General features: G+C 51.8%; 11 protein-coding genes across 36 annotated transcripts; 5 read left to right on the plus strand and 6 right to left on the minus strand.

Moving 5' to 3' along the window:
- The first annotated feature begins 763 nt into the window (after positions 1 to 763).
- TMEM9 (transmembrane protein 9) lies at positions 764 to 5,995 on the plus strand. Its single transcript, XM_075115909.1, has 5 exons — positions 764 to 859; positions 1,278 to 1,369; positions 1,783 to 1,891; positions 2,388 to 2,519; positions 4,676 to 5,995. The coding sequence occupies exons 1-5, from the start codon at positions 764 to 766 to the stop codon at positions 4,823 to 4,825; spliced, it is 579 nt and encodes a 192-aa protein (XP_074972010.1). The 3' UTR covers positions 4,826 to 5,995.
- LOC142067351 (alpha-1,6-mannosyl-glycoprotein 4-beta-N-acetylglucosaminyltransferase-like) lies at positions 5,955 to 17,762 on the minus strand. 5 transcript variants are annotated; one of them, XM_075115903.1, is made up of 5 exons: positions 12,049 to 13,261; positions 9,990 to 10,124; positions 9,547 to 9,694; positions 7,330 to 8,509; positions 5,955 to 6,940 (listed from the first exon to the last, which is right to left on the minus strand). In XM_075115903.1, exons 1-4 carry the CDS (start codon positions 12,151 to 12,153, stop codon positions 7,365 to 7,367), a joined length of 1,533 nt encoding a protein of 510 aa, XP_074972004.1. In that variant the 5' UTR covers positions 12,154 to 13,261; the 3' UTR covers positions 5,955 to 6,940; positions 7,330 to 7,364. The 5 variants fall into 5 exon arrangements, with proteins under 5 accessions (XP_074972004.1, XP_074972006.1, XP_074972005.1 ...); XM_075115905.1 differs by lacking the exons at positions 5,955 to 6,940; positions 12,049 to 13,261 and adding an exon at positions 17,648 to 17,762 and having other exon boundaries at positions 7,268 to 8,509; XM_075115904.1 differs by lacking the exons at positions 5,955 to 6,940; positions 12,049 to 13,261 and adding an exon at positions 16,556 to 16,684 and having other exon boundaries at positions 7,268 to 8,509.
- Positions 17,763 to 22,058: 4,296 nt separating this feature from the next.
- Positions 22,059 to 35,156, minus strand: TMEM183A (transmembrane protein 183A). Its single transcript, XM_075115908.1, has 8 exons — positions 34,981 to 35,156; positions 34,221 to 34,310; positions 31,070 to 31,225; positions 28,650 to 28,809; positions 27,381 to 27,561; positions 24,024 to 24,104; positions 23,225 to 23,380; positions 22,059 to 22,362 (listed from the first exon to the last, which is right to left on the minus strand). The coding sequence occupies exons 1-8, from the start codon at positions 35,075 to 35,077 to the stop codon at positions 22,177 to 22,179; spliced, it is 1,107 nt and encodes a 368-aa protein (XP_074972009.1). The 5' UTR covers positions 35,078 to 35,156; the 3' UTR covers positions 22,059 to 22,176.
- A 2,955-nt stretch (positions 35,157 to 38,111) lies between these two features.
- On the plus strand, positions 38,112 to 100,306 carry PPFIA4 (PPFI scaffold protein A4). 5 transcript variants are annotated; one of them, XM_075115642.1, is made up of 31 exons: positions 38,112 to 38,152; positions 65,523 to 66,333; positions 74,189 to 74,290; positions 74,417 to 74,581; positions 75,199 to 75,273; positions 76,388 to 76,483; positions 76,925 to 77,146; positions 77,602 to 77,748; positions 77,872 to 78,010; positions 78,635 to 78,714; positions 79,655 to 79,786; positions 81,261 to 81,323; positions 82,665 to 82,756; positions 85,068 to 85,209; positions 85,462 to 85,667; positions 86,726 to 86,966; positions 87,201 to 87,236; positions 87,825 to 87,958; positions 88,126 to 88,289; positions 88,923 to 89,016; positions 89,259 to 89,340; positions 89,912 to 90,112; positions 91,067 to 91,129; positions 92,339 to 92,365; positions 93,300 to 93,475; positions 94,406 to 94,503; positions 95,181 to 95,356; positions 95,580 to 95,648; positions 96,490 to 96,667; positions 98,470 to 98,561; positions 99,064 to 100,306. In XM_075115642.1, the coding sequence occupies exons 2-30, from the start codon at positions 66,097 to 66,099 to the stop codon at positions 98,526 to 98,528; spliced, it is 3,696 nt and encodes a 1,231-aa protein (XP_074971743.1). In that variant the 5' UTR covers positions 38,112 to 38,152; positions 65,523 to 66,096; the 3' UTR covers positions 98,529 to 98,561; positions 99,064 to 100,306. The 5 variants fall into 5 exon arrangements, with proteins under 5 accessions (XP_074971743.1, XP_074971745.1, XP_074971746.1 ...); XM_075115644.1 differs by having other exon boundaries at positions 99,108 to 100,306; XM_075115645.1 differs by lacking the exon at positions 92,339 to 92,365.
- Positions 100,307 to 100,554: 248 nt separating this feature from the next.
- Positions 100,555 to 105,057, minus strand: MYOG (myogenin). Its single transcript, XM_075115648.1, has 3 exons — positions 104,439 to 105,057; positions 101,923 to 102,004; positions 100,555 to 101,206 (listed from the first exon to the last, which is right to left on the minus strand). Exons 1-3 carry the CDS (start codon positions 104,916 to 104,918, stop codon positions 101,085 to 101,087), a joined length of 684 nt encoding a protein of 227 aa, XP_074971749.1. The 5' UTR covers positions 104,919 to 105,057; the 3' UTR covers positions 100,555 to 101,084.
- A 13,360-nt stretch (positions 105,058 to 118,417) lies between these two features.
- ADORA1 (adenosine A1 receptor) lies at positions 118,418 to 144,073 on the plus strand. Its single transcript, XM_075115685.1, is given in 5 exon segments — positions 118,418 to 118,477; positions 118,479 to 118,643; positions 119,025 to 119,046; positions 119,049 to 119,409; positions 143,110 to 144,073. Coding segments are annotated over 5 exon segments (1,242 nt in total). The 3' UTR covers positions 143,744 to 144,073.
- A 3,285-nt stretch (positions 144,074 to 147,358) lies between these two features.
- MYBPH (myosin binding protein H) lies at positions 147,359 to 158,563 on the minus strand. 2 transcript variants are annotated; one of them, XM_075115683.1, is made up of 11 exons: positions 158,057 to 158,553; positions 157,686 to 157,820; positions 155,590 to 155,757; positions 152,945 to 153,033; positions 151,730 to 151,925; positions 151,263 to 151,402; positions 150,953 to 151,112; positions 149,975 to 150,111; positions 149,326 to 149,512; positions 148,156 to 148,197; positions 147,359 to 147,571 (listed from the first exon to the last, which is right to left on the minus strand). In XM_075115683.1, the coding sequence occupies exons 1-10, from the start codon at positions 158,337 to 158,339 to the stop codon at positions 148,187 to 148,189; spliced, it is 1,506 nt and encodes a 501-aa protein (XP_074971784.1). In that variant the 5' UTR covers positions 158,340 to 158,553; the 3' UTR covers positions 147,359 to 147,571; positions 148,156 to 148,186. The 2 variants fall into 2 exon arrangements, with proteins under 2 accessions (XP_074971784.1, XP_074971785.1); XM_075115684.1 differs by having other exon boundaries at positions 147,433 to 147,567; positions 148,152 to 148,197; positions 158,057 to 158,563.
- A 13,127-nt stretch (positions 158,564 to 171,690) lies between these two features.
- DENND2D (DENN domain containing 2D) lies at positions 171,691 to 183,868 on the plus strand. The gene is made up of 12 exons (XM_075115344.1): positions 171,691 to 171,884; positions 175,666 to 175,850; positions 176,368 to 176,480; positions 176,594 to 176,663; positions 177,797 to 177,874; positions 177,967 to 178,107; positions 180,046 to 180,194; positions 180,340 to 180,517; positions 181,011 to 181,052; positions 181,421 to 181,511; positions 181,957 to 182,196; positions 182,980 to 183,868. Exons 1-12 carry the CDS (start codon positions 171,830 to 171,832, stop codon positions 183,039 to 183,041), a joined length of 1,404 nt encoding a protein of 467 aa, XP_074971445.1. The 5' UTR covers positions 171,691 to 171,829; the 3' UTR covers positions 183,042 to 183,868.
- Positions 183,869 to 188,966: 5,098 nt separating this feature from the next.
- CEPT1 (choline/ethanolamine phosphotransferase 1) lies at positions 188,967 to 224,819 on the minus strand. 8 transcript variants are annotated; one of them, XM_075115708.1, is made up of 10 exons: positions 224,162 to 224,819; positions 222,248 to 222,369; positions 219,393 to 219,794; positions 215,492 to 215,639; positions 214,350 to 214,491; positions 199,189 to 199,273; positions 193,035 to 193,166; positions 192,023 to 192,181; positions 190,656 to 190,781; positions 188,967 to 189,898 (listed from the first exon to the last, which is right to left on the minus strand). In XM_075115708.1, the coding sequence occupies exons 3-10, from the start codon at positions 219,786 to 219,788 to the stop codon at positions 189,782 to 189,784; spliced, it is 1,305 nt and encodes a 434-aa protein (XP_074971809.1). In that variant the 5' UTR covers positions 219,789 to 219,794; positions 222,248 to 222,369; positions 224,162 to 224,819; the 3' UTR covers positions 188,967 to 189,781. The 8 variants fall into 8 exon arrangements, with proteins under 8 accessions (XP_074971809.1, XP_074971813.1, XP_074971806.1 ...); XM_075115712.1 differs by lacking the exon at positions 224,162 to 224,819 and having other exon boundaries at positions 222,248 to 222,693; XM_075115705.1 differs by lacking the exons at positions 222,248 to 222,369; positions 224,162 to 224,819 and adding an exon at positions 221,454 to 221,538.
- Positions 221,425 to 236,719, plus strand: DRAM2 (DNA damage regulated autophagy modulator 2). Of its 5 annotated transcripts, none has more exons than XM_075115714.1 (10): positions 221,425 to 221,512; positions 223,430 to 223,581; positions 224,911 to 225,001; positions 227,597 to 227,754; positions 228,584 to 228,651; positions 229,223 to 229,362; positions 231,880 to 232,057; positions 234,855 to 234,937; positions 235,868 to 235,960; positions 236,376 to 236,719. In XM_075115714.1, exons 4-10 carry the CDS (start codon positions 227,624 to 227,626, stop codon positions 236,481 to 236,483), a joined length of 801 nt encoding a protein of 266 aa, XP_074971815.1. In that variant the 5' UTR covers positions 221,425 to 221,512; positions 223,430 to 223,581; positions 224,911 to 225,001; positions 227,597 to 227,623; the 3' UTR covers positions 236,484 to 236,719. The 5 variants fall into 5 exon arrangements, with proteins under 5 accessions (XP_074971815.1, XP_074971818.1, XP_074971817.1 ...); XM_075115716.1 differs by lacking the exon at positions 221,425 to 221,512 and adding an exon at positions 221,606 to 221,811; XM_075115715.1 differs by lacking the exon at positions 221,425 to 221,512 and adding an exon at positions 221,607 to 221,622.
- Positions 236,720 to 246,633: 9,914 nt separating this feature from the next.
- LRIF1 (ligand dependent nuclear receptor interacting factor 1) lies at positions 246,634 to 258,142 on the minus strand. Of its 6 annotated transcripts, none has more exons than XM_075115723.1 (5): positions 257,756 to 258,139; positions 254,772 to 254,847; positions 250,976 to 252,494; positions 249,243 to 249,521; positions 246,634 to 247,908 (listed from the first exon to the last, which is right to left on the minus strand). In XM_075115723.1, the coding sequence occupies exons 3-5, from the start codon at positions 252,479 to 252,481 to the stop codon at positions 247,432 to 247,434; spliced, it is 2,262 nt and encodes a 753-aa protein (XP_074971824.1). In that variant the 5' UTR covers positions 252,482 to 252,494; positions 254,772 to 254,847; positions 257,756 to 258,139; the 3' UTR covers positions 246,634 to 247,431. The 6 variants fall into 6 exon arrangements, with proteins under 6 accessions (XP_074971824.1, XP_074971825.1, XP_074971820.1 ...); XM_075115724.1 differs by lacking the exon at positions 257,756 to 258,139 and adding an exon at positions 254,963 to 255,212; XM_075115719.1 differs by lacking the exon at positions 254,772 to 254,847 and having other exon boundaries at positions 257,942 to 258,142.
- Positions 258,143 to 278,651: the final 20,509 nt, after the last annotated feature.

The following is a 278,651-nucleotide window of genomic DNA, read 5'->3' on the forward strand; positions in this document are numbered from 1 at the left end:
TGCCAGCCTTGTTAAGACTAGCTTTACTTTTTGTGTCAAAGAAAATGAACTCATATTCTTTTGGATTTGTGCAAACACACATCTCCAGAACAATTTCATCTGTGTGTATGTGGCAAAAGGCATATAATGAATTCACCAAGCTAGTAATTTGAAACAATTTTTAATAATTAGGATTTTACTGAACAGGTATCTTGAGGTAAAGGAGGTTTAGGAATCAGGAAATGTTCCACCCCCTTGTGGCTCATGAGAGAGGATAATACGCTGACCCCTTCAGAAGCAAAACTCTGAGTATCAGAAGATGAATGATTTAATATTTATTATACAGTACAGCAGCGAGGCCCCAGCGTACTTCTTTAGGTTGCTCTTGGTCCATGGTTTTCCTGATTCTGTATCTTTTACTGGGCAGAACTGCCAGCAGCAAAATACCTGTTGCAGAGCTCCACAATAGTAAGAGAGTAACAGGAGGTTATGTGGAGTTGCAGAAGTCAAACTGTTAGGAAGTCAGCAGTACTTTCTGCAGGGCTGTGGTAGTTTGGATGTGTGGCTCTAGATGGTGGAAGGTTTTTTGATAGGAGTGTTTCTTGGGATCTGTGTGAAGTGTTTCCAGGAGCTTCTGACTACCCCAGATTGAGGGATAAATTTCTAATTCCTGGGCAAAATAGAGGCAAGTGGGCCAAAAAAGAAAGCTCAAACTAACTCGTTCTGGCTGCGTTCAGCCAAGATCCTCTATCCTGGATGTGAATTTTTGTTTCCTCAGGCTTCCATGATGTTTGCCCGGTGCACGCGGAAGTGCCCAAGCCCCGTGCTGCTGGTCACGCTGCTGTGCTGCATCCTTTCTCCTCCAGCACAAGCCAGCAAGGTGAGTGAACAGCTTCAGCCACAAGCCCTGACCTGTGTGTGTAGCACGATGGAAACAAAAATGGCAAAGAAGCAACTGTTTTTCTGTGGAAGTTTGCAAAGAGAAGGAGTGCTTTAGCAGATGTGTATTTATCATCTGTAGAGCCGTGAACGTTCGTTGTGGTGGCCTCTGCCCTGCCTTCTGCTGTGTTTTGGAGATTGCGTTTTAAAATTTGAAAAGTACCTGGCACCTGGAGCAGAGGTGCTCAAGACACTTTAAAACAGAGAAGCTATTGATGTGAAAGAAGCAGCGCAAGAAGAGACATGGTGTGAAGTCCTTTCTCAGAGAATGTTTTGCCTTTCCCCCTGCCCCTGGGTGGTGAGGGCAGCACAACTGCATGCATGTGTTCGCTCACTAATGCTGTCTCTTGTTTCTGCAGAGTTCGGAGGACATCCGCTGCAAGTGCATCTGTCCCCCGTACCGGAACATCAGTGGGCACATTTACAACAAGAATGTGTCGCAGAAAGACTGGTGAGTTGTGGGTTGAAGCCTGAGGGGGTCAGTCCATGAAAGCCAACGCTCTGGATTTTCCAGCTGGTGCTGAGGAAGTAATTCCCTGCCTGGGCATTTGCAGAGGAAGCCGTTTTCGTAGGTGAGGCAAGGCAAGGGCATTTTTTGAACAGAGATTGAGGCTTGATTTCTTAAGCCACGGCTCTTAGCAGATGTAGGGTGTATCCTCCAGTCCCTTTCACCTGGACCAGATCCCTGCAGAAGGCGCTTGGACAGTCTGTCCCAGGAACTTTGGGCTAGCTGAGCTGTTAAAACCGGATCAGCATTATCAGCCTGATGGGAAAGCTGGGACATAAAAAGTCACCCCAGCCTCCTTCCACAGATGATCGGTTTCACCTTGTCCTGTTGCTGATATTGGTTTCTTTGTGTTGCAGCAACTGCCTGCACGTTGTGGAGCCAATGCCGGTGCCAGGGAACGACGTAGAGGCCTACTGCCTGCTGTGCGAATGCAAGTACGAGGAGCGCAGCACCACCACCATCAAGGTAATCCTGGGTCTGCTCCCTCTGCCTGGCTCCTTCTCCTTGCCACGCCGTCCCAGGCACAGCTAGCCTGGCGGGCTCCTGGAGAAGAACCCAAAAAGGGAAGTATCACAGCTGGTACAGGGTGGTAGCGCCAGGCGCACCACGTCTGAGTCAGGAGGGCTCCTGGCAGCGAGGAGTGGGCTGCACGGGAGCGCAGTCTTCTTGCTGAGGGTGTGCGACAGTGCCAAGCACCTCTGAGTGGGGACCCATCTTGTTGGTCTCCTTTCACATGCAGCACGTGTCCTAAATTGGCACAGCGCGGAGAAGATCGGCACGGTTTGTACAGTGACGGCACTTACATCTCATCGGCCTTCCTGCAGGTGCAAGAGGCTTTCTAGTGACCAAAATCAGAATGAGATCAAACATCAGAGGCAGCTGTGAATGGGGCTTCCTGGCCTCTGTGGTGCTTCTTACCTACACTACCAATCCTTTTCCACTGTGCTGTTATTAAATGCAGGTGATCATCATCATTTACTTGTCCGTGGTGGGGGCACTGCTGCTTTACATGGCTTTCCTTGTGCTGGTGGATCCCCTGATCCGGAAGCCAGATGCTTATACCCAGCCCCTGCGCAATGAGGAGGAGAATGAGGTGAGGCCACGCTGCTGGGGCATGCAGGGTGCATGCGGGTGGCTGCGGTTGTGGTGGGGACAGCGTGGTAGGGTGACCAGAGAACGGCTGACAGGGAAACAGAGTGACTTCATGCTTGTCCCCTCTGATCCAGTGTGGGACCAGCACTGTTGCTTTTTGGGCACTTACCATGGGTAAACATTTAACTCAAGCTGTGCTGATCATGCTGAAGCACAAGGAAATATTTAAAGTGCAAGTTCTGTATTACGAGCCCAAGATGAGACCTGTCCTCTGGGGCAGGGGGTGGCTTTTTACCAAGTGGCCTGAATTTGGTGTGTCCATGTAGATGAAACCAAAAGCCAAATGGTCCCTGTTTGTGCAGCGTCCTAGGTGTAGTTACTTGGTGGTAAGACTCCAGGGAAGGATGGGTTTAATAATTTGTTAAACATGGGGCTGGCCTCTCTTCTAGACGCTTAAAAGAGCAGCCTCTGAGGTGCTGTTGTTTGGCCCTGCTCCACTCTGGGGATGGGCCCTGTTGTATCCAGGCTCTTGTTCCTTGTGCTTCTCCCCAGAGCAGAATTTCATTCAGATCCCACCTTTTGGGGGACATTGGCATATGACAATTAGGAGATTAGGACCCAGCAGCAAAGAGACACAGATTCCGGGGGAGGACAAATTTAATGCTGCATGAAATTCATGCAATTTCAGCATCTAGCATACAGCATCCTTCCCCTTGGGAGGGAGGCAGTGCTTTAGGGGGAACAATTGAGCCTGATTCCAAGGGGGATTTCAGAACAAGAGCGCTCCGTTTTATAAACCTTTTCTTCTTCCCCTGAGGCTTCCCTTCATTTGTAGGGAAATAGAGAAGACTGAGATGGGCTGCTCTGTCAGAGAGGAAGTGCTGGAGGCAGAGCTGATGGCTAGTGTGGAGTTGGGGAGTGGCTGCATGTGCAGTGAGGAGCTCTCAGCTGGGTTCCATCTGTAGCTCATGCTCTCTGTGGGATGCAAGGGCTGCCCAAGATGTGCTGCCTGTTAGTGCAGCATGTGGCTCTGCAGCACAGCTTTCCCTGCAGGTTCTCAGTTCAGACCTGTGCAGTTTAGCAGGGCGCAGCTCTAGGCAGAGCTCTCCCCCGGAGCTAAGTTTCTGCCCTTGGTGGAGCCCCGGGGCTGTGCTCGAGCATTGCTCTGGCCGCCACTGCAGGCCCCAGCTGCTGGGAGGAGTCAGGAGGCCTTCCCTAGCATCTGGGGACTCCGGATGACAGTGATTAGCTCAGTCACACTTTGAGAAGGGACGCTGCAGTGTTTGAAGATACTCTCCTTTGCTAGTCTCTGAGAAAACCACTGGATCAGGGTGTCCTGTTTATACTTTCTTGTGAGTATAAACTAATTGGCCCAATTCTTCCATACGCTGATGTAAGCGAGGAGATGCTGCTCTGAAGCATGCAGTCCATCCATTACCTCCCTCTGCTCAAAAAAGAAAGGCCTGCAGGAGGAGATGAATTGTGTCCTAAAAGTATGCTTTTGCTCCAGTGCTCCACAGAAATAATTCAGACTAAGGTCTAGGTGCACACTGTAGGTGCCTGGCACTAGGTGAGGTTTATCTTACTTTAGTGTGCTGGACTGTAAACTCTTCGGGATAGGCCTTGGGATTGCCTTGGTGTTTGTGTGCCATGGTGGATCCCCATCCCAGGGACCTTCTGACATTACTGCAGTATAAATGTGGTGGTTTGGAGCAGTCTAAACAGCAGGGCTGGACTAAAGTCCTGCAGCACCATCTGAGAAACAGATGAGCAGCTACCGTGTAAGCTAGTGCACCAAGGACAGGGGAAATTGTTGGCCCAGTTTCAGCGGGGTGGTGCAGTTTGCTTTAGCCGTGTGGCCCCTCGCAGACTCCTAGCAGTGGATTTCCAGCAGAGGTTTAGACTTAGTTCAGTTCCTCTGCGGGGGACTTTTTATTTGGGGCCTGTGACTTTACCGTGGGTGATCCCCCAAGAGCCAGCTTTCCAGCTGGAGTTGCGGGGCTGGCGTTGAGGAGCTCTGAAAATGAGGTTCTTGATAAGGACAAATCAAGCCTTGAATTGCTCTTTCAGTTGAAATTTCTCCCAGAGTTGAGCTGTCACCTTCTGTGTTTGGGCTGGGCGTGCCTCGACCTCTTTCACCGTTTCTTTCCGTTGCAGGATGCTCGCTCCTTGGCCGCAGCCCTCACCCCGTCTGGTGCTCGAGCCAACACGGTGCTGGAGAGGGTGGAGGGGGCCCAGCAGCGCTGGAAGCGCCAGGTGCAGGAGCAGAGGAAGACAGTTTTCGACCGCCACAAGATGCTGAGTTAGATCTTTGCTGAGCTACGTGGCACCACTTCCCAAGAGACAGGGTAGCTCCGCTGGTCGAGACGGACAGCAAGTCATCCTTCAGGACGTCTGTGGTGTTTGACTGAAAGCTCTAACCTTCTCTTGATTTACCGTCCTCATAGAGAGAGGCAGACCAAAATGCTTGCCTCTGGTTTTGTCCCCCTGCCCTTTACCTCTCAGCCCAGAGGCTCCTTAACCCTTGCCCGGCTGAGATCTGTGCTGATCGTTAGCCCCGTGGCTGCATGTAAATGGTCGGTCGTAGGCAGCGCCGCTGCCCGGGCTCACGGCTGGCTCGAGCAGGGGCTACAGCTCCAGCATGCTGTGCTCAGCTCGACCCTGCGGGCACCACTTGCCTGGGACTGATGTCTCTGTCAGCTCACCCCTGCGTCAGAGCCAGGGGTCATGGTACAGAGTGTTGGATGCTGGCTGAGTCTTCCTAGGATAAAAATAGCAGGATAATTTTTATGTGGGATAAATCACGTGGCACTCCTCCAGGATAAAGAAGCCTCCTCTTCCAGTTTGCACCGATGTTAACTGGGCGTTGTGGTGCTGAGACAAGTGGATTGCACTGGAAAGAGGAGGAGGGGGCTCCCTGCCATTGGTCAGCTGCTGCTTGCACTTACCCTGGTGTAAACTGAGCAGATTTCCACTCTATTCAGTGGAGTCTGTCCAGATTTACGCCGGCATAACTGAGATTGCAGCTTGTTTCTGTGTAGGTGAGCATTGCAGAACTGACGCGTGCATTCACAACTAAGAGACCAACAGGTAAAAGGTTGATTTACATTTATATCTTTCCTGCTTTAGAAGTAGATAAAAACATACTGGGGAGAAAGCTGTCCATTTGTACCCATGTTAGTAACCCTTGACGCTCTCACAGTGTGGTCAGGGGCATTTATGTCCAAGAGAACTGGGGCAAAGGCTTTACTGGAGCATTGTAAACACTGGTCTGGGCCCTGGGGCCCTGGGGCCCTGGAAAGGGGACACGGGCTACTCAAAACACTCTGAGAGCTCTGGCTCTACTCGGGCTGTGTGGGGGGAAGCGAGGAGAGTCTGCAATGTGTGTATTGATCCCACTGAGAACATTGATAACATCAGGAAGGCACTGGACTTTATCATGTAGCATCTCTGTATTAAATGCAGATGAAGATCTATTACATGGCTGGCTTTTTTTCAGGGAAAAGTCCCGTGATCCCAGGCCTGGGTCTCTCAGCACTGAGTGGCTGCTCTCCAGGCTGCCTTCCAGTGCCCAGCAGGCAAGCTGATGCAGGACCTTGAGACTGAGCTATGGTTACGGCACTCGGGTGTTTCGGCACTGCAGGTGGGTCCCCTGGTGCTGGTTTGTGCCTCTCTGTGCTCAGAGGGTGACTGTCTTGCTCCAGGAGAGCCAGGCTTAAAACACTGGCAAACCAGAGCAGTCCTGCTTGGCACCAGTTAGCGACAGACTGCTCCGAGCCGTCTCGCAGGAAGGCCGAGCAGATCAGAATTCCTCCTTGTTTGTAGAAAACTGAGCAATTGTTGCTAAAAGCCTAACTGGGAGCGGCGCCGGTCACCGCCTTGCGTGCTAGTGCCAACAGTTTTTGATCGAGCTGCCCAGCAGGATCCAGCCCTCCAGCTGATCCTGCCAGACAAACCCGAACAGAAGCTTTTTGGGGCTTCTTGCCTGGAGCCTGTGTGCACCCCAGTCGCCCGTCAGCACCTCGCCGGGCTAAAAAGTACCCAGAGCTTCACATTATACCAAGATCACCTTTTCCTTTGCCTGTCCTTGTTCCCTGGTCCTCAGTCATCGGACCTTTCTCCCCCACCGTTTAGAGACCCCATCTTCCCTGTCCTTCCCTCTCAGTGCGAGTCCCTCATGGACACAGGGTGTGTTCCCTGGGAACTGTCGCAAAAAAATCTGTTTGAAGGGTCTGAACTCAGTGGCTGGATGAGAGATGAGTGGCTGTCCTGCAGGGACTGAGCCGGTGTGATGGGTCCATCTGGTGGCCGGTGCCCCTCTGATCAGCCCTGAAACGTCAGCGATGGGTCCCTGCTCCTGGAGGGCAAGGGGTCTGGTGAGCAGCACCCCCACTGCTTCCCCTGGCCCCTCCCAGGAACAGCCTGAAAATGGGATAGGAGAGGACAAAAACTGCAGGTTAGAAACTGGGAGTCGGTGGGTTAGAAACCTCAGAGGGATGGTGCAAAGAGGTTGCAAAACATACCACTGCCTGGTTAATTATTTGGTTTGCTAATTAGCTGATTAGCTCTGTCCTGCCCACCATCCTCCCTGGGAGGAAGTGTTTTCTGCTGCCCAGCCTGAAGCTCCCAAGGCTCTGCCCCTGCCCACGGCCCCTGCATTGCTCACTGGGGCGTCCCCCAGCAGGCACAGCTCCCGGCCCATCCACGTCCCACAGCAGCACCTGCCGTCCCTCCAGAGACAGGCGGCAGTGCCAGCAGGAGTCAGTTATTTAATTCCTTATCAAAATAAGGGAGTGAGAAAAATAAAGGACCTCTTAGCTGCTTTGGCAACCCATCACACCCCCGGTCAGGTGCCTGCCGTGGTCCAGATGTTGATGCTCTGGATGATGAGCCACTCGCTCTGGTCCCGGGTTACCCGGATCCTCACGCACTCCACAGGGCCGGGCATGCCTCTCTCCAGCCCCCGTTGCTCAAAGGTCCCCTTCTCGAAGGTGCCCACAGTGATGTAGGTGGAGCAGTCCCGGCCGTCGGCCTGCCGCTGGCGGCCCAGCTCCAGCACCCCCGCATGCAGGAAATCACCGCGGCGCTCGTCAGAGCCTGTGCGCACCCGGACACGGGTGACACGGGCCGGCTGCTGGAAGACAATAGAGAAGATGCTGCCGGCTGCTGGGTCTTTCCCCCAAAAATACCCCTTTGCAGTGCTGTAAGCCTTGAGGGGCTCGTAGTTCTCGAAGACGGACATGCTGGTGAACACAGCCGCTGGCGGGTTGTCTGGAAGGTCCAAGGCATCGGCCTCGAACTCATCGTCCTCCAGCCGGTTGACGGTGCCCTGGAAGGAGGAGTAGAGGCCCATGTGCTGGAAGAGGGAGGGCTTGAAGCGGATGACGTCCTTCTGGGTGAGCAGGAGGCGGAAGTGGACCAGCAGCCAGTCGCAGGGCATCTCTTGGTAGAAGAGGAGGAGGAAGCGAGCCAGGCGAGGAAGGTCACTGGAGCGGTACAGCTTACCGATGTAGCCCAGCTTGGAGAACTCAAGGGTCGCCCAGTTGGAGCCTTCCTGGGAAGCCAGTGCCTTGCGGATGGCCGTCAGGAAGGACTTGGCGCACCACACATCGTCCTCGATCATCAAGTAGTAGGAGGAGAGGTTGGCGGCAAAGGCAAGGAGGAAGGCATAGTCCACATTCTGCTTCGACCTGAACCTCACCCTCTCCTCTGGGTCATTGTAGTTTCTCTTGAGGCCCTCCAGGGTGGGGTAAAACTCATGGGGAGCGTGGATAAGCAGGAGCCGGCCCAGGAGGATGTGGTGAGCAAACTTGTGGGCGATGTTGGCGGCCACGTGCATGTTCCATGTGTGGTCCGTGTCAGCCAGGTGTACCACCACCACCATCTCCTGCAGCTCCTCCTCCGTCGACTGCTTGAAGAGGGACTGGAGCGTGGCCAGGAGGTAGTAGCCACGCGGCCGCCGCACCGATGCCAATCCCACTGCCAAGAACTCTGCAAGGCAAAGGACAGGCATTAGCAGGCTGAGGGGTGACCTGGGATGCACCACAGTGAGGTTTTTCCCTGCAAGTCTAAAGGAGGTATCTCCAAAAAGCGCTCCACATGACCAACCCACAGGGTCAATGCTGTTCATGGCCCCATGTCCAAGGCCAGCAGGTCCTTTCTGAAGCTGAAGCCCCCAGCGCCTCAGGGGGTGCCCAAAACTGGCCCAAATGGCAGGGAAAGGACAGGATGAGAAGTCAGGGGCTCCTCTGATGAAGAAATATTTGGGAAAAACACCTTTTAAAAAGCCAAACCTAGGGAAGGAACAGTGCAGAGACGGTCTAAGGGGCGGGGATGGCTTCGGGGCATGGCTACACAGCCTGGAAGCGTGGCCCCACTACTCCGAACCTCATGGAGGTGCAACCACGCTGGGCTGAGGCATCCTTCTGCCCTCCCCGCGGCCCAGCTGTGGCTGCATTTGTTCAGCTTTGCTGCAGCTTCTCCTGCTGTTGCTCTGTGCAGCACCGTGCACATACCAGAGCTCTGGTTTCAGCATGGGCTCCCGTGGGGCTCCCTAAGCTCCTTCCTGTGGTGGTCACATGTGAATTGCTTCTCCTGCACCTGTCCAAGAACTTGACCCACACCTCCCACACCATGCAGTTGTCCCAGTGGTCCAGCCCCACCATCCCAACTGGAGAGGAGGAAGTTCAACAGCAAGCAGATGGGATCTCAGCCATCCTCCCCACAGAGATCTAGGAAACCCAAAATATCTCCGGTCACCCCAGCCCCAAGGTACATAAGCATGGACCACGCTTGGAGCACGTGGACCTTCCTCTACCGCTCCACCTCCCCAGACAGAGCAGCGAAGGCTGTCTGTGGGGAGGGCACCAGGTATTTCCAGGTGCCCATCCCCAAAAGGTGGGGAGTAGTCCCCTCCCTGCACCGGCAGCAGCAGCGATGGGGCAGGTCCATGCTGGGATGTGCAGCTGTGATGGGAGAAGTGTGCAAACCCGGAGCCCTGCTCAGCCCGGGGTCCCGGAGCCACTCACTTTTGTGGGGTGACAGGGAGCCAGCGAGAAGGTGGTAGGAGACATTGTGGAGTGCAGTGAGATCATCCGTATCCCTGAGGATGTGTGGGGCTCCCTCCGGCTGTGGCATCTGCAGGACCGTGTCTGGGGCCAAGTTCCTGAGCTCCTCCTGGATGGGAGTTGCAGGCAGCCAGGTCAGACCCCAGAGCACTGTGGACACGTGTGAGCAAGGGGGAATGACACCAGGGGGTCCCAGAAATGAGGGGGAGCCCCTGTCCTGCCCTCCCAGCCCCTCAACTGGGAGAGGCCCAGGTGCACAGGGCAACCCCAGGGACAGGAGAAGGCAGAGCTTGGTTTTGGGGATAATGTGGGGCAGGGAAGGGAGCAGAGCTGGGGTTGGGGTCCATGTGGGGCAGGCAGGGATTGAGGATGCTCCAGTGGCCCCTCCACTGGTGGGGACTCACCTCAAGGGGATCGTGTTCCTGCCGGCTGCCCCCGTGGAGGAGAAGGAGGAAGAGGAGGAGGAAGAAGGCTGCAAGTGCAGCTGTGAGGGAGCGCTTCAGGGAGCATCGCATAGCACTGGGCCGGCACGCTGAGGCCTGTGGGAGGAAGGGGCACGTCACGTCACAGCCCAGGGAAAACCAGCATCCCCTGGATGGGATAGTGGGGCGGCACCTGGCTGCACCCCCGGGGCTGGCCCCTCTGCGCAGAGCACCCAGGGGTGGCCATGGGGTGTCAGCAGGGACCTGGGCACTGTCCCCTTTGGGCAAGCAGGGGCAGGACAGTCCAACCCAGCCAGGTACAAAATCCACCCCACCACCCCTGCCACACTCCTGGCTGCCCTGCAATGCCCTGTGCAGCAGCCCTGGAGCTGGAGGCAGAAGAAACACAAGTGACACACTCCTCGGGGAAGGCTTTTGGATCAGGGTGGGACCTCAGGAGCAGGTCTCAAAGGAGCCTGGGCTGCTGTTCCAGCACAGCAAGGATGAAGCAGCTCCCCCAACCACTCCTGTCTGCCCTGCTCCCCATCTGCCTCTGGGCAGTCACGATCACCCCATCCCTCCCCGTCCCTTGCTTGGTAGGACAAGAAAGGTGTCCCCGAAGAGGGAGAGTGTCACCTTCAAGGAATTTATAGAATCATAGAATCATTTAGGTTGGAAAAGACCTCTAAGATCATCAAGTCCACCACTAAACCATGTCCCTAAGCACCACATCTGTAACTCTTTTTAATACCCCCAGGGACGGTGACTCCCCCACCTCTCTGGGCAGCCTGTGCCAGGGCCTGACCACTCTTGCACTAAAGACATTTTCCCTCATCTCCAACCTAAACCTCCCCTGACGCAGCTTGAGGCCGTTCCCTCTCGTCCTGTCACTGGTGTCCTGGGAGCAGAGACCAGCCCCCCCTCACTCCAGCCCCTCTCAGGCAGCTGCAGAGAGTGAGAAGGGCTCCCCTCAGCCCCCTCTTCTCCAGGCTAAACCCCCCCAGCCCCCTCAGCCGCCCCCCAGCACACTTGTGCTCCAGACCCTGCCCCAGCCCCGCTGCCCTTCTCTGGACACGCTCCAGCCCCTCAAGGCCCTGCTTGTCCCGAGGGGCCCAAACCTGAGCCCAGCATTCGAGGTGGGGCCTCCCCAGGGCTGAGCACAGGGGCCCCATCCCTGCCCGGCCCCTGCTGGCCACACCAGGGCTGACACAAGCCCGGGGGCTGGTGGCCTCCTTGGCCACCCGGGCACTGCTGGCTCATGCCCAGCTGCTGTCAGCCAGCACCCCCAGGGCCTTCTCCGCCGGGCACTTCCCAGCCCCTCTGCCCCAGGCCTGGGGCATTGCCTGGGGTTGGTGTGACCCAAGGGCAGGACCCAGCACTGGGCCTTGTTAAACCTCACCCAGTTGAGCTCGGCCCATTGATCCAGCCTGTCCAGGTCCCTCTGCAGAGCCTTCCTGCCCTCGAGCAGATCAACGGCCCTGCCCAATTTGGTGTCATCTGCAAACTCACTGAGGGAGCACTCGATCCCCTCATCCACGTCATTGATAAAGCCATTAAACAAGACTGGCCCCAACACTGAGCCCTGGGGAGCCCCGCTCGTGACCGGCCACCAGCTGGGTTTAGCTCCATTCACCACAACTCTCTGGGCTCGGCCATCCAGCCAGTTTTTAACCCAGCAAAGAGTCCGCCTGTCTAAGCCTTGAGCCACCAGCTTCTCTAGGAGATGCTGTGGGAGATGGTGTCAAAGGCTTTACTAAAGTCCAGGTTGATAACACCGTTCCCTCATCCAGTAGGTGGGTCACCCTGTCATAGAAGAAGATCAGGTTAGACAAGCAGGACCTGCGTTTCAGGAAGCCATGCTGGCTGGGCCTGATCCCCTGACTGGTCTGTATGTGCCATGTGATGGCACTCAAGAACCGCTCCATAACTTTTCCCAGTACCAAGGTCAGGCTGACAGGCTTGTAGTTCTCCAGATCCTCCTTCCGGCCCTTCTTGTAGCTGGGTGTCGCATCAGCAAGCCTCCAGTCGTCTGGGACCTCACCTGATAGCCAGGACTGCTGGTAAATGATGGAGAGTGTCTTGGCGAGCTCCTCATCTGCTCCCTCAGCACTCTTGGGTGGATCCCATCCAGCCCCACAGGCTTCATGCGTCTAGGTGGTGTAGCGGGTCACTAACCATTTCCCCTTAGATTATAGGGACTTCATTCCCCTCCCCGTTCCGGCTTCCAGCTCAGGGAGCAGCGTACCCCAAGAATAACTGGTCTTACTATTAAAGACTGAGGCAAAGAAGGCATTTAGTACCTCAGCCTTTTCCTCAGCCTTTGTCACTATGTTTCCCCCCGCAGCCCGTAAAAGATGGAGACCCTCCTTAGACCCTCCTGTTGTTGCTAATGTGTTTATAGAAACATTTTGTATTGTCTTTTACAGCAATAGCCAGATTAAGTTCCGGTTGGACTTTGGCCCTTCCAATTTTCTCCCTGCATAACCTCACAACATCCTTGCAGCCTTCTGGAGTTGCCTGCCCCTTCTTCCAAAGGTCATAAACTCTCCTTTTTTTCCTGAGTCGCAGCAAACCCCCCTGTTCAACCAGGCCAGTCGTCTTCCCCACTGGCTTATCTTTCAGCACACGGGGACAGCCTGCTCCTGCACTTTGAAGATTTCCTTCTTGAAGAAAGCCCAGCCTTCCTGAACTCGTTTGCCCTTCAGGACTGCCGCCCAAGGGACTCTGTCAATCAGGCCCCTGAACAGGGCAAAGTCTACCCTCTGGCATTCCAGCGTAGCAGTTCTGCTGAACCCCCTCCCTACTTCTCCAAGAATCGAAAACTCCCTCACTTCATGATGGCTGTGCCCAAGACAGCCCCCAACCGTCACATCACCCACAGGCCCTGCTCTGTTCGCAAATAGCCAGCCCGGCGGGGTGCCTTCCCGGCTTGGCTCCCTCACCGGCTGTGCAGGTAGTTCTCTTCCACACACTCCAGGAACATCCTAGACTGTTTCCTCTCTGTTCTACTGGATTCCCAGCAGAGGTCTGGCAGGCTGAAGTCCCCCATGAGAACAAGGGCTAGCGATTGTGAGACTTATCCCAGCGGCTTATAGAATATTTCATCTCCCTCTTCATCCTGGTTGGGTGGTCTATAACAGACTCAGAATAGAACCATAGAATGTCCTGAGTTGGAAGGGATCCACAAGGAGCATCAAGTCCAGCTCCCGTCCCTGCACAGGACACCCCAAATTCACACCGTGTCTCTGAGGGCCTTGTCCAAGTGCTTCCTGAATATCGCCAGGCTGGTGCCGTGATGCCTCTCCCTGGGGAGCCTGTTCCAGGGCTCCACCACCCTCTGGGGGAAGGACCTTCTCCTAATGCCCAGCCTAACCCTCCCCTGTATCCTGTCTGTCACCAGCAGGCCTGGTGTTGTGTAGACCAACCCATGATTAAAAAACCCAAAATTCTGCTGGTGACACCAGGCTGGGAGCCAGGTATTGATCTGCTGGGTTTTCCTCTTTCTCCCCTCCTCATTCCCTGCAACTGGAAGGACGGAGGAGAACACTGCCTGTGCTCCTGATCCCTTAACCAGTCATCTCAAGGCCCTGAAGTCTCTCTTGATCACTCTCGGACTTCTTATTGCAACTTCATCACTGCCTACCTAAAATATCAATAATGGTAAGTAATCTGCGGGCCATACCAGGTTAGCAAGTTTTCTCTTCATGTCTTTACGCCGGGCCCCAGGGAGGCAGCAGACTTCCCTGAGAAGTGGGTCCAGTCTGTGTAGTGGGCTTTCCATTCCCTTCAGAAGGGAGTCTCCTATGGCAATGACCCACCTATTTTTCTTTACGGAAGCAGTTCTGATGCAGGGTGCAGGCTGTCTTAACCTCAGCGACACCTCCGAGCTAGGTGAACTTTGTTACCGTTCGGTTCCACTTGCAGAGCCTCGTACCTGTCGTGCACAGGCACCTGGGAAGGTGGGGTAGTCACAGAGGAGATGTGCCTGCTGCGCCGGGCAGGTACTTGTCGCCATTCGTGCTGCCCTTGAGATACTTTGCATTGTAGCAGAGGCGTGGCAGGAGGCTAAAAGGCTCCTGTGTTTGCCTCGGGTTTTTCCATTAAGCACGACTGGGTCTGCCCTGGAGAGGGGAAGGAGCGAGCAGCAGCCCAGCCTGGCGGGGCAGACACAGTCAGCCCCATCCGAACTGCTCACAGCACGTCAGCTTGTTTGGGTCAAAGCGTCTTTGAATGCAAACACGCAGAGGAAAAGCCCTCCCAAGCCGTATAATAAAACGCCAAGAAAGCTGCCAGCGCTCCTGAATGAAGGCTGGGCTTCACCCAGGACTTCTTAAATACACCACTGCATTGACTGCTGCTGTGCAGTGGATGCTCCCAGCCCACCCACGCTCCCCAGACAGCAGAGGCTGGGGCAGCACCCCTGTTGCCACTGCCCTGGAGCATGTGCTGGGCTTATTTTAAGGAGAAAGCCCCCGTTTTGCTGCCCAAAAGTCCTCTGGGGTGTTGTAAGCATTTCACCAGGCCGGTGCCCAGCAGGTGCCCCCAGTGCAGCACTGACCTCACCCAGGAACACGCCGCTTGTTACTCAGGTACAAGCAATTAAAACAAAGCGAGCTGTTCTCTCCCAGGGAGGGCTGGGCTGAGCCATTAGTGAGGCCCAGTCACTGCCAAGGAGAGCAGGAGCCGCCTCCCCTGCCCCTGAACCCAGCGGGTATTGGGGAAGGGGATACAGGAAACCCCATGGTGGCACAAGGCAGTGGCTGAGCTCTGGTTAGTGCTGGTTTTTCAAACCACTTGGGGGGACAACAAGCTCCTGGAGCTGCTTAAAATCTGTCCAGGTCACAGCAGAGAGTGGGGAGTGGGCGCTCACTGCCATGGGCCAGTCCTATGGCCAGCCCAAAGACACCTGGGCTCTCCTTCCCCCACATTGATGGGGGCACAGGCAGGTCGCCAGCTTAGAGGGGAGCAGCATTAGGGACCCATCGCAGGCCATGGGGACGTCACGCCCTGAAGCCACTCTGCAGGTGGATTTCCAAGCCTGGATCTCCATGATCTGTGGTGCAGCGCTGAGGCCACAGGGGTAGCTGGGAAGGGCAAGGCTTGGCAGTTGGCTACACACCAGGCTGGGTGTATTTATACTTCGGGTGATCAACAGTTTTTCTGTCTGCCAGCAGGGTGTCTGTCTGCCAGCAGCCCGTCCTGGATGGAAAACACGGTGCTCCTCAGCACCCCCAGCTCCCACAGGCAGCGATTTCGTCCATGGAGCAGGAGCAGGGAACCTGTGGGGAACAGGGGGTTGCAGGCACCTCGCCTCTCTGGCATCGCTCTGCGTCACAGGCTTAACAGAACAGAAGGTAACGAACACTTCCCCATAATTAGCCACGTAATTGGACCTTGGATTTTTGCCTCTATGGAGAGACAAAGCAGCCCAGCTAGATGGGCACAACCAGGGGCCACACCACTGCGGGCATGTCACTGGGATGCAGCATCATCTTCCCAGTGCCTGATCTTGCTCCAGGTGCCTCCACAGAGCATCCCTGTCCCCACTCCTGCCCCAGCACCTCATGCACCTTCCCCACAGCTCAGCACCCAGCTGAGGATGTCCCCAAAAGCCATCCCCTCATGGGGACCTTGGGCTGGTGGCCAGGAGCAGCTGGCTGCTGAGAGTCACTCACCCAGAGCCAGACAAATCCCTCCACTTTAAGAGACTCTCGGCCAAACGGGCTGCGCGATGCAGCAGCCATGACTCAGTCCAGCAGTGGAGGGGAAGGATAAGAAGTAAATACAGAGCCCTAGTCCCGTGAGGCTGCGAGGAAGGGCCGGATGCTTCCCATGTGCAGGCAGCTGCAGCTGCTTCCTCCAGCACAGGGCTGTTTGCACAGGGAGGAGGGAAACAACCAGTGCTCACCATCACGCTGCCAGAAGCGCCTTTCCATGCTTGGGGAAACTGAGGCACAGGAAAAGGCTGTGCGTCACGCAGCAGGGTAAGTGTCAGGCTCCTGCATCACGAGGCAGCACCCCCCACCACCTCCCGGTGGGGTTCCCCGGGACGGACAGGGGCAGGGTGTAACCCAGTGCTAGAAATCACTGCTTGCTCGGGCAGAGGACATGGCAAATTGTGGCTGTTCGGGGCTGTGTGGGGCAGAGTGCTCCCGGGCCCCCCGGGAGCCGGCCCAGGTCCGGCCCCATGCTCTGTGGGTGCCTCTGCTCCAAGGGTCATCCCACAGGGAGAAAGGAGGGGAAAAGCTGCGTTTCAGTAGTGCAGGACTCTGGTAGCCAAAGCTTTATATCAACCCAGGTGTCCTACAGCGCCGCAGCACCGGAGGGTCTCTGCAGACAGCTGGGTAAGGGGTCACTTGGGTCTGATCTGGTCCCCACAGCTGACAGCATGGGGATCCCCTGCCCTCCACCCTGCCCTCACCCCCCCGGCTCCCCAGGTGACCCTGGCCCAGGGCACCGCTTTCCCATGCAGCCCCGTCCCATGACACCAGTGAGACGGCTCGTGCCCAGCACCACTCCGGACGCACCCACCGAGGCGGCAGACTTACGGGGTGTGCGGCAGCCCGGCGCGTGGGTGCGCGGCGGCGGCAGCCAGGCAGCCTCACCGTCTCACTGGGGTGCTCGGCCCTGGCAACTTCTCCAGGGCTGGCCAGACTCTGGTTTCTCGCTCGGCAAAGCTCCACCCCGAGTCCTCGCCTGCCTCCCGCAGAGGAGGAGCATCTGCCGGCATCCTCTGCCCCATGCCAGGGAGTGCTCAGTGAACACAGGTGGGTTGGGGCGAAGGGCCCCCAGCCCTGCTGCAGGGGTTAGGGCAGCCTCAGCCTCCCTCCAGGACTGGGCATCCCACAATCCCACCAGCTGTCTCCCACGCACCCACCACCTCCGCTGGCAGTCCCAGACCCGCAGGCAGGATCAGAAACCCGCTCAAGGGCTCTCGCTAGGCCCCAGCACCCTAAATTCCCATGCAAACGTGCCACTTCAGTGGCACCAGGGTGAAAATGCACTGCACGCTGAGCCAGGAGCCTGGGGATACAGAACCGTCACATCTTTTCACCCGTGTTTACTTCCCAGTCCTTGTGCTGGGACAGCAGAAATCTCCGGGGCTGCTGAGCCAGAACTGAAGCCCCCCGGCACTCTGGGCCAGGGCAGAGCTGGCTGCCAGGTTCCCAGCCGGGATGCACCCGTGGGGGCACCACGGTTTCCCTGCACACCCCAGCTCCTCGCTGGAGCATTGGGCATCACAGCCCTGGCTGGGGACAAAGCCCCTTCCATCCCTGCAAGCCAACATGGACGACATGGGGCCCTTCGCATGGCCCAGTTTGTCCCCAGCTCCTCCACCCCGCAAGCCTCATCCCTCCCCTGCTGACTCCCTCCTCCAGACCCCTGGCAGCCTGGAGCACCCACCACGACTTGCCCAATGGCATTGCCTGCACCCAGCTCAGAGCCACGTGCTCCTCCACGTCTCCCAACATGGCAACTCACCTGCAGCACCCCAATGGAGGGAAAGACCCTATCCTTTCCCTCCACCCCATCCTTCCCCTCCACCCCATCCTCCCCCTCCACCCCATCCTCCCCACTTATCTGCACTGAAGTGCAGATCCCACTTCCCTCCTCTCCTCACTGGCCTGGACCTCTCCTACCTTCAGAAAGGCCCTGATGTCTCTTCCCAGGCTCTGCCTTCTACAAACCCCGTGATGCCTTCCGGCCCAGGCTGCTCGCTGTGGTTCAGACGGAGCGGCCCGCCACAGTCACATCTGCAAAGACAGAGGTGGCCACGGAGATAAGGTAGGGCAGCCGGGCTGGATCCTAAATAAGGTAGGGCAAGAAGCAGACGAAGGCGCTGGGAAGTAGAGGAAGAGATGTCTACAGGCTCCCAGATCCACTGGGCTTTTCCCGCACTGATTTTTAAATCCTTAAATTCCCATCCTGGGATGGCAGTGGCTCCGTCCCGGCAGCAGCTGGGACGGTGCAATCCAGCAGAGATTTGCTGTTGGATGCGGGGCTTGGTGGCTCACGCAGGATGTTGAAACGACCAGCATCAGCTGCAGGATGGGGAGGGCTTTTCTTGCTGCAGATGCCCCATGACCCCCATCCTTGCTCAGGAAGGAACTGGGGCTTGGTCCTTCCTGCCCTCACAGGAAGAGAGGGGAGGGTGGGTGACCACAGCACCCAGCGCAGCCATCCGGTCCCCAACGTTCACAGGCACAATAGGCGGCCCCGCCATAGAAAGCTGCCTTTTGAGGAACAGGAAGCACTGCTGCGGGGTGCAGCAGAGCCACCAGAATCCCCCTCTGGTCCCCACGTGCCATCTCAGGGTGCAGAGCTAGGGCAGGATGTGACCCTCTCCAGGCACATCCGTGAGCCTACCTGGAGCGGGAAAGGAATCCACAGCCAGGGCACAGGCCCCCGTCCCTAGAGCCCCCACTGCGACGTGGTCCTGGGTCCTCTCGCCCTCCAAGCAAGTCCCGCAAGCCCAGCCCGAGCCAGCCCTCGTGCCATGGGGCACATCTCAAATGCTGGTTAGGGGGCTGGAAAAGGGCCCCTCCATCCGTCCCCCACTATAAGGGCCACAGCACAACCTCAGCGCCCAGCCACAACCAGGGTGCCAGCACCCAGAGCTACTCACAACCCTCCTTCTGGCCTGAAACCCGGTGCTCATGCTTTCTGCTTGCTGAACAGCAATTTCTTTTTTTCGTGGGAAATAGACAAGCAGCTTAAAGGGGGCTAAAAGGCACATTTTTGTTCCTTCCAACTGAAATATTCTATTTTTGCTTGTTCTTGAAATAAAATGGAGAAAAGGGAGAAGCCTGAGGTGCAAAGGCTGCTTTGGGATGGGCACACAACGGCGCAGGCACAGACACAGCCCAGGGGGCTGGAGCCGAGCGCTGGCGTGGGACAGGCCCGAGGGGACCCACCGCAGGTACCGGCCACCCTCCCCACAGCACCTGCCCTGCCCCGGCTCAGCTCCCATCTGACACCTGATCCCCAGCAAGGAGAGGGACACGGTGAGGCCAGGGTGGCGGCCAAGACTCCATGTTTCCCCTGGGGAAAGCGGAGAGCCGGTCCAGATCCGCTTACAGCCCTTCCATTATTCAGGAGCCTGAGCAGGACAAAGCAGAGGTAAAACGGGGCCCCATGCAACAGGGAGAGCATCAGGATGCCAACTGCGGGCTCCATTTCCCACCACCAGGCACCCTTTTGAGTCACATCCTATGGGAAAGGGTGATTACCTTACACCAAACCCCAGCCTCTCCTGCCCGGAGCCCTGGCAGGGACCACAGAGACCAGCTGTCCCACAGCCTCACCGCACCCCACCCCTGGAGAGCACGGAAAAGGATTTTTTTTTTTGGCAAGCAGCCTCAGAGAGGCTGGGTTTGGGGGACAGGGAGTATAAACCCCCCTGCTTGGGGCTGAGGTCCAGCCAGGAGTCGCTCACATCACTGAGCAAACCCCATGCAGGGCTCCTGTGCCCCAAAAGGGAGGGTAAGGGAGGAAGGGGAAAACACGGTGCCCTGCAGCTCTACACGCAGGCAAGCAGAGCCCAACCTCTGCAGCACCCCGGCCACCTCACTGGCCTCACCATGCAGATCGCAACAGGTCCCCAGTCCCTGCCAGCTCTGCTGCGCGGCACAGCTCCATCCCTGGAGTCATCATAAGGTTTGCTACTTGCAGAGGAAAAGATTGAAAATCGTTCTACATTTTATACATTTCAGCCTTGAAAAAGGCTGGCATGGGAGAGACAGATGCCCCGAGCGAGGTAACCCTACTTAAATATCCTTACTTGAAGCAGCAAGTCTGCTGGCAGCCCGGGACATCCCATCCACCTGCCCCCTGCCATGACAACCTGTGCCACCTGCTCTGGCCGCACCACGCGAGGACCGGCAGCCTGGGGAAAGTTATTGGGCTGAAAGCCATTCGCCATCCGGAGCGAGTGCTGCTGGAGTACCCCTGCCCCAGAACGTGAAGCAGATCCTGGACATGCTGTACGCCTGATTAGAACATATTCCTGCTTTCACAGATGTCAGAAACAGGCAGCCCTAGGATTTGTTCTGTATTTCTTCACAGAAGCAAGAGCAAGGTGCAGGCTGCTGTTCCCAGTCTCCACTCAGCTGGGTCAGTTCTCTGCAGGTAAGGGCAGAGCTTTAGGCAGAAACCAGCCTGCGCCATCCTCCTGACATCCAGCCCTGAGGCAGGAACCGAACACCCCTGCCCTCACCCTCCCTCCATGTCCCTATCTTATGCACAGCACTAGCGGCTATCACCAGGCACACTGCGCCGGCATTATTGTGTAAAAGAGGAGTTTTCATGGTACATAGTGGAAAACACCCTGAAGCATGCTCTTCAAAGAACCTCTGATTCTGCAGAGAAGAGGCTCTGATGAAACAGACACCGACCGCCCTAGGAGAGTGTACACCAGCCAAGAGAGAGTTCCCACCCAAGACAACAGATAACTGTGCAAGCTGACAACGTAACTCCTGTGGAGAGACTCCACCACATGACCACTAAGGACTCATCACCGAGTTCAGCAGTATTTAACGCCACCACAAACAGGGCATTATTCATCCGCTGCCCTGGAGCAGCTTCCTTCCGCACAGGCACTGCCACGTGTTGCACAGCACTGGGACGCAGCCTTTACACACAGCTCCAGCACTAGCTTGCTGCTCTTCCTCTGCTGCACCACAAAGGCTATCACAGACCAGGCTCCACTGTCACGGGCTCCGATTCATTATCACAGTGATCTAGTTTCAAAACTTACCCATTGGCACCAACATGTATTCAGCAGCAGTGAAAAGGGGAACTATAAGACAGGAGTTTGCCCCAATATGTATGTTTGAAGCCAACATCACAGAGCCTCTAACACAGATCCAAGTTTGGGGTAGACGTCCTTGGTGGCGATTTGCAGAGGCACATGCAAGGAACTCCTCGCAGGCAGCTACACAGGGTCATGGGGGTCTTGCACATTAAATTCAAACTGAGATGGCAGAAATCCCTCTCTTTCCAGGAGCTTCACTAAATGTTATACATGGAAAAGTGCTCAGTTACTCCATCTTGAGACAAGATCTGATGTGAAACAGGGCTCAGGAGCTACGCACCAACAGGCAGCAAAACTCAGGCCAGGGTTACTATTTCCACTGTCGCTCACTGCACTCGGGTACCTCCTCTGCCTGCCACCACTCCTCCAGCGAACCCTGGCTGTCAGCAGCAAGTTCACCCGCTGAATTCAATCTCCAGCTTAATTCATTCTGGGCACAACAGACAGGCCCAGCCTCTCTGCCCCTCTTCCCTTCTCAATCGACCCAGAGCCACAGAAAATTTCAGTGCTGCTTCTTCCTCACAGAAATTAACGTGTTTAGTCAAGAACCAGATCACCGATTGCTTCTGGGCTTCCCAGTGTCAACAGGCCAACACTGCTCCACTGCTCTTAAAGACACAGTCATGTCCTTCATCACTGCTTCAGTTATTTTAGTTTATCCCCTCCATCTCCTCTCCCTCTGTTTCTCTTCTCTGAAAAGCACCTTCTGGTTTTAAAGGTTTAGATCTTCTTTTCAAAGAGGAAACATCAGCGTGAGAACTGGGAGTATCTTTACATTCAAGGACTTTTGCCTTACAAATCCTCTTTGAAATAATTTCTTTGTTTGATCATTTATGCTTTTTTCTTTCCTTAAACTCATATCTGTTGGACTGTGAATCAGCATTATTGTTGATCACTGCTGCTTTGCTTACTGCTTCTCAGACACTGAAATATCACACTGTGTTTGAATGCAATCCTGCTGCAGTAAAACAAAGATGGCTTTTTTTTTTTTAAATTGTTACTGGTCATTTTAAAGCTGGAAAGCAAAACCTCCTGCTTCTTCCCAAACAGAAAACAGGACCACTTTCATTAGCACCAAAAGGATTTTAAATGAACAGTTCCAGGGAGCTCCTTTCAAATCATAAAAGGTGGATTTTACATAAAAGTGTGTTTACAAATAGTTTCTGCTTTACACTCAGCTCTGCCCATCACTGACCAGAAGTTATATACATACAGACTAGCTCAGTAGCTTCAACCACTTGCAAGGAGACTGCAGAATTTATTTACGAAATAAAAATAGGATTTCCTGGTTCCTAGGAATTCTCTTCGGCCTGCCAGATTCAGTCACCTGCCGGCTCCTGCAGACTCAGGAGAGCACTAAGCTTTCGGAGAGAAGGGGTACTGCGGGTGCCACCAATCCAGGAGCCGCACACTGTGCACAGGGTCCAGCACAACCTGCACTCCTTGGTCAAGGCGAGGTTTCTTGCCGTTGCGAACTGGGGCGTCCTGGAACACCAGGCGCACACGATGATGCCTCATGTCTGTGCTCACGTTGATGGTGAACTGGAAGAGAAGAGACCAGGAGGTGCTTCAGAAAATCAAAGTGAGGAATAAATAGAGTTCTTAACAGTGCACTTCTACCTATTTTTTAAAAATTCTTCTAAAGTGTACATGTCTACAGTATTTCAGGTGCTGGCAGAGTTACACTCTGCATCTACAGCACTGGATTCAAACCAGTTCCCTCTGGCTGGTAACAGCAAATAATGATGCCAGAAGCAAACCTGAAAGCAAGTGGTTGTCAGAGGAAGTCTGGAACTCACGGCCCTACACTTCAGCGAAGCCAGACCCAGCCTCTCTTGGGCACAGGTCGCTTCTGAAACCCTGACTCACAAGTCCAGCTGCAGGTGCTGCCCCGCGCTTTACCACCACTCTTGCCGAAGCACACCTGCTCTGCCGCTGTCTGGAGCGGAGCTTGTGGAAGTTGGTTCAGAAGCTGCCCTTTCTGCCAGCAATCAGAAGTCAGGGACCAGGTATTGAAAGAGTCTGTTCATACAGGTTTTTGCTCCCAGAATCCATTGGCATAAGGTAAGGTGATATTTTCTGGAGGAGGGAAGACCTTCCCTTCTGCATCCCTACCCCGCTGCAGTACTGGCAACTACACTGTCCCCAGAGCCCGCACAACCACAGCTCCTTGCAGATTCTCTACATCATCTATATTTGATGCACCAAGCAGGGAAGAGCTGATGGAAATGCAGAAGCTAAACTGAAATCCTCAGCATTTCCTCTGATCGTTAACCTTAAGATTCCCAGACTGATTTGTTGATGCTGCAGCGTGATTAGGACACCACCAAAGAGGCACCCTCTTCACAGTGCTTACAGAAACTGGACAGGCAAAGTTTGCCTGGCAGGTTTCTCGAACACTTACCAAGGTAAACGTCATACCCATGACTATTGGCACGAATATGAAGTTAAAGGTGGTGATCTGCAGTAGACAGCAATCCTGATCCGGATTTGTATGGACTTCTTCATACTGAATCGGTGGCTGAAGACCTTTGCAACACTTACTCTTAAATCTGGGAGACTTGAAAGAAAGAGAAACTTCTTTAGCTAAGCTAAGGAACCTAAGATGGCTGCTTCTCGCCTGTGCTGACTAGCAGGTTCTCACCCCACTCCCACCTGTCTGGGCAGAGCCATAGATAAAAAAAGAAGCCATCACTCGGGACAGGCAAGTCACAGGATCATTTCTTAGAGGGGAAAGCTGCAGAATTCTCAAGGTTGTCTGAAACTACTTGCTTCTCCCGAAACCCAGTACTGGAGGTTTTCATTGGCAGTGTTGGCTTTCTGCACTGCTCTTTCCAATGGTAAAACAAGAAGTTTCAGATTTCGGTCAACATTTTGACCAATGAAGTAAAATAGTCTGTTTTTTGGTAGTAATCAGTAGCAACGCCCAAAGATCAGACTATTTGCTGTAACAAATGGCCCATGTCTTACAGTGGAGAAAGGATACCATATGAGGAAATAAAAATGTAGCATTCTAAATGTCTTGGTAATACGAACTGATAACCAAGTGTAGTTTCAGAATGTGCCTTAGTTTATCATGGAAGTCAGAGCTTCCATGTATTGTCTGAATGCATAAAAAGTTTCCACCTTCCTTTCTACCACCCTGAAAAATCACCACTGCTTCAAGAAAACCAGTCACAGCCATTCTGGTTCTTCTTTCATACCTGCTTTTTGAACTTGAAGTTGAATTCCCACATTGCTTCTTGTCTGTTCCCTTCAATCTTTTTGCACCAGAAAAGCAGACACTGAGGTGGAAAAAAAAACACCAAACAACAAAAACAAGAAACAGAAAATTATGAAACCTTTAGAGGCATGACTTTAAATAAGTTTTAGCAGAGCATAAAGGCTTCCAATTACAAACACAATTACACAGGAGCAGCCATATATTCAAATTAATTATGTTCAAAGAACGCACTCAGCAGTTTAGGTCTCCCAGTTTCAAGTTGGCCAACTCATCATGCAACTAGATGATACAACACGTAGCCAGTGATGTGCTAAACAGAAAAATCCCGTTGTGCAATTTGTCCCTTTGATAAGGCAGAGGTGAGCAGTCCAGATTCACCCATTTACCCCACCCACCAAGAGCTCCCAGTAAACCAGACTCCAAACAAGACTAAGGCGAGGAACAACTGAGAACAGAATAGGACCAAGAAGAAGAGAATCCAGAGGGAAATGCAGAGACCAATACATGAGCTATGAGGTGACAGATGAGAAAGTTCCTAAGCCACTGTGGTGTCAAAAGGTCTTGACATCACTGGGCACCGACTGTCAGACTTCAGACTCTAAAATCACTGCCAGGATAGCACAGTCCGATCAACCTACTGTCCCTTTTTAAAAGAAAATGAGAAAAGTGCCTCAAACAGCGTCAGAGGTAACCAGCACTGCTCTCCCACACAGACATACACGAGTCCTCCACTTTAATCCTGTTATGCCGTGTGGTCCACAGGATCCACCCCAGCATGCAGCACCCACTCTAGGGCAGGAGTCTCAGCAGAACTCCTGTAAGACACTGAGTAGGAGGGAAATTCCCTGCCTACCAGCGAGTAGAAGCAACTAGCCTTCAACAGCTGAGAAAAGAATCTGGCAAGTCAGTCCAGCCATCACTGAAAGTGTTTCCACACAACAGATGCCAGCTCACCACAGCTGGTCTTATCTTTTAACAGTGTCAGTAGGAAAAGGAAGAATAATACGGGTAAAGACTACTCCCCATGACCCATACACAGTCTCTCCCATGCCAAGAGAAGGCCTGACTGGGTTGCAGGGCGAAGCACACATTCATTTCATTCCAGGATGGCATGACCCCAAACGAAACAAAGCCAGAGCCAGGCTCCACCACAGGCGGCTCCGTAATTAGAGACTACAGCTGATACAAGACCCTTTACTTCAACTCTGAGTCATGTCCATAAGCAAGAGCCCTTGAAGGACCTTCATCTCAACAACCTTCGTGAGGTGAAAAACAAAGCTTTGTGGAGTCAAGCTCAGAAACATGCGCTAAGTAACCTCCACCTGGGAGGAGGTGGCCCTCAGTTTTTTCTGATAAAAACGTTCTCCAGATCTTTTTTACCTCATGTGAGCAGCAGATGCTGCTGAGTTTAACTCCACCATCTGCATTTGTAGTTCACCTGCAGAGGCAGCCTGGTCTAGCAACTTGTTTGGTCACGGCAAGTAGTGAAGCACAAAACGGTCAGTACCTCCTAAAGGGCAGAGGATGTCATCCACGGGTCAGCCGTCCTGCCCTTCAGACGCGCCGTACGGCCTGCCGCTCCACCAAAAATAATGGGGGTGTCTTTAAAGGGCAAACACTTCTGCTGACACCATAACGGCTCCAGTGTCCCACACAAGCTAGGCTAGGGAAAGAAAAAAGGAAATTAAAGAGGAAAAGCTAGATTTGATAACACCCGGGTCTGGGGTCTCCTCTTGCCACATGCAGTTTATGGAGGCATTTGCCATTAGTTTCAACGACCCGTAAAGGTATAATCAAAGCCTATGAAAGCAAGAATGTGGGGAGGGAATGTCAGATCCTCCTCCATACCCACAGTGCCAAGGCATTTCTGTGCACAGTAACAGAGGTGGAGCTCAGAGTCTTGCAATGCAGTAGTACAGCAAGACCAGACTCGGGATGGCTCTTTTATGCTCCAAGGGGTTAGGTCAAACCTCTACTGTTCTAACAAAGCCTTGCCACCATTTAATTTCCTTTTTTAAAAGCTGAATAATAGGCTGCACTTCAAGAATCCTCCTCAAACCGTTAGTAGAGTAGAAGCACTAGCAGTGGGCACCAAAGCCGTTATGATGTCAATGTGAAAGCTTCCAAAATGCCGACCCTGCCAGCATCACCTCAGGGTTTGTTAAGTTGGAATTTCCTAGAAATATTCTGCCTTTTTAAAAAAAAAAAAAAAAAAAAAAGAAGAAGGATAATACCCAGACTGGGGATTTGGGAAGAGAACGAAGAGCTCTGCATGCGGAGATCAGCCTACACACGGAACTGTGTGCTCCTCTCCGGCTCTGCAGCACCACCTGCTTGTGGTACTGCTGGATGCTCCCTAAGCAGTAGGACATTTTTTTCCAGTATTCACCCAGGGATAAGAAGAAAGGAGGGACGTCACACACAGAGAGATGAGGTTGCTCAATTTTGCATGGAAAAGAAAATACAACTCCTGAACCAAAACCACTTCAGTTTGGCTCCAAAAACTTCACTCAACAGGTTTTTGACTTTGGATTTGGAGGGTGGAGAATTCACATTGTTGCTTAAGCTGCTCACAGAGTATCAGCCAGTTACAAGTTAAAACCAAACAAGAGACATGGAGGCATTTCAGAGTTAATGGTCAACAGCAATTAAAGAGGAATGGATATGCAAGTGCTCCAAGCTGGGATAGCAAAGAGAATTGCCTGCCCACACCAGAGACAAATCCTTTACAGCCCAACACAACTGCAGCCCCAGTCCCAAAGCAGACATTTGCTCTGCACATTTGCCATGCTCACAACCTCACTACCCTCCCTCGCCCAGCCACCAAAGACGATGGATGACCTACAGGACCGTGGTATGAAATGACGCCCTTTCAGAGGCTGTCAGTGTCACTTCTCATCCCTCCAGATGCCTGCTATGGAGAAAAGATGTATTCTGGCAGACAGTGTCAGAATAAAGTGGAAGATATAAAAGCTGAGCCCACCGCAACCTCCTTTCAGCAACAAGTTTGCAATAGAGGATGGGAGAGCTGCAAATATCCCTAGCAAGTTCTATCATTCAGTGAAGCAAGTGCCTTTTTGCAGATTACAAAGATGTTATGGTAGGACTCAGGCAGAAGTTACCCAGAGGAGTAACTAGAATCCTCTGCAGCAGCAACTACAGAGATACAAGTAACCAGCACACTTTTAAAAAATCACTATTCAGAGTCAGTAATCATCCTATACCCAAGCTTCACTGGCGACCATCTAACATCATTTATTTTTCTTTTAGAAAGAGAACAAAAAACCCAAAGAGCAACATCTCAGACATATCCAACTTCTTTAGTGATTCCACTTACTCTGGAATTTTTTAAAGTGCTGGGAGTACTGTCTGGAATAGCTGGATTCCTGGAGACTCGAGACGCGAAAGGCTCGTACATGTGGTACAGCGACCGGATGACACACGCGCGGAGACAGTGCAGCTTCTCCATGGACTCTGGCCGCAAGCGGAGAGGCAGGTACGCATCCAGACTGTAGTGCCTGAAAAGCCAACGACAAACCCAACACATGCTGAAGGGTCAGAATGCCAGAGACGTGCAGAAGAGAGCTATGAAGAGAGAAAACTGAACATCTGATTGATCAGAGGACCTCTTGTCAACTCTGAGTGCTTCAAGGGTGTTGTACTGATCTACACGAGATCACGACAGTCCCAAAGACTTTACCTGCACCAGACAGGTTTCCAGCATGCAAATAAACTTATCATGCTACAATTCCCCAGTAATTCCTCGCAGACTCTTTGCCCAGAGTCCAGATGGTGTTTTAACTGCAGGGGGCACAAAGGCCTGCAGATTGCTGCAGGTTCTCCAGGACTCGCTGTAGCTGAGCTTGACTGCATGCTTGCAGACAACTGCCTGAGCAGCCTGAATGCCTGCACTCCAGGGTCATTCTTTGATCAAATGCCAAAGGAGCCTTTGCTAGGGAACTTCACACTAAACGACAGGGGTGAGGAGGACCATGGCTGCTATTTGCTCTGTATTCCTGCTGCTTGCGCTTCCTGGGCGGCAGGTACAGAAATGTAAAGAAAATGTTCTGTCCTGAAGGGAAGTCCAAGTGACATGCACCAGGACAGAAGGATTTGTTTCAAGTTTTGACCACCTCTTTGCTCTTCTTCTCTTAGTTTATTTATAACTCACTTCTGCCACCGAGACAGCTCCAAAATGCCTCTCAGGCCACCCTTGCTACAGGAAGGTGGCCACGATCAAAGCTTGAGGCAGGGCAAGTTTTCCATCAGAGGCGCTTGCCTGTCTTTCAGTCAGGTAACGGCGCTGACCTTGCTGTAAGCACTGTGCATTACGCACAGAGCACGCCGTTACAGTGTCGGCCATGGGCAGAGAAGCGCACGATACTTTGAGATTTCACACAGAATATGCTACACAGATCCATTTCCAGATCCAGAGCAGATGCAATATACCACAACCCTTTGCCAAATGAGGCCCACATCACCATGTCAATATGCAAATATTATAGGACCTTAGCTTATAGGGAATTATTCCCTTATTTACAGCTCTGCAGAGAGCTGGTCCCTGCTGAAGCCACCTACAAATAGTTTAAATTCTCTAGAGTCTCACCTTCTGTAGAGCCTGGTCCAAAAGGCAGCAGTGCAAGTAACAGTCCAGGCTTTCTTGCAAATCAAAGAAAACCGGACAATGTCTTCAGGGCGAATGTAGGAAGCCAACAACAGCCAGATATCAATGGGATACTCTTCTCCGCCACCCCCATCAGGATTTTCTAAACGCAATGAAGGTATGTTAGTGTAGTAAATAACCTCTTTATCCAGTCACATCTAGAGGCATGTGCTTTACTACTGGTAGCACAGGGTAAGCAGATGAAACACATATATACACACAGTCAGCCAAACAAGCCCAAGTCAGCACAACTTCATTATCACTGCTACCAGTTTTCATCAGCGCTCGCTTGCCCGCCCGTACAACCATTACACGTTCCCTTTGCTGGATATATGGCATCGTTTCTCCCTGCTGCACTGTTGGCACAAGTACACATAGCGGCAGATTCAAAGAATAATTCAGGCTGAAAGGGTTCCCCGGAGGTCTCTAGTCCAAACAGCCCAGCTCAAAGCAGGCTGAATTAGATAATTTTGTTGAGGATCTTGTCCAATGAAGTTCTGACGGTACCCAAGGATGGAAACCCCACAGCTTTTCTGGACTCTGTTTCAACGCTTGACCCTTTCACAGCTGAAAAATAACACTTAAGCAGCGAAATAAAAATCAGATGGCAAATACAGAGGCAAATTTACGTAAAGGAGGGCCAAGCTCATGCCTTTTTATCAAAGCTGCTCACTTAACTGATCATCAAAAAATGTTTTACACTAGAAGTCCCTGAACATTAAGACACTGCCAAGCTTGTCAATTCTTTGATGAAATGGTCGCAGTATTTTTATAGGAGCTCTGCTAGGGAGGGCAAAGAATCCTCTTCTGCAACTGGCTAATCAGGTGCTTTTCTTAAATATGTAATTTCATTAAAGCTTCTTGGATGGGAAACTTTTAATGCAATGCAGGTGGACAGAACAGCCTGTTCTTCCTCTCAGAGGTGTCAGAACTACTCAACCAGAACTGAAGGTTCAGAAACTCCTTTCATTCCTGCAGTGTTTTTAAGTTACCACCACACGTTTTTCCACAGACATTGCTCCAACTTCAGTAGAAAAAATACTTCTGAAGAACATAAATAGCTAAACGATACTGAGCATTAGGAACATCAAGAAAACGCACAACTTGTATGCAGTGCTACCAGAAACACCTGCTATGAGGTTTGTGAACAAGTGGCATAAAGGAGGTGTTTTAAGAACTTGAGGGTGCCAGATCTAACCCTGAGACAGCAGGTTAATAACACAGGGCAGCGCTTTCTCCTCATGTGATAATTGCTATGTTGGTTGCCAAGGAAAGCTCCGGATGTGATCCCTTCCCTACACCACTACGGACTTAGGGCAAGCACCCCCACAAGGGGCTGTAACATCCACTCACTGTTTCAGCTCTGACACAAGAAGCCGTCGAGCCACACAAGTGCTGAACTGCAGAGTGTGGCCAGAAGCACCACTTGTCTATTACCATTTTTCTTCCCAAAACACTTAGCAGAAATAAGACAATATTGTGGTAGAACAGAATACTGTCTGTCCAGACTCTTAGCTCCCGTAACCCTAGCCATTCAGGTACTCTTATTTTCCCAGAATTCCCAAGGACATCTTAATAAAAGAGATTAAACTCCCATGCCAGAGGAGCACTGTGCATCTACAGTCTGTAGCGGAGGTTCATGTGTTACACAAAGTAGTATCAGTATTAACGAAGTTAAGTTTTTCTTCAGTTCAAAAAACCAAGTGAAAATGTGTTTTGCAACCTCTTATTAGAAACTCCTGCAGGATTCCACAGCGGAGCAGAACAGTTTGTTGCTTCCACGGCACTGCAAATTGCTTTCTAGAGAGTTGCACAAAGTGTAAATGCTGAAGGACACATCTCCCTGGAATTAACTTACTACGATGTCATGAGGGCCAAATTCACTTGCTTGCTAGAAAAAGAGCCCTCTAAACTCATTTCTAACAAACCACAGTCTTGGAAACATCCTGAAGACAGAGCTAGTACTTTGCCAACAAATGCGTCATGGAGGGCAGCGCTGGTTTTGCCCCAAAGCAAATCCTACTTTCACCAACATGTGTTCAACAGACTAACATGTCCAGTGGCAAAGTTTCACGGCTCTTTTGAAGAGCAGCATTTGTTTCCAAGGTTGGGAGAGGTTTACTGAAAGCAACAGCTCGCAGGCTTTGATTTCATGCCCAAGGCTCTGCCTTTGTGAAAAGACAATACCTCTGACAAGTCCCAGCAGATTTAAAAGTGATTTAACCCTTGGCATTTCTTTGTGCACATACAAGTTACAGAACACCCCGAAGAGCCCCACGACTAGCCTGTAAATGGCAAGCACTAACATCACAGGCACAGAAGACGCAGAAGCAGAGCCCCCCAGGAGAGGCTGGTGGCCATACCTTTGTGCCTTTTGCTCTTCTTTTTTCTAGATGCGTTTCGCCCATTGATGCTTTCCTTTGTATCCATTTCATCGCTGCTGTCACAAGACTCTCCTGACACAGAGAGAACTTCCTCAGCAGGAACACAAGAAGCTTCCAAACCACAGAGGGATTTTACTAGAATGGGAAGCAACGACACAGTAAGTATACCAGCAGAGAGAAAAAGGTGATCCAAGCTCAGGACACTTGAGTGGAACCGCTGCCACAGCCACTGCCACAAATGCTAACTGCATTAAAGCTCCTGGGCCCAAGGGTTACCTCGTCAGAGAAAGCTTAGCATGGGTGAGTGAACTGGGAACACAGTTATTCCGCTTCTTGTTTTAAAGAATGAACAATGAGGATTATTACCAGCACATTACACAGAGAATCCCATTGGTTTAGCCAAAGCTGTTTACAATTCTGAATAAAACAACAGGCTCTTTCTACAGTGCTAACTGGCTCCCCTGCGTGCCAGAGCTGCCTTGTGTGACCACGGCTCAGCCTGTAGAGAGCCAGCACCTACTCTGTGATTGTTCTATGAACACAGAGAAGATACACTCCCCTCTCAGCAGGATAAAGGCATCCTGTGGCCGATGACACACAATCCATCAGCGATATAACTCACTGCCAAGCAGACAGGAGCTGCACTTATCCTAGAATTTAGTGAAGGGAAAGACTCTGGCTGAACGAGGAAAACAGCAAGTCAGCAGGGGTTTGGAGGGATTTTTTGCTGCCTCTGGGGAGACATTCAGACACATCCCTGTCAAGAAGTATTATTTTTAAAAATTGATCTGTAAACTGAGTGTTCATTAGGGCAGAAAATTCCATGTCCGAGGCAGTAATGATGGTCTTGAAAAAGAAAGGTGCGGTTCTACATTACAGCTGCATGAGGCGCTGTCATAGACAGACCAGCATTGTAACAGCATTACAAACACTTTGCAAATAGCCTGTAAAATTCAGTCGAGAAAGCTGAATTTCAGCCTAATGTGCTGGGTGAAGAAAAGGACTTCTACCAAGAGGCACCTGACCACGCCACAGGCGGCTTGCACTGCTCAAGCTTTTCTAACCTAGCAAAAACTGAAGCCCAGTTAGGTTTTATACATCACAGTTACAGTCACCAGAGCCACTGGAGGGCAAGGCGTGCTATTTGAATTAAAGGGACAGAGTAGCAGGAAACAAACAAGAAAAAAAAAAAAGATCAACAACTGACCATAAATAAATTCAGGCGAGAGACATTCTCATTTCTAACCACAGAACAAGGTTTTGAAGTGGTAAAGCAGCAGATGGAAAGACAGTTTTAAGACAGAGCTTGACTGCACCCACTGACTGCAGATACTTTCAGTGCTTTGCTAAAGCAGTTCTACCTCGCTTCGCACCACTCACTCTGTAAACTGTATGCATTCATGACAGCAGTATCCCTCACTGTCAGATTGTACTGCCCTCTCTACATGACCTTTTATAGGCAAAAAGAAAAGGAAATAGATAGCAACCCGAATGACAGTAAGTTCTGACATAAAATACAGCCAAGCAAGAGAAGTCAACTGACACAGTCTCAGAGAGGGGTTTAAGAAAAGAAACCATTGCACTCTGCAAAGGAAGGAACATCTGCAATCTTGCAGAGGCACCCTCTCTTCATCTCACAGCAGCAATCCCCACCTCATCCCTGGGGGTTCGGATGGGGAGGAAAAAAGCTCAGGAAAATTCCACCTGGGCTTTGCTCCCCTCCCTGTGAAGCTCCCCACTTGCTGGCAGTCACACGCAGTGTGATGTTTACTTGGAGCCAAGAAGCAGCAGGTGAGCGAGGCCAAAGGCTAAAGCTCCCTGGGCAGAGGCTGCTGACTCCTCCCGGCTGCCTGCTGTCCCCATGCCCTGGCAGGCTGCACCAGATAAAGCTGTAGCATGCGTCATGACTGCACCAGATAAGGCTGTAGCACAGCCCTGGGGCTGGGGGGGGAGAGATTGTGAGGATCCCCAAAAAAGGAGGGGGAAGCCCCAGTGACTCTGCACTGCAAAGACCTGAGAAAGGGGTGGGCAGGGAACCGCTGTGTCCTGGAGTCATCTAGACAGCGTGGAGCTGAGCCAGAAACAGAGCAGGATTTTAGGAGAGTGGTTAAGCTGGACAAAGCAGGGGATGCTGGATGCAAGGACTTGGGGTGGAACAGGGAGAAAGAAAAGACAACAGGGTTTGCCAGGTAAGATGCTGAAGCGCAGTACTTTGAGGCACTCAAAGAGACAATACAGAAAGGTGAAGAGGAGAAGGAAGGAGAGGGAAGCCCCGAGCCTATTACAAAGGAGGCAACAAAAGAGGGAGGTGCTCTGATCTTAAAAGCTTGAGAAGTATCAGCTAAAAAGGGTATTCACCAGCATCACTGCCCCCTACAGCTTCTCCATGACAGGTACTCATGCGAAGAGCATATTTTCTTTAAACATGTAAGATTTCAGCAACAAGACTTCTTCTATATGAAGGGTTAAGTCATCACTATCAATGTAACAACATTCGTCTCCGACATGTGTGACCAGCTGCATTTAAAAGTTGAGGCCTAAACATTAACATTTCTCAAACAAACAGGGTGTGTTAGTTCAGAATGCTCCCAGCAGCTAACAACGGAGGAGGAAGTAGATAACAAAATATTGCAATACCTTTCCAGGAAATTACTTGTTTATACAGTTCACCAAACTAACAGCAACACCTTCAAAAGATCTCCTTGCAGTTTACAGCACAGGGAAGGGAACACATTTGCCAGGACTATCATAACCTTACTGCCACTGCAAAAAACTTTACTTGCTAATAAAGTTGTCTACAGTTTTATATGAGGTCATAAAGTAAAAGACTCCTCTATCATGTTATTTTCTGCTTCAAGCAGGAGATAACACCCAATGGTTAATGGAAAAAGGCCTTCCATTTCAGGCACTAACAAAGACTCAGCAGTTCTTACTGGGCTTCTAACAGGCTTTCTGCAAACCCTCCTACATTCCTGAAAACCTGATTCTGCAGATGAGCACAGACTCATTTTCAGGCACCAAATGAGACAGATTTTTCTCAGGCCATAGAGGGAGAGTTCCTCACATCATGCAGAGCCCTGCAAAATGGAGCAGCTGCCCAGAGAAGGCAGGCTCCCCGGTGCAGACTCACCTTCTTGCTGAACTGCATTGGCCACAGCTTTTTTCACCCGTCCAGATTTCACAACAGCTGGGTCTGAGTTAGCATAATCTGCCACCGTCACTGCAGGAGAGTCGGGAGACAGGGCGTCAACGGGATTACGGATTACAAGGGAGGGGATAGAAGGTCTAAGAGCCACGATCCCTCAAGGGGCCACTCCCCATAGCAACAGAGGCTTGAGCAGGAGACGCACAAACAGGAAAAGGGGCCCCAGCAGAGCGGGGCAGGCCAGGAGCAGCAGGCCTCTACCCCAGCCCGTCAGGCTACCAGGCCCAGGGGACCCACGCTCCTGCCCCGTTCTCCCTCCACCTCGACCACCGTCAAACTCCACGCCCCCCTCTCACACACAGCCTAACTCAAGCCCGGCTTATCCTTCAGGCCCAGGCTCCTCCTTCGCGGACCAAAACAGCTCATTCCCATACTTCCCCATCAGGCCGGGTACCCCCACAGCTCTCTCCCTCCACAAACCCGAGTGGGCCCGGCTCACCCCGCGGCCGACACGGGATGGTCCCCACCTCCCCTCCCCCTGGCCAAGCCCAGGCCCCCCAACCCCTCGGGCGAGGCCGCTTCGTCCCTCAGGCCCGGCCCCTCTTCTCCGACCAGCCCAGGCCGCCTTCCTCCGGCAGGGCCGGGCCCCAGCCCAGCAAGGCCCCGCTCCCGGCCCGGCCCAGTCCCGCTCCCCTCAGGCCCTGCTCCAGGCCCAGGCCCGGCCCCGGCCCCCGCCGCTCCTCACCGCGCTCGGAGCACACGTCGTCGGCCCGGAACTTGAGGCGCTTGCGGGCGCCCCTCCTGGGCATGGCGGCGGCGGCGGGGCGGCCGCGCGGGGCCATGTCCCGCCCGGGCCGCAGCGGGGCCGCGGGGACAGCGGGGACAGCGCCGCCCCCGCCCGCCCCGCGCGAGACCGTGACGTCACCCGGCCGCGACCCTGCCGGCGCGCCGCTATGACGTCACGGCGGCGGTGGGGGGCAGGTGTGTGTGCTCCCGCTGAGTGAGACACCCCCCCCCAACACCCCCCCGTTATCGCAGCCGGTGCTGCAAACACCACCACGCCCGCAGTACTCCCAGTAGCGAGGGCCTCTGCGGGGATTGCCCTTCCTAGTCCTCCCAGTAACGAGAGCCTCTGAGGTCACTGTGCCCCCCCCGCCCCAGTCCTCCCAGTAACCAGGACCTCTGCTGTACTTGCACCAACCCCCGTCCGACCAGTAATGGTGGCCACTGTGGGGATTGCCCCACACACACCAGTAATCAGGGTCTCTGAGGTAGTTGCCCCCCAGCCCCCCCAATAACAGGGGCCCCTGGGGCGATTGCCCCCCCACCAATCCTTCCAGTAATGAGGACCTCTGAGGCAATGGCCCTTCCCAGTCCTCCCAGTAACCAGGGACTCTGGGTGGATTCCCCATCTCCCTGTAATGAGGGCACTTGAGGGGATGTCACCCCCCACAAGTCCTTCCAGTAATGAGGACCTCTGAGATAATTGCCCTCCCCAGTTCTCCCAGTAATTAGGACCTCTGAGGCAATGGCCTTCCCAGTCCTCCCAGTAACCAGGGCCTCTGCAGTACTTGCACCACCCCTCAGTCCGACCAGTAATGAGGGGCTGTGAAGCAATTGCCCCTCCCAGTAACAACTCCTTTGTGTCCACAGCCCCCTGCGTGCTCCCCCAGCGCCAATGCCTGCGTGATCCCCCTCCTGCTCTCCTGCCACTGCCCCTCGAGCCCCTGGCTCCAGCCGTGCCCCCAACCCTGGGTGTCTGCCACCACCCCAGGGTGCCCCAGCAGAGGCCCCCTGCCGCCACCCTGCAGACGACCACCCATCGGTGCCTGGGAGTGCAGCCTGCACCACCAGCTCCCAGCGCCCACCCTTCATGGTGGGCGACTCCTCGCCTGCAGGTGTGGAGATGGGTGGTCACTGGCTGTAAACTGTATTTACTATTTCTTTTAGAGCTAAATTGGGTGCTCAGTGCTGGTCGAAGAAGCAATGCCACCTCCTGGAGGGAGGAATCGCTCAGAGGATCTGCACAGGGGAAATGGAAGTGGCAGCCCAGAGCCTGATGGTGATTTCGGGGCCTGTGGCGCCTTTGTGCCATGCTGAAACAGGGATTTGGGTGCCACCAAGAGCAGATGCTGGTTGGGATTCCTGGCCAGTCCTGGGGGTGTCCAAACTGGGAGGCTGGCGGGGTCCCACTCCCCTCCTTTGGGATTAACACAATGGCAGAAGAGCACAAGCCCTGACCCACCCTCCCTCCCTTGACAGGCACCGAACAGCCCCCAGTGTGCTGCATTTTCCACCTGTGCTCCTTTAGGACGAGACCACAGCAGATGATTCAGCTCTTGGGAGGCCAGGACCGTAGCAAAACACTTTCAGAGCTGTGGCTTCAGCTCTCACGCCTCACCAGAGCGAGGTAATGCAAAGGGTATAAAGAAATCCACCTTATTTCTGCTATCCAGGCATGGCCAGGAGCTAACGGTGTATATAACTTATGTTCCTCACCATATTTCTTTCTCTCAGCGTTTAATAAAATATATTAAGAGTATTTTATCAGCAAAGAACATATCTGATGACTGAGAAAACTTTTGATCGTCCCAGTCAGGAAAGGCCATTCCTTGACAGATCCTGGCGCTTTACCCACCCTTTGGTACTTGAAAATGTTTTCCTTGGGCTATGCTGTTCATCACCATTATTTGAGAAACGTAACGCAGCATTATTTTTAAAAAGTAGGGGTTGGCTCAGCTTGGAAAACTCTGGCACATGGAAAACAGATGAAATTTTACCAGGATGTGACAAAAGCGATGTGAAGGTGGTTGTTTGCGTGTCCAGCCACCGTTTGGATCCAGCACGCTCGCTCCTCCAGCAGGTTGGGAGCATTTATTTGAGACCTTCCCAAAGTCCTCCAGCAAAAATACCGAGGAATGAGCTTGACACCCCTGCTAAAGTCTGGTGAGATGAAGGAACTGGCGCTGCTCTCTGATGACGCCAGTCCCCTGCTTGTCCACTGCTGCATTGCTGAGAAGGGCTCCTCAGGGGTGGCCTGGGTGAGGGATGCCCGAGGGATGCTGATGGCTCTGCAAGGGTAGGAGCGGAGTCTTGTTGTTTCAGGGGCCCGAAATTAATTGCTTTTCTGCTAACACCACCACCCTGTGATGGGCAGGGTGCTGGGCGGATTAGCCTTTCAGCTGCTCCCGCTGCAGTTCATGGACAGCCTGTCTCAAATCCCATTTTAGGGTGTGAGAGGCTGTTCCCAGGGAGGGAGCCCAGGGTGATTAGTTTTCATGGAATCATTAAGAATCATGGAATCATTAAAGTTGGAAAAGACCTCCAAGATCATCAAGTCCAACGGTCAATCGCAGTTTTGCCAAAATCAGAAGGGGCAATGTGCCCCATCCCCCCACAGCTCAGAGCTGGACCTTGGCAGGGTGCGGAGGGGGATGTGGCAGGGCACGGGGTCACCCCCCGGCCCCATATTTGCTCCCCATGTGGAGGTGGGGGAAAAGGGCACCCAGGGTTTGGCTGCCCCACAGCCCGGCTCCGCTCCTGCCTCCCTGCCTCTAGGGCTGGATGAGGCCCCCAGCGGAGTCCTGGGGGCTACTAAACCCCAAGGGGGTTCCTGCTCCCCCCAAGGGGGTTCCTGCCCCTCCAGGGGGGATCCTGCCCCACCCGGGACGGTCTTGCCCCCCAGGGAGGTTCCTGCCCCCCAGGAGGGCTCTTGTCCCCCATATCCTGACCTATCCCCTCCGCGCCCCCAGCCCCGACGGAGACCCCCACCCCACCCCTCGGGGCGTGGTCAGATGGGGCGTGGCCATCGGGGCGTGGCCAGGCGGGGACGGTGACGCAGTGGGCGGGGCGGGGCGGGGTGGGCAGCGGGAGGCAGCGGCGGCGGCGGCGGCGGCTTCCAGCGACTTCGGCGGTCGGTGAGTGCGGGCGGGGCCGGGCGGCCCCACGCTGCCCACGGGGGATGCTTCGAGCCCCGCGGAGCCGGGAGGGGGGTGTGCTGTCCCCACGGCCCCCCCGGCAGGGCCGGGCAGGGGATGCTCAGCCGCCGCTTCTGCCCCGCCAGTGGGGCTGGACTCGGGGGGCTCTACCCCTTCTGCCCTCCCCGGGGATGCTGTACCCCTCCCCGAGGGGATGCTCGGTCCCATCCACCCCCCTGGGGGGCTGGGCCGGTGGGGCTTTCCTCCCCATTGCCACCCGGATGGGGCTGGGCTGGGGATGCTCTGTCCCCCAGCTGGGGGTGCCTCAGTCCGGGGGTGCTTTGTCTCCCACCCCGTTTACCCCTTGGAGGCGGTGTCTGAGTGAGGGGATGTGCTGTGCTCCCCCGTTTCCCTTGGGTTATGTCTGGGCTGGGGGGATGTCATCCTCATCCCCCGGCTTGGTGGTGGGTGGACTTGCTGTCCCCCGACATTACCCCCAGGCCGGGCATCTGAGCCGAGGGCTTGCTCTGCCCCCAGACCCGGGGGCTGAGCCAGGCAGATGCACTGCCCCATCCCTGCTGGGTGTGCAGGCAGGAGGGGTGAAGGAGTGGGCACATCCACCCCCTTGGAGGCTGCGTGGTATGGGGGGGCAGTGACTCCTGTACCCCAGGAATGGGGAGGGGGTTCCTTGATTTTTCTGCTGCTCTCTGCCCCTGGCAGCCCCCCAGTATGGTCCCAAGCTGTCCCTTTGCACCACCTACCATGCTTCCACCTTACGCTGAGGGGGAGGGCCGGCATCCTGGTAAGACTGGTCCTACCCTGGCCTTCTGCTCCGATTTCCCAGCACCGTATCCTCCCACCTCCCTCAGTACTGTCTCTAGCCCACGAGCATCCGCCCTGCAGGCATCCACCCAGTGCCGAGCTCAGGGCTGATTCAGCCCCACGAGCATCTGCACTGTGAGTATCCGCCCAGCACCGAGCTCCGGGCTGTATCAGCCCCAATGAGCATATGCCTGGCACCAAGCTCCGTGCTCGACCCGCTCATGGGGATGCTCACTAGACAGATGCTCCTGGGGCTGGTTCAGCCCGGAGCTTGGCACCAGGTAAACTCCTGCCAAGCTGGTCCAGCCTGGAGCTCGGCACTGGGCAGATGCTTACCAAGCTGGTCCAGCCTGGACGTTGGCACTGGCCGGATGCTTGCTGCGCTTGGGGCTGGACCAGCTCAGCGAGCATCCGGCCAGCTTGGCTAGCTCCAGCTGTGCTCACACTGGCTCCCATCCTCTGTCGGCTGGTGCCGTCTCGTCACAGCCATGGCAAGCTGCCTCCAGACACCGTGATTTTCTCCTGAATAACACCAGCCCTTTAAGGGCTTGTTTATCCCTTAAATTGCATCATTATAACAGCAATTTGCTTAGGAAGCTGGGTTTTGTTAAAGCTGTGTAAACCTTCTGGGGATGTCCTGGTTTTGGCCAAGTCAGGGTTGGCAAAGTATTCATTTAAGCTCGTTTGCCACCGTCTGCTTGTATGCTGGAATGAGGTTCTGGTGGGTTTGACACCGCTGCGCCGCTTTGGGAGCACGAGCTGGTGCAGAGGCAAGGTGTGAGCTGGAGTTTGGTACCTTGGTGAACATGCCTGTGTGATTCAGGAGTTTTTTGGTTGCAGTGCTGCCCAGGCTTTAGAGGAGATGGAAAGTTGGTGTCTTTGTGGCTCTGATGGTCTGGGAGTCTCAGGTATCTGTGCTCTTGGGGACACCACGATGTGCTGCTCCCTGCATCTCGGGATGGTGCCGGTTGGTAAATGGGACTGATCTCTGAGGACCATCCTGGAGATTTGTCAGGGAGCCGCCAGCACACGTCGCTGCTGCTGTCCCCCTGGCACCCGGAGGTGCTCAGGTCCATGGATGACTTCCCAGCTTCAGTGCTTGCTCCTCCTGCTTCTCTTTTCCAGGAGACAGACCGGAGGTTGTCTGGGACTTAAATCACCAGCTGGAGGGTGGCGGGGGCCCTAAACTGACAGGTTCCTGAGACACCGGTGGTGGGACTGGTGGACAGATCTGGCTTTCTAGGCCAGCTCAGCTGTGGCTTAGCAGATGCGGGATTAAATGACTCGTCCGTCTCCACGCAGCTTTCTGGCTTTGTGGCGAGGGCGAGCGGGTCTTGCCCTGCACCGGTGGCTCAGTCCAGCTGTGCCTCGGCGCTCACCAGCAGACGAAACACAGGTGCTGGGGGATTGAACCTGCTGGAGGTTTGGCTTCCTGCCTGTCTCAATTGTCTCAGAAGGTGCCAGGAGTAAAAACCACCCTGAAAACCTCCTTGTCTGTACCTTTTGAGGGCCCTTTTTGCAAGCCTTGCCCTTTCAGGCAGCTCCCACTGGGGTGCAGGGGGTAGGGACAGGGAGGAGGACAGTGGTGTGAGGAGGAGAGGGGTGAGTGGGTGCGAGCTGGGCGGGTGACGGGGTCGTGGTGTGCTGGGTGGGGAGATGGCGGAGTGAGCCAGTGCTGGGAAAGAGCCTGACATCATGTTGGAGGTGGGAGTTAGCACTGAAGCTGGGGGAGGCAGCCTTGGAGCCTCAGAGGGTGCTGAACCCAAACTGGGACCCAACTGGAAATGCTTCTGGAGGTCTCCACTCTGGGGACAGGAATGTGACTGGCGTGTGTCTGTCCACTGCCTGGGCAGTGTCATTTCATGTTTTCCAGCAAAGCAGAAAGAAAGTGCATTCTTTAGCAAACCTTGAAACCTTATTTCACAATTAATTTCCTCCTAAAGAATGCTTTGGTGAGTCTGAGGTTTCCCAGATGACTCCTAGAAGTGAGCTGGGAGCATTCTGGTCTGTTAACTGGAGGGGAAGGATGTTGGATCCATTGCCCAGCTTTCTTCCCAGAGAGGTGTTAAATGCAGTAACAGTCTCCCACTTTACAGATGCTTTCTGCAAAATGCCAAGTGCCAAGTGTGGGGGTGACAGGCCCGACTGAGGGTGAGGGCTCTGGCGTGGGCTCTGCAGGTGGGTCCAAGCCCCGGCCAGGCTCCTGGGGGATGTGGTTGGGAGTTTTCAGTGCTTAAAGGGCTCCTCTGTGAGCAAATGATGCTGAAAGGCTTGGAGGTGGGTGCATGTGTGGGTGTGCTCACACGAGTTGGCATTTGGGAGGGAGGAAGGGAAAATATCACATGAAACAACTGCAGCGTTGGGGGACAGGTCTGCATTTGGGCCCATCTGGAGCAGAAGTAGTGAAAAATGATTCAAGGCTCTTTGCTAAAAAAAAAAAAAGTTGCGCTGATATAAATTGGATTTTACTCCTGTTTGCTCTGTGGTCAAGCAGGTTAAAATCCTTGTGGGGGCATCGTAAAGCCCTTCATTTAATTTGTACGGTGAGGAAGCCCTAAGGAGTGAAGCGAGTGTTCATCTCTCGCTCTCATTGTTGTGCAAAGCCATGCATGGAGCAGCCCTGCCTGCCCCTCAGCCCCTGTGCAGCGCTGGCAGTGCAGCGGTTTCCCTCCCGCAGCGGAGAGGTGGAGGGGTCCTGAGGCTGGGTGCCAAACCTCCAAAAGACAGGGCCAAAAGTCACGGGCCAGGAGGGCACTGACCCTGTGTCCTCCAGGGTGCCCTTCCTTTCTTGAATCTCCACCCTGGTGTTGTAAATCAGCTCGTGGGTCGCTGTCTCCAGTGCTGTAATCCTGCAGGACTGACAAGGCTGGAATTTACCTGAAATGCAGATTTATTTTTTTTTCCCCAGCTCCCGGTTTTCAATTTCTGCCATGCTTCTCTTTGCAAGCGCGAGGAGGTACCGGCTGGGTGGCTGCCTTTAATTGCATCCCCAAAAAAATAAAAAAGAAGAAGAAAAGTGGCAGATGAGAGCCCATTTCCCCCATCCTCCTGTCCATTGCGACCAATTTCCAGGAGAGGGCAGTTCCCAGGGTTTTTTACTGTGTGATGCCTCTCTCCCCTGCAGCCTCCGCGCCAGCATCAGCTGTGCCGAGCCCCAGCCGCTGCGCCGCGGGTCGCGGAGGCAGTGCCACGCCAGGAAACGCCGGGGCATGGGCCCAGCTCCTCTGTGGGGAGGTGAGACGTTGACAGCATGTGGCCAATTTCTTTAAATAGCGAGTGCTGTGCCGTGGGGATCTGCAGCAGGGAAGGATGCTCTTTCTGCCTGGACTCTCCATCCAGGCTCCCAGAGGGGAGAGGGTCTGTCGCAGGATGGCACAGTGGGGGAAGGGACCCCCCCCAGAATTGTGTCCATCCGTCAGGTACATTGATTTAAAGCTCTCATTTCCACCTTTTCACGGTAGAAAAGAATTTTCTTCATAATTACAGATGGATTTTTACCTCGCCGCTAGCATTGTTCACGATATGACTAATGTGCTGGGACAGAAGAAACGTGCTGCCCTGGGGCTGGCAGCTGCATGGTGCCCTGTGGGGTCCAACAGCTGAGGGACAGGAGCTGGGCCATGCATGGGATGGCCGGAGCCTGGGGAAAGGGGGATGCCCGACTGCGCTGCCAGCCCATCGCTCACCTTTACAGGAGTCTCGTTAGTGCAGTGCACCCTCAGACAGATCCTCTCCTGCCAAAACCCGGCCTTTCTGGCTTCCAGCATCGGGAAGGGTGTTTATAGCTTTGCTGTGGCATTAACACAGGTGTCATAAACCTGATCTCAAGCTCTTAATCTTGAATTAAATAGGCTTGGTGGTGGTGTCTGCTACTATTCCCCATGCAGAAATTTGTGGTGCAAGGAGCTGCAGACAGTGAGGGGAAAGATGGACTCATACAAAGTTTACAGCCTCAATAATCCAGTTAATCTGCCCTGTAATTCAGTGCCTGGAAGCTGTGCTAACTTGGCCTCTTTCTAGAATCTCTCCCAAACTATTTTGCAGGAAGGAGTCAAAAAAGGTCCAGAGGTTATTTTTGGCTGTGGCTGATTTATTTACATACTGATCATCCAGGAGAGGAAGTTATTCTGGTCCCAAACTGTCCCACATAACACACAAGTACCTTGTGTGAGTGTGATTTCTCTGGGCAAGGTTGTGAGATGACGTTCTTGTCTGGGGGAGCGAGTTCTCATAAACCACCTTGATGGCTCACGGTCCTGTGAGCCCACTCGGGGAGCTCGAATCAGGCCAGAGCCCCACAGCCAGGGAATATGGGCTCTGCGCCCTCCTGTTCTCAGTCCTTGGGGGACAGATGTGAGCCCTGTGTGCCTGGGGTGGTGGAAATCACTGTGCCTTGAAACTCCTGCTCCACCCAAGGGAGCACCCAGCTAGATTGTGGGTCTCCCTGGGTGAGACCTGGGTTTGGGGAGTGCAGGGCAGCGTTTCAAGGCTTGTTTGGGCACAGCATTGTTTCGAGGCTCAGGAAGCACCATGGTGCCTTGGCCAGTTTCTCTGCAGGAGGAGGTGGCTGTGGTGCTGCTGAATATCTGTGTTTGCTTTCCCTGGCATGCTGCGAAGCTGAGCTCCCTGTTCTCGGGAGGGGGTGGTGGGGATGATGTGTGAGGGTGGCACAGCCAGATTCTGCTTTTCTCCTGTGTCTACATGAGAGACTGTTTCCGTGGGGCTTCCTGGTGTCACTGCAGCTGGTTTCTGGCCAGGGCTAGTGGGGGTCAGCCAGGGTGGACACCACTGGGACGCGGCACTGCCAGTGCTTTTGCCATTGTGTTGTGCTGGTAACATGTTTCTCACCCTGGCTGAGGATAGTGTCACTGTTGGCTGCATCCCCCTGCAGAGGTGCCGGTTGCAGTGGAGATCCTGTCCCCGTGCCACCCTCGTGGTTGCTGTGGGGCTGGGGGCGATGTCTGACCGTGGATGCAGTGCTGGCATGGGCAAAGGGCGACCTGATCCCCATATCTCCTGCAGCGAGGAGGCAGGCAGGGCCAAGTCTGCGTGGCAAAAGCGAGCTGGGCGTTTGGGCTAAGGCAGGCTGGGGAGGATTGCAGGAGGCTTTGGGGGGACAGAGGAGCTGCGAACCCAAGCCCCTAAAGGCCCCAAGCTCCTAAAGGACCCATGGAGGTGTTGAACAAACCCAATGTTGGCTGCTGCTTTGCCACTAGGAAAACCTGGCTGTGCTAGAGAGTAGATGGGTGGAAGTCCTGGAGATTCCCATCTGCCTGCTAAGCATTGCTGTCCTCACTGGAGGCAGGTGCTCACGAGCTTTGCTGGGACACGGGACGAGTGGGATCCCTAAGGTCACTGCCAGCATCCCTTGGAGAGAGACATCCCTGAACCCTTCAGAGCTTGGGCTCTCCGTCACCATGTGCAGAATAACATGGCTTAACTAATTTTAACCCATTAAATGTTTAATCGGAGCCACAAGGCTTGTCTCTCCTGATCTGAGCTGTCTTCCTTTGAGCCCAGACCTGGAAAGGCTTTGCTCTGCTGTCTGATATCCAGATGTGCCACCCAGAGAGCAGCTAGTGTTTGATGGAGAGAGGAGACTTCTCTTTCCTTCTCCCCAGCATCAAAACCTGGATGATAATCACTGGATTATTGCCAATGCTTTGGGTCTGCCATAGTAAAAAAAGAGCATTTTTTCCCCCCCTTTTCATCATCTGCTTCTAGTTAATTTAGTTACAAGACTTTTCCAGTGGCCATTTCTGGAGATGGCAATCAGAGCATCTCTGCAAGCAGAAATGGCTTTCATTCTGCATGTCCTTTGTGTTTACACATATATAAAGAAATTTCATCTTTTAAAATGAAGCTGAAATAAGCCCCAGCATTGCTGATCACTGTATGGCTCTTCGTGAGCACTGGTGTCGCTTTCAAATCACACGTCGTCAATAAATCTAATTCTAACTGCCCTGCAGCAAATGGCATCAGCCTGCACTTTGAGATCTCTCCCACACGTACTCCCGCTGCCTAAAAATACCAGTGCTTTAATTCTCAAATGACTTGGCTATTGTACAGCCACCATTTTTTATTTAAATATTGCTGCATGGCTCAGTGCAGGACGTCTGTTAGGTTACAGAGGGTGAAATTCTGCTCTCAAGATCTGGTCTTTAAGTAATGCAGCGGCTGTGTCGATCTTTGGGGTAAACGAACATTTATTACTTTTACTCTCTGTGCTGCGAGATGCGTTAGTCAGGGGTGCAGCGGCATTCAGGGAAGCAGTGTCCAGGAAGGGAAACTCACCCTTGATATGACTTCAAGCAAAATTCCCCCCAAAACTCATCCTTTCACCAAAGAAATGGACCCTCAGTGGCCACCAAAGAAAATGCCATTGTCGCTGGTGACCTTCCCGGGGAAGGGCTGGCCAAGCGTGCTGGCAGTGGGCAGCGAGGGCTGTTCCTATCTCAGGACAGGGCATGGGAAAGGCACTTCCAGAATCCCTTCCAGCTCATCACGGGGGCCCTCCGAGCCCCTGAGCTGTCCCTGCGGCGAGGAGAGCGGAGGCGAACGGCCCATCTGGCCAGCGTTACCCACGAGGATGCTCTTGTGTCCAAACAACTGCATGCTTTAGGAGCACAGCATGCAGCGCTTCATCCCCGTTAACCTTCCATGTGTGTGTCCCAGGTGTCCATTCCATCCTCTTTGTGGTAAATATATAACTTACATCTACATGTCTGGCTTTGAGGTGTGGAATCCAGGAAAGGGGACTGACTGCTTTAGTTTGAGCAGCTGGGTCTCTCTTTAACGGGTGAATGCAGCAGGCATGCTGGTGTTTTCTTTTCATACAGGGCACTGGGCAGACCGGTGTGTAACTCTGAAGCAAGCAGGCTTTTTTCTCCAGCAGATTTCAGCCTCTTGACTTTACCAATTTGCTGGCAGGGCAGGGAAAACTCATTGACTGGTCTATAAATGAAGCCAAGGGCTAATGTCACATGCTGTGATCGTGGGGCGAAGTGGCAAACTGGCTTTGTGGCATTGACTGGGGAATTTTGAAGCAGTGCTGGATGCGATGGATATGTAAACTGAAATTCAGCATAGCTGGGAGGTGCTGAGGCTATAAAACATGAGTGATGCTCTAAATAGAAGTGTTTCTTTAGGAGACTTTGGATTGAAGGTATTTGGATTTTCCTCTCCATCTCCCTTTCCATCTCTTCATCTGCAATGAACCCTTATGCTGCTGGGGGAGTTCGTTTCTGAGCTGTAAATGCAGCCTGGAGCAGTGGGGGAGCACAGGCTCGAGACACACACAGCTAATGGGGTTGGCTGGTAGCTAGGAGTCCTACACCCTGCTGCAACGTGGTCAAGCCATGGATGCAAGCATTGATAATTCCCCCAGTCTTGCCGAAAAATAATGTATATTTTGGAGGCTGAAAAGGTGAGGAAACCAGCCACCAACCCTATGTAGCTGGCAGATACTGGCCATTTGGTTTCCCTCTCTGCCGCAAGTAGGAGGAATCCAACGCCTGGAGATGCCAGGGAGGTGCTGCCACTGCCCCGGGGCGGGGACAAATGTGGAGACCCACCAGAAGAGCCACCCTGGTCTGTCAGACCAAGATGTGGCAGGTCCTCCCTCATTCAGTGCCTGGACTTTCCCCTTCCAAGGACTCTTGGCTCCACATGGGCTGACCTGGTGTGCCTCGAAATGCCAAAAACCTGTTAGGGAGAAGGAAGCAGAAGGATCTTCGCATGCTGCTGCCTTCACCTTGAGCTTTTTTCCCCCCTTTCTTCCCTTCAGTGCAGGTGTGTACACAAGGAGAGCGACCGTGGGTCAGCTCCTGCATACTCACTGGTGAGCTGGAGGTTTGCCTAAGCCCGTTCTCCCAAAAGCATGATGTTTTTCAGGACTTACCCCAAACGATGGGGAACTGCTTCTGAGCACCCAAGCTAACCAGTCCCTGGGACAGCTGGGACTTTCATGGTTTCCTTTTGTCCCTCTCCATCCCCATTGGCTTGGATTGAGGCTGATCTGCTCTGAGGTGGCTGCCAAGTGCATTTGGTGGTACCCAAAGCTTTTGTAAATCTGTGAGGACTCATGGGCCCAGGATGCGTGCTAGTAACACCAGTAACCAGAGCAGGCTGGCCGGGGAGAGCTGGTCCGGACTGGTGGTGGTAGGAGGATGCTGCTAAAGAGAAGGTCATGGTGGCCACTGTGGCAGCTTTATTGCCTCCGTATCTTCCTCTGACGATGATGGTCTGGGTTCAAAAGAGTCCAGCTACTGAGCAGCTGCAGCGCCTGGCTCCCTGCTGGCCTCGACCTTGCTCTGGCAGGGAGACATGTGCGGTTTGGCTCTTTCTTCTTGTTGTTTTCCAAAAAGCAAATATTGTCAGATTCAGAGAAACTCTGGCCATATTGGGTGCATATTAATGTGGAGCCAAAGCAAGGCTCGGCACACATGAGCCTGCCTCCATGGATAGCTGGGATGGGAGCCGGGTCTGTGCATGTCGGGGTCTCTGCTGGGGGCGTTCGGAGGGATGTTATCTGCAAATGCAGCTCACGGACGGCTGGGGAAGCGGTGGAGGGAGATGCCAAGAGGGGAGGCTGCTGCGGGGAATCTGAGTCGCTCCTGCCTGCAAAACTCCTCGCGCTGCTGCTTGTGAGATGCCGGAGAGGCAGATCAGCTGGGGAGGGCCCGCTCGTCGCTGCGCTGGGAGCAGGAAAGGGGCTTTGTGTCAGCATTGGAAGAGCAAGAGCAGCGTGACTTCGGCTCAACCTTCCAGGCTGGGATGGAGCTGCCTTTGCTCTGGAGCGGGAGCCAGCGAGCCCGCAATGCTGCGTGACACTGATACAGCCCAGACACTCCTCTCCCCGGCCGTCACCGCGGCAGCCTGAAAAAGCCGGGGCGGTGCGAGGCCGCGCTTGCCTAACGTGGGCACCGGCTGCTGCTGGCTAAAACCAGCAGCTGTGGCTCTGCTCGGCCCTGGCTGTGGATGCTCCAGCTCAACTCCTCCAAAGGTGGGATGGTCCCCGGGGGGGTCAGAGGCCTGGGTGTCCCCTCGCAGGGTGATGCTCATGGGGATGCCGGAGGGACTGCTTGATTTGCTTTTCCGCTCGGGACTCTGGCAGCTGAGTTCCCAGCCGTGCTGATGGCACTGCGAGTACCCTGAGAAAGCAAGGTGGCATCCACGCTCCTCTCCTCAAGCAGTCAGAGCAGGGGCCCTGCGACGTGGTACAGCGGCAGCATGGCAGAGGGTGGCAGGAGAGTGGGATGAGGACCTCTGTAAAGGATGCTTCAAAATATGGAGGCATTTAACCATGGTTCCTAGGGGACTCGCTGCTCTGCGGTGGGGTGAGGCTGGCCTGGGGCTGCCGTCTCCTGCAGGTGCTGTGACCCTCCTCATCGGCACGGCCTCTCAGCACCCCAGATTTCTCACAGGTCGCCCCAGGCTTACCTCCATAAGTCAGCCCACCACTGTCGTCACCAGGGCAGCTTTCAGGGGCGAGCGGAACCATTCTCAGGTGCTTGCTCCCCATCCCGCTTGTTCTCCAGCTGTTCCACTTCCCCCATCATATCCCTGTTCTCATCAGTCATTATTTCTTTCTTGGTGAAGGCTTTTTAATAACATCTGACATTTCAGCTATTTTTGAGTAATTTCCTTTCTTCTACTCCAATTTTCTTCATAACTAGGAAGCCTTTCTTTGTCCTCAGCCAGAGGGGAGGTGTCTGTTACTGCCTCTGTTATCATATTCCAGGAGTTTTGATCGGGTTAATGAAAATCCTTCTCTCTTTCTCTTGCGTGTCACTTCTACTCCCATCTTCTTTAGCCTGGTTTCTTAAAGAAATGAAACTAAAGGACTTGTGTTATCACAGCCTTTTCTCTCCCCCCGCTCACTCTCAGATGTGTTGGTCTCGCTTAGCAGATCTGACGGGGTGGTGAGCTCGAAAGGCTGGGGAGCTTGAGATGGCTGGCGGGGAGGACAGAGCCAGGCGATGCCCCGGAGGGCCGTGGTGCGAGGGGCCGGTGGTGGTGCGATGGGCTGGGGCTCCTGGCCCAGAGAACAGGGCTGTGGATCCCACTGGGAGCATGAGGGGTGCCGGGGCTGTATCCCCAAGCCGTTAGCTGGGGTAATAGGCTGCATCGCCTGCCTATTTTTGCTGCCCAGTTGCTTTTCTTGTGTTCAGGAAGGGAACCAGAGGAGGAGAGTCTCTAACCTCGCAAATGGGGTGTTAGTCTGGGTTTCGAGAGACCTGGGCTGTGAGTTCAGCTGCAAGCTCACGCATGGCTGTGCTCAAGGGCTCTTCCTGCAGCAGCAGGAGCTGCAGCTGGTTTAAGCTAATCTGTTGGAGTGTGAAGTGCGGTGACAGAGGAGCCAGTGGAGATTTTCCACTGCTGTCCATGCTACAGCAGGCAGAGGCAGCAGAGATTTTCCAGTAGCTGCTGCAAAATCTGGTTCCCTGGTAGTAACATGGGGATTGTAGCAGTACCGGCAAGGGAAATCTTGGGGGTCCTGGGAGAAGCACAATGTGCTGTTGGTAGTTCAAGTGCATCGGTGGAAAAGGGCCAAAACGCTTCTTGGAGTGTCCTTGGACCTCATGAGCGTCTCCCCTCCTTTCCCAGCCTAGCCTGGGGAGGAGGGTTTGCTGCAGCCCTGCAGCATGGAGATGCCTCTGCCCAGGTCTTGCAGTGGGGAAGCAACCTGTCTGCTTGGCAATTTAGCTGGGGACTTAGCTTTTCTGCAGGTGAGTTGCTGCTCATTGGCACCACATCTTGTTGTAGAGCTCCACTCTGAAGGTTTTACCCTTGCTGTGCCGTGTCCTTCACTTTGCATGTACATCTGGTATTTCTTTTGGGCAACCTGACGTGCTGTTCTCTCTTCAGCCTTCGTCCTTCAGGCCTGGAGCTTTGCTGAAGCTCAGTGTGATGCCTGCCTAGTCCCACTGCTGGAGAAGGAGGTTGCCATCGGGAGTTGTGCCTCACTCTGCCTGATCCCACCAGGCACCTGCCTTCCTCTCTCCCTTGTGGTCCTTCCCAACGTGGGGGGCTTGCTGGGTGCACCAATCCTGCAGAGAGCACAAGGGCGCTTGTAGCCTAGCAATGAGCAGGGTCCTCACCAGGTCCCCATGGGCTCCCTTCTCCTAGGGGATCCCCAAACATGCAATCCTGTTAGGGGGGGCGCACAGCAGTGGCTCTGTGTCCCAGCTTATGGTGCATCCCTTCCACCTTGCTTGGCCTCTCCATCTACTTGTGGTCTGCTGGGTAAGAAGATCGTGGGAAGACAAGACCAGCCTTGATGCCACCATGGTCCTGCATGGTGCAGACGTTAGGGGTGTGTTTTGATAGCTAGGTTTCTTAACAACTGTGAGACATGGGCTTGGCAGTGGCCCCTGCTCAGGAGCTGGGTACTTGCATGGTTTCTCTTTCCAGGAAGGGTTTTGGTTTTCCTTTGTTCTCTCCAGCCTCTCTGATGGTGGTGAGATGGGCCCTGTAACTGAGGAGATCCCAGCTGAATAATCCACTGAGAAAGCTGCTAATTTGAAGACATGTCTGTAATAATTAAATCATTATCTGGAGGGAAGTAGAGAACAGATACCAAAACGGGGCTAATTAAAATCCAAACCCAGGATGACTTGGGCTCTGGGCCAGAGCACAGCATAGTCTTTTGGGGATGTCTTCATGTGTAATTGCTTTTCAGAACATCAGTCCCACCAGAAAACCCATCTGTTCCCCCTCACGAGACCAAGATTGACCGAGAAACCCTCTCGTCTTGTTCCTGTCCCCAGACCAGACACAGCTAGAGGATAGCCATATGCTTCGCAAAAAGCAGAGGAGACGGTGAGACCCAATCTAGGAGGGTATTCGGTTCTTGGGACGGAGGAACTAGATTCCTCCGTATCTCTAGATTTCATCCTTGTCTTCTTTCAGCCTTCAGGCTTGGCCGATGCTCTTTGGAAATCCTTTGAGATCTAGGAGCAAGGTGGGCTCATATCTGTGCCTATTCCATGCATGGAAGGATTTGGACCTACAAAGGTGCTACAGGGACCCAGAGCCTGAAAGGGAGGTGGCTTTGCCTGTAGGGAGGCATGAGCCTCTTCAGGTTGACTCCACATCTGGGGTGGGAGCCTTGGGAGAGGTTTTGTGTGCTGCACCACCTGTAAGGATGCAGTGCATTGCTGGATATGACCTCAGTCCTTGAGTTATCCTGGAGTGTCAGCTCCGAGCAGGTCCAAATAGGTAGAGGTGGCTCTGCTGAGCTGAAATGTGGTGACTGGCAGGTGTGGCTGTGATGTTGGAGGGGAGGAAGGCTCTTTGGAGAGCGCATCATGCTATGCCATGATGATGGCAGATCTACAGGGTGGGTGTTAACGTGCATACCCAGAGATGCTGTGAATGTTTTGCCTAAGGCTAGTGTAGCCTGAAGTCCACCGCATCCCTCAGCAGGGCCAAGCCCTTTGCAAAGGGCAATGCATAAAAGTCCCACCTTCCATTTTCAGGATGCTGGGTCCACGGTAAATTCAATCCTTTTCAGCTCCTGCAGTGGGTGGATTTCTGCATCAGGGAGGTGTTGCTGCTCTGTCTGTGCGGACTGAAGGTCCTAATGTGGGTGGTAGCAAGGTGAAACCCAGCAGCAAGCATCGCTTCAGATGAGCTGGCCTTGAATCACTGTATTTCAGCAGGGAAGGGCTTGCAGCTGTCCAAAGCAAGCTCCTTCCAAAACTGGGGAAGATAAATTGGTCGATTTACCTAATGGAGGCAAGGTCAGGGAGCTCTGTCTGTTAGGTGTGTGTGTCCTGAGCATCGCTCGGTGAATGCCCCTGTATGAGCACAGCAGGTAAAGGTCGCCTCAGGTTGGCTCGTGGCTGCAGGCAGCTTCTGAGCTTGGGAAGGTGGGAGGAGGGCATGGCATGGGAGGCTGGGCAGGGAGCTGCTCCTGCTCAGGTGAGCATCCCACCAACCCCTGATGAGTTATTTGTTTTTACCCTGTGTTGCCCTGGAGGGACTGCAGCACTGCAGCAGCACAGCGCTGCCACTGTGATGGTGACGTGGTAGATCTCAGGGACGGGCTGCTTTGGGCTGAACCATCCCTAAGCCAGTGCTGGCAGAGCTGGGTTCTGCTTGGTCTGACATCTGCAAGAATGGGGCACTGTAGGATGCCCAGGGACCAAAATCATGTCATAAAGAAGCCAGAAATTTAAAGCTGTCTGCAAAAATGGTCACTAAACCTTCTAGAAAATGTTAGCTCAGCTGCTGTGCTTGAGTTGTGCGTGGACAGGGACTCCCAATCCCGTGTGCGTCCCGTCAGCTTGTGAGCTTTATTATGCTGCTTGCTTTTAATAGACAGGGCGCACACCACTGCCGTCTCAGGCAGCAGATGTGTTGCCAACACATTAGGTCAATCCCATCCCGTCATCCCCCCTCCAGAGGTTTTAAGGTTTCCTGGCCACCAGGTTTTTGAGTGCCCACAGGAGGACTGCTCAAATGGAGAGACCAGGATGGAAACCACCATGCCTGCGTCTCTTCCAGCCAGTCGTGCACCTACATTTAATTTCTTCAAAAGCCTGCTGAGCTGCAAACATGGTTCCCCCCTCTCCTGATGATGTCTCATGTACATCAGCCAAATCCTGCTCTCACCTCCTCCTGGAGTGGTTTGGGGGATCGTCCCTGGTGCCAGTGCTTGGCCACGGGGCCACTTGCTGCAACTCAGCGTGTGCAGGAGCTCCTTGAAGCGCTGGGGGGGATTGCAAAGTGCTCTGTCGAGGGCCTTATGCCCATGGGCGTTACAGGGGTGGATGCTTCTTGGACGCCCTTTGGGGTGATGGATGCAAACATGGGCCAGGCTCAGCGATGGCATAGTTGGGGCCACCACCTTTGCAGTCTTCTTGGGTGAGCTGGGCATGGCTGTGGGACCTTTTGGGAAGCACAGTGGGGTCAAGGACACAAGCTCCCAGGGCTCTCAGGACCAGGCATGGGGCTTTGCCTGGGGTGCACTGGGTGCTGCCAGCAAGGATGCAGAGCTCACTGCATTAGCTTAGCTCCACATAGCTGACATTTTAAGAGGGAACGAGTTGGAAATTGAGCTGAACTAATGCCCAGTGCTGCTTTTTGTGACGATAAATGCTCAGATGAGAGCTCTGCTGACACAGAGAAGAGCTGCCACCCCTCTGCAAACCACAACATTCCCCACACTTGCTGGGGCAATTTTGTGTTAGTTCCCTCAATTTGAAGCTTGTAGTGTTTTTTCAAATCCTCCAAACCAGGGGAACAGTGCCTGGGCACTGTATGTCCTCCAGCCGGTGTCTCTGCTCATCCAGCATGGTGCTGAGCATCCCTAGATTGGGTGCTGGTGCGGAAGAACAAGGATGAAGGCAGTACTGGGCATGCACTGTTGGGACTATGGGTGCCAGGATCACCGAATGGGCATGGTGGTAGCATGGCCTGGAGCATGCTCACTTATCCCTGGATGCCCCGTAGTGCCAGCACATTCACTGGCCTCATCAGGGACATCTCGAGGGGACAGTTGCCCTGTGGCACCCCGTCCCTCCCCAGTGACACACCCAGGCTCCCAGCCAGGATGGGAACCCCATCCCCTGTGGCTCAGCCGCTGGCGCGCTGGGACCGCACCGGGTAAGGAGCTGGCTGATGCCTGTGGCTGCGCTGCCCTCCGGGCCACCTAGTCCTGCCCCACCTGCCTGGGCTGCAGGAGGTGGCCTTTCTGCCCTGTAAGCCACGGGGGTCATTAGCTGGGGTACGGGGGTGCTAGTTAGTGAAGAGAGGGGGTCAGGAGGGGGCTGGTGGAGCTGGGTGAGCCCCTTAGGGACTCTGCTTAAACCTCCCTGCTGGGTCTAACACAGCTCATGGCAATCACGACATTGATTTATTCTTCCTGATCTTCTCCAGTACTGGGGATCTCTGGAGGGAACTGGACTTATATATCCCTTAATATCTTCCTATTCGGCTATGTCTAGGAGGAATGAGCTCCACATGGAGCTTTTCCCATGGCAGGGTATTTTTGAGGTGCTCTCTGGTTTCTCTGATGGCTAGTAAGGGTTGAGCTAATTCCACTGTTCTCCTAAAGGGGAACAACTTGGATTTTCCTTCTAACTCAGTTCTCAAAGCGCAACATCTTCAGGACCTCCACCTCGCTGGCACAGTGAGCTGGGAACATAGTTCTCTGCTTCACAGCGTTTGGGGACATGCAGGGGCAGAGTCACCACCAAAAACTCCTCCGTGTAAGAAACAAGGCTTAAGTGCAAGGCAAATGCAGGAAAAGCCTTCCTGTAGCACTGTCCGGCCGAGGCGGCACTTGGTGCTTTCCTGCTGCTGTGGCCGGAGGCTGTGTGCTGGGCGAGCTTTGTCTGTGGGCTCATTTTGCATAATGAAGAGTGTGGGTTGAAGCTGTGGACTTGCTCGATGCGGGTTAGACAGGAGCAGACAGAGCTCTGGTGTCTGCGCCTTGCCCCTGGCCGCCTTTTAAAGGTCACTGTCCTCAGATGTCCCCATGCGGCTGCTTCTGCCATGCCATGCCACGTCCTGTCACTTGCCATGAACCACAGGGATGAGGCGCTGGGAGCTGAGACCCGGCTGCCTGGGCCCTCGCAGGCACAGGGCACCGTGGGAGCGGCAGCAGGGTTATTCCAGCCTGGGTTGGGGGTGGATGGGGGCCATGCTGCAGTTTGTCTCCATCTCTGCCTGCTCCTTACTGGGACCAGTCCTGCCTTCTGTGCTCCTCTGCCGGCTTCATCCACCCCTTCCAAACCACACAGGGGGCTAGCCAAGATGCCAAAGGACCACGGCTTGGCCAGGGAAGGTTGTGGTTATCCCCAGCATGAGGATGCTTGGGAGGAAGAGCAGGTTTTGACCAGGCAGGGATTTAACCCTGCAATCCTGCCTTGCCCTACGCAGAGCCGAGCAGCCACAGCTCTGAGATCCCATCCACACGCGTGTCCCCGTAGGGGTGGCAATGCATGGGGTACGTCTGGGGCTTTTTCCCCCCGTGGATGTTGCAGAGCTGTCCTGGCACTGGATCTGGGCCGATCATCCTTGGAGCCTGATTGCACAGAGCCGAGCATCACGCTGGTATCCTGCTCCCCATGTAGGCATGTCTGCAGCTGGGCGAAAGCTGTTTAGTAATTAGCTGTGCTATCAGCAATGAGATTAAATAACTTGCTAAAGCTACTTAGCACAAGGAATGGAAAGCAGAAGGGATGAATACAAGGGGGAACCCCACATCTTTTGGATTACAAAAACTATCTGAGTTGCCTCTGGTTGGGGTCATCAAATGCCCAAGCTAAGAAATCCTGCTCTTCTTGAACAGGAAAGACCAAGACCACCCATGTTTTGGGAGGATGGAGGAAAGTGACGCCCTGATGCATCTGGGAGAGACCCTGGATTGTCTGCAGGTGCTCTGGGGAGCACGGGGAAGGCTTGGGGTGCAGGTCTCACGGCTGTTATCTCTGCTTTTGTGCTAAAGTGGTCAACAGAGAATTGCTGAGCCCTGGAGGCCTCCCAGTGGCATGGGTCGTGCTCCTGGACCTTTGCTTTTCCCTTTCAGGTCACACTGGCTGCGAAACCTCCCTGAGCTTGATGCAGGTATGTGTTCCCAAGTCTGCCGTGGTTCAAACTGGAGCCAGGAGCACTAGGCAATTCCCCGGGCTGCCCTCTGCGGGCTGCGACTACCCGCTAATAGTTCCCAGATTTCACATTGAAAGCCCAGGCTGCCTCTTCTCTGGCTCCCCAAATCACCTCCCTTGGCTGTTCCTCAACACCACTCAAAATTTGTGGTCTGGTGAAGGACAGTGGCAAAGTGCTTAAGATCTGCTCGAGCAGGGCAGGGAGTGAAGTGCTGCTCCAGGCTCTCAGGAGCTTGCTGAGCTGCTTTCCCCTTCTGCTGTTCATGGAATTGGTGGCCAAATTTTGTAATGGGAAATGGGCAGATGTGCAGCAGATGTGGGGGAGCAATTATTATTGCTGAGGCTCGTTGCACAAAGGGCCATGCTTAGGGTGCAGATGATGTTCCTGGGTGTGGAAGAGATGCCAGCAAGCTGGGTGGTGCGGTAGAAACCCTGGATCTTGGGTAGATGAGACGTGCAAGCTGCTTAGGGCGAGCAGCTGCTGTGTTAGGATGCACATGGTGTTTGCCGTGGGGTTTCTTTACAAGCAGCAGCCTCCCATGTCCCCTGGGCTGGGTGCAGAAGCCCAAGCTGCCTGCCGTAGCGTGGGTACCAGGGCCTGGGTGGGTGAAGAGGCACCTCTGCATCTTTTCACGGGGCTCGGGTGCACCCACGGCACAGATTTCAGCAGCCCCGCTTCTTGCTGGTGACTCTTCCCCCATCGCTGAATAAATTAGCACCAGCAAGTGCTCGTGGTGTGCAACTAAAGCAGGGCAGGGGCTGGTTTGGCAGTGAGGAGGATGGCCCCTGGCTCCGGGGCGTTAAGCTCCCAGATGAAATAACTCCTCATGAAAAGTGTCATGGGGGTGGGAGGGATGTACCCATTGCAAAACCTCAAGTGGAAAAATAGAAAATCACCAGCTATCCCTCCGACTTATGGCAACGATTGACATTATGCAAGATTTCACCCTGCTAGTGGGGAAACTGAGGCACAAAGCCTCACTTTCCCAAAGGTAAGGGCGCTTTTGCAGTGATGCCACCTCTGTGACAAGGGCACAACTCCCTCCCCATGGTTGTAGAGTGTTTCCCTGGGCCTTGTTCACTCTCAAAGGAGCCTGCATCCAACTTGGGCTGGAAACCAGCCCGATTTCTGGGTTCCCAGTGCTCACTTTCACTTGCAGATTCATCTAGGAGCTGGTTCACTGCAGCATGCTGCTTCTAGGAGAGCGTGGCAGTTGCATTTCCCTCTGCTGCTTGTTTAAACTAACCTTGAATGAAGCAGGAGTCAAAGGCTTTGTCCTAACAGAGCAAAAGGCAGAGGTTTTGACTGCAAAATTATGGAAAAAAAAGGATGAAACAGCCACGTGCGTGCACAGGGATGGCAAGCAGACCAGCTATTGAAAAAGGAAATTATTGTAACCAGCGTTGTGGCTTTTTTGCGTCAGGTCAGTTGCTGTAAATACCCCTCCTTGTCTCTGTAGATGGGTCTGAGCGCAGACCGCATCCCGGGAGAGGCATGCAAGCTTGGTGTCGTGCACCAGGCGCATCCTCCTCCCTTCGGGGCAGTCGTGCTCGCAGGACAAAGCGGTTTCCCAACCGTTCACCCATTAAAGGAATTGGTATTTCTCTGGTGTTCCCAGCAGTCACATCGTTTGAGCGATTCTGCTGGGTTTTTGTAGAAATCTGCTACAAAATGCAGGTGACTGGAGTGGGATTGTGGTGACAGGCTTTGGGGATTTGGTTTGCGTTCCTAATGGTTTTGGGTAACCCCTTCTGCCTGCTGGGGCAGGCCTGCAGCAGGGTGAAACAAGCTCATGGGCTTGTTACGGTGATCGTATGGCCTTGCTTCACCAGCACGCTAGCTGGGCACCCACGTGAGCTCCTGGCCACTCTGGCATCCTCATGGGTTTAGCAGCAACTTCAGAGCTGTCGTCCTCTCTCCCTTCAGTCGTGTTTTTGGCTGTTGCAAACCCAGAGATGAAGTTTGAAGGTGAGTCTAGGCTCGCTGAGTCTCTTGGCCAGGCTTTGGGATCCCACTTGTCAGAGGGATCATCCAGTTTGGAGCCCCTCCAGGACTCATTCTCGTCTGTCATCTCACCCCAAAGTGCAAAGGCAGGAGGTTTGCGTGTTGGTGTGTCTTTACCCCAGCAGTCCCTCCCCGTGCCAGATTCCTCCTTGCAATAAACTGGGATTATGCCTTTCTCTGGGGTAAGCTGAGGGCATGCAGCCTATTTTGGAAAGAGGGAAACTGAGTCAGGAACCATAACACAACCGATACGACACTCTCCAAGGGGTAACCCAGTCCTGTAGATCGGCGTACATGGCCGAGTTTGGGTGCCAACCCCTGTTAGGGGCGTTCAGCGTGTGCACCCCGTGCCTACGCCAGGGGACCCGGCAGAGATTTCGGCTCAGCGTCTGACAAGCTTTTTGTTGCGGAACAATTGTGTTTCTGCACAATGGCAAGGAGCAGGTGGCTTTCTGAAAATACCCGCTGGAAGTTGTGTGTAATGCCTCCCCTCCCACTGGGAACTATAAATATCAGTTGAATACTAACACTTACTTCTCCCTGCAAAGAAAGAGCCAGATCTGGACATTTTTCCTCCTCGTTTCTCCTCTGGCGTAGCGGCTTGGAGCGAGCAAGGGATGAGGATGGGAATCACTTTTTGGTTTTGGAGCAAGCGTGCCCATTAAGGTAAGATATTGGCAGTAGCTGTCTTTTATTGCTTGCAGTGTTCTCTGTCCCCATGCTTTAGGGGCACCTGCTGCCTCCCTGCCACCTCTGAGACAGGTCCAAACCCTGGAGGTGCTGCCCAAACGTCCTGTCTTGCCAGGACTGCAGGTCTAGCAAGGGACAAGTTGGGCGTTGTCCTCTGGTGAGCGAAGGACACATTGCTGCAGGTGTGGAGACCCCAGGTGACTTCCCAGGCCTAGACAGGAGAGGAGACACAGCTAGATCTTTCCTCAGGCCTCAATTACATCCATAGTACAGATCTCTGCAGCGGTGACTCTCCCTCTGCGAATCCATCTCACCCTTTAGTATATGACTCTCATCCTTTGCTGCTAAAAATTGGCACCTTATTTCTAGCCAGAATGCCTCATTTCCCTTATTATCCCTGTGTGTCCTGGCCACGGGCTGTCCCTGGCAGGAGCCAGGTACCATCTGCGTGGCACCCTGCCGTCGGCGGGGCTCTGTTAGGGAATGTGGAGGCACCATCACCATATGGACCCCATGGTAAATCACAGGATCCCAGAATGGCAGGGGTTGGAAGGGACCTCTGGAGCTCACCCCGTCCCACCCCCTGCTGGAGCAGGCACCCCCAGAGCAGGGGCACAGGACCGCGTCCAGGCGGGGGGTGAATGTCTCCAGGGAAGGGACCCCACAGCCTCTCTGGGCAGCCTGTGCCCCTGCTCTGGCACCTGCACAGGGAAGGGGTTTGTCCTCATGTTCAGGTGGAACTTCCCGTGTTCCAGCTTGTGCCCGTTGCCCCTTGGCCTGGCGTTGGGCACCACTGAAAAGAGTCTGGCCCCATCCTCCTGACACCCGCCCTTCAGATATTGATAAGCACTGATGAGACCCCCCTCAGCCTTCTCTTCTCCAGGCTGAACAAGCCCAGGTCTCTCAACCTTTCCTCACAAGGGAGATGCTCCAGCCCCTGATCCCCTTGGCAGCTCTGCGCTGGCCTTGCTCCAGCAGTTCCCTGCCCTTCTTGAACTGGGGGGCCCAGAACTGGACGCAGCACCCCACATGTGGCCTCACTGGGGCAGAGCAGAGGGGGAGGAAAACCTCCCTCGCCCTGCTGGCCACACTCCTTTCAATGCACCCCAGGACACTGTTGGCCTTCTTGGCCCCAAGGGCCCAGTGCTGGCTCAGGGTCATCTCGCTGCCCCCCAGCACCCCCAGGCCCCTCTCAGCAGAGCTGCTTTCCAGTAGGCATCTTCCTTGTCTTTCTCAGGGGACTGGAGGTGCCCAGAGGCCACAGTGCAACCCAGGAGTAAATGTAAGGACTAAGGAGAGATGCTGGGATGAGGCTGTACCTGCCAATTGGTTTTGTCATTGAAATGCAGCTTTTTCCCTGTGGATCGCCCAGGATGGGTGCTTGAGCTTGCAGCCAGGTCTGCTCAGGTCCAGGCTTGTAAAACTGTAAGAAACCTGTAGAGAATATAGATAGGGGTCTGTGCCCAAGTGATGCCGCAGGAGGAAAGGAATGATGGAGAGGGGCCTTTGGGGTGTGTGGGGCTGCAGAGAGGGATGCGGGTTGCTCCTGGCAGACATGGAGCTCAGCTGGCTGTCTCCAATGCAGACAAGCCCCATCCGGACACCGTGGCATGAGCAGCAGCTCTCCTGCTGTCTCAGGGCAGAAACGCCTTGGGAGGTGAAATCTCAGCCCGTGGCTCCCACAGCATGTGGCAAAGGCATCTCTGAGACCTGCCGTGGGTGAAGATTCCCATTTGTAGGCTGTGTGCTTAAAACGGCGATTTCCACTGTTGGTCCAGGGCACTTCAACATCCTCTTTGTTGTGTGCACAGGAATAATCTCCATTTTCTGAGCCTTTAATTACCATGACTCCCACTGAGGCTAAAATGGAAAGCAGGCTCTGTGGGTTGGTGGAGTGCTGAGGATGTTCCTGCTCAATCCGCAAGCCATCCCGCGGCTCAGTGGGTCAGGACTGACCTTCTCCTGGGCATACCGGGGGGATCAGTGGTTCAGCACATCCTGGCTGCTCCAAAGCGGTGTCAGACTTCAATGAGGGTGGGAAGGATTTATGCCTGGACATGGCTTCATCTGCGGGAACAGCGATGGGGACGCACTTGCTGGAAATGTTAGGGCATGACCCTTTCACAGCCTGTCCATGTAATCACATTTAATGCAGCATCGCAAGGAAAAAGGGACAAAAGAAGTGCTGCAAGGGGAAGCCAACAGCAAAAGGGCATCACCTTCCTTTTCCCTCCCAAGTCTGGCTGGGAAGGGGTCAGCGCAGGCCACTGGGACCCCGTCCTCAGCTGGTTCAGCAGAGGGGAGGCCATCCTCACGCCGGTGAGTGGCAAGGAACGGCCGCTGGTGTGGGCTCTGCCGCTCTGACTGCGCTGCTCTTTTGAGGCCAGGTTGAGCGGCTGACGAGGATTTTCTAGGAGCGGAAAAGATCAAACTGACGTTTTTATGGGATGATCAATCTCCGCGAGCTTGTTGCCTCCGAGGTGCGCGTTAAACCCTCTTTGCCAGCTGCCTGCTGGGGTGATGATCTTGCTGACAGAGCCATGGAGGGTTTTTTCTTTCTCTTGTCAGGGCTGAGATGAGAGTCAGAGAAAATCCATGAGCCTGTCTCTGCCTCAGTCCACAGGCTGTTTTGTGTGTGGATAAATGCTGGGTGTGCTTCTCGCCCTGGTGGACATGGGAAAGCCGTTTCCTGGATTTCAGCATCCAGTCATTTCAATGGAAGCACTTCCCTGGGCGCTGGGTGGGTGCTGTGCCCTGCACCACAGACCGAGCATCCTGTACGCAGCTTGTCTCGCTATAGAGTCACGCCAAGCAAATAATCAGCCCAAGGGCAAAGAAACCCCCCTCTGCTCTCCATCAGCTGCTCCATGTCTGGGTACCATCATTGCAAACCAGCCTCTCCAAGCGAGCAGCGCATGACTGTGCTGGTTTCCATCCCGAAGAATGGGGAAAGCATCTTTTTTTGGGGGGAAGGGATAGTAAAGCAAGCACGTTTGCACTGGCAACAAACCTGCTTCCAGCAAGTCTGTGCCTGGCAGCCCCGTGGGACTAAAAATACCCAGCAAAGGGCTAGAGCTGCACAGTGTCTGTTTTCTCAGCTCACCAGCTGTCTCCTCGCATCCTCACTCCTCTACCCAATGATTATCCCATCAGTTAAGGCCCTCTAAACCCAGGCAGTAGCATTTACGTAGTTTTACCAGATACAGTTGAAAGGTTGAGATTCACAGGCAATGTTTTGCTGCTAATTGCCAGCAAGCTCAGACCCCTCCGACATCCAGTGCTGAAGGGCTGCTTTCGGTCTGCCCTCGCTGCTGCTAAAGACACCAGCAAAGTGTGTGATGCATTTGGGCTGTCATCTACACTGACATCGCCAAGGTCCTTAAAAGCAACTATTTGGGCATGCAGGTCTGCCTAAGAAATGCTGAGCTTTGCTATGCGGGGATGGCGTCTTGTGTATGCAACCACCAGCTGGGCTCCCGGGGGAAGGAGTGCGTGGGAAGGGGTGATTTTCTGTTGCTTTTGGAGAACGGAGAAAATCCCAAGGTTTGAGGTTGTACAGAAATGAGGGGATGCTCGTGTTGAGGGGAGCTGACGCGTGTCCCTGCACACAGGCACATCCCTACTCATGTGCACGTCCCTGTGTGCGTGGATGTTGCTGCATGTGTGCGGGTCCCTGCGTGTGCGCACAGCACTGCACGCTCACCCGTGCCTGTTGCTCACCAAACACACTTCCCGCTTCAAAGGGCTTGAAGACAGCAGGTATCAAACCCAGCCTGGTCCTGGGCTCCTCACTTGGCATCACAAATAAAACCTTTGCAACCGCCCTGACCCCAGATGATGGTCCATCCTGTTAGCTGGGCTGCTCCTGGGCTTTGTGGTTTTGCTATAGCTCTGGTTTTGCAGTGAAAGCTGCTGTGGTTGAATCCAGAAATAATCGTTGCCCGGTGGTTGTTGGCGGGACGGCTCTGCGACAGGGATGCTAGAGGCAGCTCAGTGTCTGTCCATAGCGGTTATGGATGTGACCGGTGCCTCTGCAGTGCAGGGACTTTTCCACTCATGGGGTCTGCCACAGAGTCAGACGGGAGATGGGCACACGTGGCTGAAAAGTTTCCAGAGTTACGCTTGGAGGTGGCAGAGCATCAGCCTGGATTTACTTGCCAGGGACCTGCTGGCAGAGGGATGCTCACAGTGCAGCAGTGCCATGGGGAGTGTGGAGAGCCCTTGAAAGCCCTGGGCTGGCTGCCCACCACCTGCCTGGGGGCTTCAGGCCAGGATGAAGAGGGCTTTGGCTGCTTTTTGTGGTGGTAGGAAGCCTCATCCCTGCTTGTAGTGCTTTGCCAGCTGCAGAGGATCGTAGCAGCTCTCCTTTCCTTATGCCACAGTGCATGCCCTCCGTACTACCCACACCTGGTGGCCCGGCGTGCGAGGGGAGAACGTGACCACGCTCCAGTGAAGTCATCCCCCAAGCCCAGGGCATGGAGGAGCTTTGAGTCTCTAAGCATTGCCTTGTCCTGGCTGGACAGTTTTATGCTGTATCACGTCTTTGCTGAGCGTGCTCGTGGGGCAGAGCACAGATGCTTTTGGGGACCAGTGAGATGGGATGAGTCTGTCCTGGACCAGCGTCAGTGCTGTGCGAGATCGCCATGACCCTGTTATCACCCTCCCCAGGCTGAGGTGTCCAGGCTGTGCTTATCACCCCCAGCCTCCCTTCCCAAGCACAGTAGGTGTAACAGGATATAACTGTGTACCGGAGCAGGTTGCAGTGAAGCAAAGTAGCACATGGGCTTACCCAAAACCGCCCCAACCACCCTGCACAGCCTCAACCATGGGGGAAGCATAAAGAAAATAACCCCTTGGGTGGTGCTAGGGGTAAACCTGTGCCTCCTCCTGCACCGTGTGGGTCCAGCCCCTTGGATTACCTCCATGGGGCGTGGGGAGCCGCCACGGCCCCCTGGGACTGGCAACTGCGGAGTCTCCTCATGCTAAGCAAGTCTCTCCTTTGCATCTGGGATAAATTTCCATCCCATCATCGCTCCAGTCAGATTTATGTCTTGGCCTTTCCCTGCAGCATTTCCCCTCCCTGAGTGCCTGCAGGGCTCTTCCCTCCAAGCCTTGATTGATATCTCTTAATCACCCGCTAATTCGTTCAGTTCCTCACCAGCAGCTGTGGGGACACAGCCACACGGCTGATTTTGCCATTCATGTCGTGCTTGTGGGGCCGTCTGGCTTTCTGTGGCATGGACGTGCTTTCTCCATGCTCATCCCACAAGCAGAGGCACAGCAGCAAGATGAGGCGTGAAAGTCGCCTCACTTGGGTTTTGCATCCAAATTAATAGTGTTTAGCCCTGGGGTAAGGCTGATTTCTGCTCTTCTTGGCCCCAAGTCTCCCTTGGGATGCTTAGGGCACCTGCCCTCCGGGAAGGCTGGCAGCGTGGCCGTGCTCGTGTGTGGGCTGCTAATAAGGGGAAGGAGGACTGGAAAACACTTTACCTGCTTAATTATGAGAACGGGGCTCATGTCCAACTCAACCCAAGGAGAGCAGGGAGCTGGAGTGGTCCCTCGCTCTGTGCCTTTTCCTCCACCAGCCTCCTTTTAGCCGGGATGCTGCAGGGACAGGGTATCAGTCACAGTTATCCCATCATCCATCTCCCAACAGCCAGGAGGGTGCGTGAACAAACCTCAAAGGTTCAGGACAGCGTTACGTGCCTGTAACAGGTTTTATCCCACTTGAGGAATGCAACTTAAATCTGTAAAGGGGGAGGAGGTGGGACAGACACCTGCAGAATGCCCTGTCCCATGTCCCCAGCATGCGGGAGCCAGCTTTCAGCGTAACGCACTGGACGCACATTGAGGGCCTGGTGCTTTTGCCAAAGTTTGTCTATTTTTAGAGGGTTTTTTGTGTCAAACTTCCCATCAGCTGATGAGCCAATGTCGTCCCAAGAACAGAGCTACGGTTCCCCTGGCCCTGGCAGCGTGTGTCTGCATGCCTGGGTGCGTACAAAAGCATCTCCTTACGCACGCCGCCTTTGAAGGGGGAGAAGTGCCCCACTGTGCTGCCGAGCTGTTTGAGACACGAGCTTTTATTCCAGCGCAAAGGGCCAGAACGGGCTGATCTGGCCCATGAGTGCGTGCAGGCCCTTTTTGTTCGTGTGCGTATGTTGGTTTGAAAGGGGGGTGATATAAGGATGTTCAGACCTAGCCTCAAGAGTTATATCTATTGCAAAGATGTAAAAACTTGCTAAGTTAGGGGGAGTATCCCACAAGCAGCTGGACCAGCGGCCCTCCCACTGAGCTTACCCCTTGCAGACAAGACAATACGGGCTGAGCAGGTCCCCAGGGCAGCTGGGGCAACAGTGGCACACAGACCCTCGCTGCTGGGGACCCTCATCTGGCTTCAGTGGGCTCAAGCTCACCCAAAGGTCTGCGTCGCCAGAACTCCCTATCTGTCATCTCGCTTGTGGCTGGGATGGGGGACATCCCAGCCCATCACCCCAGCGGTTTTGGGCTGTGGAAGTGGAGGTGAGGCTGCAGGTACCAGCATTGCCACTGGGTCAAGTCCCTGGGTCCACCTATGCTTTAATCCAGCCTAAATCCAGGCTGCTGCCCAAATAGGAAGCTCTGTCTCATCCCTGGCACGGGCTGGGGAACGGTGCTTGTGCTTGGGCAGTAATTCAGGGATGCTGCTGCCTCCATCCCCTGTGTGGGGGTTTGACTGACAGAGGATGTGCTGGAGTTCAGCTAACACTGAATGGCTGGTCCCACCACATCTGTCCCTCTTGGTGCCGCAGGGAGAGGGGGCGTGAACATCAGTCTGATCATTCATCTCATTTGCTTCTGTGACTGCATGCCAGCTTTGGGCCAAACTCAGGTTTGAGCCTGATTTTCTGCAAATGCAGAGTTTCTGTGGCTAGAGGACATCTGGCCTCAGGGTCCCTTGGCAGCCAGGCACACTGCAGAGAGGATAGGACCTTGACCCGGGGTATGGGAATGTCAAAGACTGTTGTAGGATTTTGGGTCCCGGGGATGCTGTGCTCTGCGGCTCGGTGCCCTAATGGATGTGGTGTAGTGACCCTGTGGGCGCAGGGTGGTACAACCTGACACAGCCCATTGCTGCGGGTCCTGAGCCCACCTGTTGCAGCCCACGGGTTTGATGTGGGGCAAAGGGTGCTGGGCAGGTGCTCTGGGCATTTTGGGGGCGGCAGGAGGGATCTGATCTCTCTCCTCTCTCCTGTAGGTCACCGCTGTGTGTTTGAAGGGCTGTGATGCCAAACGGAGACACGTTCCTGCACCAGCAGTGACCATCTCATCCAGCCTTGAGGAGAACAACCCACCATCCCCAGACTCCTCCTCAGCATGCCCGGGCAGCCCAAATATCCTCTGGACCCTCCCTGTGCTGCTGCCAGCTTGGGCTCCCCGTTGGGACAAGTCCTCAAGGGTCGCTTTGTCACCCTCTGAACACCCCAATGGCTCACTGATGCTGCAGCCCCTCCAAAAGGCATCAGAGAGGTGACACAAGGGACTCTGGCAGTGACAAGCAGCCAAGTGGGAGGATTTAAGACTGCAAGGGCCTTGTCGGGGCCAAGGACGTCCTCCATTCCTGCTGGAGTGATGCCAGCTTCTGCTTAGCACCCAAGAAGAAGGGATGGGGGATCCCCCCCACCTTCACCACCCCATTGCTCCCTCCTGTGCTGGCTCCCCTGACCCGCGAGAGCCCATAGCAATGTGATTGGGGCCCTGCAGCACAACAGCACCCACTGCCCACCCCACCAGGGACCTTCAGGACCCTCACCCACCCGCCGCACCCCGCCATGATGTGCGAAGTGATGCCCACCATCAGCGAGGGGGACCCTCTGGGTCCCCCACAGGGCTCTGAAGCGGATGCGGACTTTGAGCAGCTGATGGTGAACATGCTGGATGAGAGGGACAAGCTGCTGGACACCCTGCGGGAGACCCGTGAGACGCTCTCTGTCACCCAGAGCCGCTTGCAGGAGACCCTACGGGAGCGTGACCAGCTCCAGAGGCAGCTCAACTCAGCCCTCCCACAGGTAAGGGTCTGGCCCCGGGATGAGCAAGAGCCTTCGTTGAGGCATACGAGGGTGACTGGCCGCTTGGATGTGACTTTTAGCTCATGCCTTTAGGAAGGCTGGCTTGGTGTGATAGCGGTGAAGCTGCCAGGTGTGTTGCACCTCGTGCCAATAGCAAACCCCATAGGTTTCCCCAGGCCAAGCCACAACCAGCGGGAACAACTCCCCTTCTCCTCTGTACTCCTCGTTGATCTATGAGTCCATGCAGGGAGGCGTGGGACTATAATCCCTCCCCTTGCACAGGGGAGTGGGTATGAAGAAGGGGCAGAACCTTCCTGAGGACACCCTAGGGTGACGGGGAGGCAGACGCAGAGCCCACACTCTCCCTTTGGCACCAAAGAGTGCTTAGGGAGCAGACAACACATTTTGGGTAGCAGATCTGACTTGCTGCCTCCAGCTGGCTCCTTGGGACGTCAGGCCGTCCTTGGTTTCATGAGTCCCCACTGGCACTTAGAGCCCCTGAATGGGGGCATTAACCACATTCCTTCCCCACTGCTGGAGGGAAGCCCCAGCTCCCAGCCCCTTCCCTTGCTGGGAAGGATCCTTTCCGTCAGCCCCATCGCCTGGTGGGGCGATAGGACTTTCTTTGTCTCGAGCTTGGTCCTGAGAGGGGACAGCGGAGGCAGAGCTGGGTGCAGAGTGCAGATCGGGATGTCGCAATGGGCACGTTTGTTCCCTGAGCCAGAGTAGCCGGGCAGTTGGCAGGGAGGCTGCCAGAGGTCTGTGCCAAGCAAGCAGCCCAGGGCATGGGGAAATCGGGGCTTGCCATGGCTCCGCTGGGGTTTCTGGCTCTGCCAAGGGCCTGGTGTTGCTCTGCTCCAAGCTCCTCCACCTGCAGGACCCACTCCAAGTACTCCAGAGGCCTGGACTTGATCTTGGCCTCCACAAAGAAAGATGCTCAGGTCAGAAGAGGGTGGGGTGGATGAATGTCACAGGGCTGCGCAGGGTGGAAACGCGAGCTGCCCACCTGCCCTGTGGGGTCTTGTGGGGCAGAATGGAGTGTCCCAGGGTCCAGACTCGGGGGAAGCAGGGTACAGGAGGGGCTTTTGCACCACTCTGTTGTGGTTGTGATGTGGGAAGAGCCAGTGAGGAGCCCAGCAGCCAGAGGAAGCAGGAGGCTTCCAATGCTTATGTCCTTGTCGACTGTGCCGGTGCTGAGACCTTAGATCCTCCTGCCTTACCTGGGTGCTGGGGTTTGGGGCACCCCAGGGAGATGGGAAATAAGCAATGGATCAAAACTGGTGGCACAAGCCAGGTTGGAGCTTGAGCTGGTGGCTGGCCAGCTCTCAGCATCCCTCTTCTGCTCTGAACAGGGGAATGCAGCTCAGGAGGAACGCAGCCCATGTCCCCGTCCACAGAGCTTGGGCTGCCGAAAGCAAAACTGCCGGCAGTGCTTCCCCGGGAGCTCCAGTGGTCCCCATGGATGAGTTGCTCTCTGCCCCTAGAGATGCGCTGAGATGTGCCCGTGTGCCGGGGGCTTGCGCCCCCTCTGCTCCCGGCTCCCCAGCCCGCGCGCGCCGGAGAGAGCAAGCCAGGTCACCCTGAGCGCACGCCACCCGCCCCGCCACAGCCGCCTCGGATTAAGGGACCGCGCGGATTTAGTCTCTGCTCCTGCTCCAGTAAAGGGTCCTCGGTGCCTCGGCACAGGCGGCGTGCAGACCGAGCAAACTGGGTCAGCGCAAAGGGACTCGGTGGCAGCGCCTGCACCCACGAGCTCGCTGGGTGCCCCGCTCCAGCCGGGGCTGCCTCCGGTGCCACGGTGAGGGATGTGATTAGGGTGGGTGGCAGATGGGGAACTTCCCTGAGCTCCCGCTGCCTCCTGCTGCCCTGCCTGTCCCTGCGCGGGCAGAGGGGCTCTGCGCCCCGGCACGGCGGCCCCCGGTGCCCACTGCCGCTTGCCCTCAGGGCTGCACCAGCCGCCCCTGTGAGAGATGAGGGCTCAGCATGAACACGGGGAGCAAACCCAAAGGCGCTCACCTGCCCAATGGGATTAATCCCAGCATGTGCATGTACCAGGTAAGCGGGACGTGGCGGGTCTCTTCCCTGGGGCACTGCGTGGGGGCTTTCCACGGGCTTGTCCCATCCTCCTCCTCCTTCTGTGAGCCCTTTTGCCCAGGAGCTTATTGCAACGTGTCAGACCCTACTGGGATGGGATTAAAGCTGGACTGCTTGAAGCAACCCTTTATTTGGTGCAGGGTTGGGCACCCAGCCTCATTGGTGGCCACCCACGAGGCTGACAGCCCTTCCCCAGTGTCACCGAAGAGCCAAACCCTGGCTGTGTGGAGGACATGCTGCCTCGGGAGGATGGGGTGGATGGTGGCGGTGGGACGTGGCACTCTGCATCCTTTCAGGGCACAGTAGCGGCTGGATACTGCTGTGTTGGCACGGGATCCAGGCTGCCGGCAGAGCCATCAATGGGGCGGGCATGGAATATGTGTGTTTGGGGCAAACCCCCGCATGGGGCAAGCAGAGATGCTCCAGGGATGCTCCTGCCTGGAGGTCCTGTTCCCCCTTGCTCGTGTGGGGCTTGGCTGCCACGTGACCAAGCCACACCCCACCCCCCAATCCATGGGGGCATCCCTCAGCCCCCAAAAGGCAGAACTCCAGGGCAATTTCCTGGGGAAACTAAGCTGCCTTAATGCTTCTTACATGATTTATTTATTCATGTGGGAGCACTGAATGCAACTTAATCGGGCTGAAAGCTCTCAGCTCCAATCCCTCTGCCCTCTCTGCTTGCGCAGGGGGTGTGCTGCTGAGGACCGAACCCTGGCCAGGGTCTGGGTGCTCTCAGCAGCCCCCCGGGGCCCTGGCACGGCTGCCAGCTCCCTCCTGCCTGGCCGCTCAGCTCCCCTTCTGCTCTCCTGGGTGTAGGTGCCACCCAGGGAGGTGACATTCAGGGCTCCAGGTATATCCAGACGTGTTCCCGGTGTGGGGTCCTGCATGGGATGGCACTTCCCCCTGCCCTGCTAGGGCTGGGGGGGGTTGGCAGGAGTCGACGTCCCCAGCTGTGTCAGGGGGAGAACAGGCTCCCGGATTTCACAGGGACTGCTGTGCTGAGGGCTACCGGTGGTTGTGGAAACCTCTGCAGTTCTTCCTTCCAGGCTGTGCTCTGCTGCACCTTCATGGCCTCTTGCAGCTGCCTGGGGAACTGACAGCTGGGCTTTTTGGGGTGGGCAGACCCCCTAAGACTCCCTGAGCTCCGTGGAGGTCCCCCAGGAGCTGGGGAGGGTCCTGGCGGCATCAATCACCCCAAATTCCTCCCATTTAACTTGAAAATATATCTAGAGTTAACACTTGCAAAAAGCAGTGTGAAAATAGGAACCCCAGCAGCTCCAAGCTGGGGGAAAACACCCACTGGGTGAGACCTTTAAAGTGTCTCAAGATTTTGGGGAAAGGTGGAGGGATCTGGTGGCTCTGCATAAACCCTTGGAGCTGGCCACCCTCCCACAAGACCAGGGTGCTGAGATGTTGGATTCCTGCTTGCTCAGCTGCACAGTGCTCCTCCCCAAGCAATCCTGGGTGGAAATACACATCGCAGCCACGTGTTGAGAGGGGAGGACACCAATTCCCCATGGATGATCCCCACAGAGTCACGGTGCTGTGGCTGAGAGGTCCAGGATGTGCCACTGCACTGCTCGGCGCTGCGGGTGGGTGATGGTCGAAGCCCTGGGTTTACCCAGCAGGATTTAATCTTCATAATCCCATGCCTCACACTGCTGGGGTTGTGTTTATCCCCTCAACTGTGACTTAGGGCTTTCTTGTCATTGTCTTGCGCCTGGGATAGCAAGGAGAAAGCGAGGTGATGGGTCTGCCAACTCCCAGCACAGACAGATGGACGGATGGGGCTCCATCCCTCGCGTGCCGAGTCAGCAGTGCTGATTCCTGGTGTGGACATCCTTCCCACATCACCCTCCATTGCGTGCCTGGCCTGTCAGGAGCAATCAATCCAGTTAGGGGCTTTAAAATGCCATTAATCCCACAGCTGGAGCCATTTTTTCCTGAGGCTCGGGTGCATTGAAGCGGCAGCCACGCTCGTGCCACAAACAGGGGAATTTTGCTGGCTTTGGTGCAATCTCACTGCATCCCTGTCTGTGCTGCAGACAGCACAGGGAAAGGCAGAACATGGCTCTGGGCTGAGAACTTTCGCATTTCAGCTTTTTCATGCTAGGAGCCTTCTCCTCCTGAGCTTCCTAAACCTCTCCTTGCTTTCCCCGCTGCCTCCATGGAGCTGGTTTCGGGCCTCCCTCTAGCTCTTCCCTGTGCCTTCCCATTGATGCAGCCAAGGGGGAAGACCCAAACATGCCTGGCGGTGACTGAAGATCCGAGCCCCAAGCCACAACGCCCCGTTTCAATACCTTGTGTGGTGCTCTGCATCTCCCTCCCTGCTCCGACAGTGAAAATAGCATCTGTCCACCCTGCTCCCTCCTGCCCGGGGGCTTGGGGCTGAGCCCAGCCAGTCGTGCTTTGGGTGGTTTGGTTTTAATCCAAATTAGCCACTTCCATGGCTGCTGGGCTTCCCACAGGGCTCCTGAGGACTTCTAGGGCTGTGTCTCATCATCTGTCCTTTGACTGAAGATCAGGCACCTCTCCTTCACTTTCTAATCCTTTTATAGGTGTCTCTGCTTAGTTTGAGAGCTTATCAGAGCCAGGGCAGGGGGAAGTCACCCAGATCCTCTTTATTGCCACTTCGCTGGGACTTGGGGCAATGGCATACCTGCGGACGGGGGTGAAAGCTGCACTCCACAGTGTGACACTGCAGCGGGGAGCTGGGGCAGTGTGTCCTCGTGGTCCCCAAGCTCACCTGGTGCCCGCCGGTGGCCCAGAAGCAAGGTGGCAGTGCTGGGGCTGATGGAGGCATCTGGCATCTGCCAGGCATCTGACACAGCTGGGGCTGATGGCGGTAGCTACAGGCAGGTGCTGGAGTGATTTATTCCTACTTTTTTGCTCCCAAGGCATCAAAATCAGGTTTGCAAGTGCCCCCAGCCCTGTGTACTCAGGTAACCCCTACTGCTGTCCTATCTCACTGCAGGGGTGGTGTTATTTTTGGTGGTAAATGCTCCTTTTTGCCCTCTTTCCCCAAGGAAGGACAGTTATTGTGGTCTCTTTCATTTGCCGGGGATGCTCCAGGCCTGGCAGCCTCGCTGGGACACACAGCACAGGATCCAGCCAGCCATTCCTGGCAGGGTGGAGGGCTCAGAGGGGAGCATGCCGAGGGGCTGGGGTTGGGCAGGGGCTTTGTGCTGTGCCCAGGAGAGGAGCCACCACCACGCTTTGACCCGCTGACCCATGGATTGCACTGGGCTGGCCGGGGTGGGGGCTGCCTCTCTCTCTCTCCAGCAGATTTTCTCTCTCTTTTAATCTCCTTGCCTTTCGGGATGGAAGCCTGACTGTGGGTGCAATCTGTACAGCTCAGCCAGTCGGGGCGGGCGGCAGGCAACATGGGGTGAGGAGGGTTGAGCGTGGCGATCACCATCCCCAGTGTGGCATCCCCTCTTCCCTTGCTGCCTCTGATGCATTGTCCTGTCCGTCCCACGCTGCACATAGCCCTGTTCACCCCAGTGGGGAGAGCATCGACAACTGCAGCCCTGGCTTCCCCCCAGCCATGGGGTAGAGCAAGAGGTTTCCACCCTGTGCAGATATGGGGCCTTTGGATCCACAGGGTCCCTGCCCCACTGCTGGGAGAGAGTCCACAGCCAATGTGCCACCCGCCGTTACAGCTCGGGCTGCTGAAAGACATTCCTGGGGCCATCACGGCTGCGAGGATGCTTTTGCCAAGCTCCTTAAGCCTTGCTGCCCGTCTCCTGAGGGACGGGGGAAGTGACATATCCCTGAATCTGAAGCAGCCAGTGGTGCGCGGGCACCTAATTTGGCACCTCTCGCTGCTGCTGTCACACGCTTTCTGCTCACCAGCATTCCCAGCCCTGACATAATCCATGGGGATGCTCGCAAGCTGCTCGCTCCCGCGCGCGGCACTTGCATAACCCGGTGGTGCACAGGCACGTGTGTGTGCTGCTGGGCTGTGCCAAGCCGCAATCCCCGCCGGCTAGGAGAGCACGCTCTGGGAAAGATTTGGCTGGGCACAGCAGTGGGGTTCGCTGTGCCCTGGGGGGCTGTGGGAGGGTCCAAGAGCAAGTGTGGGATGGTGCCTGGGCATGGCAGGGGCTGGTGACGGAGGCCTGGGGGTCTGTGAGCAGTTTGAGGGACAACTGATAGGGACAGGGATGACCCTGGCGCTGGAGTTGTCCCTGGGGAAGTGATGGAGCAGGAATGGGGCTGGAAAGGAGCTGGAGGACTCAGGTCCTGGGGCGATGCTGGGGCGAGGACGTCGGTTGGCAGCAGCCCTGAGGCATGGTAACGGGCAGAAAAGCAGCTATTTGTAGGGTCAGATGACTGACTTGGACTGCTGTGATTGCTCTTTCTCTTCCTCCACGTTGTGGCATGCTGGGGTCCTGTCCCGCTGTGGGGTCTCAGCATCACCGGTGACACCACCATCCCCACCAACCCCAGGCTAAAAACTCGGGTGGGAAGGGAGAGGGAAAATCTAGTTGGGACAAACAGAGATTAAAAAGCTCTCAGTTTCTTGGGGAGACGTCAGCTGGTGCAAGAGGTTTCACTTTGAGCTGAGCAGAGCAGTCGATTCAACCTAAGCCTCAACGTTTTGCTTCAGTTTGAAGGGTTTTTATTTGTTTAACTTGAAAATTAAAGTGAAATAGAATTTCACGCCATAAAACCACTTTCAGCCCCCAGTTGAAATTTGGTTTGTTAATGCTTAGTCAAACCCTTCTCAGCTTCTTCTGAAACCCTTTTCCTTTTTAAGTTCTTCTCAACAACACTGTGAAACTGGTATAAATTCATGAAGTGTTTCTGCATTTGCATTTTTCACCCCCAAAAATCCCAGCTGCAAAATGCTGCTTAGTCCTGGCACCATTTGGCAGCTGAAAGAGCAACTGGGAGGAATGGGAGAGTGCTCCTGGGCTAACCCAGGTGCTTGGTTTTCATTTTTTAAGGGAAAATGAACTCTCCTTCATCCCAGGAACTTCAGAGTGGGTTTCCTTTACCTTCTGACACAGTCAGAAGGGCGATGACTCTGTTTCTGAGGAGCCCATCGTATCCCAAAGGATGTGCTAGCTTTGCAAGCTGTGCTTTGGCATTGCTCCGTGCACGGGTCTTCCCTGCTGGCTGTCACCTTCCTGGAGGGCACGGTGACTGGAGCAAGAACTGGTGGCACCTGCCACATCTCCTGCTTTCCCCATCTCTCTCAGCTGGGATTCAGGGCCTGGGGGTGCCTCGTAAGAAGCTTCATGGGCCCCCACATGCTGGACTGGGGCAGATTTTGCTCTTTCCACTGGAAGGAGATTCTGAATGATGGCAGGTCCTGAGGCCATGGCAGAGGCTGGCTCGGGGCCAGGGGACCCATCCTGGCTGGCTGTGGCTTTGCGGTGAGTTTTAGCCTGATGGGCTGCTCCAAGGTGGGTGCTCTTCTGGGTTGCATCAAGGGGACAGAGGGCATGGGCGCATGCTGGTGGCCTTGACCTGGATGCTTTTAATGCCATCAAGCACCTCAAGAGCTGGATAAATATTGGGGTGCTGCGTTCTCCCATGGCCAAAGTACTTAGGGAAGCCAGGAATAGATCACCTCCCAGCCTGGCTGTGCTTCTCCACTGATTTCTCAATGCTCCCCTTGGTGTCCCCATCTCTCACTGGTTGGGTTTGGATGGGAAATGCCGTGTGCTGGAGGTCCCAGCCGTGGGGCCGGGAAGCTGGCTCCATCTCCATCCCACGCTCCCTGCTCACAGCCGTGCCCTCGTTTCTGCAGGAGTTTGCAACGCTGACGCGGGAGCTCAGTGCATGCCGGGAGCAGCTCCTGGAGAGGGAAGAGGAGATCTCGGAGCTGAAAGCCGAGCGCAATAACACCCGGGTAAGCATATAAAACCTGCTGCCTGGCTTTCAGTCCTCAGAAATGTGGGACACTGCAGACTGCTGGGCCGATATCGGCATCGCCAGCCCCCAGGGTGGTGACAGCCTCGTGCTTGCCCTCTTGCAGCTCTTGCTGGAGCACCTGGAGTGCCTGGTGTCGAGGCATGAGCGGTCCCTGAGGATGACCGTGGTCAAGCGTCAGGCCCAGTCGCCGTCCGGGGTTTCCAGTGAGGTCGAGGTGCTCAAGGCTCTCAAGTCACTCTTTGAGCATCACAAGGCGCTAGACGAAAAGGTGAGACAGGGTGTTGGGACCTCTCCCAGCTTGCTCCATGAGCATCTCTTGCTCAGAGCTAACCTTCTTCCGACCCTCCTCCTCCCTCCTGCTGGCTGCCATTCTTTTGTTGTTAAGCCAGGTGGTGACATGGGGGAAGACCTCAGTTCCTCAGGGGGAAGGTCTTGGATATCCAAAAGCAGCCTCGTTTCGGGAGCGGGTGGGGCTGCCAAGTGGATGCTGTGGGTTTGAGGCTGTTTGGGATGGGGAAATTGCTTCCCCAGGTCACTCACATGGTGGTGGGCACTGGCATTTGGCAGCCTGATTCAGTCTTTATGTTACAACTCTTATTGTTCCTCCTGATTAATTTGCCTCAAGCATCTCCTTGCTCTCCTAAAAGATGTCTTCAAGCTGTCCTGGCTGTAGGTCTGCAAGGGTCGACCTGGCTCAGGCTGTTCATCTCCAGCATGCTTTCGCTCTCCCAGGCAATGGGCTGGAGCATCCCTGAGCCTGCGCCCTGGGTGTGAAACTGCCTGAGCCTGGCTGGCCAGACGAAAGGGGCTGGGAGCTTGCCTAGATCCTGGGCACCCTCATCACAGATAAATAATGGCCTTTCCCATTATCTTACATGACTGCAGGTCAGGGAACGCTTGCGAGCAGCCTTAGAGCGAGTGGCAACCTTGGAGGAGCAGCTCGTGGATGCCCATCGGCAGGTAAGAGGTATTTGGGTGGCCTACCCTGGGCCCTTACTGGGGCATCCACTGGGCTGGGACTGCTGTATGTCTCATTTGTGAATTCAAGTTGAGTTTGCTGAAATACCACCCTCAAATGATCGTGTAGATTAGAGAAATGGTGTTTGGGCGTTTTTAATAAAAGGCTTTTTTTTTGCTTTTTACATGAAGGATTGTCTGTGCTTAAGGAAGCCTTGTTTGTTCTGAAAACTTTTGTCTCATGGGCAAGGTTTCCTCTGTTGTTTTGCAGTTTGGTGTTTATTTCACTGAAAAAAGCAACCTGAACTTGAGTCATTTCAGGGGCTGAGCGTGATTTGGGATTTTCCCTGCCTCAGCAGAGACCCAAACCTCACTGCTCTGAGCACCTCATCTTGCATCCCCCATCTTCTTCCTTGCTTGGGCCCTGGCTTGGGGACTTTGCTGTCCCCAACTAGCCCTTTTCATCTTGGAGAGATATTAACCCTGTTTTCCTTCCTGAAGTTTGTGACCAGCCACCACTGCCAAAAGGAAAGAGCCATCCTTATAGCCTCTGCCTGGCCAGATTTTGCTCCTATTTCTAGTTCCCAGGATGTGTCTCCTGGTACTTCCCCAGGCTCGGTGGGGAGGCAGCACTTGGCTTTTGGTCGCCTTGCAGGGACGTTTCCCCATCCTCCCCCAGCAGAGCAGGGTGTGGTGTTGGTGTGTATCCCCTGCTTGTGCTGGCTACATCTGCACCGGGTTTGGAGTTTGTCTGGCTGCAAACTAGTGAAGTGAGTCAGGGAAGAGTCCTGGGATGCAGGTCTCAGGTCTCCGAGGGCTCACCAGGAAAACCTTATTGCTCTTTGCATGCATTTAGCAAGCACCACTGTGTCCGTGCAAGACATGGCTTCATCCTCTATCAGTGCTAAGCCTTCACAGCACCTCCGCCTTCCCCTCTCTTCTTCACCCTATCCCTCCAGTTCCCCCCCAGCCATAAGCACTAGACAAATATGACAGTGGAGGAAGCCAGTGGGAAGCCAGTTGCAGACCTGGGTGCACCAGGGGCTGGCTTCACCCACAGCCAGACCAGCTGGTCTCATCTGCTTTCTCTCATTAATTAAGCCCTGTTGTCATGCAGGTGGCAGCTCTGCAACAAGGCACTACGCGGGAGGCCCCGGTGGGTGAGCGGGATGAGAGGGAGCCCAAGGAACCAGCGCAGAAGCTTCCGTGGAAGGTGAGAGCCCCAGAAACCACTGCTCTGACCACGCTCACTGAGGCTGTCATTTCTCCAACACCCTTGTCACTGGCTGCAGGGCACTGAAAACGTTTTTCCCTCTCCCCTGGGTCCAACCTCCCGGCAAATGCCCTTTCTGGTGGATACAGGCCATTTCGGAGCGGAGGGGAATTTGTGCTTCCCCTCGGATGCTCCTAGGAGCTCTGCTTCTCAGAGACTCTCTGGGAAGTCCTCAGCCACCCCTATTCCATTCTCCTGTGAGAAGCCACATCACTAGCTATCAGAGACTGTTGACAGGGGGTCCCAGAGCCCCACGTATCCACTCCCCACCGCCTCGCTGGGTCCCTGCAGTGCCACGTTTCCCCATTGCGTAGCTGCAGGCAATGCCAGCCCATGCTTTGGGGCAGCCCGGCATCCACCTCCCTCTCTGCTGCCTTGCAGCGGCTCTCCAACGGCTCTGCCCACCCAGATGATGAGGCAGGGCGGGTGGTGGAGCTGCAGGAGCTCCTGGAGAAGCAGAATTTCGAAGTGGTCCAGGCCAAGGAGCGCATCTCTGCATTGGCTGCCAGCGTCGCCGAGCTGGAGGAGGATCTGGGCACCGCCAGGAAGGATCTGATCAAATCAGAGGAGATGAGCAGCAAGTACCAGAGGGACCTCCGAGAGGTTAGACACTGCCCTCTCGCATTGCCTCTTGCAGTTGCAGAGACATCCGCAGCAGCCTCCGCATGCTCTGGGCTGGGAAGGGATTGTAACCCCTGGTGTATGCAGGCCAGTGTTCCCCAAAAGGGGCTGCTGCCTTTGGGAGATTGTCCCCAAGTCCATCAGCAGGAACTTCCCTGAGTGTTTTCCTTGTTGTCTGAGGAAGCAGACACCAAGGTACTCAGGTGTGCTGCAGACCTGGGGCAGTGAGTTGTGTCCATGCTAGAAGGATTTTCTGTGATTGCCTGACTCTCCCTTTATTGCTCTCCCGCTCTGCTGTCCCTCATTCCTGCGCAGAGCAGGGTTTTCATTGCATGCTTGGACTCGGTGGTGTCCCGGGCTCCTGGGAGCTGGGTGGCACAGTTGTTCCCAAACTGGTGGTCCCAGGTCAGGCTGTGACAGTCCTGTCGCTTCCCCAGGCCCTGGCTCAGAAAGAGGACATGGAGGAGAGGATCACCACACTGGAGAAACGCTACCTGGCAGCCCAGCGAGAAGCCACCTCCATCCATGACCTCAATGACAAGCTGGAAAGCGAGTTGGCCAACAAGGAGTCCCTGCACCGCCAGGTACCAGAGCTTAGACCCAAAGGCTCCCACTGCCCTGGGGACTTGGGAGGGAGAAGCAGGTGCTGGGGATGGGAAAAGCAGGCAAGCCTTGGTGCCAGGCACCCATCCTGCTCTGTCCTGCAGTGCGAGGAGAAAGCCCGGCACCTGCAGGAGCTGCTGGAACTGGCGGAGCAGAAGCTGCAGCAGACGATGCGGAAAGCAGAGACGCTGCCCGAGGTGGAAGCGGAGCTGGCCCAGCGCATCGCCGCACTCAGCAAGGCAAGTGTGCGGGGTGACCGGGGACCAGAGCCAGAATGGAGTGCAGGAACCAGAGGAAGAGGCAGGTCTGGCCACCCAGCTGCAGCGATGGAGCCCCTGGCAGGCCCAAGGCATCCTGCTCTCATTCCCAGCCTCTAAGCTTTGCTGTCCCCTGCCTCCCCCATGGCTGCAGGGACAATGCATGGTTTTTAAAGCTCCTGATGCATCCTGCACATGTGGGGTTTGTTCTCTTCCCTCAGCTCCTTTCTCCAAGGCAGAGATGGCCCTGTCAATCTGAGTGGCCTTCAGCTTGTGCTGGGACCACTCCGGGCTGAGGAGGAAGAGGAAGGACCCAGGCTGGATCTGGGAGGGTGCAGGCCTGGAGGGAGGTGTGGATATGGCCAGCCCGGCCCTTTCTGGGCGCTGGAATGGGTGCCAAGTCACTCACAGAGCATCTCCATCTCCCATCACCTTGCTATCAGGGCTCTTTTGGGCTCACACCAGGCAGTGAACCATGGTGGGGATGCAGGCAGCGGGACGGAGCGCCACATCCCAGGGAAGGATGCAGGGATGGAGGGAGGGATGCAGGAGGACCCGCATGGTTTTGGGGAGCAGCATCCAAGAGTGCTGCTCTGCTTTTCCCAGGCAGAAGAGAGGCACGGGAGCATCGAGGAGCACCTCCGGCAGCTGGAGAGTCAGCTGGAGGAGAAGAACCAGGAGCTGGCCAGGGTAAGCACTGCTTAGCCTGGATGGGAGAGTCCTCATGGGTCCTGATCTGGCCTTGGCTCCCCCTTGCCATGGTGGCTGGGTACCTGGGCACACCACAAAGGGCTGGTCTCTCTGAAGCAGCATGGGGAGAGGAGACTGGTTAATCCTTTCCCATCCAGGATCTCTTAAACTAGAGACGCGTAGGAGCTCCTGACCCTCTCTGCTGTGATTTCCCCCTCTCCCAGGCATCCAAGTCTTGCTGTTAGCGTTCCACATCCACTCCTCTCCCAGCATCGACCCCTGGGCCAAGCTGGGAGCCAAAATGCAGGGCAGAGGGGGAGGCTCCAGCTGCTTTTCCCTGCAACATGGATCAGCAGCAGGGCAGGACTGAGGGGAGCTGGGAGCAAAGGGTGTTGCCCCTCAAGAAGACAGGAGGCTAAGCTGATGTGTCACGGGACGCAAAATCCCTGCTGTGCTCCCTAGCCGGTGGCTGGGCTGTCCGTGCAGGAGGTTGTGATGCCCATTTCTCAGGTCACCCAGGAGGCATTACAGCGTGTGCCCCTGGGGAAGCCCCAGGTGCTTCAGTCTAGGGCATAGATTTGGAGAGACCTTTGCAAATCCAGAGGATTGGCCCCCATTGGGGTCTGGAATGTGCCCCACTGTGGCTGTCCCTGGCAGACACACAGGCCAAACTTTCTTGAGGGTCAGGCAGGCAGGATCTCTTTGGATCCTGTCTTCTCTCCTCTTCATCCCTAGCTGGGAAACAGCAGAGACCAGCAGAGCCCCAGTGAAGGGTCCAATCTGTGCCGTAAGAGGTGAATTTGTCCCCAAAAGCTGGGCCTGGTAAATCAGCTGTGACAGCACCAGCAAGCATGGGGTGGCAGGAGGGCATGGAGCCCCTCGAGGCAGGAGGAGTGGATCCACTGGGTCCGACGTGACCGGTCGCTGTTTGCCGTTGCAGGCCCGCCAGCGGGAGAAGATGAATGAGGAGCACAACAAGCGGCTCTCGGACACCGTGGACCGTCTGCTGAGCGAGTCCAATGAGCGGCTGCAGCTGCACCTCAAGGAGAGGATGGCGGCCTTGGAGGAGAAGGTAGTAGCTGGGGGTCAGGGGTTCCTCTGGGGGGCTGGTGGGGTGTTGAGGGGTCCACAGACCCTCCAGCAGAGAGCCTCAGACAGCCACAGCATAGGAGTTTGAAAGTACCTGTGCAGGGATAGAGAAATGATCACATGCAGGATGCCAGCCAGGCGCTGGTGGGAGCTCAGGGAAGCGTGATCTGCATCGCGCCCTTGCCTCCAGCCAGCCCTTGCCTGTATGACCCACTCCCCATTGCCTCTCACCTCTGACAGCAGCAGGGTTTGTCCTGCTCCATTCCCTCGCCTCCCTGTGTCTCTTCCGGCGCAGCCTCACCTGCAGCCTTGGCCCAGCTGTTGGAGCAAAACCCTACTGCATTTTGCAGGAGAAAATGCAGTGTTCATCCTCTCCCACCTCATCGCCTCCACATGCTGCCTTGAAACCCTTCTGTCCCCAAGCCCAGACTGATCTGCCTTCTCCAGGCCAGAGCAGAGCCCATGAGCAGCCTCCCAGCTCCCACCCCACTCCTCCTGGGGAACTGGGCTTTCCTTTGAGGAGCCAGATGGAGTTGCTGCTGCCCCAGCGTGAATGCAATTAGCTGGGAGAGCAGGTGGCTCAGAGCAAGGATTAACCTCGCAGTGCCAATGGGAGGTCAGCCCTTAATGATCCACCTCTGTTTGGGTTCCTGCAGGGACCAGGCTCCCCTTAGCAGTCAGAGCACAGAGGGATTGCATCCCCTAGCTGGTCCCTCCAGGATCAGGCCTGTCTCCTTGCTGCTCTGCACCTCCTGTCCCAAACCAGACCCAGCTGTGCCAGCGTTTAGCAGATGTCTGAGTGGCTCTGGATAAAAAGCAGGATTCAACACATGGGGCTGAGTCCAAATTCCCACCCCAGCAAGCATCAGGGACCAGAGCAGTAGCACCTTGCAAAGGGACATTGTCGGCTCCCCAGCCTGCTGCCAGCACTGGCTCACCCAGAGAGTTTCTCCAGGTCTTCCATGAGTAAAAATGATGCTGTTTGGCTGCCAACACCTCCCAAAAAAGAGCATGAGGTCAGGCAGTTGCAAACACATCTTCTTTTCCCCCTGCCTATTCCCTAGCTTAGATGTAGGGAGCATTTTTGCCCTTGATCCAGTTGCTCGAGGAGTTGATCTCTCCTCAGACGCATTGCCTAATCTTCAAGCTCTGCCCATCAAATCCCTAATCACCGCTTGCCCTCCATGGCCATGCCCCAGCCCCAGTGTGGGGAAGGAGTTGAGCTACGGCAGCCCTGCTTGAGGAGCAGGAGGTTTGCAGAGAAGACCAGTTCGGAGGCAGGTGGGTGAGGACTAGATCAGGGAGCCATTGCCATCCCTCCTGCCAGGCATCAGTCACACCGCCCCCACAGCGATTCCACGCTGGCCATTCCCAGGAGGCCGCATGGCCGTTTGCTAAAGGGTCTCTCTTTTTCTTTCCTGTTTTTGTTTCCTTTTCTTTTGTTTCATTTTTCTAAGAACACATTGTTACAAGAGCTGGAAAATACCCAAAAGCAGATAGAGGAACACCAGCACGACAAGGTAAATGCTGCTGCAGGGATCCTGCCCTAGTGACTGCGCTTCCTCACTCCTAATCCCCGGCTAGTGGCAGTTGCATCTCCTAAAATACCCTAGTTTCGGAGGAGCTGGGATCCCAAAGCGCCCAGCAGCAGGAGGCCACAAACTAACCCACGCAGTGGCTGGATGGAAGCTGCCACCCACCTCCCCGGAGACCCCTGGTTCGGTTCCCTAACAGGCACGTTCAGTCCCATCTCCATATCTCTATCACACTCATCCATCCCCGACCCCCTGCAGAGGACAGCAGCGAGGCCGGGGTGGCTTTGCCCGCGTGTCTAGAGGAGGGTTTACCCCAGCGGTCCTTGGGGTGGCCTGGCTGCGGGGGCAGCGCCGCTCAGGCAGCCACGTCCCCTTCGCCGCTGAGGCTTTCTCGACCTCCTCACTCGAACTGAGGGGGAGATCTGCTCCATGCCCAGCTTGCAGAAAGCCCCATAGGTCTTCACACCTCCCCTGCTCTCAGATAAAGCATCCAAGTAGGATCTGCAACATGAGTCCACATTGGCCTGTGCCAGAAAGCTGGAGGGTTGCAGCTTTTTGAAACAACGGGAGCTTTTGGGATGTCTCACGCATGGTTGGGGGGATCGGGGGGCTGCTTTCCCCCTTGCCCACGGCCTTGTTCTCCCAAATGCTCCCTGCCCATGGCGAGGATGTACGGGCACTACTTGCGCTTCCCACCCGTGGCTGCTCAGCTCCGGGCAGAGGCAACGCTCGCAGACTCGCGTGGCACTGCCTGCATGTTGCCCGCCCTGGTTCAGCCTGTTTGCCCACAGGACTGGATCCTGCTGTGCCTGGAGGATCCTGTCTCCCCTGCCTCCCTGCCCGCCCGCAGCCTCCCGCCTCGCATCTCCCCAGGACAGCACGGCCACTTAGTGCAGGCGCAGGTTCCTGATGAGGATGGGGCTGGCAGCAGGAGGGACAGGGCCAGCATCAAACCTGGGTAGCGGGTCCCTCACTGCCAGCCCTTTGCCAAGGCGAATGCGCACGTGCAGTCTGGAGCGAAACCAGAGCATCGTAGTGGGACTGACTTTCCTTCATCTCTCAAACCAGCATTGCTTCAAGCACACGTGTGTCTGTCTGTCTGGCCTGTGATCACTTCCTCCCTTTGCAGCATCGCCCCAGCATCGTCATTCACTCTCGCCTGCATGAGCTGTTTCTTTACCAATGTTTCAAAGGTGCTTTAAAGCTGGGATGGGGATTTTTAAAGGGAATATAAACCTGGAAATAGCTAAGGATGTGGATTACCCCAAACCTTTCTGGCCTTCAGAGCAAAACCAACCCCTGCCTGTCTTGTCTCGCCCTGAACAGCGACGGTTGTCCGACGAGATTGACAAACTGAGGCTGGAGGTCGATCAGCTCAAGACCAGAAGTGGGACATTCGTGGAGAGCGTGCATGCAAGGTAAGGGCCGCCTGCCAGAACCCTGCCAGCCTGTGTGCACTCCACTTGCATCCTGCACCCATGGCTTTGAGGGCTTTTTGGATTTAGGGTCCCAAAATGCTGTTGGCATCAGGCATTTCTGGTTTCACCAAGCCTCAGTGCAGGGCTGCAGGTTCATCGCAGCAGGGCTGGCTCCAGCTGTGCTGTCCCCACCATGGATTTGTCCTGGAGTGGGACACAGACTGTTGAGAATTGCCCAGCCCAACTGAATGGCCCAAAATTTGCTCTTCTAAGGGTGAAAATCCACTGGGCATAATTTATTTTTCTGCACAAAGGGCTTAGGGCTTAATTTTCTATGCAAACTATATGTTCACCAAGCGCCCTTCCCCCTGTGGTGTGCTGGGGATGAGCTGGTGGAGGAGGAGGAATCTCTTTTGAGGTGTTGCAGGCAAAGGAGAATGAACCTCCCATTTCCTCCCCTTTTCTCCCCCATTTCCCCCCCTCCTCTCTGCAATGGTCCTCCCACACCCTTTCATTTAAATTCAGCTGGGAGATGGGGAGGTCCCAGCCCAGAGCACCAGGAGGAGAGCTGAGTCCACCGGGTCTCAGCCTCTGACACTGATCGGGGTACCCAGCACCGCTGGAAGAAACCAGGGGGTTAGAAAAAGAGAGTGCCAGCACAACATGCACCCCACTGCACTGGTGCGACTGTGATCGGGGTACCCAGCACCGCTGGAAGAAACCAGGGGGTTAGAAAAAGAGAGTGCCAGCACAACATGCACCCCACTGCGCTGGTGCGACTGCCTGGGAGACCACATCCTCTCCTGAGCATTTTCAAAGTGGGTTAGGGGCAGTGAGGGATCAATGGGGGTGACCACCAGTGGGGAAAATTCACCTCTCAGGAAGGCTGGAAGAGATGGAAGGGAACTGGTGTAACCAGCTTCAGATCAGTCAGCAGCTGTGGCAGAGAGGGGAAGGCCTGGAGGCCCTGTATCTGTTGTGGAGAGAAGAAATGGGGAGAGCAAGGAGGAGCTTGTGAGGGTGAAGGAGAGCTGAGTGCCAGAGGAGTGTGTGGGGGGCGTGGGGGACCTCTTTGTATGGGTCTGTAAGTACAGGATGGGCGATTTTTTTCTTTTTTTTAATATATTGAAGGAAAATTCAGCAGAAAGCTTGAGTTACGGAGGCCAGAATAATCGCCCAGCTGAAATGGCATCTTTTGTCTAAGGTGCCTTTATCTGTTTTAGCTCAGGAGCCGCTTGTCAGTGGCTTCACAGCTTAAATCCCCTTGAAACTTGGGCTGTGCCTTTGCAAACACCAAGCTGACGCCAAGCCAAGCTGCTCAGGTTGGCGGTTTTGTCTGGGCTCAGTAGGATGCTGGGGTGGGGAGCTCGGATCTGTACCAGCACTGGCAACCACACCACCGTGGTGGAAAAACCTTGATCTGCTCTGGACAACGGCTTTTGTCATCTTAAATCAAGAAAACCTCCTGCCTCCTCTGACAGTGCATATAGGGAGTACTGACCCCATGCTCCGGGAAGGGGATTTGCTCAGCTGCATGGTTGGGTCTTCAGGGCGAAAAGGAGCAACCAGGCAATGTGGAGATACGCAATGAGTACCACAAGTGGCAAAAAGTGGCCTTGTGTCCATCAGCAGCTGCTGCGTTGCTCTGCCTGCCATGGGGACCCGCTCCCGAGCACCAGCCCAAGCATGGGGGAGGAAGATGAAGAAGTCCCAGTTTCTGCTGGGAGATCCCAAACAACACTCACATCCCCGCACCTGGACGATCTGTTTCAAATGGGATTTTATTCATCAGGGTCTTTTTTCATTAAAATGTTGAAGAAAACATAAAAAGGAGAAAAGCTCCCTGGCTGGCCCCTGTTCTGTACCATGGGGATGGAGAAGACAGGCACAAGACGTGCTGTACATGTTGGGAGGAGCAAGCTGTTCTCGAGACAGGAGGACAGGAGGGGCCTGTTCAGCCCACGGCTTCTCAGCAGACCCACTGCACAGGGTGGTTTTGGCCAGAACTGGCTGGATGCCCCAGTGGGTACCGCAGCGAAGGGGGAGGCAGCAGCAGGGTAGGGCCCAGGGCTGAGCTTCCTACGGTCTGTGAGCACATCTCCAGGGCCAGCGTCGGGGGAGTGGGGCATCTTTTATCAGAGCCTGGTTTTGCATCATTTCATGCAGAGCAGGCTGGCATCGCTGGGGCGGGCATCCCGGAGTGGCTTCATCCTCCTCTGTCCTGAGCTAGTCTGGGCTGCGAGGGGAGCAGCCCGGGGATAGGGGCAACCTTGCATGGAGCAATGTCTGCAACAGGGCTCTTTTTCCCCAGGTCCCATATGGGCAGCACCACAGACCTGCGCTTCCCACTGAGCGCTATGGTCCATGCCCCCGCTGAGCCCTTCGGAGCAGCCCCGGGCCTGCCTCGGGCACAGAAGGGCCGATTCGCCGCCCGGCGAGATGAGCCAGCCAAGGTAATCCATCTTCATGCCAGCATGAGGTCAGACTTGGGGTTGGGGTCTCTCCTGCCTTGCATGCTGGTGTCACCTGTCACTGATTTGGGGACACGGGGCAACTTCCTTAACCTGGTGTGTGAACGGGGTAACATGGTAGGAAGGGTTTCCCCACTGGGGATGTGTTGAGGTGAGACTGTTGTGTGGAGGCCTCCAGTTGGCTTTTGGAGACGTGGGGGTGCCATGTGGGACCAGTGGACTTTGTTCCCCCAGGACTGGGAGCAGGCCCAGGCAGGCAGCGTCCTGGCCACGGGGCCTCACACCTTCGACAGCGACCCCGAGATCTCTGATGTGGACGAGGATGACCGTGAGACGCTTTTCAGTTCCATGGACGTGCTCTCCCCCGGTGGGCACTCGGATGCCCAGACATTGGCCATGATGCTCCAGGAGCAGCTGGATGCCATCAATGAGGAGATCAGGTAGTGACCATGGCCAAAACCTACCACTGCATTGCTCTGAAATGGCTCCAGGGGTCCAACAAACTGCCAGGGAGTGGGAGGAGGCTCTGATGCCCTAAAATTGAGGTCTTGGTCCAGCTTCAGCCAGGGAAATGGCTCCAGGACATCCAGTCACAGGGCTTGGTCCTTCCTGCACACAGTTCTATGTCCCTCAGCTGCACAGTGCTGGCTCACAGAAAGGATCATTATTTTAAAAAAAAAAAAAGTCCCCCAAGAATATCAAAAGAATCATAGAATCATTAAAGGTGGAAAAGACCTCTGGGATCATCAAGTCCAACCATCAGCCCAACACCCCCAGGCCTCCTAAACCATGTCCCCAAGGGCCACGTCTGCACATTGTTTGAACCCCCCCAGGGACGGTGACGCCCCCACCTCTCTGGGCAGCCTGTGCCAGGGCCTGACCCCTCTGGCAGGGAAGGCATTTCCCTCACACCCAACCTAAACCTCCCCTGACGCAGCTTGGGGCCGTTCCCTCTCGTTCTGTCACTGGTGACTTGGGAGCAGAGACCAGCCCCCCCCTCACTCCAGCCCCTCTCAGGCAGTTGTAGAGAGCGAGAAGGTCTCCCCTCAGCCCCCCCTTCTCCAGGCTAAACCCCCCCAGCCCCCTCAGCCGCCCCCCAGCACACTTGTGCTCCAGACCCTGCCCCAGCCCCGCTGCCCTTCTCTGGACACGCTCCAGCCCCTCAAGGCCCTTCTTGTCCCGAGGGGCCCAAACCTGAGCCCAGCACTCGAGGTGGGGCCTCACCAGTGCCGAGCACAGGGGCCCCATCCCTGCCCGGCTCCTGCTGGCCACACCAGGGCTGACACAAGGAATTCCTGATACAAGAAATCATGGTGTGTCTCAGCTCTCGTTTATGTGGATCCTGATGGGTCTTGCTGCCATTCCTGGAGATTGGGAGTTTGAGTCACAGCACCCAAGGTGCATTTCCCAGGGCAGGGAGATGCTATGGCTGGGAGGTGTGAGATGACTCCCCAGAAAGGTGGGGAGCCAGGAGCCCTGAGCCCCGCTGCTCCCCCAGGATGATCCAAGAGGAGAAGGAGTCCACCGAGCTCCGCGCAGAGGAGCTGGAGACCCGCGTCACAAGCGGCAGCATGGAAGGCCTCAACCTCACCCAGCTCTGCAAAAGGGCTTCCATCCCCACCTCGCTGACAGCCCTGTCCCTGGCCAGCTCATCCCCACCGCTCAGCGGCCGCTCCACCCCCAAGCTCTCCTCCCGCAGCGCTGCTCAGGACCTCAACCGCATGGGGATCATGACGTTGGTGAGGAGGCGCATGGGGCGGATGGGGGGCTGGACAGGGTGCGCGTGTGGCTGCCCGGGGTGGGATTGATGCCCCGGCATCCACACGGGTGTGCGGGAGGGTGATGTGCAATGGGGGTGCCCACATTTGCTGTCTCCCAGCCTGGTAGGCCTGGCACTAGGGCTGCTCTGCACAGGGGTTCTCCATTAACTGCCCCCCTTTCTGTGTCTCTCTCGCTTTCCCCCTTGCAATCAGCCCAGCGACTTGAGGAAGCACCGGAGGAAACTGCTAGTGAGTGGCTCCCATCCCGTTGGTTTTTGTCCAGGCCCCTTTTCCAGCCTGCTCCTGGCTTTGTCCACACCAGGTCAGGGTGCAGCAGGCGCGGGATGGAGCTGGGGACCCCAGGGATTCCGCAGGAGGATCATGGGGATCCCATAAGGTGCTTGGAGATGTGCCGGCTGGCAGCCTGGGGGGTCTGGCAGGACATGGGGAGGTTCAGAAAGCCACTGGGTCCTCAAACATTGTGTGTCCCCTCTGGCGACAGGGTGTCTTTGGGACATTCCCATCTGTGCTCCTCAGAGCCCTCTGCTGAGGGCCCGCAGCTTCTGTCCCCACATTCTGACCTGGACCATGGGGCTGCATCCTCTCTCCTCCCTGTTCCCAGGATCTTGGCCATAAGGCCACATCCTCCCCATCTGCTTGGGCATCTCGAGCCATTGCCAGAGCTCTAGTTCAGGCCAATCCTGGAGCGTGGCAAAGCCTCAGGGCCCTGGTGGCTCTTTTGGCCATGCCTCCATGGAGCAAGAGAGAGGCAGGCAGCAGGGCAAGGATGGAGCTGGGCTTTGGCTGCCCAGCCTCATGGCTTCTCTGCTTGTTCAGTCACCTGCAGCTCGGGATGAAAGCCGAGAGGATAAAACCACCATCAAATGTGAGACATCCCCACCATCCTCACCCAGGACGTTGCGGCTGGAGAAGCTGGGCCACCCCGCACTAAGTCAGGAGGATGGGAAGAGGTATGTGGAGCACCCTTTGGAGCTCACACCAGTGCCGGCTCTGTTGGTTTGAGGATTTACATGGGGCAAGCGTGGGACTGTGGGATGGTCTGGGGTTTGCCATGGCTTGTGCGCTGCTCAGGAATAACCTAAAGGCTTTGCTGTTCCTCTCCCTCCTCCATCCCCAGCTCGCTGGAGGAGCAGGCCAGCAACCCCAGCAGCAACAGCAGCCAGGACTCCCTGCACAAGGGCTCCAAGAGGAAGGGGATCAAATCCTCCATCGGGCGCTTGTTCGGGAAAAAAGAGAAGGGTCGCTTGATTCAGCTGAGCAGAGAAGGGGCCACGGGGCAGGGTCCGTGAGCAGCCCTATTCCCATCCGTGCCGGGCGGGCGTCCTCTCAGGCCAGGCTCTCTGCACGCCTCCTGGCACTGTCTGGCTTTGGGGTGCTGTTGGGGTGACAGGCGGTGGAGCAGGGACACCTCTTCTCATTTGGGGATGTTGTGGCCACTGGCTCTGGGCACCCTGCAGCTTCAGGGCAGTTGGGTCCTGGTGCTTTCTGCCCTGCAGCCCTTTCTGGCATGAGCATGGTATCAGTCCTACTGCTCTGCAAGAGCTGCGGTGAGGATAGTGACCCCCCCATCACTGTATCTTGTCTTTAATGTCCCCAAATCTGCTGCCCTCCCCGTGGGACCTTCTTGATTTTTGCACAGCCCTTTGATGGGAGCTGCTTTTCCACTCCTAAATACTTCAGACTGCTTTACTGTTGAGCATGTTGAAATGGGAGAGGTGGCAGGCGGGGATCCCCTTGGGCTTCCCAGGGATGCAGGGGAGCTGTGGGGGTGGAGACTGTCACCTGCTGTGCTGCGACTGTGCATCCCCAACACCCTGGCTTGGGGACTGTGGCAGTGCCCACGCTGACTCTGGGGATGTCATGCTGACCCTGCGGAGGTCACACTGACTGGAGGATATCTTGCTTGTCCAACAGTGCTGCTGACTGACGTGGAGGTGGGCATGCAGGACCCTCTGGGACTTGGCAAGCTGGGTGCTCAGGCTGAGAAGGATCGGCGCCTGCGGAAGAAGTGAGTGGACCTCCTTCCCTGCTCCAGCAAGAAAATGTCCTTCCTAATGGCTGAGAAACCATGGCATGGGACTGGGAATCACTGGAAAGGCTTCTCATCTTCACCCTCTCTTGAGCCCTTTTAGCTCCTTTATTGCTTTTCTACCAGCTGGTTCTTACTGCCCATGGTCTCTTCCTTTTCAAGAGCTGTTCCCTTCCCTACAAGCCCCCAGTAAATCACTCTTCTGCTTCTGTTCCCTCCAGGCACGAACTCCTGGAAGAAGCTCGGAGGAAAGGATTGCCCTTTGCTCACTGGGACGGCCCCACCGTTGTCTCCTGGCTGGAGGTGAGGCAGAGCATGCCCGTGCATCATCCCCATGCACCAACGGCTTTGCAGTCGCCACCGGTCTGTAGTGTGCTCCCCCGGCACACAGCACCCCACAGTCCCACCACGCTTGGTCAATGCATGGGGTTGGTGGCTGCAAAGCCTGGGGAGCAGAGCAGATCCCGAGATCCCTCACATGTTCTGCAGAGTTGTGGTTTGAGAACTTTGAGTTGAAAGGCTCAGCGGGTGCACTTTCCCTGTACTGTGCCCATCAGATATAGGGATGCTGGGCTGCCCACAGGCCATCTGTGCAAGGTGCAAAGAAAAAAGGAGCCCCACGTGGGTATCCAACTTTGATACTGAGCTTCAAAGAAGGTGGCCTTGATCCTACCAGAGGAAGCTAGGGTAGGTCAACCAGGCAGTCACTGGCTTTGCCCTGTTTTGGCAGCTCTGGGTGGGGATGCCGGAAAAAAGGAGCCCCACGTGGGTATCCAACTTTGATACTGAGCTTCAAAGAAGGTGGCCTTGATCCTACCAGAGGAAGCTAGGGTAGGTCAACCAGGCAGTCACTGGCTTTGCCCTGTTTTGGCAGCTCTGGGTGGGGATGCCGGCCTGGTACGTTGCCGCTTGCCGAGCCAACGTGAAGAGTGGAGCCATCATGTCGGCCCTGTCTGACACTGAGATCCAGAGGGAGATCGGCATCAGCAATGCGTTGCATCGCCTGAAGCTGCGTCTGGCCATCCAGGAGATGGTCTCACTCACGAGCCCCTCGGCACCGCCCACCTCGCGGACGGTAAGTGCTCCATGCCACAAACCCACTCTTCCCCCAGACAGACCCTTCATGGGGCAGGACGACACACTTGTTTACCCCCTTTCCCCAGCTCCTTGGGACCACAGTGAGTGCCAGAGTCACTGGCAAGTGTGGCCGTGGAGGGGGTGTTGTTCCCTCATGGAATGGTCAAACCACCAGACGCCTGTCCTCAGGCACAATGATCATGGACAGCCATCGAGTGTGAAGCACTTCCCTGTCTTGAGGCACCAGCAGATGCTCTTGTCCTCATGCTCAGAGGTTGTCACTGAGAGGGTGACCCTGCCGAGCAGCCTGCAGCAGCCCTGAGCGAGGCTCAGGGACTGTCTTGCCTTGCAAGGATGAAATCCCACTTGGCAGATGTGTGATTTGCAGGGCCAACTCGGTTATGCACAGCCGTTTTCTCAGTCATTTCAATACAAACCTTTTCCTGGGACTGTGTGAAATTCCTGGGGCAAGTCAAAGCAACGGCAGATCCCAGCCTTGCCCTGGACAGGACATGGAGCAGATGGAGGGATCATGTCTTGTGCGAGTCCCCAAAACCCCTGAGGGATTAATGGTGCCCCAGTAATGCCAAGGCACATCTGTAGAAATGCAGTCAGCAGAAAGGCCCCAAGCGTGCTGTGTCCCCTCAGATGGCCACGGCGGGGGTCACAGCTGTCAGACACAAGCCTACATGAGCATAACACCAAAGTATAAAGGCAGCCAAAGGGCTGGTGGTCTTTTCTGTGCTCTCTGTGGCTGCACAGACAGCCTGTGGACAGCTGGGTGCCACCAGCCCAAGCTGCAAGGACACTGAGATCTCCCCAGTACAGCTCCAAATGCAAGGGTGGCCTGATCCTCCATCAGCCCGAGCCGGGCTTGTTTCCAGAGCGGTTGTGAACCAAGGCCATGGCTCCGTGGTGGCTTACCCTCACCACTCTGCTCTTTTCCCTGCAGTCCTCCGGAAACGTCTGGGTCACCCATGAGGAGATGGAGAACATGGCGACTTCCACCAAGACGGTGAGGCTGGCCAGCCCCACTGCCGCCACATGGCGTATCGGTTACCAAGCTGAGCTCTGGGCATGCATTAACGTGCTAAACCCTGGGAGGGAAGGGGATCTTTGCTGCGTCTCATGTGTCAGCTCTTGGCCAGCACCATGCACCTGTTTAGAAACCATCTTTCAACCTCTAATATCCCAACAATTTCTAAAACTGGCTTAAAAACCATCAGATGCATTTTCTTTTGTCAATCCCCTGTGGGTTTTGCCTGGTTTCTAGAGTAGCTTGTCTGTTAGTTATGAGTTAGAGGAAAGAAATGAAAGACAAAAGCCAAGAGTGATCTCAAGATAGGTGCATGAGATTGAGTCCCACATTGGTCGTTCTGCACCCAGAGAAATCACTGTCTAATCTCCCATTGACCTTAGCACACCCAAATATTGTCCCCACTGTCTGTCCCTACCACTGGCTGATAGCTCGGGGTCCCTTGGAGGGATGTGGCCATGCTCCCAAAAGCTCTGGCTCCTTTGGAGAGATGTAGCTGTGCTCTCCTCTCTGTAACTTAATGACCCCATGTCCATGTCTCAAAGCAGGGACAGCATTTTGGATTTTCTGTGTGAATTAGGCATTTTATTGAAGCTTTTGTCTGCGGGTTGAGTAACACAGACCTGTAACTGGCAGGTGCCTTTTGGGGAAGGACAGCTCGGAGTTACGGCAGGGACGTGACACTTTCCCTTGGCAGCTTTGTGAGGTTGAGCAAAACCAACACAGTTTGACAAGGCAGGAAATAGCTACAAAATTAGGAGATTGAGTTGGGCAGTCCCTCTGGGGGTTGTGACCCATGAGCTGAAGGTTAGGTTTCTCTCTGCATCCACCTATCTTTGGGGGACCCAAGAACTACCCATATTTCCCAGGAAAGATGTATGAGCCCCGTGTCTGTGCCACCACCAGCCCAGGGCCCATGAGAAAAGCCTCATTCTGTATCCTCCTTACTTGTCTGAGAGATGGGGTGAAACCTGGGCCCAGCAGGGTCGGGGTGTCCCCAGCACCATGTCAGCAAGGCTGAGCTCCTCATGCCGTGCAGCTGTGAGGCCGACCCCCAGCCCCTCTGGGTCCCACCGTGCCGAGGGGTCCCGTGCTCAGCACGCCTGGCACACACTTTCACGGTGCGCGGTCACCCGGTACTGACTTTACCTGTCCTTTCTATTGACATGCTGCGTGTGTCACGCTTAGGACACAGAGGAAGGAAGCTGGGCGCAGGTGAGGTCCCCGTGTCACCCTTTTCCGTGGGTGGTGCATGGGGTGGTTGTAGGAGGGTGAGCGGGCCGTGATGCGGCACCCAGGGGATTAGCCTGGGGCATCAGGATGCACCAAGTCCTGCTTGCAGTCTGAGCCTGCACCCTGTGGTTGCTCCTCTGAGCTCTTTCTTGAACACAAAGTGGTCCTCCTGGGACCTTGCATCGAGCAGCATCCTCCTCTGCTTCAGGCACAGTGACTCTTCCTGTGTAAACGCAGATCTGGTGCTAAAACCCCAACGTAAGAGCGACCAGTCACCCTGCAGGTTTCTGTCTGCATAGACATTTAGTTTTCACCTTTTTTTTTTGGCCCTAAGTTCAGGATATAGACCATTTTCGTGAACTGAAAAGTTGGGAGGAAAAGGTCCTGCTTGGATCCATCTGTTCTGGTTTTGATCCGTGTGAAATGTTTTCATTTTCTTGTGGTGGATTTTATTTTGGTTTTTAGCCCAGAATCAGCTCGCAGTAAAATAGATGTTTTTCTGCCCAAAACTGACCTTTTTTTAAATTTTGAAGTCATAAAGTAGATCTTTTGGTGATTTCTAGGCTTCTTAAAGATCAGTTGGAAATGCACTGAAACCTATTTTGTAGCTGTTTCAGCTTTCATGAATGTACTTTTTCCAGAATAAGCTGATCGTAAAGTCCAGCTATCCCTTGTGCTTGCTTTTTGGCTCCTGCCTTGTCTCCTTGGGAGACATCAGTAGGACACAAACCATGGCCAACAGGACTCTTCCCTCCAGCTCCTTCAGTACAAACTAGGGTTAACTCCTCTGCCCCAGGTTTGGCCCTCAGGACAGTGACCCCCAGGTTGCAGCACTGAACTGTCACTGATCTCCTGGGATTCTGCAGCTCCACCAAGCTCTGGTTTCTCCCTAGCTTCTCCATTTACTTCTCCACAGACACTGGCCTATGGGGACATGAACCACGAGTGGATTGGGAACGAGTGGCTGCCCAGCTTGGGTCTCCCGCAGTATCGCAGCTACTTCATGGAATGTCTTGTTGATGCACGGATGTTGGACCACCTCACCAAGAAAGATCTCAGAGTGCACTTGAAGATGGTGGACAGCTTCCATCGGTGAGTCCCCTCCTTTGGGAGGACCCTGGGGTGCAACATCTGTGCATAGAGCAGAGGGTGGAGCTGTTTGAGGGAATCTCTCCTGTCTTGGGCAGCCCTGGTGCCGGAGGATGGCTCTTCTAGGCTAAACTCAACCACTTAGTCTGGGGCAGCTCATATAGGCAAATGTTGTCCTCACAGCAGAGAGGTGGGGGAGTCACCATCCCTGGGGGGTACTTAAAAGACATGTAGACACGGCACTTCAGGGCATGGTTTAGGAGGCCTGGGAGTGTTGGGTTGGCAGTTGGACTTGATGATCCTAGAGGTCTTTTCTAACCTTAATGATTCTATGATTCTATGAAAATTGCAGAGGGCCAAGCCTTCTCCTGGCTGTGGAGCAAATCATGGGCAAAAATAAAGGCTTGTCCCACCTGGTGCCCCACTGGCACGCGGAGCAGTCATCTGCCAGCAGCACAGCTTGGAGAAGGCTTATGCCATCCCAACCACCTTGCTCAGACACCAATGTCCAGCACTGTCATGGGGTGCCCCCATCCACTCTGACCCATGGGGTGGGCCATGGGCCTGCCAGGGCCCTTCCTGCTCTGGGGATGAACCCTTCAGCCTGGAGCAGCCCCCATGGCCTGGTTCTCCCTTCCTTCTCCAGCCACCAAGCACAGAGTAGTGTTATTTGGATCCATGTGCTCTCAGGCAGGTAGAACAGCGTAAAACTGATGGAGTGGGGAGTTACCATGGAAAGGAGGGACATTGCCCATTTTCTGGCCAAGATCTTCCCTTTGGGATGTGTCTGTCCCGACCCAACTCTGAACCAAAGCATCCTTTGGGCACATGGAGAGCAAGCAGGGAAGCGGGTCCCTCTGCAGGTCCCTCCAAGCCACCTGCCTCGGATGCTGAGCCCTCCTGAGGGTCGGGTGACATCTCGTGTCCTTGCAGCACCAGCCTGCAGTACGGCATCATGTGCCTGAAGAGGCTCAACTACGACCGCAAAGAGCTTGAGAGGAGGCGAGAAGACACCCAACACGAAATCAAAGGTCAGCAGCCACATAACACGATCCAGCTCTGGAAAAGGAGATGAGAAACCTCCCAAGAGATGCCCAGAGATGGTCTCTCTCCTATCCTTTATTTTTAACACAACATTTGCCTAGGCAGAACTGTAATTTCTGAGCAACCATGCTCACAGGGCTGTTCTCCAGGGGGGACGTCCCTGCAGTATTTCCCCAACAGATCGCTTCAGGTACCTTTATGCAGCTTACCCCAGTCAGGCATGAGGAGGGAGGAAGGGTGTCAAAGACAGGAAAAATATAGTCTGAGGATCAGATCATCTTCTCCTGCCCATTTCAGATGCTCAGGGCACCCCCCAGCTTGCTCAGCCTCCCCTTCCTCGTTGGCTGTCCTGAGATTCCCTGCGCATCTGGCTGCGCTTAGATTACATCTCATTATTGATAATGCCCCTAATTATGCCAGCAGCCGTGGGTTCTTAGGATTAATTTTCACAGTTGTTTTCTGCCTGTTATTTTAGCATTTAGTTTGGTAAATTGAAGTGAGCTGTTCCCGGCACTTGAGCACCCCATATTGCTGCTGCCTCGGGAAGGAGAGTCCCAGGATCAGCCTGGGGCTGTGCCAGAGGGCCTCAGGACATCATCAGGTCCTTGCACAGCTCAGAGTGTGGGCTGAGCTGGCTCTGAGACATGCCCTTTCTCTTTTGCAGACGTGTTGGTGTGGACTAACGACCAGGTCATTCACTGGATCCAGTCCATTGGGCTTCGCGAGTATGCGAACAACCTCGTTGAGAGTGGTGTGCATGGGGCGCTCCTCGCCCTCGATGAAAACTTCGACCACAACAGTCTGGCGCTTGTGTTGCAAATCCCCACGCAGAACACGCAGGTAAGAGCAGCATCCTTGCAGGATTTTGGAGGAGAGTGGCCAGCGTGGGACACGGCTGCTGTGTGACTCCACCAGTCCCACCAACTCCACTCTGTCTTTCAAAGCAGAGCTCTCGGATGGCACATGGGCTTTTTCTCTGTCATTCTCAGGGCTTCCTGGGATCGGGGTTTGTGCTGGGAACTGTTCCCACTGATGGGGAATGCTCATTTGATGTTATTTTCAGGCTCGACAAGTGCTGGAGAGGGAGTTCAACAACCTGCTCGCCTTGGGCACAGATCGGAGGCTGGACGATGTGAGTACAAAACCTCTTCCATGTCCAGATCATGCTAAGCGCCTGTTCTTGTGCAAGAAACAGGAGAGACAGGACCTCTGCTCTCTCCCTCCTTGTCCAGGGGTGTCAAATAGTGCATCACAAACACCCTAGAGCAGTCGCAAGAGCAGTATCAGTGGAATAAGCTAAAACTGTTAGACAAGGCCATGAGGAATGCATTGCCAGGCTGTGGAGGCAGGTGAGGTAGAGTCTTGTGCATCATTTCTAGCCTCATGCTTGGTTGGCTGAATTTCAAGTAGATTCACCTGGCTTTCTTTGCCAGCTGCTTTAATATTGCCTTTAGAGTCACAGATGTTCTGGGCATGACGCATCTGCGGCAGGTAAAGCTGGTGTGTTGGACATGCCCCATTAGGCAGCCAGAAAGCTGTTCACGTTGAGTCGCTGAAGGTGGGAATTCACCTAGATCTCTCCTACACAGAGCTTTCCTCCATGCGATATGATAGCAGAGCTAGTCAGGGCTCCTTTCAGAGCAGAGAGAAGCAGGCACTTCCAGGTGCCATTATCTGGCCAAGGTTAGATGCATCCCTTGAGGTCTTCACTGGGGCTTGTGTGTTGGTGTCTCCAAGGCCTCTTTGCAGGCAGGCTGGAGAGAAGAGAGAGGCAAGCTGGAAAGGGTAAAGCCTTTGGTATGGGATCCCGGAGAGGTGTCCTATGTCCTTGGCCCAATTTGATCACGCACTTTTGCACTGTTTGAATTGGTCTCCATGTAGAGGCACACCCTTAGTTAGGTGGAAGCAGTGCTGGTATCTCACAAGGGCAGAAGGTCCTGCTGCCAGGCCCATAACCTGCTCTTCCCTCACAGGGCGATGACAAGACCTTCCGTCGAACCCCGTCCTGGCGAAAGCGCTTCCGCCCACGAGACGTTCACAGCATCAACATGCTCAGCGGCTCAGCCGAGACGCTGCCCGCTGGCTTCCGCGTCACCAGCCTGGTGCCCCTGCCCCCTCCATCCGCCCCTGCCAAGAAAATGCCCCCAGAAGGTAGGTCACCCCCTTCTCCCCACGGTCCTCCCCACCCCTGCTCAGACCTCATGGTGCATCCGGGGAATGATGTGCCACCAAGAGAGGAGAGGGAGAGAGGCTGATTACCTGTGATGCTGAATCCATGTGATCTTGAGCCGCTGTCTGCTGTAAATGTTTTTTCAGGAGGGTTATTTCAGACTCTGGTCTGGTGTGTGCATTCTTTTTTTGAACTGCCAGGACAAGGGAGAGGGCTGGATCGGGGCATGAAACTGGGATATGTGTCACCCACCCTGGGTTTGGCATCCAGGTCCGACAGGGCCTGTTGGGGTAGCGCTGGGGGTGGTGAGGAAGCAGCAGCACAAACTGGGCCAGTCTTGTCCACCCTGCCTTTTGGAAACCATCCCAAAGGGACTGAATAACCGGCTCAATTCAGTCCGAGTGCTGCTGAGCAGCCACTCTCCCAGGGATGGCAGGGCGCTGCTTCGACCCACTTACTGCCCATGCTGCTGACTGTTGTGTATTTTAGCTGAGCACAATGTCCCAGGCTCTGCCCCCCCCCCCCCACATGACTCCTTTCTACAAGTTATCATGCTCCCTTCCAAAGCTGTAGGGAGGCACCAGCCAAGTCACAGAATCACAGAATCCCAGACTGGTGGGGGCTGGAAGGGCCCTCTGGAGCTCACCCCGTCCCACCCCCTGCGTGAGCAGGCACCCCCAGAGCAGGGGCACAGGACCGCGTCCAGGCGGGGGGTGAATGTCTCCAGGGACATTCATCCCCACAGCCTCTCTGGGCAGCCTGTGCCCCTGCTCTGGCACCCGCACAGGGAAGGGGTTTGTCCTCATGTTCAGGTGGAGCTTCCCGTGTTCCACCTTGTGCCGTGGCCCCTTGGCCTGGTGTTGGGCACCACTGAAAAGAGCCCAGTCCCATCCTCTTGGCACCTGCCCTTCAGATATTGATAAGCACTGATGAGATCCCCCTCAGCCTTCTCTTCTCCAGGCTGAACAAACCCAGGTCTCTCAGCCTTTCCTCATAAGAAGGCCCCTGACCATCTCGGCAGCTCTGCGCTGGACTTGCTCAAGCAGTTCTCTGTCCTTGAACTGGGGGGCCCAGAACTGGACACAGCACTCCAGATGCGGTCTCACTAGGGCAGAGCAGAGGAGGAGGAAAACCTCCCTCGCCCTGCTGGCCACACTCCTTTTCATGCACCCCAGGACACCGATGGCCTTCTTGGCCCCAAGGGAACATTGCACATTGCAAGTCACCCCAGTTATTCCCCTGGACCAAGTGCCCTGGTCCCACTGTCCCAAGCCACCAGCCGCATGCCGAGTGATGCAGAGCCGGCTTCAGCAGGCACAGAAATGAGTGTAGGAATGAGAATTAAAAACCTGTACTTTCACCTTCTGGCTCCAAGCCCTAGACTCAGGTCTCCACCTGTCTCCAGATTTGCTCAAAGTTCACAGCTTTCCATCCAGCGATTTGGGTCAACATTCTGTTCAACCTTTTCCACCCCATTCCTGAAAGCTGCAATTCCCACCTGGCTGAGGACAAAGAAACCTGGAACAAAATCCGTAGGTCTGACAGCACCCAGACACAGGCAGCAGGGTGCTCGCTGCCCAAGAGTAGGGATGGCAAGCGGCGACTTTCCAAATACGCTGGAGCCTTGGGAGCATCAGAGCTGGCCAAACGTCCCGCTTCCTTTGACCCTCATTTTCATGTGGCTCCAGTGCACACGTGCTGCCTAATAAATGTTCTGGTGGGAAGCTGAGGGCTAATTGGAGCAGTTGCTAATTGCATGCTCTGCTCTTTGACTCGCTTCCAGTTGGTGCCTCTGGGTCGCCAAGGCTGGAGACCTCCACGGTCCGGACGTACTCCTGCTGAGGGTCAGCATGATGGGAACCAGCCCGGCCCTGGGTAAGTGCGAGGAGGATCAAGGCCTTGGAGCTGGATGGGAACCGAGAGGAGAGCATGAGGCCCAGCGTCCTCTACCTGGCATCACCCAGGCAGGGTGTCTGCCTTCACCAAGGTTTGCCTTGCCATGGAGGACCATGGAGACCTCAGCAGTGGGGGAACAGACCGCTGCTGCCTGAGGCTCACAGGACCCTGAGATGATGCAGAAGGGATGCTGAGCATCCCAGCCACAGGGGATCCAAACCAACACTGGTTTGTCCAGTCCCTGGACAGGCAGCTCCACTGGGGACCCCAGGCTGCCATCCTAGATGGGAGGTCCCACTGGGGCGAGAGAAGGATAGTCAAGTACTTCAGAGAGGCTGCTGGGACCCTGCTGTTCCCTGGGCATGGCTCCCCTGTGCCAGGGGGATTCACTGCTGACTCTGTCTGGGTTTGTTGGCCTGTAGGTGCATGGGTGGGGGTGAACCACTATCTTCACAGGGCCTTTCCCGCTTTCATTTCTCAGCACATCCCCACTATCCATATGGCCATGTGCTGGCTGCCTTTCAGGACAAGAGCCCAGCCTGCGCCTCTTCCTCAGCCCAGACCAACAGACACTGCAGTCGCTGCTGTGGACTGAAAAGGATGCTCTCCCTTCTGCTTGTGCACCCCACCGCTTCCCCTGGCTCCTCATGGCTCCCACCTGTGGCTTGTCTCCCACCTCTCCCCGCGCTGGCTGGGCTACAGATGCACTCGCTGGGTGCCCGCTCCATTGCTGGCAGAAGCGTGGTGCAACCCAGTGGAGCGGCAGAGACACCCCAAAAGAGGGCTGCAATATTTGGAAACCTTTCACCTGCCTGGTTCATGTTGCCAATACGCCGTGGGCTGCTGCACTGACTCGCCCAAGCCCCAGGCATCAGGGACGCTGCTGCCCACAGGACTCGAAGCCAAGGAAGATTCAGGCTCGTGAAAATCTTCACACCAGGGCGGCCAGGCAAGGACCTGCCCCCAGGAGGGGCCGAGGGGCCAGAGCTGGTGCCAGGGTCGGCCCTGCACAGGGCGGAGCAGGGGCCGGCCATCATGGGGGGCACGGAGAGCGGCTGTCTGCCACGGGGTGGGCAGCTGGGGTGCTGCGTTTTGGGGTGCTGCCAGATGCCACGCGGGGGGAGGCTGCGCCAGCATGGCGAGTCCACAAAGGGCTGCATGGGGAAGGGCTGGAACTGCCCCATACGGCTTGCTGCCGGCCGGGACGGTACCCGGCACCCATGGGAGAGGGGACCCTCCTTAGGTGCCTGGGGAGACGTGGTGGGGCACCCACCACCCCAGGACATGACCATCCCTTCCCCTCCAGGTGCAGAGGAGATGCTCTCCCCTCCTGCCTCCAGGCTATGGGCAGGGATCAATCCAGGAGGCTCTTAACTCTTCCCGTTTCTCCCCCGTAGGGTAGGATCTCTTCGTCTCCTCATGCCACGTTTGCCTTGTGTGGCCCCTATTTCTGATGTGATATTTATTGATGGCTGGAATGACCTTATACTTATCATGTGCTGTCTGGAAGTGCAATATCTGAGAGGCTATACAGTCACGATGTCTTTTCGGTGTATTATTTGCCTAATACAGTATTAAATATTTTTTTAATTTGAAGAGTCAGTGAGCCCTTTATATCAATGCCCTATTTCTTTCGTCATATTATTGGTACTGCATGGACTCCAAACCCTGGATCGGGTCAGGAAAGGATGTATGTGTGTTCCAATAAACAGGATTTTAAAACAGTGGTGGCTTGAGCCTTCTTTCTAGAGCCCAAATTAAAAATAAAATTAATCTTTATCTCCCCCAAGAGTTTTTGAGGTACAGGGCTGAGCCCCAGTTGCAAACCACTGCTCGCTGCAGGGCTGATGCAAGTTCCCACTGCTGAGCAACAGCACTGAGGTTCAGCTGGATTTTCTGATATGGAGAAATCCCCAACCTTGGAATTAGGGGAGACCTGCGCAGAGGAGGACAGTGGTAAAGGAAGCCCTGAGCCATTCAAACGAGAAGGCTTTTATTTAAAAAAAAAAATCCAAATAAGTTAGCAAAAATAATAATTAAAAAAAATCAAATAGCAACTCCACACAGCGTTCAGTAGAAAAGACGGCGTGGGCAGCCTCCGCGGGGCTCAGCACCTGCGGGACGCCAGCCGGAGAGAGACATTGGTCAAAGAGCATCTTGGAAAAAAAATCAGCAAGCGAACCCAGCACACATTGGCCCCCAAAAACCGATCGCCCCTGGATGGGGAGCGAAGCAGAGCCCGAAGCTGGGCGGCCGCCCTCGCAGGAACCGGGGCCGCCGCCAGCGTGGGGCCATGGCACCGCCGAAATCCCACCTCTCCCCCCTGGTTTGTTTTCAGCTGGCCAAGCAGGAGCCTTTTGTGAGTGGGAAAGGAGGCGAGTGGTTTCAGCAGTGCAGTCCACGACACCGGAGGGGTAAATACGATTTCCAGCGGCTGGACCCTTCCGGCATCTTATTCCCACCCCGTTACCAGCTCAAAGAGCTGCCAGGGTTTGCGCTGGCTCAGTTTTGAACCCGCTCCTCCTGGAACGTCACGGCCACATCCTCCACGGTGATGCTCTCCACGATGGAGGAGAGCGAGTGGAGGTTGCGATCCTCTGCTGCGTCGTCGGCCAGCAGGTGATCTGCAGGGAACAAGCGGGTGGTGACTCTGCTGGGGACGGGGGCCATGTGCTGCCAGAGTGACCCAGGGAACCCGCTCCCAGCTCCCACCCTGGGCAGGGGGTGAGACCTTCCCCTGGAGAGGGCAAGTATCTTTTAGACACTTTTTAGGTTTTATTCCCCATTGGAAAATGAGATTTAAGTTTCTGCCTTCAGGGAAAAAAAGAACCAGGTGGATTTGGTGGGGTGAGGGATAACTGCAATAGTGGAAAAATAAATCAGCAGCTGCAGACTGGGGAGGGAAAGGGAGCCCAGGGCAGTGATGCTCAGCGATGCTCAGCACCACACCAGGCAAAGCCAAGCCAAGAGATGGCAACAGATAAACCCTTGATGGGAACCAAGGTGCTGCAGCCCCGAGCTGCTGCAGTCCGGTTCCTCAGCTCCTAAGAGTAGGCATCTTGGTGAAATCAGGTGGTGGGAGAAGCCTGAACTTGCTGAGCATGAGCCAAGGAGGTGCTGGAGGATTTATGAGCCTGGCGGGGAGCTCATCTCTCTGCAACAGTTGGGTGGGGAAAGAAGGACAAGGCTCCTTTTTCCTCTACCCTGAGCATCTCCTGCCTGGGGGTGGGGGGGGCTGGTTGGCTCAGTGATGCTCTGCTCCAGGGCTGCGGTGTCCCCCACTGCTGCCCCCCCACCCAGAGCCCTGCAGGATGCCTGGGCGAGGTGGGGAGCCCCTTACCCGCAGGGTTGGTGCCGAACTCCAGCTGGCTGCTCCACTCGGGGCTGCAGGATGAGCTGCCGGACCCACACTCGCTGGTCGCCTGCAAGGAGCCGAGATGCCAACCATGGGTCTCACTTCCTCCAGCCCAGCCAACCCCACCAGCCACCCCCAAAACATGCCGGGGTGCCCAACCACCGCAGGACAACACCCCTGCAGAGATGGGCACATCCCTCCCCACCTGCAAAGTGGCTGGAGGAGCAGACAGCTTTTGGGATCCCCAGGACCTATTGGGGCCAGATGCTTTGTTAACTATAAAGGCTGAAAAATAGCCTGTTTGGGCTCTGGACACAGGAGAAACGGGGCCATTCGGTCACTGCAGGTAAAAAAAGTGTCTCTTTACGCAGTGACTATGAGAAAGGGCTAGAGAAGGACAAACATCCTTGGGCAAAACAGCTTTTTTGCTGAAAACCACCTAATCAGGCTCATAAAAAATGACAAACGGGCTGGACACCCTCAGGCCATCCCCAGGGGATTTCTGGGAAAGATCTTTCGGCAGTTTGATTTGCGGATTTGGGACTGAATGGCTATTTCAGAGAAAAGAGCTGACAGCCTGAAAAATGAGATCATTGCTCAGCAAAGCTATGAATTAACTTTATTTTTGAGTGTTTCTTTATCTAGAAGTGGATGCCAAGCCTGGGTTAAACCCAAAATATGATTTACAGGAGCAACCCCAAGGACGCAACTACTTGTAGCAGCCTAGAAATGGCACTTGGGGTCTACAAGCTCATGGCAGCACAGGCTAATTAATTATCACTTGGTTTTATTTCCCACTAAAGTAGGAAATTCTTACAGATATTACTTTTTCCCCAAAACATTTGATTTCACACGCAACATGTGAACCCCTGGCTGTGCCTGGGAGAAGGGCCGGCTCAGAGCAGCAGTGACAGAGGAACCTCTCGGCACAGGTCATGTTTTGGGCACATTTGCAGGGGCAGCCAACAAATCCAACTGAATTAAACCCAAGTGGATACACTGGGTTTATACCGGAAAGTCCCAAGAATACGTAGGATGGAGCCTAAAAGCTTTTTCAGTCCTTTATTCAGCTCTAAATATTGGGCTACCCGGGTACCTGCTGTTTCGGTCCTTAAATCCCTTAGTCTGAAAGGAGATGAATCTCTGTGAATCCTTTTCTGTGCCTCTTATAAAGTACTTCTATATCTATATCTATATCATCTATATCTATATCCATACCCATACCATCTATATCTACACCTATATAATCTATATCATCAATACCTATACCTATACGTACATATACATCTATCTATATCATCTGTATCCATATAATCTCTACCTATAGCTATTTCTGTATCTATAGCTATATCTATAGCCATACATCTATACATTTCCATATGCAAAGCCTCAGAGCAGCAGGGAAGCACATGCCCAGGCATCCCCCAAGAAGTCAAAGGGCACATAAAAATATCTCTCAAAAACTCAGTTAAACCACCAAAATCTTGCGGTGCGATGGGGCCTGGCTTGCAGCATCTCTGCTTGGGGTTGTGGCAAGACACCACCACTGCAAGCATCCTCGCCCGCCTCTCGAACAGGCACCTCCAGTGCCCCACCACCAGAGGTGGCCCCGCGCCGACCCGCCTTGTCCCCTGCCCTGCCCCCTGCCCGGGTGTGCTGTGCCACGCCGGCCACCAGAAAAAAGTCCCCATGCCCCAGCGTGTCGTGGCTCTGGCAATCGCATGGCGGCAGGGGAGAGGGGAGGGACGCTGCGGGTTTTGCGCCCAGGAGCATTGATACCTGCGGGGTGTTGTGGATGCAGCGGTGGTGACCCCCCCCCCCCAGTGGTGTTTGGTCGGAGGCTTTTTGGGTTGTGCCGCCCCGAGACTTTCCTGGGAGAAACCAGGAGAGTGTGCGTGTGTCTGTGAGCAGGGAAGTTTAATATTATTTTATATTTTATTTATTTTGTTTAAATTTTTTTCTTATTTTTTTCTTTTTTATTTTAATATTTATTGTTTATTTTAATTTTATGGTTTTTTTTCCTCTCATTTTTGTCTTTATTATCCCTCCCAAGCTGAGGCACATGTGCCACACTCAATGCAGTGTCCAGCACTGGACCACGTAGCCCCCAACTACACCCACACATAGGGAAAGTCTGCTATTGGCCCCTTTGCCCGGGGATCTGAGCACACAGCTGGGGCTGGATCATCGCTGCCCCGAGCCTTTACGCAGGACGTATTTGCCAGCCCATGACAGCAGCATCTGCCTTGCCCCTCGGGCTGGGGGTCCTGCTGCCCGCAGCAGGACCCAGGGCCCCAGAGCTGCCCACGATGCCTCCGCCTGGGATCACCCCATAGAGCAGCACCCCCATAGGGCATCACCCCCCTGCAGACCATCACCCCCATAGGGCACCCCTGCCATAGACCATCACCCCCACAGAGCAACACCCCCATAGGGCATCACCCCCGCGCCCGTCCCCAGCCCAGCTGTGGGGACCCCGAGGGATGCGCAGAGCCACTTACCCCGGGCTGGGGAGCGGCGGGGCGGAAGCGCAGGTCCCTCTGCTCCCGCTCCTGCTGGTTGAGGGTGCTGAGCAAGCTCTGCAGGCGCTCGATGTACTGGATGGCGCTGCGCAGGATCTCCACCTTGGGCAGCCGCTGGTTGGGGTTGAGCAGCGTGCTGCGTTTCAACGCCTCGAAGGCTTCGTTCACTTTCTTCAACCTGCGTTTCTCCCGCAGGGTGGCCGCCCGCCGCCGGTCGATGGAGACCGTCTTCCGCTTGCAAACCTTGCAGGCCCAGGGCAGGCATTGCCCAGGACAATGCTCAGGCAGGGCTGAGTCCTTCTCCTCCAAAGCCACCCTGCTCTCAGGACACAGGGCCACCTCGGGCCGCTCGGGGAATGCCGCTGGCTCATAGCCCTGCAGGCGGGAGCCCAGGAAACTTTCCCCATCATAAAACCTCTGGTCCGGGAAAAAATAAGGGTTGGTTTCAAAGAGCTCCATGGGCGCACAGGCAGCTCGGGGACGTGTGTGCGGCTCAGGGACGGCTGCTCCCTCTCCCCACGCCAACTGTTTGGTGCCATTTAAACCCTGGCGCTGGCATTAAATCACGGAGATAAATATAGAAAACCTAAAGGAAACCTGAGCCCGCCCTAAGCTGCTGCCTCACATCAAAACTTGTCCATCTGATTTCATGTGCTCTCCCCGCAGGGATTACGCTGCCTGGACCACAGCCGTGCCGGGGGGGTCTGGGGGAGCTGGCACGGTGGGGAGGGCAGCTCGGTCGTCCCGCAAACAAGGGCTTTGTTTGAGGCCAGCGGTGCCACCGGGGCCGGTGGGTGGCTGCCAGCTCCCCCCAGCATTCCTGCATCATCTGGTCCCTTCAGTTATGGCCGGGTTGCGGGGAGCCCACGGTGGCCTCGTGTCTGCCTGGCCAGGCCACCCTCGTCCCTTCATGGCTCCCCCTCGGCCCCACGGCACCCTGGATCTGTACCTTCCCTGCGGTCAGACCTGACACCAGCACAGCATCCTCTGCCCCTCGGCCTCGCCCGCCTCCCCACCCCACTCTGCCCCACACTGCTTTTGCTCGCCCCCCATATTTCCCATGGCCCCATCCTGCTGGTGCATGTAAGAGCCCGATCCTGCTTCTGCTGAAGTCACAGGGAAGCAGAGGAATCCAGCCCTGGGAGGGAGCACCCCAGGGCCCAGCCCTTTCCCTGTGGGCACCCCTGGCCACACAGCACCCATCCCGGTGCCAGCCCCTGCACTCTGCTGCCCGCCCCTCCTGCCTGCCCTGCAGGAGTGGAGCAGGCAGGGCCGCACCAGTCTCAGCCTTTCCTCCACCATGGGCTTCCTGAAGGTCCCTGGCCAAGTCCCTTATCCCAGAGCAGCATTTTTGGCACAAAATCCATGTTCGTGGCTTCTCCCATGCACCAAACCCAAAGGACACCTTCTCCTGTGTGTTCCCACGCCCAGGCAGAGGAGGTGAGCTGGGCTGGATCCCCTTCCACCCCGGCTCTGTATGTGCAGATAACCAAAGCCCCAACATCATCCTGCTGCACCCCTCTCCCAGCAAAGGCGCATCATTCCCACCTTCCCAAAGGGGAAACTGAGGTGCAATCACAGACCCTTCACAAGCAGCAGTGTGGGTGGGATTTTAACCCATCCCCAGGCCTTCCCTACTGATTCCAACTGCTCAACCATGTCTCTCCTGCTTCGTCTTTAATTCAGAAGGGGGGTTTTTCCATCGTGAACGTCAGAAACCATCTCCCATCTCCTCCTATTCCTGCTCCGGGCCAGATTCCAGCCAAGGGATCGGTCAGTGGAAAGAATGTCAGCAGAGAGCAGGGCCAACCCTGCTGGGATTTTCCTTCCCCAGATCCCCCCTCCCCAGAGAGGCCATGCCACAGGGCATTCTCTGCACCCGTTGCCGGCACCCTTGCTCATGTTGGGTTGATTTCTAAGCTTTTTGGAGCCCAGCACGATGTTGTTCTCTATTTGTAGTAATTTCTTTGGGGCCAGGAGCCCTATAACATATATATATCGCCCTGATTTCAGCTCTCCCAGGGTCTCAGCCCTGAGGATTTGCTGTCCCCACAGTTTTATAATGTATAAAAAATCTGCAGTAAGGAAAGCAGGACTGCAGCCTTGCGGGGTCACTTCTGTGCTCCCCAGGGTCAGTCAGACCCTGAAATACTCAAGAAGAAAAGATATCAGAGTGCCATCTTGGCCCCTATGTTAGGTGAAAGCACTGAAACGGTTAGGAAGAGGCAGGATTCACCCCTGAGAGCTTGTAGAGGAGCCAGTGGCAGGCGCAAAGCTGTTACCAGGACATAACCCGAGCCCAAGGGCCTTACATCAACTTCACATCATCACGTTTGACTCACTCGTGGGGACCTTTATCAGTGGCACTTGCTGGTGGATGTGACCCAGTGAGCTCCTCAAGCTGCAGCCAGGTCCCTGGGTGAGGGATGCTTGCAGGACTGCCCTGTTCTACCATATAAATGGGGTGGTTTTAATTGCAAGATGGTTTCTGGAGGATGAGGAACTCAGCAGTGACATAACTGGCTCCGCGGGGCACGTGGCAGACCCGTACAAGAGAGCAGTCAAGCATTTAGCACTTCATAAAAGAGGAGCAGCGTCAGTGGAGCAGGCACCGGCTGCCGTGGTGCCCTTTCCCCAGCCAGGAGAGGAGCAGAGAGGGACATGGGTCGAGCCAGCCCCAACAGGCCACCAAGGCCACCGTGTCCCCGTGGCTAAGCAGGCAGCAGAGGCAGGAGACAGCCTGTGGAGGCAGGGAGGAAAGGGCACCCAGTGCCAGCACGGGATGGGGACTGGGGAAGAGGAACCCCACATGGGGGGGTGGCAGCCCCAGCACTTACATTCACTCCAGCACCTTTTGGGGGGTCTCATCCAGGCTGTCCACGCTGCCCTGAGTATGGGGAGCTGGGATAATGCTGTGTCCACCCAGCCACGGCTCTGCTCCTCCATCGGACCCTCTTTGCCAAGGATGACCCTAGTCCTGGACAGAGCAGGGGGATACAGGGGGCTCTGGGGTCCATGGGTCCAGCCGGCTCATCCCAGTGGATATCAAATCAGGGATAATGATAACCACAGGGCAAGCTCCCATCACCGAGGGACACCAGTGTCTGCGCAACAGGGGGCTCCTGCCGTAGCCCACACCCCCATAAGCATCCTGCAAAGATGACTGCTGGAGGATGGACAAGCAGGGTGGCTTTGTCGGGGTCCCATGGGTGCCCATGGCGGCTGCAGGCTGCGCCCCGGTTAATTCGGAGCCGGCGGGGGATTAGGGCTCTGCTGCCGGCTGTCAGGTTAGCCCGTGATGGATGGTGGCGGCTGGGAGGCACACAAAGGCGACGCTGTGTGAGCCCCAGGCAGAACGTGCTGCGATCCGTCACGGGGTGACCTTCCCCGGCTGGCGGAGGCCTCGCGGGGACGGCTCACCCCGTCACAGCCGGCAGGGATGGGCAGCCACGAGGCCCAAGCTAAAAATACCCATCCATTGAGAAAATTGTAGCAAGGAGGGTTTGTCCTTGTTCCTCCGGGGCATCTGCCCAAGCCAGTGGCCAGATCCATGGCATGGGGTCACAGAGAGATGCCCAGGGCTGCCCCAACTCTTTTGCTTTCCCACCATGGCAATGGTCTTGATTTGCTGGGTTTTGGGGAAGGACACGAGCATGTTACAGTCCGGTGCACAGCCCTGCCTGGTGCACGGAGCTGCACAGACCCAGTGCATGTCCCTCCTAGCGCACAGAGCCTTAACCAGTGCACATCCCTGCTCAGTGCTCGGAGCTGCACACGGAGCTGCTTGCACTGGTTGCATGTCCCTGCTTGGTGCATGGAGCTGCACACACCCGGTACTGGAGCAGCGACGGTGGGGATGCTGCCAGCTGGCTCCTTCCATTGGAAAGGGCAGAAAAAAGGAGCAGTTCTAGGGGCTGGCAAAGCAACCCCAGTGGTGGAGACAGTATCTACTCCCCCAGGGTGTGGGCACCATCCCACTGATGGGAAAGAGAGGCCGGGGGTGGCCAGGGCCCAGCAAAGAGACCATCCCACTGGGATTTCAGTACAGGAAAGGGGCTTCAGCAAAATGCTGTTTCCAATGGGTCCCACCTTCCCGTCCCCCCGTCCCCCACATCCCCTCTCGCTTTCCAGGCTTGCCGACATCCCTTCCTGCCACAGTGACAAGTCGTAACATATTTGGGAGCAGCTGCAGGCGGCGGGGAGATGCTTGGCCCTCTCCCCGCTCCTGGCTGAGGAATGCGGAGCAGACCTCTCCTCCGACACCCGGGATTTCCGACATGCCTGCTCGCCGGAGATTTGGGACAGCGACAGCTGCTCGGCCGCCATGGGGCCACAGCAGAACCTGCCCCTTCAACCCTGTCCCCACCAGCCACATCTCAGCCTGCTGGGGACTTGGGATTGGTTTTATGTCCAGCCCATGGGGAGCAATGGGGGACAGTGTCCCCCTGTCTGTACCCAGCTGGGGTGGGAGCAGCGGTGGCAGGACCAGCCAACAGCACCTTCCTCACCCATATGTGCCCACTCACCCAGTCTGGGTTCACTGGTGGGTTGGGAGGGCGGTAGGATGGGGCTACTCAAGCCCCTGCAGCATCGTGTCCCCACGGGGCTCCGCATCCTTGGCCCCCACCTCGCCTCTCACCCCCGTGTCCCCAGGCGCCAGCCTTCATGCCTCGCTTTCTCCATCAGGAAACCAGGGATGACAATGGTGGGTTGTAAAGTCTGGCTGGACGGTGATTATATTTTGGTTATCAACTTTAGTCTTTACAGGTTTGACCTGGGATGGGGGGCAATGTATCGCCAGAGAGGTGCTGGTGGTTGAGTGGATCCCAGTCCACTGGATCCCAGTCTGGGGACAGTACTGGGTGCCCCAACATTCCAATACACTGGATCCCAGATTGGGGATATTAGTGGGTGCCCAGACCCACAGCCTTTGGATTCTAGTTCAGGAACTGTCCTGTGTGCCCTGACCCACCAGTTGCCAGGATCCCAGTCTGGGGACCAAACCAGGTATCCCAGCACATCAGTCTGCTGGCTCCCAGTCCAGGGACTGTACTGGGTCCCTGACCCCCCTGGTTGCCTGCAGTGATTGGGTGATGGTCTGCCTCTCTGCCAGCACTAAACCTCCTGCATTTCTGCCATGCCATGTCCTCCCTTGCTGCTGACCCCATGGCCTGGACATAGCCCTTCCCCTTCCCAGCCCCCATCCCCAAATTGTAGGCAGAGAAAGGATTCACCCAGCAGGACTCCCCGCTAGCAAACCCCACCATGGGCTCTCCCATCGGGAGTCCCCCCATGCCAGGGGCATCCTCGGCACACATGAGGCTGCTCCTCCATCCCCTGCATGGTGGCACCGGCTGGGCTGTCCCCACATGTGTCACGGAGGAGGGGTGGGGACGGGACTCGTGTTGTCAACAAGGGGTTGTTTTCCCCAGGGTGGGAGAGTCTGGCTGGGGCGAGCTGGAGGACAGGTGGGTGTTTGGAGGAAGACCCATGAATGCAAGGGATTCAGCCACGACATATGGTGGCTATTCGACCCCCTGAGAGGGACAGCTGTCTGGGCCAGGGGGATGGTGCAAGGCCCGGGGATGGGACCTGGGGACAGCAGCGTCCCTCGGCAGGGGACAGCCCTGAGACGGGATGCCTGGAGCCACGCGGGACCATGGAGAGGTCCAGGAGGGAGCTGGGTGGCTGCAAGCCAGGTCTTCTGCATGGGTGACCATCGTCTTGTCCTCATGGTGGGCACATTCCTGCTGGGGCTCATCCAGCCCCCATGGTCCAACCCAGAGCTAATGCTGCAGGATCAGGGTCCGGTGAACAGGAGGAAAAAGGAGTTAGTGATGCTGATGTGGGGCTTTCAAGACATAAACTGGTGACTCCTGCATTTTTCTGTCCCCATCCCACGGGACAGCAAATGTCTGCCCAAGAAGGGGTGATCCCCCCATGTAGGACACCCTGCGGTACCTTGGACTGCCGGGGAGGGACGGTCATGGGAATTTCATGGCTTCAGGGTTGGATTCCCAAGGGGAGAATGGACGGCAAACCCTCCCCATGACATGCCAGCAGTGATGCCGGACAAGCCTGTCCCCAAGGAGGGGCACCCAGCCCTTCCGGAGTGGCCTCGCCCTGCAAATTCCCATTGTGGGGAGAGGCCGCCAGCTCAGCCCGCCCTATGAGCACCCAAGCTCAGCGGCCCCCCACCCCCCCCAAGGCTGGTTTTTCCCCCTTGCTGGGGTGCTCAGCCCCGTGGCGGGGTCTGTGCCTCAGCAACCCCCCAAGTCCCGCTTGCATGCTCAGCTGTCAGCCTCTCTGGCACGTGCTGTTGGGACCGGTCAAGCTGCTGGAGGATAATCCCGAGCCCGCAGCAGCAAGGCCTGGGGCCGGGCAGGCAGTGCTGCAGCCCATGGGGCTCCCCAGGCCACCCACCGTGGGGATGTCCCGCTCCCAATGAGCTGACGGAGCTGGACTCAGCTGGGGCAGATGAGAGCTGAGAGGATGAGGCAGAGCTGGGAGGGGTAAGGAAGGCTAGTGGGTTTTGGTATAGGGAACAGAAATGGGGTGGATGTTTCTGGGGTGCTCCCTATATCCCATCCAAGGGGGTTGAGCTCTTTCCAGCATCCCAACCACTGAGCAAATGCAACGCCTGTCTGCCTGTGAGGAAAAAATGCCTGAAATGCAAATTTTCAGAGCCCTGAGGTTTTGACCGAGGATAACCCTGCTTCCTTGGCCGGGTCACCCAAGGGTCCTGTGGGACTGGGGGGGGCCAAGGCCGCCCACTCCTTGCCAGGAGGGCTGCAGAAACGATCACAGCCGCCGCGACCATGCTGTGCGGCTGACGGGAGAGGGCACCAGCAGCCCAGTTATCCGCACACCGAGTCCGGATTTAGGGCTGCACACCCCAAGTCAGAGGCCAAAAGTATCTCAGACCCCTTTCACCTCCTATTTTTTTGGGGGGAGTGGGAAGAAAAACCCACGACCTCCCTATGCAGGATCCGGGGTGCGGACCCATCCCTTTGCCTGGGGGCTGAGAGGATAGGGACCTGGAAACCCTCAAGGTGACCCCCTCGTATCCGGCACCGATTCCGCACCAGGGATGAGCCCAGCTATTCATTTCCCACCCCCCGGGGAGAAAATCTCGAGGTTTGTTTTTTCCCGCGGCGTAATGACCCCAGCAGGTGCTTTTCCTGCCGGAGGGCTGAAAATAACTCCCAGGGTTTGGCTTCCTCGGGTTCCTGCCCCCCTCCCAGGCCCCCTGTTCATCTTTTGGGCCAAAACATCCCAATCCGGGGAGGGGAGGCTCCAGGGAAGCTGGGGGACTTCCCGGAAACCCTTTCCTTTGCAGTTTTGTGCTCGGTTGGACATTAAATCATCCTGGGGAAGGAATTTTTGGCCTCAGCTCTAGTAGCCATGCTTGCCCTCAAGCCTTATCTGGGGAGCAGCTCGACTTTCATCCCATTGGGAGGGACAGGAATGTACTTTGAGGAGTTTTTCCTCCCCCTTTATATTTCTCCTGCAAGAGCTGTGTCCTCTGTCTCTCACAGGATGCTCTTGCCCAGTGTCTGTGTCACATCTGGTCCCTTTGGCCCCACAGATTCAATTGCTTTTAGGGAGTGAAACGGCTGGGGGGAAACTGAAGCCCTCAGCCACTGGTGTTCATGCTGGTCTCTGCCTTATCAAGACCATTTATTTAGGAAGCTGAAACTGGGAGCCCCAGTTGCCCCTGTGCCTGGGCAGTTCCGTTGACCCCAGGAGAGGACCCTGGGGTGCACCTGGGGCCATATCTGGGTTTTTCTTTCCCAGTGCCTCTTTGGAGGCTGTGCCAGGTCCCAGCTCCCCTTCAAAGCCAGGAGGTATGCAGAGGCACAACATCCCAGCCTCTGGCCCCCTGTGATATTTTGGGAAGGCCAAGCAGGCATGAGATGGGGTTTCACCCTCTTCCATCCCCACAGGAAAACACAAGGGATGGGGACACAGCGGGGGAGCTTCCTTTCCCTGCTCCATCCATACATCTCCACCCTGGATGGAGGAGACGGACATGGACAGCAAACACCACTTCAACCAGGACTTTTCATGGGAAAGGGCTGCTCCCAGGGGAAAGGAGAGGAAATTTGGGGTTATGCACCCAACCACCTTCACAATGCCTGTCTGAGATCTCTGCCCTTCAGCCCAGTGCTCTCCCAGCCCACCCCTCCTCTCAGCCTTTCCCTGCAAGGTGATGTCTACATCCCCCCTCACCCCTTCTCTGCCCCCTGAGACTTAGGAGAGTATCTGGGGGCTCTCAGCACCCCAAAATCTGCAGGCAGCCAGCTGACTTCTGCAGCACTGACGCTGCACCGATGGGTCCCCACTGATCTATCATCTCCAGGTCCTGGAGCCATGCGGCATTCTACAGTGGCAGCAGGTCCACAGGGCATCGCTGCACCAAGTCACTGCCTCCCAGGGCACAAATTCATCCAGGGACTTCCCACCACAAGGCTGGGTAAGCCCCAAGCTGGGTCCTGCACCCCAAATCCTCCCCACCCATGGAAGCAAGGGAGGGGGGAAAGGTAGGAGAAGCAGCCCCCAAGTCTGTTGAGGCTGATATGCTCCAAGCTCATGGCAGGGGACTTCTGGTCGCGCGTCCCCGAGGAAGGCAGCCAGCTGTGGGAACGTTGCCGCCGACCATCTCGAGGTTGCTCTGTGCAATGCAAAATGTCACATGTCCTGCTGCAGCGTCACCGTCCCCGAGAAGCCATCCCCCAGGGACCAGGGCTGGGAGGCTGTTCTTGCCCGTGCTCAGACGGTTCGGGTAATGCTTGTGCTGCTCTGGGGCCGGGGGAAAGGATCCCAGCTGGGACAGGAGAAGGGGAACAGGGCAGGAGGCGGATCCCCTCTGCCCATAAGGAATTTTCCACGTCTTCAGTAGGAATCTGTATATTCAGGCACATGAGAAGGGTTTAAACAGCTTTTCCTACAATATAGAGGACCTGCCCAGAGAATTTTTGTCCTGACTTAATTTCTTGAAATAAAATATTCTTAGATTGCTTTGAAGAAAATAATTAAGGCAGCGGCAGATCGCAGGGCTCAGAGGCTGCAGGAGCCAGATGGAAGAAGAGCTTTTGTGTTGGAGGGTGATGATGTGGTTACGGTCTGTAAATGTCTGAGTAGGGATCAAAACCCTGTTACCGAAATCGAGAGCTGCCCAGCCAGCAGAGAAAGATGCAGTAAGTGATGGCTGGAAGCTAAAAATGGATAATTTAAAAATAGAAATACAGGACATGTTTGTAAAGCGAGAAATACACACTTTGGGAGTAGAACCCATGGGGATGTGGCTTTCCTTTCTGCCCCATGCGAGGGGGCACTTCTCCGTCCTCACCCTGAAGGCACCAAATCAGCTCAGCCTGGTCCTCCTCAGCCATTTCCCTTCATTGCTGTCACTCTTTCACCCCGTTTTCTCCTTCACCCCAAATCCCCATCTTCCACTACCCCTGTGGAGTGGGGAGGGGTAAGAGCCCGTGTCCCTAGGTCACCACAGCCCCAGGCCTGGGGCTGGCCTGGGGGTCTTCCAGGTGCAGCACCCACTCAGATCTTCATCCCCTCCCCAATATTTCCCCAAAAATTAATCAGAAAATTATTATACCATCTCGGAGATCCATCAAGGGAAGAGGTTCCCCTCATTCATCTCTTGTAGCAAACCAGGACTTGCAGAAGCCACATTTTTCCTTTTACATTTTCCTCCTGTGGTTTTTTTCCTTCCTGGGAAGCTGCTGTTTCACACAAGTCTTTGCCCCAGAAAGATCTGTCATCGCTGCTGCGTGCTTCAGAGCACTTACACCACCAGCATCCCTCCCTCCTCCCTTCCCATGGGCACGGCTTGGTGCCTGCGGGGCCAAAGGTAGCGAGTACCATCCTGCCTTTCCATGGGCCTTTTCAAATAAAAAGAGAGGCTAAACAAGTGCTGGGCTTGTTTAAGGGGTGGCCACATTGTGGGGGCAAAGGGTTTTAACCATTCTTTATACTGATTCGCAATGATAGAAAGGTTTAACCCCCTCCTGCGCCACTAAGCATGCTGGAAGTAGTGGGCAGGAATAGCTCTTGGCCAGCAGCCTGGCTCGATAACACCCCCGAGGCTCCCTTGGGATTAAAATAAACCCAGTGCGTGGTGAGGAAGATCCAGCGGTGAAGAGGCAAAGGGCCTGAATTGGGGCACGGGGACAGACACCGGCACCCTGCTGTGGTCCCGGGTGCACTGTTGAGCCGGCAAGCGGGGCAGACCTCTGCTCTACCCCGCTGCTGTGCCAAGGATGGCGCTGGCGGAGAGCTTGTCAGGGTTTGGACTTGTTTTCTTTTCCATCGACTGATGTCTCAGCAGTTCCTCCCCACCAGGGAAGCGCAAAAGCCCGTTAGCATCCTGCTGTGCCAAGGCATCCAGCTTGGCTGCAACCCAGCTGCCTGCAGGCAACATCTGGCTGGCATCTGGCAGGGCACCGAACGGGGCTTGACCCCTTTGGTCACTGCGTGGGAGCCTGCAGCCTCATGAACACGGCATCTACCCGGGGCGGAGGGGAGCCAGGACACGTCCTCGCACCAGCACCCACTTGCTGCATGACCACAGACACCACCCGTGACTCAGTTTCTTCCTTGGGGCACGGGCAGTGCTGCCAACCTGCACTAAAACCTGCTCTGGGCTGCAGGGCTGAGACGCACTTAGTGGAAAGGGTCACTCTGCAGGGAAGCAGCCATTCCTCCATCCTCCCTCCAGGATTTGCTGGTTTAAATTATCTCCTGGGAATTTCTTCTACGCTGTGTCATTGCTGCCGAGTGTCTGCTGCAAAGCCCAGGCAGGGATTCATCACCCTGCAAAAACGCAGTGCTCCTTGCTCCCCGAACAACTTCCCAAGGGTCGCAATCCCATTAATCCTGTTAAATGGAAGAGGAACTGGACATGAATCATGGAGCAGCCCTGAATCCCAAACGAAGTCCTGCCAGGGCTCCGCATCACGCAGCACACACGGACCGGTGGCCCCAGGGCTGGGGCTATGGGGTGAGCATCACTCTGCAGCATCTCAGCGCAACAGAGACACCCTTGAAAAAGCTCCATCTTTTCCCTTTGTTTGCTCCTTCTTTATTCACCTTGTGCCATCTTGTCTGGATCCACTGGAGCATGGCGTTCGGGGGGTCATGCATCCTAATTAATATCTCACAGAGATGTCAGCCCTCCAAGCACACACAGCCCTGTGGTGCTGGCACCAGCCATGCTCCTAATTAACTTTCCTAATTAAGAGGCCCCTTTCTGCAACCAGAAGGGCTGTGGGATGATTCCATGACGGAAGAGGTGGAGAAACCCTCAGCTTCTCCTGCTCTGAGCACCCAGAACGGCAGCATGGAGCTGCTCTTCAGGTAGGTAAACTGAGGCAAGAGGGGGAAACGTCAGCCCCCCAAGAAAGGCCAAAGAAGACATGGGTGGAAATGAGCTCCCACGCCCTGACTTGCCTCCTTGGAAAAGCATTTCTTGGCTGCTGCCGAGCCCTGGGGGTGTTCAGTGAGGGTTTGGTCTCGTCAGCCGGGCGGGCTGGCTCAGCCGGCGCCAACACGCCAAACCCTCCGGTGCATCACGCTGGCACTGAGCCGGACGCGAACCGTTCCCTACTGACGTGGCCCAGGTTTGGTCCCGGCCCCATCTCACAGAAGGCAGCAAGGTGGAAAAGCCGGTGCAGGAACATTGAAGCTACGCTGTGCCCCATCTTCACCCTCCTTCATCCCATCTCTCCTGCTGCGCCGGGCATGGCAGCAGGTAGCAGCATCATCTGAGACTTGTTTGGGATTACCATGACACCTCTCAAGCCTTTCTCTCCTTTCAAACCCCAGAAAGAGCCTGGAAGACCTGAATAACCATCTGGGTGCCTGATGTTCACCAGAAAATGACCTTTCATAGATTTTTAAGGAATCTCTGACTCTTGCCCGACACAAGCCCTAGCCTGGTGTCCCCAAGGGTAAGCAAATGATGCCACGTTCATCAGGAACGGGCTCTGTCCCACCACCTGCAACAACCAGCAACAGGCATTTGCTCCTTCAGTCGTTGCAGCCTTTGCCAAAGCCCTGAGACAGTTTGCTTGGGCCAGTGGGAGAGCTTCCACCCCGCTTTGGCACACATCCAGCCGGGCAGCTTATTTTTGGCATAACATGGGGGGTTTTTTAGGGGTGCTGCTAAAATTAAGTGTGCTGGGGCATGAGTCCAGGGAGGGAGAACAAACTGCAAATCCACTAAGGAAAAGGAGTGGTTTTTAGACTGTTTCTGGGAGATTTGCATACAATTGGGCCAGGACCTGCCCGCGTTTGCTTCCGCATTGCACTCCTGTGATGAACCTGCCAGTTTTCCTGCTCTGCTCCCAGCCAGAGGTTGTTTGCAAGGACATTCACCCTGCAAAGCCGGTGGGCGAGGGGTTTTGGGGCTCCCTGGGGATACGCTTTCCACACCCAGTACCATCTCCTCAGCGTACCCACCCCGTACGTTGCCTCTGGGTTTAGGGCTTTAGCCCTATAGCAGGGTAACAGCTTCCTCCCTGCAGTGGAGGATGTCCAATGAGATGTGCTGTGAGATGCTCCATCAAACGCCTCCCATAAATAACATGGTGTTTACGTGAGCCCACCAGCCTCGGTTTGTTTTGTCTCTCTACAGAGCAAACAGATCGTTCAAATCCAAACAAGCTCTCCTCACCCTACTGCTGGCACAGCCCAATGGCCAGAGGTGGCACGTTGCCACAGTCCCCGGGTGGCCCTTGGAGGGGCCACCAGCTGATGGAGAAGTCCAGCGCTGGGTTTGTGGTGTTCCCATCCCCACCTTGGGGTGTGCAGGCTCTGATGGAGGAGAGGGTTGAGCGTCAGCCCCAAGGGGCTGGGACATCTCTTACCAAGGCAGCTCGAAGCAGCACCTCTCAACTCCAGCCCCAAGCCTCACCAGAGGAGGAAGAAAGGCTGGGGACAGGTGCAGATGGGCTTTGGGAGTCTCCTTGCCCCAGATCTGAGGTCATAGCTGGTTCTGGTCTCTGCAGCACTTGGATAAATCAGCCCCGCTCCTGGGGAGTGACGTATGCGGGATGAGCCTTGCAGGTGCCTGATCCCCGCTGGGGGGTGTCCCTGGACGACTCAGCTGGTTTGGCTCCACCAGTCAGGTCGAGCCCCCAGACCCATTCCCCAGACTGCCTCTGCGCTACCCAGCCCGGGGGGGGAAATTCTGGGGGTGGTCATTTTTCCCAAACTTCTGCTAGGACCCTAAATAGTGTCCGGTCCAGCCTCACCACCAGTTTGGGGCCACCATTCCTCCACACGCCTTGCCTGGAAAGGCCCTCCGCCTGCCCCAGCAGCTGTTTTCCACCGACACAGCCCCCTGCGCAAGGAGTGCTGCCAGCCCTGTGCCTTGCCCCCTCCCCAGCATGGGGTGCAGCCCCACCCCAGCACCCATGGGTGCCGTTCAGAGGGTGAAGGGTGCTTTGGGGCTCACTCACATCCCACCCCAGCAGTGATTCTGGGTGAGATGTTATCACCCAGGTGATAGCCCAGGCAAGCACCCCAGGTCTTTGGGCCAGTTCGGGTCTCACTTGGGGTGCCGGCCCCGTCCTGGGGCTGATGCGGGAGCAGCGGCTGCTCCATGCCCGGGTGATGCGCGGGGTCCTCGCTCATCCCCAGCTCAGGCTCCCTCCTTGCTCCCCTCCCCGGGTCCTCTGCTCACACCCGACCTCAAAACTGGTTTTAGTGCTAAAACCGAGACCCGACCCGAGTCGGGAGCTTGGGGCTGGCACCGACTCCGCTGCTCCCCCCGCTGCCGGCTCCCGCCCCGCTCACCCGCCCGGCTCCTGACCCCCCACCCCCGCCCGGCTCCCCCCCCTCCCCCGCCCACCCTCCCTCCCTCGGTTCTTCCCGGGACCGGCGAGCCCCAAATCGGGTCAGTCGCTCTTTAAACGGCTGGAAGGCTGCACCATGTGATGCTCCAGCTCCGGCTGGGAGCTGGCAGAGCCTGCGGGAGCCGAACGGTGCCGGGCACCGGGGACCGAGCCCAGCCCCGCCGGCCGCGCCGAGCCCGGTACCCAGCGCCCCGAGCATCCTCCCGGCCGCCCCCCAGCATGTCCCCCCCGCTCCCCTGCGGGTGAAGAGCTCTTGCTATTTTGGGGCGAGGGCACCCCAAGCCAAGCCCTCGGCTCGCAGGACGAGGTGTGGTGGGTTGGGGACGGGCGGCTGCTGCCGGGGCGCGGTGGGAGGTCGGCGGGAGGAAGCACCCGGGGGCGGGGGCGGGCGGGGGGGGGCGAAGCGGCGGCCCCGAGGGGCTCTGGCAGACGGTCCCGGGGCCGCCCCGGGGGGCGGGGGGCTCCGCCGCTCTCCCCAGGGCTGGCAGGCGGCTCCCGCTCGCCCCGCGGTTGCGAAGCGGGATGGAGGTGGGTGCAGGACGGCCCCGGGGGGGGGCCGCAGCCCAAGGCGACGGCACAGACAGGAGGGTTTTTTTCCCACCCCCCCCACCCCCCCGCACAGGCTCCATCCCGGCTCGCAGCCCAGTTACCGATGCCAGTTGCTAACCGCCTCCCTGCGCGTTTGCAGGTGACCGAGGGACCCCAGCGTGAGCAGGGGGGGACCGGAGCACCATGGCACACCACGTCTCAGCCTTCCAGGCTGCCTACATCTCCATCGAAGTCCTCATCGCTTTGGTGTCTGTGCCGGGGAATATCCTGGTCATTTGGGCTGTGAAGATGAACCAGGCACTGCGGGATGCCACTTTCTGCTTCATCGTCTCGCTGGCAGTGGCCGACGTGGCCGTGGGGGCCCTGGTCATCCCCCTGGCCATTATCATCAACATTGGACCGCAGACGGAGTTTTACAGCTGCCTCATGGTGGCCTGTCCCGTCCTCATCCTCACCGAGAGCTCCATCCTGGCGCTCCTGGCCATTGCTGTGGATCGATACCTGCGGGTGAGGATCCCTGTCAGGTAGGAAAAATGCATTGGGACAGGCTCTGCGATGGCTGCTGTGGGGGTTAAAAGGGAGTGAGGATGCCCCAAACTCTTGGAGAAGCACTGGGATAAATGTCTTCCTCCACACTGCCAGATAGGGCACAACTGGCCACAGCAGCAGCTGGGGCAAGCTGGACTGGGGGAGTCCCAGAGCCTCCGGCAGCTTCGCTTGGAGGTTCAGGAGGGTGCTGGATGTGCAGGCAGGGTAGGGCAGCCCTTCTCAGGGTCCCTGTGGCCAGGACAAAGTGTGTCCCACTGCACATGGGAAAGCATCAGCAGGGTGCTTCAGGGAAAGCAGATGATAGATTTGTCTTCAGCCCAGGTTTTTCCTTGCCATGGGGAGACAAGGAGCCCAGGGGTGACAACCTGCTTGGTCACAGACATGTGGGACACAGCTTTGGGGTTTTGAAGGACCATATGTGTCAGCCTGGCACACCTCATGGGGCAGGCTCACCCAGGAGACACCCCTGGCTATGGGGCTGCCCCACAAATTACTCCTTTCCCTGATTTTCCCCATCTCATCATTTGTATCTGTTGTCAAAGCCAAGCCCATAGCAAGTACCACGGAGTGTAAATGAGGGACACACACCGTATTTCAACACTGCTGCCCCAGGGGGAGATATTTAACAACTTTGTGGCCAGCTCCCTCCCCGCTGGTGCAGTGCTGCAGCCCCTGGGGCTGGGGGGTGCAGCCGCAGGGCCAGGCTGCCACAGTGGGACTAGGGGGTGTCAGCGGGGCTGGAAGGGGTTGTGACACCCGGCGTTGGTGCCACTCAAGTGCAGCCCGCGCGTCCTGGCTCAGCCCCTTGCTGTGCAGACCCGTCGCTGGTTCCCCTTGCTCTGTTCGAGGCCATGCCCAGGCTGCAGACACACCTTTGCCGGGCTTGTCGGCTCTGGGAAGGCTCCCGCTGCTGAGAGGGTTGCTGGGAAACTCAGCCCAGCCAGGATGGCTGAGCACATACTCAGCTCATGTCACCCCATTTGGCTGGAGGGGTTCACAACCCTTCATCAGCACAAAGACCCTCCAAAAGGGACCGAACCCCCTTGCGTCAGGTGCTGCCCAGACCCCAAAAGGTGTAGGAGCCTTCCCGGGGCAGGAATCGCCTTCCCATACAGGGAGACAGAGACAGAGGGACCCTGTACCGGGATCAACTGACTGCTCCGGAGTGCTCGGTGTCCCCAGATCCACTGGGTCAGGCCAGAGATCTGTTGCTCTGGGGACTTTTCCCCCAGCCGTGTCTGGCACAGGCTGCTTAGTGAAGACGTGTAAGGCAGCACGGGGAGGGGGGCACAAGATGAAACTACAGTCCCTGCCACACATGATTTCACAAGATGTTCCCAACTTCCTTCCTAAGTGTGATTTTTTTTCCCAGCCTGAAAATTCCTCGTCTTGCAGCCCATCGGTGTAACCAAAGCGATTCTCACCCTGTCATGGCTCTCAGTGCTTTTTTGGTTCTCCTGCATCCCCGGTGCAGTGGGGATGGGTTCAGGTGTGGGAGTATTGCAGCTTTATACATAGCAACCTTGCCTAGCTCTCGTCAGTCATTTTTCTATCAAACCCAGTCTTTTTCCCTCCCTTGCTGTCTCTGAGCCTTTTTGGGGAGACTTCTGCCCTGAGCCCAGCAGCTTTCCTGGCAGCAATATTAAGTTAGAGCCCCCAGTGCTGCGTATAGTTTGGGTGCGTTTTTTCTCGTGCAATACCGACCCTGAGTTCTGCCATCCCGCTATGTGCCTGGGCACTTAGCAACATGAGATTTTCCTCTGACTTTTTCTAGCCTACTTTAATTTTGAAAGGCTTTGTAGCCTCAACAAGAAGGGTTTGGCTTCGCCAGCTCTCCTGTTTGCTTATCCCTGGATGCTTCCTTCTTTCCTTGGTGTGAATTCCCGGCAGTTGGCAAATGTGGTGATTTTAGGTGATTTTTGTGTCCTAGGCGCAGCAGCAGCAAAACAACATTGTAGAAAACAAATAGGACAGAAAATGCCACTGTATAATAGTCCCTAAATCTGAAATGCCTCAAGTTTCTCCCAACTTGTTGCTAGATGCTAAAAGATGGTACTGAAAACATTTTTACGGTGCTGACAGCTCGAATCGTGGTTTTGTGGTGTCGTTCCACACTGCGATGCCAAACCCACTGGTGTGCAAATTGGTGCTGGGTGCTGAGAGCCAGCAACACCTCGGCAGGACTTGCGTCCCCGGTGAGACACGTGTGGCCACTCGTGCCTGGGAGACCTCAGGGAGAGCTGCTAACATCCCGGGACATCCACAGGCAGCAATGGCATCCAGTCCTGGGCAGCAATGGCATCCCGCAGAGATTTGTATGCAGGTGGGGAGTGATGCGAGGGGATCTTTGCCTCGGCCACATCCCTAGGGCAGCCGGGACATGGAGCAGGGACATCCATTCCGGCATGCGGCCGCCCCACATCAGGCATGGAGGCGACAGGGTCAGCAGACAGCGTGCACACTACAGCCTGCTCCTGTGCCAAAGAATGTCCCCAGATAAGCCTGGCACGGGGTGGATGCTCACCAGCGTGATCCGTACGTGGGCTAGTGTGGCCGAGGGGGTCCTGTGGACCGTCGTGTACGTGGATCCTGTGCATTCCCAGCCCTGCTTTCCACTCACAGGCAACCATGGCTCTGCTGGGGCTTGGGGAGAGGGGGCAGCGGGGAAGGGAAATGCTTTTCATAGAGGCAGCCAACAGGGACTGGGAGGAGCAAGGAGAGAGGCTTCGTGCACCCCCCTCTGTCCTGGTGCTGACCACTCCACAAATGCTAGCTCCACTCCGGGGGTCCCCAGCAAGTCACTACTTACATTTCAGGTTCCATGAAAGGGTGTGCAAGGATTTCCACGTCTCTGTCACATATTGGCCAATTGGGGTGAGAAGCCAACGGGACTGTTGGCTGGGAAGAGTTGTCTGAAGGAGAGGCAAAGTCAGACTTTCCAGGCTTTCTATTTAATTAGGCAGAGCCAGGGCTTGGCAGGGAGGGGAGATCATGGTGTATCGCAGCCAGGCTCCGGCTCCTGCTGCCCATGCACACCCCAGCCTGGGGGCTGCAAGCCTGGGGGAACAACCTACAGGTTTGCTCCTTCTTCCAGCAAACACGTGGACCCACCTGCTGCCCACGTACCGGCTGGAGAGCAAGACCTGGGGGGAGTCTGAGAGCATTGCAGCCCCCAGGGTGGGTGTTTGCTGGCAGCATGTCTTGAGCAAATGGTGCCCTGAGACATTTGTGATGTGTCTCGGGATGGCAGCGGGAGATGCCCAAGTGTCACCTGATGCTCTGTCTCGGGCATCCTCCTCACTGCCATGGATGTGTTTCCCATGGACACAGAAGCACAGAGGAATGTGGGCCACTCGTGCAAGGTGGAGGCAGATTTTGTGGGATGGAGAGGGGTCTTGCACAGTCCTGAGCTGGCACCTCTGCTCTTGGTGGTAAACCCAGTGCACCTCCAGCAGGGTCAGGGGGCTGGGATATCCCACCGAACCCGAAATCTCTGCCCCAACCCCTGGGTAGCTTCCCTCCTGCTGCTGGTGTCTGAATGATGCTGCCTCTTCCCAAGGGGCATTTTCTCAACTATTGAGAGACGCAAGAGCATTGCTCGGGTTGAGCAGGCTGGAGCAGAGGGTACCACATGCCCAGCCTCCACAGGAACTGATCTAAACAGCTGGAAACTGCTTAAAATAGGTTTGCTGCCTTCATGCTGGTGGAAGAGCTTACATCTCCCCTCTTGCATCCTTCCTCCCCCCACAGTGGCAAGGCAGGACCCCCGTCCTGTCATTCCCCAGCCGGGCGCAGCAGGGTCCCCCAGCCCAGCCCAAACTTCCCTCTCACAGCTGCACTTGGGGAAGATGAAACGAGTTCAAAGGGAGGGGAAGGAGCCGGCTGGGGGTGTCCGGCAGGAACCGGCCCCTCGGCATCCCCGCAGTGGCGTTTGGTGGCAGGATGCTGGAGGGATGTTTGCGGGGGGATGTAGCTCCTTTGGCGCCAGCCTCTGCTGGCTCAGGGGCCCCCGTCTCTGCTCTGAGATGCTGCATTGGGCTTTCTGGAGAGGCCCATGGCAGAGGGGGCTGGTGTCCTCGGGACACGTTGAAGCACAGTCCCTTGGCCTGGGATGCTGGATGCACAGATGCAGCCTGGTCCTGTCTTGGTGTGTCCTTGGGGGTCCTCGCCTTGTCCACTTCACATGGACCACCAGCTCTCCCCTCAAACACTTCGAAATATGTGCCAGGAAGATAAAATCTGGAGAAATCTGCTGGTAGCAAGGGCCCTTGTAAGTGAGGTCTCTCACTCCACAGCACGGACCTCCATCCTTTATGCCTGGACCCTGACATTGGGGTGACCCCCAGCCCTGCCCTTCCCACCCTGTGGCATCCCCAGGAGCATCCCGCCAGGGTGAGCTGCATTTTGTGTTGCTGAAGGTTTTGAACACACACATGAGGCTGCAAAGCCATGAAAATTAGACCAAACTGGGCTGGAAATTGCTAGGAAATGGGGGGGCAAGAGGCTGAGGCACAGCAGGGGGAGTGCCCAGGGTAAAGCAGTGTCTGTGGGTGGCTCTGCAGACAGCACTGGCATTCTGCGATGGCTCAGAAGTGCCCTGTCCTGAGCCTTTCGAGATAAAATAGCTCAGGGATGGTAGAAGCATCCCTCAGCCCTGGACTGTAGCACCTTCAAGCCAGGAGGTGCGGATGACTTGCAGGTAGGCTGCGAGCTCTTGGATAGACCCGGTGGTGGAAGGGGGAAGATTTCCCCCTTTGACTCCACTGTTTTTCAGGCTCCTGCCTGAGCTTGAGCTCTTGCTGGGATTGCAGCACTCCTTCCCCTTCTCTCCAGGCCGGCCAAGGGCCACAGGCATGGGGCCAGCTGGGGCTGTGTCACAGGGAAGCCTAGGAAGTCTCATCGCCCTCAGCCAGCTGGGTCATGGAGTAGGGCACGTGACCAAGATGGTTTTCCCCCCTTTGCTACCACTGAGAGTTCATGGAGGGTCTTAGCAGGGGAGCGATGGTCACCCCACTGCCATGGGATGGAGGATGTTGGGATGAGACCCTGCTTTGGCCCAAATTCCCATGCACCAAAGCACCTAAGTGCCCATGGGAAATCTTTCCAGCACTCCCAACATTAAGTGCGAGGAAACCTCCCTGGACACGGGCTCTGAGACCTAGCAGATGTGTCCAGGATGGAGATGCAGAGGTTTTGGACCAGGCTGGGATGCGTGGTGGCCCCAGTGCCTGTGGGAGCTGGTCCCCTGGGGATGGTACCTACTGAAGGGAGGAGGTAGCAAACCACAGAAGGGATTTTTTTCAGGCTGGCATGAGGGTTTCAACCCAGAGCAATGGGATGAAATTAAGAAGAGAAAATATATGTTCCATCTGAGGGCAATTTGCTGGTCAGGTGATGGGTTTCACGTGCCCCCAGGGAGACAAGGATGACTGGAGATGTCTCTAGCCAGCCTGGCCAAAACAGCAGACGATAAGTGAAGGCAATAGCGAGCGATCCTGTCCAGCCAGGCAAGTGAATAAACCAAATGGTGGATCTTCCGAGGTTTATTTTTTAAAGTCAGAGGAAACATTTCAAACGCAGCCAGGTGACTCAGAGCCAGGAGCGTGAGCTCAGAGAGCTGCAGGGGGGCTCTCGTGCCTGGGAACTCATCTAGGTTTCTTTAAACCTCCATTAGTCAAAGAAAAGATGCCGCCCATCCTTACAGGCCCTGCCCCTGCAAAACAGAATGAATTCCCAAGGAAAACACTCCCGGTTTTCCTAAATCAGAGGAATTTTGGGGACTGGTATGTCTTTGCAGCTGCCTCTTTTGTTTCGTCCCTTGCTGCCCTCCACCAGGTATATTTTAGCAAATGAGGGTGATCTATGGAGGCCTTCATTCCCAGGGAACAGGCAGATCTGAACCAAGGATGGAGAATAAAAGGCAGAAATCACAGTCCAGAGACATTTGCTGGAGGCTTTGGGCTGTTTCCAATCTGCAGTTTCCAGCACCCTGCACCAGCTCAGCGTGTGGGTGCTAAATCAGAGCAAGCATTTCACACCAAGCTCCACTTAAACCAGATCTGGGGTACACGGACGAGCTGTGCCGGTCCAGGACCAGGAGCTCAATTCTGGTATCACCGAAATACTCAGGGCCTTGGAAACGCGAAGGGATTTACCAGCGGGTTATATTGGTCTTGAGATCATGGTAAATACCCAGGTGGACTGGTTTTCAGCATGACTCTGTGATCCACGGAGTAATTTTCAGCCAAAAGCATGCTAAGTCAGAGATCAAAGCCACAAGGGCTCTTCCCTCGGTGAGGGAATGTCTGGATTAGGCTCGGTGGGAACATGCACAGCTGCTGCAGTGGCACCATGAGACGTTTTCTGACAGACGCAAAATCAGGTCACTCAAAAAAGCTACAGATGCTGCCATCCTGGACAGAGGGAAGCGACTTGGGCTGTAAGCAGTGTCCCCAGCTCCTGGGCTCTTAGGGAAAATGCTGGGGTTTGCAGGTGTACCACTCCTTGGGATGCAGCGAGAGTCTGATTGTGGGATGCTCCATTCTTGGTAGCACATAGGGAAGGGGAGAAGAGCAGTGAATCCTGTGCAGGGATGCTCCGGACTGGCTGTTATTTGGGATTATTCCCAAATGTCCTGGATTAGAAGGACAAGGGGAGATGCATGACCTCCCGAGACTCTGGATAGGCTTCCTGGGCAGCAGCACCTTGTCTTCTCCCAGCCCTTCTCCGGTATCTCTGAGCGGGGCGAGATGTGGTCCCTGTGCTGGGTAATCTGCACAGGGTATCATTTCGCCCTGACCCCAATAGCTCTGTGTTGGCGTCTGGCCCCTCAGCAGAGCTTCCATCTGCCAGCACTGCATGCAGGGCAATGAATGAAAACCAGCTCCTTGCTGGTGTTTGCCTGCTACACCCCAAAATCATGCTCTGGGAATATTTTCACTGGGTTTTTTTCCCCCATTTCTACTGATTTTCAGGTTAAAGCATTGACAATGCATCACCAGTAAATTTTTGAAGGCATGTTCCCAGCAAGGGCAATAGCACATGTGCAGGCAGAGAAACTGAGGCACACACTGGCACCGTGGCTTGCTCAGGGTGATCCAACCAGGCAGGGATGGAGGCTGGGGCACAGCAGGTATGGAAGATGAGATATGATGGGACAGCCTGGCCTTTCTGTTCACACACTGTGCAGTGATCAGCTGGTCTCGTGCCACGACTGTACTCAGGGCACCCAGCAGCCAGGCTTCTCCCAGCCCATGCCATGGTCATCTGTGCAGGAGCAACTCAACGAAATGGGGTTATCCAGGAGGCCAAACTGTCCTTCTGGGCTGCAGGTCCCTGATCTGCAGAGCCTGGAGTCAAGAGCACCAAAAGTCACTTTTGTCAGCAATGGTCCTAATTAAACGTGACAGCACCTTCATCCACTGAGAGAGTCAAAAGGGGCTGAGACACATCTGTAGGGACAATGCCCATGAATTCATCCTGCTGGGAACACAGACATCAAACTAGGTGGAGATGAGTGGATGGAACCCAGCAAGGCTCTGACACCTCCATAGCAGTGATTCAGGTGTGGTGGGTACCATCAACCCAAGAGGACCTACTCTACAAAGCAGACAGATGGGACACTAGCCAACTTGCATTTCTTCATCCCAATGGCAATATAAACTGACCATGAGGTCCACATCAAACAAAAGGTGAGGAGCACCAACAGCCAGGGCCACCTGGACATGGTGGGATGGACAGGGAGGTGTCTGCAGTGAGTAAGGTGAGGTCCCTCACTGCATGTGAGTGATGGCCCTTTGACCACAGTACAACAGTCTATCAGACTCGTGGTTGAGCAGTAGATCCCCAAAAACACCTGGGAGCACCCAGACAGACTGTCACACTTCCAACAGCACCACTCTGCACTTCAGAGAGGGTTTTCCCTTTTCTGGAGTGACTGGGGTGTTTTCAAGGGCACTGGGTTGGTGGAGGCAATGGTGATGCTCATTGGGGCTTGGTGTCCAGTGCTTTCCAAGAACCCTGTGCAGCTGCTGTCAATAAGACAAGTGAAACACCCTGCAGAAGGAGTCTCTGCCAAAGCAAAAGCTGCTGATTCAGCCTGCCCCGTCCCCACCTGTCCCTGCAGGCAGCGCGTCAGGACTGAGTCAGGACCACAGTGTGTGCTGTCAGCACAGCCATCCGGTGCTGGGGCTGGCTCAGGGCATGCAGGAGCCCTTTGATGGGGGGGTCCTGGGTCTTTCTCCACCCCTCAGATGAAAGAACGTGACTCCATCAATGGGAGGTGTCATCATCACCTGGTCTTTACAGAAACAGCCCCACCTCCGCTCCACACCAGCAAGAGCAGGTGGTAGAGCAGAAATAAGTGACTCACAGGGTCAGGGCTGAGTGTGGAGGCGGGCTCAGGCACTCCTCTTCCATGAAACCAGCATCAACCCCCTCCCCGATGACTGGCTCTGGAGCCACAGGCTGGTCTCCATGTCATTGCCCAGCCCTTGGTACATGCATGTGGCATCTGCCTTTCTCCAGCAGGACATGTGCCATGTGGCCACCAACAGCCAAGCTACCCTCAGCTCCTTTTACACCCCCAGATGCATCAGAGTATGTTTTTCCTAGCCCATTTGTGGTGTAAAAATAAGCTTAACTGTGTCTTAAAAGTGCCAGGCTGAGTCTGTTGACCATAAAGGGGATTTTTGCCATGAGCCTGGATGGGAGACAGCTGGGACAAAGCCCACCAGATTCCGTTTTCAAAGTCTGATTTGGAGGGACCCTCAGACCCACAGGTGCAATTTGCAGTCAGTGAGGCCAGACCGAACAAGTTCTCCTGTATAGGACATCTCAAAGAAGCTTGTACCCAACCACAAGGGACTATTGGACATGGGGATGTGCTCTGACGGGACATGGCAGCCACCCACCTGGGTGGCCTGGGACTTGCAAGTCCCTGGATGTCCAAGGCAGGGCTGGGCAAAGTCTCAGGGACAGGAGCCGTGGAGCCATTGCATCCAAATGGCCATGCTTGAAATCAGCCTGACCACAGGGAGGAATGACTCATCCCAAGGGGTCACAGCTTGAGCCTCGGCATGGAGAGGGGGGCTCGGTGGGACCGGTCGGAGCAGACATGAGGGTGTCAAGAGGGTTCTGAAATTCAGAAAGTTGCCATATTGGTGGGTCTATATTCTGGTATGGAGGCAGTGGGGATAGAAAGGTCACTTCAGCACAAAGAAGGATAGAAAAAAGGGGGAAAACGTGGAGGAGGCACCATGGGGAAATGACCAGGGAGATGAGTTTCTTCATGACGCATGCAGGAGTTATTTCAGAGAGAAAAGAAACTGATAGGGTGGAAGAAAACCTCTGGCTGGAGGAAGGACAGGGAAAAACCCTGTAGGGTCCTGCCCACAGGGGTGTGAGGGAAGCCCAGCCACAGATCATGGGGTCTTGTAGTCCCTGCAGACAACAGGACATGGAGGAGGGAGGAGACCATGCAGGCAAGAGACTTCTGGGAGGGATGGGGAGAACTTGAGAGGCTCATCCCTTTGGAGACAACAGCACCAACTCAGGGCCTGGGGAAACAACAGCCAGCACAGCTCAGCTAATATGAACAGCATTGGTTTATCCTGAAGATAAATCATTGATTGTTCAAAGTGATCATGCCAGATGCAGAAGGGATGGATGCAGGAGCTGAGAACCCAGCGTGCAGGCTGCCAATGGGCTGGGAGAAGCAGTCCCAGGGAACTGGTCCTTTTGGGATACATCTCATCCAAGGTGACCTGAACTTTCAAGCCCATGAAGTGCAAAGCCAGCCGTTCCAGAGGCTGACCAGGCTCCTGGCAGGGAGATGCTTTCTCTGGCAGCACTGATGCCCAGCTGTTGGGGCAGGCACACAGCTCTTGCGCGGGAAGCCCAGTTGTAAGAAAGAGCAATTGATGCTCTCCAAGGCAGCCACAAAAAAATCCCCACAGCCAGCAGGGTGTCCTGCAGAATAGCAATGAGCTGAGCACCCCCTGCTCCACCAGCACCCAGCTCCACTGCCAGGCACGTAGCCGCCTTTCCAACCAGAGGGCACCTGAACAGGCAGGTCTGGGTATTAAGGAGACATCATTGCTGATGCAATCAGCAGGAGAGTATAAAATAACCCCAAGGGGTTGAGAACCTCCTGCCTATAGAGCACAGGCAGCAATTGCTTATGGGCTTAGGGCCAGATGGGTGATGGGGGGCAAATAGGGGAGGAAGGACCGTTTTTGGTGATGTAGGGCAGTGCAAGCAGGGTGAGCCACAGAAAAGTTTTGTGGCATCTGGGTTTGCCCTTCACTGCACTGAGCCTGGTGGGACCCAGCAGCTCCTCCTTACGCCCTAGCCCCATCTCTCGCTGCTTTTTCCATCTTTCTCCCATCCTTTCCTTGCCTGGGCTTTGCCCCCAGCGCTGAGCGGGGGACCACTTTCAGAAGCCTGCACGGTCTTGGGTGGCTTGGTTGGATTTTTGTTAAGGACAAAATTCTCTGCTTACAAAAAGGAGTTGGGGGAGGAAAGAGGATTTGTTCCCCAGCCCCATTCCCTTGTCTTCCTCACCGGCCTCTGCCCATGCTGTCCCTGAGACTGGCCATGGTGCTCTTGCATGCAGACCCTTGGGTACCAGCGATGCCCAAGCAGGACTGCAGGGACACAGAGGCAGGGAGGTGACATCCCCCAGTCCCGGACCCTGACTGGGATGACAATAACACCTTTCCATCACTCCTCAAAGGAGGGCCAGAGCACAGAAAGCCAAGACACTGCTGGTATGGCTGTTCGTCTGCCTTTGCCAGGCCCTTTCTCTCCCTGCATCCAGAGACTGGGATTATTTTTCTTGGTCGCCTTCAAATAAGGGAAGTGCCAGCTCCTGGCACCAGGGATGCTTTCTCATTTAATTTAGTTCATCTTGCTTCACCTGGGCTGTCATAGCCCCCCTCTGTGACTCAGTTTCCCCATCTGTTCACAGAGGGAATGATGCTACGAACTCTCCAAAAGCACCAAGAGGCCGATGCTGAGAAATGCTGTCTCAGACACAGCCATAATTATCACAGTCTTACAGAATAAATTATTTCTCTTTCTTTTCTGCACTGGTAATAGCACTCAGTGACTTAAACCTTGTAACATGCAAAAAAGAAACACTCATTTTTCTCAGCACAAACGGCTCTGTTTGCCTGCAGTACTGAGCAGTCGAGACTGGGAGGGAGCTTAGAGCACAGCCTGCGTCCAGATGGATGTGGCAAAGCCTGTGCAGAGCCAGGTGGACGCCCGTGTGGGTGCAGGCGAGAGGGTTTTATTTTAAGGGAGATCGTTCCCCACATTCAGTGCTGCTGGGCCACTGGTGCTTTATGGGCTCAGAGAGGGCTGTTTGCTCCAAGGGAGCTCAAGGCGCTCCAATACCAGCAGCCATCCCCATCTCGCTCTTACACCCACTCCCACGCTGCTTGCAGCATCACGGTGTGGATGGCCGCCCTCTGTAAGGCCATCCCCTGCCCGAATGCCACAGGTCCAGCCGCAGCAAAGCACCTGGGGGGACCTTCTTGCAGAACTGCTTGTCCCTTGTGTGCCAGGGAAGGGGGAGGCCGGGTCCCTCACAGGCTTCGCAGGGACTGGCACAGTCCTCGTGCTTGGGGAGGGCTCGATCCTGCCTGGCCCATGCATCCTTCGTCTCCACGTCCTGCACCATCCAGGCTGCCCGGGCAGACTCAGGCTGTGTCTGCCCATTGCTCCTTGCCTGGATTTAACTGCCCAAGTAATTAGGAAGATGCGCAGGGTGTAATTTATGCCCAGCTGATGCATTTCGCTGCAATTCCTGGACTTGGATCTCGGCTCTTTCTCTCCACCATCCTGACGGAAATACTGAGCTGCTTTCTTCCAGGCAACAAGGTCAAACAGTTTTCCTCCAAGGGAATAAATAGTTTTTTAAATCTGAAAGAGGAAACAGAGTTAGGTCCAAAACTTCAGGTTTGCTTTGCATTTGCACTTTTTATTTGTTTTCCTGGCAAAAGAACGATTCTCTGCGATGAGAGAACATTTGATTGTGGTGTTAAGTGGAGCCTTCCCTTTCAATTTGGCATTTCATTCGGCTGATCAAGATATATAGATCTGCACTGGACAGATTCATCCCAATGTAAATAACTTAATGGCTTGACACATATATACCCTGATCCTCACTTCTCCTGTTTTTATGGCATTGTGGAGGGGTGAATAACACAGGTTTTACTCAAGCTTTGTGGCAAGTTATGTTTGGACAGAAGTTGGAAGTTAACTATAGCACAAAAACGTATCTCCAAAATTATTTTCATCATATGAAAGTACAAATAGCCAACTCATTAGCAAAAAAATTTAAATTAATCCAACTGCTTTTTGCATTTTAAATTGATCTTTTAATCGGGGGAAATATGCATCGGACAGAAGACGTTGAACTGGTTGGTTTGGGTTACCATGTCCTCTGAGGTTTAGAAACAGTAGATCTCATCAGCACACCTAATTCTCATTTAGACATTGGGTGGAGAAAACAACCTCCATCATTTTGCAAGCTTCCAGCCAATTTTTCAGTCTTGAATGTACTAATCTTCGAACTGGGCTAAGAGCAAGAAGGGAAATGTTCCCTTTGCAGCAACAAATTGTGCTGTGAGGATCCTGGACAGCAATAACAACTTGTAGCCTAACAAACTGAGGAGTTCAGTTGTTGACTGCAAAATCAGGAGTCAAGTTAGCAAGCAGAAATGTAAAACATGAGAAATTAAAAGGCAGCTGATACTAATCTCTTGTTCCAGCTGTAATTTAGGATATGTCTTTTTCTGAAGAGTCCTTCTGCATTGGAGAGATAAAGACTCACCTCAGCCCTGCTTCATGGCTGGGTTAATGCCTCTTAATGGGAGATGCTATCTCCAGTTCCCTGCCTCCCATTTATCCAGGGAGCAGAGCTCGATGTCCTGCTGAATGCAGATGAAATGCCAACAGCAGGTCTCAAGACCCCTCTTATTTCCCTTCTAGCTGGGATCTCTGTTCTGCTCCTGCCTTTTAATGGCTCTTGGCGCTTTCCAGACTCACCTGGCTGAAGGTCTCCTTTGGGTACCAACTTGTCCTTTGATTTAGCAGCATTCGCAGCATGGTGGTGACATGCAGGGAAGGATGGTGGCACTGGGCAGCCTGCCCTGGTGCTGTACAGATGGCACCAGGCGCTTCCTTAGCTGGCATCTTCCCTCTAGCAAGGCCAGTTTTCTGCAAGCCACAGCATTTTGTGGGATGGAATATGAGCCATAGAGGCTCTTAGAGCCCAATCACTCTAGGCATTTTGTATCTGCCGTCTCATTTCAATTTCTCATAGAGCCCACATTTGATAGATCTGGCATTTTAAGTGGCTCTTAGAGCTGCCGTCTTTCTTCATCCTCTCCTCTTCCCCCCTCCCTTCTCCATTTTGGGGGCTGACTTTCAGAGTCCTCATTTCAAAGAGGTTCTTTTGCATAAGGAACAAAAATGTGCAATGCATAGAAAAATGCAAGTACAATACAAATAGTAACTGAAAAAAACACTGCTTTTATCCAGCAAAGTCCTGGATTTACACTGAAAATAGCCAAAGCTGCCTTTTATCCCTTCTCCTTTGTACTACATGAGTACAACGCCCTGACTTCTGTAATCACACAGTGATATGCAGAGACATGCAGGGTCAGCCACTGAGCCAGGCCTGGGCAATCAGCTCCTAGCTAATTGCCATGGCAGGGCGACGGGTGAGAGCCTTTGAGGTGACCAGATCCATGGGGTGATGGTCCAGCGTGGCAAGGGCAGATGACCTGAGACTCCTGGCCAAGCACATTTATCTTCCTACCGCAATGCGGGGTGAGAAACACCTCCAGCACACTGTCCAGAGAGGGATGCACATGGGGTTTGAGCTTCTCCTGAAACCTTCTTGCCCTGCAAAAATTCTCTTCTGCTGGAGGTGGGGTTGCTCCCAGTGTAGAAGGGGCTCAGCCGTGTGATGGGGGTGTGTGGGAGCCGCCGTCAGACTCAGACCCATACTCCTTTCCAAGGAGACGTTCGCACAAAAAATTTCTGGTTTTGACAACAGAAATGTTTAGACACTAAAAAGTGTCCAGCAAATTTATTGCACAGGGGTAGCACTGAAAACAAGTCCATCATGCCCATCCCACTGTCCATCAGCGATGCATCCAGCTTTCATAATTTCATCCCTATCTGTTAGGGACTCGGCTGTTCCTCTGTGCCCTAACTCCCAAAGTCCTGGTGCTATAGAAGAGTCTCAACTTCTGTTTCTTTTTTCTTTTAAAGCAGTACTTCTCATGCTTTGCATTGCAGGGAAAAGCTCAAAAATGTTGCTGCCTGAAACCGGGAGCCAAAAGACAAGAACATCACATGTTTTTCTCCCAGTTCTGAGATCCTACAGCTCGTTTCATGATTTTGCAGCTGTTGCCAATAGTGTTAAATCACTTCCCTCCCACCTACCTCAGGGTCCTGAAGGGAGAAACCAGCAATCCAGGAAAATCCTGGAGTGCTGTGACCACACATGGCAAAGCTGGGAGGGAGCCCTGGAGCTGCCTGGGTGTAAATCTGTGGCTCAGTGTGACTTGTACCCCATTGACCAGGGACACTGGGTGCACCCTCAGGACTGTCACGCAGCAGCAGGGGGGTGATACATCTGGAGCTGGACCACCCCAGTGCAGGCCCTCAGCACCCTTGGATGCACTCGGTGCTGCCCACAGCATCAGGTGGTCTCATGGCTCCCTTTGGGGCATGAAGGGTCTGCCTGGAGTTCAAGGCAACACTCCCCAATAGGCACAAATCAAATTCTCATCTCCATCAGGCGTTGGATGCCCTGGGTGTCCCCAGCTCCCTGCTTGACCCACCACCCACATTTGGGATGAGCGGGCTGAGCACTGGCCGAGTGGTCCTTGCTGAGAATTGCTGCCTACGCAGTGACAGAACACTTGAACGTGTCAGGATCCAGCCACAGGCTGTAAACCCAGCCCAGTCTGAGAACAAGATTAACTGCATGTTAATTTTTCTATCTGCTGCTGGGGTGGATGCTGCTTGAAGGAGGTGAGAAATATTGCCTTTCTCATTGAGCAGCAGTGGTTGACACATGGTCCTTTGCCTTTGGACAACAGCAGTGTGTCCTCCACACCTGGGACAGAATCTGAGGGGGAAGGACGTGTGAGGTCCCCATGCTTCCGTTCTTGCTCCCTGTGATTTCCAGCCCTCCCGTGCTCCCCCTTCCCCTTGCAGCATGGTGTCACAGTGGGAGCCATTGGGATGGCCAAGGGGAAGCCGTCGGCATGGTCCATGGTGGAGCCACTACAGAGGTTACTCGCATCCCACCTCTGAGATGGGGACAACAGGGCAAGTGATCTAAAAGAAGCTCTGCAGTTACTGGAAGCCTGTGGTTTGTTCCCAAAGATGGGTTGTGGTTCCTTGCCAGAGCCCAGGGAGCCCAGCACACAGACATCCCATACGAAGCAGGCTGCAGAGATCCAGCCAGCAGCTACTGCTCTGCCAAGGCCAGGAGCAGCCCCAGGAGCGGGCTGTGACTGCTTGGCAATGAACTAGCTCATCCAGGCTGGTGTGATGTTGTGGCTGCTGCAAACATCGCAGAAACCAGAGGTGTGATAAGTCTCTGGCTCAGCAAGAAAAGGTTGAACTCAGTCCTTTAGCTGGAATCTGAAACATGGCAGGTTTAGACTAAAAAATCAAGTGATAGTGTAGGCATGTGGATGGGTACTGGGGAGCAGGGAAATGAGCCCTTAAGCAGCCTCATGGGGCTGTGGGTGATGCTGCCCCATGGGAGATGCCAAGCTCAAAGTGAGCTGAGCTGCGGTATGTCCCTGGGGGCTTCATCCCACTGGGGCTGTTGGCATCAGGAGAGTGGCAGAGACGGGGGGGATGTGTCTGGCGCCTGGGTCCGTGCGTTGGACTGCTGGAGCTGGAGGAGGACACCTCTTCCCACATGTGTAGCCATCTGCTGGATGGACATCCCTGATGGAGTCTGATGTACTGCCAGTCTGGGGTGAAGATACTCCAGCACACCCTGTAGAAGCACCATTCCCCATTTCCAGGCATTTTAGCCCATAAAGCCCTTTTTCACCTTATTCCCCTGCTTCTTGTGGGGATGTTTTTGTCACTAAGGCTGCTTTCAGATGTACCCACATCCCTCTGCAGTCCCCAGAGGTCTCAGGGCTGCCTCCAAGGTCCCAGGAGATGCATCAGGGCAGGCTGAACCAGCACCAGGGCAGTAGCGTCTCCCCAGGCCCTGTCTGGGGTCCACAAGGCCTGCAAATGATCAAGGCCCCTGCACACCCTGCTCTGATATAGCTCAAAGTGCAAACCCTCCTTTTTCTTGCTGTTTGATGGAGCTGTGGCCAGCTCCAGCTTCACCCACTGCTAAACAAAGCACTCACCGAAGCCCTGGGGATGCTGCATCTCAGTGTGTGGGGACCAGCCAATTTTGGCAGGACGGATTTGTTCTCATAAGCCTCATAATCACCCTCGCCTTTATCCATTAAAGAATTACTGGCTATTAAAAGCAGTTAGAAACATTTGGTGAACTTGCCTTCTGCTTCACCCAGCCATAGCTGCTTGCACTTTGCAGAATAATTCCTATGTAGAGAGCTACCATTTTAGGATGGTAAAACCAAACCCTGGACACAGACTGGACCAGGAGGCACTTCAGTGGAATGCACACAACCCAGTGCACTTATGGATCTGTACACCCCATGCACATGTTTTTGGCCTCTCTCGTGGTGGCTTTGGACCACGTTTGCATTAAGCAGCCTCGTGGTGTGGTGCTGTCTCTGTTTCTGCTGTGGAGGACTCCCAAAGTGTTTTGGGAGCAGAGGTCCTCAAAGAAGAGTGTTGGTCATGCCCAGCTCCTCTCCCTGATGAGCCGGGGGTGCCAAGCTGCTGTAACTCCAGGTTCCCACGCTGAGCTATAGGGCTTAGAAAGGTGCCAGCTGCTTGTAGAGCTGATGCTAAGCAGAGCAGACACCATATGGTGAGAAAATCCTTCTCTGGCTCTTGGCAGGGTGGTCCCAGCCCTGCTCTGCCCCTCTGCAGGGCACTCTCCAGCTGCAGTGGCAGCTGTGACCTCTGAAATCATGGCTCGTTGCATGCAAGGGCCTCACAGCAGCATGGCAGGGAGGCCTGACACCCATTGGGGACGTCCATCCCTGAAACCTCTCACAGACTCCCAGCTTTGGACCCCCTACCCCCACCTCTTCTTGCAGCACACATCTCAGGGAGAACGGAGCATGCTCCTCCTGTGGTCCCAGTGCATCCTCCAGACTGGGGCAGCTGGTCATGATGGGAGCAGGGCAGCCCTGACCTGGGCTGTGAGTCAATGGGTGCCAGAGAGGTTCTAGGTGGAGATTTGGGATGCAGCCCCATCTGCAAGGGTGGTGGATAAAAGGTGTCTGTTCCCATCGGTGCCTCTCCTGCCATGGGAACCCGCTGCAGCCCCACCGAAAGTGTGACCTGTAGGGAGCCCAGCGTTGTCCCCACTCGACTGTCCCCTCCAGCTGAACTCTCATTCACCCTGAGCAAACAGACGTGGGTACACTGTCAGGCAGGGATTTTCCTCCTCAGCTCCTTTTAAATCAGTTCCCCAAGGTCACGCAAGGAGTCTGAGGCCGGGATGGTGGAAACCGCCTTGCCGCAGCCATCTGGCCTGTCCTCTCCCACCATGTCCCCCTGTCCCCTCTTGTCCTGTGGGCCTGCTGGCACTTCTCAGGTTTCTCCCACAGCTCAAATTTCTTGCAGACCAACCAACCAGAGGTGCTGGGAGGGGACAGTGCACAGGGCACCTTGGGTCCTCCCAGTCCCTTTGAGCATTACGAATTGTCTCTGTGTCAGGGCATCACTGTCAGGCTGGAAATACTGTGCTGATGGAGGCTGCTGGGCTATTTTGGTCCAGGACAAGGGCTCCATTACCAATGTGCTTGCTGCAGATGGATGCATTCTTCTCGTTCACCTGAAAGACTTTCCATAGGTTTTGGACCTGGTTTTTATGTCTTTAATTGCCAGCTGGCGTCTGACAAGCAACAACTCTGGGATTTTGGGATCAGAACAATCCCCATGTATCCCAGAGGAGACACCGATAGGGCCAGTCTCCTCCCTTACGAGCATTCATAGGAACAGGCTGTCATGTAGAGCTCCATCCAGCTACCAGCTTTGGCTGGTGTTGGTTGACACTGGTCCCTCCCAAGGCTCACATGGCAACGCACCCACCAGAGGTCACAAAACCACATTTCTTCCAAGGTGGAAAGCCAGAAGCAATGTGACCATGAGAGTAGCATGCTGAAGCGGTGTCAGCATCCCTCTGCCCAGGAGATGTTTTTCTACATCACCTCCACGGCTGTGTCATTGCCACCTGACACCCCCATCCTGGCTGTGAGAGTTGCCAGGACGACGCCGGAGGGTGTGAAATGCCTTCGTGGTGGGAGCCACCTAACAGCTCAAGCGGTGTTTGCAGACAATGTGGGCCCATCACTACAGCTGACTTGCTGCAGTTATTGGATGGATGCTGTCAGGAGTGTGAAGGGCTGGCGTGTGACTCCAAAGAGCTGCAAAGCTCCCAGCTGTCACATAGGAAGGATGTGAGCAAATAGGAGATGCACTTGAATGATGCAAGGGGGACTCTGGTGCTGAGAGACATCTATGTCAATGCTAACAGACCATTTTAGGCATTTCAATATGCCTTCAAATCCTTGATAACCTTCAAGATTTTGAACTTCAGGTTTTTACCTAAATGAAGCCCAACAGAGATCTGAAGGGAAGGAGGAAACCAGCCAAAGCAAGAGACTGAAGAGAAATAAACTTTTCATGTCCAGGGTTAGAGGTGGAAAAGGAGCCACGATCAGGGTTCCTCTGTCACACAGTGTCCCTCCTGCAACACTTCCCACCTTGCGCGGGTGCCCAGGGACCCCTCGTCCCAGCCTGAGCCATGGCTGAGGTTGCCCCTCACAGCACCCAGATGCCACTTCGCACTTCTCAGCTTTGCATTTCTGAGCAGCATTGAACACCAACGTCTGAGTTTTCCCACCCAGCAGCCTCCAGGACACTGAAAGATCTGAAGCAAAGATACAGCCAGGAAAAAGAAGCATCTGAGATCAAAGCACTTTTGTCTAGAGGTTTTCAATTAGATCAGGACATGCTCTGGCTGCTTTTCCTTGCTGTGTTCATAGTGCAGATGAACTTCATGTCAGCTTGGCCTCTTTTTCTCCTACCAACAGGCTCCAGCTTCATTTCATTAGCGATGGCCTGCCTTCTTCAGTGAATTAATTCCCCAGGAATTGCACTGCAATAAACCCTACCACAGCAAGGACCAGCGAAGCCGCATCTTGGGGCTGGCTGGGCAGTTGCAAGTATTTTCTGGACAAAAAGCATAGTCACAGAAATAATAAAAAAAAAGAAAACAACAAACCCAAGTTTTAGTCAAATCGGACCTGGAATCTCTGAAGCTGTTTCAACCATAACAAGAGGAGATGTTTTGTGAGCGTTGGATTTGGACTGACCTGTGGGTTGGAGATCTAGGAAACGAGCCCTCGCCTCTCTCTTGGGGGACAGACCCCAAGACAAAAGTCAAATCAACAGAAACACAATGAAGACACCACTCTCCATTTGTTTTCAGATGTGTTCTGATATGTTAGATAGCCAGGGGGGCTTTGCCCACCCAGCGCTAGACACCTAAAGAACAGATCCTGGGCCAAGCTGGGCTCCCCTGGCTGAAGAGGAGAAGGATGCAGAGGTCTGGCCACATCAAGATGTGGCAGAAGAAATTGAATCTAGTCTGGGAATGACAAGCAAAGGGAAAGGAGGGTGGATAGTGACCTCAGGGTGAGGGCCCAGGGAGCACTTCATGATCTCCTGGAGAAAAGGGGCCTCAGCATCTCCCCCAGTGACACCATCCTCAGCCCAAGAAACTTTGATTGCAACATTTCCTAGAGCACCCCCTCACGAGGCAGCACCTGTCCCTGAAGGAGCCCGCTCCACGTCTCCCTGTTAGCTCTGCACAGCCCCTGGGGACAATTTGTCTGCCTCCGCCTCCAACCATCACGCCTTGCACTTCCTCTGGGGATGCAAACAGCACTCTATCAATAATTGATATTTTGCCTCTTTGCACTATTTTCCAAACCCTCAAAGACATTTTTGTTCCACACCAAACCAAAGCTTCTGCCCATCCCATTTCACCAATGAGGCTGGACAGTCCCTACGCTCCCCCCAGGCTCCTTTCTCCTGGCATTGGTAGGGTGTCCAGGAGGAGCTGGGGCGATACCCATCTCTGTGGGGAAGGGATGGCGCAAAACCTGCCACTGAGGGAGGGCAGGAGGAAAATCTAGCAATTATGTTCCGTTATGTCTAGTCAATTATGGCTCAAAACCCCACAGACAAAGGAAACAAATCTAAATTATATGATGATGGTGGTGACTATTAGGGATGTTTTAGTCACAGCTGTTAATAAAAATAATAATAGTAATAAAATTGCAATGATGCTAGCAATTGTTCCAATGCTGCTGATAATAATAAGATTATTTATTAATTGTGAGCCATTATCAGCATTTTCTAGTGCTTCTGCCTTCCACACCCATCCCAAACTCCAGCCCTATCAAATTAGTGCAAAATGATGTAAATGAGGAAGGCTTTTCTTTATGGCATAACCAAGGAAGAAACACAGGAACAGCAAAGTCTGTCCCTGTCCCCTCTGTTAATGGCCCCCCACCAAACGCCCTGTGCCATGGGGCTGAGCAGATTTCCCTCCTTTAAGTAGGGTTTGAAGCCTTCAGAGCCGCTGAGCCCCATGAGAGCTGTGTGGTCAGACCCTGTGGGGTGGACGGAGGAGGAACTCAGAGTCATTTGTCACCCTCCATGTAGGGCTGACGGGGGACAGTGGGAACCTGTGAGCCCCCGCGGAGCACGTTTCCCTGCTGGGTGCTGCAGCTGCCTTTGGCTTGTTGCCTGAAGGAGCGAAAGGAGCAAAAGCCCCAGCTCCAAATGTTGCTGTTTTCTATGGATTTTTTGGGAGGTGCACGCTTGTAGAGGGATGCGCAGACTGGCTTTGCTCTCAGCTTCCAGCTCCTTCTGCAGTGCCACGCTTAAACCTCACAGTGCAAAGTGAAGCGAGGAGCAGGGAGAGTCAGTCCCGATTCTCGAACTGTTGTGTGTGTCAGGCCAGGCATGTGCAGCAAGGCAGCGGGGGTGGATGTGAGGCAAGGAGGGATGGATGTGGACCGTGGCAGAGAGCTGGGGGCATGGCAAGGAGGGATGGATGCACAGCAAGCTGGGGGCATCCATGTGAGGCAAAGAGGGATGGCTGTGCAGCGAAGAGGAGAGATGGTTGTGTGCTAACGAGGGATGGATGTGTATTAGGAGGGGGTGTATGTGCAGTGAGGGGGACAGCTGTGCAGTGAGGAGGTGGGAGCAATGTGCACTGAAGTGGGGAGGTGGACGAGCAGCCGGCAGCGTGTGGGGCGGTTGCTCTGCTGTGTGTGTGTTATACACTCTGGACCATGCGCGCTTGTGTGCATCCAGGGACCTGAGGTCTGCACGACCTCTGCAGCTGTCCTGATAGCCATCTGCAACAACACGCAATGTTCTGGAGCTGCGGGGGGCCGGGTCTGTCTAGGCTGGGCCCCCTGCAGCCGTTCCCCATCTCTACTTTGGCTGCAAGAGTGAACACTGTGTCCTTTGGTCTGACCCTGGTTCATGACTAACAACGGGGTCTCAGTGCTCACTCTGTCCCTTGTGCTCCCCCAGCCCAGGCATGAGGGGCGGGGGGAGCAGGGGTGGGTGCTCTGGGAGCAGCTCTGTGCCTGGATGCTGGCTGCAAGCCCTGGGAGGGTGTTTGGGGACCGCGGTGGCACCACTGCTGCTCAGCAGCCTTGGCTCTGTGGCAATGGCTGATGCACAACTCTGCAGGGCAGGCAGCACCGGGGATGGCAGCGCATTCAGCAAAATCAGTAGAAGACTCTAGAAGCCCCCAGAGTGGAGAGTTGGGACACAGCTCGCAGGGGTTGCAAAGAGAGAAGGAGCTAGGGCAGGCAGGTTGATGCTGTTATTTCTAGTGCCACACCACCACCACCCCCCCAAGCTGCTCGAGCCTAGGGAGGTGGGAGAGAGTGTCACAGCTGAAAGGGCACATCAGCCCTCCCCGAGGACCTGGTATCAGCGACATGGGGTGCACAGGCCAGCACACAGTGCCATGGGAGCCTCTGGTAACCCTCTGCCACCCGCCACTCCCATGGCCCCCCCTCACCTTTCCCTTCACTTGGCACACAGCGCTCATGCTCTCCCACCACCCTTCATCCTCCCCTTGCCCCAGCTCTCCTTGCCCTGCACCTTTCTCAGGGTCTCCTGCCCTCTCTTCTCCCCACAAGGAATAAATCACCCTCCAGCTCCAGCCTCAGCTCTCAGAGGAAACAGCAGCCCGCATTGCCATGTCCTTCCCACGGGATCTGGCTGCCTCCGGGATGCTGGGAATCTTTTCCCAGACCAGAGGGTGTTCATGCAGGAAAGCTGTTGGGACCAGGGGCTCTGGACCCTCTGGACTCCTGGGGACCAATGTCCCCCCTCCACCCTGTGCCCCTCCATGCTCCCACCCTGACACCTTGCCCATACAATGGGTCTTGAGAAGGGACCTTCAAGGGGGAGGGGAGGGTGGGTTTGGGTCTTTGGATGTATTACAAAGCCCCTGAATGCTCAGTTTTCCACCACAGGTAAAAGCTGCAGACATGCAGCAGGGAGGTCTCTGCATCAGGATGGAAAGCCAGGTTTGCCGGCCACCTCCACATAGTCCCCATGGCTGGATTAACACCAGCATCACTGAAAAAAACCAGCAAACAGTCAGAAAAACTTTCCTTGTTCAACCCCCTCTGGTGGAAAGCAATAACACTTGTGCTGCAAATGTTCTCAGCTGCCAAGAAGCTTTTCTTTGAGGGCCAGGGGGAAAAATCAATCTAGCAGGTTCCACTTCCCACTTAGAGAGCTCTGGAGAGACGAGCCCAGCCCCAGCGTGCTCCCTGGTGGCATCAGGGAGGGAGCAGAGCCCAGCCGGAACACGGCTCTCCTCCTCCTCCGTCCCTTGGCACCAGCCCATTAGGAAAGAGGGTTTTGTCGATCGGCCCAGCACATTAGGAAATGAAACAGGCTGTGCCCAGAAGCTTCCCCAGGGGTCCATTAGCAGCAGTGGATCCTTCCTCCAGCCCAGTGGGTCCCAGAGGATGCTTCTGTTGGCCATTTTGTCCCCTGGCACAGGGGGATTTATCTGCGACTGGGTGCTGGCAGGGCTGGTGCATGGAGGGAGGAGAGGGTGACTTGCTGCTCTGGGTGTAGGGTGCTCAGGGTTGAATACGCAGGCACGCTCCAGACTGCTAATGCATTTCCTGGGGGAAATGCAACCCTATTCCTAATGCGAGCCCAGAATCATGTCTGAGGTCTCTGCCCGTCCCTGGGGCTGGGGGTGGCGGTGGGAGGCAGGGTGAGGTTCCCCACAGCACAAGCAGAGAAACCAGTCCATTAACACAGCTGTCAGGACAAGCCAAGGAAGGGAGTGAGGATCATCATGGTATCTCAGCATGGGCACTGCCACCCCACATGGAGCAGTCTTAACCCCCAGGCAGAGCATCCCACTTGTGTTTAATTCTTTCCTGTGGTTGTTGTCTCTTCCACAGGTATAAGACAGTGGTGACACCCCAGCGGGCAGTGGTGGCCATTGCTTGCTGTTGGATCGTCTCCTTTCTGGTGGGACTCACCCCTATGTTTGGGTGGAACAACCTGAACAAGATGAGGAGGACTCAGGAGCTGAACGCCAGCCACACGGAGTTTGTCATCAAGTGCCAGTTTGAGACGGTCATCAGCATGGAGTACATGGTGTACTTCAACTTCTTCGTTTGGGTCCTGCCTCCCCTCCTGCTGATGCTGCTCATCTACTTGGAAGTCTTCAATCTTATCCGCAAGCAACTCAACAAGAAGGTCTCCTCCAACTCCAACGACCCCCAGAAGTATTATGGGAAGGAGCTGAAGATCGCCAAGTCATTAGCACTGGTTCTCTTCCTCTTTGCACTCAGCTGGCTCCCTCTGCACGTCCTCAACTGCATCACCTTGTTCTGCCCATCCTGTGAGACGCCGCACATCCTCACCTACATCGCCATCTTCCTCACCCATGGCAACTCGGCCATGAACCCCATTGTCTACGCCTTCAGGATCAAGAAGTTCCGGACAGCTTTCCTGCAGATCTGGAACCAGTACTTCTGCTGCAAAACCAACAAAAACGCCAGCACCACGACGGCTGAGCTGGGCAACTAGGAGCTGGGAGAGAGCAGAGAGGCGTCCTCCGTGCCCAGCCCGGTCCCCATGGGCCGCTGTTCCTGCTGCCAGGGGAAGGGCTGGTGAGGACCCGGGAGGTCTGGATTCACCAGCCTTGTGCAATCGAACAGCCGTATCCCCCAGCTGCCCCAGGGGGTTATTTATTCACAAGCATCGTACTGTTTTGATATTGTAGCCTGCACTGTTCCTTTCCTTTTTTTTTCCTGTTTGTTTTTGTTTTTTTTAAGGGTTGCCAAGTATTTAAGGAGAAATTGTACAGACAAAGACGCAGTTTATCTTCATGCAAATAAAGTAAAATGATGAAAACCACGCAGGCGGTCCTCTGCCATTGATGGAGACCTCTGGCTCCTTGGCGTGTGGCAGTCAGTGATGTGGGGCACCTCATACTCTGGCCCCCTTATTCATGGACACATGGGGGTACGTGGGCACTGGGACAAAGGGGTGTCCTGGTGGGAGTGAAGCTGCTGAGAACTAGGGGAGCCCAGGGCAACGTGATTTCTGCAGCTCTGAAGCTGGGAGCTTTCAAGCCTTTTCTTTCCCCTCCATAACCAGGGATAGATGAGCTGGTCTGGGACATGGGAAGAGACACGAAAAGGCATCCCATGGCAATGCCAGCTCTGACAGGGTGATGAACCCACCATCCCCACGGAGCAAAGGGTCAGTCTCCAACTCCCAACACTACCAAAGAGGAGAAAGGAAGCCCCCAGAGCACACTCTGCAAGAAGTACCCTTGGCTGCCCCAATGTCTCCCCACAGAACCCAGCAGCACCCACCACCTCTGCAAGCTGTGCCCAGGGAGCTGGGTCCCCTCCATGTGTCTTATCTCTCCTTTTACTTTGGCTTTCAGTCATTTTCCCCTCTTTTCTCCTGCCTATCTTCTGTGCAAGGCAGAGCCAGGTCTCTCCCAGCCCGTTTGTCTCACGTCTCCCACATGGCTCCCACCACTCTCCCTGTGCAGCCAAATGCTTTTGACCCAAACTGCCTGGGTTAATGCAGCCAACTCCATGGCTCAGGGGAGCAGAGAGGTACCTGCACCCATTTGGGGTGACTGGGGGACAGCCACAGGCCACTGTGTTAGTGTTAATGTTGCCCAGGGCCAGCCACCACCACCCCCCATACATCTGCCTCAGATTTAGCCACGGGCAGGGTGTATTGTTGGTCACATTTGAGGTGGGGTGGCTGGAGATGGACCATCATCTGCATCCAGCTCTGCAGCCCCTATGGATGCTGGCAGCCCCACCCCCAGTCCCAGCTTTGCAGCAGGATCTTCCAGGGCTGAAGTGGTGGTGGGAAGACATAATGTGAGGTAATTGGGATTCTTTCCTTATCAGCATCCCTTGTTCACTAGTCTGCCATTGGAAACCCACCTCTTACAACCCTTCCCCTGCTCCAGGAGACTCTTGCCCCTCAGACGGGCAAAGCGACTGCGGCAAGTTCCCACAGAGGCTGGGAGGGGGTGCGGAAAGGAAAAGGACCTTGGGTGGGTGAAATCTATGGGTGGCGTTTTAGGCTGGCTTTGGAGAGCAATGCTGTGCACACGTAGCAGTGGCAATGGGTTGCTGGGTGTCCGCTTTGCCCACCACTGCCACCAGCCCTGTTCAGCCTAGAGGGAGCTCCTCCATTTCTCTTGAGGAGGGTGGCAAAGAAGGGTGGGAGGAAGAATGAGAGGAGATGAGGGGTTCAGCCTCCCACATTTTGCATGGGCTTAAATATATCCAGGCTCCTGGCTCAGACTATACAGGGCAAAACATGTGCGGAGCAGAAAAGCAAAAGCAAGGACAGGAGCAATTCCTTCCTTGGACCTCATCGTGATGGAGGGGCCCTGAATGTCTTCCCAGACCCCTCGAGATGTAGAACCCAAAATTCCACATCACTACTGCCTGAGGATGCTGCAACCACAGGCTAGTGCAGAAAGGACCCTCCCTGCACTGCCCCATGCCTGTGGTCCTTTGGCACTGCCGCAGCTTGGTCTCAGGTTAGAGCTGCTGTTTACCAAGCACAGGTCTGATTCCCTCTTGCATCTTATTTCTGCAGGAGGCTGCTTTCCTGGAACTGATGCTTTTGCCCAGTCCTTGCTAAGGTGCCCAGAAACCTGATGACTGGGATGCTCATAAATTAAAGGCATGTGTATGATTGCTTTCTGAAAAAACATCTAGTGGATTTTTCCACTCCATGCTCCCTGGACCTTTCCCGTGCAGAGCTCACTAAAAGTGGATGCTGTTACCCACCCCAGTCCCCTGTGAGGTACACACACAGTCTCTGCCCTGTAGGTCTGCATTAAGAGTCTGGAAAGGGCACAGTGTGCAGCATGACACAGACTTGGAGATGTTGCTTCTCCCCAGTGTTAGCAAATCCCTGGCTAAAGCAGCTCCCAGCCCCTGTCCCCCTGGCTAAAGCCACATGCCAAGATACCAGGGCCATCAAGGGGGCCAGGACATCCCCACCAGTGCCTAAGGCCAGGGGCGAGCATGCCAGGGAAAGACCTGCTCTCGGCCTGCCAGCTGGACTGCAACCTCCTCCCCGGCAGCATCATCACTAACCCCAACCACCTCAATAAACCAGCCTGACCATCAGCTGGGATAAAAATTAATCCAACAATGCCCTCTGATGGTGGAAACGATGTCCGGTGTGGACAGTGCTGTGCCCCTGGCAATAGCAATACCCCCACGGACTTCATCTTGGGCATGGAGAGTAAGTGACTGTGGGCAGAGAGGGACAAAGCAGAGGGGCTGCAGGAGAGATGCTGCAGGGCAGGGTCAGTATTTTAGCCATAGGCACTGCCTGGCTTTGCTCTCCAGTGGCACCAAGGGCAGGCTGGGCTCAGATCTGCAGATGCCCAGACTGGATTTGCACCCACGTTTGCAGTGCCAGGGCCTGCCAGGATATGCCTTTCTCAGGGCAGGATCTGGGTCTGGCCCCATGACCGAGCTGGCACATGGCTGGGATTGCTCCTGCCCTCACCCACATGCTAGACCCGTCAGCCTGAGAGGAAAGCCGTGCTGGCAGAAGAGGTACACCGCACTGCTGACCCCTGGTTAACGATGCGCTTAGTCAACTTGATGGATCTGTCTGGGCTCTCTGTTAATAAACAGCATCTGACCCGAGCTGTCTCAGAGCTGTAAGTAACAAATCATCTTTCTGCACATGAGTTATCAGTAGCTAACGGGGCCGATTCCTCCTCCTCCAGATAATGCATGGGCATGTCCTGTCCCCGCCGTCTCATGCCGTGGGGAGGGGATGCTGGTGGCAGCGGGTAGCTGGAACATTACATCACTGGCGTGGACAAACAAATTATGCTTTGATGAAGGAGTATCAACATGCCACAGTTTTGATGTTGCTATTTTTTTTCCCTCCAGCCAGAATCATTCTCCAGCTCCAGAAGGAAACTCTTCCCCATCCTCCTCTTCCTCGTTATTGGGTTGCTTCTCATTTAGTCATCTTCATAGGTGTTTTATAAAGCTGATCCATTCTTTCCAAGCTCAGAAACCATCCCCTCCACCCATGGTTTGCTGGGACACTATGAGCCCAGAGCATCCCTGGCAGCTCTCTCCCTTCTACCTCCTTCTGCCCAAGCCAACCCCACAACAAGCAGGACAGAGTGGTTTGGGGTTTTTTATTAGGACCAAAGCCCCTCATATGGGCTTGTTTTATTGTCACAGCTAAGGACACTTTCAGAGAGGACTGTGCCACGTCAGGCTGAGGTGCAGACCCCCCCAGAGCACTGCCAGGGAGGGCGCAGGCCAGCAGGGGCCATGGCCAGGAGCATCACCATGTGCCACGCTACTGCACAGCAGCTGCAGCATCTACCTGGGGTAAAGGAAGGAGGTCTGAGTCCTGTGAGGGCACTGCTGCTGAGAGACCAGTGGTCAGGGATGAGGTGGGAAACCACATCCCAGCCACGGCTCTGGTGCAAGACAAAGACAACCTAGATCTTCCACCCTCTCCTGTCCCACAAAATTCAGTTGCAACCCTTTAACTCTGCTTTTCCACCCCACAGCCCCATTTCACACCCCTTTATGCCTGCCCCCAGCCCCAGTACCTGCCCCTTTTGTGCATCCATCCCCTGGTTCCCCAGGTCTCTTAGTCCTGCCTGCAAATTTGGGCTCTGCTTGCTGTGCTGCCCATGCATCTGCCAGGCACACCAGTCTTTACATGCATCTTCATCCTCCTGGCTATATTTACAGCCCTCCCTCCACCACACAAAGGGGCAGGTTTCTCTCAGGCTCTGCAGCATCGCACCCCACCAGTCCGTCTCCAGCCGTAGGGTGAGCAAGGCCCGAGCTGGGGCTCCATGAGCAGGTGACAAGGGCTAATCCAGGACACTCAACCCATTCCATCCCCGGTGAAGTGATCCATCCTCCCTCCGTCCCACAGCCCCAACCCAGACCTACCTTGCTCTTTGTCTTGCCCTCTGATCTGTCTTCACTGGGGCACTGCAGGAGAGCACAGGAGATATAAACCCCCTGAACTCACCTTGTCTTACTCTCCTTTTGACTTCCAAAAGCAAGCCATGGCATAACCACCCGCTCATGTGTGCACACCAACAGGCACGCATGCTTGAGCAATCGCACACACTGCCATCACCGCCTGCTCCTGGCCAGCTTGCCCCCAAGATCGCAGTCTGGGCAAGTCCCAGGTGCTTTGTGTCCCCAGCACAATGACAAGCTCATCCTCCTGGCCAACTTCACCATGCTGCCTGCATGGCTGCACTGACAGCCCTGCCTGCAGGGCAGCGTGGCCGGGGCCAGCTGGGTCAGGGCTTGCTGCACCGGCTGGAAGCCCTGGCACCAGCTGCTGCAGAGCCAAGCACTGACCCTGTGCCATGCCGGCAGCTCCGTAGCTTCAGCAGGGACTGAGGGTGCCCCGTACCTACGGGATCAGAGCCCTGCCTGCGTGGGAAGTAGGGCAGAGTGTGCCTCGGGGCAAGCATGTGCTGGGAAGCCATGGGAGGAGAAATAATAAAAATGTTGTGCATCTAAGGACATACCGCCCCTTGAGAAACGTGTATAGTGTGTGGGCATGCATCCTCCTGCACGCCGAGGCGGGTCTGTGGCACGCAGGGGAGGCATCTGCAGGGATCAAAGCAGGGCACCTCCATGCAAGGGCTGGGCTGCGTGCTCTGCTGAGGCAGGGAAATGCGAGCTGGAAGGTCTGGGCAGGCTCCTGAGACATAAATCAGAACAACCCAGGTGCAAGTGGAGGGGGTTCAGCACACCCCCCACACGCGTGGCTTGTGGATGGCTTGGGACACAGTGCTGGTAGATGCAGTGAGGAGCAAGCAACTGTCGCATTCTCCACCAGCACCTCTGGTCCTTTGGCCCTGCAGTTTCTGGTTTCCTCCCCATTTTTTGGCCATGAATGAGGGAAGGCAGCTTCAAGATGCTTCAAGACCATAAACCCAAGAAACCTGAAGTACCAGCTCCACAGGGGTGCCCAGTGTCCTTATGCTCCCCCATCACCAGGATCAACACAAAACAGGGACAAACCACACCACTGTGAAAGTGAGAACGGGAAAAGTCAGACAAGGAAACCTGCTTCTCTATCTCCTCGGCCAGTCTTACCTTTCACATCAAGTTTGCAGTCTACTGAGGCTTCCCCCAAGGGGTTCACAGCTTTGCAGGTGTAGATGCCCCCATCAAAAGGGTTGGGCTTGCGGATTTCCAGGGAGCAGACACCCTGCTCGATCATCGCTATGTATTTGGGGTCTTCCCGTATCTCCATCTGATTTTTCATCCAGATGATTTTGGGCTGGAAGGGAACAGGATTTCTTTATTGATTTAAAGTGGGGAGAGAAATGAGAAATTTAACTGGCTCCATAATGCAGCCACCTCCCCCGGCCTTTGCCTTGGCCCTGCCTGAAGCTGGTGGCCATAGTGGGATTCACAGTCAGAAGTAGTTTGGAGAGCTAAATCTCCCATTCTTGAGCCCTACCACTGCTCCATACTTCCTGCCCCAGGACAGAAGGAAACAGGATGTGGCTTGAATTAAGACCAGTCTCCCATCTCCATGCAGAAACACCCCAAACTTGCCCCAGTTCAACTCAGAGGGCAACTGCAGCCCCCTAACCTCATCCAACCCTAACCCAACGTGACTAATCATCTCCCAACACCTCCTTGCAAAACACCCACTTGCAAAACAGCCACCTGGCAAAAACCCCACTGGTGGCTGCCCACACTCAGAGGCGATGCTGTCCACGGAGGAACCTCTGACCTGGGGGAAGCCCCGGACGCAGCAGAAGAGATGTGTGCTGTAGCCCCGGGTGGTGGTTCGGTCTGTCAGGGGTTGGGTGAACTTTGGAGGCTCCATCATGTCCCGTTGGGGAATCTTCTCTGGCTGGTAAGCAGTTTCTAAGAAAATAATGAATTCTAGGTTGAGGGAGAGCTTGGGGTCCTGGGATGACTAGCACATGGTCACAGGGATTCAGACCAAGGTACCCCAAAATACTTCTGCTCCCTCACATAACAAGCCAGACACCATCAAGCCTGACCCGAGGACCTCGCCTTCAGCTCAGACCAGCTCCACCTATCAATCCTTTCTCATCCAACCCTGCCATGGAAGTGTCCAGTCCCTGTGGGAGACAGGGGAGATGACAGTCTGCCAACCAACACCTCCATCCATGCTATGTGCAGCATGTCAGATCCAGGCCAGGCACCTCTCTGGATCTGCTACTCCATCCCCAAAATTCAGTGCACAGAAACAGGAGCTGGAGGTAAGCTCTGCAGGTGGAAGAGACCCCTACTCACTGTGTGCTACCAGGGAGCGGGATGGAAACAGATGGAGGGGGAGCAGCACTGAGGAATGCTGCTTTGGAGATTTGCGTCTGGGATGGACCACTGCAGGGGTCTCTTCCTTTGCTGGCCCTAAGCTGCAGGGCCAAAGCCAAGGCTGTTCCTCACCACTCCCAGCTCCTGGTTCGATCTCACCCCAGGGATGTCCATGCCTTGATCCCTCCCAGGGGGCTGACCATGGCACAAGCTTTCCCCAGAGGAGAAAGGAGGTGTAGAAGGAGGGCAGGGGACCTCTGGACCTCTGCCTTGGGGATGCACAGCCTCCCCCCTACAGGGCTCATCCTGGGCACCAGCCCAGCAGCCTCACCACAACACCGAGGAAGTCACACTAGCCCCAATGGGGACAGGACCCCTCTGGCCCACCACCCCCCCAACCCCTTAGCCAGGGCATTGTCCCCACTTGTCTTCTTGATGTGGGCCACTGCGGAGGTGACAGCTGCTTTCTCACTCAGCCCACAGGCATTTTCCGCGAACACCCGGAAGGAGTAGGTATTGCCGATGATGAGGTCGGAGATGGTGCAGCTGGTGCGGGTGCAACGCTCCAGTGCCGTGAACCATTTCTGGGAGGAAATAATAAAAAAAAGTGGTGGGGAAAGGCAGGCTGTCCAAAAGATGGAGAAGGCATGGGGGGAGACAGGGTTCTGCAGCTCCTCCTCTCCCAGCACGGCATCCCCAGCACCAGGACACGGGGGCCCAGAGTGCTGACTCACCCCACTCTTCTTATCTGACTTCTGCACTGTGTAGCCCTTGATCTCAGAGTTCCCGTTGTCCAGTGGCGGGGTCCACTCCAGGGCCACGTTAAAGCCCCACATATCTACCAGCTTCAGGTTCTGTGGGGGCCCCGGTGGCTCTGCAAATACAAACCCTCACAGGGTGGCACCCTAATTTGCTCCCCCCGCATTCTGTGCCTTGACCTCACTTTTAATCTCTTCTCGCCCTGTTGCAGCACACAAGGGATGAGAAGCTGTGATGGGCATGGACTGGCAGAAACCCTGCATCCCCAACCAGAGGAGTTCACCTCCATGATCCTGGAGGAGATCCCACTGGAAGAGGGAGCCCAGAGCCCCTTCTCTTATTGCTGGCCCTGTCCCATTTCGCCCAGAACAAGAGCTATCCCTAACCAAGGGGCAGAAATAAGCCCCAGAGCAACCCTGCAGGGTCCCATCCCCAGCCTTACCAATCACTCGGATGTCCAGGATAGCCTTGTCCTCCGCTCCGTTTATCCGCACAGTGAGCTCGTACTTGCCCGAATCGCTGCGCTGTGCCTCGCGGATGTAGAAGATGGTGTCCTTCTCCGTGTTGTGGATGTTGATGCGGCTGGTGTCCAGGGGCTGGTCACCCTTGGTCCAGATCACCTCGGGCTGCGGTTTTCCCTGGAGCAACCCGTACAGGCAGGTTAGGAGCCACTCAAGCGCACGGTCTCAACGGGTCCTGCTGGGAAGGATGGGTGGCCAGAGCCACCCCTCTTTGTCCAGGCAGCAGTGGCCTGGATACAGCCTCTCCCATCCAGCAGTCCCCAGGGAAGAAACTACATTTGAACCCTGCCAGCCCCACTGATGGGAAGGCATCAGGCTCCAAGGATGATGCTGGAACATGCTGGTCCCCCAAAGTCCTCACGGAGCAAGGCCAGCTTTACCTGCCCAGGGCATTGCAGGCAGAGCTGTGGTCCTGTTGCTCATGCACTGAGCCCAGGTTCAAGCCTAGCAGCAGGGACTTGTCCTAGCAGCCAGGACCAATTCATGCCCAGAGCATGGCCAGCGCACGCTCCCAACTGCCTATGAGACATGGCATGGACACATCCCTCATCTCAGGGGCAGCTTTCTGCCTCTCGCTTCCCTCTGCTTGGTCAGCATGTTTCAGGACTGGTTTTCTCCATCCCATAGACCATGGTGGAGACGCTTTGGTGATGCCCCAGACAGTATGTGATAGATCAGTTGAGGAGAGAACCTCCAGCTTCGCCCACCAGTGTCACATTCACTCCTCCCATCACAAAGCCCTGGGGCTGCCCTGCTCCAAAAGCAGTTGCTTTTCCCAAGGGGACCCCCACTGCTGTGGGGTCCTGTGGTGTGTGGCCAGATCCCTGCCAGGAGCACAAACTGAATAGGGCTCGTGGGCTGAGACGGCAGAAATAGCTAGCCCATGCCCTAGTGTGTTTGGGGTTGTCCCATCGCCAATGCCATCAGTAAAGACATAGCAGGAGAAAAATGGGAGCTAGGCAGGAAAGGGAGAGAGGTTCCCAACCAATCTCCCAGCCTTGGCCCATGGGAGACAGGACCAGGACAAACCAGCCCACAGTTGGCCCCAGGCGTGTCATGGTGGCTAGAAAAGTCACTGAAGAAGCTAACCTGCAGTGAAAAACCCTGGGGGATTAAATGCCAAATCAGCCACCTACCTGGAAAGGGATCATCATGTTCACAGCATCCCCAACACGCCTGACATAAGTCTGCCGCAGGTGACGGGGCATGCGGATCCTCGGGAGCTCTGTGGACCAGAAAGTCATGCTGTGGGGCCAAGGAAATCACAGCACCCAACTGGCTGACCCACCCCACACGTCCATCTGCTTGGCCATTGAGAAATCCCACCCAGAAACACAACCACCTCTTCCCTCTCATCTCCTGGACAGTGCTTGCTTCCCTGCAGGGCCATACCAGTCTACTCCATTGCCTGCACCCCAAAATTATATCCATCCTTGACATACCAGGTCACCAACCCAACAGCACCACCCCAATAGACCATTCACCCCCTTCATTATAGCCAGGCTATTGAGACCAACATGGGCTTAACCAGAAGATCCACAGCACAGTCTACATGGCAGCAAAGCATCTCCCAGTTAGGAAATATTTCTCCCCAGCTCAGAAAGCAGACTTCCCAGAGGCACAGATCCTGACTTCCAGCAAGGACAAGGCTCACCAGACCTCCACCTTCACTGCATGCTCAAGGCCATCGAGAGACCAAGGTGGTGCATGGTTACTCACAGCAGAGCTGTGAAAGCCCCAGGCTTAAAACGAAGGCTAACGTCCCCAAGGGAACATAACAAAGATAAGCAAAAAACCCACTGGAGAATGCTGACGGAGTGTGTGTCTCCTTCCCGAGGTGAAAATAGCAGCCATGTAACCCTATCAGCTCAGGGCCACTCGGTGATCCTTCTGGAGAGGCATTGGGTTTACGTGAGCCCCTCATAAAAGAGTTGTGTGCCTCTGCATGGATTAAACGTGCTGGAGTTTCACTCTGGGGAGGGGGCACGGCCAGAATTAAACTGGGACTGAGCAATAGTTAAACAGCTGTGAGCATGAAACGCCGGCAGTGGGCTGGGGAGGGCAGGGAGATGCCCGGCAGTCCCAGATGGCCCCGCTGACAGCTGAGACGGTCTCTTCTCTGCTTATGCTGCTATTTGCTCCAGGGATCCATGCATCGATGCTGCCACTTGGGCTCATCAGTCTCGGTGGGGCAGAGAAACCTGACCTTAATGGAGGAATGTTAATTCATGGGTGTTTTCCCCAGCACGTGCCTTGCTCAGCCAGAGAGGGCTGGCCGAGGTCAGCGGCCCAGGTAACATGTTGCCACGGGTGGGAAGGCATTTTTCCTGCCCCAGCTCCATGCAAAACATGACTCCTACACCAAATCTTCATCTGGTTTCTCCTCGTCTCTCTCCACTTCCCAAACCCACTCATCACACCTGTTTTCAAACTCTCTGCCGTCTGTACTGCTGCTATTTAAAATCTCTTGTGATGCTATAAATGAACATGTGAGGGGTACAAAATGCAGTCCTGAATAAAATGTGAAGACCAGAATGTAAGAGATGGGGCAGAGAAGAGTGGGCTCATGCACCCAGCACACACCAGCGCCGCTGGGGTGGACCTGGGGAGGAGGTCAGACTTTGAGAGCTAGTTGGTTCCTCAGCAAAGCTAGGCAGTGTACACAGGGCTGTATTTCAAATGAAATGCAAAAGTAGGCTAGTGCTCTTTGCTAATGAAGAGTTTCAGTTAGCAAAAAGAAAACAGAAGAAAAAAAACCCACTAGCATGGAGCAAGAGCAAGTTGTGTGGGGGTCTTTCAGCTCTTTGGGGTTCACACCTCTCAGCCGGTACACATGGGTGGGACGAAGCTCATGCAGCAGGGACGGGGGGTTTGAACTGGTGGATGCAGCACAGGACTAGAAGTGGGAAACATGAGCTGTGTATTTGGCATCTCATGCCAGTCCCCCATGCCTCGGTTTCCCCAGTCCCACAAGGTATGGTGGGATGCCTTTGAGATCTGGAGGTGAACATGGCAGCAGACACCAACCTCTAAGCCATGTTCACCTCCACCGAGCAGACTGAGAGGATGGGCCCTGCAGGACCCTTGCCAGACACCGATAGCCTTCTCCAAGCCTTTTCCTATGAAAAACTAATGGTTCCTGGAATAACTTTTGTTATTATTATTATTACTATTTTTAAGAGTAACAGGAACATTTGCAAATTAATAATTCCTTGTGAAGGGAAAATAAGTTTATATTTGCTGTTTGATAAGTGAAAACCAGCCTTACAATCATACATCAGCCTCAGCACATTCACAGCACCCCGGGAGGAATGTGAGTCTTGCTAAGCATGGGAGCAAGTCATTCATTAGCGAGTTCAGCATGATTAAAGTTCCCATGCTCCAGACTACCAGCTCTTGACTTTCCTTAGCTAAATAAACAAAGCTGTCCAATGTGTATGCGATGGCATATTAGAGATGTAAGCATGGCCAAGGAGAGGAGACATGCTGAAAGTGAGACTGTTTCTGAGCTCTTGAAATGAAATGGGAAAATGTGGCTCTGCATTTTGAGTCCCTCACCCCCAAAGCTTCACCATCTGCAGGATCAGTGTCTTGAGGTTGGGAAGTTACTCCATCCCACCCTAAGGGAATTGGACACAGTTATTGAGAATAACATCTCGGTCAAAGGCTGGATTCTGATGTGTGAGAGGGCAGAGGCCACCCCGGCTTCAGGGATGGACTGTGATTCTTTGTACTGCTGACAAAGCACACAGGAATTATGCATGGCAGGAGCAGTACTTACGGAGGATCTCTCGGATGAGGACTGGCTGCTCCAAAGTAGCTGGAACGCTGGCACCACTGGCACTGACAGCCTTCACCCGTACGTGGACCTTGTCACCAGAGCCAAGGTCCTGGATTGTGTACCGGGTGGAAAGAAAAGGCTCCTCATTCACAGCTATCCAGTCTGTACCTACAATAAACACAGGGGAGCACTTCAGCAGACAGACAGACACATACCCCAAACAACAGGATCAAGCCACAGGGGGTGAAACGCAGAGGCAAAGAACCCTCTCCTTGCAAAGGCTTAACAACTTGGGGCACTAGCAGAAAAAGGTATTTTAGAGGGGAGGTTGGCCACCCCACCCTGCCAAGGAGTGTGGGGTATGAAATGCTGGCAGAAGCTCGCCTGTTGAGGAGGAGGCTATTTGCAAGTAAGAAAAGACATCAGGCCAGCAAACATGGTCCCTGCTGACCTTCCAGGTGCATTTCTGGAAGTAGTTAAGATTCTTTGACCGCCCTGCCAGCCACTCTGCTCCTCTTACTGCCCCAGAAAAACTTGTTGGGGCTCACCGTGTTCCCCAGCGCATCCTCCACATCAGGCAAGGTCTGCTCATCACCTGCCACCAGCCAGCTGGACCTCCCCAGCTGTTCTTCCTGCTTGGAAGGGGCATGTAAAACTCACCCCACAGCCAAGACATAGAAGCCCTCCCACATCAGCCAGCTAACACAGCCTTGCAATGGGCCAAACCTCTTAAGAGGTTTCTCAGTTAGAAAACAGACTGCCCCAGTCACCAAAGGGCTGGGTGTCCCAGCCTGGCAACTAGAGAAACCCACATGTGCCAGGGTTTGCTACGCCAACTTTCAAACCAAGAAGGTTTTTCTATCAATGCTGTCAGACCAGCCAAATCCCACCAGCTCCTCTTTCCCTTCACCACTGGCATTACTCAAACCAGCCCTCACTCAAATCTCACCATATTTTAGCCAACCAGGATCTTGCATCAGTCCAAATACAGCAGTCACAGAGCCCATGTTGTTATTACTGAATGACTAGAACTCTGCTGTCACCCAGTCAAGCTCAAAGCAAGCTAGGAGACCATCCAAAACTGTGACCTTTGGCTGGCTATCAGCCAGCACCCTCCAGGAATGGCTGCATCTTTCCTTGTCCCACACAAGGGCCTCCTCATGCATCCCATCCAGCCATGGTTACCTCCCCAGTCTCCAGCCCAATGATGAAAGCCTCCCACAGCCAAGCATGTGTTGACTGTGCCTGCCACAAGCTAAACAGCCAAGGGTCATAGATCAAGTTCCTCAAGGCCTACAGACCACCTGGGTCTCCAAACCACTCCAGCCTCATGCAGCAGCCAGCCCACCAGTTCCAGCCAGCCCACCAGCTCCAGCCTCCCCTTGGAGATCCCCCCAGCCACGCAGGTCTTTCACTCTCACCCCAAAGCCAAGCAGGTTACCTTCAAGAGGGTACCCAAACCAGAACTTCTATCCACCTAGCCCATTCCACCAACCAGCAATGCAACCAAAGAACCACAGATAATTGATAGTTGTTGCCACCCACTAACCCACCTCCATCCACCACAGCCATCCCCCTTCCAGGCATCTCGAGCCCCATCTCGCTTGGGCAGGGCTTGCCTGCTGATGCATACCAGCCCCTCTTTTGCTGCCCAGGATCCTTTCCTCCCTCATCCTCCTGCCTTATCCCCATTCCTCCTGCACTTCATTTGGGGCATACACGGGAGAACTGTATCTTCTTCCTCCTGAGGTCTTGCATCCCCATCCCAACCCTAGGATGCTGCAGAGCTGGAGTTCAAGAGAGACCACCCTCAGTAGGTGTGCTGGTCTCTCCTCCACTCTCTAGCTGGACACGGCAGTGACATTAAAGCTGGTCTAGCCCCCTGCTAAAGACATCACTACTATCTGAAGCCAGTGGGAAGCCCCTCTCCTCCACGGAAAAAAAAAACCAAAAGACCATTTAAATGAATCCATTTGGGCAAAGAAAGGGAAATGTTGCCTGGAGAAATGCATTGCCGGGTTCTGCCCAGCTCCATCCCACACCTCCACAGCAACACACCAGCTCCATGCTTACAAGGCAGGAAAGCCCAAGCCTACTTCCATCTTTGCAGATCTCCACCACGTATCCATCCAGGCCCGGCTGGCCTGCCCGCTCTGGGGCTTTCCACATCAGCGTAACAGAGTTTTCACTCACTTCTTCCACGGCCAAGGACAAGGGGGAGCTGGGTGGCTCTGTAACAAACCAGCAGTGAGGACAGGCTCTCAAATACCGGGGCTGTTGGAGGGCAATCACTCAACCTCCATGTTGGTGTTCAGCCCGCCCATCCTCCTAATCCCCCAGCCCTATCCCACTGCAAAAATATCCTTGATGACTTCATCCCTCTGTCCCTTCACCCCGGCATCCCCACATGCCCCCTCCCAGCCTTGCATATCTCCCCTCCCCACTTCAGTGTCCGTCCTGTCCTCACCTGTGTTTGTTTTCTCAGGTTTATGTTCAGGGGCTGGGGCTTGAGGTTCAGCTGGGGGAGCCGGGGGACCTTCTTCAGGGGCTGGAGTCACTTCTGCCGTGGGGATGGGAACACGGTCATCTGCAGGGTCTGTGGGCTGCTCCGCAGCAGGGGGATGCTCAGGGGCCTGGGGCTCTTCAGCAGCTGGGGCTGATGCTGGTTCTTCCTTTGGGGTTGGCACTGGCTCTTTCTTCGGAGTCACTGGAGCTGGGTCTGTGGCTGGAGGTGCAGTTTTGCCAGTCATTGCTGCAAAGCTGGGGGGCTGAGGAAGAGGATGTTTTGGGGTCTCTGCTCCGGGATCTCTGCTCTGTACTGGGGTCTCTGCTCCAGACCGAAGGTCTCTCCTCCCAGTCTGGAATCTTGACTCCAAAGTTGGGGTCCCTGCTCTGGACCAGGCGTCTCCACTCTGGACAGACGGTCTCTGCTCCAGGACAGCTGTGCTGGTAGGGGGGAACCAGGTCACTGAGCCAGAACAGGGGCTGAGAGATTTTTATACACTTCGGCTGGCACTTGTCACCTCCCTGCAAACCAATCTGCCTGCGCAGGCGGGGGCTGCCAGGAATAGCCACCCGGGACCTGCACATTCAGCAGCACGCCCCTACCCCCCTCCTATTGGACTGCAGCACGTGGTCCTGGCCTCCCCACGCCCCCCTGGGCTCACACGGGACTGGGCAGGCCAGGACCAGGTCACCTTTCTTTGGGGACATGGCTCTTGTCTCCATCACCCCTCTAGCTAAGGGCTTCCCACCCCCCCACACTGCACCTCCTCAGGCACCATCTGCTCCACCAAGCCCTCCCCCTAACTTCCCCATTGACCCTGCACCCCACATGCCTTCCCCAGCCCCTGCATTAACACCAGACTCCCCCACATCAATCCTCCCTGTTAATCCTACATTGACCCCCCCCCAAACCCACCTTCTCCCCCTCCATGTCCTCCCATAGTCCCTACTGTAACCCCAGACCCCTCTGCTCCTCCATGTCGCCCCCCAGCCTCCACCTCAAGCCCAGAACCGCTGAGGTTGGAAGGCAACTCTGGGGATCTCCTGGGCCAACTCAGCTGCCCGTACCCCTGCCCCACATTTCTGGAGATTAACCACTGGCCAGCCCTGCACCGTGTCCTCCAGCCTCTGCCCTGCCCAGATGACCAGGACCTTGTCCATGGAGTCTGGTCACCCCAGGATTTGTGATCTGCCACCCTTCTGTTATCCCCCAAAGCCAGATTTGCCCCAAAGCCCCCCACTGACCCAGGAAAGCCCCATTAGTCCTATAGGGTATAACCCCACTCACACCCTGCCAGTCTTTGCTTGCGTGAGCCGCTGCTGAGACCTCACCTGCCTTACTTGCATAAGACACTACTTAAAATGTCTCTGTAACCTATGGTTTAATTCTTTAACCTTCCTCAAATTCAGATTGACAGAGTGTTTCTCCTGTTCCCCGACTACTTGCCTGCCTCCAGGGATGCTGCCTTGGAGGAACCAAGCAAGCCTGGGTCTCCTGGGCGTTAGTCCAAAGGCTCATGGTTTTGTGGTCCCCGGGAAACACCTCCAGACACGGACATCAGTGTCAAGAGGCTTCTCTGAGACAGCCAGAGCATGAAGCTATGTACTGTGACAGGGCCAGATGACCTGAGCTTTGCTAACAAGGGGGTGGTTTTCCAGGTGGCGGAAGCTGTGGTCACCCAGGAAGGGGAGGGAGAGAAGAAAGAGTAAAACCCTATTGGCCAGGCTGAAGGGATGGTGACATCCCCCAAAAAAAAGCCACAGGGCTCTGAGGAATGCATCCCAGCTGAGGCAGGAGCCATGGACCGGGTAGGAAGAGGGGATGGGGAGAGGAAGCCAGGCAGCAGTGCTGGCTCTTTGGTCCATCAGGGTGTCACAGGGGTGCTGGCCTTGGCCAGACACCAGGCTCAACTCCTGGCTGTGAGACAGCAGCAGGCAAGCACTGATGGTTCCATGGAGGCATCGCCCCAGGACCCCTGCCCATGGTGCTCTACACAGACAGACAGCAAGACGTGCAACTGCTGATCTCCAGATAGAGCACAAAGGAGACCCCGCACTTTCCGCTAGCCCTGGTCCTCCTGTAAGCTGAGAAGAAAGCTCATCTCAGCTACCAGCCTTGCAGGTCACATGGGGATCAGGTAACACGAGTGCAAACCTGGTCCCCCATGGGCTCTGATCCTGCCTGGAGCCTGCAGCCTGGCAGCATGACCCTCCTGCTCCAGGATAATTTTTCTCCCTTTTTTTTCAGAAACAGCGTTTGGCAGCAGGACAAAGCCAGGACACCAAGAGATGGTATCAGTATCTCAGGGAGGGCATGTTTCCTCCAAAACTACGTGATAACCCAGGTGTTCCTCGATTACCTTCACCAGTGAGGAAGAATATGACTACTAAAGGCTCCTACTTCCCCAAAATACCTTTGGGATGACTGTGGGATATGCTCTCTGGGGCAGGAGAGGGTGACATGGGGCTCCCAGCTGTTCATGCTGCCTGTGGGCCATGGACAGATACTGGTGGTCCCTCCCATTCCCCGGAGCAACTTGGAGTGGCTTAAACTTGCCAAGTGGGACATGAACCAGAAAATTTTCTGCAGCTGCTCTGGCAAAAGTGCATACAGCCCTGCTCCCCAGCACAGAGCTCTAGGGCTAGAGGAGACTGTCCAACTGTCCTTCTCCAGCTGTCTTTGGCTCCCTGGTGGGTCTGGCACCCAGACGGGAGGATTGGAGAAGCTCTGGTTTCTCCATACCTTGACCCACAGGGATTTCATCCTGTCTTGGATGATCTTGGCACCTCCATGACCCCTCACCATTCACATGGCCCATGCCTCAATGACTTTTTCCATCAGCTCACAGGTGGCCACCTCCAGACTCCCACAGCTGCCAACTCTGCTCAGAGGACTCCCATGTGCCTTTCAAAAAGCTGATCATGATGTCTAATCTAAACAAAAATGTTTTGCAAAAAGTGGGTTTCTTTTGATTATGTATTAAGAAAAGCAATTTAAAGAGCTCTGGAAAAAAAATCAATCTAGTTCATAAGACTCATTTCTCTCCTATTTCAGTTCAGATAAGTGCAGTTGAAAATTAAACACTTTCCCCAGGAAAAGAACATCAATGCAATTATTTCACTTGAAGTTCTTGATTTGAACAAAACTTGAGTTTTTCAACCTGCTCGATGACGTTTAGACGCTGTTTTCCCTGTTGACTCACAGGATGACTCATAGGTTAAGAGCGAGTGAATCAACATGGTTTATCATCCCGACTTATCTGGGCCATGTTACTGTAGTATATTGGCATCTTGTTTATTCGCACGTTGCCGGCAAGACCGCCGTACGTTGAGCAAACTCAAGTGTGGAAATACTATGTGGCCTGCTGCAAATGACAAAGGCATCATGGCCGGTTGCCCAAGTCCAAAGTCAAAGAGTTTCCCTTAGGGACCAAATTTGGGAGCCAAAAGTTTCATTACCCACCATGATGGATTCACCTGTGGATGCACGACAGGGAGGGAGAAACTGCTCCCATGGAGTCATTTCACCAGCAAGGACAGAGGCAGGGTGTCTCAGCCCTCCGACTTTGGGGTGAGGGAGCTACAGTGAGTCTACTGTCAGAAACAAAACAAAATGCCCACTGGTCCAATTCCTCCACCTCGGCGTGAAAATGAAGAGCATGCCGAGTGGGCTGTGCTGGCTGTTCCTGCAGGCAACTGGGAGGACTGAACATTAACATTTTAGTGATAATTTAAATATCAACACTTTTTTTTTGCCTGAAACTCCAAATATTTCAGGATTTAACTGAAATACTGCATATTCTTGTTTTCAAGTGAGAAAAGTTCTCTTCTCTACAAGAAGCAGATATTTTTAATAAATTGGTTTTGACACACATTTCCAGCCCACTACACCACTGGTATGTTGCCTTACTTATTATCTTCCAGGTAAAATATAGATCTAAATAATGAAAGCCTCATTTTTTTCTCAGAGGATCAGATCCTCCTCATGCCACTGTTATTCAAACCCCCCAAAAGATGCATCATGGTCACATTTTAGCTGAGGCTATCGACAGGACTGCACTGCAAAGAGATAAATCTGGCTGTACCCCAAAAGCATTGGGTCTATCCATTCACCCAGACTTGCCAGTTTAGGAAATCAAAGCATCAAGAACCTGCCAGGTGGGACAGGGGAAAGCCTCGGCAATACCAACCCCCAACACAACAGCTGATGTGTCGGTGCGGGAAGACAGAACATGCCTGCGACAGCTGGGGAAAATCCTGGAGGCTTTCAGAGATTAGGAGCAGCCCTAAAACAGGGCTCCAGGATTAGACAGGAGGTGGTGAGGTCTTCCCACTTGCACATCATAAAGCAGAGTGGAGATGCCAAAAGCACAGAATAAATGACAAGCTTGTGTCATCTGGGTGGGAAGGGCTCCTTGAAGCCATAACATCCTCCATGCTCTTCCCTTTTGTCCCTGTCCTCATGGAGAGCCCAGGTGGGCTCTTTGCACCCCAGGAGGGCTCTGAAACCAGCAGGGTGGATGTCACATGTTGTTACCTGGGCCACCACTGATTTTGAGCATGGCATCATGAGGTCCTTGGAACAAGCGATGAGCTTCACCAGAGCATAGGACGAAGCCATGCTCTGAGGGTTGGTATCATGGGTGTCAAGAAGGAGCTGTCACCCATAGCTGGTATCAGAGTGGGGAAGGGGGCACCCAGGGCTGACAGGGTCCCCATTGCCAACCCCAGTGAGATTTATTCAAAGCCACCCCATGGCAGAGAGCAGGAGCTGTACCCACCTCCCTACGGCCCCATCCAGCCTGCGCAGGTTGTGTGGACTATGAGTCCACATGGGACACCACAAATGGCCGGAAAAACGCCCAAATCCCCCAGACTTCAACAGAAAGGAGGTGCCCAAACCCCTTTGTGGGAAGATGTTGCTACCAGTTACAGAAGCAGCGGGAGATGGTTCCAGTGTGGGGCTGTCCCCTCCTTTTGGCTGCTTCCCTCCCTCCTGCCCTTGCTGTCCCCTCTCCAGGGAGGTTATGTCAGACATCCAGAAAACCAGGGAGGTCATATGGAAAACACACAGTGGCCAGCCACAAATGCTGGGAGGGCTGAGGCTCGGGTCAGCTCAGCGCCCTGTCTGCCACATCACATCTCCCCGGCTCCCAGCAGCATTTCCAGCCTCCGTGTCACCGTGATATTCACAGTGCTCTGAGTCAAGCAGCTGGGGCAGGCGGCAGGTGGGCTGGGACGCAGGCAAGCTTTCCATTTTGTGTGTCGCACGCAAGCAGACACTTACTTCACCCCAAAGCAATGACTGCAGGCAGGGGCTCCTGGGGCCAAGCCAGGACACAGTCTCAATCCCTCTCCCAAAGCCCCCAGGGTAGTACTTGTTGCGGTCCCACCCTGGGGCAGGAGTTTTAAGCAAGTATTGCTTTAAAATGCCCTTGCCTGGACTAGAGAACACAGCCAGACAATGAAGAAACATTGTCAGCATGATTCAGGGTGTCTCTGAGGTCCTGTTGGGCATCCCTTGCCAGGTGCAGAAGCAGGGTTCATGCAGCCCAGCCGCATGGTCCAGAGTTATCCCCAGTGCACGGTTGCACATCAGCTCACACCACCAGCACTCAGCATCACCGCAGTTTGATTCATCAAATCACCGAATCGTTGATAACCCTTTCTTCACCAAAAGAGTTGCCAAGCCTTGGAACAGGCTGCACAGAGAGGTGGTGGAGTCACCATCCCTGGGGGTATTTAAAAGACGTGTAGACCTGGCACTTAGGGACACGGTTTAGTGGTGCACTTGGTAGTGTTAGGTAAACAGTTGGACTTGATGATCTTAAGGGTCTTTTCCAAAATAAACAATTCCCTGATTCCATGATGAGTCAGGGTGAGCAATGGGTTCACCTACCACTGGCTTCCCTGGCATTGGCTCACAGAGCAGCACGGTGGGGTCTAGACCTGCAACTTACCTGCTGGGATCAGGAGCTGCTGGATGCGGGCAGGACTCATGGATACAAACACCTAGCACCAACAGCCTCTCTGGGGTGTTATTTTGGGGCCATAATGGGATAATTCTCCTCTGAGCTGTCAGGGACAGAGAAATAGAGAAACCCATGCAGAGATGTCCTGATTTTGCCCAGCGTCTCGCTGGGAGCTGAGCCAGGGAGGTCAGTGCCAGCTCCGTGTCCCCTCCAGCCAGGGGACAGCACTGCAGGGGGAAAACCATCATGGAGTGGCACTGCCCGCTGCGCTCAGTTGAAGCGGTCCCCACAGCACTATCCATGGGGCCATCGCACATCACAGCCGCAGTGCCAGGTGGGAAGCAATCTCCAAATCAGCAACTACACCCGGGGCCGGCCGGGACAGGGTGTGATGGGTGGCAGAAGCACTCACACACCTTGGCTCTGCCTCAGTCACCTTCCACTTCTCCAGCACCCAGAAGTAATGTCAAACCCAGGGCACTGCTCTGCCTTTGGTGGGTTTTTTAATCAATCCTGCCCTACCTCTGGGGCTGCCAGCAGGAGCCTACCTAGGACGGGCACGCAGAGAGCCTGCTGGGGCTGAGCCCATGCCAGCCCTGCTGTCCTCAGCTTGCTAGGGGTCACCTCTACCAAGGGTTGGGGACAGCAGCTGGGGTTGCCAATAAGGCTCTGTCACCACCTGCCCTTCCTGGTCCCACTCTGGGGTAGGGAAAGGCTGCAAACAGCAGGTTGGGTATTTCCTTCTGCATTAAAAGCCAGATGCTCAGAAAGCCCACAAATAGCAAGCCACATTTGCTATTTTATTCAGGACATTTATAGATGGGGGTTGCATTCGGGAGACACAACCACACACCCGACTGCATCTGTGGCTGAGCTGTGGCAACCCCTGAGCCACCAAGCAGGGAGCCGGGAGGCTCTGCAAGAGAAGGAGGAAACAGCTCAGCCCCAGGCTCCACCAGCGTCGAGGGCAAATTCCTTTATCATTTAGTATCAGCAGGGAGCTCAGGTGTTTGCTCTTCACTGCACAGGGGCAAACAGCACTACCCAGAGCCCCACTTCGCTCATCTCCATGCCCACAGTCCCAGGCAGCACCCAGTGTCCCAGTTTGCCCAGTAACCACTGGTCCCCAGGAAGGTGCCTAGCCCTGATGTAAAGACTTCAAGGCACTGAAACCCCTGGCAGGGCACACCATGCCATCGGCCAGTTACACCCCAAGCACACATTTCTGGTCTCACTTGACTTTCAGCATCCCCTTGGGTCCCCTTACCTGCATTGAGGACTAAGGCCACTTCAAGACCGTTGCTCCTCTCCAGCCTCCAGTCCCTTCTGCAGGATCAGCACTGGGGGCAGGTGTCTCCACTTCTCCCAGCTCCTCCCTAATTTTCTTATACCCCTCCTTTCCTTACCTTAAATGCCTTCACTGGCACCCTCACCTGCCTCCTTTCCCTCTGCTCTCCTCATCCCTTCCTATCTGCGCCCCCCAACCTTCTCCCCATCTCATGTAGAGTCCCTGCAGGATGCTGCCGTTGTCCACTCCATTGCAGCCAGAGCAGCCAACAGCTTGTTTGGCTGTGACCATCACAGCAGATGGGGACCAGCATGATGTCCTGCAGCCAGTCCCATCCCAGCCCTGGTGGCACCGGGACCAGACGCATTTTGGATGGGGCAGCCAATATCCCAGGGAGGTCTCCAAGGCCAGCGTGGTGGTGGCTGGCACTGCAATGGCTGCCTGTACCCTGCCATGTCTCAGGGGTTTGTGGAAGGCTGTCCCTTCCAGGATGCTCTGAAGCAAAGGGGATTTGCTCCCTTAATGGGGCAGCACATCCCAGACCCACCCCATGTCCATCTCTAACTCAGGCACTTTTGTTTGGGAGCCTCCCTGCTGTGCCCCCCTCCCTGGAGAGTTTGTTGGATTGGAGGGGCTATATGAGAGGGGTTGGACCATCCCCAGACCCCAGTGACTCTGTCCAGGCCCCAGTAAACTGGGAAGACAAACCAGTCTGGGGTTGTCCAACCATGGCCCGGCTGCACCCTTCCCTGCTGCCACCAGGGAGCATCATGGGGACATTTAATCAGGCTGTCCTCACCCTGGGTCCATCTGAAACCCTCCAGATATAGTGTCAGGCTTTGGGAAGATGCTGTTCCCTTTATGCCTGGTCCGTAGCGTCACTGGTGTCCCCACGGACAGATTTGACCCAGCCCTGCTTTGGACGCACAGGCTCGACCTGCGGCAGGGTGCCTGCTGCCGTGGTCGGGGCAGCTCCCTGCAGGGTCCTGCTCCCTGTCCTGCCCCATCTCTGCTGTCCCCACCCAGCACAATGTGACAGCCCTGTGCCTTCCCTGGAGGAAGCATCACCCCAGAGCAGCTGGGCCAGGCCATGGACTTCAGAGAGCAAATGGGTTTTGATCTGTTGACCCAATAACCTGCAAGGAAGCTGCCATGGAAAAGGATGCTCCATCCTCGTCCTCCTTGTCCATGGGCATGTCAACACAGGAAGGACACTCTTGTATTTTTGCAGGGGAAGGCCACCACCTCCAGCCTACCATGACCAAGGGCCAGTGAGGGCCAGGGCTGAGGCTGGTGGTGATTTTTGCCAAAAGCGGATGTGCTAGGCTTGTTCCCATCTCCGGGGGGGTTAGGAGGTGGCAGAGATCCCAAGGGATCTGGGCGGAAAGGGGAGAGACGGGGGAGTCCCGTGCCTCCCAGGGGCTGGCCCTTAGGAAGGAGTAGGACTTCCCCAGAAAATAGTGAGATGGATGGTGGGACCATCCCCATCACTTGCTCCACCCTTTCCACTGGCTGGAAATGCCCCAGGATCACACCAGGCATTGGTGGCCGGAGAGTTCATTCCTGCCCTGCACCTGTAAAGCCCTTGAGGATCCCACGGGGTGGTAAAACACTGCAGGAATGCAAAGCGACGTGCAGGGCTCTCGCCCAGCCCCGGGTGCCAGTGAAGGTGAGAAGCTGATTTCATTTCACCACCTGCAAAGCCCCTGGGGAGGTGGACAAGGCTGGTCTGGGCACCAGGGCTTGTTATTTTCTGTCCCTGGCAGTGTGACTTGCAAAGCAGAGTCAGGGATCTCCGTGAGTTCACATCTTCTTGCAAGCCAGGCCACGACTCATATCCTACCCCACCACCCAGATGAGGAAAAATGCCCTTGGTGGTCCCTTTTTCCTGCTGCTTATGACTGTGGTCACCTCTTCATTGCGGGGCACAGGAGAAACTGATGTCCTTTTGCTCCCCAGCACAGCAATCAGGAGGGATGGGGGGGAAGGAGGGAGCAGCCAGGGACCGGTTATCTGATCCCAGCAGCTCCGGTGTAAACTTAGCATGGCCTTTTAGAAAGTACTTGCTGTGGCAAAACACGCAGTAAATCACTGTTCTGAATGCCAACAATATTTCGAGATTAGCAAATCTTACAGAGCTCCTTGGGTTAAAGCTCAGTTTGGGGTCATGGTTTGCAGCCCTACCAGCGTAACTGGGGGGCTCTCGCCAAGCCAGTATCCCTCAGCACCTGGGGGTTGCACTGAGCTGCAAATGCTTCTTGTTCTGTGTAGGAGATGTGCCAAAGTCTGCGGTCAGCATGGGTGTAGGGCTGCAGGACCCCCACGCTTGTGCGGGCACCCACCCCGTGCTGCCGAGGAGCAGGACCAACCCTCTGATTTCCCTGCCCTCTCCTCCCCAGGCTGCTCAGCCCAGCTGGGAAAATCCGCAATTTCCTCCTTTTATTTTATCAAGTAGCAAAATCAGCTCCCCACCAGCTGCCCTGGCCCCCTCCAGCATTGTCCTGTGCTCCCCAAGGTGCGTCACGGTGTCCCCCCAGCGCCATCACCCCAGTCCCCAGTGTCCCCAGCACCCCTAGCCCTGGCAGGTCACTGAACCACAATGTTTTGGGGTGGGGATGCCCAGGACTTTGCCAAAGCCACCCAGGGGTTTGGAGCCTGGTGCCACCACCTGCCTCCAGACATCCCACAAGTTTTCCAAGCTCAGCTGAGAGTTAATTCTGCACCAGGGCCTGCCTGTGGGACAAAGAGGAGGGAGAAGCCCTTTGAATTGAGCGGAAAAAGGGGCAGCAAGTACCTGGCAGCCAAAACCAGGTGCATCCAGATGGAAAATCAGCCACAGGCTTTGTTTTTAACAAAGATTAACCCCTGAAACGTGCTCCCAAGGCCAAAATGGCCCAGAGCTGGCATTTTGACCTGGGATGAGCCACTGGCTCAGTAAAGGAGGGCCTGGGGAAAATTCTGTGCTACACCTGAGGCTGAGCTCTGCAGCTCGACCCTTTCCATCTATGGATGCCTGCTTGCAAACAGCGATGCCAGGCCAGCCCGGAGCCTGTAAACTGAGACGTCTTTACACCTCCTGACCATTAAATGGCCTCAGGAAGGAACAGTTTCCCTGCACTATATTTGCAAGGGGTCCTCCCTGCCCACCCAGCGCTGCCCAAGCCCTCTGCTGACCACCACCTCCAAGAAATCCTAAAGGTGGATTGAACCTCTTGGGACTAAAACCATTAGGAGAAAGAAAAAGTGACCAGATTAGCTTTGCTTTCTAATCCCTGGGAGCTTTGCAGACCCCTCTGTAACCACCATGCAAGAAATAGTCCCTAAAGACTTTTTCATGCAAAAATGTGCTATCTTTGGGTCTGTAACTTTGCCACGGGGCTCTCCGCATCCCAGCAATTGGAGCAGGGAGGGCTTCGGGGAGTGGGGGGGTGCACCTTGGTAACAAACTATGATTTTGGTGTCCCATGAGGGTTGACATCACTTCTTGCCCAGTCTGGGACTGCTTGGCTCCTGGTCGTGGGCCAGAGTGTCCCAGCTGGCTCTCAGCCCCCCTGTCCTGGCAGGTCCCCCTGCACTCAAAAGCATCAGGGGGAAGAGGAGCAGGCAGAGGGTGTTACATGGCTCCCTGTTTTGCAGAGCTGGGAGCGATCATCAAGCACCGAACAGGGCAGCGGGCAAATCATCAGTGGCAGGAACAGTGCAAACACAAGTGAACTGAACCCGCGTGTCCTCAGCCCAAGCACAAACCTCCCCAGAGCTGGATAACCAGAGAGAAAAGCTTCTCTGGAGGAATGTCGCTTCTCCTGCAAGGTCTCCTGGAGATGTTTCTTTGCTCTAATGCTGCCATCCAGTGGGAGAAACTCCCTGGTGTGAGAAAGGCTGGAGAGAAACGTCTTGGGGTCCCCAGCCCTCAGTGGAGGGGGACTCGCTGCCACCACCAACCCTGGGCTGCCCTTGGGGACCTCTCTGCCAGAGATGCTGTGGCCAAACCCAAGCCTCCATCTCCAAGCCCTGACCCCAGCCTGGCTGCGATGGGCAATATAAAACCCGCTCACACACCGCACGCTCCAGCACCTAACACCCTCCTGAAACGCAGCACCCAGCGAGGGGACGGGGAAAGGGTGAAGGTGCACCGGGATGAGGCACGGGCCAGCAGGTTGAGTCTCCCTCGTGAGGAGCAGTAGGCTAAGGAGCTGCGGTGCAAGCAGGGCCCCAGCGGTGGGGACACCCCAGTCCCAGTGCGATGCAGCCCCACGGGATGCTCACACCGGCATCCCCCGGCCGTGGGATATTTGCAGTCTGAACACACCATGCCTGCAGGAAGCCACATTCCACCGTGTATTCATCAGCACCGGGGCTGCAAGGAGGGAAAAAGAAACTAGAAAACTCCCCTGGCATGATTCAGGAAAGCAAAATGACTTTGGCAGCAGCAACAGAGCAATGCAATGGCAAGTGTTGCATCCGCGGTGGCCAGCAGCCCCGAGGATCCCACAATGTGCCCATTTGTTGTGCCGGTGGGCGGCTGGCTTCCCGCAGAAAGGAGCTTTCAGTGGGAATATTCAAAAGTTCAACCTCTTTCAGCAGCGCAAGGTTTGCTGGATTGTGCGATGCGCACAAAGGGACAGTGTTTCCTCGGGAGCGGGGAGGTTTTGTGGCTGGGAACACGGCTCTTTTCTTCCCTGCACAGAAGCTGTCTGAGCGGAGTCAAGGCATTATCGAGGCAGGATCGTAGTCGGAGACTTGCCTTAAAGGGAGAAAGAAGAAAAGATTTGTGTATATGGGGGGAAAAAAATCAAAGAAGTTGAGAATTTCTTTTGGCTGAAGGCAGCAGCTGTTTTCCCAAAGTGGCTCCAGTTTCCAGGAAAGCAGGGATTTTCCTCCAAACCGAGGGGGAAACCCCCTAACTTTTTATTTTCCCTTCATGCCAAGAGGAAATTTCTCCTGGAGCAAGCCCAGTGCACAAACAAACATGCTGCCCTCTCCTCCAGGAAACAGAAGTGCTCTTCCACCCACTCAAGATCAGCCAGAAATTATCCTCCCAACAATTCTCTGATAACCCCAACGAGGCACCAGAGTCCCGGCCAAGTCAGAGGCATGTGCCCCATCATGGACATGTTTTGAAAGTATCTGCCACCTCTGCAAGCTGGCGAAGGCCATTTCTCCTGGCTGCAAACCCACTCTTGAGCTCCAGCCGACGCTCAGGGAAGAGGAGGAGATGGGAGGTGTTGGAAAATACGATAGCAGGATATTTGGTGTAGCAAATCTGGTCTACAGCCACAATCAGCTATGCTCCAGCACTTGGGCTGATAACTGTGCACAGCTCATCACACCTAAAGGCCTCATAACCCATAGCTGTGCCCAAAGCCCCTTCTGTGCATTTTATTACTGCATAAGCACTGCCTAAAAATGGCAAAGGAACTATTAGGTGTGTGGACAGGCTGAGGATGGGAAAGGGGGATTGTTTTAAAGATATCACTGGTTTTAAAGAGACTTCTCTTGTTGGTGGGTCTGGTGGTAAAACTGCCCAGCAAAGCCGGGCAGCTCCACAGGCTCCATGCCTGGGGAGGGGTGGCCACCGCACCGCAGCACGAATGAACTGCTCTCCGTAACGAAGACAGATGGCAACCAGGCTCGAGCCCAGGAGTCACTCTGAGAGGGGGAAAGGATGCCTGATGGAGAAAATGGAGACACACCAGCCGGAGGGGAAGCACAACCCGGCCGGCGTTCCCAAGCAGCGCCAGGACAACTCGCAGCTGATGCCGTGGAAATGAAAGCACGGTGGCATCGTCAGGGCCGCCCGGCTGACTCGCCATCACACTGCAGAGCGGCAGACCCCAAAACCTCCATCCCCTGGAGGGGACAGCTCAGGGTCACCCCAGCCTCGCAACGGTTCTGCTGGGCACCGTCCCGGGCACCAGCAGGCTCCAGGGGAGAAAAGGGCTCGGAGGAGGCAGGGAGGCCAGAGCAGGGCTCGGGCAGGGATGCTGGAGGTCTGGGGCAGGGCACTTTGTCCCCTGTGGTGCAGGGCAAAGCCACCCTTTGTCCCCGGTGTCCCTGCCTCGTTTCCCACCCTACCCCGGTGCTCCCAGCTCCTCCTGTGCCCAGGGGTGCCCATATGCCCGTCAGCCCCCGGGCTGTGCCCGGCCTCCCGCACGGGGACGCAGCCCCGCTCCGCTCCCCCCGTATCCAGACCCCTCCCGGGACCCCCGTGCCCAGCTCCTCCCGGCACCCCCGTAGCCAGGGGTGCTCCCGGCTCCCCCCGTGCCCCGCAGCTCCCGCTCCCGGGGCGGGCTCCCGGTGCCCCGGCGGGTGCCAGGTGCAGCCCGGCCCCCCGCTCCTCCTCTCCTCTCCGCCCCGTCCCATCCCGGCCCGTCCTTCCTCCCCCGGGGAAGCGAAAGCGCGGCGGGCGGAAGCCGAGCCCTCCCCGCCGCGCCGCACCGGGCCCGCACCGGGGCCGCTCCGCGCCGGGGCCACCATGGCTTCCTTCGGCAACTTCTTCCGACGGAGCCTGCGGCGCTCCGGCCGCAGAGGTGAGGGTCGGGAGGGGTCGCCGGGGAGCAGAGCCCCGCGCCGGGCTCCGGGACGTGCCGGAGCCGGTGCCGGGGCTGGGGCTGCGGGGGCTTTCCTGGGCAGCGCGGGGCGGCCACGCCGGGTGGGACCGCGGGGACGGAGACCGGGACCGGGACCGGCTCGGTCCCCTCCAGCCCTGCCCGTACGCGCTCTCCCTGTCCCCGGGAGCTCGCCCCAGCCCCCCCGGGGCTCACCCCGCCCTCGGGCTCGCCCCAGCCCCGCGGGCTCCCCGTTACCACGTCCCTAAAAGCTTCCCGAGCCCTTTGCCCGCCGAGCGCAGCGTCGCGGGGCGCGCCGGAGCGTGGCATCGCGGGCACCCACGGGGGGCACGGTGCCCCCGGGGCAGGTCGGTGTTGCGGAGGCTTTAGAGGACTGTGTAGAAATCCACCCTTTGGGATTTATGAGCTTTTTGGAGGTACAGGATGGATCATCAGGGCTTTCTGGCTTGCCATACCTCTGGCCACAGCAGAGCAGGTTGGGGCAACCTGTGGATTTTGGGGGCTCACTGCAAGCTCTCCCCACCCCCCCCCTCAGGTGTGGTTTGTGCTGGCTGGGTCCTGCTCTGGGTGCAATATATGTTTTTCCGAGCTCAGCAGAAAAGGCGTGATAAAGCAAAAGCCATTTCCTCTCTGCTGGGGCAGGTGGGCGGCTGCACCGGGAAGCAGAGCTCCCCCACAAACCGTCACGCCAGGCCAGGAGGTTTCGGCACGGGGCAGCCAGGGAGTTTTCTAGGAGGAAAGAAACAGGTTGTGCCGCATCACAGCGCAGGTCTGAGCACTGATAAGCAAACCCTGCTCTGGTTGGGAAGCTGGTTGTGCAGCAAAACATCTTTTTCTTTTAACGCCGCTGGCCCCGATGCCGTTTCCGCATGGGCCAGGACGCACCGTGGCAGTCGTTGCCCTCTACATGCACGGCGGATGGAGGGGTGAAAATCCACAGCACCAGTAGCTGCTTCCTATTCACAAGCTGCGTGAAGCCCCCCCGGACGCCTGGCTCATCCCCCTCCTCCCTGGGGATGCTCCTGCTGCTGGGGGCCGGGCTGTGGGTTGGTCCCCAAGTCTCCCCAACTTAGGCTACGGGAGGAGTGTTGGCCAAAGCTCTTATGACAGTGGCTTCTGTCCCCAGGACACACAAGGGACAGTGAATCCTGTCAGTTTTGGGGAGTGCTGGGACCTCTGATGCCACGTTAAACCCATCCAACGCTGCACGATGGTCCATGGCCCTGTACATCCCCAGAGCTCACCTTCCAGCCCAGGGAGGGAGTATTATGGTACGAGAGGGATTTAGGCTCTGCCAGCAAGGGCTTTGCAACGAGACCTGGTGCAGGGGGGTGCTGCTGGGTGATGCTGGGCTTTCAGCAGGGCTTGCTGTGCCAGGTCGCACTTTGGGCAGACGCATGGGTCCGTCTGCGAGAGGCACAACCAGCCTCCCTGAAGTGGTGGGTTTTACTCGGCTCTTTGCAAATGCCACGGACATGATACAAATCCAGCCCCTGATTGAGAGCACAACCTGTATTCTTTGAAATGCAGGGTGGATAGGCAGGATTTAACTGGACTTTCACCTTACCCTGGTAATCTGTGATGGGAAAACAGCCGACACCGGTGTCCAGCAAGGATGGGGGATGCCAGCAGCCCTCCCCGCTGCACAGCCTGGAGTTCTCCCAGCAACAACCTCCTGCCCTGACTCCGTGGGTGAGATTGGACTTCTGAAGCCATTGCTGGAGCACCCCAAGGAGGAGCAGGAGAAGCAAAGCGCATCTCGTCGACCTTTATTCCCTTGTGTGGAGCACCTTGCTGGGCTGTCACGCAGGTGATCCCCACCAAGGACAAACCAGAGGTGTCTGCAGCTGGGGCTTGTCCTCGGGATGCTCCTGGGCTTCCCCCTGCTGCAAAGGGACCTCTTCAGCATGAATTTCACCTTGCCAAGAGGAGGGACTTTGCATGCGGAGGTGGAGCGGCCTCAGGCTGCGAGCGGGGGCGGCTTCGTGCATCTGCCCAGCCTGAGCTGGGAAAGGTGTTTCTGGTCCCTGGGAAGGGACATCCCATGATGGGACTGAGAGTGTCACCTCCTCAGATGAACTTTCTGTTCCCGTCACCTCCCAGCGACCTGGAGCGAAGGCTGGAAGGTGTTTCTGGACTAAAGGAGGCACTACGGAGCCACGGTGATATGTGGGGTGTCCACCAGCGCTGCTTTTGGAGGAGGATGCTGTGCATGAGGGAGAGGGATGATGAGAGCAGCCATGCCTTGCCCTGCCAAGCTGTGGCACAACCAAAAGAGCTCAGGGCCAAACTCCAGGATGCGGGGAAAAATTTCATCCAGCCACGCGTTTATTTTCCTGCCTGTTATTCCTAGGAGCAGCTCAAGCATTTCTGTTCCAGCTCCTCACCATAATCAGCGCCAAGACTAAGCCTGGGACAGCTTCAGTGCCAGGAACCAGGGATTTAGAGAGTTGCAAGCGGCCGCTGGGAGATGGAAGAGCTGTGGCATGGCCTGGCTGCAGCCTCCTGCCAGCATTTAACTCCTCTCCTTCCCAGCCCTTGGATCTCGCTGCCCCATCATGGTCATCCCAGGGCCCTTGGAGGTGTTGGCTTGGGCTCTTTTCACTCTTATTTCTAGTTTTACAGGTTGTGACAGCTGATGCTCCCCAGCTGTCCTCCCCAACCGGCCGAACAAGAAATGGGATGTAATCTCAGGGAACTGCTTTGCTCTGGGAGCTGTGGTTTAGGGAAAACCTTTGAGTATCTCATTTGCAATCAGCAGTTCCCAGGACTGAGGGCATCTGGCAGGGAGAGGTTGGGATTCATCTTCTTGGAGCCTTTGGAGGTGCTTGAACAAGATGTGTGCTGTTCGTTTGCTGGTTTTTTCCCCTAAGGGAATAAAATTAACTGCTGTTCATAGCGTTCCCACACCTTCCTGCAGATGCTTTCTGCAGAGACCATGTGTTCTCCTCCATCATCTCCTCCATCATTACAAAAATGCTCCGAGGGCTGGAGCCCCTCCGCTGCGAGGCCGGGCTGGGAGAGCTGGGGTTGTTCAGCCTGGGGAAGAGAAGGCTGTGGGGAGACCTTGTTGTGGCCTCCCAGTGCTTAAAGGGGGCTGTGGGAAGGGTGGGGGTGACCTCTTTAGCAAGGCCTGTTGTGACAGGACAAGGGGTGATGGTTTTAAACTAAAGGAGGGGAGATTCAGACTGGATATAAGGAAGCAAATTATTTACAATGAGTGTGGTGAAACCCTGGCCCAGGTTGCCCCGAGAGGTGGTCGGTGCCTCATCCCTGGAAACATCCAAGGCCAGGCGGGACGGGGCTCTGAGCAACCTGATCTGGTTGAAGATGTCCCTGCTCAGGGCAGGGGGCTGGACTAGATGGCCTCTAAAGGTCCCTTCCGACCCAAAGCATTCTGTGATTCAATGATTCTATGATCCCACGTGCCAGCTTCTGTCTGGGTGTCCCTCTGCCCTCCCTGGGATGGGGCAAAGGAGGGCTGCGGGTATCTAACAGCACTTTGATTTTCTCCAAAAGACTCACGAAAGCCATTTCTCTTTCCTTTCTGTGTTCTGTGCCCGCATGTCCCCAGCTCTTCACTGTCGGGGACCAAAACACCCTGTGCACCAGGTCCCCTTTCCCTCCAGCCACTTTGGCCAGTTCATGTGTAGCTCTGTGTCTCCTCTCCTGCCATCAGGACACCTTTCACTTCACTCTGCTTTTTTATTGGGTTGGTTTTTTGGGTTTTTTTTGGCTACAGGAGGAAAAGAGGAGGCCTCTGCTGCAGAAAACAACCCCTCACGGGTGCCGCAGGGGAAACCAGGAGAGCGGAGCTCCGCCCTCTATTCTGCTGGACAGTTTTTCTTCGAGTACCTGGTGGTGGTGTCACTGAAGAAGATGCCAGACGGACATTACGAACCCAAGATAACCTACCAGTTCCCAAAGGTATTTAGTCCCATGTTTCCAGGAAGATGAGTTTCCTGAGGAAAAGGGGGGTGTTGCTCCTTCCTCACCACTAGAGCTAAGGGAGGAGAACAGAAAAATACCCCATGCCCTGGAGTCACAGACCCAAACCCAAGGGCTTGGGTTGGGGTTGCTGGGAGTGTCTGTCTCTCCCTGTGGTCCGAGCCATGGGCCACGAACCCCAGGAGGAAAATCCCTGGGTGCTCCCTGCTGTCCTGTCCCAAAAGGGGAGACCACAGTAGTGAAATCACACCCTGGGAGGTGGCACAGGAGGAGGCCCCCTGTTTGCAGAGGAGCCCCTGGGTGCCTCAGCTTTGCCCCACTATCCATGGGGTAAAAGAGTAAAAAATTGAATCTTTGGGAGATGCTTGTCCAGGGATGTGCAGGCACCCTCTGCTTCGGTCTGAGCTGGGGGTTGCTTTGGGACGTACACCCCATTCCACCCCACCCCTGGGGCTATGGGCCCATTGCCCTGACTCTTGGCATCGCTTCGTTCCAGCGCGAGAACTTGCTGAAGGGCCAGAAGGAGGAGGAGGAACGTCTCTTGAAAGCCATCCCCCTCTTCTGCTTCCCCGACGGCAACAACTGGGCCCCCGTCACTGAGTTCCGCAGGTACCCGCCCCCCTGCAGGGTCTTGGCTGTGGTTTCCCACCCTGTGCTGTCGTAGCCCCAAGGGCTGCAGGTGGAAGAGCCATCCCATCCTCATGCGTCGTCTCTCCTTGCAGTGAAACCTTTTCTTTCGTCCTGACCAACGTGGACGGCAGCAGGAAGATTGGCTACTGCAGACGGCTGCTGGTGAGCGTCCCACCCCCGTACACCCATCTCTAGGTCGGTGGTGGCCGTGCCACCCCATCCCCGTGGTGGGACATGACGCCTTCTGCCGTGCCCAAAGTACAGCTCTTGGGGATGTGCCTTAGAAAGCCACTTGCCTTGACAAAGATGACGACAAGCAGCAAGGGGGTGCCCAAAGGGATATTTTTTGAGCTTTCTTCTGCTGGGGCATCAGCTGGGTGCTGGATGAAGCAGCATTTGGTGTAGCCCAGGGCTGGCCTAAAATGCAACCAGGAGCTGCGATGGCTGGGAGGTGCTGTTCCCAGTACTGGTGGTCGCTGCCTCCCCACAGGTCTCCCACAGCTTCCCTGGCTCCTCTCCCGTGGCCGCAGCAGCCGGGACAGCTGCAGATCCCACTCGGGATCAGGACGGTGATGCGCGTGAGCCCATCCAGGTGCCGAGGAGCCAGGTGCCCTCAGCCCCATCCCTAAAAATTGCTTCTGAACAGTGGCTGCCTTTCTCATGGATCTGGCCAGCTCGGGGGCTGCGAGGTGCAATGGAGGTCTTCCTTGGCTGCTGATTTAGGCACAGCCTGCTTAACTAGGGACATAAAGCCACAGGGCCATCTGCCACGGCTCAGTGACTTGCTGGATTCCACCACCCTTTCATTCCCTGGCAAACCTGCCCACTTCTGCATCCAGGGCTGAGCTCTGGCTGTCTGAACTGGATGTCTGGAGGGCTGAAAGCGCAGAGAGCAAATGGGCCCAGGATAGTCTAGTTGGAAAGGGGGAAAAAAGCCTGGGCACTCATCCTGATGGTCCCTGTTTCAGTGGGAGGCAGGATTAGTCCCAAGAAACATGGGGCAGGACGTCTCGGAGGACATATGTCTCAGGGGGAGGGAAGTTTGGGAATACGCCAAAGGGCTTTACAGCAAAATTATTACCAGCTTTGGCATCTGAATTGCCTTCTCCAGGCACCCTCTACTTTTACAGCATCAACTGCATCCTTGGCCTGAGCCCCAGCTCTGAAAACCCCCCAGCAAGTGATTGGGTATTTTATGGGGGGGTGAGTGGGGCCAGGGGGGATCTCTGGAGAGAGCGTGGAGCTAGTGCAGTGGGACTGGGAGATACTCAAACCTTTTTCCCATCCTCTTCCAGCCATCCGGCCGTGGCGTCTGCCTCCCTGAGGTCTTCTGCATCATCAGCTGCCTGGGCTGCTTCGGGCTCTTCTCCAAGGTAGGGAGGGGTTGGCTCTGTCTGCACGGCGGTGGCCCAGGCAGCCACTCTGTTGCCTGCCGGGATTTCACAGCTCACTTTTTCTCCCCCAGATCCTGGATGAGGTGGAGAAGAGGCGCCAGATCTCCATGGCGGTGATTTATCCCTTCATGCAGGGCCTTCGGGAATCGCCCTTCCCAGCTCCAGGAAAAACTGTCACCATTAAAAGCTTCATCCCCGAGTCAGGCACAGAGGTTGGTGCAGGTCTCGGGGGCTCAGCGGCACCTCCTGGGCTGCTCCGACGTGGGGAGCCCAGGCTATCTCTGGGAGCATCCTCCACACCTGCAGCACCATGGGTGCTCGCTAGAGCAGTGGGTGGTGGGTCAGGCTGCTGGGGGCCTCTTCCCCATGGAATATGGGTGCCACCTCCCTCCTGGTCCAGGAGGAGAGCAGCAAGCAGTGAGGATGAGGATGGAGCCCATTCACTGGTGATGCTGCCCCATCTTTGCACCCTTGCGAAGCAGCATTTTTGCAGCTCCATCAGCCTCAGGCTGGAGCTACCAGCACAAAAACTCCCTGGACGCCGGTTCTTAACACGTTGGTGCTTGCACAGCCATTACGTCAGAGCGGTGCACCACGCCGGGGCCGTGGAGCGGGGCTGGCTGCACCCCGGTCTGAGCAGGTGTTCACACCTCCGGGTGCAGCACGCGGGGCTGTTGGGTGCGCAGTGGTGCCGGGGCCGTTATGGGGTGTTTCAGGCTGCAGCTTCCCCTCCCCACCGCAGTGCTCAGCTCTCAGCCTCCACACTCGCCCTAGTTTAGCATCACGAGCAGGCAGCCGGCATGGCGCAGGCGCGCGGGCAAGCCTAGCCCTTACCTGTGGAAAGGAGATCTGACACGGGCACGGTGCCCACGAGGCTCACCTCGCCCACGCACAGCCCCGGCTCACACAGGCAGAGCCTTTTCTTTTTGCTTTTTCTTTCTTTTCTGGCAAACCTGGGGTGGAAAAAGGGGGAGGATCTGCCTTGGCACCGGGCAATATAACCTCGGTGCTGAGCAGCCCAGGGATGTGTCCTGCCAGAGTGGGTCTGAAAGCAAGATCCCGCCTCTCTAGTGCAATTTAGCAGCTGGGTATCAAATTGCAAGAGATTTCTTCATCCAGGAAGGCTTGTGCAAGGGCTTTGCAGGTTGCTCAATGCTCTGGCTGCGGGCCAGGCTGCAGGGAGCGTGGATGGGGGTCACAGGAGGGAGGATTTGCAACAAGGACGGTCGTTCTTCGAAAGAGCTGTGCTTTGGGGCTCGGGGCAGCAGCTGGAGCAAGTCAAAAATATCAGTGAGAAAACGGGAAAAGGGGTAAAAAATAAATTCTGGGTCCTGCATGAGCTGGGGATCGTACAGGATTTGTGCTGGAAAGCGGCTGTGGAGCCCAGCCAAGCCCTATGCTGGTGTCAGAGAGGATGCTGCTTTGTCGGAAAGGCAGTTTGGCACATGGAGGAAGGGGATTTTTCCCTGCCCTGTAAAGCTGGGGAGAGGGGCCAGGACTGTGTCATGAGCTGCACAGTCCTGTTAGTCCTTCAGCAGTCGCCGTCTCAGGGCTGCCTGCAGCAGGGCAGAGGTATCGACCGGGTTTGGGAGACACTTATCTCTGGCAAAGCCAGCAGAATAGGCAGACCACCTTCAAATATCCATTAGATAATTCACTTTTGGGCCATCCCAGCTAGAATGAGGTGAGCTGGCCCTCCCAGAGAGTCTCTTGAGGAAGCTTTTGTAGTTTTTATAGCAAAAGTCATGCCCTCATCCCTCCTCCCTTTCCTTGAAGCTGCTGCTAATATGAGCTGCCAGACACTGAGGCAGGAGCACGTCCCTGCCCATCTCCTACCAGGGTCTTGTGAGGACTGCAGAAAAGCGGTATTTTGGTTAAAAATCCAGTGCCCCAATAAATAAACCCCACAGCGCACATTGCACTGTCCTGTCCTGCATCCTCAGAGCTGCTCAGCCCAAATCTCCAGACGGGACAAGATGAGGTTTGTGCCTTGCAGGGGGGTGTGATGCAGACACTGCAAACTCTTAAAGATGCTGCAAATTAATTGCTTGGGTCATTAGCTGCTCCCAAGCCACCTTCTCAGGGACCAGGGTGGCACAGGGGGAGCGTGGCACCTCCTAAGCCGGGGCTTGGTGATTCTCCCTTGGCAGCTGATCGAGCTCACGCGGCCCGTGGACGCTCACCTGGAGCATGTGGAGTTTCAGGCTCTGCTCGAGCGGCTCAGCCCCCAGCTCATCCTGCACATCTTTGCCTCGGCTGTGTTGGAGCGACGGCTCATTTTCCTGGCGGAGGGGCTGAGGTGAGTCCTGATCTCTTTATTTAAAAAAAAATAAAAGCCTTAAAGGAGCGCAGAACACAGCTGAGCTCGGGGTGGGATGTTCCCTCCGAGCAGTGAAATCCTCTTTCCTCATGCAATGCCACCACGATGGCTCCTTGTCCCACAGCGTCCTGTCGCAGTGCATCCATGCAGTGGCTGCTCTCCTCTACCCCTTCACCTGGGCTCACACCTACATCCCCGTGGTCCCCGAGTGCCTGCTCGACACCGTCTGCTGCCCCACGCCCTTCATGGTTGGCATCCAGATGCGGCACCTGGAGCGGGTCCTGGACCAGCCGATGGAGGAGGTATTTCGTCAGGGTAGGGGAAAGCATCTGGATGGAGCCACCAGTTCCTCTGTGACCCTGGGTTTGGCTCATCTCCAGGGTTGAAGGCTCTGGCTCTGCCCTTTTCCCATCCAGGGAGGCTGGAGACTGGGGCTTCTTGCAAGTCCCCTCCTGTAGGCACCTGGGGCAACACTTCTACATCCCCCTGTGTGCTGCAGGACCTGCAGCCCTGACCCCATGGGCTTGGGGAGCTGCTGTTGGCCAGGCTGGCTGTTGGCATCATCCCAACCTTGCAGAAGTGGAGAAAGGCTGTGTGGGGACAAGCCACCGAGCCTGGGGCAAACAGAGTCCCTGGGGGGATGCCCTGGCCCCCCTGCCCAGGTCCCTCCGGTACAGAGGGACCGATCCTTCTCCTGCCACCCTCGTGGGCTGCAGAAACAGACCATAAATCAGGTGGGAGGAAGCCTGGCTGCCTTAGCAGGGCTAAACCTGGTTGCTCTCTGCTTTCTTTCAGGCTCTGATAGTTGACCTCTGCGAAGGGAAGATCCTCCGGGCGGTAGGTCCCTCGTGCAGGGCCTGGGGAGGGGCTGGCCTGGCCTGGGTAGCCCTGGGAAGGGCCCTTTCCACCATTGGTCCCAGCAGCTTTCACATTTTGGGGGCAGCGACATCTCGGTGTCGCTCATGCAGGGATAGTGTCCCCCGAAGGGATGGCTTCATCCGCTGCATCTCTCTCATCGTGAGCCGGAGCAGCAGGGGCCGTGTGTCGAGCATCCCTCTCCCAGCATCGCCGCGGCACCCTGCAATGCTAACTAACGAGCTCTGCAGAAAGCCCCGCTGCTGGGCTGCGCTAACCGCTGCCCGCGTTGCTGCCCTGAGCTGGGCTCCCACCGGCGCTGGGCGCTTCACAGCCCTGTTGCCTTCCAGGTCGGCGATGAGGAGGAGATCTTGCCCATCAAGCTGCAGAATGAGATGCTGACGTCTCTGAGCAGGCACAACAACAACAACAATGTACACAGTAAGGGTTTCTCTTTATATACTGTAAAACTATATTTATCTGGTCTTTCGCAGATGGCCAGAGCCCTCAGCGACATGGTTTTCCTAAAGAGACCTGGCCTGGGGTGTTTCTGCCCCAGTTTGCAATGAAATGGAGCCACAGGAGAAAAATCCCATGGCCTTTCCCCTCTCCTGCAAAACATGAGAGCAGGAACAATTAATTCTGCTGAAAAATCATATTTTGCCGTATTTGCCCCGCAAAGGTGCCACCGCCCTGGAAAGCAAACACAGCCAGTGCTCCCTCAGCAAAATTAGCTTGATCTTTGTTTACTGGTAGAGGGAGGTTTTACGCAAATAATTTATCAGGATGGAAACAGAGACTGTGAGCTGGCCACGTTAAAACAGGTCTGTCCTTTCTATGCCCAGAGGTCCCACCCCCACCTTTCATGCTCCATGTCCTCTTCCAGCATCCGAGCAGGTGAACGCGCTCGTCTCTGAAGCCTTCGTGCAGTTCTTTGTCCGAATGGTTGGCCACTATGTCTCGCACATCAAGTGGAGTAAAAACGGCTCAGGCACCTTCCAGGAGCGAGCCTTCTGCAAAGCCATCACCTCCAAGACCAACCGCAAGTTTGTGAAGAAGTTTGTGAAGACGAACATGTTTTCCCTATTTATTGAGGAAGCGGAAAAGAGCAGGATCCCACAGGAAGGTAAACGGCCCCAGCTCTCCTTCCCTCTCCGGGCGGGTGAGCTCTGCAAAGTCCTGGGCTCCTTGGTTAAGGGAAAGAGATGCCCCGTGCCTTGAGAGGGATGCAGCGTGAGGCTGAGGATGCTCAGGGCTGTGAGTAGCACCCGTTTGCACTCAACAGCTGCATTTCTTTGTCCCTGTCAAACAATCAAAAAAATCCCTGGGCTCATTTTAGATCTTGGTTCTTGACTGGGGTAGGCTTACTGAGAGCTCAGTGTTTAGGCAAACATGCCAGTAGCAGTGCAAATATTTGGCTTCGATGCAGGCAGCAGCTGGGAGCTGGCTCTTGGCTGTGCTGCTTGCGAGCCCTGACTCATGTTTGCCACCGGCTCCGGTGCAGACCCATGGCAACTGGGTCGGTACTTCCCCCTTCCCAGGGATTTACAGGCCGCTGGGCAGAGCCAAGCCTCCTCCCAGCCCAGGACGAGGCCAAACGGGTGAGGAGGTTGAGGAAGCCACCCAAAACATCTACCAGTGGCCAGAGACATCCTGGCCCGGGACTTGCCACCCCCACGGTCTTGCTGCAGTCAGAGAGAGTGCAAGAGGGTGCAGTCCCTGGGTGGGTGAAAGGGAATTGCAAAAACCCCGATTTCACCTGGGCCCTCACCTGGGCGCTGCTGTCCGTAACGCGGCCCGGTTTGGCTCCCGGGGTGCACACGTGCTCCCCAGGACTCGGGCTGTACAGCCCTGACTCCTCCCCAGCCTCAACGCTTGCATTTCACTAACGACCTTTTCTCATCCACAGCATATTTCCAGCAGAAAATAAAGGAGTACCACGATCAGAAGAAGCACCGAAGGGACTCCTGAGGTCCAGCCTGGGAACGTGGGAGCGGGGCTGGGACCGAGCAGGTCCCCGCCAGCAGCAGCTCGCTGCGCAGACTCGACGTGTGCCCTGTCCAAGGGCAGAGCGCGCTGGACTCCGCTGGATCTGTCTGCCGGTTCCTACCCACCTGTGACTCATGAGATGTGTGGGCAGCACCGAACACCAGTTTCCACCCTTTCTTTTCTCCTCAGGGCATCATTGCACTGGAAAACTCTTTTGCACAGAGCTAGCAAGCAGGCCACGATTACCTTTGCGATCTGGCTAGCAACAAGGACAAGCTGTAACTCTCAGTGCCTGGCCCTGAGCAGAGCCTCTGGCCGCATCAGGGCCCCATGCAGCGAGGGAGGGAAGGCAGGGAGCTGGCTGCAGGACAACAAAGGTTGTAGAGTAACTGTTAGTGAAAAAAAAAATGTAGGAAATAGTGTTTTTTCTAATTAAAACAAACCTAGGTTTTGCAAATAAGTAACATCCTACTGAATAAGTTTCCGAGGTTTCTATTATTAACAACTGTTTCACTTTATTTTCTACCAAGCTATGCTGATTGTTAAATAGCGGCAGGAACTGTCGCAGTGGACTTCAGCGGTTTCCTCTAGAGCGGCTGTCTGCTTCGTCGGTACCACTTAGAGCCCAGTTTAGCTCTTTAAAGAAACAAAAATATTCTTTTCCAATGGATTATTTATTTGTGCTGTAAGCAAACTGTGAAGGCCGCAGGGCTGTGTTTTGTGGTAGAGGGAAACGGCCAAGCAACAGCTTTGGGTAGGGAGGAAGTATCTGTTAAATCCAGTAGTAAAACATGTCGACATCCTCCTTGTTTCTGGTTTTGATGCCAACTTCTTTTAAAACCTTGCAGTTCATTGAAGCACTGTCCCTGAAATGTGATGCCTGCAGCAGATTTAAAGCTAAATTATGGTTCTCCCCCTTTCCTAATGCTCATCCAGGGAATAAATGTTGCAGCAGGGGAAGCTGGTGCTGGCTGCAGACCTGCCTGGTTCCTTCCCAGTCAAACCAGGGCCAGATACTTCTCCCAGCAAGGGCTGGGGGCGAGGGCAGAGCTTCGTCCTCCTCTCTGGGATGTTACAGCCAAGCTGCCGTAGCACTCGCTACCACTACATGTGAGCACACGTGCAGATGTTATCGAAAATATAGTTTCATACAACTTCTGCAGTGGCATTGAATGCCACGGTAAGAGATTTTACATAGACACTACAAAATAAGCAGGCTGGCTGCCAGGCAGCTTTCGCTTTCAGAGCTGTGAAACATCTAACGAAATCGAGACAGATGTAGAGGGCATTTATTTTAGAAGTAACTATTTGCGCAGTCACGCACAAATGCAAGTGACAGCACCGTTGGACAGCGCGTACAAACTGAACAGCCCTGCTGAAAGAAAACTGTTGATTTTTGTTCAGCCCCCATGCGTGTTTGGAGGGGGGAAGAAGAATTACTTGTGAGACAAAAAGGGAGGTTTTTGGCACTGTGGGTGTTGTCTCTGGCTCCACAAGTTCCCCCTCATGGGTAGAGAAAGTGTTACAGGTTTAACTACAGGAAATTAAAGGTTAATGGGGTGTTTGGTTTTTTTTTTTCCCTGGGGTTTTTTCATTTAAAAAAGATCACCTGCCAGCAGAAAATTGTGTGTGGGGCAAAAACAGGGCACCTATCAAGAATTGCCCCTTTTGAAAAGGCCCCTTGCCTCCCCCTTCTCCTGCTTGACCACTGCCATTTTGAGAAGGTGCCAGCCTTTTTGGGCGTGAACCATAACACCATCTCCTCTAGGAAAAATGGGAAGTGGCCCTTGCTTTGGCAGCAGCTCTTTCGACAAGAAGCGTTAGAAATCACATAAGGGACTGGATTGTGTAGTTGATTAATTCCTGCCAGAGAAAACTGTAAAACAAGGTTATGCCTTAGCTGCTGAAAACAGGTATGCAAAACCTGAGCCTTAAATTAAAAAAAAATAATGTTCAAATGTAGCCAGTGCTACAGATGTCAGCAAGGGTTAATTACAGCGGATTAGAGGGTTGGTGTTACCTTTCCTGGCTGCTGATCAAAGAATGGGTTGAAACGGGATGTTACGTACTTAAAGCATCCCAGTGACCAGCCCAGAAAAGCATCCTCTGAGAACCGGATCAGCCCTTAGCTCGGCCTCTCGGCTGGCTACAGGAAGACGAAAGAACAGGTACAGGGTAACAGGAGCAACCAGGCACTTTTCTGCCACCAACTTCTCTTCCCACCATCCAGCAGCAGCTTCAGAGCTCCAGGTGGTGGCTGAAGATGCTGGAGAGAAAGAAAAGAAGCCCAGGGACATGATCTACCCCAGGACTCCCAAACCTCCCCCCACGCTCCTCTCACATCTTTTCCCTTTCCGTACACTGTTCCTCTTCCTGACAGCTCTGTCCTTGTTTCCTAAGCCTGTGTGACTGATGCCGGTCCTGATCAGGTTTAAGGGTTCCTTGGGTTGGTTGGCCTGAACATTGAAAAGCAACTTGATCTTATCATGCTTGCTTATTCACCGGACTGGTGCAATCTGGCGAGAGCTTTCATGCCCTCCCTCTAATGCCCGGAGGGTATTAGCAAGAAACATGCACATCCCCATGACCAATCAAGACTGGTGAAGAAAGATGACACCATGTCGAAAGGGCAGATGCTGAATAAAATACCCTATTTATTTCTTTGAACTCAGTCTGCCTCTCAAAGCACCTGCTTGTAGGTGAGGGCACTGTGTTTGCTGCTGGAGATGCTGGGGTAAACTCAGCTGCTGCTTGCTGGGAGCACGGACACATCCAGCGGGGCTCAGGGCGCGCTGTGACACATCAGCAAAACTTGCAGCATATTTTAAAATCCTTCTTCCTGTTCAAGATTTGTCTAACACTTGATCTTAGACTACAACAGTAAGCAAAACAGTGCCAAGAAATGTTTCCCTGAACTGGAAAGTGCTCATTTATTCTGCTAAATTGTTAACATAGTTCCCAGCATAGCATTAGCCAGCTCACACTCGTACAAACAACTCCCAGGCATGGTTTGGGATTCAGCTGAGGAATCGCTTCCCTGATTTGCAGTTCAATTCCTGCTATGCAGCTGCCCTGCTTGGAAGATAAGTTTCATGTTATGGCATGTGTCACCCTCTGCCAGCCGGCCTCAGTGACAGCACATAGTCCCGGGCATATTTAACCTACCAGAGTCAACGCCGTCATTATTGCTAAGTACTTTGAGATTGCTCTGGGACAATAAGGGACCTCAGATCACTTCTCACCTGGCTATGACCTCCGAGAATCGCGGCGACCCTCACAACCTGCTCTCTGGAAATGATTAATCTCTGGAACTCCATTCCAAACTCAAAGATGGGGAACAGCAGCACTGGATGTACTTGCTGCATGCAGGGTAGGAAGGCAAGAAGAGAAAAATACTAGTAGGGGACAAAACTGACGCTCAGAAACAGGCTCTGAGGTATCTTGACCCAACTTTTTCCTATTAAACTCCTTGCCAAAGGCAAGGGAACGCCTTTACAGGTTTTTCGAAGAGCCAACACCCCAACACCAAGTGGAAATTTTCAGCTTGCCTTTAGTTTTAAGGGAAAACTTTCTTAACAGAGAACAGGTTGTATTTGTTTTGAAGCAAGTATGCTCAGACACAGGTGTTCCAGGAAGGTCAGCAGGCTGCTGTTGCCAAAGCTCTTCCTTCTAAGTGTCTTCTGAATGCAACAGAAAGTGCAAAAGCGTGTCACAAGATCAGGCTGTGCCCACAAAAATTCTGTTCCCGTTCTCAGCTCCTGGAGCTGCCGTAGCTCTACAAGCATATCTAAGATAACCTACGATCACAAGGCAGTGTGGTAATGTGCAAGTGCCAGCAGTAAAGGTCATTTATTCCATCATTTATTACAGGCATTTATACAGTACCTATATCCATAGCAGCACTTTCTATGGTGTGGATTACCAGCAGTAACTATTCCCTGATAACACTGAAACTTTATCAGGATAAAAATGGAATTTTTTTCTTGGCTGGCTGAACACAGAGGGCATTCAAACTCCCAGGCAGTGAAAAGCTGAGGAAAAGGTGCCCTACTGCATTTCCTGAACAGTCTCAAGTATCGGTGACAAAATTATTTGACCAGCTTAAATCTTAAAACCCTGAATACTGAGAACATGATTCTCCTTGTTTGCAGCTCTGGAAAACCACTTACAATGCAGGGAGGGACTTTCCAAGCAACTGAATTTTGCACCCACTTCACGCTGATGAAGAAACACGTGGTTTGTGGAAGGGGAGGCAGGACCGCAGCACTTTAGAATCCTTCATCTTTTGCCTTGCAGACTTTGCCTTGCTCACCACTGGAAGGGCAGCAGCAGAGGCTGGACTATCTAGATCAAGCCTTCACTCAGCTGAAAACAATTAAAACTAAATAAACTAGTATCTAAATTCCAGTTGTATCTAACACTGCCATACTAAAGAGCTGCCACCTTCGCACTGCAGGTGCTCCCAGTGTCAAGATACTGGGACCGTAGCATTCCCAGAACATGGAAGAGCTGCGCCCCAGCTATGCGGTCAGGATGTGGGAACCACACTCTCCCTCAGGTTTCAGCCTGGCAGGGACCCTTTGGGAAACCCCAACACAAACCCACAGCCAGGCCCCCCACAGAGCAGGACACAGCTGTGCTTCCCATAAAATAGCTGTGCACAAGCATGCAAATGCCTGGAAGCTCAAGGGCGAAGCGGAGAAGCCTACATAAATTTCTCCTTGCCCTGAAGCTGTTCCTCCTTTCCCCAGTGCCCCATTCTCCACGCACGACCTCTGACTCACTTGCTGAAACAGTATCACCCCACAGGAAGGAACCAAAACCCTTCCAACCAGACAAGACACACGACAGGGCACATCCACGTGCTAAACGCTCGGCTGGAGAAGTCAACACCTCAGTTCCACTTCCTGCAACGTCTCAAACAGGGGCCAGCCCCAGTTCTTTTCTCACAGAGACAAACACTTCAACAACGAACCAAGGCCCACGCTTCTCCTGCGTTCTCTCTCCAGCCCAAGCAGCCCTGCGTCTCTGCAAGGCCACAAGTTCAGAAGACTGACCTCTCTGCTCACACCAGCCTGACACCAAGTGCTGGCCCAGGCAGGTGGGAGAAGGGGTTTAAAAGCCCTCCAGTCACTGAAAAAACCAAATTTTGTCTCTACTTCCTGAGCACATTTGTGTGATACCCTGGGTGTCACAGGAAATAGTGTTACCACTTCCTGTAGCGAAGTGGGGTTTTGATTTATTGTTGTTGTTGGGGGGGTGTGTGCGTATTTATTTTTTTTTAACGTGAGCTGTGCTGAATTCCTTCAAAGAGAAGCTTGCACTTGTCTTCAGGTACTGCCGTGGCTCTGGCTTCCCAGAAGACAAGGGCCTTTTCTTACCATCTTGAGTGAGATGCTTCGTGGTCAGAGGGACAGGATTTCTGCCGCCAGGTTCCTAGCATTCCCGACCAACTGTCTCCCAGGCAGCTCCCTGGTAACTGTGGCAGATCCTGCTCTGGAGACACTCCCTTTGCTCTGTCAGCAAGCCTAGGCACTTTGTTCAGGGTCTGAAGTTCCCCTCGATGCCTGGGCACACGTTGCAGCACTTCACTACTGTGTGGTTAAACACAGAATCATTAAGGCTGGAAAAGACCTCTAGGATCATCAAAGTCCAGCTGTCAAACCCTCCATTAAATGTAACTTAGCCTCCCTGATGCAGCTCACCACATTTAAAATGGTATTAAAAAACAACAACAAAAATCCACCCAAACTTACTGCGCTACGTAGCAGAGAAAGCTCCTGGAGATCCTGGAATGACACCACTATAGACATAAAAGCATTAGAAAACTACTGTCTAAGTAGCAGGCAGGATTGTACTTCGTAAGTCTAAGTAGGACAGAGCAACACACACACCTGAAGACAACTGTTGCTCTCAGAATTCTTATTTATTAAGAGCAGAATGGAAATTTTGCTTAAGTTTTATACATAAAAAAGTAAACAGTAAAATTTTCTTTTCATAGTCTTTCCACTGAAGAAAATTGAGGAATAAGTTGTCTTTTTAGATAATGTTTATTTAAAAAAATAAAATTAATTGACAAAGATACCACACTATTTTGCATGCCAGTCATCCCTTCTGCTTGCAGAGCCCTGTTCAACACATTATTCTTTAACAAGAAACTGCTTTATCAGCAATGCATAAAGCAAAAGAACCACATCAGTCTGGACTCAAACCTCAACAGCTGCTTCAGCTACACAAGCTAGTGCGATACCTCCATTTTTACCAGCTCAGGTCTTTAGTAAATAAATTTCAAGTGGACACTAAACAAGTATTTCACTAAGAGATGATGAAATATTAAAATTAAAAGCAAGTCGTATTGCAGCTGTAATTATACTACATTAGAAACTTCAGTTGTTGGGGATCCATTCACCATATATAGATTATTTTGTAATCAAGGTAATTACAAAGACAGAGCATTACTCCCTGCATGCTTTCCCGGGCTTTGAACCAACAGAGTTGACTACATGTAGAGTTGACTAGGGTGTACTTGGAATTCACTCTCTCAGGCAGGAGACTAGTTAAGGAGTGTTACTGATAACAAAGAATAAAAGTTATACAACATTGATTATTATAAATTACTTTGTTCTCATCTGCTCTTTGCCTTAGTCTCCTACATAGCTTCACATCCGTTCATGTAGAGAACCAACTCTTTCTTATTTCTCCTTATGGTGACTCCCCGTTTACTAATGGTGATTAGAATGCGTGGAGGACTTGATTCGGAATACGTGGATGTGCAGATGGGCAGCAATCTGATTGCACACACTGACACAGTATCGCAGCAAATCAAAGAGAGAAAAGATCTGTCAAGGAAAAAAAAAATTACATGCATTTAGATTTATGTTTTCATAGAGAAAAACGCAAGAGTACAACACCAGCTGCGTACTTCAGAACAAAAAGTACTGGGGTCTTCTTTTCACGAACTAAATCTCCAACTCTGCAGAAATAATCACTCAGCGAAGATTTTCTACCCACTCTGGGCTTTCTTCCAGCTTTGTAAGAATACAGGCTCTTAATTCTAGAGTCAGAGAGGGGAAAATAGTTATAGTAGCTACACCAATACTATGAAATGCCCCGTTAACTCTGAATGGTGACAACCATACATAAAATAGCGATTTCTTAAAAGGTTAAGACTGCATTTCAGAAGATAACACTTGTGCGCTTGATAAGCGCATACGATCTTTATCTTAAGATATTTTTTCCTAATGGGTGCTGCTAGTAGCGACAGACACAAAGGCTTTCAAGGGCTTAAGGCACAACCATACACTTGCACTGTGCATCATTACTACCTTGCTAACAAGACATCAACACAAACCTTCAAGATATTCTATTCTAAGCTTTGAATATTTGCTACATTGCTTTAAAACCGTTTAAACTATGCACCAAGTAAACCATGTCTACCTCTGTTTGCATGAGTTCTGCTTAAAGTCAACTCAGTAAAGAAGGTTCCCAGTCCTATCACCCTCTGGGTGAGTCAGCGAGGCTCAACCAAACAAGCAATATTTGTGAAGGAGCAGGCGCACACTTGCGATGATTACCGACAAGCCAAGCCACACTTACCAGGGCAATCCAGAGTACAATATACTCATCAATAAAGCTGTTAAAATACTGGTCCAGAAACAATAGTGCTGGGCCTATGAATGCTGTGTCGTGCAGGTGCATTTCGCTTTTGGTCATGTGTGCAACCTGCATTAAAAAAAAAAAAAAAAAGGAAGTTTAAGAAATAAACATACACCAGCCAAGGGAGAGTGATTTCAAAATACCCAAAGCCCTTAAAGTTACGGTTCAAGCCACATTACTGTAAGATACATCAAGAACTTAAGTAAAGTAGCAGCAGCAATACTATTTCAGCCGTGAAAGCATATAGCCGTATGAGACGCAAGGTTTGCAGAGAAGTATCTTTTATTAGAACAAAGAATGTAGCTACAGGGGAAAAAAAAAATCCTAACACATTTTCCAGCCCACAAACTTTTCCTCCTGCCAGAAACAAAAGAGCGAAGTGGAAGTAGACTGGTAAATTTTAAGGTTTAGTTGAGCCTGGAAACCAAAACTCACAGCTGCTAGGTCTTAAAAAAACCAAGTCAGAGACACTAGGTGTTCTTCTCACTCCACCGGGGTGACCCATCCCATACAGGTCACCACCTCCCTCTGGTTACAGCCTGATGATGATGTCTTTTCCTCCCCCACGTGCGATGGGACTGTCCTACACCTCATCCTCGCTTTTACCAACACAGCTCCTGATGTGACTGTGGGGTAAACTGGTCTTGGTAAGAAATAAACTTTTCTTTCATTGCGAGTTATGTCCAACACTGATCCGGTTCACGTGGCAACACAAACACATGCCCACAGAACTGAGACGTGTGGGGCAGCGGTTGTTTACTCCCTCGCTCACTCTCTAGTCAGCAGGGGCTCCTCTCCTGACAGCATTGCCATCTCTCCCCTGGTACAAACCTGTTAATAATTTTAACTATTATTTCTCTGCAATGGTTTAATTTAAACCCTGAGCAACTGTTCAAAACCTCAGCAGTTCTGCGACCTTCTCCTTCTCCCAAGCTTTGCTCCCCTCTGCACCTGCATCCGAGGGAGGTTTCAGCCCCCTCTGTTCCTGCCCACCTCACCACCCGTGTGCACAAACACACTGCAGAAGTGTGAATGAACAGCTGGGAAGGGGTGAAACAGGACTCTGGCAGCTCTAAACTGTACCGTTACCGACTGTGTAACCATGGCATTAGCTTGGGGTTTACCACTCCCTTCTCAAATAGAAGAAAGGCTCCACTACACCTCCAAGCTACTAGAAATAAGTAAAGCACGAGTATCACTTCAGTACACAAACACATGCAAGTTAGTCAATGGAATAACCAGAGAACTGCAAAATCTACAGAGTTCTATTGCAATAACAAGAAACTCGAAGGTTCTGGTGCACTTACCACTAGTTTATTTGTTATCTTAGCAGATACAAAACCAAAAGTAAGTATATATAAGCAGGGATGCCTCTCAAAGAGCTGCACAGCAGATTTCTTGTAGATCATCGCAGCTAATGCAATCACTGACCCAATATGAAGAAAAGGTGAAAGGACACTCGTTCCCTACAGTGAGATTAAATTTAAAGCGTTAGGTTAACAAAATGTGTATGTTGCAAAGAAACCTCAATAAGCCAGACACTCACGTGGCATGCACGGGGTGGTTCCTAAATAAAATCACATTAAAAACGTGTCCTTCTGAACGCTGGTACTAACAGGAACAAAGTGTGGTGAAACTTGAGTGAGCATCAGCTGAGAATGTGGTTGAACCTTTCTTGTGCTGTGGGAGAACATAAGGTCTTCAGCAGCAACAAGATCTGACATCACAAAGGCAGTGGTTGACACTGTTAGCAAGCAACAGGAGACAATACTTCTATCGCTTTTTCTGTGCCAGCTAGAAAACAACTAACAGCCTTCTAGGTAGCAACTAATTATCAGGCCGGTATAGAATTGATTTTTGGAGAACTCCCAGGGCTCCAAAATCAATGGTCATCTTGGTTGAAAGGGAAGGTACTTGTGCAGATACCACCACCTGTACTTTTTCACTGGTAATATGAATATTGAAGTTTCTTTTAGAAGGATCAAAACCATAACCAATCTTCTTGACAAACTTCCTTCTGAATAGATTTTTGCATTGGACTTTTCTGAGCTGTTTGGAAGGTGTGTATTTCTATAACCTGATTCATAGGATTAATTCAAAAGCAAATATCAAAGCACCATGAGCACTTTTAATCTCTCAAATTTTAACACTCTTGACTCCTAAAGCTACTGTTCTTATGCAGACAATATTAACTTGTTTTTGCCAAGGAACTGAAAGGAAAACATTTCACATGTAGGAAGTATTATCTTAAATAAGAACTAAAGGCATGGCTGAAGAGCCACAGAGTGCTGAAGAGTAAATACAGAACAAAGTACTTACTGCTATAGTGGATCCATTTTTGCCAACTCCACCTGTGAAGATTACACCAAAGTAGTTTGTACAGGAGAATATGGTTCCTGCGACAGTACAGAGAGCTGGGAATATTTTCACCTGAATATTCAGTATTGGAATCTTAATGGAAGAGAGACAAAAAGTTAAAATATGCAGAAGCAAATTAAAATTGGGCTTAATATGTCTGATGCACTCAAACACTCCACTTTCCAATACCACGTTTGCTTTTCTTTCTCTGCTATACAGAGATTTAAATTCCCATAAGGCACAGAACAATATGTATTTTGCCAATAATCCTCCCATCAAGCTTCTCATAAACCAGACTTATCTTCAGTTACCTGAAAAGAGCCATCAAAAGCAGAGAAGTGGGCCCAAACTAAAACACACTAGGTAAATCACCCAGCTATCACATAGAAGAGAAATGCACTGTCATCTTTCCTGAAGCTGGTTGGAAAACTCACAGCTGCAGCCCAAGATCAAACTGGGCAAAGCAAGAGCCATTGGAGATGATTAAACAAAGCCCATTAAGAAACTGGATACGACCTTATGGGCAAGACAAAGGAAGCAAACAAGTCATCTCAGAGTCAGTGTGCCTAGGAGGGCAAGCAATGGGGTTGCCAAAGAGGTGGAAAATGAGCACAAGCAGCTTTGAAAGACAGACAGTAGTTTTCTTCATTTTTTTAACAGTAGAGTTTCAAGCAGAACAGGAACAACTCAGAATAAAGAAAGAGTTCAAAATAAACCACAGCAAATGTGTTACAGAAACAAGTGTTTAGAGAGAACGATTATGGGAGTTATTGAAAAACACCTGAGAAAGCGCACAGTCATTGGTCCCAGCCAGCACAGACTCATGAGGGGAAAGTCCTGCTTAACAAAATTTCTTTCTATGACAAGGTCACCCACCCAGCTGACCAAGGGAAGCCAGTCAATGTAATCTTTTTGGATTTCAGTAAAGCTTTCGATACTGTCTCTCACAGTCTCCTCCTAGACCCACAGCTGGATAAACACATAATGCAGTGGGTGAGCAATGGGCTGATGGGTCGGGCTCAAAGGGTCATCGTAAATGGGGTTACATTGGGCTGGCAGCCAGTCACTAGCGGGATTCTGCAGGGATCCATCTTCAGGACCGTACTCTTTAATGTCTTCATAAATGACTTGATGCAGGACTGGAAGGAATACTAATTAGGTTTGCTAATGACACATAATTGGGAGGAGCTGTTGACATTCTCAAGGGCAGAGAGGCCCTGCAGAGGGATCTAGACAAATTAGAGAGCTGGGTAATCACCAACCTTATGAAGTTGAATGAGGGTAATTGCTGGATTTTGCCCCTGGGGCACGGCAGCCCTGGCTGTACAGACAGCCTGGGGAACGCGAGGCTGAAGAGCAGCTCTGCAGGGACCTGGGGGCTCTGGTCAATGGCAGGCTGAACATGAGCCACCAGCGTGCCCTGGCAGCCAAAAGTGCCAACCGTGCCCTGGGGGCATCGAGCCCTGCATCGCAGCCGGGCGAGGGGGTGGGGGATTGTCCCGCTCTGCCCCACGCTGGGGCAGTCTCACCTCGAGTGCTGTGGGCAGTGTTGGGCGCCGCAGGACATTGAGGGTATAAAGGTACTGGAAAGTGTCCCGAGAAGGGCCATGAAGTTGGGGAAGGGTTTAGAGGGGAAACTGTACAAGGAGCGGCTGAAGTCCCTTGGTTTTTCAGCCTGGAGCAGAGGAGGCTGAGGGCAGCCCTCATGGCCTCTGCAGCTCCCTCCCGAGGGGAGGAGGAGGGGCAGGGCTGGTCTCTGCTCTCTGGTGACCAACGCCAGGACCCGAGGGAACGGCAGGGAGATGTGCCAGGGGAGGGTTAGGCTGGGCATTAGGAAAAGCTTCTTCCCCCAGAGGGTGGTGGAGCCCTGAGACAGGCTCCCCAGGGAGGCATCACAGCACCAGCCTGGCGATATTCCAGAAGCACTTGGACAAGGCCCTCAGAGACGTGGTGTGAATTTGGGGTGTCCTGTGCAGGGACAGGAGCTGGACTCGATGATCCTTGCGGGTCCATTCCAACTCAGGACGTTCTGTGATTCTAACTACCCAAAGCCTCCTAACTTTATCTATACAACTACAAAAAAGATCTTCACAGGTGCTTAACTCAAGAACTCAACTGCATAAACACCCTTGGCTCCCCAACAGCAAGGGGTCCAGTTATATACTGAAGCCAAAATGAGGTCGTTTCTATTTTTCTTCAGTTGCACTCCGAGTGTAGCTTTCAGCAGGTAAAATAATTAGTTTTCTATTGTGTTCAATAACTTCATCTCTTGATCTTTTCAGGGCACAATTAAGAGGCAGAGGCAGCTTTAACTCTCCATGCCTTCCTCTTGGGCAGCCTACAAATGAGCACCCAGACCACCTCTCCAAATCACTGCTTTGCAGGCTTCTGGCCAGCTGGCATGGTTTCACAACACTCAGACATACTTCTCCCTTGCTCAGGCTGCACTGTTACGTCAAAAAACATTTTCTGAAAGATAGTGAAGAAAGAAGAATGACAGGTAAGCAAATGGCATCCATTGCCACAGACTGGAGGGCTAACAGTAATCATTCATTAGTGGTACGAGGCACAGGACTTGCGAAGGTCTCTCCTCAGTCTTACAAAGGAAGGTACCTGTGCTGCCCTCTGCTTCAGTAACAACAGTGGTATTTAAAAAATAGGGCAAATTTGCTTTTCTACAGATAGAGGAAAACAATGGCAAGCTTCATACAGGAGTCAAAAGGCATTAAGCCTGACATTTCCCAAAGACAAGGCGAATTTTCTGAGAAAAACATGCCATGAACTCCAAAGTACTACCAGAACATCTGAGAATGATGCTCAGGAAAGGCAGAAGGATGAGACCAAACTGTCGTAGCATCCAGTTTGACTAGTTATGCTTTATTAACACTCTCCTTATTGCTTCCACTGATAGTTGCATCAGTGATAGGTATTAGACTGCACTTGTCTGGCAGGAATAATTAATGGAAGTAAAGCTACATACAGAAGTTTGGCAGAGGAAAGTCAAAGGAGAGATATAAAAAGGCAGCGCCTGCTAAATTGCTTTGCGTACAAAATGGAAGCACCAAGGCCAAAATTTGGAAGCAAAGGCAAGCAAACAGCAGGGAGAAAAAAGATTTTTTAATCTGAGCAAAGGGAGAGAGGAGGTTGTACTCAGAAATCTTCCTATACAAAATGCCATAGCAGCCCCTTACTTTTTAAAGAGGACACTACAAAGCAAACCACAAAACTTCATAGTCTGGTATTCCATATATCACTACAGTCCATGCAATTATTCTGACCTTGCTGGTAACTGCATCGGTTTCACCAGAAGTCAGATGCATGCAGAACTTCACAAGACCACGTCAATAATGCAGAGAAGTATCACAAGCCAAATATTTTGCAGGTAAATTATGTTCCCTGTTAAACTCTTTGAAGAAGATTACAAGAGAAGAGCTACACTGCACAGAAAGCTTCTGAATACAAATACATCCTGGTAAAGGGAGCATCCAGGATTCCATCTGAGAAAAAAAACCCACACATATTAATAAAAATAAGTGGCAGCAGGGAAAGAACGGGTTAACGACTGTTTGCCGGAGCCTGGATTAAAGCAAAGTGCCAGAAAATTTATGTCAGGCCTCCAGACTAGATGCCATCAGAATTTCATGCAGCGTGAATTGGGATTTTAGAAGAAAAATATCTATCATCAGGAAGCAGTGGGGAAAAGAGCACAGCTAAGGGCTCAGGGAAGCAGCAGTGAAGGGTGTATAAGAGACTATGCATCTGGAAGTAGACAGAGGCACTCCCTCCAGGAGCTCTTCTTGGCTAGCTCCTAGTCACAAATACCACAACCAGCTGGGCAACTCAGTGTGCTGGGAGTCCTCCTCATAAGGCTGGATCCCAGCTGTAGTTCAGAGCTGTACGTATGTACGCACCAGTCACATCTGCAAGAGAAGTAACAACTCAGAGGGCCAAAACCAAGCTTGCTTTATGTTCAGGAAGTGTTTGTGCTTTTAAAGATTACGTTGTGGAATACAGCTCAAGCAACTGCAGCACTTTAACTTCAAACAGAAAAAAAACCCTCTACATAACGAATGCATCAAACAAGTTGCACCTAAGCTTGCTCACTTCACTCACATTTTCCAAATGAGGATCTCGGCTAGAGCTGTGTTCACCAGCCACCGGAAATTACCGAGCGCCGGGAGCCTTGCAGGACAGCATTTTAACGTGTTTTGAAGAGAATCCACGCTGACAGAAAGAAGGAAGCCAGTACAGGTACACACCATTTCATGGAAAGCAAGCAAGCTAATGAAAGCAACCATTGACAGAATACACAATTCTGCATTTAGCCTGTTCGGATTGTTTTGCTTTTTGTATGTTAGCATAAGAAAGTGGAATGTTTGAGTATACAACCACATTTCATTCCATTATTCCCCCCTCCCCCCCCAGACAGAAACAAACCAAAACCACCAAACCACCAATTTTGCTGTCACATAAAATATTAAAGGACTGGAGAGGGGCTGTGTGATATATTTAGCTCTGCAAGTAGTAAATAACTTTTATCTCTAAATAAACACAAAAACTCACAAGTTGAATGAAAAAGGAAAATTCCTAATTGTCAGGGGAAACCTGATCCAAGGTTGTTTTCTGGAGAAATGCCTCCATTAATCCAACACCAGCCTTCAAAATTAGTTTAATCTTTTGGGAGCTGACGTAGCCAAATGCTGCTGCAACCCAGAACTTGTAATAATTTCAAGATTTTGCTGAAAAGGGTTATTTAATAGGTTGTTTAAAAGGGTTATTTAAGTTATTTAATAACACGAGAACAATTTCCAAGCTCACATAAACATCACCTTGCACTGAATCGTGCCAGAGGTTGCTGTGGCAGCATTTTTATCCCGTTTTTTAAAAAGAGTAAAAGGAAACTGAGAACATGAATTGGGAAATCCCCATTTGTGATGCAGAATAATAGCTGCATAGGGATGTTGGCCACACTAATCTCTCTGGAAAAGTTTGGCACCAATAAGATGACTTGCAGGCTCATTTTTTTAGAATTAGTCCTACCCACACTCATCCTCTTTTCATGGTATTTACTTTGCAGTTTACATAATTAATGGGGGGGTGGGTTTTTTAAGCCTGAAAGCACATGTAGCAAAATTGGGGTAGCCAAGGTTAGCTTTTTTTCTAGATATTCTCTACAATGTTAGAGGATTCATTTCTCTAGTTATATGAAGCAGATTAGAAATCCCTCAATTTGTGGTGACATGTTTCAGTAATTTTTTGGCCACCTCTGGGTTTTATTGCAAATCAAGATTTCTTTGTCCACCTTAAGAATTGCGTTTCTCAAGTACACAAACACGATCAATACTCAGGAAGGAAAACTTCCAGGAAATCAACGCTTTAGATGTTACTTCCAGAAATGTGCTATATTTATGTATGCACATAAATGCTCTTCTCTGGGCAACGCTATTTTGACAGCCCAACGTGGCTTCAGTAACGCAAACGCAAAGCCAACTTAACGACAGCCCAGAAACTGCCTGCTGACACAGCCTGGCGAGCCTATATACCATGTGCAGGATCTATACAAGCAACTCAGCTTACTTAATTAGGATGCTCACTGCTAAAAAAAACCCACCAAAACAAAAACAACCAAGAACACACCCCCATACATATGATAACTCCTATCTGTATGGGGGGAGAAAAATTTTCAGCCACATTCAGGCCAAATTACCCTACTGATGGTTACCAACTGCTCTCCAAAAGTTTCCCCAGTATCCTCAATCCAATTTAGAACTCCTCCGGGGCTGATCTAGCTTGTTCCATGGAATTCATTCAAGTTTTGGCCAGCTCTCTCAAAGCAAGCTGGGCTTCACTGAAGGTATATTTAAGTTTGTGCAACATTTGATAACTTTCTACCTGTGAACACAAAGTCTCAGATAATAGCTTGGTTTAATGACTCTGGCAAAACCAGAATCCACAGTTATCGCCAGGTGACCTACACTCAAGAACATACAGTTCCATTTATGAGGAAACGTGAGACCTTCCCCTCGAATTAAACTGCGCTGCTATTTTCAGGTAGTTCTTCCAGGCGTCTACTAGATCATTAAAAAGAATAACATAAGAACATGAACAAATTTACCAGAGATTGCCAAAAAGGTGGTCCTCCAATCACTGCCAGTAAATGCATGATTATTATGAAGATTTGCACTTCAGTCACATCAATTCTGATTAGGTACAAAAAGCCAAAAAAAGCAAAATTACTTAAAGCAATTCAAGTCAGTTATCTGCAAGCTCAGCAGCTCTCCTCTGTCATGCACAGTATAAAAACTCCAAAATACTGAGGAAAACAAGAGGGAAAATTTATAAACAATTTAGAAAGCAAAAAATATTTTAGTTTTACTGTTAAAATTAAGAGCCATGCTGTGCTATACTTTTTGTTTTATTTCACAGTGCGATAAAAATCCATTTTGTCAAGAGGAACAGTTGGAAATCTTCTTTTAACTGACCACTGCCTGTTGCAGAAACAAATATTCGGTTTTAACCTTGCCCACCAAAAAAGAAAAAGAATTTATTTCAGATTGTAAGATTCAGGAAAGGTATTTTTAAACCCTGTTACACTCCCTACCTTATTTTTTAATATAAATATTCTCTCTTTATAGAATCAAACTTTTTAAAAGAAACACAAATTTCTGGTGAGTTTGTGCACATGTAAGCAGTACGGTCAGCTGCATTGCTAAAGATTACACAATTCAGTCTCTAGCAGGCAGCAAGCGAAACCACTTCTGGTTCAGCATAGCTAGCACATTTTGTAGAAGGGCAAGAAGGAAAGACTTACAAAAAAGACTGAGTTTAAGACTTTGTTTTAAAGAACAGACAGAAGTCTTGGAGCTAGCAAGAGGGAAAAACAAGGCCATACAAATCAATTCCATAAACAGAAGCAAAAATACAAGTGAAATATAAAGAGGCTGGACTTGCTGGTGTCTAAGTTGAAGCCAATTAATACTATCTCATACTGGAGTACTGTACCAAAAATAATCCTTGGAGACAGTTTGAAATATTTATCACATATCTCCATTAATGCAACTCTACCTGAAATACTCAGAATCACTTCTTGCAAATACATGCCTTGCTGTTACAAAAATAGAGTTGCTATCAACTGCACAGGCATCAGGGAATAATGGTTATGGGGAGGTCTTTGCCTGTCTGCCTTAATTATAGGGCCTTCTAGCTCATTTAAGTTTAATATCAGATCAGCGACCAAGCAAGTTTTCTCTACAGCCTTTGTTCCAGCTTTGGAGCAGATCCTCTCATCCGAGCATCTCCAGCCTGGCCAAAGTATGATTTTGTTTCAGCAACCGGTCAATATGCACAAGGGGTAATTACGAGGCTGCATCTAGTTTCCACGTATAACATCCCCCAAAGCGTAAGAAAGCAGGAGGGCACCAGAACATGGCATTCAATGCAATCTCTTATCTTGCTATGGATTCTCTAAATGCTGCCTCCTGCTTTCAGCAGGCTGTAAAACCGCTGCATCCCTCTCCCACTGTGCAACTTCAGCTTTCCATCAGCCAAGAGACTTTCTGAAGAAGTCCCCAAGAGCAGGACATGCACCTATGGAACACCCAGCAGAACCAGCACGTGGCGGCTCCATCGCAGCAGGTAAACAGGATATGAAGCGCCCAACCCCTGACTATCGCTGTTGCAAACTCACTGCTCCCTGCCCACAGTGCAGCCACGGAACGGGGCATTAAGGATAGAGAAGGTGGGAGAGCAGCAATATCCCTGAACTAGCCAGGTTCTTAGCACATAATGGGAAAGTTTAGCCAAAGCCACTGGAGGAAAGCTAGAGACGATCCCAAGAAAAGACAGTTTCCTTTAGATGTGTCTTTGCTTTGTAAGTTTTATTTTCACTACACCAAGCATGGTGACACAAGGTACACAGGAAACAACCTCAGGGGTCCTCCCATATTCTGAGTTGTTCAATAACAATCCCGTAAGTCAATCAGAACTGGCTTGGGGAAAAGAAATAATTTTCACAAAGAGGAAAGAATGTTCTAAAAATCCTTATTTTCAGTCCTTGTACAAACAAATAGAGCTACCTTACAAAAAAATATTTAAAATGCTCAGCCAGGCAAGGAGAGATACATAAACCAGCTGATTAAATTCAAATTGTTTCCTCCTAGCTTCTGGAGTCAGCACAGAAGTGGGTTTTCCGTGTGCCCGCCTGAGGAAGGGCTGAAGCAGCTCCATGAACCCACACAGGTTAAACAGGAATGCATTTTAGCCTACTTCACTACCTCTGTCAATGGCCTAAAAGACTATAAAGCTTGAGAAAGCTCACAGAAACAGTGACTAATAATTGATGTCGGTAACTCAAGTTTATAGCTTTCTTTGGACAGTAAAACAGGCTTGTTCTGGCAGCAGTAATCTTAATGCAAAATAAAGCAAGGTCATTACTTCAAAAAAGATTTCAGATCATAAAAGACAAGGTAGTCTGAAAGACAAACTCTTACACAAAACTGGGATCCCAACCAAATCCACGGAAGCAGTGCCTGCATTCAGATTAGGGAGACAGCATTATTGTTTTTACACAGCTGTGCTACCACCTTTTCCCCGCTGCCTGTAGTTCTGCCCTCCACAACTCTAGTAAAACCAGCATCAGGCAGCTGGAAAGGGTTCAGCAATGAACTGCAGGGATATTTGGTTAAAAACTCCTCCCTGACTTATAAGAATCTCATATTGCAGAACAAATATGAGTCTTAACTTTAATTCTACATAAAGAGGAGCTTTTCAACACTAAAAGGCTCCTTAAGCCTTAAGGCCAACTGAGGAGGAGCTAAACACCTAAACTGTCACCTGAAGTAAAGCATAAGTTCTTAATACCAAGGATGAAAAAGGACTGGGAACATCTTGCCTTCAGGGGATTCTCTTGTCACCTATACTCACCAAAATCACTGTCAGATCACTTGTTAGGAGACATGCTCCGTCACTGCAGAGTACATGCCTGATGGTGAATTTTTTTTGCAGAATGTCAGTGGTCACTACTTGGAAATCTAAGAATACAGGAACCCAGAGAGGCAGCTCCTCGAAGCTAGACCACAAAAAGGGAACAACATTTGGAAACAAAAGCTGGGTGAAAGGGAGAAGAGGCACACTGCTGCTCTATTTAACTTGAATTTAAAATTACTGCGCAGCTACAGCATCAAACTGGACTAAACCCATGCTGCCGCTAAAAGGAGCGGTCATCCAGCTTCTCTGTAGCCCAACCACTTTCTCCACCAAAACCCAACTGCTCAGTCCCACTTTCTCCCTTGTGCCACCTCTGGAGGCTCATGCGATCAACTGGATTCGGAAACTAGCTTAGCTCAAGTGACCCAAACAGAAAAAGGAGAAGGAAAGAAAGGTTCCCATCCCAATTTCTTGCATGTAAGCTTTCCTTATCCATCTTGTGCGGCCTCATGGATGATGCAAGCACAAAGGAGAGGGCAGTGGAAGGTCTGCGTTGCCTCTTTTGGCAGCTGAACAAAACTGAGTCAAAGCAACTGTGTGGCTACAGACTTAGACAAGGGAGTAAATGGAGGAACAAAGGGGAACGAGTTACGTCTTCCAAATGCGACACAAGTGGACTGCTACCAGCATCCATAAAATTTCTAAAAGGTAACACAGTAAAAAAGTGAAAGATGCAATTAGAAAACAAAGCAACAATGGTTTTGTCAAGACTGAGCAAAGGTAATGCACGGCGCTATCTGGAAAATATTGACCCATCGGGCAATCTAGAGGACATTCACTCCTATGCTTTAATGATTAACTTCTATTTATTAATTCCTTCAAGATAAAATGTGCTACTAATAAAGAGATCTATAAATTGCCTCAGTCACCATATTATTTGTCAACTTTAGTAGACCTGGAGAGGTACCTAATAAAGTGACAAGACAAAAGCAGGGCTGCTGGGAAAGCTGCTTGCTCAGTTTGCATGCAGACAGACTAAAGCCTTTCTGTATTACCCACACTGGCCTTTTGAGGAAAAAAAATATGTATATACATACACAGCTTGCTTTAGTGGCTAAGGAAATTATTTGCAAAGCAGGGTGATAACATTCCTGCTCAAATATTATATAAACAGTACAATATTTTTTTCCACACAAAGTTCCATTGCGCTTTGGCGCGCCTGCTCCTATGGTAAGGGCTGTACAAAATGCAAACTGGAGTAGTGGATCATTTATCAACTAGGAGTAGAAAAGTATTTATAGCTTCAATGCAAAAAATAGGCAGCACGAGGTAAAAAACCCACAGCATTGGGAAATCAAAAGCAGGGAAAGGCCTTTGGTGCCGGAGACCCCCCCATTTAACGCCCACACGCAGCCAGTCGCCTGGTACCATAAGCAGACCTGCAGGGAAACAAAACCATTTCAAAGGAAGAGGGGAATCAGCCAGTTCAAAGTCTTATTCTATTTTCTCCTTGTGTTTATATTTATTTACTCATTTAAATGCTACAGTGGACATCCTAAGAAAAAACAAATGGATAGAGCTAGCAGCATGGATTCTGCAGCTCAAGTAAGGGGGTTTCTTAAAGCCTCCTAACCAGGATATTTTCAGCAATCACTTGAGCCACACTTCCCCTAACCTGACAGTTTTTTTTGCCTGATATTTCCTGACAAACTGAGTCATGTCATCATTGCCCAAACAGTTTATGTTGCTAGGATGATGCAGAGACATAGTGCACAATACGCGGTGGATCCCTAATACATACAAAGTTAAGAAAATGAAAGAAACTCTTTCCCCCGAGACATGCTCACACTACAACAGATGGACGTATCATTATTGTAGCAGTTCCTCAGACACAAAGCAGTCTAGTTCCAAAGATCGCTTCTTCAAATGAACTAAGGCCTTTTTTATCTTCTAGAAAATAAACAAAAGACCCTGAATCAAGTCTTTAAGATCACCAGGAACATCCAGGCAAAGAACCAAGGAACAAAGATCAGACATTGGAGACAAAGCAACAGAGAGCCTAGACTCAATAGTTTAACAATCTAAAAATGCCTAGATGGAACATCTAATTGCAAGGCTGGGAAAAACACTGAAAGTGACCCTGAAAAATAATGATTCTGCAGCAAACTGATGTTAGCAAAGAATAACACGCAGCAGCTCTGCAGAAATGAAGACAAGCAGGGACTAGGTCAAACAATGTCAACACAGCACCAGCTACCTCTGTGACCTAAAGACTGTAAACGTGAGTATCGAAGTATTTTAATTCAGATGAAGTAGGGAAGCACAGAAGTTGTGAGGTTTTAAATGCACGTTTCACCCCTCGCTCCCCGGCTGCCTAAATGCACAAGGCAGCAGAACACCTACGCAGCCTCAGGAGGCATTCTCCCGTTCTTGCAGCGAGACCGCGATGGGCTTTACTGCACACGCTGCAACATGGCTTACTCAATCCGCCCTTCCTGGTCGTGCCAAACTTGAATACAGATTACTTGCTAGTTTTCAAATTTATGCTTTCTGACATAATAGAAGATTAGCAGGAACAGTACTACTGCTCCTTATAGAACTGCCCACTTCTGGTCTAAGGAAGACACCAAAACGTGAGGTGTTCACAAGCAAAAGTCACATTCAGCCAGTGCAAGTCCTGAAGGGTGACGTCGCAGAGCTGCAGGAAGAAGGATGCAGGGCTGAAGCTCTTCAGAATTCTGTACATTTACACTTTTTAACTTGATTCGCAGAATCTTTTTGTCTTCCATTGTTTAAAGCCTTTATTTTCTTTTAAGTGATTTCACCATAGGCTGAAGGCATAAGCAAAACCCATTAACAATTTAAGAAATTGCTTCCCCCTCCTTGCTGAATAGAAAAGCCTTGCTACCCAACGCACGTTAAGTACAAGGTTTATCAGTATTGCAAGAATTGCAAACTGTTCACTTCCTATTTTGCCAGCCCAGGTAGTATTTTTCAAGACTATTAAATATTCACGTATATTATTATACTTTCTCACTACAAACATTTGTCACATGAAACAGCTATCAGATGAAAGAGTAGCTTGAATAAATATTTCCTGTAGCTTAACCATCTTGGAGATGGTGCAAAACTGAAATAAAAATCTAAGCCACCTGACCTCAAACTGTGTAAAATACCTGTGTTCCAAGTGACTTTGAAGCAGCAGCATCTTTACTTTTAAGTTAAGGTTAAAAATAAAGATGCTAGAAGACGTCTGGAACTCCATCTGCAAGAATTTAAGAAGATAAGTCTATTCTGCAATTCAGTATGCCTAAAAACTGGTTAAAGTTAGCACGCATGAGGGAACCAGTCACAAGCAAACCCCTGGCATTCTGGTACTGCAGCAAAAGTGGCAAAACCCTCTGCCTGGCTCCTCCACTACACGCACCAGTTCTACCAAGCACCACATTTATTTGTAAAACAAATTGCTCTTGGACAGCAAAGGCCTCCTTTCCGAGGGTGGAGACCACAGGTGGGGGCTACAGGCTGACACCTCCATCAGCTCCAGGTCACCTGTGCAGAGGATCAGAGCTCCTCCCTCTCTCCCCCATTAGATGGCAATTTCCCCTCATCCATTTCCAACAATTCACTTTCGTTACAGAATTGGAGTTGCTTCCTCTCACATAACTGTCATCCCAGTGGGTGACCTCAGAAGCCTCTGCATGTTTCGGTACTAAGGGATTTTTATTTTTTTCCTAAGTGACTTCTCAGGCAGAGTCATAACACTGTTATCACAATAGGCTAAAATCTCGATTAAGCTCTTCCTTCAAATTATTGCTCCCTACAATACCATTTCCTGACATTAAGTATTTCCAGCCTTTCATAGACTGTCAAAAGTGTTTAAAAAATTATGTGATCTGATTATCTTCAGAGCACGCCTAATGGCACTTGGCTTGTCAGATGGAGCCGCTGGATACAACATACACCGCGATTTACCAGATTGCTGATATTGTTGGGTCTGAAGCGGAGCCGGTAATTAAGGACTCTTTCCAAGAGCCTCATGAAATCAGAGGTTGTGCTGAACCATTACACAAAAAAACCAGAACAAACCAGAACAGCATAATTTCCATCAATGTAAGTTTAACAAAGGGTATGTAAACAAGGAAAAAAAAACCCTCAATTTTATTTAAAATCTGTTGCAGCTCTATGAAGGCTATCAAAAAAGCTATTCTTACATCCTCAAATATTTCAAGGGAAACTCCTGGCTCATAATCCAGCAACTACAAGAAATTTCAAGGCATCCAATCTACTCACTTTTAAAATACCACCACTTTCTTGGAAGGGGGAACCGAACTTTTATATACTGTTTTAAAAAAAACTGAAATAAGGAAGAGAAAGTCCTTTCTAAGGAGTAGTAAACCAGAGCAGAGAGGGATATATTTAGTGCAGACATAGGAAAAGCACTTTGAAAATAAAGACAACCAGGAAGCGAAGTTACTTAGCAATGAAGCTGCAAGCACAGTTAAGCGACTGGGCAACACAGATGAAGTGGCATAGTTCAAAACAGGCACTTTTAACCAGTAACTGGTGACTTTTTAAGCTATTGCACAGCGTACAGCTCCCTGAACTAGCCAAGCAATTCTCTCTTTTTTTTTTTTTTGGTGGAAAGGTATTTAAATTCTACAACTTCAAAAAGCATTCCAACAAAATCACTACACCCGCACTTACAGAGTTGCTTCCACAACCCTGGTTATTTTTTAGGTGAAGCCAAAACAGTGACAAAATAAAAAGAAATGTTTAAAGCAAAATTTTCCATTTAACAGGCAGGTTTTTGCTTTGTTTTCAAGTAAAACACGATTCTTTAAAAAAAAGATCAGATTTTTGCTGCTCATTCATCCTTTGCAAACATTCTTTCCCCAGGTATTAAAGCACTTGTGAAATGCCCTTAGAAAGACGCTTTTCGTATACCAGTTACTACGTGCATGACAAAGGGGCTGTCTCTGCTTAGTCCATGCCATTGCTTGCCAGGTAGCGTTAACGCTCGCTTTACCGTGTAGTTCCAGAACCAGGGCCCCAGAGTGCCTGTGAGGAGCTGGATAGCTATCGTACAGAGCATAGACTCCGTAACATCAAATCTACACACGAGGGAAAGAAACATTTCAAAACGTTTTCCTGAGCACTTCAGTTAAGTGGAACCATTAGAACAGATCTTCAGTCACAGCGTAAAGAGAATCCAGACAACTACTGTGCACCACTGAGATCATTTAAAGGGTAAGTCAGAGGAAGGGAATTAAGGACCACAAAAAAGTGAGTATTAATGAATTAACAAAAATATTGTAACCCACGTAGTATTTTACACATTCAAAACTCCATGCAGAACTTCTACAATTTACAGTTTTACAGTACCGCTCCAATACACGGGCAAACACAATTGCCAGCGTGTGCATGAGGAAACAAAATTAAATTCCTTATTCCAAGTCACAGCAAATAAAGCTTATAATCAAACACAACCCAGGACCTCTCACCTCCCTACCCCATGCCCTATCTCCAAATGACACCGACTATATGAGTAATTCATCTAAAGACGCTACTGCGTATTTTTTGTAAAGCAGAAGCGCAGACTCTGTCTTCACTTTGCCACCTCTAAGGGAAAACAAGGCGTTGCACCTCCCTGCTCACGCGACTCCTTGCTTTGTGTCAAATAATGCTAAAAGAAGTCAAATGAGCTCCAGGGCCCTGTTCAGTGGGAATCAGACTCTGTTCAGTACACATTTATTTTTCACCCCCGACAGAAAGGGATGAAAAAATAAGCTGTAGCCAACAGGGCCACAACTACCTTATGGTACAATACAGATTTTTCTTAACTCACTTTTGTAACTTTAACATTTTATAACTAAAATATTTTAAAATGTGACCAAATTGAGATTGCCTCAAACCACCCAGTTGGAAAAAAATAAATTCAGCAATAACAGATTCAGCCATAACAGAGATATTGTTTATTGCAGCACTTATCAAAGTATGCCCGTAAGAGAAGCAGGCAGGCTCTCACCCGGTAACACGCCAATCAATTAAAAAGGTACATCAGAGAAACAGAGTTCATTGTGATCGCACTGACAGAGCTTAAGAAGTGCAGTATGATGGCAGTCCCATGCCTACTGAGAGCATCCACTGAATTTCAGCCTGATAAAAGCATTTTCAGTGTAATTGTCACAGCACATAATACCGTATATAGTTAGAAAAGGTAACACTTGGTATTTTAGGGAATACGGGAAGAGAAAGTCACATACACAAACACCACAGCTTTGGTACTTCTGGGCAGCTGCAGTTTAGTTCCCTTTTTTCCCTCTGTTACTCTAAGTGATATTTGTAATTCAGACACGGATTCGTTGTTTAAACATCATCCGGGAAAGCTTAAGAGGGGGCCATCGACCTCGGCATGTGCTTAACTCTACTTAGATGTTGGCAGTGACAAGTCTTATTTTGTACGCTGTCTGCTCTGCTGGGTTCCCTTGACAAGCTGGTGAGAGTCTCCAGCCAATTAACACGCAATTGATTAGTCATGCATCCAGAATATACTCCTGGCAGTGCTAATTTATTGAGCATATTCCATGTGCAGTTCTTAAAAGGTCCTGTTCGATTAAACAAGCCATCAGACTTTACAAGGGCCACGCCTGAACCAAGTTTCAGGGTTTAGAGACAGCTGCAGTCAATTCTTTCCTTGTCCAGAATGGTGAACCAAAAGGATTTAATTCGAAGTTGAGAGATTTCCTGAGAAAGCGAACCAACCAAGGACAACAGGAAGCAGATACTTACACTGGAGATTGCTCTGAAATCGAGTCAATCGCTACCAATTCAGCTGACCTAATACAGCTTCGTTTTAGTATTGTGAGAAACTAAAGGACAGCATTTACATCCCATCCTCCTCCCCAACACACAGAATTCCTTGCCACAGTCCCCTGCAGTGAAACACAGCAAACAAGAAAAACACTCTTGCCTCATCAGAAAACAGAAGTTATGAGGCTAGGAAACCCCAGGGAGTACGTCTACTGTTTAATACTCTGCACAGCAGCACTCTGGTCTGAGAAATGATGATTCTTCCATCTGTCTTATCCGTATCTACGAAGTGTGCAAGTGGGATTACTCAGGCTGGGCAATCAACTGCAAATCTGAGCATGAGGCAAAGGATTGTTTTCTTAAGGGAACCACTGCAGCAAGAAAAGAATGCTCATCAATGCAACACAAGAGAAGAAGGGCTAAAAGTCACATGCTAGAAGTCCAAATGCTTGGTTTTAAAGGTTATTATGGAGTTTAATCTTAACTCGTTCCAACCCAGAATTTTACTTGGACATCATGAAATATAAATAGCATGAATAAAGAAAACTGTACAGAAGAAAGAAAAGTGTAAGCAAATTAAAGCTATCCCCAGCTACAGGAGATTCACCTTAGAGGTAAAAAAAATTAAAAACGAGCCATAAGCTTTTCTCCTTTCCTTGCTGAAGTACCCTTAAGATCCTATGTAATTTTTTCCTTTTGCTGCTCATGAACATAGATAAAAAGTTGCACAGGTCAGATAACAAGGGGAACATGGCTATTATGCTGAAGCTCACTATTTCACAGAGCAGCAAGAACATCTTTCAATGATAAAGGCAGAAAAATTGGCAGCAGCAGCAGCATCTCTGTACATGACTGCTCGGTTCCTCGTTTAAAACACTGTTAAGGGACTTGTGAGAGGGAAAGGAAGAGGAGGAGGAGGATCATGATGCGGAAAACCCCCCTCATGATTCACATCAGCCCTCAGCAATTTCAGCTGTATCTATCAACGCTGCAGCAAGGCACTTACGCATGTTTGTGTGACACACACCAAGCACTAGAGAAATGCTGACAGGCAGCAACGAGCGGCTGAAGTACGCAGAAGGCAGGAGGTGCGAGAAGCAAGCTTAACACCTGCCACAACGATACTTCAACATATACTTCTTGCAAGCATAAAGAGGCTAATTCCCCCGACATCAAGAGAAACTCTGCTGAGCTTCAAACTTTCCTTTGCAAATAACGAAGGTGTTAAAGTTCTTGACGAAGTATTGGAAAAAATTCATAAGATGGAAAGTTTTAAGCCCTATAATCGTGGAGATTACTGCCTTATCTACTACCATAATCCTGAGATCCAGAAGCTGTTCCCAAGAGCAAGAACTCAATGTGCTAAACTTTTGACTTGGAAGGCTTCCATCCCTGTATTTTGATATTTGGGGCAAATTGTCTATCCAAGACAACACAGTAACTCCTTTTCTGCTATGGAAGAAGCCTTCATTTTAGCTGCTTTCTGAGATAAGGCCTCCTTTACTGATCTCTCCTTTATAACTCAGTGGTACTGGCAAGAAGGCTCAGAAGGTTAACCAAATTCACCTCCTTTCCTTCTTAACCAGCCCACTGTCAAGTGGGCTCTTGCTTATGTACAACTGCTACAGTGTCACTGCACAAGAATGTTCCCCAAATTCTCCAACATTCCTCAGTAATGGCTGTTGTGTTAGCCTGAATGCTTTTGCTCTCTCTAGGGACTGTTATTGAAACAGTGAAGTAATTTTTAACTTTCCAGTTATATGAAAGCTGGTAAGAGCTGATCCCTCATCTCAGTGTTTTCTGATATGACTTCATGAAGCATCCTTGGAAACCAGTTTCCACCTCATTGTGTGTGTACATATCTATACACATACATACACAGCCCCTTGTAATTTCTACTATCACAAACTTTCCATATTTCAATTAAGAAAGTTTGGATAATGCAGATAATCTGGGATAACCCAGATAATGCAACAACTCGTAGCAGAAATGCTGGAGACCGTGGTGCAGCAACACCCCCCTGTCTCTGGGCAGAGCCTTGACAAGGGCCTGCTGGGTTTCTAAGACATGACTTGCACTTCGCCCCCATCCAGCACGGCCGAGCATACAAGGTTCTACCTGTGCGGTGCCATGTCTCACGTCTCTTAAGACAGCACTCAAGTTGCAATGCAGAACCCAGCTCAGATCTGACACAGCCTACTAGCTCTAGCTTCACTTCTAACTATCCTGGGTTTGAGATAGCTCCTGCAGAGCCACACTGCCTGCACACTGACCTTGTCAGGTTAGATACAGCACCGAACCTCCATAATCACGGACATCTAATACGCTCTTGAAGCCAGAACAGTGAGCAGGGGCCATATGGAATCCAAGTGGAATAAGTTTGGATCTGGAAGAACTGGAGTTAGTAATCACAGCTGGGCTCCAGCTAATGGCAGGTAAACTCCCTTCAGGGTTTGTGCGCTGTATTCTCTGACAATTCCCGTTTCTGCACCACATGGGCATGTGGAGGTCCATTGGGGCTTGCCAGTTCAATTTTTGTGATATGCAGAAGAAAATGCACTTTTTCAAAACCAGAGATGCCCCAGTTACAGCACAGCTGTCCCCCCATGAGACTAAGCGTGAAACAAAGCTCACTCTGTATTGCAGCACAGCAAGTCCACAGTCCAGATAAACAGGAGAACAAAGTATTTGGACTGCTTTAATATTGAATGTTCTCCTGCAATGCAGAATCACCTTGTTTCTTCAGATGTGCAGTATATTCCTGGTCTTTCACAAGCCCATTCCCAGGCTGGGTGTTTGTTCTCTCTCTGTGCTGCTCCCCACTGCCTTTACACTGTTGATGTTACTTGTAGCGACTTTTACCGCAGCCAACCCAACTTGCTTTGAGACACTTCCTGCTTCTCACCGGGAATTTTTAAGCAATACTGACCTCTAGCTATTTTTTTGAGCTATTTAACCAAATCAAGTTGCTTTTTGGAAAGTCTGCATCAGCTGCCAAGATCTAATAAAATTATATGATCATTTCAGATGGAGACAGATCACAAGACCTTACCATTTCAGCTGATGGTGCTACAGTCCTGGACGCATGCAGGGCAGCTCCCCGCAGTTGTCAGTGGGAAGAAAAAGAACCAGCACAGTTGTTGTATTCAGTAATTGGGCACAATTAAACTAATAGTTTTCCTACTCCACCTGCAATACTCCACAGGAATTTAGCAGAAACGATCCCGTTTCTGCCCCCCTCCGGGCAAACACTCCGGCTCTGCAGATAGAGGCTGACACAAAGGGCACTCTGCACAGCTTCAGGGAATTGTCAAGGCTGGTACAGTGACAGCATATATGAATCAGACCTCAGACACTCTGTTCCACAAGCGTGCACTTAATTTGACACACTAATATTTTTTCTTTTTTAAGACAATAGACTTTTTCATCAAGCAAAGTTGATTATACATTTAACTGACCAAGTTTTAGTGTGTGGAAGGAGTAAAACATTAATCTCACCCTTTAGTGGTCTGCTGCTCTTCTCTGAGACATTTTCAGTTTACTTATCAAGTTGATTTCTAATGAAATACAATTTCTTGCACATAATCTCATCACAGAAATACAATAAGTGATAACCAACTGCGTACTCTTTCCTGCGCTTTGGAATGGAAGGCAAGTTAGAAATGCTGTCACGTTTCCTAGAATGGCACTATTTTTCACAGCCCCCTCAGTATATTTTTGACATAGAGTTACTATGTCGGATACACAGACAGGAAAGAGCTGCTGTGCACTAAGACCTTTTCAGCTCCTTTCAACAGCTGTCTCCGATTCCACTTATTCAGGAGTAAGAATGCCTAAGCCTGTGTGCTCCAGTGACTCTGAAAGGGTAGATAAAATACACACTTTTTTTCAGTTATGACTAGCAAGATGAAAGCTTCAGAAAAAACTAGTAGCAAAGAGTGAGAATCAATTAACTTGAAACATAATCTCAGAGTTTTTGCCATAAAAACGAACGTCAGCTTATGGCAGTCTATTAACCTTAGGACACAGGGCAAATGAAGAAACAAATGTGTTTACTATCAGTGCTGCCTGTTATCTAAAATAATGATGTACACACATTTGTGTGCTTGCTGCCTTCTCTAAATTAGCTACACAGTGATGGATCATCAAATTCTTATAAGGCCACGCAGAACAGTGGTATCTGCTACAAAATGTTGTCTCCAAAACACAGACTCCTCACAAAAGCAAAAAGCAAAGTTACAGTGAATACCATGAGTAACGTACAAATTTGTCTGGAGCACAAAAGCAAATTGGGTGGGTTTGATACTTACATCTGTAAAGTTAAGCACATGCCAAGGCTGAGGTGTTTTGTGTTCTTTGATCGCTAACAGGAAAACTTTCATTATTGGGGCCCTGTGAAGTTCAAGGGGAGCTAAAAGCATTCAGTATTGAGATCTTTGGTACAGCATGGAAGGTAGAAGCCTAAAACATTACCAGATTTGAGCCAAATGTCTTACTTGAAAAGATTTCAGTATCAGAGAATTGACTGAAACTATTCTATCTGCTTTGGTGTAATCAGGATTAGAATAGGGGTCCAGATTTTCCTTCTTCCTTCCTCCAGACATTGAAAACTGCTCCAGTATCTTACATTCCCAAACAGAAACACAGAAGTTTCTCAAGGGAATCTGCATTAGTATTCTGCCAATAAGGGCCATTCTAAACAAGAGGTCCATAATTGTACTGTTTTAGCAGTATCTGGCTATCCACAGATCAATAACAACAGACTGTAAATAAACAGTGCAAGTTGTAGCACTGTTTCAAAATCCCACACAAACTAAGGGCAAATTTCAGAGGCTTCCAGGTGCAAAATCCTTCTGCAGTGTATTTACTTGAAATGTCTTTGTTAAATCCATGAATGCAAACGTAGAACAAACGTACATTTCTACATTAAGGCTAGTGAATCCCACAGCTCACCGAGTCCTTGTGCTGTTTCCCCACCTACCCTCACCCAGCAAACAGGACTTTAGCTGTTGGCTTTCTCGGCATTGCAGTTTTGGTCCCGTTATTGACAGGACCACAGTCTACACTAAGAGGGAATCAGAACTTGAAATTGTAGGCACAACGTCAATGAATACGCTATGGTTTTAGAGTTATGCTTAACAGTAAAGGTTAACTGTGCATCATCACACGTCAAGCATGATGAAGAGATAGGTCGTTAATTGAATACTAAAGCCAGACTGCCATCATCTGACAGCAGCACTCCATTCTTGGGGATGAAACACCAGGTACTTTCCCTTATTTATTTTGGTTTAAAATCACATCAGAAACTCCTAATTAACCAATATGACAAAAGGATATTTTAACACTCCTGAAACAAGCCAAGTAACATCCAGTATTAATTGCAGATCCAATAAGTAATAGCTGCCACAAGTTTAAGGTGTCTATAGATTAATATAAACAATTTACTACCATTCTAAGTATCTGAATACAGTCACATAAAGTGCAACTAGACAGGAAAGCAGCCTAGCTTTCAGGTTTATTTTCAGCCAAGGTACTTACATGCCAAAGCGCAACGTTCCAGAGACGTATGTCTGCCAATGTGCGCAGTAAAACATGAACGTTCCAGCAAAACAACAAAAGAACATCCAGTCAGGGTTCGTTCCCAGCTGCACAGCAATACAAGTTCCCAAAACCACAAAGACTGCAGAAGAAAATCAGTCACATAGTAAAAAGATAAAGTGTGTATGTGTGTAAAGATCCTTACTAGAAACAAATTTAACAAAGGGACACAGAGGGGAGACAGCGTAAAGGTAGCCCGATGTGTTTTATTTCACATAAGACATTAACACTTCCGTTTTAAAAAAGTAGACTGTAAAAATGTATATTTAAATTCATATCAGTTATCAGAAGTCCTCAATATTGAGGGTTTCTTAGTCTCCTACATTTTTATTGAACTTAATGGGACTAGACATCAAGGGACTTGAGCGATTTACGCAATTGCAGCCTGCACCCAGAGTTTTGGGGTTCTCATGTACCCAGGATTTGCTGGACATATTTCTCCCCCGCATTTCCTAAATTTTTAATACACCATTAAGAAAACCCAAGGTCTGTCATTCAAGATTCATGCTTCCCCCCCTTTAAATACACAACTTTGATAAAGTAGTTGTAAAAATTTAAAGCATAAGAGCTTTAGAATGTAAACAGCCAAAAGCATCGGATCATTCTTTTGCAGTGGGGTTAAACTTCAGGCTGGCTCAGTGAACTCCACCTACCTAGAAAGGAACTGACTTTGCTGATTCTAATCTTAAACTCAGCCTTCTACTGTCCCATTGTTTAGGCTTCATACCTGTCTTGCAATCGCTCTATGTAAATTCGATCTAAAATAATATAGAAGGGCATTTTGACAGCTTCTTACAGAATTTTTTACACCCAAGACTCTGATAAAGCATACACAGAAGACTGCTGGCTCAGGCTGAATTAGTCATATGCTTCATTTCTTTTTTTCAGTGTGATACAAGAGAAGGCAATCAGCTGGTCAAGAGTACTAGTACTGTCTATGGAAAGAAGGGTGACTGAACAGCTATGCATTCAGCAGTATCAGTTGTCCTCCTCTTCAGTAAAGAAGCATTTTTTTGTATTCCAGATTTGATCCCTGAAATAGAGTCATTTAATCCTCATACTTCAATTAAAAATGACAATACCTGTAGAAAGTGAATCACAGCCATGATCAAAAAGTTCTCCTAACGGAGTACTGCTATTTGTCCTTCTTGCTTGTTTGCCATCTATAGCATCCAGAGACTGGTAGATGAAAAGGCCACATGCACAAGCAATGTATGCCCAGGGAGGTGCCTAAGGAAGAAAGTCAGTGAGAGTAAAAGATATTTTTTTTAAGCTTTAAAAAAAAAGGCTGAAGTTGAACTATCTTAAACTCTCATACAGTACTTTTCCATTTGCACACACTTCCTCGTCACATTCATGGACTTTCCAGTAGCTTGTCCTTGCAGGGATAGGCAGAGAGGGCTATGACATGTGAAAGGTAAGTAAAACAGTGACAAGAATTAGAAGCTTAGATTAAGAGGTCCAGCACACTTTCTAAGGCAGCGAGCTGCACTGCACAGCTGAAAAAAATTATAGTACTACATCTGCAAAGTGGTGCATAATTAAGCTCTTGTCTTGCTTCTCTTTCCTGGAGGGGTACATGCAAGTTGTCTGAGTGATTTAGAAAACAGAAAACTTTCTTAGCCCCCAAAACGTGCAACTGCGTCACAAACACTGAGCTCATCTTCACAAGACCTCAGTGAGGTGTCAGGTGCTAAAACACTGCCAAGTACAGGGCAGTGGCATTACCAGGCTGCAGCGGCATTTGGGAACTGTGTCACTGCAAAGGGCTCAAACTTTTAGAGTTCAAGTTCAGCTATTACATTTTCTGAGATTTGCATGGCTTCAGTGCTCCGCAGTACAGCACCTCCAACAACAACTGTTTTTTCTATGACTAGGTAACAGCAGCTATGTCCGTTGCCCATGCTATGCAAATAACCCTTAACATTCACATCCTGTACAGCAATTTATTTCTACAGAAATACAAGTGATACCAAAACTCTGCTAGACCAAAGACTATAATTCAAGATTTTTTCAGTACTTGAAGCATAAACCATTTATTACCACGAAAGCCAGAGGGTTGCCATTAGTCTGTCTCAGTTTACACACCCATAAAACAGACATTATTGGATATTTTGCAATCTTCACATTTGACACGCTTTATAAAAGCGAGCATTTACGAGCAGCTCTATTTTACAGACCACTCCAATGAAGTCCAAACACAGCTAAGTAGCTTAATCGAGCTGACTTGCCTCTCATAAAGCTCTGGGGCCCAGCTTCTTCTGGTCTACCCAACCGTGACTCATTTGTAGCACATCAACTTAAATATATTCTTTCTACAGCTTGCATTGCTCCTGCTACTGCATTTTACTAAAGCGGTTCATTCTGCCTCAAAAGCTGGCACCATGCTCTGCTTTTAGCAGCGCGGCTATACAAACCATCACACGAGGAGAGGTAAGGGGGAAATGTGTCACCCAAAAGCAGAGGATCACATTTAGACATGGTTGTGATGCTACAGAGTTCCATACTGTGATGATATTTCTACTTCTTGTGGATTGATTTTATACCAAAAGATAACTTAAACATTGTGCATCATGAGATTTTTCCTTTATAAACTTAAAAAACAAAAACAAACAAAACCAAAAACCAACCAAACCAGACTGCTGGCTCTTTTTTTCTTAAACGTTACTTTCATTACCCAGTATAGATGTTTCCACCTAGATATTCTTTATATCTGCATAAGATTTCACAGCGCCCTCTCTTATCCAGGGATTTTTGGTTTTAAAACAATCTTTTTTAAAAATAACAAAACAAAACAACAAAAAAACCCTCACATATTGTTCCATTGCTAGCTGGGATCTCCCCAGCTACGTGAGCAGTAGAACTATTCGTACCTCATTTTCATTTGGAGGCTGTAAGGAATAGCTACACCCCCTTGGCTACACCTTTCATCAACAGGAAGAGAGAAGTCGCTTTTAAAAAAAAAAAAAACAAAACTGAGCTACGAGGAAGAGGCAATTTACATCTGAAAGCAATAGTGCTTTCAAGAAAAAAAAAAAAAAAAAATCTGTTCCTGGAATTGCAAAGCCCCATTTTCTTCCCCAGACAGCTACCTGACACTTAAAAAAGTACAAGCTTACAGCTCCACCACCGAGATGGCATCCCCCTTGTCGTGCCAGCACACGGGGCTGCGGTGCCATATGGCAAATCAGATCAGCCCGAAAGCTGCCTCAGCAGAAAGTTATTTTTTGAGCTGAAGCGAGAAGACAGATCTCATTCACTTTGCACAAAGTAACTCTCAAACTGTTAAACACGGAAGAGCATTTGAATACAGCAGACCACAGCTAACACTTTGACTTTCAGAGTGTAGCTTAGTGTGTACTTCAGTTTAATGACCAACCAAAATACAACTGTTCTAAGTTTTAAATTACGCTTTGGTGCAGTGGCCTATACTAGCTGCCGAGTTCCTGAAATACAGACAGGTTGAAGTCTCTCTATCCAACTGGATTTCAGAGCCTCAGCCCCCACGCAGTACTGCTCTGGGAGCAAGCGGCAAATTAAAACCAAGTGACGTGGCAATGTCGTAGCCCAAAGAAGGAAGGAGCTGCTCTAAGTATTCACTACTCAAACTTAACATTCATTTTTTACCTTACACCTGCCAAATTCCATGAGTTGCTGTGAAAACTGTTTCAACAGATCTCTAAAAGAGGCAAACATCCCTTTACTAAGTCGTATGTAGAAGAGGGATGCACAACGTTCATTGTGCTACAGGGGCTTTTTAGAGTCTGGATGGAAACAAAGTGATGCCGCTTGACTACAAAGCATTCTCCCAATTGAGGCTGGGAGACTTGCTTATGAAGGAGTTCAGACATTTTAAAAGCTAGAACTCAGGAGAAAGTCTCCAGCTATTCATTTTCTGTACCAAATGATTCCCTTTTTCAGTGCTTATAGATATGAGCAGCATTTAAGAGTCAACGTTCAAGTGACAAAACTTTTCCAGTGCACAAAAACTAAGTCTTCAACTGCCTTATGAGGCAACTCCAGCGACAGAGAAACGTCTTGGAAACTAGTAACTTGAAATGCCATGTAAAGACTCTTGTACCCCTGAAACCAGGAATTAAGGTAGTTAAGACAATTCTCCTGAGAACAGGTCAGGAGCTTTTAGCACATTCAGAACAAAGAACAAAACTACTGACTTTTATCCAGCCTTCACACAGCACAGACTACTTAGGCAGCACGCTGCTCAAGATGAGGGCTTTGTGTTCCCACAGCTCATCACGCACTGTACCAAAGGTCCTGACCTGAGCTGCCCAGTAACACAAACTGCCAGGGCCAGCGTGGGGTGAAGAAAGGTGTTCCTGTAGCTCAGTAAGCTGGGTTTAGTCACACCAGCCAGCCTTGATCTCCCAAGCTGCACCGCTTTGGAGCTCAGTCTCTTGTCTGAGCTCAGGTTCCTCGCTGTGTTGCAACTCTAGCCGGGCTCGCAGGCAGACTCAGCTCGCTGCCAATCGAGTTACCTTACGCTTCTTCGTGTGTTTTAACTCTAGATCAGAAAGCTGAAGGTGACTAGTTCAGTCACAAGCAGAGAAAGAAAACAGGCAAAAACCCCACGTACCATGCAAGACAGCTGCAAATCCATCTCTTAACTGTCTGCACATGCACTCAGGCCTTGCAGGGATGCAGCTTTCATGCAGCAGGTCCTTCACAGCTGCTACCAGAACAGCTATTTTGGTTCTAAACCCCATTTCATACAGTGCATGCTGACCAGAGGAACCATTCAGCAAGCAGCATGCTAACCCCAGAATCCACACGTGCTCTGTTTGTGTGCAAACCCTCAGAGGCACACATTACAACCATTTATAGAGATTAGCTTAAACATATGAGAACTGTGGGCTGCTCAACATGAAACAGTTCTCCACACAGACATAAACCCACCAGAGAACAGTGCCAGCTGCCACTGGATGACAGTAACTACAACCAGATTGCCAGAGATCCACAACTTACCTGTTCTGTAGCTGTTGGGCAGTAATATACTAATAGCAGAGTTGTAAATATATTTATTAACAGTCCAACGATGGTGATCAGATTCGGGGCAATCCAGGCTGGAACTCTTCCAACCAACCACTCCCAGTATCCTTGCATTAGGGGTTCAAGCAGGGATCGTCCGGCACTCTGATATTTGTGTTCTTCTAACCGTTTCAGCTGGTGCTTTGACAAGGGGGGTGTAGGCAACTGAACTAGCTTGCTTAACACGCATCCAGCGGCAGGACCGTGACCACAGCCCGTGGGGGATTCCAGGTGCGACTCCCCACATCGCCTCTTTATGTTTCGATGCCCACTCATGGATTGGGCAGCTTCAGAATTTTTATTTGGCAGGTAGCAGCTGTTACGGAGAATCATAAGATCCTGCAACATAAAGGGTTGAGACATACTGAAGGTGAAGAGCACAAATGAGATTATTTAAGATATCAAAAGTTTCTAGGTGCCACTCTATGGAGCTTTTAATTTGCCGTCAGCAAACCAAGAAGATTTTGAGTTTTCCCTTAGAAAAAATGGTATTTGGAGAATTGCTAAGGAGAAGACAGGAAACAAGCACTCTCAATGTGGTCATAAAATGAAAAGTTGCACTTGTTGACTTTCCTTGCTGCTTACTGAAGCAAATATCCTGCAGCCACCAGCCTAAGTTTCAGCAGCAGTAGAAACTTGCACCATGCCACAGACTTATGTTACAGACCAAGGCACCATCAGTCCCCTCGCATCCCCCTCACAGGCGTATGTAACAGATGTACAGCACTTTAGCTTATCAATTGATGGCACTAAAGATTTCCCTGTATTTGTGGTGGGCTTAGTTTAGCTGGTTTGAAGAAGCTTTGTTTCTTTGGTGAAGCCAAATGCGGTTATAAGCATTTTTTTCAGATCAGATTTTTTCAGATCGCTGGCCCTTATTTCAGTTTTGCTGTGGCTTTTTTTCTTCTCCAAATTTAACCCAGTTCAGGTGAAAGCTCATCATCTAGTCAACTTTTAAAGATATGCAAGAAATATGCAGGAGCTAGAGAGATTTAGCTGGTCAAAGACAGCCTACAGACACCAGCATGAGGCAGCTGTGAAAAGAAAACGCAGGGTCAGCAACAGCGTTTCAAGCGCAAACAAGAACCCTCACAATGTTCCATCTCCCTTGAAGGCAGGTGACCAGAAACAGGTAACTCTCCACACAAACTAAAGGAAAAGCAGCAGAGAAAGGAAACAAAAAAAGAGAAGTTTGCTATTTATCCTCCAGAGCTATCCAGATAAAAGAAAAAAACCTAGCTGTGAAGTCTAGCAGAATAAAGTTAGAGAGAGAAAGATGACAGCCATCATCAACGCACAGTCCAGGAAAAACAAGCTGTGTAAATCAAAGGTCGATACTGGCACAGGAACAAGTGCTCTCATTTCAACTCACCACTGCTTAATCAAGGCAATTTCCAACAGCAAACAGCCAGCCTCAGAAAGCCCTGTCAGTGGGAGGAGAGGAGAAAGCAAGCAGACAGGGCCCTGCTAGTGCAGGAACTTGATAAGTTTGGAAGCAGGCAGACTTACACGCGTTTATCAGGAAATCAGACTTAGTCACCTAGGAGGCCCCTGTGGGTGGTGTCCTGGATGACCAGAAAATTAGTTCCAGTGCAGAAAACCTACACTTTCCTCTCTTCCTGAAGGGCCGCTCCCCCCGAAGAGAGACAACAACCAAAGACGGCCTCGTCCTCCAAAGCAAACAACCCCGCACTGCCCGGCTTCCGCAGGACTTTCACCCGGGCCTGGCCACTGGCCGGCAAACACCCCGGGAGGGCAGGGGGTACAAGGGCACCTCTGGGCCCGACCAGCCGCCTCACCCCCAGCGGACGCAGCCCCCGGGGCCCACCCGCACCCAGGCCGAGCGGGAACACCCAGCCCCAGCGTAGGCCCAGGCCCCATCTCAGGGAACCACCGCCGCCGCCACAGCGCCCCTCTCCCCCAGGACCCCCACACCCGCCCGCGGAGAGCCGAAAGACCCATCCCCGCTCCCGCATCGCCCACCCACCACCCATTTACCTCAGTCTCACCGCACCGGACTACGCTTTTACGCCCCTTTTGCGACGGCCGGAAAGGAGGTGGGCGGGGTAGGGGCGCGCGCCGGGGGCGGGGCGGGGCGGGACGGGACGGGACGGGACGGGGAGGGGCGGCGCGAGGCCGCGGCGGGGACGGCGCGGGAGCGGCGGAGGTAAAGGGAGGGTGCGGGGAGGGGGAGTCACCGCGCGCGGCGTCCACTCGTCTCCCCGGGTCTCCCTTCGCCCCCTCAGGGACCCTCCGGTGTCCCCAGGACTCCTCGCTGACAGTCCCTGCCGCCCCGAACCACCCGCCGCCCGCCCTGGGAGCCCCCAGCGCCCCTGGAGACCCCCACTTCCCTCAGGTGCCCCCCTCCATTCCTTAACAGCTGCCCCGCCAGCCCGGTCACCCCCTCCCCGTATCACCCGTCAACCCTAGTGACTCCCCATCACTCTCCCTGCGGCTGCAGTGACCCCCGACTGCCATCCCCCGTGGACCCCCATCGCTCCCAGTGACCTCCCCACCCCAGGGACCCCATCGAGCCCCTCAGCCCTCTCACCTCCCCGCACCCAGGCCCCTTACCCCCAGGGCTCCCCATTTCCCCTCCATCTGCCCTTTCTTCCTGCCCCTCTAAACCTTCCCTCTATCCTGGTCCCTTCTCCCTGCCTCTGACCGCCCTGAGCTGCCCCCAACACACCGGGCGCCTCCGGACCCTCTCCGTGACTGCGACCCTGCAGTAGCTTCGACTCCCCAGCCGTGAAGTGGGAAACTGTGTCCCATGCTCTGCTTCGAGTACTCACGTATTTTTAGCTGCTTTTCTCTGGTTAGACAGGTTAGACTGACAGGTAGCGTGCATTCATCCCGGACACTGAGCTCCTCAGTCAGCTGTAGCGACAGGCTGGTGTCATGGTGTGCCACATTTCTAAAACAGGTGTTGGTACGTCCTTATGTCATGGTATCTGGTGCCTGGCCCTGTTTGGTTTGGTGCTGTGCCATTCTGCTGCTTCCCCAGCTGGGTAACAGCAGCTCAGCGAGGGCATAAAGGTCCTGCCTCAACTCTCTGGAAGCTGACCCCCGTATCCAAAAGATTTAATAGCAACTTTTTTGGTGTCTGTACCGAGAAAATACTCAAAATGAGTCATCCATCCTTTACCTTGCAGTGGGAACAACAAAGGTGACACATTTTCTACTTTCTTACTGCTAGTCCTTTGAGGATTCACAACCTTTAACCGTTGTTATCAGTTTGACCCTGACAATAAGTTGCGCAAATGAACGTGTTCAGTCCCTTTCTGACTCATCCCCATCCAACCTTCCTGTTTACTTAGGAATGCACGCAGCGAATTGCTTTGTCTTTCTTCCTTCAACACAGTATCTGTTGGAGTGTTTTGCTGGCGAGGAGGAGGAGCATCCCTTAGTACGGCTTTATCTCTGCCTCTCTCGCTGAGGGAGCAGGGAAGAGGCAGGTTGACAATCGGTATCAGCGTTAATTTAGAATTTGGAAAACCTCACGTACTTTCAACCATCTTTTCAGCATTAGCATTCTAGATAACGTTAACTTTCTGCCATTAATGGTCGTGGCCACCTTTGATTTTCATTTGCAGTTTCTGTTTCGCATGCTAAAGTACCTGCAGACTGCTACTGCACACTTCCTGCATTTAAAGACAAACCTCAGAGATGGTTAAAATCTCATTTGCTTTTGAAACACTTCCTTGACTTGTGCTTGACAATGTTTTGATAAAGCTTATTGCAGGAAAGATCTGTGATACTCAATCTGGGACTTAAAAACCCCCTTAGGACACAAAAGTGCCTACAGATCAGGATAAATGTTTAAGAAAATCATAGTTATATTGAAAAGAGAGGCTCGGCATTGCCATTATGTCATCAGCTGGCAAAGGACCTTGTGAAAAAACAAGGAGGTTGAGTCTGTTTTTTTTCTCAGCATTGAAAACAATAGGATAGGATGAGGTGTTAATTTATTTCAGGACCTTCCAGCTGGCAAATGAGGCAATTCCATGCTGCCTTCCAGTGACTTGGGGTGCCTCGTTATGTGCCTGTGCTTGCCCAGACACTCCACGGTCAGAGCCCTGTGAGCCGGCAGCGCATCTGCAGCAGTGCAAAGCTCGGACCGCCTCAGGTACACAGTGTTACACAGCGCTTTGCTCGGAACAAAGCCTCTCGTATGTACAGACTGCCCACATAACAGTGAAAAAGGACTTGATTTCACTGAAAAAGTGTAAACAGGAAGGAAGATTATAAAAATTCAGGGAAGATCCTGACAGAGCTAAGAAAGAGAATTTAGCGGGGAAAAATGATACAAAACAGTTTTAACCATAAGGAGAGTTTGTCAGGGGTCTGTGAAAGTAAGAGGACCAGAGCTGCAGTTTTCTGACAGAGCCCAAACCAGCTCTAATTCCTGTGCTGTTGGGATGTCCCAGCCTGCAGCTATATTCACAGCCTCACCAGAGCTCTCCGGTTGCAGCTGAAGCTGCTGCACTGCTTTTTATGCCTGACCACAGGGAAACAACCATAATTTGTGTCCCGGCTTTAGCTTTGGGCCAAGCGCCAGCACAGGTTGCAGAGATGCCCAGTCTAGGCTGATCGAGGGCTTCTCTGGAGCAGATGTTGCAGATGAGCTGCCTGCGCAGATGCATTTATTATGTAATAAGAGCAATATCCAGGGGGGAAATCTGGAATAGCTGTTCTGCTTTACTTACCTTGCCTTAGTCCAGGTAAATGAATCTGCATATGCACACAAATGCTCCCAACAGGTGGAGAATCTGTGTTGTCTGTGAGCCTTGTCCCCCATAGCTTCACTCCCGCCTCACCCACATGGCAGTGGGACCCCAAAGCTGCGTCTGACCGGCACCCAAACGTTGCAAATGTCTGTGCGAGCCGATGAATATCGCCAGCGAAGGGGATCACAGCACAGTATCTCCTCTCCAGTGTGTGCAAACGGCAGCTGCTCAGAGTTGTGGGATGTCTGATTAAATTCAGGTTGCTTCAGCACCTATCCTGCCACGTATTTAGCGCAGCACCAGCACCACGCTGCGATGCCCGTCCACAGTGAAACAGGAAGGCTCCATGTTCTGTCCTTTTCCTTACGTGAAAGCAGGGATTGTAGGCACTGGTTTTAATTGCATTAAAACATTTGCATTCATTTTTTTTCCTTCAAAGCTTCTCACTTCAAGTTAAAACTTTCTGTAGACAAGTCCTATAAATCAAAAAGTCTGAAACACCCGTTTTCCTGTATTTCTACCGTCCCACTGTACACAAGCTTCACTCCTTAAACCTCTTGGAACATAGGAAAAACATACTGTGTCAGGCCAACAGTCCGTCTAGTCCAACGTCCAGTCAGCAGCAACGACTAACAGAAGATGCTAAGAAGGAGAATAAATAATACGGGGTAAGAGGTATAGATGTACCTCACATCTTGATTATTTTCCTTTATATCTCAACAATTTAGAAAAAAAAATGAAGCAAATGTGGAACTTCACTGGAAAGATGACTTTGGATTCCCCTTGAGGTGACGTTTCTTCTGATGATCTTGTTCCCAGGTATGTGGCGTATCATTTGGTTTGTTTTCAGGCAAAAATCTATTAGCTCAGAAATAAAACTGAGGCACTATTAGCATTTAAATGCTAAAGGAAAAGTGATCTCCAAGCACCAGACTGATTGAAGTTTTGAATTACATGCCCAGGCACATAACATCTATAACAGAGAGTGCCACGCAAAATATGCATTTCTCTTTGAAATTCCCAATTTACTCATACAAGAGATGGCATTGGGATATTATATTCATTACTATTTTTACTGCATTACAGTCTTAAAATGAAAGTCAACATTAGAGGGTAAATGTTAGACTTAGCTTAAGAATGAAAGCTTAAGGGAAAGAAAGCGAGCAACTTTAATTCTATCTCCATTCTTCACTACTTCTGTTATCAGCTGCTGCCTGACATCTTCCTCACAAGCAGCTGAACCTTTATGAGGACATAATTGTACATTCTTTTCAAGGGTTATCAGCTGGCTGAGTTGACTTTTGTTACCTCCCAGGAGGATGCCAGAGCTCATTTGCTCTTCTCTCAACCACTAACATTCTAGGCTTAAAAGCAGCACAAACACAAGTCACCAGTTTGTGGTAAATGAGCAATTCTCATTATGCATTGTTATGCATTATGTGATGATTCTATCAGCCTGGCTTTCCGTGAACACTCCTAGACAGGCGTGCTGGCAAAGGTCAGCAGAAGGGCATGACTGAGCTCTGCTGTGACCAAGTACATGCTGTGCGCAGTAAGTCCACATCAGAAGAGATGCAAAGGAGTTGAACAGCTCTGATCTGTTGCGAGATTCACCAGCTTTTGTTTCAGCTTCTTTTTTCCTCCCATGAAACTTTCTTATTGTGGGGCTTCCTATCTGTCTTCCGTTTCTCTTTCTCCTTTCTTTCAGTCTCACACTCCAGGCAATGCCCGCCTCCTAAAACCTCAGCACTGCGCTCCTTCCTATTTTGCCTCAACATTATTTTGTGTTTCTCCCGTACTGTTTGATCTTTGCCTGGATGCCCTTGGACCTGTACTCTTTATTATTTACTCTTCACCTTTGCCCTGTTTCATATTCCATTTACAGTCTCCAGTTTCAACTATGCTTAAACACTTTCTGTACTTTTCTCACCAGTGTGAACTTTAAGAGAACAGCATCGGTCAAATGGCATAAGGCAGAGGGACAGGTATAGCCTAGGGAAGAGAAGGCTCGGGTGGGATCTGGTCTCCCTGCCTGAAGGGAGGGTGCAAAGAGGATGGAGCCAGGCTCCTTCACTGGGGACCAGTGCTAGGCCCAGAGGCAGCAGGCAGACTCTGAAATGCAGGAGGCTCTGACTGAACATAAGAAAGCACTTTTTATACTGTGAGGGTGATGGAGCACTGGCACAGGTTGCCCAGAGAGATTGTAGCATCTCCATCCTTGGGAGGTACTCAAGAGCCATCTGGCACAACTGGCTCTGCATGGCCCTGCTTGAGTAGGGGTTTGGACAAGATGACCTCCAGAGGTCCCTTCCCACCCCAGCCATTCTGGGATTCTGAAATAAGCCCTGCTTAACTTTGTATTTGAAGCCAATAGAAAATTACACAGAATCCCAGAATGGCAGGGGTTGGAAGGACCCTTTGGAGCTCATCCCGTCCCACCCCCTGCGTGAGCAGGCACCCCCAGAGCAGGGGCACAGGGCCGTGTCCAGGTGGGGGGTGAATGTCTCTAGGGAAGGGACCCCACAGCCTCTCTGGGCAGCCCGTGCCCCTGCTCTGGCACCCGCACAGGGAAGGGGTTTTTCCTCATATTTAAGTGGAGTAGAGAGGAGTTAGTTTTTTCTGTGTGAGCTCACCAGGGTGACACAGGTGCACATTGTTGCTCTTGGAGAGCTGGAGGAGGAGGCACAGATTTGCTGTTGGGCTGGGACCGGATTGTATGAGTATGGAGTGAGCCATTCTGCTCCGCTGTAACCGGACCTTTTCCTCCCACCTGTACAGCCATGGTAGCTGCTCTACAGCCACCAGGAAAAAGTAGCCCTTGAGCTTGAAGGTTGCAGCTGGTAGCACTCAGCTCTTGCTCATTGATATCTGTGAGCTTATTTAAGTGATGCTTATAACAGATGTTGAGTCACACAGCATGACAGGTAGTAAATGAGTGCAGATATTAAAGTGATTTTAGGTAATTTTTTCCACGTCTGCCCAGTTGATTGTTAATGGAAGTTAGAGGCTTCCCAGCAGCCACTATCAGTTAAACTGTCAGCACGGGGACACGTTCTCTGTCAGCCTCACTAATTCTAACATGCTGTTATGACACAAGGGTAAGAAGAAAATAGAGTCAGTTATTCACAGTGACCCATCTGACCTTATTCTGGCAGCAACAAATGCCGAGACACGTAGTAAAGTGACACTACTGGTTTCTGTTCTCATGACCTTCTAAGAATCTCCAAATTAACATTTCCAGATGTAATTTCTGCTTATTTATGATTGCTTCTATGCCATGAAATCAAATGTTCACGTTGGGTGTGCAGGACAGGACTGAGAGCAACGCCAAATTGCCGTACTTGAAGCAGCTTGCCTCAAGAAAATAAAATCTTTGAGAAATCTTAGTAAACCTTTGTATTTGATTCCTCACAGTGTTCCGAGTTAGAAGCCAGCACTGAGATGTGGTGGTTTCAGCAAGGTCTCTCTTTCTTGCCTGTGGCTTTGGTTGTTTGGTCAGCTGCATCTTTCGTGTTTTCATACATTACTGCAATCGTCCTACACCACGTCGACCCTTTGGTGCCCTACATCAGGTCAGTAACATTCATACGACTGTACCGTAGTACTGAACTGGCCTCTCACTCCCGACTCCAAACAGCAGTTCTTACCTAACAGCTCCAGTTCTAAAGTTACTGGCTGTTTGTAGTGATTTGTGTGTAACGCTATTTAGAGCTGTCTATTTCTGTGCAAAAGTCGAACCTTTAAGCTGTGGCTCTGTGAACGTATCCTTAAAATAATGATGAACAAGAAAGCTGGGGCGCACCTCCAACCCAATGTTCAGAGCGGAGCGTCCTGCTGTCACCAGGTTTGGTTGCACCAGTAAATCTGCACAATCGTCACTATTCCTACCTGCATTGCATCAAGGCTGTATGTAGGACCTTAGGTTTGGTCTTGCAGTTTTCTAGGTTCTTAATTTTTCTGGCTTTAATACACTTTCTTTACCTTTTATGGACTCAAGATCAATATAAAAGGAATAGTTATATCAAGTATGTTCATTCCTTGTTCTAAGGAAAGCATGTCTTTACCGTGCTTATTTCTACAGCTCTAAAACTAGCACAGTATAGTGTGAGTGATGGAAAATATCTGGTAGGGGGTTTTGGTCGGTTGGTTGGTTTGGTTTGTGGGGTTTTTTTGTTTGTTTGGGGTTTTTATTGTTGTAGGGGGGTTTTGGGTGGAGTGTTTGGGGGGGGTTGTGTTTGGGGGTTTTTTTTGTTTGTTTTGGCTTTGTTGTTTGGTTTGTTTGTTTTTTTTTTTTAAACAAACCTATTTCTTATGGTTCCTTTGTAGACTGAAATAAGTACAGTTGTGTTGCAAGTATTTTTAATATAGATAGGTACTTATCACTCCGTTTATCTCTTCCAGTGATACAGGGACAATACCACCTGAAAGATGCTTATTTGGGATCATGTTAAATATTTCTGCTTTCTTGGGTGAGTATAGAAAGCTGTCCTTGGCAAGCTGCAGGCAGTTCTGGAATACACACAGCTTTAAATAATTTAATTTCCTTATTCAGATCGTTAGGCAGCCCATAATTCTCAGTCAAAAATTAAATTCTAGGCAATCAATCTTAATTCTCTTAAGCAATTCAGAGGAAAGTGTATGTCAGGGATGTTATCCACAAAGTCAGCATGACAACTGCCGATTCCAGAAGGCCAAAATTGTGTTTAAAAAAAACCAAAAAGAACAGACTAGTGAAAGAACTAGAAATGCAAATTTAAGGCAGTCACCTTGCTTGTGCTGCGATTATGGAGAGGGAGAAAAACAACCTAGTATGGCTTTCAAATGAAGGAGATAAGAAAAATCTAATAAGTTGATTGATTTACCATTATATTATTCCAGTTTTGGCTTCCAGGTTCTCAGCTTTCCTATTTCAGTGTACCATAAGACAGTTTTTGTATTTTAAATAGTTGCCTCTGTCACTCAGCATCTTCCCAGTCAAAAAAAAAAGACAGTCTACTCGTCAGCTGAAAATCTTACTGCATTCGGGTTCCTCGTTAACAGGTATGGCTACCATGTATGTCCGTTACAAACAAGTTCACGCTTTGAATCCAGAAAAATCCAAGATCATCAAGCTCAATAAGATTGGCCTCATACTGGGACTGATGAGCTGTTTCGGACTTTGCATTATTGCAAATTTCCAGGTTTGTGCTTTGCTCGCAAAGTTCTGAAGCTGTCCAGAGTTGTGTGCGTTTGTTTACTGAGATGTCTGATAAAATGGGGATTTTACTGAAAGCAAAACTTCTTGGGGCAAACCTGGCTTTTGTCAAACTCCATACAGAAAACTGTTAAAAAAATTAAGGTTTGGTTTACAATTTCTTACTACTTATTTGCTTTTTCCACTGGGACTTGTGAGTAGCCATTCATGAAATTTCAAAACATTAAAAACCCCACAAGTTTTGCAGAAAGCAAACTCATCTTGGATCTCCTTACAGGAGATCTGAAAGCCCTAGTTCCAGGTTAAAAGATCACAACTATATTTTATTTTGACTCAGGAGAATCAGGTATCAAATCATCAAAAATTGTTACAACTTGAAGTAAAACCAACAAAAACACCCAACCCCTCAAGAAGTCCAGCCCTGAAAAATCTGCCTGCATAGGTATATTTTCCTTCAAACTTGTGCAGTTCGTGAAAATAATGCAATGTTACCCAGCTTTTTAATTTCTCCATCCCAGTGTCTCTATTTTTCCTTCTCCCCAATACTTCCCACCCCCTCAAAAAAATATATCTGATATTCTCACATATCACACCATCAGCAGGGCCACGTGCTACGTGACTGTTACGCACAAGACAGTTGTGCAGGTGCCAGCCTCATCATATTAATTACCTGCTGGATTTTTGGGGGATCTGTAGCGGTGCCTTTAGCCACTAGAGGCTGCATCGTCACCTTGGTCTCCTGCTGGATTAGGGCCAGGGAAAAGCAAAGAGGAAAAGCTGGAAAGCTCCACCTTTTTCCCTTCTCCTTTTCCCTCAGCGCAGCTCTCCAAGTGCTTCAGCAGCCCCTCTCTCAGAAACCACAGCGCACTCATTTTGAGGTCTTGAGGGGTTTTTTTGATGCCTCAATCTCTTTACTTTTTTCCTGGAGCCCTAGCTCTACCCAGGGGTCACAGCCTCCCCTACCACACCCACCAAGCAAAAGCCTCCAGGCTTTGTTCAGCTCCATGATTTCCCTCCACCACTGGTCAGGAAAGGTTACGCCTACTTTCTGTAGATTTCAAGGTAATCAAAATATAGAAGGTGCATGTTAACTTGTTAACTAGTTTGTGTAACGTTTACTCTTGAGCAAGACAAAAATCGGAAGTCATGTACCTGCACATTCGCATGATGCTGAGGACTGGTTGAGGGCCACTTGAGAGGCAAAAGGAGCTAAAGCCCCCAGAATCGACTGGTTACTGAAGGCATCTGAAGTGTGAAAATATACAAAGATAAACAAAGGGGATGGAAACAGCCATCCCGCCGAGAGCTCCAGAGAGCTCTCACTGCCGGGAGTCGGAGAAATAGCGCAGGGCTCATCTTCAGGCGAGATTTAATTCCCGCTGTTCAGGCAGTACTGTTGCTTTATTCTAGCTGCGGCTATTGATTTCCTCTCCTATAGGGCAAAGATTTCCGTCTGATGACACTTCATCACTGAGCAGCCCATGATTTTGGAGCACATGCCTTTGCAACTTGATTATTCACTGTTTAAAGATAAATTCCCACCTCTACTGTACTGTGGACGCAGCACTTCAAATTTGTTTGTGCACATAAGGTGCACGTGGGGGTTGCAAGGAAAAGGTGACTCCAATTCCTGATCTTAATAGTTACTCAGTAAAATACACAGACAGTCCGATGCTTTAGGGCATGAAAGATCACCGGCACAGTTGGCAGGGAGGCCGCCAGGCCTTGCATCGCACAGTTGGCAAGATATCACTTGCTAGCTTCTGTCTTTGGGTACTGTGCTTAGCCAGGGATGAGGGGAAAGGACTGAACACAACGGGATTTTTCAGGGCATAAATTTTAAGGTGGGTTGTTTTTCTTGGAACGACTTCTATTTTTAAGTATTTTTACTATTTGACAGTTGATTCTCCTATAGTGTTCTTTAAGTTAAGAAGTATTACTGCTGGATTCAACCTTGTTCCCTCTGAGTGTTCAAAGATACTAATTTGACAAACAAGGCTTATGCAAACTAGAGCAATTCAGAGAAGTGCTAAACCTCGTTATTTTTAATCCCATTTTGGGTACTAGAAATATGTTTATCCTGTATTGCATTATTTTTTATAGATGTACCGATGTACCGATCCCTGCTCAGTCAATAGCCTGTTGTCACTCATTACCTGCCCAGCTGCAAGGACTCCTTCATCCATCTTCCGTATTACTGTCCATTATGGCTAATGAGAACAGCTCTTTTAAATTCCTGTAGTTAAGATATAGTGGTGACCTGTAATTTAGCCACAAGAACTTAACAAAAGCAGCAATACAGAGGGCTGGCAGGTGCTAGCTTCCAACTAACTCTGTATGGGTTTCTAAGAAAAATCTAAGTGCTAGTACGTTCCAGAACTGCCTAGGGTGGGATGCGAGAAAGCAATTGAGTGGGTGGAGTGCCAAAGGTTTACAGAAGAAAATTGTTCTCAGAGTTTAAAACGAGACCAGGTTCTGTACAAGCAGTGCTTTCTTTCCCCAGAAATGCATTCTGTACTACATACACGTGGTTGGAGCCTGCCTGACATTCGGTGTAGGGGCCATTTATATGCTGGTTCAGACCGTCCTATCCTACCTGATGCAGCCAGAACTTCACAGCAAAGACATCTTTTGGATTCGCCTGATCATGTTACTCTGGTGCTGTTCAAGCATTGTGAGCAGTATCCTTTTGCTGCCTGGTGTCACCGTAAAATCGAGCAGCCTTCACAAATGACGGTATTTACATTGGCGTTAATTTAACCAACCAATATGAAAGGCTGTGCCACAGAAGGCCTGGCATCTTTCCATGTACAGCTTGTATTGTGCTATCTGTTCATATTCTGTAGTGCAAGCTGGGAACTCTAGGAGAAAGGGAGCCATCGGGTTAAGCCCACAAGTGAGTCACTGGATAATAAAAAAAGTAGGAGAGATGGTCACCACCCTTTCTCCTCTCCTTTTCTTCTGCACACCAGGGACTGAAAATGGCGAGATAAGAGTTTATCACAAAGAGGTCTGACTGTAGATTATGAAAGATGGGGACAAAGGGAAGCGTACTTAAGAGATGGGTGGTTTTCATGGGGGGAAAAAGCCAGGTAAGAAATAAAAGTGTCTGTTCCCTGGTGACAGGAGCACTGCAGCAAGTTTAATAGTTGGATACAACTAAAAGAGAAGTACAGAACCTAGCATAAGAGAAAATACTACTAACCTAACCATGGGCAGTGGTGCTGCACAGTGCCAGCTGGCTCCCGGAGCAAGTTTAGAGTGCTGACATTTGTCAGAGAGACAATTCTGGGTCATATCACCAAGGTGGAGTCAGAAGAGATATTTGACCTCTGATCTCCTCTGCTGCCCATCCTACAGTTCAAAAGACAAGATGTTTCTGACCAGCATTCCCTACAGCCTTCCCTCAGCTCTGGAATCCATCATCTCCCTTAACTTTGAATTCCGAGTGCTGGAAGCAGCTGTGGGTTTTACAGAAATACGGGAAAACCCACCGAGAAAGAGAGGCCTTTCTCCTGTCCAGAATCATTTAACAATCACGAAACTGAACGACAGCAGTTCCTCTGCTCACCCCAATGGACCTAAACATTGTATTTTGAAAATTATGACTCTGGTTTCTGTCAGACAGGACTACAACCCTACAGCTTTTGAATTTACATTCCGAAGACATGAGTGCAAAAATCATTGCTAAAATGCTGTCCTTTCTGCAGCCGAGTCAAGTCCACCAATTTAATCCCCACCAATTCCATTTATTTTGAGGCTGGCAGCCAAAACCAACACCAAACAATACACCCCGTTTCCCAGTGATGGAGCATCTCACTGAGCCCCCATCCCTGCTACTGCAAGGTTATACAATCTGTACTAGTCAGATGAGAAGCGATAGTCTGGTTATGGATAACGAAGTGAGAAGGACCCTTACCTGCTGAGGAGGCTTGGCACAGAGCAAGGTCATCTGCCAGACTTGGAGAATTGCAGTCCCTGACAGAAATTCTTGGTGCTAGCAAAGAACAAGATATTCAGCTTTGAACGGCTAGGAGCCAAATACAATTGGGGAAGACTAAAAAAGAAACAATATGAAGTGCTGCAAGTTAAGAGCCTTTTACAGTTGCCAAAAAACCCACAAACCCAAAAATCTATAATGGTTTTTAAACCAGTGTGGTCTAACCAAAATTGGAGGGAAGTAAAAACAGCTGTGGAAATAATGATATATGCATACGTAGGTATGGAAGGGGAAGAAAAGGGAAATTGTCAGAGTATTTTCTAAATTAACAGCTCATAATGTAATAAGGGAAAGATGGTAACAGGCAGAAGTCTCTGGCTGTAGGTGAAGTGGTTGCAACTGGTACTGGAGGACAGAAGGAAACCTAAAAATGCTCCCGATCGACTGCTGGAGTGAGAGAGCAGCATTGCCAACACAGAAAGAGCAAAGCAGTTAATTACCCGCTCTGTAACGAGGGGAGGATGGGCACCAGTTATTTTTGTATCATGATGATTAAATTCTTTCCATTGCAGTAGTAACTCAGGCAGGTAACTAACAGCTACTAAAGCTGTACATTTTAATTAGTGGAGGATTGGATGTCTTGCATTCAGATCAGTAACCAGAGCTCCCTGGACCACTCACATCAATTTTTTAATAACCTTTGGAAGTCTGGGTTTTCAAAGACATGTTTGTGCCAGTAAGTTCAGCCTTGTTCACCACCAAAATTAATCTTTCACATCAGGAAGCTCTTGATGTTTAATCTCAGTAACGACTGAAGAAGTTAATACCTTAATCCTATGAAAAATCAGATCTTCTATAACATAATGCTCCAAGTTTCATTTAAAAGGCAGTAGCACTGATGCAGCATACCTTCCCTCTGGAAGATGTTGAAAAAGTGACATCTCAATCACTCTAGAAATGACCCGGGTCTCTGATCAAATGAGGAATCATCATCATGTGAGGTTTTTCCTTGGCTGCTGTGCCAGCCTTGAGTGAACTAAGAGGGAAAGCTAATAATCCTCTCTGATGCAAGTGATGTAGTATTCCAACCTGTAACCCACATACCAACAATTCAAGGTGGTTGAGAAGTTGAAAAGGAATTAGAGAAAGAGGTCCAGACGCTGTTAGCCTGGAAAATACCACTAAAAAAAAATATCCCAAATGCCGAGTAAGTATTCACATTTGTCATAGTTTAAGGGCTTTCAAAGGGTGATCAAGGAGGTGTGACAAGATGCAACATACAGAGATCAAAGATAATTGATTTAGATTAGAATTAACCTTTTCACACAGCAGTAACTAGTCAGTTGGAACAACCTGCAAGTTGAAGGGAACGTGAAGCGGTCTGTGTCACCATTACTACTCATTATCCTGAGGAGACCTTGTGGAAAACACACAGCGATCTCCTCAGAGCCTCAGCTTGACACAAACCAGAGTCGAGCCTGAAATTTCCAAGTTGCTCATTCTTAGTCTTGAATCTTCCTTAACATATTTCTTTACAGTGTTTGTTTCCTCGGTTGTCTTGTACAGTGGCCTGTACGGAATGAATCTAGTGCAGAAGTTGCACTGGGATCCACAGGAAAAAGTAAGTGATTGAGCAGAGAAACAGTGAACAAAAGGCAGCTGCATTATTTGAGTGACAAATACATTTGGGCGCTTACTGCGGTTGCATACGCGTACTTGGGATGGAAGAGCACAAGTGAGCTGTACCAGTTGAGCCAGTACACAGCTACCTGCTGCTCCAAGCAAAACAGTTGCAGCTTGAAGTGTTATTTTAAATTAATCTCAGTCACAGGCAGTAATCGAGCTGCCCTGATGAGATGTCACGCTACCAGCCTGTCTGGTCTGTGCTGGTCAGCGATTCCCGGTCACTGTTAGACGGTAACTGTAAGTAATGGATCTCACATGCCAGCTGGTTGTGGCGAAGCGGAGTTCCTGGCTGCTGACAGGTGGGTGTCTGGTGGAGTCAGGAGGAGGAAAAGGCCAAAGGATAGAGGCGATAGAGCTGCCGCTGTAGTGGGAAGCGCTGGACAGTGAGGGATCCCCGGTGGGATGCAGAAAGGGCACGTAGGTCCTCCTCACCCTCTCCAGGCGTGTGGGATGTGGTATTACGCAGGCTGGTTTTGGGGGCTATTCCCACCCCTCGCTTTAAAGCCTAAGGAGCCTCTCGGAAGTCTGCTGACATCCAAGGGATGGCCTTGAACCTCACTTTTGCAAAGAGGTTTTGCTGTGAGTCATGCCGAGCTCTGATTGAGCCTTCGGGTTTTGCAGATGGATACTGAATTCCCAGTGGGGTCATGCCAGCTGTGTGGAGCAGGTGTTTTCCTGGTCACTCGCAGTCTTCTGCCAAGTTCAGCACTTCATTCTTAGAGACTCCAGATTGCTCAGAAATTTTACTCTTCAAAGGAAATAGTTGTGGATGCGGGATGTCGTATGTGCAAGCCGTCTTTGTGCCATTGCAGGTTTAGAAGGAGCTTTTCATGCTGATTTAACCCCCCTTCTCACTATTACACAGGGCTACACAGCTCACATCATCAGTACCATCTCGGAGTGGTCGTTGGCATTCTCCTTCCTCAGCTTTTTCCTCACCTATATCCGTGACTTTCAGGTAAAATGAAGTTAACGTTCAGTGCTCTGCTTCTCCAAGCTCTACGTAGCCTGGCACGATGCAGGCTGGGCTGCCTTGTATTATCAGTCGTCGGGGCCAGAAGGCCTGTGGCACGAAAAGCACGAAGCAGTCCTCTGCTCCTCAGTAGGTCTGCCCCTGCTGCGTTAACACGCACCTTCCAGCACCAGTCTAGCTTTAACCAGCTTCGCTTGCCAGATCTGTCGCGTCGCAAGGGAAGTTTGCTGTAGGATTGCAAGGCAAAGGATGGAGCCAGTCCAAGAGAACAGCTTGGGAGTCAGGCGCATAGTTCTGGAGCCGAGCTGCGTTTTGGTGTTGCAACCAACCACTGAAATCGCCCCTGCTGAGACAGGGACAAGCCTGCTAACTTGAATTTGCTTTCCTTTTTCCTATATAGAAAATTTCCCTGCGTGCAGTTGTCAGCTTGCACGGACAGACCCTTTATAACACAGCGCAGAGCTTTGTGACTGAGGAGCAGACACTGCTGGTAGCGGGGAGCATCTAATGAAGGTGAAGAGAACACGTTCTCAGCATAACTCAGGAACTTATTAGCAATAACAGGTGATATTTCTAAGCATTTATTTTATATTAAAAAAATTATGAAGCGATTGTATTGTACTTGACCTAAAGGGCTTTGCTATTAACCCACACAGCAATGCAAGTGGTATCAGTATTGTAAACACGCCTGTAACATTTCTACACATGCCAGTGTCATGAAAGAATTAAATGAAGGTTATTAAAGGGTTGTGTCTCCTCATTGCTTCCAGCGCCCCCAGTTTTACCTCCCTCAGCCCCTTGCCCTGCTCTCTCCAGTGTTCCTCAAGTTAAGTCCTTTTGGATGCACGGAGCCCCCAGCCTGGTGCTGGGCTCCAGCCTCGTCCTGCTGCACCTGCAGCTCCCTTGTTGAGGCAGCTGGGGCCAGCCCGTCGCCTGCACGCTGTGGTCCTCTGGAAGGACCCCGGAGCCCCTCATCCTTTGAGTGACCCAGAAGGAAAGCCCTCCTTACGCCACAGCTTCCTCCAGGGGACAGGAGGCAGCGCCAGCGGGAGCAGCTCTCCTCCTGCTGGGAGTGCAGCCATGGGTTTGATCCTGGAGAGGAGTCGCACGGAGCAGCAGCGGGAACAGCGACCTGCAGGGGCTGCTCTGGGGCCAAACCACTCTGCTCCACGATTCCTTCCATCCTCCCTCTTCCAGACAGTTGTTTGAGCTGAGGGACAGGTTCCTCCACGAATCCACACGCAGCGTCCCTGTTGCACAAGTCTAGGAAGAGTCAGAGTACGCAGCCCGACTCCTGCCCAAGGGAGAAGCACCGGCTCGTGAACGAGCACAGGGCAGAGCATGTCACATGTCCTTGTAGCCTTGGTGTCCGGGCTGCTCCCCGAGACAGCCTCCAACCCAAGAGCCAGCTGCTCACGCCTCTTGCTGCTCCCAAAAGCTGTCGTATGGCGCCACATGCTGGGGGCTGGTACTGAGTGCTTTCATAGGGACGACCTCCCACGTGCTCTGGCCGTGTCCGGACCGAGCCAGAAGCCTTAAAAACACACATTTGCTCTAGTTCCATCGAAGTAGAGCAGAGTAACAGACCTGCAGAATACACAATCAACAGCTGCCTCTGAGCCCTGTTCAGCGGGAATAGCCCAGCTTCCTTCCTAAATTATTGCTCAAGTCACAGCTACATAAGCTCTAGCATGTGCTTCCTCCCACGCCAAATTAGTTTATGCTGGCATCTTCCAACCCCTGGAGGGGCAGGTAAAGGATCAGAAGAGGAGTTTAATCCAAAGGCCACCTGGAAATCACAGCAGCTGCCCTGGGCAACTTCTTTCTCCCAGATTAGAACAGGATGTCTCCATCGCAGTAGTGCACTTGCCTGGTTCAGCCGGAGTTCAGCCAGTTCACGTGGTGAAAGCAAGCGTTGGCACTCCTGAAGCCAGTGGAGTAAGACGACAAGTAGATACGATCAACATGGAGCCACAGAGACCCCCCAGGGCTCTACAACTGGGGAAAGGTTTCCCCAAGTATGATGTTTTAGCTGCTGATAAATCCCTAGGGATCAGGGCCTCCCTGGGGAGTCGCACACTTGGCTCCACGCTCTTTAATGAGGCAATACCCAAACCCCAGTTCTTGGTTAATTGCTACAGCCCAGAAAAGAATCTGTTTTGGCTACCAGAACCCCCTTTTCTATGCCTTGCTTAAGCCTCATTAGGCAGACGGCTTAACCAGGAGGTTGTCATGACAGTGAGGTACTCCCTTGTGTTTGCAGAGCCCTGACCCCTGCTGGGAAGGAGGGAGCGAGCCCTTCTCCTGGTACGGAAGGGGAGAAACAAAAACCTCCTCCATGCAGCTTCTCGGGAAGGCTGTAGCAGGACCTGCCTGCTCACAGGGCTTTCCTTCCCCTTGGTGCCTGGCATCACCTCCCCTTCATCTCTGCCTCTCCCATGAACAACTGTCAAGCACAGGAAGGTTGTTCCTGACAACCACATCAGACAGGCTGTCCCTGGGAGCAATTCCTGCTCCAGAGAGCCCCAGATTTCTCTCTAGCAGCAGCAGCAGCACTCTGACAAGCTAACCAGGTCCACTTGTGGGAAATCAGAAGCCTGAGCTCTGGGAAGAGCTTGAGTTCTACCTAAAACAGCACATTCCTGAGCCTGCAGTTAAAAACCCACAGCTACCCCAAGGCTCCCCCCACCCAGCTCAGCACCACTTGTTGAGTTTCTCAGATCCACAGAAGTTCAACCTCAGAGCATCAAACTCTCCTATTTAACAACCTCCCCAACACACAGAAAACCCTCTTCCTCCTCTCTCACCCTTTACCAAGGGGACAGGGATGAACAGCTCCATGCTCCTGCCTGATCACTCCAGAACTGCACAACCCCACAGCATTGCTGCCCCTTTCTCCCCCTCCCACCAAAACAGGAGAGAGCTCCTGGGGGCTGGGCCAGGTCTCACCTCTCCTACTAAAGGCTGTGGATGGCCAGTCCCCCTGCAGGAGGGTCAGCATGGCCATACCGAGGTGGCTGAGGAAAGGCTGAAGAATCAAGCAGTCAGCCTGCCATGGTTTTGCCTGGGACAGAGTTAATTCTCTTCCCTGTAGCTGGTGCAGTGCCGCGGTTTGGATTTAGGATGAGAATATTGTTGATAACACCGGGATGTTCAGTTGCTGCTGAGCAGCGCTTACACTAGGCAAGGACTTTTCCAGCCTCTCATGCTCTGCAGGGGCACAAGGAGCTGGGACGGGAGGGGGCACAGCCAAGGCAGCTGATCCAAACTGGCCAATGGGATGTTCCATATCATATGACGTCATGCCCAGTATATTAACTGGGGGGAGCTGGCCGGGGAAAGCAGCGATTGCAGCTCAGGGACCAGCAGCATCGGCCAGTGGGTGGTGAGCGGTTGTAGCACTTGGAGTTTTTTTTTCCCCCCAGGTTTCATTTCTCTTGTTATTTTCATCCTATTATTAGTGTTGCCATTGTTGTTATCATCATCATAATCGTTATTATCATTACCGCTATTACTACTACTATTTTAATTATTAAACTGTTCTTACCTCAACCCATGAGTTTTCTTGCTTTTGCTTTTCCAATTACACCCCACTGGGATGGGGGGAGTGAGCGAGTGGCTGTGTGGGGCTGAGGTGCTGGCTGGGGCTAAACCACAACATAACCCAAGGATCTGCTCCCCTCACTGCTACAGGACTTACAGGCTCCTGAGGGCATTAGCATACCCTAATTGCCCTGACGAGCCTCACTTGGGACCTCTATACACACTTTCTGCCCACAGCCCAGGAGCTCCATGTGAGCCCAGGCACAAGCACCCAGTCCTGGCCTGAGCCATGTTGTGGGTAGACCTGCCTTTGGTTCTGCCCCGGGCTTTATGTTGCGGTTAGACTTAGACTGTAGGTAGCTTTTGTCCAACCTGATCTCCTCTGTGGCCCTCAAATGCACAGTCAGCCATGTCTCCGCTCCCATCTGCTGCTGCTCCTGACTGAACATCCTGGATGGACCCAGAACCTCATCCATCCTGTCACCTTGCCTGGGGCTGACTGTGGACCCCATCACCACCACCCTGCTCTGTCTACCTGGCACAGCTCCCTGGCTGTTGGGGACACTGCCTGTGTCCCAGTGACCCCTTCCTCATGCTTCCTTGGAAGTAGCCCCACTCCTGCTGCTCCCAAAGAAGTTGAGATGTTTCAGTCAACTCCTACTGAGTTCATCAGCATTTCCTTGTTAAGGAGTGGCTGCATTTGTACTTCTTATCCCTGCCAGTTCCTGTGAACTTGGTTCTTCCTCTGCTCCTTGCTGACTGCAGTAAACTTACCAGGCTTGGGCTAGAGAAACCACCACCTACGTGATACCAGTGTCTTCCTGTGAGACCACAACTGAAAACAGGGCTGGCTTTCTCACACTCTTGGTGCACAAAGCGGCTCTATAGCATTACTCCTGAAATGAGCCCCACGCCCTGCTGCAAGGACAGCAAAGGATGGAGGCATCTGTCAGCAGCTGAACACTGGAGATGAAGCACGCCAAGGAGTCACAGCCCTCGGGAAGACTGACAGGAATGCTAACACAACATGTCTATTAAAAATTGAGGAAAAACCTGCTGAAATGGCAACAACCAGCAGCCACTCAAATTCTTGGCGAATCCTTGTCCATCCATCTGGAGAGCTCAGGTTTGTCAGATTGCATTAACCATTGTCAGGTGTGAGAGGCGGAGTTCAAAAATAAGCATGTGTTCCCACCCAACGCCAAATGGAGGCTGCCGGCTTGGGGGGCGGCTTTAGTGAGAGAGAAGAATGTGCAAGAACAATGTGGTAAAAATGCAAAGAAAATAGCCAACAGAGAACATGGCAAGGATGGAGCATTGTCTTCAGAGAAGCATGAGAAGATGGGGCAGGAGCTTGTAGTGTTATAGAAGGAAACTGTTCCAGCTGACTCATCCTTTATGCATTGAAACAAGGTCTCAACGGTTTTATTCTTTTTTTATTATTATCATTTAAAGAAAAATTATTAGCAAGTAAGGCCATCATCAATTAAACAAAAAAGAGAATTAAAAGGATTAGCCCAAAAGGCAAAATCTATGCAAGTTTCTGGAGACTGTTTAGGGAACAAGTGTGTGCCACCTAATCCAAAAAGACTCGGAGAGGGAGGGGGCAGCCAGTGTGGCTCAACTGGGTTAAGGCAGCCATTAGATGTAGGTAAAAAAGCCTTGGATAAATTGAGCTTGTGTCCGAATGAGCAGGTGATTTAAGGGACAACAAACGTGTTTTCAAACATCGGTGGAAGTTGGCCAGAAGCTTTTTAAGATCAAGATGTAAAACGAGTCTCCAAAATCCATCAGAAAAAATTAAGATATTGGTATCCGTGACCAGACAGAAAAGCCCAGAAAGGTTCCCATCCTTTCATCACAGGGAACTGACGGATCTGTCTGAAACGGAGATGTGGGTAAGAAGTTTAAAATCAAACCAATGAGAAGTAATGAGTTTATGAACGAACAGGATTATACTCCCATGTTCAACAAGAACCCTAGTGTTTAAAAAACTCTGCAAGAGTACAAGATGAAATGGCTGAAATAAATTGTCCCGCTCTGCTCTGCACTGGTGTGGCCTCACCTCGAGTGCTGCGGGCAGTGTTGGGCGCCACAGGACATTAAGGGTATAAAGCCACTAGAGAGTGTCCAGAGGAGGCCACGGAGTTGGTGAAGGATTTAGAGGGGAAACCATACAAAGAGCGGCTGAAGTCCCTTGGTTTGTTCAGCCTGGAGCAGAGGAGGCTGAGGGCAGCCCTCCTTTAGGAGCTGACAGATGGATCTTTTTGTCTGTTCATCCCTCCCTACTTTTGTGAACCATCTGGATTGAGTTAACACCCTCTTCCTTCTTGTCTGGGTGTCTTGTGACTCCTACCCTATCTTCCACCATCATCTCTTAAAGGCTTGAGTCTTCATTTTAAGCTGTTGCCTTTTTTTTCAGACTGTCATTAGTTCCTTGAGCTGGAAGTCTTCAGTTGCTGCAGTCTTCAGATGTGCTGGGTCTTGATGACCTGCCAGTCTCAGTGCCATCAACCCCCACCATTCCCACAGCCCTCCTGCTGCTCATGTCTTCTGCTGCTCCCATGGCTGTTCATTCTCTCTCCAGACTGGGCTTCTCTCCTCTACTACAGTTCTCTGCAACCAAAGTCTCTGCAGGTTCAGTCAAGACCTGCCTCAAATCCAGTATCATTTACCAAAGGAATTTGGGTCCCTCTAAACAGGGATCTGTGGTCAGTCCCCCACCTGGACTTCCTTCACCATAGTTTTAGAGAAACCAGGCTGCTATAGCAAAACCAGGACTGTCTTCAGCTGGTTTTAAGAGAAGAAAGGCTAGTCAACAGTCAGTTTCTCAATGAAGGGAAGAAGTCCCAGATACTCCTGTTGGAGCTTGCACTCTTCAATATTCACAAATTATTTAGGTGAAAAGCAAAATGTCAAAGTTTGCCAGTAGCATAGCTCTCAAGAAAATTGAGAAATGCTTCAGAATGTTCTATAACACCAGATAACTAAGCAATAGAACAAATGAAAACCCTTGTGTTTCCATACGTGACAATGACTCTGAACAAGCCGTTGTGTTCAAAGAGATCAGCAAATTTAGATCAGTCCATAAAAATATCAGCTCAATAGTAAAGAGCCCTGGAAATAAGAAATTATGAGGGCGACATAGAGAGCAAAACAAAACCCATCAAAATGCTGCTGTAAATCCATGATGCAATGATATTTTAATCAGTATAGCAGTTCTGGTCCATCCGTCTGAAAAAGATTATGGTGAAACTGGATAGCTATGGAAAAGGGTGAGAAAAATTGTCAGAAGTTTGGCATAGTTTCTCTTCAGAGGACACCCACACAGAGTTTCCCAGTCTAGGAAAAGGAAGACTGAAGAGTAAGATGAAAAAAGTCTACAAAATAATTTTTTGCTTGGACGTGATGTCTTGAGGACAGGTTACACTCACCTCAAAAAGTTAATAGGAAAACATAACAAAGGAAAACAAAAGATACCGTGTCTTTTTCAGAGATTTTTTTTGTAGCTGGAAAATGAAAAGTACCAGTGAAGTCTTGTGCATGATTATTACATCTTTGTACTATTTTGTAGGCATCCGCTATTGGTCTCCATTCTGATTTCTTTCTCCATGCTGGCCTCTGCTGGAGATGTGATGACGGGCTGGATGGGTCTTCAGACTAATCCAGCACCAGCCGCTTCTGCTCCTATGTCTTGCTGTTGAAAGCAGCGCCATCTCCCTTCCCATTTGCCAGAAGCTCTCTTCAGACTGTACCGTTAACTGCTCTACATCTCCCACGTCCACAAGAGGACAAGTAGGGCTCTGCCAAACTCAGCCTCCCACTGCCGACTGTGCCACTGGAAATCCTTCACAATTTGTCCACTCAAATCACACAACTGTAGGAAATGCAGGGTCACTTCCACGCTGCCCAAAACAGTTTGAACGCTGAATTTCCACATCCCTGATGACAAGTATTGGCAGATCAACTAATTTTCTAGTATTTCTGCACACCTCCACCCCCAGCAGCTGACTGCTGGCATGCCAGGAAGAAACTGGACCTGATGAACTGTAGGGTGCCCAGCTTCCAGGTGGCCTCTCAGGCTAAAACGCTGGGACAGACCTCTGTGACGATCTGCGTCCTCCTACAGAAATGCTGGTGCTGTGGTGGGTTGTTGTCTAGCTGAAAAGCAACACCTTTGCACGTGGTTAGTCCTGTCCAGATACTCCAAATCACCAGGTTAGGCTGATGTTGGCAACTGGCCCAGTGTTGTCTTTGCTTCCCAATCTGTTTTGTCCTTTGTTCTTTGGACCCAGAAATTCCTAAAAGGTCTTCCACTGACTCTTCCTCAATGTTTGCTTGAAAGTAACAGTTTTCATTCAAAGCCTAAATCCATGGTTTTCATATTGCTATGTACCTAACGTAGCAAGCACGGTGTGTAGCTGTGATGCCTTCTGCCACCCAAGGCTGCACACAGGGATGGCTGCCAGTAACTTTCTCTTCTGGGGCCACAGCCAGCGTTTCCAGGACTCTAGTTTTTCTGTCACAAAGAAATTCTTAGCAGATCATAGGAGCTCAAGGATGAACAGCGCAGAAAAACAGAATCTATGCTATAGAGAATGTCTGGATGAGGAGCAGTTCCAACAGCCTGCAACGTCCTTGGCTGTTGGAAGTCCCTCTGCTCCTGCTTTTGGCGCATCTTCCCTATGTCAGCACACCAAGCGGCTTCTCCCAGCTCTCTGTGATCCTTTCAACTTTGCATTTATGTTGTTCCAAGAAAGACCTCTCTCTCTTCCATAGACGGCTTCGCTTCGTCTTTCTGAATTGCACCAAGTGTTTTCCATTACTGGATCACAAGGAAATAGCCCATTGACTTTTTTCCACCAAATCCTACTGGTCACATTTCTTCAAACCTTGCAGTGAGGACTCTTCTCCAAATTTTCAGTATCTCATTATTGTCTGTAACAGACAGACAATGGCCAACAGACCACTTTGCTAGGGTAAAAGAGGTTCTGGAAGAAGGTGGAATGTCACAGAACATCAAACCTGGAATCCTCCCAGTGAAAGGAGAGGGTAAGTGAACTCGGCTTCATTAATTTCTTTGGAGATCATTGGAAAATAGAGGAAAGACTCTTGTCAGAAGACAGTTAGGACATCTGAGTGATGGCTGTTGGAAGAGTATCACAACAGGTGAACGCAGCACCAGATAGCAGCCTTGTGTCTTGTATCTCCTTTCTGATTGTCATCCCATCATGTTGGGTCTGGCTGGGATGGAGTTAGTTTTCTTCATAGCAGGACACATGGTGCTGCGTTTTGGGTTTGTGAGGCAGACAGTGCTGGCAACACACCAGCATTTTGGCTACTGCTGAACAGTGCTTGCGCAGCATCAAGGCTTTCTCTTTTTCTCACTCTGCATCCCTCCCAGCGAGTAGGCTGGGGCTGGACAAGAAGTTAGGAACAGAGGTAGCCAGGTCAGTTGCCCCAAACTGATCAAAGGGATATTCCATGCCACATGATGTCATACTCAGCAAATAAAAGCTTAATGAAAGGGGGAGGATGCAGGGATGTTCATGGTTACAGTATGTGTCTTCCCAAGTAAATATTATTCACACTGAGACCCAGGAAATGGCTAAATATCTGCCGGCTAATGGGACACAGTAATTAAATTCCTTATTTTGCTTTGCCTGCATGCAGCTTTTGCTTAACCTGTTAAACTGTCTTTATCTCAGTTCACAAGTCTTGCCTGACTTCTATTTTCTTCCCATCCTGCAGGAGAGAGGAAGTAAGCGAGCAGCTGGGTAGGTGCTTGGCAGTTGGCCAGGGTCAACCCATCACTCCAACATACGTGTGGTGAACTCTCCCACTTTTCACACAAAACAAATGCCTCCTCACTACTGCTTATGTTTGACAGGCAGCCTTGGCCAAACTTATGCTTCTTCTACACTTTCTGGAACAAGCACAGATGAGACTGCAGATATCTTCCTCGCTGGTATCATTGGCTGCTCAAGAAAATTATCTACCATAAATTTGCCTCCTTGCTTCACACATTTACCAATAACAGACACACCATCTGTACACACCCACTCCATAACCAACTCAGCCTCACTGTCAGGCTGCAGGTCACTGGTCCAACCGCCACAGCCCTTCCCTCAGGTGCTTGGCTGTCTTGCACATGCTCCTAGCTCTGCAGTACTTGGGCTGCATGATGACCTAGGTCACAAGGCCCAATTCATTCACATGGTTCTCTCCGTGGTGCATCAGCCCTTCATTGGGTGCCTGTTTCCCTATGCTAAACTATGGGATTTCTGCCCCCAAGACTCACGCCATAGACAGTGAATCCACGGATGACCATGATAGTACCACCCTTACCTCCTTGCTCTAGCACAGGCACTTGCCTCTTACACAGTAATCTCAATCATTAAAGAGTTTAGTTCCATTATATACCTTCCTTCTTCACTCACCCTTGCATGTTTGGTGTATCATCTTCTCTCACACTTGGCCTATCTCAAGCTCTTCAGAGCAGAGACCGTCTTTTTCTTCCCTTGTGAAAGTTTGTCCTGCCTCTCTAATCCACCTGAGTTTTTCACACTGTCAAGATGCGTATTAGTAGGGAACACAAGGCTGATACAATCTGCTAGGCTCTCCAAAGATATGTCTCCAAGGCAACATCCTTTGTCAAAAGCCTATACATACACTAGGCATCCATGTCATAACAGAGAAAAACCTTGCAGATGAAAATGTGATTAAAATACAGAAAATAAGAATAGCATCAAATAGCGTCCCATGGACTGAAATCAGCAATGGAGTTCTACAGGGATCAGTGATGTTGAATACAACGACAAGTGGACAAGAAAAACAACGACAAATTATGTCAGCAAAACAGTTATTCATGGCTGTAGCAATGAAGACTGAAGAACTGCAAAGGGGCCATACAAGATTCAATGACAAGGACAAGAGAGTAGTAAAAGGCATCCATACAGCGCATGACCGAATATACTGGGAAAATACGCTGAAGATCTATAAAAATTACGATGGCAAAGACAGTTTGAGTGCACGTTGTCTTCAATGCAAAACTAAGGTAGCATCAAATGAACATAGCAGGAGACATGTTCACATAATGACTGAACAAATCAATGGAAAAGATACTCATCAAGAATTATTAAATATACCACCCCTGGATAAAGAAATACACCTTTTTTTGCTTCAACAAGATACTATCCAACATAAAACTGTTTAGAAAAAATACACCTCCTCCCCCCCCCCATGAAAATAACCCTACAACAAAACTTCAACATTGCAAAACTGGCAAAGGCCTTATAAAGACTTACAATAACAACAGTAAGAGGCACATATCTAGACAGCTGTCAGCAGGGGGTTCTACTGCTTCCGTCTTCACATCTGTCAGAGGGTTTGTATAAATATCTGCATTATCACTGCCTAAAGCCTAATTCCCAGGCGACGTCAACAGCATTTATTAAACACTGACCATCAACCTTTTATGACAATTGACAGTTCTCAGGAATTCATAAAGGTTGTCATGCACTATAAAACATTAGAAAAACAAAAAAATATCTACAATTGGGGTTTGCAATTTACATTCACTTTCTAAGAGACAGGCCATGGAATTCCAAAGCGGGAAAGTTTATTTGCTAGGACTAATACAGAAACTCCTCAATTCAAAATATAGAGAATACATGAATAAAAACGCCTATCTTCTGCATTCTTTGATTCATATAATGTCCCAGAAGCAGAATTTGATGGTCCAAGGCTTTTATTTCTGGTATTTAACACAGAACCTATACTTTTCTAAATCCACACATACTGTAAATTTAATTAAGATCTTCCATCTACCAGAAATATTCATGTTCGTTTAAACAAGGAATTTCTTCTTGAAGTCACTGACATGAGGATGAATATGGTCCAGATAGCCAGCTTCAGTTTTTCAGCTTTGCTGCATTTTTTTTACGCACCTCTTCAAGTGCCGCTTCTCGTTCTCTTAAGAGCTGTTTAAGTCGTTTTATTTTTTCATCCCGTATTGTTTCATCCAAGTCTGGGGGAGCTGAAGGGAAAGCATCATCTCTGAAAGAACCTTCAAGAACTGAAGTATCCTCTTCACAAGACACTAAAACTGGAATATTTGAGTCTGTAACATCACTATATTGAGGGTACGGGTCTTGCTTAGAGTCTCCCCCTATAGACGATGTAACAATGTCTGTGGAAACACTTTGCTGTGATAAGACTGGTGGAGGTGAAACACTCCTGTTAAGTACACTGCAACTCGAGCTGGCGTTTTCTGAACTTGGACTTGTGGCTGAGTTGACTGAAGTTTTCCTTCTCTTTCCACTGTCTGACAGTGGTGAGGATATTATTTTTCTTTTCTTAGTCAAATCATCCTCCAGATCAGCAATTACCTGTACGGAAAAGAAACATACAAAATATACTTCTGTTAAACTGAGCATCATTCTACATTATAACACCACAGTTCACTAAGCACAAATCACAAGTTATTTATTGCAAGCTTCTTAGAAATACTATATGGAAAATGTTTCTTTTAGCAATTTGAGCAAATGTACTTCCATGTTCAATATTTTTCTACCAAAGATTCCCAGTTAATAATTCCAGAACACTGAATTCCTTCCTTAGTCAACAAGTGCACTTCTGCCTTTCCTAAGCATACCTATCATCTCCTGTTGCTGCATAAGTTCTTTAACTGTAGTGTAAGACAAAAAGCTTTCTATCTAACTTAGTGGGGAAATTAAAAATGTAGAAGAATTCTTCATGCTTACACTTCCAAAAAGCTCAAACATTAGCAATAATTACAAGACTGCATTCTTCCCAGCTGTTTATTATTTAAATGTTAATGCACTCTACTAAGAGCAGCCAGCAGATCTGCTCAAAGCAGGGCTTTTAACACAGAATTATTAAAACCTGAGAAAGCCTTTGACTGGGTAGAGTAGACTCATACAACAGAAAATTTAGAACACTGTGGCTGAACAGAACTACTTTGGATGGATAAAATCATTTTAATTCATTAAGATGGAAGTCCTTACATTGACAGAACCTTTCCCAGAAGCACCCAAGCAAGTTCCTAGCCAATGACAAATGACTAAGTTTGTAACTCTAAAGATTAGACAGGTACACAGATCAGTTTCTTTTAATAAAACCACACATGACTAAGCGGATACCTTTCTTTGGAAGTCAGCCACACCTAGTCACGTAACTGAAGTGCCTTGAAATAATGGCACTTGACTGATTCTCAAGTGAAACTCAAGTACCTGAAACTCAAGGGTAAAGCCTCACAAGAAATTATTCTTCTGCTATTCTGCTTATATCCCTTGCGCTACGAGAAAAATGTAATGGTTTGCAGAAGGCTAAATACAAATCAGGATACAGAGGTATGGTTTTTATTCCAATAAAGACTATCCCTTTGACTGTTCATCCACCACTAGAGGGTCCCGTCTTCTTCAAAGCATTTGTTTTTCAAAGTTCCTCCAGTGGAACCCAGAAAACAGGATAAAAATTCTTAAATAGTACTCAAGTGGTACTGAAACCACACAACGCTGGTGCAGTACACAAACAAGTTCTAGGAGCAATTCTCACAGGGACCATAACAATTACTGACTTGCCCTGACAAATCCAGAGATAGGAGGGTCCAAACAAACACACAGCTCTGTACTGACTATACATATGTTGCTTTCTGAATGTGTTGCAGTACACATTTTAGCACTGAAAAATGTCAAGATACCTTTTCCTCTGTAACACATTCCTGATGCTGGTTTGTTATTTCCACATCTAATGATGATGAACAGCAAGAATCATTTTTCCTTTTCAAGCTGTTACTGGAAGAAACCCTTTCTTCTGGTTTCTCATTAGAGGCCCTTAGTGGTATTCTCTTAAGGTACACCCTCTCCTCCTTAGAGAGACCAAATTTTTTCCTTAATTCCAAGTATTGTTTCCAATGTGGCTTCTCTTGGTGTTTGATTTGAACAACCTTTCCTGGTGAATTCATCTTTTCACACTGGATCTGAAATATAGAAACAGTGACAGAGCCATCAATCACACTCTGTCTCACTCTCTCTCTCTCCCCACTTCCCCGTACATATAAACTAAAAACCAGTTACTAGAAAAGAGAGGTGAACATTTGTCTGCCATACTCCACGAGTTACATTTAACACAGGTAAGCCAATTTTGAGAAATTATATACATATCCAACTAGTAAACCACAGAAGTAAAAGAAGCAACAAGGGAATTGCCTGTTCTAGAACTTCAAAGTAACAAAGGAAGATGATGGAAGATCAGACAGTGTCTTTACTGCGTCACTTTCAGACCGCTGAATGCATTTCATATGCGCTATTAGCCATCTCTCATATCTAACCTCACTGTAACCTGATCTGTTTCTGATCCTCAAGTCCAGTCCCACATCAGTATGTCTGGCAATCCACGGGCTTGCAAATTTACAGACTAAAAGCAGCAAACGTTTGATATGCTATATTTCACAGAGGTTAAAGCAAATGAGAATGCTAACACTTGGCATCACACAGCACTAAAGGAAAACAACCAATTTTAACCCTTTTTCAGGCGAAGAACAATCAAAAAAGAGGCCCTAGAGTCTGTTGCAATGATTAAATGTCTAAAATTTGCACAAATATGCTCAGCTGACATTTCTCTCCTGCCTGGTCAATACAAGCAAGTATAAACTAGCTTCAGAATGATTATTTTTTATCTGGAGGCAAAGCCATTCTGGCTTCTTGAGCAACTGACCTACAATCCTTCATGGGCAGAGTTTGTGGGATTTGAGGCTAAGGGCTTTTTACACATTTTCAATGTTATGATCTTAAAAGAACATGTAGGTCCAACCTAAAGGGGCAAAGCCATTAAAGCTCTCAAGAGTTTCTTCTGCCTCACATGAAACCATGAGTCAAAGGAGGTGGATGCCTCCCCATCATAGCCTGAAAGGAAAAAACTGCAGCTCCTGCCTTTGGCTGTCCAAACTAGCAGAGACTGGAGCTGACCTAGTGCAACACCAGAGTTTACCTCTGGATGACAAACCCTGCTCTTCCACCTTGTTCTCTTCTTGTGTAGCTGCACACTTCTCTACCTTACATCACACCTACAACAGTCAATGGCTGTGCTGTGACAAGTGGCATCAACAACATTAGAAAGCAGATAGCTCCCAGGGCTCAAACAATTAACAACTTTCCTATAGTTTCAGTTGTTACCGAAAATTTCTCTCTTGAGGAAATAAAGTCATCTTTTCCCTGCCCCTTCCTTTTCTTTCTGCATTTTCTCACTTGCGTAGTGCAATCTTATAGAAAAAAAATATTAACAGAATCACACTTTAGACTAGCATTTCCAGTGACAGGATACCTGGTTACAAAAATCTGTGAAGTTATTAAGAGCCATTTTATTCAAATAGAACCAGGACCATATAACAATCTAGCAGAGACTGAGATGGGCATGTGTATTTGAGAGAGTTACCTTTTGGCAATCTTCACTGAAAGCACACTCTTGCTTAGACTGAGGTAAACGAGTACTTGCTGCTTGGGGGGAATGAATCTTTTCTTTGCCATTTTGGCACACATTTTCCTGTGTCCCTACTGTTGTAGCAGGGGTCACTCCACTTGAAATGCTCTTGGTGAAGGGCAAACTCTGTCTCTGGTTCAGAGTGGAATTCTGCTGATGAGCACTTGATGTCACCAGAGCTGCAGGTGCAGCTTTTAAATCATTTCTTAAGCCAGTTGGTGAAGACTTTTTTGAGTCTGTACATGGTTTTGGATCTTGCTGAGATAGCACCATTCCTTTGCTTTTTGACAATACCAGATTCACTACTTTATTGGTCATTTTATTGACCGCAGAAGAATCAATTAGCTTGGATGTCTCCTTTTTAAGTGAAGCATCAGAAAAGGAAGATGCTTGTTTGTCAGCTTGGGCTGACAGACCATCAGAACCTCTTTTGGTCAACAAATAGACTTTCCCATTGTACATGACCAGAGCGTTATCTTTAATATGTGTCATTTTTGTTTGGCTTGCACCAGGGCCGCTAGAACAGAGTGGTAAAATATTTGCAGAGTTAACCTCTACATTCTTCGTGTCTGACAAAGTTTTCAAGATCTTGGAAGCCACATTATTTGATGACTTTACTGGAATAAGGCATGGCACTGATGACTGAGGACTTTCTTGCACAATCCATTTCATTGGAGTTTGCTGACACTGCTGAGCATCAGATGTTACTGTCTCAAGGGAAGAACTATTTCCTGTTTGTGTAGTTGTCATTATTAATGTTTTTGAAACTTCTGTGGCAGGTTTTGAGCAAATGGCTTGCAAACACTTGGGAATTACTGTTCTCACTGTGTTCACAGGTGACACATAGATAACAGTCGGCATTTTTGTACTGTCAGCTCCTCCAGACACATTTGTTGCTGCAGCTGCAAGTATTTTTTGCTGTATTGCAGGTGGCAAAAAAGAAGCTGGGACAGACTTCACTTCTGCATCAGCTGGTATTTGGATGTGGTGGCCAGAGGGCAGTACTGAAGACTTCGTAGCAACTGGAAGACCTTTTGTGTTTACCAACATGTATGCAGTGTTACTCTGGTTAGATGAACTTGTTACAGCAATGTTCTGCAAAGACAGTCTATCAGCTGAAACACAACTGCTCTGGATGTTAGCAGCTGATTTTGGAATTAAGCTTTCTTTTTCAGAACCTGTTCTAACACTTTCCTGTGTGTCTAATGTCCTTGTAAGAATAATCTTTCCAGGATCAGGAGACTGAAAAACAGGTATCTTAACAGATGAAGATGCAGTAGCACTGGCAAGCTGTGTTTTAAAAGTAAGATGGACTGGACTAGAAATACTTGCTTTAGAATTATTATTTGGCATGGCTGAAGACTGAACTATTGGCACAAAGCTTCCAGAAGGTCTAGAAATTGGAATTAATTTCAGAAGGTTTTTTCCATCTGGTCCCGTCGTCTGAACTACTCGGTACATACAGCCTGCAATGCTTAACAAAACAAAGAAACGAGAAAAGGAAAAGAAAAACGAAAGATAGCATAAATGAATACAGCATAGATATTTTAATTAATGTGCATCAGTGAATCGTATACCCAGCACTGCTACGCCTTAGAAGCAGATTAACTACTGAAAAATGCCAGATCTAATCTTCAGGAACTTCACTGGCAAAAATAATTCTGATCTACTTAGTGCACGTTTTGCATTAGCAGCTCAGCATACCACAGACTATCTGAAAATAACGTCCAATTGTTACATCATAGCGTGGCAAGAAATGGCATCCTTTTCAGATAAAAATAAGTTAAAAGACCCAGGAAAACACATTACATTATCCCCCTCTTCTACTTATAGGGCCTTTAGTTCTGAAAAAGAAAAACATTGTATCCAGATTTCACAAAGAAGCCCTATTTTTTGCTTTCTCATGTCCCTGTTACTATTAATACCCCTGCTTAGTGCTATGAAGTATGAATTTCAGGAAAGCTTCAGAAAAATACAGGCAGATTAGTTGCATGGCAAGATGGAAGCAGAAATCACTTCAGACACATACATACAAAAAGAATAAATGAAGATGCAGAATACATTTACTTTCTGGAATAGGATGTAGGGTGACCAATTCATATGCCTACATCTCACCCGGCCGCTCATTCTTTAGGCAGATATAGGCTACAAAGATGGTAATCTTCAAAGAGATGAAGGGAAAAAAACTCAAATGCTATCAAGGTACATATATTTATGAGAATATAAGTCTAAGTCTAGGAAGGAAGAAACTTCAAAAAGTAGGAGGAATGAATGGATATGACACCAGTGAAATCTGAAGAGGAAATACGGGCATTTTGCAGGTGAAGATATGAACTCAAAAGAGCAGACAGATAGAACCCTGTCAAACCGAAAGTTAGTTGTGACTGCTTCAAATGCCAAGATTTTTCAAGTCTATTGCAAGACAGAGAATCTTTCCCACTTCAAGTGAGTTTGCCAGAATGCAGGCATCTTCCCCAAAGAACTCTTGGGCTCTCAGAAGAACAATCTAATGCCCAAAGCACTGCAAAAGCAACATGACATGTTGAGACATACATGATCAAAACAGTGTTCCCCTCACTACTAAAGAAGAGACCAAGTGAACAGGAAGTAGGTTTCATGGTCTTGATATAAGATCCAGAATGATTAACAGGCAAAGCTGCCAACTCAACTTTCAGTCACCAAGAGCATTCTAACTCTGTCCTATTGACTTTTTACATCAATAAATGCATTGATAACATGGACTTGAGATAATTTCCCAGTCCCAGTCCAGATGACATCAGTATTGTGTTCTGTTTACTGTCAAGTAGTTTCAAAACACTGGCATTTTTTTCTGGCGGTGAAGCTTACAGTATGGGCTCCCAACTCAGCTTGGAACAAAATGAGTAGGAGATATCATTCATGCATCCCACCGTTGCATCTGCTCAAGAAGTCAGTCAAGACATTGCCTTTTCCCATCATGTGAGAAGTCACAAGGATGCTCTTCACTCCCAAGGTTGGACAGTTCCTGCTACAGTCTGAGTGAGGGGTCACATTCCCCTTGGTGGTCGACATAAATAACCATGCTATTGTCTGTCTAAAACACAAAGGCTTTAGACATGCAGAGCTTTCCTCGCTGTAACCTTAGAATTAACTCCAACATCCAGTATTTTGATGCAATGCCTCACTTCTAGGCATACTGTGTGAAAAAGCAGACGTTTACGTGATTTATCAGTGCAGTGAACAGGAAATTCTGCAATACTTTTGTTATAAAAATAATGTACTGAAAATAAAAACATGGGCAATATGCCACATAGTTCCTAGTGGAAGCTGCCATCAGAGGTTTTAGTAGTAAAACGGAGTTGGATGTTTTGGAATCAGAAATGATAGCTGAGAAGGACTAGCACTGAAGGGTGAGATCTTACAGAAATATTTTTGCTTAAACAAAGAACAACTTGAAACATTAGTATGACTGAACTTAGCTAAAGCAGGAACAACTCACTTTTGGAGCCACTTTAAACCTTCTAGTGCTCCTGATAATGCAGAATTAGGAAGACCAGCACTGAGCTCCTGGACAGTGTTTCCATCTGTATCTGTTATATGCTTTGAATCTCCCAATGCTTCTTTAATAACCCCATGATCTACAGTCTCAACTACTCTTCTATATAAAAGAATTAATATTCTGAAGGCAAATTTAGAAAGAAATTTTCAACAAGTTCCACAGACGCAGAACTGCTGACCCACTTCAGCTTTTACAGAGCAAACAGGCACTTACCTCCACTCAAACTAACTAGCACTGCAAATAGGCATCAAAGGGCAGAAGACACCTCCAAGGAGGCACGTTCCTCCACCTGCCAAAGCAAGGGAATACCTCTAACTTTTGGGAAAGAGGAGGGGGAGCCAATCAAAGAGAGAGGAAGCAAGCAAAACAGAGAGAGAAAGAGAGATGAGATAGAGAACATTTACATTAATATTTTCTTCAGCAGCAAAGCTGGTTTCCAGTGGTCACCTCCACTCTTCTCGTTTCTACCATGAGTCACTGTCCAGCTCCCTTTCGATGTGCTTAAAAAAACTCTTTTGACATTGTGCTACAAACAGGATCTTTTAAGCAGGCTGAGGAAAAAACCTCCTTTAAAAAAATCCAGTCTGTCTGAACTCCAGGTCATTCTGCTTTTCATGATTACAGAAGACAACCACAGCTTTCTATCTTCACACTCTATGCAAAAAGAGCAAGAAACCCCAAAATTACAGTTTTCTGGTAAATAACATTCTTTTACTTGAAACAAATAACAGGTACTTGCAGGGTCGCAGAATTACAACAAGCTAAAAGACCAGAAAGAAGGAAAGGAAGTGTTCAGATGAACTATTAGCAAGTTGTATTCACACATCTCTACGCAAACATCTATGAAAGAGGAAGGAAAGATGTCACTGTCAAAGTTTTTAGATGCTTTTGCTATTTCAGAAATAAGTTGAAAATGCTTCACCATATATATCTCACATCACTAAAGCCTTTTCCAGGTGATACAAAGAAATAACCAGAACTGACATTTCATGTTATCAAAATAAAATCAAGCATTTTCAGCTTTCTCATACATTATTGAGTGATGAAGAGGAGAGCTAGAAGCTATTTTAATTCACTCTGCAGGCCACTGTTTCTTTGAAGAATTTGTTTTAAAAATCCCTTAAGCAGAGTGAAAAAATCTTTCCATCAGCATCCCCCTTTAAGAGTGTCAGATTAATTTAGTTTAGGAATAGGCTAATTTATATTCCTAAAAAGAAAAAAAAAAAAAAGAATTCTGTAAATCATGCCAAGTTGTACTTTGGGATTTTCCCCATAATTACTGAAGTAGTTTTCTTTCTCCTCTTCATTTCAATGAAAATGGCATTAAGCAAGCTATAAAAGCAGAGATAAGAAAAAGAAACAGGAAGATTTATTCATTTATTTGTTTCTATCAAGCTAGAAAAATAAAAAGAATAGCCTACATTTCCCTCAGTTGAAACAGAATTCCTGTTTTCGTCACTGAAATAGATGCGTTCACTTATATGTATGACCAGACACACCAATTTTATTGTCTAAAGTTCTCATCCCATTTTCTTTACTACTCTTACTGAGCAGAAGGCTCAATTAACAAAATACCAAGTATTTCAAAATTAATCTTCTGACCCTAATCTTTGCATTAGCAAAAATACCCTCAGAATATTCTTAGTAAATAAAGCCATTCGCCAAATCCATTGCAACCAGCAGGGCATCCCAAAACATTACTGCAACAGACAACATGATCACACTATCTCAAAGAAATATATCAATGCAGATAAAAAACAAGACAGAAACACTTGCTCAAAGTTCAATTACACTTCAAAGCTGTCAGAAGAAGCACTCCCTTTTGGCAGAAGCAAGCTACTTTTTAGTCTGCCTTTACTCCCAGCTATTACTTGAGAGACAACTTTCATCTTCTATGAATATGAATAAATCAAACAGGGACTACAAGCCATTACAAACATCAGAAAACCAACTTAATTTATTTTAATGGGTTAAGCTGAATCCAGGAAGCAGCAAAATTGACATTATAAATTGGAAACATACACCCAGGGACAAATCAAAATTAATTTATAGTAGTCTATATTTATTTTATATAGCTGTATCCCATCCATGTATTAGCTAAATATTGCAATAAAATATTACTATTACCTGAAAGAAATTTGCAAATTTATGTTTAGTTTGCATATGAAGGGAGGAATCCTGCTCAGAATTTAGGTCCAAGCCTTTCCTAATGGCTTGAGGTTTTATTCTTTCAACAATGGCAGAAAACATTTTCTGTTTGACAATAATTTTGGATGGAAACACTTTCACCCATTGTGCAATATTCCTCTGAGTATGAAAATTATCCTAGAATGCGCTAACTGCTGAGAACTGGTCCCCGTGCTTTACTCTAAGCTCTGTTTATCAATTACCAGGTCCCCCTTCAGCCATAAAACCTTTGGCAGAATTTCACAGAACATCAACAGCACCAGAGCTACACCCCACAGCTCTAGAGCCCGTGGCTTTAACAAGCTAACCCGAAACGCTTCGCCAAATAGCTGCAGCAATCGGAGAACTCCCGAGAGATGAGCGAAATGCATCAGGAGCCAAACCACAACTCAAGCAGTCAGCCCCTGCTGAGCTTCTGCTAGTTTAAAGCAGGAACATAAACACACAGTCTTAGGCAGCCTAGAACATTTCCTTGGCAGGATAAGATCCTGTATCATCTGGCTCACACAGGGTCTACGGTTGCACATTGGTGCTGTAGTCGAATTAACAGGTTCGCGTAAAACCGTTCCGCTCCTGTAAACAGTTAAAGCCCTGTATCTCACATCCACCTTCCCTTTCCCAGCTTCCCGGCCATCTCTGGCACAAGCCTGAAAGCGCCACGGGTTCTCTGTCCTCGTGCAAAAACAAACCCCCGACAGCGCAGGCACAAGTGACGTCAAGCCGGGTGAGCGTGCCACATGCCAGGGCGGAGGCGCGAGGGGCACGAAGGGCGCAGGAGTGGCAGGAGGAGGCGTGGCGGCGGCACCGGCACGCCCTCAGCCCTCCGCCCTCCGCCCTCCGCCAGCACCCATCGTCCTCCTCCTCCTCTCCCACTCCTCCGCCGGGAGGGCCGGCGTTCCCCCGGCCCACGCCCCGACACCGGCGCCTCGCCCCTTCCCCGCCGCGGGACGGGGGCGGATGGCGGCGGGCCCCGCCGAAGGCGGGAGGGAAGGAGGGCAGCGGGACCATACCTGGCGGGTCTCTCCCTGCTCGGCCGTGCCGGGCGCTCTCCCGGGCTGTCCGGGAGAACAGCGGGACCGGGATGCCGGCAGCCCGTCTGCGGAGGCGCCGCTCGCCCGTCTCAGCCCGCCGCCGGGAGGGGGCGAGCGCCGGGGCCGGCCCGCGCCGCACCGCGCCGCCCGGGGCCGGGTACTCACAACTGCGCGGCGCTGCCCGGCCGCTCCTCTCGGTTCCGCGGGGCCCCCAGCGGGCGGCTGGACATGGCGGGGGAGGGCGGGGGGCGCCAGCGCCTCACCGGCGGCGGATAACGGCCGCGGCAGGCCGGGCCGCGGAGCGGCGCGTCACTTCCGATCGCCCCGCCCTGCCGCGGACCCGGACCAGCCCCCGCCGCGGCCCCCGCCTCCCCGCCTCCCCGCCTCCCCGCTACCAATCGGCGGCCACTTCCGCCATGGCTACTTCCGAGAGAGGGAGGAAGTAGAGCGCGGCGCCGCCGGGCGGCCGCAAACGGTACAGCGAGCGGCGGCGGCGCTTCCGGCCCACGCCGGAAGTAGTTAGTGGCGGAGATGAACAGCTTCCTGCGTGGCCAGTCTCGAGGCTGGACATGGCCGCGGGGGGGGAGGGGCAGCCCTAGGCCTGCCCCTTCCCCCCCCTCCCCCCCCCCCCCGCGTCACCTCCTCGGGCCTGGGGACGGAAGGGGCTGGCGCTGCCCTCGCTGCACCCCCTGGTGTTCACAGGCATTAACGATTCCCCTGAGCTGTCTCCTCGCCAGGTCAAACAGCCCCAGCGCTCTCAGCCTTTCCTCACCCAAGAGATGCTCCAGTCCTGTCGTCATTGTCATGGCTCTTCGTCCCGCTCTCTCCAGTGTGTGTCTCTTTCATACTGGGAAGCCCAGAACTGGATCCAGCACTCCCAGTGTTGCCTCACCAGTGCTGAGCTGAGGGGAAGGACCACCTCCTTCCACCCGCTGGCAATGCTTTGCCTAATGCAGCCCAGGGTACCGCTCGCTGCCTGTGCATAAGAGCACACTGCTGGCTCATGTTCAACCTGGTGCCCACTATGACCTTCAGGTCCTTTTTCGCTGGGCTGCTTTCCAGCTGGGTGGCCCCCAGCATATACTCATGCAGGGACAGGTTCTTCCCCAGCTGCAGGACTTGGTGCTTCTCCTTGTTGAACTTCATGAGGTTCCTCTCAGCCTAGCTCTCCAGCCTGCCGAGGCAGCATGACCTTCTGATGTATCTGCCACCCCTCCCCATTTTCTGTCATCTGCAAACTTGCTGAGGTATGCCCTGTCCTGTCATCCAGATCATTAACAAAGACGCTGAACAGGACTGAACATGAGCTGTCACACTGTAGGCACAAATGCTGTTACTGTCTCACCATCCATATTGAGCTGGGCTCCAACACGGTCCATTTGGTTCTCTCAAATTTACATGGCAGCATGCTCTGTCATTTAAACTTTATTTCATTAGCTCATTAAGAAATACAACAATCAAACACGACAAACAGGGCTCAATCCCCTTTGCCCAGACTAGTCTATCACATGAATTCTCTTATTCAACACCGAAGTCATAAGGTTTCACAACTTATAACACATAACTTTTAATTCATGCTCTTATAAGCAAGAAAAAAAAAAGAATAATTAGTTACCAAGCCAACAGTGAGAGTGCTCATCCTTCCTCCTCCATCACAGTGCAGGCGTTCCCTGTATCACACTGGGATGCATGAAAGCCTCAGCAGTCCAGCTGTGGTTGGATCCGCCTCAGAAACTTTTGGGGTAAACTAGTGTTTCATACCTTTCAGCTTGGAGGTTTGGTCTGTACCATTTCCACAAGCCAGCAAATTCTGATGAAACTGCCCGACAAAAGATGATGGCTGCAGGAGGCAGCAATCTGCAGGTGATTACAGCTGCATCATGGCCTTTAGCTCTTTCTGGCCATCTGTGCTCCCTCCGTGCTGCTCTTACTTTGACCCAATGGCAGTCCTGTCAGTGTACATCAGGCCTTAGCATGAGCTGGGTTAGCTGAAATCTGAGCAGGAGTTGAGTGAACCATCACATGAAGGCAGAACAGAGCTGCTCAGCCTCCAGTGTATTCCACCCCCCTCCCCCAGTTCATTTGGCACACGAATATCATCAAAATGCACGTAGGCTTTCTCATGTGGCTCATCTTGCCACTTCAGACACAGTGGTGGCAGCAAAGCTTTCAAAGCGGTACCAACTCCAATGGCATTTACACATCCTGCCATGGGTGGCGCTGTGCACAGGGCACTGTGCCTCTGACGGCCCAGCTTCCCTCAGCCTTCTCACATGCTCCACCTGTCGGCTCCACCCAACTCACTGCCCTGCCAGTGCTTTTTCCTTGCTGGGACTCCCCTTTGCTGGGATCTCTTATTCCCAGCTGCTGTTCTGGAAGCAAGTCTGCTTGTCCCTCAGTGCTTGCTTCTCCTTGCTGCTAGCTCTGGGATTCTTTAATTTCCTTGAACTTAACTCATGTAGAACTTCCTTCTTCCGAACTATCTCATTAACATACATCCTCAGTTACTGCCCACTTATATCGGCTCTGCCTCTGCCATTGAATAAGCTCTACCTGTCCCTCCCTCCAGAAGTGCTTTGAGGGGAGACTAGACAAGCACTTGGACAAGACCTCCATGAGGCATCCCTGAGCAAAAAACTACAACATCCTCAGGAAATCCCTGACCTGCAAAATGGTAAAACCTAGGAGAGCATTGCAAAGGAGGAACTATACACATCTATGGCAAATGTGACTTTCCAGTGATCTCAGTGGCCCCCTCTTCTCTCTTTCCCATGAAAGCATGCCATTACATACATTCTTCCCTTCTCCCCCCAATTCATCTCTGTTTACCACCCTCTGGAGTCCACACCATATCACTCACCTTTCTCTGCCTACGCTTTCTCTGCTTCTCCTTCTACTGACTTCTTCAGCTTGCTACATCTCTGACCTCTACTTTCCCCAATTTTCTAGACTCCTGCTAGTGCATTGTCACTTCACCAAGCCACTCTCCATTATTTACCAGCAGTCCTGGTTCACAGGGGAGGTCCCAGATGACTGGAGGCTTGCCAATGTGACACCCATCTACAAGAAGGGCCAGAAGGAGGATCCAGGGAACTACAGGCTTGTCAGCCTGACCTCAGTACCAGAGAAGGTTATGGAGTGGTTCATCTTGAGTGTGCTCACCAGGCATGTGCAGGACAACCAGGGGATCTGGCCCAGCCAGCATGGCTTCATGAAAGGCAGGTCCTGCCTGACCACCCTGATCATCTTCTATGACCGGGTGACCCAGCTGGTGGATGAGGGAAAGGCTGTGGATGTGTCTGCCTGGACTTTAGTGAAGCCTTTGACACTGTCTGCCACAGCATCCTCCTAGAGAAGCTGGTGTCTCAAGGCTTAGACAGGCGGACTCTTTGCTGGGTTAAAAACTGGCTGGATGGCCGAGCCCAGAGAGTTGTGGTGGATGGAGGGAAATACATTATGTGGTTGGTCACGAGTGGTGTTCCCCAGGGCTCAGTTTTGGTGACAGTCTTATTTAATGTCTTTATCAACGATCTGGACGAGGGGATTGAGTGCACCCTCAGTAAGTTTGCAGATGACACCAAATTGGGCAGAAATGTTGATCTGATCGAGGGCAGGCAGGCTCTGCAGAGGGACCTGGACTGGCTGGATCAATGGGCCGAGCTCAACTGGGTGAGTTTGAACAAGGTCAAGTGCTGGGTCCTGCCCTTGGGTCACACCAACCCCAGGCAATGTCCCAGGCCTGGGGCAGAGGGGCTGGGAAGTGCCCGGCGGAGAAGGCCCTGGGGGTGCTGGCTGACAGCCGGCTGGGCATGAGCCAGCAGTGCCCGGGTGGCCAAGGAGGCCACCAGCCCCCGGGCTTGTGTCAGCCCTGGTGTGGCCAGCAGGAGCCGGGCAGGGATGGGGCCCCTGTGCTCGGCCCTGGGGAGGCCCCACCTCGAATGCTGGGCTCAGGTTTGGGCCCCTCGGGACAAGAAGGGCCTGGAGGGGCTGGAGCGTGTCCAGAGAAGGGCAGCGGGGCTGGGGCAGGGTCTGGAGCACAAGTGTGCTGGGGGGCGGCTGAGGGAGCTGGGGGGGTTTAGCCTGGAGAAGGGGAGGCTGAGGGGGGCCCTTCTCGCTCTCTGCAGCTGCCTGAGAGGGGCTGGAGTGAGGGGGGGGGTCGGTCTCTGCTCCCAGGTCACCAGTGACAGGATGAGAGGAAACGGCCTCAGGCTGCGTCAGGGCAGGTTTAGATTGGATATTAGGGAAAATGTCTTTAGTGCAAGAGTGGTCAGGCATTGGAAGAGGTTTCCCAGAGAGGTGGGGGAGTCACAGTTCCTAGAGGTATTTAAAAGATGTGTAGACGTGGCACTTCAAGGCACGGTTTAGGAAGCCTGGTGGTGTTGGCTTGATGGTTGGACTTGATGATCCTAGAGGTCTTTTCCAACCTTAGTGATTCTATGATTCTATGACTGTGATGATAAGGTCAAGTGCTTATGGGTAAGGATGAGGGGGAAGGCCAACATATCCTGCTGGGGGTCTGTTAACAACCACCCAACCAGGGTGAAGAGATAAATGAAGCATTCTACAAGCAGCTGGCAGAAGTCTCACAATCGCTAGCCCTTGTTCTCATGGGGTACTTCAACTTACCTTCAACTTAGGGGGACGTCTGCTGGAAATATAATACAGCAGAGGGGAAACAGTCCAGGACGTTCCTGGAGTGTGTGGAAGAGACCTTTCTGACGCAGCTGGTGAGGGACCCTACCAGGGGAGGTGCCTCACTTGAGCTGCTATTTACAAGCAGAGAAGGACTGATGGGAGATGTGGTGGTCAGAGGCCATCTTGGGCTTAGCAACCATGATATTGTAAGGGAACAGCTCCCCCTTGGAAAGAAGAGGTATTGTCTATGTTTAATTAGTGTGAATCTAGACTCCTTTTTGATCAAGCATTACTTATATAGCATTTGATATGTTAATATTTAACCTAAGCTTAAAGACAGGATATCTTGGCCATCAGCATTATCCATTTAATCAAGGACAAATGTTCCTTTTGGAGGAAAATAAAGGAGATTTGGCAAGAGAAAATAGCCTTGAGTTGTCCTTAGGTGACGCACAACCATGTATGGATAAAAAGGGTTAGGGTACTTCATCCATGAAGACCACCAGAGACGACCAAGAAATCCCAAAGAGAGGAAGACATGCACAGAAGCTTCTGAAGTGGAGCCAAGAGAAGTGACTTAATGCCATTACACAACCTATGTAGATTAGAATGAATATGTACTAGATAGACAGAATATGTATGAATTTATTGTAGAGATATAACAAAGGAGCCAGCTTCGATGTGCTTTATTTGTGGGAAACCACTGAGCACCCAGGCTTACGCAACCCTGAAATAAATAAACAATGTCTTCCCTGAGCTTGTGATTATTGACTCATTGCACACCAGGTGACAAATCCGCTTTTCAGACATCAGTTTTTAGAGACCCAGATGGGACAGCTGTGAAGCCTTGCCCAGATCATCTCGCTGGCTGCTGGTGGAGAGAAGCTGCTCCTCAGACTCCAAGCATGCACCAAGCTGTTGTTCAGAGGACCCCATGAATAATCTCCCCATCCAGAGCAGTTAAGCAACTCAAAGGTGCAACACATGATAAAGAGACATTGCATGGGGTAAAAAGTGTTTTGTTATTCTTGTGCACGTTTTGACAGCGACAACTGGAGTGCATGAAAGCATGGTTGGTAAAAAAAGATCTTTTTGGATAAAAATATGGGAGCAGGATGGGGGCAAGAGAGTCTGCAGAGGTTTCCCTTTGCTCCCCATTAGGATGCATTCTGAAATATTGGAATAGGTTTGGTAGGGATCTTCCAACAAAGAGGAAATAAAAAGTATATTGTACTCAATGATGACTGAAGTATAAATTAGAGGATGAGGAAAATGGCCAGAAATAGGGTCTTTGAATTACAATACAATCTTGCAACTTATGTTGTTATGCAAAAGGCAGGATAAATGGGATGAAATCCCGTATGTGTATTAGTTCTTTAAGAAATTACCATGAAACAGGGAAGACATGTAAGTTGTTGATATCTGATTTGAATGCATTAATGATGATGGATGACATGAAAAAGCCCTTGTGGTGGTGTTCTGCTTGTATCACAGGAAAAAGATCAGTGTGCTCTTTACAAGGAAAAGGGACACTGGAAAAATGCACATCCAAAAGGACAGCCTAACAGGGCTCCCATCCCAGCTACGATCCTAGTACCCGGGGATTTGATCAGGATTGTGGAAGAAGATTTGGATTGATGGGGACAGGAGGTTGAGGAAATGAAATTCCCAGCTGAACCCCTGGTTGATGTTAAGCTGGGGGAATGATGTAGTTAAATTTCTAGTTGATGCAGGAGCAACCTTCTCTGTATTGAATAGTTGCAAGGGACCTATGAGACCTATTCTATGCCTGTGGTTGGTGCAACAGGAAAGCGGGAGGTTGGAGCCTTTTTCCAATCAGTTAAATGTAAAATTGTCACCAAGATGTTTGAACATAAATTTTTATACATTCCAGAATGCCTGATACCTCTAATGGGAAGGGACTTGTTAAATAAATTAGGAGGGCAGATAACCTTTGATGAAAAAAAAAAAGAGCCCATATCCTGCAAAATATCGCCTGGGAAGCACAAATATATGTGTCATGGTTTTAGCTGGGACAGAGTTAATTTTCTTCCCTGCAGCTGGTGCAGTGCTGTGCTTCGGACTTAGTGTGAAAACAATGCTGATAGCACACTGATGTTTTGGTTGTTGCTGGGCGGTGCTTGTACTAGTCAGGGACTTTTCCAGCTCCCCATGCTCTGCCGGGGGCACAAGAAGCCGGGAGGGGAGGGGGCACAGCCAAGAGAGCGGATTCAAACTGACCAAAGGGATATTCCATGTCATGTAACGTCATGCCCAGTATGTTACTGGGAGGGGCTGGCCGGGGGAGGGAGGCAGCAATCGCGGCTTGGGGATGGGCAGCATCGGTCGGCGGGTGGTGAGCGGTTGTATCGCTTGTGTTTCTGGTGGTTTTTTCCCTTTTTTTCCTTTCCCATTTTATTATATTATCATTATTGTTATTATTATGATAATCATTATTATTATTATTATTGTAATTATTAAACTGTAAGAACAGTTTAGTCTCAGCCCACAAGTTGGGGGTTTTTTTGTGCTTTTGCTCTTCCAGTTCTCTCCCCTGTCCCACGGGGTGGGGGGAGTGAGCTGTGTGGTGTTTAGTTGCCAACTGAGGCTGAACCATGACAATATGTATTACAGGAATTACTTGAGACAGCAGAAGACAAGAAGAAGGAGGGACCAAGCAACCCCTTTTCAGAGATAGAAGACACTGTAACCCCTTTTGTATGGGCAACCGAGAGTCCTGGAAGAGCCAAATTGGCCAAACAGTAAAAATAAGATTAAAGGAGGGAGCTAAACCGGTAACACGAAAACAATATCCCATAAAAATGGATGCCCGTTTTGGACTGGAGCCTATAATTAATAACTTTCTAAAATATGGACTGTTATGACATTGTCAAATGGAATGTAATACCCTGATTTGGCCTGTTAAAAAGCCACATTCACAGGAATACCATTTAGTACAAGATCTAAGAGCTATTAACCAAATAGTGACTGATGTACACCCAGTGGTACCCAATCCTTATACTTTGTTAACAACAATAGTTGATTCAAATGTCTGTTTTATGGTGTTGGACTTAAAGGATGCCTTCTTTTGCATTCCATTGGAAGAACAAAGTCAGAAGCTGTTTGCCTTCGAATGGGAAAGCCCTACAACAGGATGCAAGATGCAGCTGTGCTGGGCAGCGCTCCCCCAGGGATTCAAGAACAGCCTCCTGATTTTCAGTAACATACTCGTGAAAGAGCTGGAACAATTAAACTAATAGTAAAGTTAGTAAAGGAACTAACATTACCTTTTTACAGTACGTGGATTATATACTGTTGGGGGCAGATACAGCTGAGGAATGCAAGGAAGCAACCAAAAGTTTATTGAATGTTTTGGGACTGGCAGGATATAGAGTGTCAAGGAAAATGGCACAAGTTGTTTGGACAAATGTGGCATATCTCGGGTTCGAGATTTCCCAGGGAGAGAGGAAGCTAGGGACCGAAAGGAAAGAAGTAATATGCCAAATTGCACCTCCCAGTCAAAGAGAGAACTTAGAGAATTTTTATGAATGGCTGGATGGTGTCGTTTGTGGATTCCTAATTTCGGATTAATGGCCAAACCTTTATACGAAGCTGTTAAAGGGCCAGAAGAGCTGCTAGAATGGACTCCAGACTGCTGGAAAGGATTTGATGCTATAGAAGTTTCTCTCATGAGTGCCCTGGCTCTAGGTCTTCCAAACCTAACAAACCCTTTTGAACTTTATGTGCATGAGAGAGAACATCAAGCATTAGGAATACTTGTGCAGCTTTTTGGGAATTGGAGAAGGCAGGTGGCTTACTTTTCAAAACAACCAGATAAAGTGCCGGGTGGCCAGGATGCTTGAGGGCAGTGGCAGACACTGTATAATTGATCCAGGAGGCACGGAAGTTGGCTTTGGGACGGGAAATCACCATTTATGTTATGGCGGTGTTGGAATGGACACCATTGGCTGTCCCCGAGCAGAAAGGTACTGCTCGAACAAAAAGACGCAATAATGAGAGTGTCTAGTGCCTTAAATCAGACATCTCTATTGCCTTTACATGAAGAGGAAGGGTTAGCACATGACTGCTTACAGACTGTTGAGCAGGAGTGCTCCAGCCATGCAGACCTGAGAGATGTCCCCTTATGGGAATTGTTTACTGGCGGGAGCAATTTTGTCACCAAAGGAGAGTGGAAAGCTGCATATGCTGTTGTCACTTTGGAAAAGGAAATAGAGGCAGCACCTTTGCCAGTGAACACTTCTGCACAAAAAGCTGAATTAATTGCATTGATTGGAGCCTTGGAAATATCAGAAGGAAAGCAAGCCAACATCTATATGGACCCAAAATACGTGTTTGGGGTAATACATGCACACGGTGCAATTCAGAAGGAGAAAGGATTGTTATTGTCACAAGGAAATCCTATAAAACATGGCAAGGAAATTTTGAGACTGCTCGAAGCAGATAATAAGCCAAAGGAAGTGGCAGTGGTACATTGCAGAGGGCACCAATCATGACAGACTGATATCGTTAGAGGAAATTGAAGGGCAGATGAGACTGCAAAAAGAGCTGCTCTATTTACAAGCATAGCAGCCTTAGTCTATGAAAAAACTTTTGTTATTAATGTTTCTGAATATACAGAGAAGGAAAATAAAGTGGCTGAGTTTCTAAATTGTATTAAGACCTATGACAGATGGTGGAAAACTCCAGATAGACAATATGTAGTTACTCCTCAGACAATAAGAGAAATTATGAAAACACACATGTTGCCACTCATATGGGAGCTGAGGCGTTAGTAGAAATGACAAAACCATATGCAATAGGCATTAATATGCTAAAAATCACCAAAGGTATTACAAAGGGACGTAAGATTTGTTTAAGGAATAATCAAAAAATGCAAAGGACACCCTTACAGAAGAGGTGAAAAGAGGCTCTGTACCTGGGAGTTACTGGCAAATTGATTCTTCAGAATTTCCAAAGTGTGAAGGATTTAAGTATTTATTGGTAATTGTTGATACCTTTTCAGGCTGGCCAGAGGCTTTCCTGTGTTGCACCAACAAAGCCAGAGAGGTAGTAAAAGTGCTTTTAAAAGAAATAATACCTAGATTTGGAGTCGCTGAGGGATTTTCATCAGACAGAGGACTCCATTTTGTAGCAGAAATTGTCCAAGAAGTTTCAAAATTTTTGCAGATTAAATGGGATTTACACACTCTGTGGAGACCACAGTCTAGTGGGAAAGTGGAAAGGATCAATCAAACAGTTAAACAACAATTTAGAAAATAACGTCAAGAAACCCAGATGAAATGGACCAAGGTTTGTTCCTGGCATTACTTAGAATCAAAATAACACTGCGAACACAAGGAATAGCCTGTTTGAGACTGTCGTGGTTTAGCCGGCAACTCAGCCCCCCACAGTCGCTCGCTCACTCCCCCACCGGTAGATGGGGGAGAGAATCAATACTCAGGAGTTGAGATAAGAACAGTTTAATAATTAAAATTTAAAAAAAAAAAAAACAACCAACAACAAAAATGCAATGGAAAGGACAACAACGAGAGGCACAAAACCCGGGGAGGGAGGAATGAACCACTGAACCGCCGAAACAAACTGCACGCGACGCAGCCGCTCGCCGCCCGCCGACCCGACACTGTGCCTTTTCGAGCCGCAACTGCCCCCCCTTGATATACTGGTCATGGTGTCACATGGTATGGAATGAACATGGCATTGGCCAGTCGGGGTCAGCCGCCCCCACCATGGCCCTGCCCCCCCCACCCCCACCCCCCCGCGGCAGAGCGCGGGAAGCCGGAAAGGCAGCCGCCCCCCACGGTGAGGAGAATTAACCCCTTCTCAGCCAAAACCAGCACATTCTCCACCCCTTATTCCATACCATTTACACCATGCCCAGGTCCCATATGATGCAATACAACCGTACCAACCACCACCCCTCCCCTTCCCATCCTTTAACATAATGGACAGACATCATTCCCTTAGTTCATGGGCCTTCCCTGTAAAATGTCCATTAAAATGTCCATTGAGTTCACCCAGTCCATGTCTCTGGGCTCCATCTGCCGTATCAGTCTTTCCGGGTGGGAGAGATGGTGTGTGGCGTTGGGTTGCTGCATACCGAGTCAGTCATCGTTCCGTCACTGCTGCACGGCTTGTTTCATAGTTTATCTTCCATGGGTTGGGAGGCTCGTACTCTGATATCATGGATACAACACAGAGGTGACACACAATATTATATAGCAGTTCACATTGCGCCATTCAGTTCATTGCCCATTTTGCCCAAAATCAAACCCCCTTGAGGCACACATCGGACTTCTCCGTCCTCCCGCATCACCCACCAAGTGCACCCAGGTCCTCGAGCAAAAGCAATCCCACAAATGGCTTTGCCTTTGCTGGAGGCAGGAAGGACCCAGACTGTGTTGCCCAGCGTACTTTCCACGTGCACTACAGGGACTCCGTCCCCTTCCACAGGATGTAGGATTTCTGACTGGGCAGGGCCAGCTCGCCTGGCAGATCCCCTCGTGTTGACTAACCACGTGGCTTTTGCCAAATGTGCATCCCAGGGCCTGAATGTCCCACCCCTCATTGCTCTCAGCGTAGTTTTTAACAGTCCATTGTACCGCTCCATTTTCCCAGAGGCTGGTGCGTGACAGGGGATGTGATACACCCACTCAATGCCGCGCTCTTTGGCCCAGGTGTCTATAAGGCTATCTCGGAAATGAGTCCCGCTGCCTGACTCAGTTCTCTCTGGGGTGCCATGTCGCCACAGGACTTGTTTTTCCAGACCCAGGAGAGCGTTCCAGGCAGTGGCGTGGGGGACAGGAGATGTTTCCAGCCAGCCAGTCGTTGTTTCTACCATTGTAAGCACATGGCGCTTGCCTTGGCGGGTCTGTGGGAGTGTGATATAGTCAATGTGCCAGGCCTCCCCATATTTGTATTTCAGCCATCATCCCCCACACCACAGAGGCTTTACCCGCTTCGCTTGCTTGATTGCAGTGCACGTTTCACATTCGTGGATAACCTGTGCAATAACATCCATGGTCAAGTCCACCCCTCGATCACGAGCCCACCAGTATGTTGCATCTCTCCCTTGATGGCCTGAGGTGCCATGGGCCCACCGAGCTAGAAATAGTTCACCCTTATGTTGCCAGTCCAGATCCACCTCAGCCACTTCAATCTTGGCAGCCTGATCCACCTGCTGGTTGTTTCCATGCTCTTCAGTGGCCCGACTCTTGGGGACGTGAGCATCCACATGCCGTGCCTTTACAACCAGGTTCTCTTCCTGGGCAGCAATATCTTGCCACAGTGCGGCAGCCCAGATGGGTTTGCCTCTGCACTGCCAGTTCTGCTTCGGCTGCTGCAGCCAGCCCCACAGGGCATTTGCCACCATCCAGGAGTCAGTAGAGAGATAGAGCACTGGCCACTTTTCCCGTTCAGCGATGTCTAAGGCCAGCTGGATGGCCTTTACCTCTGCAAACTGGCTCGATTCACCTTCTCCTTCAGCAGTTTCTGCGACTTGTCATGCAGGACTCCATACAGCAGCCTTCCGTCTCCGGTGCTTTCCCACAAGGCGACAGGACCCGTTGGTGAACAGGGCGTATTGCTTCTCATCTTCTGGCAGTTTGTTATACAGTGGGGCTTCTTCAGCACGTGTCACCTCCTCCTCTGGTGATAATCCAAAGCCTTTGCCTTCTGGCCAGCCCATGGTCACTTCCAAGATTCCTGGGCGACTGGGGTTTCCTACTCGAGCCTGCTGGGTGATCAGTGCAGCCCATTTACTCCACATGGCATCAGTTGCTTGGTGTGTGGAGGGGACGTTCCCTCTGAACATCCAGCCCAGCACTGGCAGTCGGGGTGCCAGGAGCAACTGTGCCTCAGTACCAACCACTTCTGAAGCAGCTCGAACCCCTTCATATGCTGCCAATATCTCTTTTTCAGTTGGAGTATAGCGGGCTTCGGACCCTCTGTATCCCCGACTCCAAAACCCTAGGGGTCGACCCCGGGTCTCCCCTGGTGCTTTCTGCCAGAGGCTCCAGGTAGGGCCATTCTCCCCGGCTGCAGTGTAGAGCACATTTTTTACATCTTGTCCTGCCTGGACTGGCCCAAGAGCTACTGCATGAACTATTTCTCGTTTAATCTGTTCAAAGGCCTGTCGTTGCTCAGGGCCCCTTTTGAAATCATTCTTTTTCCGGGTCACTTGATAGAGAGGGCTTACGATCAGACTGTAATTTGGAATATGCATTCTCCAAAAACCCACAACGCCCAAAAATGCTTGTGTTTCCTTTTTGCTAGTTGGTGGAGACACGGCTGCTATTTTGTTGATCACATCCATTGGGATCTGCCAACGTCCATCTTGCCATTTGATTCCTAAGAACTGGATCTCTTCTGCAGGTCCCTTAACTTTACTTTGTTTTATGGCAAAACCAGCCTTCAGAAGGATTTGGACTGTTTTCTCTCCTTTCTCAAAAACTTCTTCCACTGTGTTGCCCCACACGATGATGTCATCAATGTATTGAAGGTGTTCTGGAGCTTCTCCCTGTTCCAGTACAGTCTGAATCAGTCCATGGCAAATGGTAGGACTGTGTTTCCACCCCTGGGGCAGACAATTCCAGGTGTCCTGGACGCCCCTCCAGGTGAAAGCAAACTGTGGCCTGCACTCTGCTGCCAGAGGGATTGAGAAGAATGCATTAGCGATATCGATTGTGGCATACCACTTGGCTGCCTTGGACTCCAGTTCGTATTGAAGTTCTAGCATGTCTGGCACAGCAGCACTCAGTGGCGGAGTGACTTCATTCAGGCCACGATAGTCTACTGTTAGTCTCCACTCTCCATTTGACTTCCGCACTGGCCAGATGGGACTGTTAAAGGGTGAGTGTGTTTTACTGATGACTCCTTGGCTCTCCAGTCGACGAATGAGCCCGTGGATGGGGATCAGAGAGTCTTGGTTGGTGCGATATTGCCGCCGGTGCACTGTCGTGGTGGCGATCGGCACCTGTTGTTCTTTGACCTTCAGCAACCCCACAACAGAAGGGTCCTTCGAGAGACCGGGCAAGGTAGACGGCTGTTTAGTTTCCTCCGTCTCCAAGGCAGCTACACCAAAAGCCCACCTGTACCCTTTTGGGTCTTTGACATACCCTCTCCTGAGGTAGTCTATGCCAAGGATGCACGGAGCCTCGGGGCCAGTCACAATGGGGTGCTTCTGCCACTCATTCCCGGTTAGGCTCACTTCGGCCTCCAATACAGTTAGCTCTTGGGATCCCCCTGTCACTGCAGCAATGCTGATGGGTTCTGCCCCTTTCTAGTTTGATGGCATTAAGGTGCACTGTGCGCCGGTGTCCACTAAAGCTTTATACTCCTGTGGGTCGGACGTGCCAGGCCATCGGATCCACACAGTCCAGTAAGCCCGGTTATCCCTTTCCTCCACCCGGCTGGAGGCAGGGCCCCTCTAGTCCTGATCATGGCAGTCACAACTCACTTCCTGTAAATGTGAATCAGGAGTCCCTCTATTACACTTAGAAATAAAATCAGCACTTCTACTCCTCTGTCTGGAGAATTGCTCACTCGAAATTGGAGCAGCAGCTTTCCTGGAAGAGCCTCCCTGAGTGACTGTTCTTTCTTGCAGTTCATGTACTCGTGCCTCTAGGGTCGAGGTAGGCTTGCCATCCCACCTCATCATGTCCTCTCCGTGGTCACGCAGGTAGAACCATAGGGTGGCCCGTGGTGTGTATCCCCTCCTTTGAGCCAAAGGATGCTTACTTCTAACAGCTGAGACACTGCTCTGTCGAGGTGGGGCGTAGGACAGATCTTCTTTGAGTTGCTGGACCTCTCGGGATAGTTTCTCCACAGCAGAGATGAGCGAGGAAAAGATATTTGTTTCGTAATCCCGGAGTCTATCTATCACCTCCGCCACCATTGGTGCCTCGTCCCCTCTCCAGGACATCACTGCCAATGAGGCTGCATGCGAAGATGGTGCGCTCCGTACAAACTTCTGCCACGTGGGTCGTGTGCATTCGGCTTCATCTGGATCTTTGGATGACCGTTGATTGTCCAGGTCACCATAAATCACCTCAAACACAGCTAATTCCCTTAGATACTGGATGCCTTTCTCCATAGTTGTCCATTTTCCTGGGCGATATGTAACATCTTCTTTAAAGGGATACCTTTCCTTCACTCTGGACAGGAGTCGCCTCCAGAGGCTGAGGGCTTGTGGTTTTTTTCCAATTGCTTTGTCAATGCCCCCTTCCCCAGAAAGGGATCCCAGTTGTTTGGCTTCTTTTCCCTCTAGTTCCAGGCTACTGGCCCCATTATCCCAGCATCGGAGCAGCCAGGTGGCAATGTGCTCACCTGAACAATGGCCGAAATCCTTTCGCATATCTCGCAACTCGCTCAAGGACAGGGATCGGGTGGTCTCTATTTCATTTATGGCTTCCTCCTCCTCTCCTCATGACGGCCCTGCTTCTTCATCATCCCGTTCTAAATGAGTTGACATCCGCTTCCAATATTTCTTCTTGTGTATGGGGCGACTGATACTGACACGGGTTGATTCTCTGAGCCAGCTCCAGTACTTGCCCTGGGGGTTTGAGTAGCTGCAGTGCCTGTCACTTTGCCTTTCAATCCAGAGACCTTCTCTTCCCCCTGGGGCCACTGAATACTGTTGAGCAGGGCTCGGTATGCATGGGCCAGACCCCAGCATGTTGCAGTTATCTGTGTCTCTCTGGAGTTCCCAGCGTAACAACATACTTTTTCCAAGTATTCTACTAGTTTTTCAGGATTCTGCACTTGTTCGGGGGTGAAACTCCAAAACACTGGGGGTGCCCACTGCCCTAGGTATTTGCCCATGCTATCCCACATGCCCTGCCACTCGTAACTATCAAGCCTCGGGGCAGATTTCTGGGTGATATTCTGAAGCTGCTTAGTCGAAACCAAAACAACATGCCCAAAAACTAACAATAAGTGCACTTTAACCGCCCAAGGATGTTCAAGATACAAAAAGGTTGTTGTATAAATAAATAATTGTAATAAAGTAAATTTGTAATTTGTAAAAAGTAATAAATTTGTAAAATTTAAATTAATTAATTAATTAATTAATAATTTAAAATTAAAATTTAAAATAATAATTTTTAAAAAGTAATAAAGTAAAATTGTAATAAAGGCGAAGACATCATAGAAAAAGTTGCAAAGGTACGATTCTGTATTTCCTCCATATAAAATCTCTCAGAGGAGGAGGTATAATTGCTAATTGCCTCAACAAGGTGGCATCCAAAGTACAGTAATGTTTTCAACAAAAACCCCAAATACCAGATAAAACTGAAAACTAATGTTTGCATAACAAATCTCGTAGGCAAAACATTTCTAATCACAGCAGAACACAACAGACTAAACAAACCAACACCAATCTCTAACACCAACTGCAAAAAGGACAACATGGTGCTGTGACCAGCAGCTGTTGTTATCTCCAACCCTTGAGCCCCACGTTGGGCGCCAAAAAGACTGTCGTGGTTTAGCGGCAGCTCCGCCCCACACAGTCGCTCGCTCACTCCCCCACCGGTAGATGGGGGAGACAATCAGAAGGGTAACGCTCGTGGGTTGGGATAAGAACAGTTTAATAAATAAAATTAAAAAAAAAAAAAAAAAAACAACAAAAATGCAATGGAAAGGAAAAGAACAAGAGGCACCAAACCCCGGGGGGGGGGGGAGGGAGGGGGGACGGGAATGAACCACTGAACCGCCGAAACAAACCGCGCGCAACGCAGCCACTCACCGCCCACTGACCCGACGCTGCGCATTTTCAAGCTGCAAACTGCCCCCCCTTGATATACTGGTCATGGTGTCACGTGGTATGGAATGAACATGGCATTGGCCAGTCGGGGTCAGCCGCCCCCACCGTGACCCTGCCCCTCCCAGCCTCCCACCGACGTGGCAGAGCGTGGGAAGCTGTAAAGGCAGCCGCCCCCCACGGTGAGGAGAATTAACCCCTTCTCAGCCAAAACCAGCAGAGAGATAGTGTATGGGAGACCTTATGTTGTAAACTTAACAGGGAAAGACAGTCAGATGCACCTGAATGGAGAACAGATTCTAAGAGACTACTTAATTTCTCTGGGCAAGGTTATTAACTCTCCATAGGTATATTCTGGTTAAAGCTCCTGTGCCTTTGGATTTACCAGTGCACCCATTCAAGCCCGGAGATTCAGTATATCTACAGGCATGGAAAGACAAACCACTCGCAGAGAAGTGGAAAGGAAATTATGAGGTGCTGCTGGCTACAAACACTGCAGTGAAGCTCCAGGAAATTGAATCCTGGATCTATCACACTAGAATAAAAAAACAAATCTTCACCTCCATAGACTTCCACACTAAAGGGACCCTTGAAATAAAGTTAAGTTGTATCAAGTATTGAATTATTTGGATAAGATTGTATCCAGGATCACAGAATCACAGAATGCCAGGCTGGAAGGGACCTCAGGGATCATCTAGTCCAACCTTTCTAGGAAGGGAACAGTCTAGAGAAGATGGCCCAGCACCCTGTCCAGATGACTCTTGAGGGTGCCCAATGTGGCCGGGTCAACCCCTTCCCTGGGGAGATTATTCCAGTGGTGACTGTCCTCAGTGTGAAAAATTTTCCTCTCGTGTCCAATCGGAATCTCCCCAAGAGCAGCTTGTGTCCAGCCCCCTTGTCCTCTCCATGGGACTCCTTGTAAAAAGGGAACCTCCAACTTCTTTGTAGCTACCCCTTAAGTACTGGTACATGGTGATAAGATCCCTTCTAAGCCTCCTTTCTCAAGGCTGAACAAACCCAGCTCTCCCAGCCCATCCTCATATGGTAGCTTCCCAGTCCTTTGATCATCTTGGTGGCCCTTCTCTGGACCCCTTCCAGCCTGTCCACATCCTTTTTGTACAGCGGGGACCAGAACTGTACACAGGACTCCAGGTGTGGCCTGACAAGCGCTGAGTAGAGTGGGATAAAGCTGGAATGGCTTTATCTCTGCTGGTGATGCCCTTTTGGATGCAACCCAGCACCCTGTTGGCCTTCTTGGCCGCAGCAGCCACTGTTCGCTCATGTTGAGCTTTCTGTCCACCAGGACCCCCAGGTCCCTCCCCACAGAGCTGCTCTCCAGCCAGGTGCATCCCAGTCTGTGCTGCACTCCTGGATTATGTTTTCCCAGGTGCGTGCATGACCTTATACTTCTCCTTCTTGAACTTCATAAGGTACTTGCTGGCCCACTCTTCCAGCCTATCCAGATCTTCCTGCAGAGCAGCTCTCCCTTCTGGAGTGCCTACTTCCCCACTCAATTTGGTGTCATCAGCAAACTTCATCAGGCTACACTTGATGCCAGTATCTAGATCACTTATAAAGATGTTGGATAACATTGGGCCCAGTATCGATCCCTGGGGGACCCCACTAGTGACAGGTTGCCACTTGGAAAAGGAGCTATTTGTCACCACCCTTTGGGTGCGGCCTGTCAGCCAGTTCCCCACCCACTACACAGACCACTTGTCTAGACCATAACGCATTAATTTCTCTGGGAGGAGGCTGTGGGGGACCGTATCAAAGGCCTTGGAGAAGTCCAGGTAGACAATGTCCACCGCCTGCCCCATGTCAACCAGGCAAGTCATATTGTCATAGAAGACACCAGGTTTGTCAAGCACAATCTGCCTTTAGTGAAGCCATGTTGGCTTTTCCCAATCACGTGCTTCATTTGATTTGTGATGGCCCCCAGGAGGATTCATTCCATAACTTTCCCAGGGATTGAAGTAAGGCTGATGGGCCTATGGTTACCCAGATCCTCCCTCGAGCCTTTCTTGTAGATAGGGTTAACATTTGCCTTCCTCCAGTCCTCTGGGACATCCCCTGTTCTCCACGACTTCTTGAAGATTATGGAGAGTGGCCTCGCAATGACCTCAGCCAGCTCTCTCAACACCCTAGGGGGGATGGCGTCAGGGCCCTTTGATTTGTAGGGGTCAAGCTCCTGTAGTAATTCATGTAGTAACCCTTCACTGAAGGTAGGTCGGTGTTTTGATCAACCAGCAATTTCGTTCCCAAAGCCTGGGACCCAACAGCGCTGGTAAAAGAGGTGAAAAAAGTGTTGAGGACCTCTGCCTTTTCATCATCATTGGTGACTGGTCTCCTTTTCTGTTTAACAGTGGGCCTATGTTTTCCTTCTTTTTCTGCTTATGGTTGACATACCTGAAGAACCCTTTCTTGTTATTTTTGACATCTACGGCCAGTTTCAATTTGAGCTGGGCTTTTGCTTTTCTAACTGCATCTCTGCACGCTCTGGCAATGCCCTTGTAGCTCTCGACGGATAATCCTCCACTTCATCTCTGGTGTGCTTCCCTTTTGGATTTGAGTAGACCCAGGAAGTCATGGTTGAGCCAAGGGGGCCTCTTGCTCCACTTACTTCCCTTTCCTTTGTAGGGGATAAATTGGCTTTGTGCTTCCAATAGAGAGTTCTTGAAGAATTCCCAGCACTCACTAGCTCCTTCGTCTTCCATGGAAGCTCCCATGGAATCCCTCCCAGCTGAGCCCTGAATGAACTGCAGTTTGCTCTTCTAAAATCCAGAACCCTTGTCTTACAGCTGACCTTCAGCATGCTCAGCAGAATCCCGAACTCCACACTGTTGTGATCACTGCAGCCGAGGCTATCAGTAACCGAGATATTGATGCCCTTAGATGTCCAGGGCTACACATGCACTACACTGACTGGCTCAGCTTGTGCCTACCCTCCGCCGGCTGGCGCAGGTCACCCATTGAACCCCATTTGTGATGGGGGTCGCGGATTGCAATTCTTCCCCATGAACGAGGAATTCCCAGTAAGTGCGGGTCATACTTGTGTTGATTAAGTCCCTGCCCCTTGTACACATAGGACTCCAGTTCTATTTTGTTGGTTTTCAGAAACAGGGCCATGATTAAGAGGGACGGCGCGGGGCATTTGTATTATGCCGCTAGAGGTGATTGTATCCAGGAAAAATATTTTTGTATGATATTGGGTAATTGTTTGTGAAACTAATAAGGAAATGGTTGATTGTTGCAGGTATTCTGATAATGTGGATGGGAAAAAGTGATTCACAGATTATGCTACCACAATGGGACCAAAATCAACACCTATGGGAATTACTAGCCCAAGAGGTAACCAGTAGAGCTTCCCTCTGTATTGGATCTGGGAATTCAGTAGGAGAGATGAACAGTTCATGCTGGATAGGACTTCCCACTCCACCAGAACTATTAAAGAATTGCACCATGCTCAAAGTATTTTAAATAAATGTAACTTATGGCAGCATCTATAATATGGAAAAAAACACTAGAAATAAAGAAAGAGGAATGCTAAAAGTTAAAGTACGAGGGACACTCGCTGCCAAGAACTGTATTACTTCTCTAAATTGCACTTCAAAATGTGACAATTTGACACAATTACAACCCCCTCTGACTTGCAAAAGAATAGAGACCGTAAGTTACACCTGGGGTCATACTCAGTTACCTTTGGGATGGTTCTTAATTGGTGGAAGATTAGCTTATACTTATGATCCAGCGAATACAACTGGAGGCCCTTGCTCCATAGGAAGATTGGCCCCCTTGCTTTTTAATAAGAAAGATTTACAACATGAATTGAGAAAAAGAAGACATGTTCATCAGCTACCTAGTGACTGTGATTCACAAAAAATTTTATATAGTGAAATCATGGCAGCTGCCATTCTCACCCCTGGAGTCGGGGTAACCATGAATTACTGTATTCTAAACCAAACCATTTGTGCGCTGGTAAAAGATATACTTTACTTCATGGGCCTTGGCAGCCACTGGTATTGAAACAACCCAAATCTGAGAAACCACTTTGGAAAACTGGGCATCTATTGAATATCTACTATTAAGACACAATCATGTTTATGAGGAATTTAAAGGAATGTGTTGGTTTAATCTCTCAGAATAATTCACAGTTAGTAGAAAAAAAAATACAACAATGAAGAGAACTAGCATCTGAAGTTCATGGAAGGGAAGGACTGGATCTTTCGTGGTTAACTTCATGGCTTCCCAGTTTAGCATGGCTAAAGCAACTGTTTGTCATTACCTTATTAATTGTGCTAATAATCATAACCGCTTGTTGTCTTATTCAGTGTATCCTGAGGAGACATAAAGGAGCGGTTTGAGAATCAGAGGTGTTAAGACACCTCAAGCCACAAATATGGGGGGAGATGACCGTAAGAGAACAACCTCCCCTTGGAAAGAAGAGGTATTGTCTGTATTTCA

The sequence above is a fragment of the Phalacrocorax aristotelis genome, chromosome 21 (genome assembly GCF_949628215.1).
Source record: "Phalacrocorax aristotelis chromosome 21, bGulAri2.1, whole genome shotgun sequence".
NCBI lineage: Eukaryota > Metazoa > Chordata > Aves > Suliformes > Phalacrocoracidae > Phalacrocorax > Phalacrocorax aristotelis.

What these genes read in the sequence shown, in the direction of transcription:
- TMEM9 (XM_075115909.1), top strand. Translation starts at nt 764, where the DNA reads ATGATGTTTGCCCGGTGCACGCGGAAGTGCCCAAGCCCCGTGCTGCTG. An exon ending in CTCCAGCACAAGCCAGCAAG is followed by an intron (nt 860 to 1,277) that starts GTGAGTGAACAG and finishes TTGTTTCTGCAG; the next exon opens with AGTTCGGAGGACATCCGCTG. An exon ending in GCAATGAGGAGGAGAATGAG is followed by an intron (nt 2,520 to 4,675) that starts GTGAGGCCACGC and finishes TTTCCGTTGCAG; the next exon opens with GATGCTCGCTCCTTGGCCGC.
- LOC142067351 (XM_075115903.1), bottom strand. Translation starts at nt 12,153, where the DNA reads ATGAAGCCTGTGGGGCTGGATGGGATCCACCCAAGAGTGCTGAGGGAG. An exon ending in CCAGCAGTCCTGGCTATCAG is followed by an intron (nt 10,125 to 12,048) that starts GTGAGGTCCCAG and finishes TTCCTCCCACAG; the next exon opens with GCCTCAGCGTGCCGGCCCAG. An exon ending in AGGAACACGATCCCCTTGAG is followed by an intron (nt 9,695 to 9,989) that starts GTGAGTCCCCAC and finishes ACTCCCATCCAG; the next exon opens with GAGGAGCTCAGGAACTTGGC.
- TMEM183A (XM_075115908.1), bottom strand. Translation starts at nt 35,077, where the DNA reads ATGGCCCCGCGCGGCCGCCCCGCCGCCGCCGCCATGCCCAGGAGGGGC. An exon ending in CGACGTGTGCTCCGAGCGCG is followed by an intron (nt 34,311 to 34,980) that starts GTGAGGAGCGGC and finishes ACTCTCCTGCAG; the next exon opens with TGACGGTGGCAGATTATGCT. An exon ending in GCACTTTAAAAAATTCCAGA is followed by an intron (nt 24,105 to 27,380) that starts GTAAGTGGAATC and finishes TTTCCACCTCAG; the next exon opens with TGTCTGCTTTTCTGGTGCAA.
- PPFIA4 (XM_075115642.1), top strand. Translation starts at nt 66,097, where the DNA reads ATGATGTGCGAAGTGATGCCCACCATCAGCGAGGGGGACCCTCTGGGT. An exon ending in ACCAGAGGGACCTCCGAGAG is followed by an intron (nt 77,147 to 77,601) that starts GTTAGACACTGC and finishes TCGCTTCCCCAG; the next exon opens with GCCCTGGCTCAGAAAGAGGA. An exon ending in AGGAGTCCCTGCACCGCCAG is followed by an intron (nt 77,749 to 77,871) that starts GTACCAGAGCTT and finishes TCTGTCCTGCAG; the next exon opens with TGCGAGGAGAAAGCCCGGCA.
- MYOG (XM_075115648.1), bottom strand. Translation starts at nt 104,918, where the DNA reads ATGGAGCTCTTTGAAACCAACCCTTATTTTTTCCCGGACCAGAGGTTT. An exon ending in CCGCCGCTCCCCAGCCCGGG is followed by an intron (nt 102,005 to 104,438) that starts GTAAGTGGCTCT and finishes GGCTCCTTGCAG; the next exon opens with GCGACCAGCGAGTGTGGGTC. An exon ending in GTTCGGCACCAACCCTGCGG is followed by an intron (nt 101,207 to 101,922) that starts GTAAGGGGCTCC and finishes TGTTCCCTGCAG; the next exon opens with ATCACCTGCTGGCCGACGAC.
- MYBPH (XM_075115683.1), bottom strand. Translation starts at nt 158,339, where the DNA reads ATGACTGGCAAAACTGCACCTCCAGCCACAGACCCAGCTCCAGTGACT. An exon ending in ACCTGAGAAAACAAACACAG is followed by an intron (nt 157,821 to 158,056) that starts GTGAGGACAGGA and finishes GGTTTGTTACAG; the next exon opens with AGCCACCCAGCTCCCCCTTG. An exon ending in AGTCAGATAAGAAGAGTGGG is followed by an intron (nt 151,113 to 151,262) that starts GTGAGTCAGCAC and finishes ATTTCCTCCCAG; the next exon opens with AAATGGTTCACGGCACTGGA.
- DENND2D (XM_075115344.1), top strand. Translation starts at nt 171,830, where the DNA reads ATGGCTTCCTTCGGCAACTTCTTCCGACGGAGCCTGCGGCGCTCCGGC. An exon ending in GCGGCGCTCCGGCCGCAGAG is followed by an intron (nt 171,885 to 175,665) that starts GTGAGGGTCGGG and finishes TTTTGGCTACAG; the next exon opens with GAGGAAAAGAGGAGGCCTCT. An exon ending in TCCCCGAGTCAGGCACAGAG is followed by an intron (nt 178,108 to 180,045) that starts GTTGGTGCAGGT and finishes CTCCCTTGGCAG; the next exon opens with CTGATCGAGCTCACGCGGCC.
- CEPT1 (XM_075115708.1), bottom strand. Translation starts at nt 219,788, where the DNA reads ATGATTCTCCGTAACAGCTGCTACCTGCCAAATAAAAATTCTGAAGCT. An exon ending in AGATAACAAATAAACTAGTG is followed by an intron (nt 190,782 to 192,022) that starts GTAAGTGCACCA and finishes TTTTTAATGCAG; the next exon opens with GTTGCACACATGACCAAAAG. An exon ending in TTGTACTCTGGATTGCCCTG is followed by an intron (nt 189,899 to 190,655) that starts GTAAGTGTGGCT and finishes TTTCCTTGACAG; the next exon opens with ATCTTTTCTCTCTTTGATTT.
- DRAM2 (XM_075115714.1), top strand. Translation starts at nt 227,624, where the DNA reads ATGTGGTGGTTTCAGCAAGGTCTCTCTTTCTTGCCTGTGGCTTTGGTT. An exon ending in GCATTATTGCAAATTTCCAG is followed by an intron (nt 229,363 to 231,879) that starts GTTTGTGCTTTG and finishes TTCTTTCCCCAG; the next exon opens with AAATGCATTCTGTACTACAT. An exon ending in CCTATATCCGTGACTTTCAG is followed by an intron (nt 235,961 to 236,375) that starts GTAAAATGAAGT and finishes TTTCCTATATAG; the next exon opens with AAAATTTCCCTGCGTGCAGT.
- LRIF1 (XM_075115719.1), bottom strand. Translation starts at nt 258,006, where the DNA reads ATGTCCAGCCGCCCGCTGGGGGCCCCGCGGAACCGAGAGGAGCGGCCG. An exon ending in TCAGTGAAGATTGCCAAAAG is followed by an intron (nt 249,522 to 250,975) that starts GTAACTCTCTCA and finishes TCTATATTTCAG; the next exon opens with ATCCAGTGTGAAAAGATGAA. An exon ending in AATGTGTTACAGAGGAAAAG is followed by an intron (nt 247,909 to 249,242) that starts GTATCTTGACAT and finishes TTTTCCGTACAG; the next exon opens with GTAATTGCTGATCTGGAGGA.